The sequence below is a fragment of the Mugil cephalus genome, chromosome 17, assembly GCF_022458985.1.
Source record: "Mugil cephalus isolate CIBA_MC_2020 chromosome 17, CIBA_Mcephalus_1.1, whole genome shotgun sequence".
NCBI classification, from domain to species: Eukaryota; Metazoa; Chordata; class Actinopteri; order Mugiliformes; family Mugilidae; genus Mugil; species Mugil cephalus.
In genome coordinates, this window is record NC_061786.1 from 1,799,000 (window position 1) to 2,039,732 (window position 240,733).

The window sequence follows — 240,733 nt, forward strand, 5'->3', positions numbered from 1 at the left end:
AATGCAAAAGCTGTATAATAAGAAGAAAAAAATAGTGGCACAAAGTTACAATCACTTAAAGAAGAAGTCCGACCACATCATTATTTGTACATTTATTGTTGTCATTCTCATTTTGAATTAATTCAAATTAACTAACTAACCCTAACACTTTAACATTTTTATGAGTTTGGCACAAAAAGTGCTTTGTCATTATGAGTTACTGAATTTGAAATAATGAACAGACTGAATTTGTCCTTTTAAAATAGCGTAAGGGTCTGACTATTTCTGAAGCGACTGGCAACAGCCGTGAGTTGCATATGCAGTTTCCTTTTTTTGTGATCCTAGAGAAATTCACTGCTAGCTAACACTTTTCCCATGTTACTCTTTGCAACGTGTAGCTTGTAAAGCTCTGCATGTAAACCATGTATTCCAGGCTCAAATGGAAGGATGTGATGGAAAATCTCATACCTTGTGTATTCTTTAGCACATGTTCTTTGACTCTGTCTTCACCTCCTGCGCAAACCCATTTGCTCACCTCATGTATTTGGCTGAATAAAACCTGTGGAAAGACGAGCTTTGACTCTGTGCCTTAATCAACAGGGATGTGGGACTAAATGCTTTGAAGAATATTATATATCCACTGTACGCTTCATTATAATCCTTTCAAAATATGATCCTTGCACTGACAAACAGCATGGTTGAGGCCAGTTTCATATTTTATTTGGACAGAACCAGCCTTTGTTGAGAACAGTGTGGTTGGTTAAAAACGGAAAATGAATGCAGTGCAGCAAAATAAACTCACAGAAGTTATTTAAAAGGTGTTGTTACAATAACTTTCTCAAATCAAAGTCTCTGTTGTAACTTTTCTAGAGACTAGATGTTGAACGACTAAGTGATCCTGTCTGTCTGGCGCCTTCTCTTGCTGTCTGCTTAATTAAACTCCTCTGCCTCGTTTATTGTCCTCCGCTGCCCTCTCCTGGTCACTCTGTCCCCACATTGGACATGTTCTCTCTTGTCAGTGTTCTCATTCTGTTGCTCATAATTTCTATCCCATTACTTCACACACTGTAGCTCTGTCCCTGCAGCCGTTTGCAGGTTTGGATTCCCGAACACTGGAAATAGACTGTAGCTCTTTTAGTCCCTTGATTGCTTGATACACAACTTCATTTTGAGATAAGTACGCTGTTCAGTAAACTAATCTCAATATTTTTCATCTCCATTTGTCTTCTCCCCTTCCCTTTGTCTTCCTCCTCATCCATCCATTCTCTTCGACTCTCCAGATATTTGGCCTGACAGTCAGGCTACTGGGCAGGAGAGCCCACTGTGCCAAAAGCCATCATGTCACACACACTCCGTCCACCTGAGCAACCGGGGCCACAACCACAGTAATCACTTATGTGGTCAGAGGAAGCGCACACACAGAGAGACAGAGGGAGTCGCGGTGGCAGGTCTGGAGGATTCTGGGTCAGGGCTGGGGGGTCTGATGAAGATAAGGTGGGACATCGACACTGGGCCTCTTCACCGCTCACTGGTCAGCACACCGCTGTGCCTGGCCGCCTGTGTGTGAGGGGATCAGGTCTGATCTGAGCTGATTTTTTCGACTCTCAGTCCTCCGTGCGGCATCTCCTGACAGGCCATCACACCATAACCAGGACAAAGACCAGAGAGGGGGGTAGAAAGTAGCAGAATATAGGAAGTGGAAGGCGCTCTGTGCCTCTCTATCGGCTGGTTATAAACTCTGTGAAGAGTATTCAACACAGACGAGGCTTCAACTTAACGGAAGTTAGTTGAAATCAGTGCGTTTTTTCCACATCAACGTCTCAACCAGCAAGACAGACACTTATTTTAAACCCTGGAAACCAAACAGTTTTATTTACATGATTGTACAATGGAACATGATCAGTCTATGGCACATACAATACACACAGTAATGTCACTAAGGGCAAGAGGGGTCACACAAAACAGAAGAGAGGACAGAACAATAAAATAACATTATGAAACAGGAGAAACAAAAAGCTCATATAAGGAGAAGGTCAATGTAGATGGGTCAACAAAACACTAGATTCTTAATCCACAGAACAGTTCGTTTCCAGCCTCTAACCAATAGTTACCATTAACTTGTTTGTTAATTAGAGCAGAAGCCATCCTTCATTTATGGCAAGCCCCCCTAACTCAGTCACAACCTGACTACCACCTCCATGCTCCATGCACTGTAGATGTAATATTCTTTTGGCAGGATTCAGTGTTTGGTTATGTCAGATCTAATGATTCCAAAATTCAATTCATAAATCCACAAAATATATAATATGATACATTCAAAAGGTGTGAGGGCCATCCATCAGTTGTAGTAAGATTCAGAAGACCCGCAATGCTCCATTAATAGAGGCTTTCACCTGGCCACCACCCATGGATTACATTGTTGTCCTAATTGTGCAGTCATGAGTACTGAACTTAAATGACCTGCGAGTGGAATAAGACTAGACTTGTATTGTATTGTATTGTAGAATGGAATTTCTTTTGATTTTGGTGGTGCTTATTTATTTATTTTTTTTTACCGGGATCCCTTGTTTTACATTAGATTTAGTTTGAAGATCTGACACGTTTTAGTATGAGATATACGCAGCAATCAGGAAGGTCTTGAATACTTAGGGTTTGGTAACAACTCAAATAACATGAAGAACAGCACAAGGTGTTGACCTGGCCTCCAAATTCACTAGATCCCAAACTGATTGAGTATCTGTGGGATGATCCACAGAGGCCCCTCCCCTCAACCTATAGGACCAAAACACCCCTACTAACAACATTGTGTTACCAGACACCACAGGACACCCTGTTTTGGAGGACAGTTTTGAATTATTTAAGATAAAATGCCCATAAAATACATAGTCTAGCTACCTATTAAATATTCCTTTTACTTATAATTTAATTCAGATTTTCCAACTTTACCCCATTATGCACGTAGAGATGGTGGACAGCAGCAGCAGCATGGTGGAAAAGATCCATCAGGAAGTCAGTCAGCAGCAGGCACATGTAAAGCAAGGACACCACATGTGTTCATGTGTGTGAATGACTGTGATGTCCTCCAGTTTACACATACCTTGTTAAGGGTATTAGGGATCAAGTAAGTGATTGATCTACATGTCAGGCGACTAAGTAGTTCTTCCATACCTCAGGTCAATTCATTAATTTGTGTGTGTGTTTGTGTGAGTGAGTGAGTCAGAGATAGAGATAGAGAGAGAGAGAGAGAGAGAGAGAGAGAGAGAGAGAGAGGGGTAAATAAAGGTCTGACAAAGTACAAAGATTTAGGTAGTTGCTCCAGATGTGTAAAAATGCACAGGTAAGTGCAATTCTTTGTGAAAAATGTTGGAGAAAAAGCCATCTCTAATGGTCTTGCTCTTATATAGCACTTTTCTACCTACTCAAAGGTACTCAAAGCACTTTTACAGTCAGAGACACATCCACCCATTCACTCACACAAGCACACACACATTTACACACCAATGCCAGTTGCACTGGGAGCAACTGCAGGTTCAAGGACACTTCGGCATATGGCACACTCGGGGGATTGGACCGCTAACCCTTCGGTTCATGGACAACCCGCTCTACCTACTGAGCCATAGCCACCCCAATGCTGTTTTGGTTCCTGGAGAAGACGTGACTTCCAACAAGTAGTTAACAGCTTTAGGCACGCAGGCCACATGCACCCATGGGAAAATATTTTGGACTCTCTTTTAGCAAGTCATAGAGGAAGCCTCCATAGTAGGGCATGTACACACGGACTGGTTTTCTTTCCTGAAGAAAACACCTTCAGGGTTGTCACGGTGAATCTCAACAGAGACTACATGTTGTTAAGTTGTGACAGTTACAGTTACAACCAATCTTGTTTTAGTACACATGTTTTTTCCAGATGCTCTCTACTCAGACCTGGCCTGCTTGCCAAACCATAAGGGCTCACTGTGGCAAAAGCTTGGCAACAGGGTGAAATGGTGAGGAACCACACGGTTTCATCTTATGTTGTATCGTATGTTGTGCCTAAGCAAGTTACTGTGTCACTATGATAAGAAGCTTGGGACTCTCTACACGTACATGCAGAAGGTCATCACTAAACTGAGTCATAACTGATCTTTGGGCTTGACACTGATCAGTACCAATCTGTACAGTAGAGGTGGAGCTGGTATTCGCAAAGGCACAAATAATGTGTTTTTACGCATTCAAACAAATAGATCTAAAATTATTTGTATTTGGGAACAAGATGAACATCCTATCAAAAAGCTGCCTTTCATCACGTGACCGCAGTGAATATTTGTGCGTCTGTCCGGATTGAGTGACGTACAAGAGTCAGGAGTCGAATAGATTGTTTTTTACCTTTACCGGGTTGTGGAGGCAGAGTTTGACCACGCAATGGGGACAACTGCAGGTTCAGTCAGTCTACATCACCTATATTAGCTGCATTTAATGTATATGCATGTCCTAAATTAGAAGTGTAACTAAAAAAAATTTTTTTTAAATAGATTTTTACGCAAATTTTGAATTTTATTTGAATACAAATACTTTTTTCCCTCAACAAATACGAATACAAATACTGGATGGTTTGCGCGCCTACTGCACAGTCTTACATTGAACTTACATGGACAGATTATATTTGAACTGTTATTTGCCTTTTGTTGGGTGGTTAAAGGAACACAGGCTGTAATGACATTGAAGCTCCAAACAGCTGGTTGACAGCAACACCAAAATGTTGCAGAAGGAGTTCAGTGTGCATTCAGTTTTTGTTCCGTAAAAGAAACTTTCATAGTAGGTTTACAACCCTTTAACACAAGAAACCAGATAACTATGTATAGTTCCCTTTAAATAGGAATGGTGGTGGGAGTAGAAAGTCGAAGATATCTTCACTGTTTATATCTCCACTCGACAGCTTATACTCACATTTAGCCAACTGAAAGGTGGTAATTTTACCACTTGCTCTGCTCAACTGTAGAACACCCATTGTCCAATCCAACAGTCAGTGCCTCAACCCCATGTTATCCAAAGTAACTAGATGCAAAAGAAAAGCCAAAACGGTTTCTGTGTATGGAACAGATGTCCTCAATGTTTCTAGGCGGTGTCATTAAGCAAAGCTAGAAATACAACTTGAGAGATGTGGATTAAACTCACAACCAATGTACCGCAAATCCACAAGAACGCCATTGTTTTCTCCAAGGTGAGACACATTATTGTGGTCATATAAAATTTTTCTTTTTTATGATTTTATTCTGAATTCATCAGTAGCTGAAACAACAGCAAACAGTACAAATTTGGTTTGACATAAGGCCATACTTCAATGCAATCATTATGATATAGTGATTGCATTAAAATATGGCATAAGAAATCAGAAAATAATACATGTATTTAGATCTAAGAGTATAACATACAGAACCTAGAGCAGTTGCTTACACCGATCAGGCATAACATTATGACCATCTTCCTAATATTGTGTAAATCTCCCTTGTGCCTCCAAAACAGTGACTCATCAGAGAATAGACATGGGCTTTCTGAGGGTGTCCTGTTGTGTCTGGCAACAGGATGTCAGTGGTTTTAATATTGTGGCTGATTGGTGTATCGCATTGGTGTCTTTTAGACTGACCTCACTGCATACTCAGTAAGCAGTCGGTTTTGCAAAATTGGTCCAAATGGAGAACATGTTTATACATGAAGTTTTCACGGATAGAATCTAGCACAGACGTCTGTTCCCAGGAGTCATTACTGTGTCATGAAACCAAACAAGGTTACTTTGTCAACCGTATGTTCAACCTCCTAAGCTCCAGTTGAGTTGCTGTATCTAATACTAACTCTTGGCACTGTCCATTCTCACACAGGCTAGAGTGTGTGTAGTAGAGTGACATCAGAGTAAGATCCTGGAAGAGAAGGCCTTTGGTTCCACTCTCCTAATAAAACACAGTCACAAGGCTGCTCTTTTAGGAGGGTTTACTCAACTACTCCAATCATAAACATCTCAGGAAGTTTCCCTCTGCTCCGCGTCCTGTTCTGCAAATTTAGTGAAATAACATCTTCTCCTGACCGTGTCCTGTCCAAAAAACTCCATCCAAAAAACATAACAGTATCATACTAGCTGGAATAAGCTGAGCTGAAACACAGTGTGTATGAGCCCTGACTTTGACCTCGTCACAGTAAATTGCGCACGGAGCTGTTGGTCAACACAGTGATGTGGTGATGCTACCACGCTAGGCGGCCTGCAGCGTATTCCCCAGGGCAGAGTGCTGTCTAGAAGCCTCCATCAGCTCTAACAAATGAGCCTCTCTGCTGGGCAGGTGGCTGCATCTCCTGCACCTCCTCCCTCCCATCGCTGGTGAGAAATGATCCTGGAAGGGTTAACCCCACCGCCGCCGCCACACACTCTCCTCCTCCTGCCCATGACTTTACTCGCCTCCATCAGCCACCAATGCCCTCCCCCCACCCCACCCATCCTCCATCTCCTCGCATCCATTTGCAAATGATCTGGCTTGTCTGCATATTGTCAGCTGCAGCCGGCCTGGCCATTCATCACCTGTCAGCGACTCCCAGCGCCCTCCACACTTAATTGTTCCCTCTCTGACCTGGAGAATAGAGAATGATGTTCCTTCTCTCTGAGAGGAGGAGTGGAGAAAGAAAGAAAGAAAGAAAGAAAGAAAGAAAGAAAGAAAGAAAGAAAGAAAGAAAGAAAGAAAAAGAAATAGTAGTGATGTTGGTCAGTTTATCTTTTTTTTCCACTCATGTTTTGTGTGTTTCTAGGTCAGATTAGGAGGTGACAGAAAAGAAAGGAAGGGACAAGGAAAAGAAACAGGGAGAGGAGAGCTGGAAAGACAAGGAATGCAGGGGCCTCATTTATCAAACCATGCACGGAAAAGGTTCTAAATTCTGCCTAGGAAAGAAATTTAGAATGTGTGTGAGTACTTGATCGCTGTTGCAAAATCAACAAGACCCCAACAAATCCATGAATGAAATAAAGGATCATCTGACCAACATCGCAAATACCTCACTGCAAACAAAGAGTCCCCAAAAGAGATTGATATATGCGCATCACAAATATTAAATAAATAAATAAAAAAAAATAATTACATCACATTAAAATAAAGAAAAATGAAACTTCTCACTTTCCAAACATCAGCTAACAGACAGACTTACCTACAATCTCTGTATGATCCTCTCTCTAGTGTGAATGAGTTTTTGAGGTTTACACTGAAGTGTGTTTCTGCAGCAACGTTTAATAGAGACATAGTTGCATCTCACATTATTTGTGTATTGATTGAATGAAATCCTTTCCCATTCATTGTGTGAATTCATTGTGTGGTTTATTGTGATGTGGATCAATCTATGGCTCCAAATTATGTTTGAGAATCCGGCAATGGCCTGAAACCCTCATTTAATTTGGGCTCGTTGGTGATGTCTGTATGGGAACTGTATGTAAACTGAGGCCAGAGAATTTATTTCATCCAACACTGCTGGCATGATTCTGCTTGCTGAAATGTTCCGGTGGCCCAACATGTCATGGTGGACAGGAGCTGGATGTGCACTGGGACAGCTTTGGTGCAGTTTGTCTCTCACTCCAGTGAGAGTTTTAAATCACAGCATAAATCCATCAGTATGTTTTTGATGAAGCATGTTGGACTAATCAGAAAGTGCATTGAAAACTTGCTCCCTGCAGAGCACACAGTTCTCAAACCCTCCATTAGCACAAGACAAGCAATGGAACTTGTACTTCAACTTTCTTTTCAGGTTGTCTTTTATAGCTTGTCACACTAATTATTGAAAATGTCTGCTAAATTACTGACTGAGCATTTTATTATTAGAGGAGACCAGCAATATGTGGTAATGTGTGAAGTTTGAGATGCTCCTGAACACTGCGACTCTGTTAATGAGTTCTATGTGTAGTTTCACTGTTCTACCACTAGATTTTGTGTGTATACACGGTCAGAGTTGTGCGTAAATAAACACACTGTTCTAAGTACGAGTACAAATTGATAAATTCCATAATTTGCATCAGAAAGTGCTTACGCTCTCTTCACATGCACATCTATGCGTGTGTGCGGTTAACAAAATGAGGCCCCAGATCATATCAGCCACCCATTGTAGTTTTAAATGACTTTGTCACAGTAGCTTTGTTGTACATAAAAGTAAACACAAGAAAGATAAAATAAGATTAGATTAAAATAAAAATAATTATTATCTAGTAAAATAAACAGTGTAATCAAGAAAATTTACAGAATTAGCATTATGAACAAATGTATAAAAGCAGTTGACAAAACACAGACGTACTGTGGTCGCATGAACCAGGTCTTCAAAGCTCACTCCCTCTGGGTCCCATCAAGCTCACACAGTTCATCCATTCTGCTGCCAAAGACCTCACATTCTCCGTGAATACAGATGGCACCGCTGACCCGAACCTCCTTCTCCTTCTCCACTCCTCCACCTCCAACTCCAGCCTGACATCCTCAGCACTTCTTCTGAAGTTCAGCGGGGATCGCAGGCCTCACTCCGGGCAGCTCAGGGGACACGGACAGCACTAGCAGCTGATCTCTGGAACGGCCATTCCGCAGATCTCCACAACTAACAACACAGGCAAAAACCAGAAAAAACAAAATAAAAACAGCACAGACCAAAAACAACCAACAACCACGTTGACTGGTTCAAGGCACAAAAAAACAAGAGCAAGCCAGACAAAAAGCAACCATCTACGTTTTGCCATTTTTTAAAATAAATAAATAAAAATAAATAAAGAATACATGCTTCCATACACACAAACACACAGGATCAATAGGTAGCTTACTTGTCAGCATGGCATTTGCATTTAGCTTTCTTCTCTTGTAGTTTTCTCCTGGACTGGAGGAACAACAGTGATACTGTGTACAAGAGGGGTCTGAGTAGACTCTATATTCTGAGGAAGTTCAGGCCAGTGTGTGCAGGGTCTTTCTACCAGTCTGTTGTAGCGAGTGCCCTACTTTGCTGTGTGTTTGCTGTTTGTTAGAAAAGTAATACCAGCAAAAAAAACATCAGTAGGATCAACACATTGATCTGAAAGGCTGGACATGTGATTGGGTAGGGCGTTGGAGTCATTTGTCTCAGTGAGGGAAATGAGGAAACTGCTCTCCGTTATGGACAATCCATCCCATCCACTCCACCAAATATCAGAGGGTCAGAGGAGCCCATTCTCCAAGAGTCTGATTCAACTCCGCTCCCATAGTGAACGCTACAGAACTTCTTCTATACCTAACTCTATCCAGCTGTATAATAGCTCATCTTTTTGTGCCAATTAAGCTACTATGATCAATTAATTTCCCTTGTGGATCATTAAAGTCTCTCTAAGTCTAAGTCTATAGAAAGAGGTTGTGACATCATGATGATGACAAGTTGCCATGCCATTCACTTTGTAAAGTGGTCCCACAGTGCCGTGAGAGCAGAAAAAAAAAGTCATCTATAAACCAGTACAAGGAGGAGGGGATGTGTTGTCCATATTCATATACAGTCTCTTTTCTACCTATTGGAAAACCTAACCCTCTGGTTCATTGACAAGTCACTACCCACTGAGCTACAATTGCCTCATGGCTCCACCCCACATGAAGATAAGAGATTTCTCAGGGAAAGTAAAAGCCAACACGTCGACAGGCAAGCAAGTGTATAAAATGTGGTTCACAGCTGCTTCGGTTCATTCTGTTTCAGAAATAGATTGGTCATCATCATGCTTAGTGATCATTACAGGTGAAACTCTTTTGCCTTCTTCAGTGGACATCATTTTGATACAAGCTGCTCACATCATAGCCATCGCTCACACATGAGTTGTATTCAGAGAGAACAGGGAGGCAATGATCCTCCTCCCCCGCTCCCACCTCCCATCTTGCTTCTCGATTCACTGTCTCTTTCTGACAGTTGTCTTTTTTGCCTTCATTTTTCTTTTCCTCCACCTCTCACGCCAGGCCACAGACTCATCTCCCCCTCTCCCATCCACTCACCTGTTCAATAATAAATGCTTCCATTATGAGCTGCCTGCAGCACTGCTTCATACTGATTCATGTTCAGAGGAGAAGGGGGACGACCTGGGACTGTTCAAGCTGACATGCTTATTTATGTAGTGATCATGTAACACTGAACTTTCATGAGTCAGTCTAGTGAGACTTGCACCAATATCCATTTATTACATTTATTTTTTGCATGTTTAGACTCATTTGATTGAAAGCTTTTGTAAGTTGTGTAACCTGTGAAAACACTAGTGTCTAAGAAAAAGCCAGGCAAGAGTGTTAACTGAAAACCTAAGTATGCCTACAATAGTACACACACCACTGCTCAAACACATGGACAGTATCAAAATTTACACTCAACCACATACAATACTGAAGTATATCCTGGTGGGCTAACCATCATACTATCACTTTCTATTAATGGTCAGCTCGGCCTGTTTCACAGATGCTGAACCACAGACATGAACACACTGTTACTACAGTGGTCTGATTAAAGTTAGCAGCACGCTGCTAGTCTTTTCAGGAGGCGCTGGTAGAGATCACATATAACTGTGCAGACCGGCTGTTGTTAATTTGATAGCACCTGTTGCCGTTAAGGTTTTAACGTGATTCTGCATCTGGTTTAACGGGTCAAGAAGAACAAAATGTGATTGTTACTTTCTGAAAAGGCCAGTGTGTAGAAAAGGGGCAGCAGTCTTTAAACTAGCAGAGAACTAGCAGATGGTGGACTTTGTCAGGCCTTCATTCTTGACACCTGTAAACACTTCCATGACAATAGTGTGGGACAACACACTGAGCCGAGCTCACGGCTGTGGTAACTGCCATTCTATATTAATATGGATGGCGGTTTATAATTCATAGGACAGGATTAGTTGAGAGTGCAGGTCCCGGGTCTATTCCCTGCACTGACACAGCGAGTACTAACAATACTGGACATGCCGCACACTCTACTGCCCATCCCAGTGCCCATTATAATAATATATTCAAGGATTAAAGGGGTTTTATCTTAGACAGCCATGAATTATAAATACAGCACTTCAAAATTTAATTGCTTCGAATTAAATGATTCAAGATAATGTTTCTTCTATAAATTCCTAATAGGGCCAGGGGGCAAGGAAAGGGAAATACCCTCAATGAACCTTTTACTCCCCAACAAAAGGAGATGGAGGAGGAACAATAGACAGACGAGGACTTGGTTTCAGGTTTAAAAACAACACTACACACAAGAGCTGAGAAATGGATGAAGTTTAATCTGTTTTGTTTGGATGATGATAGCGTCAGGACACGTTTCCTTTGCGCTGCATAATGGGAGATGGTGAGGAGTCAGGTTCAGTTGGAAAAAAACAAACAAACCCCATACTCATCCAGGACTTGTTGAGTCTGTGGTTAAAGCTAGGAGATGTTTCTCAATAACACGCGTACACACATACACCTGCACACACCTGCACACACTCTTGCACACTCTTGCACACTCTTGCACACTCTTGCGCACACACACACACACACACACACACACACACACACACACACACACACACACACACACAGTACAGATGTGTTTAGAAAAGCAGCACACAGACAGAATGTTACAAATAAGGTTGTTAAAGATACACGATTGCATAAAAATACAGATTTATGATGGAAAAGTGCTGGAGCCACAAAAGGACAAGTGACAGATCAAATGAGATCCAGAAAAGGAACATGCTGTGGTACAAAGTGCTCTGACCTCTGGGTCAGCTTACTAAATGAAGTGACAAGGAGAGGAACGTGGTGGTAATCTTCACACCACCACCACCAAGCCTCTGTTGGCTAACAACATGACTCTGCAGGTTAACAAGGAGTGACCCCAACTCAATTAGCTGGCTGATACTAAAAAGCCAAGGCATTTATTTCTGTTTCTAAAGATGTTCAATACGCTTAAAGAAAAACTGTCTAATCAATGCTCATCATACATCTTTGCTAAAAAGCTAAAGTCTCAGCAGGAATAGCTGAAATGTGTCAATTTGTCAATCAAGAACCACTTTGAGCACAACTTCCAATGGGACAGGAGATAACTTCAGAGATTTACAGTAGTTCAGTAGGTCAATTAAATGAGTAGTCAACAGACAGAAATCTGCCAGTGAAGCTGACAACTGTAAAGCAGTTTTAAAGTAAAAGAGCCAGAAAAATCTGATTCTGCTGTTTTAGTGTAGATATTTGGTGCTTTTTTAGATAGCTCAGGCAAATCTAAATGATATTATTTGGTGTTTTAAAATGAATTGTCTTATTATTCAACACCTTAAATTATTATTTTACTGCATGTCAATAGGTTCTCCAAACCTACACACTAATTTACTATCTGAGTTGTTAAAAGATAACTGATCCTTCAGAACAAGACGCTGCCAGGTGTCTCCTCCTTGATATTTAAAAGATTCATAAGTGTATTTTTTTCCCACCAAAATTGCACCGGTGACATGGATATCTAGATTCAAATCTGTCTGGTTTATCAGGTGCTAGTGAAGTATGCTAGAACCAGTGCACAAACACTGTCTGTCGTCTACAGTACACGCAGCTGGTTCTTCGTTACAGCATCACAGAGAAGCACCGTCTGAATTTACTGGATGAAAACCATTTTCATGTCAGCACAGCAGGAAGGATTCAGCAGTGCTTTCATGTACCTGTTCCTTGGTGGGGCCAAACGAAACCAGAAAGCTCACAGTGGCACTGTCAAGACAGACACCAATATTAAGTTAATATCATGTATCATATCACGTACGGAGGCGAGAGTGTGTGAGATTCTGTTCAGACTGTAGAAAAGAAGGGAAGGTTAAAATGAGTCCAATTCACCCACACAGGGGATCTCCACTGATAATTTCCCATAGAATTGATCTGATTGAACAACCCTGGTGATACCATCAAGGTTGCACAACAGGTTCTTTTCCTAGATTGCTACCACCAACATATAATTGGTACAGCAGTACTGCAGTTTTCTGTTAGATATTGTCACACATACTGTATGTGCCACTGTGTTTATACAGATTTATGTGAACTGGACTCATTTAAACCTGTACTAAGGCAACATTAAATCTACTATACAACTACATTTCCTCATTTTACATTTAAACTACTATTTTGGAGTTTAAAAACTAGCGGAAAAGCACCCGTAGAATGTAAAATACGGCCAGCCCTCATGTCCAGAGCCTACACAATGAGGTAAAATGATACAACTTATTGCAATTGTGATGGAAACTATACATTACGTCCAATGACTCAGTATTAAAGCATGTAGAGTTATTGGGGTCACCCCTACTGCAACCAGAGAGTAAGAACCTAGGAATAATGCTTCCTTGTTTTTCATGTTGGGATTGCCTAATTTTAAGGCAGCTGAACAAAAAGCTTGCAAACCCTCACATAACATGTTCCTGTGTCTCATCGCCTTCTCAGGGCTATTTATGGCTTTGTCAGGGGCAACAACAGTGATCACACCCTTTTTCTACAGAGTACATTCATAAAAATTTATGACTTTTTAAAACATCTTTTTAATTGAGAAAGCAAAACCATTTCCACATTAGCCTGCCTTATTGAACCGTGACAGCTAACATCAGCTAGTCTCATGTCTTATGTAACTGGACAAAGGAGGCACACCCCACAATGCACCATCAGATAAGATTGTCGACTTAACAGATAGTGGACACATATGGAGTCAAACTGCCGTAATAAACCAACCAATTCACAAAATTAGAGCAATTTTGACTCTGTGGAAATAACATTCACCTAATTGTTTTTCTCTTCTCTTCACCTAACTACTTGCTTGAAACTGTTCCGTGCTGCCCCCCTTGCTTTTTTCCCCCCATGCTGTAAGTGTCAGTTTCAGTGTAAACCTACGATTAAAACTTAACCAAAAGTTAATGTCAATCAAAACCACCTCTGTTCAAAAGGCTGAGAGACAGTTCAGCAGCGGTCAACTAAGAAAAGCCACGCTGGATGAACATACAGTCGGAAAAGTTCAATGACTTTCAACTGACATTTTGTTTCAGCTTCTATATTTCTGAGTCCTTTAAGAGACACAAAAATAAATAAATAGCATGGGCTGTGGCACTAAGTGGAATATTTATTCACTGTTCTCTTTGGGATTATCTTCAGTTCGATTGGCACTTAGGTTAGCCACTTTCTTTTGGCCTTTCTGGTGTGAACTTCCAACAGATGCCAAAGCTGGATCAACATCTTTGCCAACCTTCTGAGTCTCCTCGAGCATTTTCTCTCCATTAGCACTTATACCCATCTGATAGACTGCTTTCTCGCCATTCAAGAGGTGACTGTGCTCCTCCACCTGGATCTCCTGCCCTTCCTCCACCTCTTCCAGCTTGCGCAGAATAATAGGAAGCTTTGCATCAGCGTCGGTGTTTTCCAGCAAAGCAATATCGCTTTCCTCATAGTGCGGCAACACAGCACCCTCCTCCAGCTTCTTTTCAAAGTATAAGCGTTTTTCCCGACCACTGGCTGACGCCTTCTCCAGGATCTGCTTCTCAGCCAGACGAAGCTGGATTGCTAAGCGAGAGTGAAGAGATAGATCTGGTTTCTCCAGCATGGAGCGGTCCTCCTGAAAGTGGCGAATAAAAAGGGAGAAAAGATGCCAGGGTTTGAGCAGAAGGCTAATGTAAGTTAGTTGTCATCATAACGAGCCATCGACTGTGTTTGCAATTGTGCCCAAACAGAATAGGTATGCATGCTCCTGCCTTTGCTTTCTACCACATGTACACAACTGTTTAATTGATCTGAGGTCATGCACCCCAAATTGTAACTTTCAACATAATCAAACTTAGACTGACCTCCGACGTGGTCTTGTAGGTCTTGAGCAGCAGAGCAGCTCGAGTCTCGAGAAAAGTCCACATCTTGATCTCGTTTTCCCAGCTGACAGGGAACTCACTGTTGCCCAGGGTGAAGATCTTGTTGATGGCACGCTCTCCAAGCAGGTAGTCCTTCAGTTCCTCTGTAATGAAACCAGATGTCCAGGACCATTAGCAAAAAAATGAATATTTGAGTTGATGGTAAAATGAATTGGTTCATAAGGCATGAGAGAATACAGAAAGGAAAAAAGATATGTTTCCCCACTGACAAAACAACCCGACTTTATATAAAACACAGATAAACATGCTATATTCTTCTGACTAATGAAAGCAACCATTTTACATCAAGCCATCATGACACAGAGAGATGCTGATCAATGACACACATAATCAGTCACTGACCATGTACTCTTAAGATATTCAAGATTCCAGCAAGTCCAGTTGCATTTGTGTTAGCACAGATATACAATAAGCCAAATAACTGAGGATCTACACAGGCATTTGAAACACCTCTTTACTTTCACAGTAGAGGCCAAAACCCAAAAATGAGTCCTAAACGAACAGGCATACTAGACAACATAAACAGAACCAGAATGAACAGACCTAATCCAAAATGCAACCAGCCAGAACCAGTCCTTAACAGATCTTCTTCCCAGCGCTTGGTTTCTAGAAGCCAAAGTGCTCAAGTATTTGTGACCCAGAGACAGAAGAGGTGCTGTCCCATCTGTGTGTCTGGATCATGTTAAGCCTAGCTTAGCACAGTAGGACGAAAGCCCTAATTTGGCAGTGTCAAATGTGAATGAGCTAACCAATGAATCCAAGTGAGTAGTACAGAACACGCTACAAGGTAAAACATTTTAGAATACAGCCAGAACTGCTCTACTCTTATCCCCAAAAGAGTGATCAGTTCCCAGCTGCAGCAACATTGTAAATAAGAAGCAGTCAACTCTTATTTTAATCAAAATTAATCCACAGCAGCCCTGTGATTAATCTGATTAAAAATTTTAATCTTTTGACAGCCCTAGTATTAATGTGAATAGGCGATTAGTGTCATCTCAGTGAAACAGAAACATCTGCGTTAATCTCATTTAGAAGTTATCACCAATAATTAGGATACCAGTAATCCTTGATTACAGATCTTTGAGTGTCAATTTTATTATTAAAATTAAATGGAATTATTAAACTAAAAAGTTATTATTAAACTAAAAATACTGAAATTGAGTAAGGAATCCCAAAGGATATGCATTTACTTAGCAGATAATTCCGTGGCTGGTTGAGATCACATTAGAAAGCCTTGCACTAATAAAATTCTTTGGTTGAACTTTGAACATTATTTTGGTAAAGATCAGCATTTACAATTCTGTCATAAAGTGCCTGTGTTCTGGACCAGTGCTGGTTCCTTTATCCTGCTGCCTTTGATCTGAGCACTTGAACTTGGCTATGTTACGCTGGAAGATGAAAGAAGAGAACTGCAGCGCCCCAGTTGTGTGTGCACAACATTCCATCATGTCACATCTGTTAAGAAATGTTGACACACATATACACGTGCGTGCAAGAGATGATACCCACACACACACATATTCAAAGGCATCGGGGCTGTTAAAAATTAACATGCAGCAAAAATGTGAATAATATATCAAGCAAGGTCCTGAAGATGAGTCTTGTGACAGAGGAGGATGTGGCCTTGTGTGACTGGGGATTTATGACACCGGTGCTTTTCTGCATACATGCCGATGAATATTGCAAACCCCACAGTGGATTGCTCCTTCCACACATCTGGTGGCCTGCCTTGATCAATTAACCAGCTCGGGATTGGACAGGCCTTGCTCTTCCCCCTGTCTTTCTCCTCTACCTCCACCTCCTCTCTGTCTCTTGTGGAGAAAGCAGTCGCTTGACAACAGTCTCCAAGGGGAGTCGAAAAATGTGGCATGCTTTGTTGCTACCAGGTTTTTGGCTCAGAGGTTCCACAGGGAATGTCCTGCTGCTGGTTTTAACCAGTTGTGTGCATGTGTGTGTTTGTTTATGCTGGTGTTATCTGTCAGTGTCTTACCCTCTGTCATGCAGAAGACTCTCAGGAAGGCTAAGAGCTGGGCTGAAATCGGGGGTTCGTTACAGTGCACAGCGAAGATACAGGACCTGAAAACACAACAGCATAGAACGACATGTTAGCAATACGTCAACAAGCAAGAAATAAGCCTGTGATTAGGTTAGAATTATGTGATGATGGAATGAAAACTCAACACAAGGTGCATAGTACTGTCTCCAGGTTCCAACCATACACACACTAACGCAATGAATAGTGGGAATGATGGTGGGGCAAGGAACACAGATGAGAAAAACTAAACTCTGCGGACCAGAAAAACACCCTTCCAGGTTGGAGACACTCACAGAAATAAAGGGGGAAGGGAGATTTAGAGAGAGACAGTGTTTTAATGACAAGCCAGAGACTAGTAGCACATGAATGCATAAATAGTGCAGTACTATGTAGTAGTGGAGTACAGGATAAGTGATCGTGTATGATGCGATGTCCTCCAGCAGCCTACACCTATAGCAGCATAACTAATGGATGGTTCAGGGTCAAGTGAGTTAGTCCTAACTATAAGCTTTATCAAAAAGGAAAGTCTTAAGCCTAACCTTGAAACCCAAACTGGGAGCCAGTCCCATAGAAAAGGAGCCTGGTGGCTGGAGGCTCTATCTCCTGTTCTACTTTTTGAAACTAGTAACCACAAGAAAGCCTGAACTTTATAAGTTGCTGTTGTTCTTAGAGGTCTGTTCACGTAATGGTTTAAAAAAAAAAAAAAAAACGAGTAATTTAGAGAGCTTTACATGTCTTGCCATGCACACTTTAGACAAAGTCAGAAACCAAATACTTCTTGAAATCATTTGACTAAGCTGACCTCTGCACATCATGACACAAGCTCTGCATTCATCCCATACGCATGAGGCTGATATCTGAATTCCAAAAGTAGTCAACTATTTCTTTAAATCATGAACTCATGATATCAAAATAAGAAAATAATCTATAGGCCCACATATTTTTTTTTTTTTACAGTTAATCTCAAAGTTTTATTACCAATGACAGAAAATTATACAGTTTAGATACTTACTGTAAGCTTTACTAAAACTCAAGTTGGAAATAGTTTTAATATAATAATAATCTAATAACAGAGTTTAACATGCTACATCATGCTCCATCATCTAATCAACCAACTCTCCAGCTTCAGAACCACCACAAACTGCTCTTACTGCCTCTATAAACTGTGTTATGTGTATGTTTCTGTGTTGCATCCAAAAAGAATCTTTTTATAACATTTTTTTTTAATACAACCCAATAATAAAACCTATATGTTAATCCAATAATACAACACACACATTAAGGGACGGCTGTGTCTCAGCAGGTAGAGCGGGTTGTCCATGAAACCAGTGGGAACATGCAGAAGTGTCCCAGAGCACTTTGCAGTGTTTGGCACTGGTGCATGTATAGGTGGATGTGCCACTGTGGCTGTAAAGTATTACTGAGACCAATAGGTATGTTGTGTTGTGCATTTTTCAAGAGTTGCATTAGTTGCATTTTTCATTAATCAAATCGAACCTCTGAGAACATCATATCTACCAGCAGAATACCTCATTCTCTAAGATCAAATTCTTGTCTTTCTTATGTCTCTCTCAACAATTATGATAATGCCGCAGTCTGAAGTACACATCTGGACTGCGAAAGTCAGCAGTGCAACAAAAAAGAGAGTGTATATTAGACCATAAGTGACAATATTTTCCTGTTTCAGCAGAGTGATCGATGTGGTGATCAGTAACACCGGGTCGGCATTATTACACCGCACAAATGCATTACAGCTACCTCCCTGCTGCTCATATTAAATTATCCCTTTGTCCAGTGGTACAACAGCAATAGAGCACCCAGCTCAGCAAATTGTACTCCTGGTGGAACATGTTGCTGTGGGCTTAAAGGCTGCTCTTATTTCCACATACAATATCCAAAAGGAGTGATTTGCATGTGGTAAAAACCGTCTGATGATAGCAGCCACTCAACATGTCAGCGAGGCTCGACACAGAATCTGTTGCTCTTTCCTTTGAAAATGATCTACGAGCATATCTGTCAGTTTAATAGAGCATCCCGGCAACAACGGGGATTGTTTCACTTAATTTCCACTGTTGAGATTTAGACTGTCATCAATAAGAGATTAAAGGCATCTGATTAAAAATGCAGAGCACAGAATGCTGCATAAAATTAAGGGGCTAATGATAAAATGATTAAGCTTCTTGGTGATGAAAGTGTTGAAGCGGATGGTAAATTGATACTTGGTGGGGTGGGAGGGGAAAAAAAGAAAAGGCTTCTGCTGCAACATTTATGTTACGTGCTTCAATTATGCCAAAAGGGGGCCTAATTGGTTGAGATATCTCATGCTGGAAGACAAAAGTGCAGCGCTGCTACATGAAAGGTACAAAGATTTAGTCGTGAGCCTTAAGCTCTCCTTGACCCATATTAAAGACTTGAGTGTGAACTGTTTCAGGCCTAGTTGAAGAGAGCAGACACTGTATGTGCAGATAAAAGGAAGCGGTGGACAAAAGGAAGGAAGGGTTGGACGTACGCTGGGATGCCGGCTCGTGCCAGTACTTCGGCCTTCATGGCGTAAAGGCGCTCACTCTTACTGACACCCAGCTTGATCTTCACTCGGTCATGGGCGTTGTCTTGGAAGAAGAAGCCGTTGTGGATGACAAACTCAGCATTGGACCTGGTACCATAGAAGATGTAGATCTGCAGGAAGAATAGAGCATCGGCATCAACACCATTTTCATCACCTATCTTGATGGCGAGATCCAAATTATCCACATCGTGTAACCTTTTAGAGGGGCATACGTTTGTTTTTGTTCTTTTAATACACGTGTTTATGGACTGCCCTATAAGAATGTGATAGGTCACAACATGTAAAGACTGTGTCTTTATAAACAGTCAATGTGAATACACAGTACTTACAGAAGAAAACAACTAATGGGAATGACTCTGAGAGAATAGCATACACAACAAAGATGAAACTGTGGGAGTTAATAGGCTGTCTCTTCACCTGTTCATTCTCCTTGTAGTCCTGCAGTGCCACACACTCACAGCGATCATCCTCTAGGTTGTAGCCAGTAGTGATCTGCAAGTTGACAGCTACTTTTAATCACCTGTTTATAGTGAAAGCATGTTGCAACAGCATGTGTAATTTTATCGACAGTACCCAGAGCTCTTCAACTGAAGACAATGATTTTCTTCATTTTCAATTCATGTCTGTACGTGTGCATGCAATGTAGACTTTACCAGTCCATTCGTGTGGTTACACATGTCCCAGAGGGGTATGAGGGCCAGAGTGACTCGACTGCCGTCCTCAGTAGGGATCTGATTCTGACGGGTCATCACAGAAGACACTGCCCACCTGTCACACACAATCAACCAACCACTGCTCGTTACTCCACGGTCATGGATCAAAAGAGCCAGGGCAAAAGAAGAACAACAGAGAGTTCAACAGATATAACACTGGTTTCACTATACGGAGAGAGGGCTTGTATCAGATGAGATAGGGAGAAGACAGAAAGAGATGAAGGCAGAGCGAAGGCAAAAAGAGCCAATAAGGAGAGAAGGAAAGAAGATGGAGATACTAAAACTGTAGGTGATGAAGCAGGATATGAGTCTGTATGCAATGAGTCTGTGTGTAGTAAAGTGACACTTTTAGGACATTTAGGACACCAATATATTATATCGGGTTATATTACTAGACCCTACATGTTTCCTTCAGCTTGATGTATGTATCTATGACAGAAGTTTGTTTATCTTGTTTCTCCTGCTCTTCTTTTCTCTCTATCTTCTCTGTTTCCCGGCTGGCCTTTGGCAGATCCGTCCATATGAGCTTGGTGATTAATTGAATTAATCACTGAGGGTGAGTCCCACAAAAATACACTGAGGCTAAATATTATGACCCCCTGCTCAGTATGCAGGCAGTCCTGTGTGTCCCACCAACTCTGATCAAATAAGTGGGAAAGTTCTGGTTTACAACAAAAGAAAACCTAGATTCATCATTTCTTAACTTCACTATGGTGGAGACAAAAGTTTTGTCCCCATTATTCTCTCACTTATTTTTAGATGCCTGTTACTCATCTACACTGATCAGTGTCTAAACTTATCAGGGAACATAGAAATGTCAGTGCCAGATCTCCATAGCTGGTACCACAACCACGATAAATGCACACATTCTCAATGATTCCTTTAATTCCCCAACATTAACTGCATCTTTACCCTTTCATCTGCTTTGTGATCTAAAGTCTTCCACACCTGTACATTTTTCACTTGTGTCATCAGTGCAGAGTATTTAATACTCCAGAGTGCTTAATGTGAGCAGACGACTGATGTCTTTTCTAGATTGTGTGGTATTGTGTCATCAGCATTCTAAGCTTGAGTTTAACGTTGTTCACGTTTCTCCCCATCACCTGTAACCACAGTGGATCTGATGTGTAGTTATATTTTGAGCCTGTAGGTATGAATTCTGCTTTTAAGGGAAAGAATCACTCACTCTTTGTCTATTGTGCCCAACTTATATGTGGAGTGAATGTTTTCAACTTTGGGTTAGGAGAATTTCATCTTCATTTTTCTCATTTTCACTAACATGACAGACAAATCACCAGACTACTACATTCATTTTACAAAGAGGAAAAAAGGGTTAAATCTATGTACAATATGAACCAAGCTGTAATACAGCTAAACTATTATTCTGCAGAAATATGTAGAGGAAGATGGCTGCATACACACACACTGACCTGTAGTCATCAAATGTGAAGCTGTCCTTCAGGGGTAGCTTGCTGGCGGCAGGATGAGTCTGGGGATGGAGAGAAGGTGGACGAGAGGAAAAAGGGAAGGAGAGGGGAAAAAACACAAATCAGTATGAGGGATTTCATTATGCAGGTATGCTGGAGGGGGGCTGCCTGACAGGGACGCCTAACAAGAAGGACTGGGAGTAGGGGGCCACCACTGGGCCGTGTGTGTGTGTGTGGTCGGTTAGTGCGCCGTGACACTCGACCCCCCACATACATCACTGTCAACTTAATTTGTTGTGGCCAGCAGCCGTCATAAATCTGCCTCATCAATTTGGGCCTGAATCATAGTGCGAAAGTGTGAGTGTGAGTGTGCGTGTGCGTCCATGGATGCCACTAGTTTCTCGATTTAAAGCCACGGCTGCCACCTACCAGAGCTATTTGCAAACTGTCCCGAGCTCAAGCAGAAGAGAAAGAGAGAGTGGGAGAGGGCGAGAGAGGGGAGTTCAGCGGAATGCATAATGAAGAAAAGGAGGAGAAAGAAGGAACACGGTAAAGACAAAGACAAGCAGACGTATGAAAGCATAGAACCACTGTTCAGTGAATCTGTGTATGAGTCTGCAATTCGCTGTAAAAGAAAGGAACAGTTTTGGGGATGTACGCAGATTAGTTTTCTTGCTTAGAATTAGATGTAGGGCTGGGCAGCTCGTTTCAAATTTCAGTAAAATGGAAAAGAAAAGTACACACATGTTACTGTAACGGTCTACATTATGTATGTACATGCAGTACAGTCACAGTCTGCTCCTGGTAGTTAGCGGCTCTGACTATCTCACAGTCACTTTAACAGATGCATTTACAAGTGGAGCAGAGCACACAAAGTTATGTGCAGTCTTCTGGTTCATCAGTGCTCTAACTGGTCACTATGTGTAGTCAAGCAACGTAACACAATGGTGACTGAGTCTATGACACACTGACAGCAATGTCGTAATATTTGAAAATAATATACTACTAAAAACTGAGATGGTGGTCAACATTCATGGGAATTCTGCACTACGTTACAGCTAATACAACCTATAAACAGCAATCATATGAATGAATAATACAAAATCATCATCAAATCATTGCTAATATGTTGCAAAGTGTTTTGTTGGGTGAAAAACCAAGTTGACATTTATTATGAAGTAGGAACTGCAAATACAATGTGAGCACAGCTATGTTCATCAGAAATACATCTACTAACAACATGTGCTTTACTTAGTTAAAGGTCTTCGTGACAGAGGATAACCTGTAAATTTTTAACAAAAGCGCAAGTCTTTTATTATTATATAAGATTTGGGGTCTGCTCAAACTTGGTGCTACTAAAGTGCCTCCTGGGTGATCGATTACAAGTTTGCAGCTATACACGTGTTCACCTCTGATATCAGAAAGAATCTCCACACGCACCTCAAGTGATCACTCGCAATAAGATCTCATTTCCAGGTAATGTATGAAAGTAAATATCTGAGCGCAACATTTAGCAAAAAGCTGGTGCCTCAAAACCGCAGATTATTACCGCTCAAGTCAGTATATGGGAACAGTAACTGACGTCCACATGGCTGCATATACCAAAGTGATCACACAACGTGCTTTTGGGAATAAGTCCGCACAGCGTGAGTGTATAAACAGACTTCTGTCCCCACAGAAGGAGTTATACAAGAGGACAGACACACACACACACACAGCTCTGTGTTGTACTTGGCTTGACATGGAGACAGAGCGAGGAGGGTTCATGGAGGTGTGTGTCCCTTCCTCTCATCTTTGATACATCTCCTTTCTTAACACAAGCGCGCGGACACACACACACATGCATGAACAGACACACACACACCTCCTTGTTTTGTCCCCTGCTCCTCCCTCCTCTCCCTCCTCCTCAGATGACCGGGCTGGAAAATTAGCTTGTCACATTGGCTTTGAATCGAATTGACCTTAATGTACCTTCCTCAAAAAAAGCCTCTCTCTCTTGCTTTTCCCCACCCCCCACATCCCCTATTCTTTCTTCTTTCCTCTTTCCTCCTGTGCATTGGATGTATCTCTGACCAGTCACACATACATCCCCCCCTTTTTATGGCATTTGTTGGTTTCTCTCCACTTATACGCTTTCCAGCGGGGGAAACGACATTTCATAGTTTCTATGTTGCAATCATTGTGTATACACAACTCCATAAAAAAGCCATCACGATGTGGCTGAGGTGTGTGGGTATTTTTCAGTTGCAGGGACAAACTATTCAGAATTTGTTTTAGTTAGGGTCTGACCAATACAATATATTTAATACGTTTTCAAAAATCTGATTATGATTATAGTTCTGCCAGTGTGCTGGGCAGAACATTTGAAGTAACTCTCATAACTCTCTGCTACACGCACTCTAGAATGCTGACAGTGTTTGAAAAACATTCTTTGCCTTTCTTTCCCTGCTTGTAATTTCTTGTCATTTATTGGCTAGCAGTCATATGAACTGATGTCAATACATCAACTGGTCACTTGGTTCTACTTGACATGATCCTCTGTGCTAACCTGGACGGATGAATCAATGTCATCACTCAGCAGCTATGCAGAGGTGAAATATGAAGTGACCATGTTATTTTACCCTGAGGAATGTGTGCTTGTTTGTCTGAGAAAAAAAAAAAAAAAATCCCCCCTCCTGATAACGTAGAGAAAGCCGCTTCTGATGTAGTTATGATACTCTCAAACTACGTAAGCCACAATATTTATTTTAATATTTGTTGGGCAAAAACCGAAACAAAAGGCAATCACAAATCAACCGCAAAGGCAAACTGCTGAAGGATTACAGAAGTATGTACTGCTTAGGTCTCAGCATGCTTTAGAAGACCAGCAAGCCTCTTTAACGTCATCATTTTGGGAGACTGTCTCTCACAACTTTTCAAATTGAATCACACACCAAAAGACCAAGTGTGTGTAGGTGGCGGTGATGGTAGTGTGAGAGACAGAGCCTTTTCATGGTAGGTCTTAGGAGGCATTATCATCCTTTAAAGACAGAATGGAAGCTTCACTGAGCAGCCTGAAGTAACCTCAGGAAGCCATAGCTCAGAGGCTATGTTTATCAAGACAACTACTACATGTGGAAGCAGGAACCCTCTGTACAATCAAACAAAAAGATCAAAATAATAAATCTCATCATCCATCTGCTCAGGCCATGGACTGTATATAAATATGGACGGCGTGTCCCCACTTCCTTGCACTGACCAAACTGACGCTATTTTCCCCAGGATATGGGCGGCGCCATCAGTCTGAGAGTCGAACCATTCACAGCCACGATATCAGTGACCCAACCACACTTTCTCCTGACTCACTCGCATTTTTGTTTAATTAATACTATGCTCTGCTCTACCTCCACCAGTTAGAAAGAAATGTTGGATTACACACTGTATATATTTTTGGGACCGCTTTACAGAGCAGACCGGTGGTCACCATTATGTCTCAGTGACCAACTAAAACAAAACTTGCACAAAGAAATTATACTTGATCCACTAATATGGAGGTGGAGCTGATGACCTATACTGCAGCCAGTCACTAGGGGGAGCTCTACCTGCTTTGGCTTCACTTTTGAGGAGGTGAGACTCATTTAGATACAGAAAGGCAACAGCTTGTTGTGGAAAAAAAATTAAAACGCAATAGACACTGAAATTACTATAATATTACAATTGTATTCTGGGAGCAATGCAATCATTTCCAAAGAGGAAAAAGGACAGCATTTGTCTTCAATTGCCCCAAATTTTTGAAAATATGTGTATTCAACCCTGTATTCAGATTAAATAACTTAACAGTATCCAAAGAGGCAATACAGTACAGAGTCTGAAAGAAACCATTCTGCCATACACAGATATATTAATTTTCCCTGTCTGTACATCAGCTAATTAAAACAAACACAGAGCTGCAGACAGAAAGAATTAATTATCTGAGAAAATATTCTTTTGTTACTTCATTCACATCAGAAGAAGAGGCAGACTTCAGATAGAAGGACTGTGAAGAGTTGTGATCAAAGCTGAGCTAGCATTTCACTATGCTTCAGATTAATATGGGGCATTAGCATATTTTGAGATTACCATCCCACTATCTGTTGTCTGGGCCTGTTAACCAATATTTCATCATGTAATCACTGTCTCTGTATCTTAAGTCAATTTTGTTGCTGCACAACACTGGACAGAAAAAGTCTTTGTGTGATCATTTTTTAAAAGTTCACAAACTGAATATTTTTTCCACATTTTTTTAAAAGGGCACTGCTGATCTTGATATGGAAATCACTTTGCAATCGCATTGTGATTAGAAGTTTATGTGGCAACCAAAATCAGTGACCGTAATCCTCAGTTCAGTTACGACAATAGATGAGTCTATCTGTAGTTCAGCTCCGTCTCTAACGCCTCTCCTAATTTAAGATGTTATGGATTCTTTTCGGTCTACATTCTGGCTCAATGCCTCCCCCTCCTGGTCATGGTGGAGTAGACTGAACTTCACTATGAGTTGGCGGTTCATAAAATATATCCAGCTAAAGCCAGCAGTTGATTCAAATTTTCAACTACTATATATCATATTCTATGATGTCTGTTGAACTGTGCTGCGTTTACACACATCCACATGCTTCTGTTACTGAATAGAACAGTTATAAATGGGACAGAACAGCTGTCTGTACACAGCGGGTGTCTGTATAAAAAAAATAAGATATTTCATAATTCACTATTGTTATTCACTATTCTACATTTGAACCTGTTAGAGGCCAGAATCACTTGAACCTTTCAGGACCACAAGATGTCCTTTTCTGTCCTAACATGTCTAACTTCAATACCAGTGACAGCCTAGTAGCATACTCTTAAAAAAGAAAAACATATCACGGTTTTTCTTCATACCAGTCCCTTAGTCCTTTTAATGTATGGCCACAAAATGCTGGGTATAGATTAGAAGATTCTGCTTGAATTTTAAAAATAACAATACAGCATAAGGCTTCTTACTGTTCTCATTTTGCAGTGTGATTTGCTCAGTAATTAACCGATGAAGGTTTCAGTTTAATCCATTACTGATCAGCTGCACAGATAAGAGTGCTTGGTTTGTACTGTGCTTACCACTGTTTGAGGAATCATCACAAATGCAGTCTCAAAGAATAACTTTATTTCACAAACTTTCATTTCAAAGACTCATATTTTGCATATTTGTTTTTAATGTGCTAGGGTTTTGAGGATTTCTTTCTAAAACACTTCAGTATCATTCTTAGTTGCCGGAGGTACTCAAGGCTTAGATTTTCTTTGCCTGGCCAGTGACAACAGCATTCCACACTAGGTTCACAATTATCTGTTGTGTTTCTTTAAAATGTACTCATCAAACCAGTTAAAAAGAAAAACTAAAAGCCAGAGTAAAGATCACATAACAGGAACTCTGATAAAGGTTTGTTATAAAGACATGTGACAAAACACATGTAATTCATGTATATACGAGCTAACCTCTTTAAGTTCACAGTCAATATTTTGTTTTCTATTTTATTTTATGAGTTATACATTAATACCTATATTTTTTCCCTTATGTGTTGTGTGGAATTATTACTGTTTCTACTGTAGTACTTTTTTAAAAAATACTGACTGCAGGTACTATAATACCTTTCACTGTACAACAGTGCATGTGACAAAAACCTTATCTTATCTTATGTATAGTGGTCATACATTAAGTATGTGTCTGTGTGTTGTGTGGTGTATCTGCCTACCTGTACGAGTTTGTAGAAGTAAGCATATTGCCGTGCTGTGTTTTTATACTGGCTCAGGACATCTTGAACAGCCTGTGTTCCCAGCAGCAGCTGCACATCTTCCTGCTGGTAGTACAGCGGCGTGTCATACTCTTGAGGAAGAGTGTGGATGTATGGCAGCCAGAATGAAGCGGGGTCGGCCCGTTCACACAGGAGGTGGAGAGCCAGTGTCACGTTGCCCATGGCCTGGAGGATCCGGTCCTGGCTGTACAGGGGACCTAAGATCAAGATGTTATTAAGGCTTAGTGATATAGCCTGAAACATTGTCCCAATTTTTTTATATTCATATTGACCATCATTGATTACAATCACAATACATTTTTGTACCATTTATGAGAAAGGAATTGCTTTTTATCTGTACGTTTTGCTGAGTAAACCTGAGCGTAAACAGCAACAATGCTTTTAAATGAACAGATGTTCAGTTGCACTACACTTACACTGTTTCTGCAGGTGCATTATATTTATGCGTCACATAATATTAACAAAAGAATATCAGTGCCAAACAGACTCATTACAACCCAAGAGACTAAATTAGCAGACAGAGTTGGCTGCAGACATGGCTGCCATTTATCCAACTTTAAAAACTGACTTGTTTCCAAATCAAATTATGTATGACTTCTAGTAGCTGCTGTCCATTTTATTTTGTTTTTGTTCTGCAGCAGGCTGACAGGCCATTTTATTTATTATATGTTTAATTTAGTTCTTTTCTTTTTTTTTTTTTTTTTCAGCAAATATTGGTGTTTGCTGTTGCACAGGTTTAACACCCCTTAAGGTGAAGAAATGTTGCGCTAAATAGAACAAAATATCTGTAGTAGAAGTAAATAGATCCAACATTCCCTCAAGGTCGTGAATTGATGAAATTATGCATAAACCGATGCCCCATGTTGTTAGTGAAGATCTGAGATCGAAACAATGGTTGTATAACCTTCAGTCTACAGATTGATGTAATATGTTACCAGGTAAATCCTTGAGTTTAACTTTGAAAACATTTTACTGGGTCATTCTACTTTTCTCGTCATTCTCCCCTCAGCTCTACATGATTTGGCTTGGTGTTACATACTCATCATCTAAGCTCCTTACCCAGTACAGAGTTCTGGGCTGATTCCACTGTCATCAGCATCTTCCTGGGAATCCAGAGGAACAGTTCCTCTGCCTACACAAACACACATGAAAAGAGGAAAAGGGTAAGTTATATTTATCACAGCATTTAACATGGTCTGTGTGGGCTGAACATGCATGGCTCAATGTGTTGATTGCTTTAAAACTTCAGGAGGAGCACCTTGATGTCTTTGGTAGCCCGCAAGCCATAGCCCTCTGTCCCAAAGTTGGCCACGGTGAAGCCATCACGGGAAGCCCCGTTTTCCTGAGCCCAGGACATCAGATCTTGGAAGTAGTCCTCCCTGTTTCCCTCAAACACTATGGACATACCTTAAGAAACACACATAGCAAAAATTAAACAAGAAAACCACATGTCTGGTGTTCTCTTAACCTCTGCAATGATTGGAATCTGATATTGCTCATCACTTTGCATTGTGTGGGACAAAGAAAAATCATAATGTGATCATAATTCACCCTTTTGTTTCTTGCGAATCTTCTCCACCAAGGCTCTGATTTGGATGTACTCCTCCCACTCCTTACCAGCAGAGGGTGCTGCACTGCTGCATTCTGGGAAAACATGCTGATTGTTAACAACCAAGGTTTAACATAGAGCTGCACACACCTGAATGACGAGAGCATTAACAGTCGTAAATGAGTAATTAGTTCACTTGTGAGGCAGACCCCAAACATGACGGAGGCTACGACTCTGCGAGCACCATCGGGACTGAGAGGATGTGTGGCAGCACTTGGGATTAAAAAACTATGACGATAGAGAGGAGCCTCACAAACGCAAAGACCTATGCATGGAGTGCCAATAGGAGGTAAAATACCATGCAAAACATAAATCTCCAACACAAATCGCAACATTAAGCTTTATTAAATTTTTTTTTTTCCAAACTGAAATATCTACCCTGTGAATCAGAAACGAATTGGTCAGTAACAATACCCTACCTTATTTTAAATTTCTTCTGTTTCTGTTTTTCTTCTTCCGTTTTTTCAAAGTATGGGACACAAGTATCATATATCATATTACCACATTTATTTTAGTGTATCTCAAAGGCCTGTATTATATATTTTAGGGAAATAGTTATGCAGAATCCATACATAGCACAATTTGTTGATTTGCTTATAACTGAACTACATGACTGCGTGACTGTGTATTTTACGTATGTTTGCATTGGTTTGTTTTAAAGCAATGTGCAACAAATACTCACAATTTCATTGCATTCTATATAAAAAGCAAAAAATACTTTTCATTTTTCACTTTTCATTATTTTGAGTGTGCTAAAAAATATTGCTGTTTTAGCTTTGTAAAGCAAATTCATTGTGATAAAATTAATGGATTGAACCTGGATCACAATTCAACATTTGCTCCAAACCTTCCACATTCCAACAAGCCTTTATATAAGCGAGTCACCATCTAGATAGCTCTGTTTGGCTGGAATGTGAAATTCATACATTGAAGAGATTTTCTGCATGGAAAAGACAGTAAAGGTAGACATACTTGTGTGTTATCTAGGTCATGACATATCTAAAAATAAAGTGGAAACAAAGGAAAACGGATTTGTTTGAGTTTGCTAGAAGAAGTTTCACCACTAATCCAAGTGGCTTCCAAAGTTCTGAATCACTGGTGGGTAGTTTAGGTGTTTTATTAGGAGCATATGTGGGTGATGGAACATACTCTGCAACAATTCCGCGATGACGTTCATCATCTCCTTGGGGGAAACCACAGCGCTGGCTCCTGAGCCTGACTTCTGAGTCTTCACTCGACTCTTCTTTCCCATGGTGCTGGATGGACAACTGGGCTGAGGAAACACAACATTAATTCTGTTAGCATTTCACTCTATGGTCTTCCTATGACTAATATCTCCTGCTTACTGTAGGGATCTCTCCGAAAAATCTCCATGTAAAGGTAGGTATTTATTTCAAATTGTCACTAATTGCGTTTTTCTCTGATGTGTGTAGTCTCTTCCATTCTACTATACTCCACTCAACAAAGTCAAGTTCTTTAAGTATTTCTAATCAGTTGGTTTTGTTATCAGTGTTCCTTGGTATCCATAACATTAACACTTCAATTTATTTGCAGCACTTGATGCCCACTCCACAGATAAGTTTATATTTAACATCCTAAATGCAATGATATGCAATGAACTGTGTGCCAAAGGGAGTTACACATGAGGATGCTGAATTCCTTTCCCCTGTTGTTATGGAATCTTACTGTGGATGTCATCTGATTTGTAACAGAATTCTGATTTATATGGTCATTTTATTAATGTTCTGAACATCCTAACAATGTAACATACTGTAATTGAAAACCAGTCAGTGGACTAAGACTGGCACATTAAAAGAGTTGACCAGCACAACTCCTTACAAGATCACATTTTTTTTGTAAGGCGAAATATTAATAATAATAATTGATAATGTATAAAGCCTCCATGGGAAATTATGTTCCTGCTGTTTGACCCATCCATTTGTGCACACAGTACTGTGTACAGTTGCAGCAGTGGGCTGCAACCTCAGGTCGACCGCACCCAGGAACCACTACTCCACAGTAGTTATCTTGAGGAATTGAACCTGTGCCTCATTGGCATGAGATCATAGCTTTTCCAGAGCACTACATGCCCCACGCTAATGACCAATAACAGGATAGAAGTTAATAACATCGACCATCTCGGTGACAATTCAATGTTCTGCTGAAAAACTTTTGGACTTGGCATTCATGTGGATGTTACTTGGACATGCAGGTTCATCTGGGATTCTAAATTGGCCATAGGTGTGAGTGTGGATGGTTGTATTCTCTCTGTGTTAGCCCTGTTATAGAGTGGAAAGGGTGTACCCCGCCTCTCACCCAATGACAGCTGGGACAGGCTCCAGCAACCCCACAGCTATCCAGAGAACAGAAAATAAATGAATGAATGAATGACACACAGTGCCTTTAGAGAAGACACAGTGTGTCTTCTAAAAAAGAAAAAAATCCAAAAGTAACCTTTAAATCCTTTCAATACAGACAGAATATTTACAAAAACAGTCTGTCTCTTACTGTTACTACGCCCGCGGTACTACTCTTAGTACCTCAATCCTGCTGTGATGGATCCTGCCAACAACACTTGGTTCTCTAATTTCTATGCACTGAACTAGCTAAGCACAACTTCCTGCAACAACACGTTTCCTATATTTCGAAACAGCTCACGCATGTTGCAGATGCTTTTACTAATTTCTTTCCCATGAGTCTCAGTAAAATGGCTCATCAGTAGCATGACATCTCTACTGTGGGTCTGATGTTGCACAAGTTTACTCAACAAATACAATTCCTTCTCTATAAGTAGATAGTCAGCTCACATGCTCTCCTTTCCTCACACACCATTTCACAATCCAGACAGTTTACTAAGTGGCCATTTTGGGCAGTTTTTTTTTTTTTCTGTTTGAGAAAAAGTCTTCCGCATAACCACACTCCCCTTACGTGCGCACACCACACAGCTGCTCGCTGGCATTCAGCAGCAGCTGTCACAGTAGTCAAAAGCCAGAAGGACATAGCATCAGGCAGCCACTGCCCTGGCCTTATTCCAAATGCTTATTAGCTTGTTTGTTTTTAAACACCCAAACATATGTCTCAAGTGAATCTCTGACACTCAGAGCACTTTATAAAGCAGAATCTGCATCAAGTCTAGAGTAGTTCAATGCAACAACTCAATCTCCTATTAAATCATCTCATCCTCATCTTTTGCAAAGTTTATATATGTTCAGTTTTTGGCATTGTCAGACAGGTACATTATCAGCTTTATTGGCTAAGTATGTTTGCACATACAAGGAATTTGACTCCGGTTACATCATTGCACAGAAAACACAGAACTTAGAAAAAAGTGTAAAAAATAAACACTAAAAAAGTAAAATTGTACAACATAAATTAGATAATATAAGAAATAAAAAGAATAATGGGCAGGAGCAGATATATAAAACAGGGTTATATTGTGAGTATGTACAATTGCATAATACAAGCAAAATTTTGATTATTAATGAGGTTGTAGTGCGTGGTGATGTAATCAACCACATTGAACCCCGCCCCCCTCGTACCTGTTAGTGGGGTGGAAATGAGGGCATGGAGTTTTCGAGACAAATAACAGATTGGTGGTAACTTTGTTTATCTAAACGCACCCATCTATGGCCGAAGTCCTGTGCGCATGCCTAAAACGTAACATCCATAACGTCCATAACGTATGCATAATTTATTTTCGACAACAGTTCGGCTACACTGAACACAATGAGAATGTGAACGTTTGTAAAACCTGCTTCACTTGCCTCGCTTTTATTTTATATTACCATTTTATTGTACTAATTAATGCTTTTATTTTATTTTAATCCTATTTTATGTTATCAATCTTTGTACTTGTGGTTCTTAAGTGTGTTTCTTTTACTGCAACTAAGCTAGTGTGACCAAATAATTTCCCTTGTGGATCACTGAAGTCTTTGTAAGTCTAAGGGCACTGTTATCGGCGTGGTTTGTCACGAATGCCCCTATCTACTGTTACTGTTCATGGTCTGCTCTGGACACCAACACATGCAGCAACATGTCAGTTAACCGAACAGGGAACACTTTCCCTGTATTTGCTATAAATAGCTGGGTAGTGTGCGCACTTCGTTTTGAACATGGCGTAAGTTAAGTATTTGTGAGGTTTCATCCTCGAACCCAACTACGTCCCAAACTAGCATCCCACCACTCCTCGGGCAGAGTCCATTCGGCTTATTTTAGCGTTTCACACTAGGCCAGCAGCTAGCTCGCGACCAGAAAGGAATCACGCCCATCCAAGCAGCAGAGAGGCGCAGATGAAGAGGGGCAAGGGGAAAGCAGGACGCAGCTCTTTGGTCTACACTGGCAGTACTGAGTGAATGTTAGCGAGCTAGCAGCTAGATGCTAAGCTGTCAAGTGATGAAGGATCAGCCTGGGTTTTAGAATGGGCTAACCTGCTGCACTGACTGACTAACTAGCTTTGCCTGCTAAAATGCAATAACCTCCGCGCCGCATATTATGTGCATTCATGCAGAACAGCAGTCAGAACGAGCTAAGGCGTTTAATAAGTTAGCATTATCTCCGAGTCCAGTCGTACCTTTTGAAGTGACAGCAGCAGCTACTCGGTTCCTTCCTGCACTGAAACCAACCTTGACTCGGTTGCGCTTGTGATTGGAGTAAACACGAAGTACGCCCACAAAAAGAAAATATCTACCGTATGGCTTTCTAATTGGTTGTCGAGTAGCACGTTCGAGCACCGACTGGTTGATATTCCGCCGTGACTCAAGTCCCCGCATTGCGATAGGACACTTACTTTTAGAAAGCTTAAATTGACCATAAATGGTAATATTTGCGCTGCAATGATTGGTTTTGAAGACGTGTCAGTCACAAATACACCTCCAGAGCAATTCAGCGCAGTCAGTAGAGATGTTCGATACCACCAATTTCCTTTCCGATCTGATATTAAGTAAAACTCACGCTGGTATCGACGATAGCGATCCGATACCTATATTAGGTGCAAATACACTTAATGTGTCTGGTGCATCAAAAAGTACAGGTTCATAAAGCATACAAGACATCAGAATTATTTATTTATTTTAAACTCGGAAGTATATTGAGGTAGCGGCTCCATTTACTTATATAGCCGAGTTAATTCAAGATTCAAGATCACTTTATTGAACCTCACAGGGAAATAATTTTCTTCAAGTAGTTACGAGATAAGGAAAAAGGTATATGAACAGGACATAGACGTAAAATAAATAAAATGTACATGTCCAATTTACATATAATATTCAGTGGATAAAATATTTGGCTAAATTATCTCAGCATACAATTAGTGTCTTGTGCAAATGTGCGACTGCTTAATTAGCCAGGCCATTAGTTTAATAGTTTATCTGCAGTTCAAGTTGTTTATTGTAATGGCTGTGGGGATGAATGACCTCCTGAAGCGCTCTGCCCATAATACAATAACAGAAAACCAAACAGAGGACACTGTCATACACAAAATATGTGGAAATGGTATTTCAAACACTAAAAAAAAGACAAAGGGAAAATAATAAAACATTTAAAATAAAATATTGTTTAATTCTTGAGAACTTCTATAAAAATGAAGACTTCAATTCAATTCAATTCAGTTTTATTTATATAGCGCCAATAACAATACAAATCGTCTCATGACGCTTCACAAAAACCAGCCTGCAACCTTGAGACTTAAGACTTGCATCTTAATTCACACCGTGCTCTCCCCATCTGATCTCTTCTGCCCGCCTCATCATAAATGCCTTGTATTTTGTGTTGTGGTTTAACCCGAGGTGTTTCACAAGGCCACATCTCAATAGTTACCTTTCTCTGAAGTAGCAAAAGTATCGATACCTTGAAAATCGATTTTCGAGCATAAGATCTGGTATCGGACGTATCGACATTTCAGTATCGATCCACACATCACCACAATGTGTGTGACGCAGCAGGCTTGTAATAAAACCAGCCTGTTCAGATATTTCTAGAGTAAATTGTGGATTTTTCTTGGACCGAAACTTTTGCTCCTCAAAGGAACTTATTTCGTAGCGTTTTCACGTGTATTAATAACAGCTGCCACTCCCGTGAAAAAGAATGCCTTGTTAATTTGATCAGCTATATTGTATAGATGTAACAGTAGCTGGTAGCATCCCTAGACTGGAGCACTTGCTAGCGGGATAAATCGTCCTTTGTTCAATAATATTTACCACCAGCCTAAAATTGGGGAAGTACGTAAGACCTGTCCTTCATGGACCTCTTCAAAGCCCTGTCATATTCTGACAGGAGAGACCCGGCCACCCTGGACCACATCAAACCGTGCTGGTACTGGGACAAAAAGGACCTGGCCCGTACTCCTTCTCAGTCAGAGGGGCTGGACCCTGCGACTGAGGCCCGGTACCGTAGAGAAGGTGCCCGGTTCATCTTTGACGCGGGCACACAGCTCGGACTGTATCCTTCTGTTGGAAACGCAATGGGCAACCTAACATTCACCTACAGGAAACCTACTACTTATAGTACATACACACTCGTAGGATACTGTCTTGCTGTAGAGAGCCACCTGAACATAGCTTGCACTTCCGCACTTTAAGTCAAATGACCGGGGCTCACGTGTTTGTTCACGATTCATTTGTTTCGTAGGATGGCTCATGTGGATCCTAGCCTAAGCTCTTACACAAAGATGAATGAAATGCAATCGCAACAGGACAGGTTGTAATAATAAGGTACACCTCATAACACTAGTATACTAGTGTGATTTGAATTAGTTTAGGTTTTAACAGCCCTTCCTGATAGTGTTCTGGCTATTCACCCCCTATAAAAGGGTTTAAGAAAGGACAGCTGTCATTCTTCTTAACCTCAGTGGCTCCAGGCACTATGGAACACTGGCTACTGGCATAGTGTACTTCCATCGCTTCTACATGTTCCATTCCTTCAAACAGTTTTCAAGATATGTAAGTATGGTCTGTACATTCGTCCTTGTCCTCCAGGAAATGTGTTTACTTCTGCTTGTTGGGACCCGCCAAGGGTGCACCCAGAGTGTATAATAAACGACAATCCAATGAAGTGGAAATAGAACTGGCACATGCACATTGGTGCATTTTAGAACCAATTAACACAAATACTGCACAGTATAATTTAAAGTGTTCTTATAATTATTGGATGAGAATAACACTACGCCATTCATTCAAACATCGCTGTTTTGGAAGCACAGGATGCAACCCTTGTTATTAGTCCTGCAGCCACGTTAGTCAGTGAATAGTAGCATGTGCTGTATGCATTTCTTAAACAGCTTCTTGTTTACATAATTTGCTGAACAATGTCTTCCTAATCTGGTGCATGTACCTGTAGGTGACAGCAGGATGCTGCCTTTTCCTCGCAGGGAAAGTGGAGGAAACTCCAAAGAAATGCAGGGACATCATCAGGACGGCTCGCAACCTGCTCAACGACGTCCAGTTTGCACAGTTTGGAGACGATCCTAAGGTCTGTGACAATACATACTTTCATTAGGGCATGTCCAGGAATGCTGAAAATGCTCAAATGATGAGTTGACAGAAAGTAAAAGTCTCAGAAGAATGCAGACATTCATCATCAACCTATTATTTTCTGAGCTTGCTTCTATACAATTTAATCTCAGATGTTGAGGTTACATGAGTGAATTTTGCTCTCCTTTTGGAATGCATTTTCATTGACAATCACATACAGCCATCAAGCATTAATGCAACTGTGTATTGTTCAGGGTAAATCTGATAAAGTCATGTTTGAGTTATTGAGTTATTTGTAAATCTTGTAAATAGAAAAAACTATAACTTAGTCAGTTGTTCTAAGTACTGCCTCATTTAAGGTATATAGCTCCATACTGGAAAACTGCAGGATACTGTGAATCAATAAACTCTGTCACCATTTACTCATTTAAGAAATCTTTCTTTACAGGAGGAGGTGATGGTTTTGGAGCGTATCCTGCTACAGACCATCAAGTTTGACCTGCAAGTGGACCATCCCTACCAGTTCCTGCTCCGCTATGCCAAGCAACTCAAAGGTAGGCATTTAGCACAAATACCGTATAAGTCAAGCCAGTTAACTTCTGTAGAAATTCTATCATTATATCACAACTTTCGCTCAGGTGCTACATTGATAAACCATTATGGTATGTGTTTCCTAAAAAATAGTTTTCCGGAGCAAACAGAAATTTACTCTGTTCTCTTGGGTGTTTATGGCATATGCCTCAATAATTTGGAAATAAACATCTTTACAGACACATAGTTCATCATCACTGTATCAGTGGACTTCCGTTCGCGACAGATGAAATATAAAGAGAGAATACTAGAGAGACAACAACAGAGCCATGGGGTACTCCATAGCCCCATACCATTCACAAGCGCAGAATAACAATGTGTTAAAGATGGACATATTTATCCATCGTTTATTACTGACTACTATTTGTCAGCTATTTAAGCTTTACACTGCCTCACTGCTTTTCAGGTGACAAGAACAAGGTGCAGAAGCTGGTTCAGATGGCTTGGACCTTTGTGAATGACAGGTGAGTTCAAAAAAATATGTTTTTTGCCTGAAATACATGGTTCCATACTTAACGTCAGTTCCAGATTTGGTGTTATTTGATGGATAGTATAATAAAGACTACATTACACTTAAAAAAATGTTTGTGATGGAAGTAATACACAGATTATGTTTTATTTTACTTTTTATTATTACCATCATTATCATACAACAGTATTACAGAATTATAGTATTAGTAGTGGTAATGTTCCTATGACAGGTCCATTTTTTAAGTGAAATTAGACTACAGCCATGTCTAGTTTTTAATTTGCAGTCACAGCAACCTTCACCTGCCATCCGATCTTCTTCTGGTTGATAAATGTCAGACTATGGGTATTGTATCATGAAAGAGAGAGGGAGAGAGGCTGAATGGAAGGAGAGTGGGGAGATTGAAGCGGATGACACATTGCAGTTCTATGTCCTGATTAGATGTAGTTTAGTGAAACTGTAAAACATTAAGTGACTCTACAAGAATACATAGAGATACCAGATCTAAAGAGTTTAAGTATACTGTACATTTTGTACTCCTGCTGCTTTGTGTACTATATATAATATATTATACTGCAGATGTGTGCTAAGAAAGCTGCATTTATATTATTATAACAATAATAATGCCCATTTTGTTCCTTCCAAGCCTTTGCACTGTGGTGGCCCTGCAGTGGGAGCCACAGATCATAGCGGTAGCTGTCATGTATCTGGCTGGACGTCTCTGTAAATTTGACATCCAGGAGTGGACTTCCAAGCACTCATCCCGGCTTTGGTGGGAACAGTTTGTCCATGATGTGCCCGTCGACGTGTTGGAAGGTAATGGGGACACCACCACAATGGTACTATACATTCACTGTATGTGTTTTTTTTTTCTAATCTTTCCCCTATTCTCTACCACCTTAAAGACATCTGCCACCAGATCCTGGACCTGTATTCTCAGACTAGGCAGCAGATACCTGATCGAAGTCTTGGGACTGGGGACAACCCCATGCCGCCTTCTATCTTCGCCCCAGCAGCCCCAACACTGTCTGTGAAAACCTCACCTCAGAGCAGTCCCAGGCCTCCCAGACCAGCTAAGGTATAGAATCTTCTGGAGCATAAATCTGTATCTTAGCCTGTACAGTATTAACATGTGCAAGATTTTTTTTATGTCTTAAATTGTGTATTTTCTGACTGGGACTGAATTTTCTTTATTTAGCCCTCTCCCAGAGAGGACAACAAGGCCAGTAGTAAGTAGCCTAGCTAATATATACAAAATACATTTAAGTTCATTAAAACATACTGTAGTATGCTGTCTTTGTTTTTCTGTCTTTGTTTTTCTTTTTCATTGTGTTCTCTGTCTCGTATTTGTGCTTTCCAGAGATGCCAAATCCAGAACCACCACCACCTCCTCCTCCACCTCCTCCTCCTCCCACAGTATCCATTAACCCAGGTCAGTGTGGACAGGCTGCCATGTCCGCATGCACTGAGTTGCAGACTCTCACTCTTGTGTATCAAATTATATTATATAAATAAATCGAGGCCTAAAATGATCTTATGTATAAATACTCCAGTTAAAGGGTGTATACACTTTCATTATATCACTTGGGGATTTTAGGCTGTGGGTTCAGCTCGGCCCGAGTCCCCTCGCGTCATGCCTTAGTTTCTACTGGAAACCAGTACTACTTTATAGAGGTTCTTGCTAAGTTCTTGCAAAATAGGTATTCAAGATTGACAGACATGAATTTCAGCCTGATATATCGGCCAACCAGTGCTCTAGCATGCACCTGGAAGCTGAAAAAAGCTTGTGCTCTACCTCTTTTTATCTGTTTATTTTGTATGCATAAGAGCGTCAAATATTCTTTCACTTCACTTCACTTGGTTAAATTGAGTCTTGTAACATTTGTTACCATTGTCTCATTTTTATCATGTAAATGGGGGGAGAAAAAGCAGTATTGACTCCAAATATTGGCCTGGAAAAATCGGCAGCACATACTGGCCACTGGCCAAGGCTGATGTAAAAAAAACTGGCATTGGTATCAGTACTAAAAAATCCATATCGGTTGATCTCTTCTAGGTAGAGATTTGCTAACATTTGTCATTTTTTGTACTTGCCATTCAGCAGTTCAGGTGGGTCATGTCCACCTAATGGGCAAATTACATATATTTAAACCATATTAAAGACTTTTTCTGACACACTCTTAAACCTTAATTGTACTGGAGGGAGTGGTTTTATGAATACATTTTATGTGATCCACTTCTTATTCTGAGATGTTTAATTCAGCATTTAACTTTTTTGTGTCAGCCTTTACTTCATCTGGGCATTTATTCAACGTATTTATTAGAGATAACCCTGCGAGTGGACATCCAGATGAGAGAAGTTTGCCAGTCAGGTTCATGCAGATTTTTTTTGATTTTTTTCACATGCCAGACCAGCCGTTCTAAGTTAGCTCAGTGCCTTTACTCTGATGTGACCTTAGGCCAAGTACTGATTTCCTTACATCTGGGCTAGGTTAGAAACGTGGGTTTGAAACTGTAGGGTCACTGGTTCGTATCCTCTCCATATCCATGGCTAAGGTGCCTTGAGCAAGCGCCTAACCCTTAATGTGCTCCCCAGAGACCGAATAAGTAGCAGCCCATTGCTCCCAGTGTACACGCTACTGGTTGAATAAATAGATAGGTTAAATGCAGAGAAATAATTTTTTTCAATGAGGGATCAATGAAGGAAAAATGCTAACTTACTATTATTATATCAGTAGGATATACTGAATATGTGTGCTGGAATTCTAGCAGGTCATAAAAAGCATTTTTAAGGATGCCATGTAGCAGCTCATTCATTTTAGACAAATGTCTGTGGTCTAACAGGAGAGCATTCAGAAAACAATCCTCCACACACAGCTCAAGCTTTTATTTTTTTTTAAGTAACATTCACTGTATATTTATTTCCTTCAACAGATCCCAACCCCCCCTCTCCCTGTCCACCAGCACCAGATCTCCCCTCCACGCCAGCCCCCCCACCTTTACCACACTGCCCCCCTCCGCCACCTCTTCTGCCCATGGACCTCCCCTCTTCGAGCACATTGGTGTCCAGTGAAGGCTACCAGAATCTTCAGTCCATGATAAAGACAGATGGCTCCTGTTATTCCACTGTATCCCAGGCCTGTGCCCCACCACTGGGGTACCACCACTACCCCCCAGTCACCTTGTCCTACCACACACCGCCACTGTCAGCCTACAGCTACCTGCTTGCCACACCACCCCCCTCAATTATGGGAATGGCACCCAGTTTGAGTAGCGGACTCCCACCACCCTCAACGTCTGGACAGCTACCCACTCTGCTGCCACCTGGGATGCCCCCAGTCAGTGGGGTGAATCGGGCTACGTGGTTGAGATGAGCACCATGACAAAAAAAACTACACCTCATTGGGCGATTGGATATGCTGAATATTATCACCTTTCCAAACTTCTCAAAGCCTCAGAGACATTTTGAAGCAGTGACCTTCTCATCAGTAGACAGAAGACTTGGCAGAGTTAGAGACATAATGGAATTAGAGTCACTGTGTCCCTTTATTTTTTTTATTTCATTTTTTTTTTTTTATTTGTTTTGCACAACAAATTGAATGGAACACACACTTGAAGCAACACAAGTGCAAACAACAAGTGCAAAGTGGTCTTGGGGCGTCTGGTCTATGTGGACTTCTCCAAGCATAAGGTCTGTTTTTGTTTGAGTGCAGCGGTGGCTCAAGGATCATTTGAAAGACGTGATGTTCATTAAATTCACTCCAGTTACAACACTGGCATCACTGATCTGACAGGTGGAATTAATCAGTGGTATGCAACAGCACCGGTGCAATAAATAAAACACACTTCCCAAGGAAATTGTATTCTTGTCTGAATGGAGCAGAGCGGTGTAACCTGTTTTTTATCAACATGTACAGTGATGATGGAAATAAATAGTATATGACTGTGCTATATGTCTCAGCCCACCTTGAGATCTTGGCCATGGTTCCCCTCTATAAAGGTGGTTTGGTTTTAGAGGGTTGCACTCACGTCTGTACATCTTTTTTTTTTTCCTTTACCTTTCCTAATTGAAGTCTTGCATATTTAATTAAAAAAATACAGCATGTGTGATGAGGTTACTTATTAATCTCTCAGTGAACAAATCCTGATGTATGGACCTTTGCACTGAAATGACGCGTCGGCAGCTGTGCATACCGTATGTCCAGATGTGTGGGATAACTCAGCCGGTCACGGTCCGCAGTTATGTCTGCTCCAGCTGCCATTCATGGTCTTTAGGGCAGATACTAAGCAGTTCCATGCGTATTTAAGCAGTTTGTTTCTGCACATACAGACCAATATAAATGATACTCATTACAGTTAGACTCATGCTAATTCATGACAGAATATAGTTAACATCCTCCTGAATATTTTTTTAGTTGTTTGTTTTTTGAGTGGTACATGTCCAAGTAACATGTTTCCCAGCAGATCATTGTTTTATATCAAGATGGTTATGTTATTTTCTTCTATCACTGGTCGTAATGTTACACCTGACCAATGCACACTCTCTTCCAAAACTATTGAAACAGTTATGAAAACTCCTTTATTTCTGCTGTACACTGAAAACAATTTTGTTTTCACGTGACTTACAGGTGTATTTTGTTGCCCAGGTGTGGCCTAAAACACTGATTATTCAAAAACAATTAGCACCTATGCTCAGTTTAAAATTTTGCCTGCATTTATAGTTAGAGATGATCTTTGCACATAATTTACCAAAATGCAGAGAAGCACTTAAAAATCAACCAGACAAAGTTTTATGGAATAATGAGATGAAGATCAACCTAAAGCTGATGTTTGGAGAAAGAGAGGATCTGCTCACAATCCCAAACATACAAGCATCTGTGAAACACTGTGGAGGTAGTGTTATGACTTGGGCTTGTATGGCGGGCTCCGTAAATTTTATTGATGATGTAGCACATAGAGGAAGCAGTGGAATAATCTGCCAAGTTAAAGAAAGATGCAACCAAAATGGTTGGGAGATCCTCCATCATGCAGCAAGATAATGGACCAAAACACACTGACAAGACCACAAAGGAGTTCGTCAAGAGCAAGACATGGAAGGTTTTAGACTGGCCAAATCAATCTTCAGAACTTTAGCATGCATTTTACCTGCTAAAGAGGGGACTGAAGGGAGTATAGCACCCAAATGCTTTCAGACTACAGCAAAAAATAAAGGAATTGTCCTCACTGCAGCATATCGGCAGGGCTGATGTCTTTTTATTAACTCAACTGCAATATGTGTATTGCAACCTGCGTATTTTGGAAGCTCAAAAAACACCTGGGCATAGAAGAGGCTTCACTGGGAATGTAAGTGATTTTGCAGTTTATCATAAAATGCTGTGACTTGCACAGTTGTGATGATCTTTTGGGCCACATTGTAAACAGACAGACAACTCCCACCCCACACCCACACAGACATTCAGGGTAGGCTGTTAACTGCAGTAGTCACTGAGAGCAACAATAACTAAAGAGTTTGCTCACTCTGTTTAAATGTGAAGACTTTATGGCAGCCTTTGTTCAGTCATGTATGTATACATAGACTGTATGAAAAAATGCAACCGAACAATAAACAGTCTCTAATTGCAAATGAGTATTGGGCCCTAGTCATGTGAGTTTCAAGTGGGCACCACCCATAGATGTTCTAAACCAAGGCCTACAATTCCCCACCAGTCATTCAGAAGAGCAGAAGATGTTCAGGGAAACTCAGACTAGTCCAGTTTGCATCCAGGCAAATTTATGCATATATGCAAAGTTCTATATCTATCAATCTTTACAATATGTTTAGACTGGGTATTTCTGACATCAAAACCAAATATTTGATTGAAGATTATTGTTCTCACATTTGTTGACTAGATTGTGTTACAGTTAAAATGCAGTAAAGTAAATGAAACAATGCAACAGGCTTCTGCAAAGACCCAAGAATTTGATTTGGTTTGAAAAGGGAATCCAAACAGTGACCCAAGTCCCACTGGATGATATCCAGTTAGAAGCCTCTAGATGGCAGCATCATCCTGTCAATGAAACAAGCGCGCACAAGAAAAGATGCTGTAACCACTGTCCTTTAGCCTATGGACGAGACATGTCAGACCATGAGTACAAACACTGACGGTATTTGTTTCATTTGAGTGTGGTCGACTAAATGATGGTATTATGTTGATGATATTATATTTGTTAATGTTTGAACACTTGAAGGAAGGATGCAGAGGCTCGTCCTGGTCTGAAACCTTCTTTTAAGAGAAGTCATATATAAAAAGATACCAGATCTTATTTGTTTTTAATACATAAATAATTACAATAACAATAATATAAAGTATAATCGAAGATGAGTAAATACAATTTTTTTTTTTTTTTTAAATTAAAAGAAAAATTTGAAAAATCTAATAAAAAATCAATAAAAATTCCAGGTGATTTACCAGCTTATTACTTGGGCATGCATATGTTTTTGTATTTATGTGTTCAAATAATTAAGTTCAATCTTTGTGCAGGATAGGGACATCTGTGCAGAGTATGGATTGGAAGTCTCAAGGTCAAAATGGAAAACTCAAAAGTTATTGGAAGATAACTGAGCCAAGATCATGTGGCACTCTCCGATACAGACTGACAAACAGGTGATGGCTAACCAGACAGATATGTCAGATATGTTAGAGCTGGACAAACAGCCAAAGAGGGAGAAGTGACAGATGTAGCGATCCCGAGTGATAGCATCATCACGAAGAAGAAACATGAGAAACTAGAAATACCAAAACCTGAAGAGGAACTACAAAAAATAGAAAGGTGGTGAATGAAACACTTTGGTTCTTGTTCATAGGCATTAAGCACAAATAAACGTGCCATTTCATCAAATGCACACAGCTGGTCTCATCAAAGTAAGTATGTACGTGTCGTGGGCAGGAATATGTTCAAAGACTTTATAGCGCTTGTTTAATGAGGAAGCCACCTCTTCCATAAAATGGGTGCCTTCACAACACTAAACCTGGGGCTCCACTAAATCGCACACAGCCCAGTTTGATGTCAGGCCAGTAACAGTGACTGGTAACATAATTCCTATAAATGATAGCTAAATAGTAGTTTTTAGCACTTAAACATTTACTCCCATCATGTTTAATGAAATACTTAATTTTCTTCTTCCTGTATGTGGCCTTCCATTCATTAATATTAAATTAAATACGCATGGAACTTTCACCAACAATTTGTTCGTGCGAATTCATCGTTATTTTATCTTTTAGTCAGTCAGCGACCAGACACAGTGGGCCATTGCAAAAGATAACCTTGGAAGGACAAGTTGACCAGACATAAAATCAAATAAATGTCTTACGAACTGAATAAATAACTAGATTGTCCTGCTGATTTCCTGTCTGCTCTTTAGTTGTGTCTATTTATTCGAATGTTTGCTATCTGTCTGTCCCTTTGGACAAGTCAATACCTTTTTCATACACTCTGCCAATGACAATGCCATGTCAAACAAAGGAGCTCATGACGTTCTTTGTTCCTTTTCCTGGTATAGAACATATTTTGCCGTCTTTGGAATGACCAGTCAAAAATGCCCATGCTGTCCAACTAAACCAGTGCTGTCCAAATCTAATATAAAAATATAACAATGACTATTGGCTGGGCCAGGAGAGGTATATCGGGTTTGTCAGAATGATGGAACATTAAAACTGCACTTTTTTGGGGGAAACTTTAGAAACTTCATGTGCGTGCCTTATTGTAATGTCACTACTTGACGGCAGCAGTCATCCTCAGCAGAAAACATATTTGGGGCATATTCCATTATATGCTTAGAATAAACTGCAGACCAATTGAAAATGGACCACAGGCCACTGTTGGCTCACAGGCCATAGTTTGGACATGTTTGAACTAAAGTCCTTTATCCCATCAGCTATGATGGGGAAGAGGGATATTTATATGGCCAATTCTACAGTTGCTCTGTACAGTTACTTTCAAGAAAAGAGAGAATAACCAGGTGCATCAGGTTCAGTGTTTTTTAGGGTCATCTCCCCAAACTACCAACTATTCTGCAATCCTTGTAACATTCCTCAAGAGAATAGTTTGTTGCTAGTAGCTTCTACAGTGTCATTCGATTTCACAATTTTACTCTGGCACGTATTACCTACTTCCTGCATGTGCTTCTTGTTACCTGCAGTTCTTCATCTAACAGCTCACTGTGACTGACATTTCAGATGGATCCACTGTCAAACAATGCCACCATTGTCTTTGTCTGATTTTGTAGAGGCATGAATGGACGATAAGTAAAAACCACAATGAACACGTGCATTCACTGTCTGCCTCAGATTTTTGAGCTATGTTAACAGTGTTTAGCACCTCCTAGTGGTGATTTTCTATAAACAGGAAGTAGCTCGCCTGTACCGGATTTTGTGCTCATGTGACTTAGTTGAGAGCAGCAATTTCCTACTAGCAAAGGGATCAGATCAGTATTTCATCTGCTGTCATCCTCTCCTTTGAGTTTGTGAAAGCATCATGTGTAAGTTTATTTCTTATATTAACATCATACCCTGGGCATATTTAATGGCACAGGATTTTGCTCTATGTAAGTGGGAAGTGCATTAATTATAATTTAAATTGATTAGTTGTAGAAATTCATATATTTTGGTGTGTTAAAATTAATGTACTTGTAAGCTGTTCAAGTTTACAAGTTTTTTTGATGAAACTGACTACTGCGCTTAATGAATAGAGTTTGACTTGCTGTTAAGTCATGTCTCCACATGATGAGAACACAATAGTGAAAAGATGTCAATCCTACAAGCAAAGTGGACTTCATGGTATTAATCAGAGGCTCCTGCAGAGGAAAGTGGAGCCATCGTCACAACAGTAGAAATTCAAGATGTAAAGGACCAAAGGTCAGAGACAGGCTCAAGGTGTTCTAGTACATCACAACAGTCATATCGATCTGGGTCATCAGCCACTGCAGCAGCTGCCAAAGCATGCGCTCATGCTGAAGCTTCAAGAACATGTGCATTGTTTAAATAGAAGGAACTGGCTATCAAATTCAACAAAATTAGACTGGATATGTCTCATCAGCTTGACAAGGCCAAATTAGAGGCAGACTTGGATCTGCTACATCATGAAACAGAGGCAGCCGCAGCTCAGGCTCAGGCTGAGGTACTTGAGGCAGCGGCAGCATCAGAGTTTGAAGAACAATGCTCATAGAAGTCAAGCCGTGCCACCTCACTGCAATTTAGAGTGGTTCGTACACGAGCCTATGTAGGAGCTCATGAAAGAGCAAAAACAAACTCAGAACGCTCATACAAGAGAGAGCAATCTCTACAAAATAATCCCAGCTCAACCAGTAATAACCAGTTCTTTACTACAGATCCCACCTTCCAAGAAAGGATTTCATTACATCCAAAGCCAACTAAGCTGGACTCACCTAACCCTCCTAGGGCAGGCTCAAACTCAGCACCACATCATCAAACTGAAGGTTGAGATTTGTCAGACTTTGCTAGATTTGTAGCGTGTTGTGAGCTTGTTAACACAGGTGTAGTGAAGTTCGACGACTGACCAGAGACTTTTATGGCATGGAAGTCCACTTTCATCAATGCTATCCGTGGCCTTTATCTTACGGCAGGAGAGGAACTGTATTTATTCACCAAATGGTTGGGCAGAGAATCATATGAGCATGTGAGGAGAATCTGGTCTGCCCACGTTTCTGACCACAAAGCAGCTCTAAATATGGCTTGGTCTAGGTTAACTGGGTGTTACGGTGCACCTGAAATGATTGAAAATGCGCTTTTTAAAAAGCTAGATTCCTTTCCTAAAATCTCCAATAGGAATTACACCTGACTGCTTCCCTCCATTCTGGTATTTCACCCATTTCATCTGCCATGAAGCAAAGGCAAAGAACGCTCCCAGCTTTTCCATCCTCAGCAATAACCCTACAAGAGGTGACAGATTTGCACCCAAGTACAATAGTCAAGAAAATGTATTTACTAGTTGATACATGGGTCACTCTCATTATCCCTGTCAGGAACTCAAAAGACAGAAAAAGATAGGAGAACTCACAGTCCTGGAATTTAAGAGGGACTGCATTAAGGTGATGTCAGCTATCCTTCAGAAAGTGCAAGACAAGAGCCCCTTAAATTATCCCACTGTGGGATGCAGCTGGCCTGTTTGGACCCTAAAAAGATGTTCTCTGATCCAGAATGGTGTTAGGGAAAGATGAGGAGGTTTCTGCATGATAAGCAGTTGTCTGGAGGTGTCTCAGCTGGTATGAGTGAATAGAGCAGTTCAAGTTTCCTTTCTGCACTCATGATGCCTGTCTCTAAATATAAAAGAAACTATGAGTGATGTAAATACCACTTAAAGAATTGTTAGGTATCCAGAAAACGTATATTATTACTATGAAGTTGCCTTGTTCTCATCTAGTATCTAGAGTGATAAATGAAATGTTTTCATTTTTTCACTGTGTGATAAATAAAATGGATGAGGTTCAGAAAAGTCCAGTCACAATAACGGCAGATATTCAGCAAATGTTTCATTGTCTCACAGTAAGGGAAAATCACAGAGACTATCTGTGGCCCCTATGGTTCTGTGACAATGACTTGGACAAAGACGTCATAGAGTATAGGATGAAAGTCCACGTATTAGAAATAGTCCATCTCCTGCGATGGCTATTTATGGGCTCAGAAGAGCAGCACGGGAAGGTGAACCTCAATATGGAACCAACAACTGCAGGTTTGTAGAACGTGATGATGCTCTTAAGTTGCTCCCTACTGGAGAAGAAGCAATTTTTCTGCTGCAGAGAACCCAAACTTCATTAGCAGAGTCTAATTTAAGGTTGCATAAGACTGCATCCAACAGTGCAGAAGTGCTGTCAGTATTCCCTCCATGACGCCATGCTCATTCAGCGTAGCCTTGATCTGTGCTGGGAGATCACCACTGACACCTTTACCTTACAGACATAAAGTGGTGTCTAGACATTCACAAGATGTGGAGTAATGTCAATGATCTATATGGCCCTATTGACTTTGCAGCCCCAGTGACAATACAGGGGAGACTCCTGCTGAGAGAGCTCTCTAAAGACATTGATGACTGGGACACCTCACTCATAGCAGAAAAGTGCAGAGAGAGGAAGCATGACTCCTTTAATGATCTGAAACAGCTTCACATCTGCCGCAAATACAGTTCAAAGTCTCTCTCACAAATAAAATGCACTGAACTGTGTCTTTTTTGTGATGCATCCACAAAGGCCATTGGTAGCGTACCTCAGAACAGTCAGACAGTCGACAAGGCCTGAAGAATGGCATTATGTGCCCTCAGAGCTCAACCCAGCCGACCTACGTTCCTTCAACTTCAGAATACAAGTTGGTTTTCAGGGCTGGATTTTCTCAACAAACCATCCACGTGTCACCCCACAACACAAGTCCCCTTCCAGCTGATGAGTCCAGAGATAGACACTGAGATTCGTCCTCGGCCCCAAGTAACTACATCTGCCACCACTGTGAGAGACAGACAACTTGGTTCAAAACGCTTTGAGCGTTTCTCCACATGGGACAGTTTACTAAATGGAATTGCTTCACTCATTCATGTGGCCTGCACTTTCAAGTCCTGTCCTGCTGATCATTCACTCAAATGCACTATTGGGCACTGGTGTGAACATAATAATAATAAGAGTCGGTGATTGTTTGGCACATGCCCAACTGAACAATGAGGTAAAGAATCCTGTTATATTGCCGGGCCACCACCACATCTCCACCTTAGTGATATGTCACTACCACAGCAAAGTACAGCACCAAGGTCCCTATTCACTGAGGGAGCTGCCAGTAGTGTTCTTCACAAATGTCTGATGTACAGGAGGCTCAGCGGGAAAAAACAAAACCAGGTCATGGCCAATCTATCAGAGGAACAATTGAGCATCTCATCCCTTCTCATATGTATTTGGTCGTATTTGGAAGTATTTGGTCCTTTTACAGTCTCAGCTTGCAGAACTAGAGGGGGTATGCCCATAGCAAGTGTATTAGCAGTGCTTTTCTCCTGTATGAGCAACAGAGCAGTTCATATTGAAGTTATTGAGACAATGAATACTTCAAGCTGCATTAATTCTCTGAAGATTCTTTGCCATTCGGGCACCTGCAAAGCAGTTGTGCTCTGACTGTGGAACAAACTGTGAGGGCAAGCAAAGAACTAGAATTCCACAAGATGGCAAAGGAACCCATGGCATATTAGTATCTCAGGGACCACTATAGGGAGGTGGCTGGGAGCGTATGATTGGGATTGTTTGAAGGATACTGGACTCAATGTTATTGCAGGCCAAGGACCAATCTCTCACTCACAAAGTTCTCTGCATATTCATGGCAGAAATTTCAATAATCAACGCAAGGCCTCTGACTCCTGTGCCTAGTGACCCAGACTCTCTCTTGATACTTACCCCAGCCATGATACTTACACAAAAGGTTGGTTTATCTTCTCCAGTGGGACTATTTTCAGAAGGAAACCACTTACCACAGAAATTAAAGTGGGTTGCAGAGTCTTGATGACCAGTTCTGGTATTGTTGGAAACGTGAATATCCCCCTACTCTGCAGAACCACCGTAAATGAAAGACCGCCAGACATTCAAAAGGGGGACCTTGTTCTAATGAGATGAGAACGTATGCAAGATCCAAATCAAGGTTTTCAAGGATGGATCGTGCAAGGCATACCTTAGACCAGTCACAGAAGTTGTCCTCCTGTTGTCAAGAAAATACCAAAATAGTTAAGTAGTTATGACATCTTACAGATGCCAGGCGGGGAATGTTCTGCCTCAGATTTTTGAGTCATGTTAACAGTGTTTAGCACCTGCTAGTGATGATTTTCTATAAACTGGAAGTAGCTCATCTGTACAGGATGTTGTGGTCATGTGACTTAGTTGAGAGCAGCAATTTCCTACTAGCAAAGGGCTCAGATCAGTATTTCATCTGCTGTGATCCTTTCCTTTGAGCTTGTGAAAGCATCATGTGTAAGTTTATTTGTTATGTTAACATCATACCTTGAGCATATTTAATGTTATTTGTGAGAAGAATGCATTTCTGAAGTTAGTAAATATACACTGTTAGTCACTGAAGTATAACACGTTCTTATTTGATTTGGAGTTCATTTAAGCCTGAAAAGAGCATGGGATTTTGCTCTATGTAAACTGGAAGTGCATTAATTAGAATTTAAATTGATTTGTTATAGAAATTCATTAGCTGTAAGCTGCACAAGTTGATAAAATTATTTTTGCTTTTTTTCTACAGTTTCACTCTGGTTTGGCTTTTGGAGTTTGGCTTGTTGTTAAACCGTGTCTCCACATGATGAGAATCGTATATTCCCAATAAATACTGCCTGTTAAATGTTTAATGTCTGCCTTTGGCAGTAGAATCATTTTGCAATTGAATCCACTGTCTTACATTTGGTTAGAGTTTAGCATTCTCTGTTCATATCTCATATCTGCATTTATTGTCAACTTAGTTATGCAGTGAGCAGAGAGCTGAGATGTTAATAAGAGTTATACCAACTTAAAAATATATCCCTTACTGAGATTTACATTAACTAAGGAAATCATGCAATTGATCCCGATTAAACACGGTTAGGGTTAGTTAATATATTCAGATCATAATCCAGATATGTGAATGCCACTACAGACATCCAGTTTATCCATCCCTCCATCTACTATCCTATCCTGTACCATGGGGAGTTGGTGCCTTTCCTAGATGGCACTGAGTGAGAGGAACCCACTTCCATTTAACAATAATATATAAATACTAGCTGGCTCCGTCAGCATTTTGTCAGCCCATTCAGCATTAGATCATGACTTTACAGCAACCAGGAAATTCTTTAGTAGACATGCCTAAAATATGGCTCTGTTCAGCTGTCTTTGGGATATTTTAAAAACCGTCTGGTTTGGACATACCCCATGCTGTGTCCCTGCATGCTTGCCTGATCAGTCACACGCACAAAAAAAAAAAAAACTATACTTGTTTGGAATGTAGCTTTTTTTCAACATTCTAAACAGATTCTTTGGTGCAGTACTTACTGTGTTTATTAAAACTGACAGACTGATCCACTCAACAGACCAAACTCACTGACACAAATAAATGAATGTAACAAATGGATCACAGAGCAGCAACCTAACAATCATTACAAACAAGAACAATTTCTCATTCAGTTCAGTCCATCACAGACAGCCATTCACACCCAAACCTGCAGCCATTTTAGAATCATTCTCCAAGCATTTTTTTGGCAAGCATGCTTTGGACGGTGGAAGCTGGAGTACCTGGAGAGAACCCATGAAAGGTCCCAGTCAGCTTATGGATTCCAACCCAGAACCTTCTTGCTATGAGGCATCAGTGCTAACAACCACACCACTGTACTGCCCCAGAAAAGTATTTCTATAAAATTAGGACACACACACACACACAGACACACACACTTTTTTTTTTTTTTTTTTTGGAGGGGGAGGGTGTTTATTTTATTCTAGATGCAGTTCTGGAACCAAGACAAAAAAGGCCTTTACTTAACTGCCTTTATGTGGATATACTCTTAGTGTGACAAATTAGATTGCAGGGACCTGTTAAAATGACACAATGATGCCCATGGAGTGCAAACAAAAAGGTAGACTTCGATGTTAACAGTGTGTTTGAACCCCGGTAAGTAGCACACTATGAAGTAGGCTCTATAGAATAGAGCACGTTATATAACACCGCTAGAGACCACACTTAAACGCAAACACCACAAGTACTGTTTTGTAAAAGGGTGGTTAATCAAGACAACAACTGTGTCAACAAAACATTTGTTGCTATTGTTTTGAGGACCAATAGAAATCATGCACATACCAAGCCACAGTTCAAGATCAAGGAGAGGGAAGTAATGCAGAGAAAGGAATGCACAGCATTTTCATTATTGGGTTGCACGCATATTTCTTTTTTGCGGCCTCAGATAGTTGAAAAAAAGAGACAGTGATGAAAATGTTAAGTGGCGTAGGCGGGTTAAAGTGGAACCAGAAAAACACCCTTTTTGAACCAACTGCAACATCCAGACCTTCCTGGAAGCTATTAAAAGACAATGCTGTCACTTTCTGACATTCAAACCACCAACAAGATCAAAACATAGTCAAACACGCTGCAGACGTTATGTCAATGAACCCTTTAAATCCACAGGTTGTTCGTAACATTATATAAGGTTATGCCACCTGCACAGACTTACTCGCTGTTACATATTTGCCCAGCTGAGGGTTGGAGTGATGTGGCTGGTAATAGTTCAGTGCACTGTGTCACATTTATTGATCCGTCTCTTCCGAGCACGTCTCATAGTCTGGTCCTCCTCACAAATAGTGCCCAGACAAGTAGCAGACAAAACAATAGAAAGAAACAAAACCTATCAGATTCTCTATTTAGTAAAATATCCCAATAATATATAAAATGATTATACACTGAATTCAGGTTAATGTATGTTGTTACAATCTTATTCCAGCTGCATCATGCTCATGTTAATGGTACTTTTTGTGTTTGTTTTGATTATAACAAAATTTAGATTCGAGAGGAAGACTAGTCTAAGTTGAATTCTAAGTTGAAGTCAAAGTCGAAGTCTGAGTCTAACCTATTGGTACAAGTTGAAAAATTACCATAGAGTTCACACAACACAGCTTCCTGTTCAAGGATAACTTTATCTAACATTGCATAAGAGCACTCTGTCAACAAATCCTGAACGATGCCCTTTCCTCGTGTACAGACATGTTAGTTTTACACCACTTGGAAATGCGTAGGAGTTCACAGATACTTATCAGTCTGCTGACTTTGTTTGGTCTTGATTTTGTAAATTTGGTTGCAAGCATTATGACAAACTTTTTTTATTAAATCACTGACAAACTGACAAAAAAGATGTGTGTGTTAGGTTCTACATGTACAGCATCAGGTTTCTATTATTCAATTTTAAGAGAGAGTGTATTCCTGACAACGCTGCTTTATATGATAATCGGGACCTTTTTTCAATATCTGACCTTGTGGCGCTTTATGCAAAATTCAGCAAACATGTTGGCACACGACCATCGGATTTTTGGTGATAGTGCCCGACATATCAGCACACTAAGTCAATGTCTGTTTTTAGACTAATATCGGCCTATGACCTGTTTACTGAGTACACATCTGGCTTTGGTATGGAGGTTTGTGCAGTGGAACTTTCCACTTCATCCGTTCACAGAATCCATGGCATACTGAGAAGCTGAAATATACCTGGAAAGGAAGGTTGGCACAGAAATGATTTTCATCTTTGATGTCAGAAAAGTTGAAGACCCTGCTGCCGGCAAGATTTCCTAAGAGTGAAATATGACTTTCAAACTGAAAACTGATAGATTTATGAATCTATGATAGAATCTTGTTTATCTTGTTTCTCCTGTTCTTCTTTTTTCTCTATCTTCTCTGTTTCTACCTGGCTGGCCTTTGGCAGATGGGTCCCTCCATATGAGCTGGGTTCTGCTCAAGGTTTCTTCCAGTTATAAGGGAGTTTTTCTTGCCATCTTCACCTTCAGTCTTGCTCTCGAAGTTTCAAGACAGCTTTTGTAAAGCGCCTTGAGACAGTTTGTATAGAATTCAATTGAAATTGAAAAGTGACTTGTGTCTTTGCCCAGGACCCCCTCAAACCAAGGGACGTAGCTTTATTTTGGTGATATCTCAACAGTAGATTAGTCAGACTTTGAGTCTCTATTTTAGGGCGAGAACAGATACATTTAGAATAGAATAGAATAGAATAGAATAGAATAGAATAGAATAGAATAGAATAGAATAGAATGGAATGTCCTTTATTGTCATTATACAGTGTACAGCCAGATTGGAGAGTTTCTCCTTTTCATTGCAAAAACAAAACAAAACAAAAACAAGTATGTACAAAAAACACAAGTATTAATCAGAATCAGAAAAGTAAACAATTAGAAGGAGGGACATGTGGAATCTATCTTATGTAAACCTAATATTTAAATTTCGCCAATGAACTATGTTGGGATCAACCATGTCAAGATCTAAAGGTTCTTAGAGATTCAGAAAAAAACGCAAAAACAAAACAAAACAGAGAATAGATTTAAGAAGACCTCCAAATTATTCAAAATAAATCTTTCAACCTATCAAGATAACGACCCTTAGCATAGGGGCCAAAGCCAAAGTTCAGGCCTGAATCCTACTTCACATTCAGCTCAATTTTTAGTTCAATTCAACTTTATTTATGTAGCATCAATAACACTCCAAATAGTTTCTAGATGCTTTACACAACACAGAGCCTGAAACACTTAGACCAAGCACATCTGACTAAAGCGTAGTCAGATGTGTGTATCTATGACGGATGTATGTTTATCTCGTTCCTCCTGCCGTTTCCAATCTCTAAGTGGCCTGCCTCAAGCAGATGGGTCTCTCCATATGAGCTGGGATCGGCTCCAGGTTTCCTTCTGTTAAAAGAGAGTTCTTCCTTGCCACTGTGACCTCCGTGTTTCTCCAGTTTTGTAAAGCGCTTACAGACAATATGTACTGTTATTGACACTTTATAAATAAAACTAAAAACTTTGATCAAGGCGATTCTAACAAAATTGCTGTGATTAGTTGCAGGACTATCCAGTTGCAGGCAGAAGATTTCTTCGTATCAGTAGGAGCCTTATGCAGTGTACGGTTTAGACACGCCCCATAATGAAATCCAAATGTTGTGTTACCAGACTCATATTATCATAAGAATTGAGTCTGACAGGCCACTAAAGGAATGGTGGCATTTAGCAGAAGCCAGCTCATATGGGGGTGGAGGGACCATCTGCTCAAGGCCAGCAAGGTAAGGAGAACAAAAAGAAGGAAGCAGGGCAGATATAGTGCATCTTCATTTATAATGTAGTTGGAATATTTCTATATCTATGTATGTATTTATAATTGAACCTGGGTTCCTCCAAAAAGCTCTGGTGCTTTAATGGGTGCCCCATTTCACATAACACTACCACAAACCCAAATGCACTTACAACTGCTTTAAAACTGATATGTGAATAAAAGTGAAATGTCAAATATGAAATATGGACTCAGACGGTAGCACTCTCTTGAGTAGAAATGCTGCTGCTTGTTCCTGGCCACTCTTCCATGTAAAATACCTTCAGTTGTAAAATATTTCAAGGTTTCTTGCATGTAATGCCCACTTCAAATCTAATATATTACACTGCTTTTGTCACTGACGGTGTTTCATGTCTGAGCTCTGAGTTTATAGAAACAGTAACTGTAGGCTATACCCACGAAACTTTCTACAATAAATACTTTAAATTATTTCTTATTTCAAAACATTTTAATCCCCCACTATTGTGCTATTGTGTACAATTGTGCACACTACATAAAGGATAGGTATGCCTACTCTTTATTATTTAGAGATGCTGCATTAGGCTACGTAACTTTTTAATTATGGAAGCCGGTCAGATGACGACGCTCAGTGCTTGAACAACGCTAACAAGGGTTTCGAGGAAATGCTGACATGGCCAAGCAAACAAACATGGAAAGACAAATACTTCGTGCCATGACTTTGTATTCTTTTGTGGTGTTGCGGTGTTTTTTATCCCCTGTTTAATTTTAGAATGTGCACCACGGCTTGCGTTACTGATCATTTTACTTGCTGGTATTTGTTTTCTCTGCCCTTGTGATCATTTGATTGTTTTCACTTGTGTCTTGCCACACTTCCCAGCAATATTTGTTTTGTTCTGCCTTTGTCAGACTGTCTGCTCACATTACCTTTGCCCCTTACCAGGGGTTAGGTTTTCTTTGTGTGTCCTGTCTGTTTTGGAAGTTTCTTCCATTGGTATTCGTAGTAAACCAAGAAACACATCTTGCTCTATTTCTTGTGTCTTCTCTGTTTGATGGTTTGATTGGTTCCTCCTTGTGTGCTCCACCATCATTAGTTCCACCTGTGTCTTATTAGCCCCTTAGTCATGTGGCCATGTCCAGTCCTGCCTTTTCCTGTGTGATTTCTCAAGTTGTCTGTTGAGTGACCTCTGTTGAGTAACTTTATTTTCTTTTTTCTCCTTTCCCTAGTGTTTTTGCTAGTTTCACATACCTTGGTTTAGAGATTTCTCTAGCTTTTGTTTGTTTTTTGGGTCACCCTGCCCGTCTGCTGCAGCGCCTTTTGTTACCTCATTCCTATATCATCATAAAATTATTGTTTCATTCTTTCGTTCTCATCTCAAATGCGTTTTATTAAATTGACATTTTGTTCTCCTCCCTGCCCACTTCTCACTGTGTCCTGCATCGTTTCCTCTCCTGTTTTATCATAGAGCTATTTTACTTGTCAAATATACTGTAATGTGCCACTCAAGAGGGCTAAAACTACTCCTTGATTGACAGTTTCTCTTACAGATGTTACTCTCTACAAATCCTCTTGTATTATAAGAAAACTTGCATAATTCAGATGAGCAAATGTAGGATTGTCTTTGCCTTTTCCTTTTACCTTGAATATATATAAGAAGGGATTGCAAATACAGACTTTCTCCCAGCTATCCCAGCTTTGTACCATACTGATACTCATGTTAAATGGCTTCGTGCCAGAAACCACGTCTCTAGAGTAAAGAGACTGTTCCTCTGGCTTTAAGCCAGGGTGTGGGTAATGACAGTCATACTGTGTTCTAGAGTCTAGACATCTCAGTATGACTGTCATCACCCAGCAGATTCTTTACTGAGTGAACTTGTTGGCTGATAAAACTGCGCTTCTCTATATGTACAGTGCTTTTCTAATGTGAAGGGGGGTCTGAATGACAGTAGCATCTGTGTGTAAGAGACAGCCAGGGATATAAAACAAATCTGCAGCATTTGTGCTTCCACTTTCCCGGGCACATAAAATATGCACATGCTTTTGACATAGAAGAGCAGTTGCCATATCTGTGAACACAGATTTCTGAGGCAATAGCCAAATGGGAGGATGCATAATGTGTAACTCCCGCCTTGAAATACTTACCTCAAATACTTTATCTGCAAGCTCTATCGACAGTGGAACTGGAGTGAAATTTTCTGTAATCATTTTTAAAAGTAGTTTTGTTATTTTAAAAAAGAGCCTGTCAGTGGGCAAATGATGCCCAGCTGTCCCTGAAAATAAATCTCCACTGGTTATGAGTATTGTCAGTTCTAGTGGAATCAGGTTATTCTGAACGGATCATTGAACCTATGAACTTGCCTCAAATGTATGTGCTTTTATTGAATCCATAAGTTTTATATACTGAGTTTATCAGTATGAAACCTGTTGTGTTTTGGCGACAGTCTTTAAGATGGTAATATTTACCATTTATGCATTAAAACATCTTAAATAAACCATTGTTATAAATGTTATTGATGTCTGTCCATACATTCAAACTTAATTCAAATATTTAATGACATTAGCCAACATTTGAACTTGTGAACAACTTAAAATTAAACAACATGACATGGGACATATGTGACTAAACTGCATGCAAATAAACCTTTGGTACGTCACCTGGTAAGTGAGCGTGATTCATGCCTACAACATTTTAAACAGACTTCTGCATGGTTGCCAGATGAAGCAGAATCTAAACACAATCTACTTGGACATACAATTTCAACCCATCTGTCACTGCAGCCCGACAGTCTACAAGTCAGTGACTTTATGTCACTAATACAACAAAAGAAGTGTTAAATCAGAAGGAGTTTGCTAAACTTTGCTTGCTGCAAACATGGTCAGCTGCAAATGTATTCTTTAATAGATCTTAATGAAAGATGTGCAGTCAGCAGAATATGCTCTTCCTCCACTTGTGCTGTAAGTTAACCAACTGTTTCCTGAAGAGAAACAGTCACATGAAGATGGCTTCAAGGTTACATCAAAATGACAATAGACCCCCCCCCACCAAGCATTCACCAACAACAATAGAACAGACAACCACTCAGAAAAAAACAAAATAGAATGGTCCATTCAAAAGTCAACGTGTGGGGGGACAAATCAAACAGACATGATGATTATGCTTAACAAGAGGGGGGTTGAAGATCTTTCGTAGGGGCAGACCACATTAACCGAGGAAAATGTTCTACTGGTACACACAGAGGGTGTACAATATAATAAAGAGAGGTTGCATTTTATTGATGAGAATGGTGATCATCACAGTAGCATGAATCGTTGTGTTTCAGTAGTCTCTTCCTCTTATGTGTTGCCTGTGCGCCATGATGTGGCAACCATCAACTGCACCGAGGCAGTGGAAAGCAGCAACAGAACAAGCATGACGGTCGCACATTTGGGGCCTGACTCCTTCAACCTGTTCCCCTGAAAAGCAAAATATGAAGAATGGGGAAAGCTTCAGTGATCCATATTTGGCATGACCTTCACCTCTCCTCCAGTCTTCAGAATGACTAAATGTGTTGATCACAGCTTAGAAAATATCAATCCTAGAATGCCTTTACACCTGTATTTCATTTCCATTCAGGGAGCAATTAATAAAATAATTTTTCAGTGCTGCATGTGACCTCGGTTAGGTTAGTGTCCACAGAGTAACTGAGTTGTAGCTGCTGACAATGCACCACTGCAAAAGGTGTTTTTTCATGACGACCTTAATCTATTTTGGATTTAGCTAATTCAAAGATTTGACAACATTCAAGAGTTCTTCAGCTCTTTTACTTTAGTCAGTCAGCCAAGAAAAGAATATCCGGTTTTGATTTTAGAAACACCAACTATAAACTCCACCTCACTGCACTCCAGCTGCTTTGCTGTTGGACTTGAAAATGTTGACTGCTGAGGGCTTAGTGTGCACATAGCATGTGGACAAATGCCCTGTTCGGCTAGTCCCTGCTTCTGTATTCAGCTGGTATTACTTCATGTCATTCCTGTGCACTCTGGTGTCCGTGTTAGATCTGTTAGACTCTGTCTCCTGGGCATCTGGCAGGAAGGCCAATTAGTTTTCCCCTCTAAGTTAGCCTGCCAACAGGAAGCGAAGGAGCAGAGACCCCAGAGCAGAAGGATCACCCACAAACAGAAGTAACCTAAGTGGAAGGAGGAAATTTAGGCTGCTCTCTTAGTAATGTTAAGGAGGGATAATGGTTTCAAGGTTAGGGAGATATAATGGGTTTTGTTTTTGACACAATTAAAAGTTTTTGCAACATTTTCTTGCGACATTATGGCTTGTGTAGACCGCACTCTCTTGATACTTCAAGTACATATCATAAAATCTGTTGTCCGCTGCCTTGTCCATCCAGCAGCAGCACATGTGGACGGGTGGTCTATGAACTAGTTTCTCCAGTCCAAAAGCACGTCATAGTTGATTCAGTCTTTGGCGGGTACTTTGACCTGGATGCTGTTTGGTGCCCCAAAGCACCAGTCACACTAGAGTCATGTACTTTTGACTGTGAAGAGAAACAGGCCATACACTCTCCCTGCAGAGACACAGTGTTTTTGTTGTTTCTTCCCTCTCATTTGCAGTGACTTTATAGCAAGGGAATCCTCATTCAACCAAAAGTTTTATGGACACTAAGTGTTCCAGAAGGCCTGTTCCATTACAGTTCCAGATGTGTCCTGGGAGGTTCTGCATCCTGAGCTAGTAATAAATTTGCTATGTTCTCACAGAAACAACATTAAAGCAGGCTGTCCAGGCAGATGTGAGTGCTTTTGAATTTCTCATACTGATGCATGGCTTTTTCTTTAGAAAACTTTGAAAACAGTGGGGTTTTTTAGACCTTTTTTTTTTTTTTTTTTTTTTTTTTTAATGGCAAAGCCTTTTATTCTGCACATTGGGTGGCCAGAAGTCTGGCTTTCTCATAGAGATAGTTCTCTTGCTCAGATCCGCGACCTGCTCTGCTAGCTGGGCCTTGTTGGGGAATGTGAGACTTTCTCTGAGCAATATGATTATAGAATTTTACAACTCCCTTCTTTCGCCTCAGCAGAGTTGATTTTGGCAAGTTCCAGGCCCTGGTCACGAACCTTAACTGGGTGTGTTCTCTGCTTCCACCATCTCTCTGCACTCTTCAGTGGCTCAGTACATCCGTCCCCTCTCCAGTTGCTGGGATTTCTTCCTCCGTCTTGTTTCTTCCCCACTGTTATCCCTGCTGTGGTCTTTCTGCATCCCTGTTTCTGGCCCATTGTACTTTGCAATACATAAATCAGGATTAGAGATGGACTTTAAAGTCAAGCCCTAGAGCTAGGTTTGGCTTGGTTCATTTGTGAGATGGGTTAGGCTAGTCCACATACCTAGTATAACTCAACTACTATTTTTGTGGTTGCATGTCTGCACATAGAAAGACATTAATACCTAATCTGGAGCACGATAATAATCCACTTTTAAGCAAGCCAAACCATTCTGCTCTATGTCTGAGGAATGGGACAAAGTGAAAGCAATTTCATACTTCAAAATAAGCATGACATTGCAAGTTTGGCTGCAGCAGTCATGTTTCCCCTAACATTTGTGTAATGGTTTGTTAATTATGACCCAGTTGGTTGGCCAGACCTTTAGCCTAGTGCATGTCATTTCCCTGCTCTTTCCCCACAGTTCTCTGCTGCCTCTATGGCTCATTTCAAAAGGCAGCATGCCAAGAAAAAAGAAAGAAAGAAAAAAAAGAAGAAAAGGATCAATTTCAGTAGTTTCGCAACTGGGCTCAGCCAAAAATAAATAAATAAATAAACAAAAAAAACGAATTTACAGTTTTGTAATAGGCTGATTTTCAGTACAGATAGGAAAAAAAAGGAAAAGGGAGGGAAAAGCTGCAACTAAGTTCAGACACTGTTCAGGCACAGTTGAGGGAGGAGAGGGAGAGGAGAGGAGGAGACAGAGGGTATGCATCTGACGTCACAATCTTGCTGCAGAGATAAGCCGTGGGGCTTAATATTAACTACAATGTTCATCCTTTTAAAAAGAGTGATAGTGCTCCGGCGGATTCGCGTCGGCGCGCATGCTGGGCTGAAGGGTAGCAAAGCAGATAAAAGGAGCCGCGCTGCAAGATACACTTGATACACTTTACTTATTGTCCGCACAAAGTCTGGAGCAGCCCGTGGAACTGATCAAACACTATGAGGAGAGCAAATAAGACCTTTGATAGAGCGCCGAGCGTAATTAATGGACTTCAGTAATTCGCCTGCAGCCGTGCAGACGCACAAAGAAAACATGGGGACGGCCAGTGAAGATCTGCTCGTGACACTCCAGATACTGCCCGGTTTCTTCTCAAACTGTCTCTTCCTTGCTCTGTACGACTCCGTGGTGCTGGTGAAGCGCGTCGTGTCGCTGCTCAGCTGCTCGCGGTCCGCCGGCTGCGGAGAGTGGCGCCGCATGTTGACCTCTGCGGGGCTGCGCTCCATCTGGAATAGCTTCCTTCTTGACGCATACAAGCAGGTAAAGTTTCTGCCGTAAACACGTGTCCATTTAATGAGCCACCATACTTAAACGCTTGCTGTTAGTTGCTCCCACCTGCCTAGCCAACGATGTAGTTAGGGCCACACCTTAGAAAAAGTCTCTCTTCCTTAAGGTATAGTATTTGCGGCAAGTGTCTGAAAGACAGAGTGAAGGCGTGCGCAGTGGACTGTCACTATATGTCACACGCTGTCACTCTCAAACTCACTGACTGGTCTTCATACTGAACTGAACACTATCAAATGTAAAAAAAAAAAAAAACTAAAGCAAAAAACATAATAATGTTAAAGATAATTAAAATCTTCCTAAACGTTGTGTATTACACCATCTTTAAAAAAAAAAAAAGTTTATGCTTGCTGCATGTGATATTCCACCATTCTACTATTCTCTAGACCCTTAGACCTATGATGTCAGTCCAGGCCCCACCTGCTCTCTGTTGTCATCTACAATGTGTACATTATGTACAGAACACACGCGGCTGTTCTCGGTTCAGTTTTCCGACAGACTGTCAGTCATCTGAACCAGTGTGAAACTGAAGGCTCACACATACTCTGCTGACCATCAGCCATTACTGCAGAGCTGGTTTGCAGATCATCTTGCAGATGAGCTCTGTTTTTTTTTCTTGTTTTTTTTTCATTACAATATTGTTACTGTGTTTGCCCCGTTGAACTCCTCAATTTCTTTTTCTGACTTTGCATTAGGCAAAGCTGAATCCAAGCACGATTCACCAATCAGTTTGAGAAGTTATTACTGCATGCTTGTGGATTTCCATATCAGTTTTAGTGAACCACTTGACCTCTGGGCTCTATAACCTCAGGATGACTGTTATGTTTTTATTATTATTACAGGGATTTTCTGAGTTGACTCCAAGTTAACACCTCATAGACTTTGCTCTTTCATAGACACATTATGATCTGAGTGCTCTCCTTCTACAGAGCAGGAAGAGGAGCACCAAAAAGACTGACTATTTTTTTAAAAGGTTAACCTTGTGTGAATGAAGCCATAGTGTGCCTCAGTGACTGTGTAAATACAAAGCCTGCTGCCAACATAAATACAATATTGTCAATTTGTCCATGTACCTAGCTAGCATTAAAGATACTCTTGTGAAGGAGAATAATACATAAGAATGAGTCATTTATATGTCATCTGGTCAGTTAGTTACAATTTCTTCGGCAATAGAGCATGGACAAAGAGATTAAACAGCTAGGAGTGGAGTATTATTTTACTACTATCCAAATCCAGTCACTGTGTAGTCATATGTTAGGTTTTATTCCATTATTGACACCAGTTTGAAAATTTTGGGAAAGAAAAATGTTAGGGGTAATGCCACTGAGAAATTTCTATAAATCAAATCAATCACAGTCGACCTGTATGGAATATGAAGTTCATTAAACTATTTATTGCAGATTATATGTTCTGATTAATTTTAATCTGAATTTTTTCACATTTATATTCCAGTTTGTCAAGTAAAATTTTTTTTAACCTCATCTGGGAAAGCTACTACGCACAAATAGAAATCCCTTTCAGCAGCATGGCCTGTGATATTCTACTAGACATGGCAAAACACAAATTCATAAACTTCAGTATTTTATTTAGTAGAAATTGTTCTTACTGTGCAGTTACAGAACATGCTATCCATGTAAAATTGCAGCTACTAATATCTGCCTACTTGGCAGGTGATAGGTTAAATGCTAATTTAACACACCAGATTAAGTCATTGTTTCAGTACCATGGACAGCGACTGTCAAACAGACATGACAAAATACTACACTCCATATTTACAGTAATTGAAAATAATCACAAAACGCAATAGAACAAAGAATTGGCTGCATGAACCAAAATGTCGGAGCAAGGTTTCAAACTGAACAGACCCCTCTGTGGTGTCAGTAAACCATTCTTGCCTCTTTCTTCATTTAACAAATTATCATTTGTGTGCAGTTTCCCTATCGTGTTCTTAGAAGCCGTTATAATTCACTTCACACATTGTGAGTCACCTTGGGAGTTTCCTTCAGTAATAGTGTCTCCTGACCCTGTAAAACACAACTATCTTCAACTCAGAATCCTTTTTATGTATTTATTTATTTAATTAATTTTGTCTTGCTGCAGCTTCCCTGCTGTAATAACGTCAGTGACGCTTGTTGACACTCATTTTCATATTTTCTATCGTCTATTGGCAAATCACTTTGAGGTACAGATATATTTTGTCCACACTCAGGATAAAAATAGCACGGCAGGGACATGGCCGTATAGACATATAGAAATCCCACCCATCCCCCTTCACAAATCGCACCCAGACTGGCACCATTCATCCTGGAAAATATGTCACTGGGGATTAACTTTGAGTCTCTCCCAATACCATATTTAAATATTTGCAGGCAGTCAAGTGGACAGTAACATAAACACCAGTACTGTACATGGTACAGTCCAAGATTAGTCTCAGATTATTTATTAAAAATAGTTCACTTTCCTCTGGCTGTGCTCATGTACCTTTCAAGACTCCTTATATATTATCTCTTATCAACATCCCCAGCCTTGACTTCTCTGTATACGGTGATTACAGACCATTTCCGAAATGTATTCAGTGAAAGAATCTTTTGAAATGCAGTGTCATTAGTGGATAATTGTATTTTTTAGAAAGCTCATCTCTGTGTTCACTGCACAAGTAAATGTTAATCCTTATTTTTAACTCCTTAGGTGAAACTTGGCTGCGAGGCGCCCAACTCTAAAGTGGTAAAGGTGCCTGATGGCACTCTCTGGAGCAGCACTATCAGCAGTATGACTAATATCTCACACAGTGCAAGGATCCAAAATGGGGGCGAGTGCAACCTCCTGGATTTTGAATCGTCGGATCGTCCTCTGGTGGTCAACTTTGGCTCAGCCACCTGACCCCCCTTCATCAGCCACCTGCCAGCCTTCAGGAAGTTAGTGGAGGACTTCAGTGATGTGGCTGATTTCCTGTTAGTGTACATTGATGAGGCTCACCCGTCCGATGGCTGGGTGGCCCCTCCAATGGGTTCTTGCTCTTTGAGTTTCCGGAAACACCAGAATCTGGAGGAGAGGCTGGGAGCAGCGCAAAAACTCATCGAGCACTTTTCCCTGCCTCCGCAGTGTCAACTAGTGGCTGACTGCATGGACAACAACGCTAATGTGGCCTATGGCGTGTCCAATGAACGGGTGTGTATAGTACAACAAAAAAAGATTGCTTACCTGGGTGGTAAGGGGCCGTTTTTTTACAATCTGAAGGATGTGCGTCAGTGGCTAGAACAGAGCTACGGTACACGGTAGAACAGTTAAAGACAAGAAAGTACAGAGGACACATTTGGAAGTTTTTAGTATAAAAAACATAAAAAGAAAGACTAAAAGGCATGTGATGATATGTAATATCCACTGCCTTATAGCTGTAACGAAGGTCTTCCAGAATTGCAGAGCAACTTCTTTCATTCAACTTTTGAAATCAGGCCGATGTTTAAAACATCAGTTCATAGAAACTGGGATGAAGGTCAAAACCTGTGGGTATGATCCACATCAACTAGGCAGCGAGATGATTTGAGGCAACATATAAAGTTAACAGTGTATATCCTTCATCTGTTTTTGTGCCTACTTTTGCTGCTAAAATAATGTTTAACATGAGTTCCACATAAAATGAAGAGCGCACATATTCCCATTTTAAAATATCTGATCATTTACAGCAGATTTTAAATTTATTTTTTAATACAAAGTCTAATATTGGGGTTCTTTTGCACTTCGGCCATATGTTTTATGCACTATATTAAAAACCTTATGTATGAACTTATCCACCCTCCTTTATCTTAAGGTAAATGTTCTCTATTTCAATGCTACTAAAAAGTGTTAAAAAAGCGTTCATGTTTACAATACTGAATCAAAGTAGATTCAATGACGCTTTTTGACATGGATCAATAGAAAATGGTTATTTAATTAAATAAGTAAATCAGATTTTACCAGTGACATCTAAGTAGAAAAGTCGGTGTTAAGTAAATCCACCTTTTTTTTTCTTTTTTTTTTTTTTGTCATTCCTCTTTACCAAACTGCTTGTGCTCTGTGAAGTTGTAAGGGAATCATAAGTGAACCGCCTTTTTCCAGACCTGGTCTCACATTCTGCCACTCCAGATAAAATCACTGCTTTTAAGAAATTACAAGCAGTAATTCAAAAATTTAAGAAATTCTGGAGAAGCCTTGCCGACCTGTGTGTGCTTACTGTGTGACAGGAAAACAATTCTTCTCCTGAGTGGCAGGTAACTTGCATCAGGTTTTAATCCAGGAGTTCTGAGAATTTTCTGTTAATTTTCTGTTGCTGTGCAAGCGTGTATTTCTCTGACTGTGTGACGAGGGGCGTTTGTCAATATGTGTTCTCAGCGTTAATCGCTGCACAAGTACTGTCCCAACCCAAAGTACACATTAGACCAAGACAGTCCAAATCATCGAGGATGCATCGGCAGGTAACTCATGTGGGCTTTATACAACCAGATATCCCGAAATTCATTTTGTGGATGTTGTTCCAATTCCACCATGACAATCCTGCGTCCTTCAGAGTCCATACTTTAGAATCAGACTTGTCAAATCTGAACTACTAGACTTGACAATTACCAAGTTCGTGCATGTGTTGTTGATAAACGCCCCCAGTCTTCTTTCTTTCTGATAACTGTAGCCGGCATCTTTAATCAACATTGCATTTAAAATAACTTGATGTATCTGGATATGTGCTTGATGTTTTTTCATGTATTGTTGCTGCTTTTGTTTGGTGTTTTGGTTACATACATTTTTTGTTTTGTTTTAATCCTGTGTGGATGTGGGGTTGGATTCAGGGCTGTGCAGTTTTGGCTACTAGGCTCACTGTTGCTGCACTGAAAGTACTTTATGTCATATGAGCTCCATTTGGCAGGAAGGACAACCTTTACATTAGCTACAAATCTTTCTGGGTAGAAGGGAAAGTGACAACTCCCTCTCCCTCAATTAAGCCTGTTTAAGTCTCTCTTTAAGTCTCTGCTTTTCTCCTTCTGAGACTATCCACACTTCTGACAAATCTGGAGAACTAATCCAGCCACGGAATAAGTCCTGAATTTAAATTAACTGCATAAATGAAATGCTGTTTTCCAGTGATATAGGCCTATAAGTTAAATATCAGGCTATGTTCATACTGCAAGCCTTATTTACTGCTCAGATCTTATTTCCTTGTTTGGCAATCAAGACAGACACACATATAAACCCATAAGACCTAACATTATGACCACCTTCCTAATATTGTGTAGGTCTCCCTTGTGCCTCCAAAACAGTGGTGACTCATCAGAGAATGAACATGGGCCTTCTGAGGGTGTCCTGTGGTGTCTGGTAACAGAATGTTGTTAGTGGAGGTCTTTGGGTTCTATAGGTTGAGGGGAGGGGCCTCTGTGGATCATCCCACAGATACTTGATCAGTTTGTGATCTAGTGAAATTGGAGTCTAGGTCAACACGTTCTGCTGTTGTTAATTTTTTTTTTTTATAAGCTGTTTAAACTGCTATGGGGGTGGAGTGGGTGAACATGAATGCCAGGTCCAAACGTTTCCCAGTGGAACCTTGGTGTCACAAGATGGTCAATGTTATTTACCGTCAGTGGTCATAATGTTATGCCTTATCAGTGTAAAATTGACGTTAACATGGAGGTGAATGAAGTCAACACTTTACTGTAAAACTGTCCGGTAAAACAAGCAAGAATGCTCTCTTAATTTGAGTCTTTAACTTCTTTAAATTAGATTTTACATTCTCAACGTTTCTCTGACATTATAGGCACATTTTCCTTTGGCCTCCCTGGCCATATGTTTTGGTCACCTATCCAAATTTGGAACCACTACAATACAGCTAAGTTTTACTTGTTCATATTACTGAGGTCACCATTCACAAAAAAGAACCTGTGTCCTTAGAATTCCACATATGGAAGTGGCCCAAATATCACTTGAAAAGAATCAGACTCTATGTAATTTGGTTTGGTCCCACTGTCAGGAAAGAACGGATTACATATATTTTGTTTGCATGCTGCCTACGTTTTCATGGATGCATTTATAATGAATTTGTGTATTTAAACCTAAGTGCCCTATAAACACCGTTTTAGTCACTCAATCTGTATGTTTTTGCACAACATATGATACTTCCAGCTGTTGGTCCTTAATCCAAAACCACATCCGCTCAATAAACTTCAAACCTCTCATGTTTGATGTAGATGACAGCTTGATTTCCACATCTTTAAATGTGCTTAAAACTTTAAAATATCTGAACATGTTCAGGTTAACTTTTGTAAGTCATTGTGTTTGTGAGATAGAGATGTTTGAGCATTTTATGAACATTTGAGCTCCCTCGGACGGATGGTTTGCTTTGGTCACGGTGATCAAGGTGTGCCAATGAAAACCTTTGACGAAAGAGTCCCTGACTCAGTCTCTGGTTGGATAGTGAACTGCACCTGGTCAGCATGACTCAGATCAATGCATCTGTCTTCATTGTTAAATTGACCGCTCAGTGTCTCTAAAAGTAACTGATATAGACAACTTTGTTTTCTGTTTTATCTACTGTACTTTTTCATTACTGTTTAGTGTTTATTTTTATATGTCCATGGAAAGGAATAACATGAGTGCAAAATAAAGGTGACTGTTTGTATGTGAAACTCTTTACATGGTGTTTCTTTGTTCAATGCAAAAACTTTATTTTCTTTGTTTCTGGTATACAGTCAGGTCCATGAATATTGAGACATTGACACAATTCTAATCTTTTTGGCTCTATACACCACCACAATGGATTTGAAATGAAGCAAACAAGATGTGCTTTAATTGCAGACTTTCAGCTTTAATTTGAGGGTATTTTCATCCAAATCAGGTGAACGGTGTAGGAATTACAACAGTTTGTATATGTGCCTCACACTTTTTAAGGGACGAAAAGTAATGGGACAAATTAAAATATCATAAATCAAACTTTCACTTTTTAATACTTGGTTGTAAATCCTTTGCAATCAGTTACAGCCTGAAGTCTGGAACGCATAGGTCCAGACGCTGGGTTTCATCCCTGGTGATGCTCTGCCAGGACTCTACCGCAAATGTCTTCAGTTCCTGCTTGTTCTTGGGGCATTTTCCCTTCAGTTTTGTCTTTAGCAAGTGAAATGCATGCTCAGTCGGATTTAGGTCAGGTGACTGACTTGGCCATTGCATAACATTCCACTTCTTTGCCTTAAAAAACTCTTTGGTTGCTTTCACAGTATGCTTCGGGTCATTGTCTATCTGCACTGTGAAGCGCCGTCCAATAAGTTCTGAAGCATTTGGTTGAATATGAGCAGATAATGTTGCCCGAAACACTTCAGAATTTAACCTGCTGCTTTTGTCAGCAGTCATATCATCAATAAATACAAGGGAACCAGTTCCATTGGCAACCATACATGCCCACGCCATGACACTACCACCACCATGCTTCACTGATGAGGTGGTATGCTTTGGATCATGAGCAGTTCCTTTACTTCTCCATACTCTTCTCTTCCCATCACTCTGGTACAAGTTGATCTTTGTTTCATCTGTCCATAGGATGTCGTTCCAGAACTGTGAAGGCTTTTTTAGATGTTTTTGGCAAACTCTAATCTGGCCTTCCTGTTTTTGAGGCTCACCAATGGTTTACATCTTGTAGTGAACCCTCTGTATTCACTCTGGTGGAGTCTTCTCTTGATTGTTGACTTTGACACACATACACCAACCTCCTGGAGAGTGTTCTTGATCTGGCCAACTGTTGTGAAGGGTTTTTTTTTTTTCACCAGGGAAAGAATTCTTCTGTCATCCACCACAGTTGTTTTCTTTGGTCTTCTGGGTCTTTTGGTGTTGCTGAGCTCACCAGTGCGTTCTTTCTTTTTAAGAATGTTCCGAACAGTCGATTTGGCCACACTTAATGTTTTTGTTATCTCTCTGATGGGTTTGTTTTGATTTCTCAGCCTAATGATGGCTTGTTTCACTGATAGTGACAGCTCTTTGGATCTCATATTGAGAGTTGACAGCAACAGATTCCAAATACAAATAGCACACTTGAAATTAACTCTAGACCTTTTTATCTGCTAATTCTAAATGGGATAATAAGGGAATAACACACACCTGGCCATGGAACAGCTGAGCAGCCAATTGTCCCATTACTTTTGGTCCCTTGAAAAGTGGGAGGCACATATACAAACTGTTGTAATTCTTACACCGTTCACCTGATTTGGATGTAAATACCCCCAAATTAAAGCTGAAAGTCTGTTTTCAAATCCATTGTGGTGTATAGATCCAAAAAGATTAGAATTGTGTCAATGTGACAATACTTATGGACCTGACTGTATGTTTTCAATGTCTTTTTCATCATTGTTTTGCTTTTAAATGAGATTCATGTATGGCAGTAAAGCTAATTCCTTATCCTGTTGGAGGCTCTGGTACATTGTCATCTACCAAAAACCCTCCAATATTACAAGTCGTGTTACTCACTAGCCTGGCATGGCACGCTAACTTCATGGACAATTTCAATATCTCTGCATACAATTGGATAGTCCCGAAACCAATCAGAGCAGTCCAAATGATTTGATTGGCATGGCAGATCTTTGCCAGTGCATAATCAGTTCCCAACGGAGTGGCAACAGAACAACTTTCTGTTGCAAATATGTTGTGGAGACTGAAGTCGTGCAGGCCTCCAGGCTACTAGCCTGCAGCATCCCTACCATGTAGCTGTAAGAATGACCCTAAAGGACACACTTTATTACCAGTGGGACTCAGTTAAGCATCAGAATATGAGGCAACATAGCAGCTACGAGGTAATATTTAAAAACACATATTAGCCCTCTCACATTTGTATTCAGCATGTTCATTCATTCATTCATTTTCTGTAACCACTTGTCCTCTGGAGGGTCGATCACAGACAACCATTCACATTCACACACACACACTACGACCAATTTAGAATCACCAATGAACCTAACAAGCATGTCTTTGGATGGTGGGAGGAAGCCGGAGCACCCAGAGAGAACCCACACAGACAGAGGGAGAACATGCAAACTTCACACACAAAGGCAGCAAACAGCCAGTGGACTCAAAGAGCCAGAACCTTCTTATTTCCATCATGAAGTTATTTAACTAAATAAATAAAACTTGTTACACACCGGCTCTGAAATATTCACAGCTTGTGTTTTCTGATGACATGCAGTGTGAATTAGTCATATTACTGACTGGTCTCAAGGATTATTAAAGTGAATGTGGAGTCTGTGATCAAATTTGGGAGTGCCACAGAAAAGGGTCATAATAATCTTAAACAAAATCTAAAAGTACGATTTAAAAAAAAAAAAAAAACCCTCCCATAGACTTTGGTGTTAGTAAGACACAGGACATAGGCATGTTTTAATAAACGCTATAACACCTGCGTAGTGAGCCTGCATGTGAAGTGAAAGAAATAGTATCATGCCTGTTACCGAAATTCCCGCCAATGACTCATGACCTGCTTCTCTATTGAAAAACTTTCAGCATGTGACATGGAAAATAAACACCACTTGTTATCTCTTTGGGAAAAATTCCATGAAAGTATAACTTATTCACTCGATTCTTTGTGTCTCTGGTAAGTTCGGTGTTTGTTGCTTTCGTATTGAATTGCTTTTGACCCGGTCATCTCTTGTGTTTTTATAGCTAGAACTTAATTTCCATTATCTCCTGGGGTTATCGCTCCCAGAGAGAGTGGAATTTATTCAATCTCTTCCTTTTGGCAGCTTGTTTTTAATGTAGCACCCCACACTGTAGTTTTCATTTTCAGCAAGAAAGTAGTAAAAAGGGTTCAGTTTTCATGTTTGATCATGTGATTGGAGTCATGCCCTGCCCTCTGGGTGGTCACATTTTTATCCTTTACATTTCTTTTTAGATTCCTGACAATATTTATATTGTTTGTTTGTTTTTTTGTAGTATTCTCAAGTGAGTGGTTCCATATACCGAGGGTAAAACTCAGATTTTTACACTACAAAACCACAGAACAACTGTGAGTTTGTCCAGAATGAATTGCTGAAAAGCTGCTGCTGTGACAGGCATACTTCCCAAATGTATTCTTGATGCCTTTCTACAGTGGAACTAGTGTTTTCTGTTAACGGGTATAGGCTTTGTAATACATACACTAGATTCAAAATGTTCAACATAGAAAAAGAGATTTTAACAGTCACTGTGACAAGTTTAGATACAAATTTTCCAAAGAAAGACGACAAGAGTCTTTGTAGGCTATTACTAGTTACACTGACAGATTGCTTTCCAGATTTCAAAGCTCTTCAGGCCACAGTTAGCCGTATTTTCTATTCAGTGATCTCCTATGACATTATATAGTTTGTTGATTTGCTTGGAGGAAGTTAGTCTTAACAGACAGTGTATCACTGCCCCTAGTGTTTCTAGCCCGTAGCCCAAACTCCTCCCAAGCAGCTAGGATGCTCCAAACAGCCTCCAATCCATACATCTAAATCACATGTATTGCAAGTCAAGCCAGTCAGATGACTGTATTTTACAGGACTTCCGAGTCTCGTGCAGAGAGGAGGCAGCTCAGGTTTCTCTTTTGTGCTCAGATATGCGGAAGGATAACACACATTCACAGCACTGACTCCGGTGACTCTAAACACTCCCATGGTGGTCAGGTGCGTCACTGACCCACATTTTAACCTCACCTAGGCAAGAGCTTCAATATGCACTGTTAGGTGTCAGGCCTGGGCAATGTATGTTCTGTGTTTCTCTCTCTCTCTCTTTGTCTCTCTGCCCCTTCTGCTGTTCATTCCACAATTAGTTTCCACCTGGGAAGTCTGTTGGTGCCTGCTGATTGGTTGGTTCGGCCACACATAGTCCAATTACAACCCAGGACCTGCATGAGAAGAGACCCAGGCGCAGGGTCCAGTCTCTGCTTGCTCTTCTCTCTCCTGCTTACTTTGATTCCTGTCACCTGTCTTGTTTATTATTGAGACGTGTGGACCTATCCTCTCTGTTTATGTTAGTCGTGGTGCAAGGTGCGGATTGTAAGTGAGATTGGGGCACTCTCTACACCTCCTCATGCAGGTAACCTTTTGTTCATACACACTGGGATTAATGGTTGATGCCAACTGTGTACTTCTGATTATATCTGATTGTAGATAGGCCTTTCATTTGTTGCTTTCACCTTGGAGAAGTTTATTAGTCAGGTCTAGTTTGGTTACATTGCTTTGATTTATTTGACACAACCACATGGTCCAATCCTTCCCCACTGTATATGCTTCAAGCAGTTTTCAGTTACTTTTATTCTAGCTTTGAAATAAACCTGTTTATTTAACAGTTTGCCTTACTGCCCGACCTGACTTGATTGGATTTCATGTGTCTGTCCCTAAATTCCTTTAGATCCACCTAGGGATGTAACACAAAAGGGGGCTTATCCGGGACAGTCAGTTGTTTCATGTGTCTGTCCCTAAATTCCCCTAAATCCACCTAGGGACATAACAATGCAATGACCTGGATGACTAACAGTTTTAACAGACACCCCAATCTGATGTCGTCATTTTAAGTGGTACGTATAAAATGACAATTACACCTGGTGAAGTGAAACCATGGCAGGGGGAGGGAAGGAATGCAACTTTTGCTTATCTTCATTTCAATATTTTTATTTTAAAATCTTCTACCCCTGTGAGATAATTTAAACCTAAGAGCTATGCCACCAATGTTCCCCACACAGAATTACATGGATAGAACATACCTGCACAGCTGTCTTCTGCTGATTGGAACTTCAGAAAATATCCTCTCCCTTACAGAGGAAGATTCAGAGTCTTCTTTGGCTGACCCCCTGTTCTTGTAGGCTGAACTTTTGTTCATTTACTGGTTAGTCCAATAAGAACGAGCATGGCAGATGAGGGACAGAGAGCAGGAAAGAATACATTAAGAGAAGACACCTACCCACCACCTTACCTCAAACTCCTATAAACTTTACGTTTTTTCTCCATACGTTCCCTGTTCATCGCTGTCACCCATTAGTAGGTTTTTGCAGCAACAAATTCAAGATACTACATTTTCCTGTGGATGGTGGTGTGAAAATAAGCCTTTGTGACACACTCTGGGCAATCACACCCACTGTTTACAAAACATGCGATGTCCTCTTACACTTGAAAAGCACACAGTGTCCAGCCAAGCACTCAGTCATGCAGGAAGTGTGACAGAGGACTACACTGGAAAGAAAGAGACTAATTTGTTTCGCAAGTTCAACCACCGAGGCAAGAAATAAAGAGACATGTGTGTCTTCCAAACAAAGGGGACCTAGTGGTAAACAAGATCACTATGAAATCATACATTCTATCGGTCATCCATGCGCACTCATTTAACATGTTGTAAGTTAAAGGTGTATGCACCTTGAATCCATAAGACACTGCTATTTAGATCTATTAAAATAGTTCATGTGTTTCTGGATCAAACAATGCATTTGTGAGCACAGTCAATTAATCTTAAATCATCATACAAACTTACTATATTTAAATATCAGCCACAAGATTAAAATCACCTGCCTAATACCGGTCTCACTGGTGCCTCCAATTTAGTGATCTGGGAGTGGTCATGTAGGTGACGGCGTCTGGCCCCAGGACATTTGATAATGGATGATTTGATAATGGATCCTATGGGTTGAGCACAGGGGTCTCTGTGGATCGGTCTTGTTCCAGCGCATTGTGTGGGTAACCAATCAGTCTGGGATCTTGGGAGTTTGGAGGCCACATCAACACATTGGGCTACATTTCTTGTTTTCTAAACCGTTCCTAAACTATTTTTACGATGTAGTATGTAATTTAATGCAACAATGTACAGTATAACTTCACTATACATTTCACAATATACTACAAAGATGAGGCTAAGCACCAGTGAAGAGAACTGTGATCTGCACTCAATCTATTGCAATGACCCAAACATGCTTTTTGACCTTTTGACCCAATTTACTAACTCTGCCAGCAGGAGAGAACAGCAGCTAGCCTGCTAGCCAAAATGTCTAAGACGCCTGTCATGCTGTTGGTGTTGGACAAAATAAACCGAGTAGGGTAGACCACTGGTGCCGTGGGAGCAGATCTGGGGCAGCTCCTTGACTGATCATTTCCGTATACAAACACAATCAAAATGTGTTACAGCATAGGTGGGATAAAGTAAGTGTTCCCCGCTGCAAATGATCCAACCTAACTGGTCCGATCAATGGAGCAAGCATAGCGTTGTAGGTTAAAAAGATGTTGTTTCCTGCTGACAAGAACCATATGCTGATGTGAGCCTCGCTCCAAAAAAGAGTGAGAGCCTCCTTTGCTGCCTCTGTGCCTGGGCAACGTGCCATTATCCATTGGAAATGAGTCCCCATGTTCTTAAAGGAAGCTACATCACATCATGGCCAATTAATACAGAAAAGCAGGTCATTGCAAAGGGTTCTGATACTTTTTGTTGCCACTACAGCCTGTGACTCTATATACTTTATAGCATTTTTCTATACCAGGCTGCAGTTGCAAACAACAAGCAAAATCACCTCCTTGCTTTTGGTTACTGGTTACTAGGAACAAACAGTTAGATTTTCCAAATAATTAAAAGATGATGACTATTTCTATATACTTTATATAGAGACCGATGTCCCATATCAGTCTATTAATATTCAAGGCAGATCTGTACCTTAAGGCAAAGTACCTTTTTTATTATTATCCTAGTCTGCAGATACAATAGTGAGCTTTGGGTAATGACTGTACAAGTCACTGTACATCACTCATATCAGTGTCATTCATTTCTTGCAAAGGGTCAGCAAATGATGGGCCAGGCCTATGAAGGCCTTTAGAAGGATGTGGAGAATGTGGCTGAGATGCCAAGGGCTATCTCAGACTCCTCCAATATCCACTAGATACACTTGTGTCACACTGAACCAGTTAAACAAAAGAAATATCCACGTGGTTGAAATAATAACAGCAAATAAGACTGCATGCCAATAAATAAAGATCAAAGCAGGGCAAGAACAAAACAGTCCCTTTGTGAGTGGATGTAACTAGGATTTTAATTAGAGGCAAATAGGCCAAATGTAATATTCAGAGCAAGGAAGCTCTGGAATGATAATTTAATGTGTTGCCAGCAGAGATGAAGATCATGATTTTAACCAGAATGAACACCTTGATTTAAACCAATAGCATGGGAAAAGATTTGCTGAGATAATAGATCAAGTGAAAGGGGTGTTAAGGTAATTTTCTGTACAATCAGTAGTAGTAGAGTAGAAGTAGTAGAAGTAGTTTTGCCCCCCTCTGGCTGTATGAGAGAATGCAAGTACGAAGCATTTCTTCACTTTTCAAACCCAGAGGAAACATTGAATGCTGTTGTATGGTTCAATGTCACAAAATCAATTATCACTTAACAAAGTTCTAGTTCAGTGTCTCTGAGGTTGATTCATTTAGACCAATTATTACATTATATGAGATATTAACACATCTGCATTTTTAAAATGACATTCCATAGAAATCAGTGTTCCGTTACTTGTATCCCACTCTGTGTAATGTGATATATATATAAAGGATGTATCATCCACAGTAGGCTTACGTTAACTTGCCTTGGTGTAAATGCTTTTACCAACATTTATCTGTAGTTTAAATTGAAGTTGCTGTGTAGTTGCTTGCTCTGAGTGTAGACAGACTTTGGATTTGATTATAGGATGTGCAACTGAACAGTCCTACAACCAATCAGAGCATTTGTTGCAAACAAATTCATCTCAGTGGCTCTGAGAGGATGCATGTGACCAAGTCACTGTTACTCTTCAATCACTGGCCAAACAAACTGACTGGCCCAGCAGATCTCTGCTGGGGCTCCAGGCAGAGCAACTCCAGACCAGTCAAGCTGGTTTCTAGGCTAGCTCGCTCCAGCAGTATATGCAAAGATGTGTAAAAAAAAAAAAAAGGAAAGAAAAAAAAGAAAAAAGAACACCTGTAAACTGATAAAAATCGGTTGATTTTCTGTTGATCTGGCTTCACACGACTGCTTCACATTAAAGTTCATAGCCGCTGTCTTAGTTTCCAGATGTGGCACACGACAATCTGTTCCTCTGTGGTGTTGAGTTTTCACAATGATTAAATGCTGAATATTAATAACATGTCAGCTAGAGGATCTGAAATAATAAAGTTGCAAGTGCATGGTCCAAATTTTCCAATATGTGTTTCAGCTGTTAGGAACATATTATGTCTTCCTTGCCAAAAATATAAAAGATTACCCACACATACACAATTAAGTGCAACAGTGTATACGCTCATGGACTTCAGGGGATTTTCTGTTGCTGTTGAGCTGAACAAGTATCAGAAAATAAACCAAAGCCTGCTTTTGTTTTGTTTTTGAAAGGGCCTTCTCCAAGTAGTTAAAGGTGGAGCTTCTTTTCTTTTCTTTTCTTTTCTTTTCTTTTCTTTTCTTTTCTTTTCATTTCATTTTACCCGAGGGAAAACACGAACACAGCCCCAAACCTGTTTTGTCAGTTAGCTTTATGACGACAAACACAAAGACGACATTTACTGATTTCTGTTTGGAAAATGCTGATTAATGATATCCGTGGAGTAGTTTTCCAGCCTCCTCAAACCACACTCATTCAGTGCTGCAGCTGTGTAGTCATTAATTTTAAGTATTGTAAAGAACATTTGTGAAAGTACCTTTTTTTATGTTTGACTATTCTATTCCATGTTGAGGATGGGGTCAAATATCAAAGATAGTAGTAGTGCCTCACACAGCGGCATAATCCGACTTAACCAAAGACTACAGTATCATTTCAGAGAAAAAAAGAAAGTTTTTATTTGTTATCAAACTGATGAAAAAGGGTTATGAAAAGTAACCATTATAACACAAAAGTGTGATTCCTAAGAAAGAGCCTGCACCTCCACATCTTTAATGACAATGGCAGATAATGGGAACAGAAACAGACAGTAAAGTACTGTCAAAAGAAGATGTTAACTAGTGGTGAGGAGATGATGATTTTAGGTGACCAGTCCCACTTTAAAACATACTTTGAGCTCTATGAACTGTAACCCCACCACCCACCCACTATAGAATCTTTGTTTTTCTTTCATTACACTGACTTTATACTCTCTTAAAAAAATAAAATAAAATAACACTAGTTCAACCCAGAAGAAGAAAGCCATGGTGTAGAAGAAAGGGCACCTTGTATTTGTTGGACAACTGCAAGTAGTTAAATATTCATGCAACTTTAGAAACATCTCTGTTTAGATTTCTAGGCTAACAATACATTTTTATTCTTTATGAATATCAATATGATTCTCCACATTCTGGTTAAAGTCTTTCTCCATGTAAATTAACAGTTAATAGACTTTGTCATGAAATCTGCTGATAAACCATATTTTCAGTCTGTACAATAGAGGTACTAAAAATTACAACTGTCATGGTATATGTACAATTTACTACCTACAAAGTACAACAGATAGCATGTAATAAAATATGTAAACAAATTTCTTATTTTTTGACACAGTTTACTGTGACGGCAGATAGAATTCACACTTTCAACATTTGATTTATTTTTGTATACACATTTGTTAACAGTGTTGTAGTACTGCATTTGTCGTCTTCCTGACACCTCCATAGAAAAAGAGAATGATAGGCAATGAACCAACATACAGTTTTGCAAAAAAGATAAAACCACCACTGGCTATGCATCACTTAATAGACCTTTTTCTTTAGAAGTTAGATATTTTTTTTTTCCATGGTCAACATTTTTGAGGGGTTCAGAAAGAGGGGAAGTCCTGATTTGACAATGAAGACCTGTTTTTGCATTAAAGAGAACATGGTCCGAGTTGAACACTGTATACTGGACTTTTACTATACTGTACTTTACTGTAGAATCAGGATGGCATGCATTTTACAATCATTCGCTTCTTACCAAGACAACCAGCGAATTCTTTCCACAAAAGTCACTGTGTCTGTCAGACAATGAGAATAATTGTGGTGAATTAGATGCCAGAGCAAACAGAGGTATGAGATCTGCCCTCAGCAGTTTGCTCACTTAGTTGGATTTTATACACAGAAACAATTTTCTTTTCTTGCTCTTCTTTTTGTCTTTTTTTCTTTTGCTTAAAGCAAAAATAAGTAAGACACCACACTTATATTATTTATAAACCATAAAAATTTGTAGTATTTTGATACAAGAGTCCTTTTGACTTTTACAGTGATTGTGTGCCTGACCCCCTCTTGTTAAGCACTACATGTTGCTTACATGCTGAAAATGTATAAGATTATGAGCCTTTTGTAATTAACAATTTCACAAAAAATTGTTTAATGCCAAGGATCACATAGCTCTAAAAGTCACTTAGGAGAATGATGCTGTGAAATATTTCTATACTGATAACGTCTCTGACCAGATAGAAGAGTATGGTCTCTAAAGTTGCTATTTAACCTTGTCATTAAGCTTTTGCTTAATAGTAAGTGTGCTTTATGTTACAGTACATATCAGTCCAACTACTCAGCACAGTATAGGATTATTCAAGTTCCATGTTATACCATCATTTGTCATAGCTCCTCATAAGGAAACTGATAAGTAAGTGTTCTCTTAGTGCTTTCTTTCTTCGCTCTCTCGTGTTCACGAAAGTCTCACAGTCACACATAATACTCCTTATCCTTATTTTTCTGTCTCTTGTTGCTGCCTTTCAAGCTCTGCTGTTTGTCCTTCATGACAGCTCCATTGCTCTGCACAGCTGAGTTGGTTATGTAGTTTCTGCTCTCGTCCACCTGGTAGGAGCCTTCATCCCTGTTTCTGTACTTATACATGGCATACAGAAGGATGAGGATGCACAGGGCAGCGGCCGCCACTATTCCGATGACCATCCCGGTGGTGCTGCTAGATTCACGGACCACTTCCGAGGGCCCTGGGTCTCGCCTGACGCCTGGCTCTGTGGGGAGTGCTGTGGGTATATTATGGAACATTGGGGAGGTTATTAATGGGCCCCTCAGCTTGGTGCTGTCTACCTCAAAGGATGTGGGCAATGGAAGCAACACTAGGTCGGGCTGGGGTTTTAACTCGCGGTTATTCATTTTGCCGGCCGGCTGTTTGGCCGGAGCATTGTGGAGGGTTGCGGTGGAGGCAGAGGTGGTGGTGGTGCGGCTCTGGTCGGCGGTTAGTGGTATGGTGGTAGTCCTACTGCGTCTGGAGACGGAAGGTTTGTTAGGTCTAAAAGTCTTGGGCACGTTTGCTTTGTAGTCACCTTGAAAGCCTGACGTGGACAAGGTCTTATCTGTTACCAAGGAGAGGGTCGAGTAAAAATCTTCATCATCAGTAGGGGGCAGGTTAGACTTGAACGCTTTCCCAGAGCCATACCCGATATCACCAAGCCATCATCATCACAATCATCGCTGCCTCGGTCCGACAAGCAAGGTACCCCCGCCTCAGTGGCCTTGGACAGGGACTCTTTGGTGGTCTCAATAATGGTGAGGAGTGGGTGGTGGGTTGAGGGAGTGGGAATGAAGGGTGCACGAGGAGCTACAGAGGGGTGCGCTAATGGATCCTCAAGTACTCTGATGACTAACTCAGCTCCTGGGGATGGACAGACAGGTAAGCAAATTAGAACGCTACATGGAAGTTTTATACACTGAAACAAACACCACAAAACTAAATCCATCATCTTAGCATGCCAGTTACTGCCCAATTAAGACGCTTAAGTATATAAACTTGTTGAAATTGTGACAGTAAAAGGTTTAAGAGGAGCAAAAGCATGAGTCAGGAAGATCAAGCAAAAATATTTTTTATGCTAAGTGTAATACATCCTTTCTGGAAAACTTTATAAAATGTTTAAGTAATACTGGTGCAGTTTTCAAGTGTTGATTTAAGACATTTACTGTTAAATACAAATAACTGAAACTACATTTATCAGAGTAGTTGGTCATTGGTAGTATATTTTTTCACTTTATGGTAAACCAATATGATAAACTAAGCTGTTACCTAATCTGCTCTACATAAAGTTAATTCTATTAACCAAACAACTGGCTGCCATCCTTCTCTGATCATCTTAAACCTTTTGCTTTACAGAAAATTGTAGTTACAGTTCTACAAACATTTCCCTAATGCAGAGCCTCCATTTGTCTGTCTGCTTTTTCAAATGGCTTCACTGCACTGTTCTAAACGGAAAAAAAAAATATATATATATATTTTTTTTCCGTTTAGAACAGTGCAGTGAAGCCATTTGAAGCCATTATAGCCATTATTGAAGCCATTATATGTGTTGTATGCATACTGTTTATTCCATGAGTAACTATGTTTCTGTGCAAGAGTAGCTCTGCCATGAAGGAAAAGATCATTTAACTGTAACTAAAATCATCTGTAGGAAGTGAATGGCTCACTCAACGCTCACTCTCTGTGAAATACAAACCTGGGTGAAAGATATGACATTGTGTTTTGGAGAGCTTCATATCGTGGTTGGCCTCTTACCCTCCAGAATAACAGAGGTTGTGCCTTGGTGATATGCTACAACTGAGCTTTTTTTTATGACGAGATCAAATCTACAAAGATATAAATTATGTTTACCTTCTAAATTAAACTCTATGATAAATTTGTCACAATGGAGTGGAAGTGTTGATTTGTTTGTCTTTTTAATTTCATGTATGTAGTCATATTGCATAGGATTATGCTGATAAATATGCCTTTGTAGCAAAAGGCTTCTCATTTGGAACAGTTTTGGTTCGGATTAAGGTATCAAACAAAACTCTGCCCAGTACCTCCACAAATTGCAAACAAACATATGATTGCCTTGCTGTTTGCCAAATATGGGTTTAACCGTTTTAGTTAGTTTAGTTAAAAAGATGTAAAAGATTCAGTGCTAATCAGCTAAACATAATACAGTAGTTACGTAACGTCTAGCAGGAATCACTGGAGTGAACATTCAGCGTGCCAAGGACACATTTACATATAATAAAGTACCCACGGAAATCAAGCATATGCACAGAAACTGTGATGCACATTCCAACTTAGCTATCAGTTTAACAAATACATGAACTGACAGATTATCACAAACACCAACATACACATTCACAAGCACACAACTCCAGATTGAACAAAGGTATTTTATTCCATAAATTCAAGCAGTAAAGGCGAATGTGAGGACACATTCAGCGGTCTCATGCCCACAGCTTCGTCAGAGATGCAGTTTGCAAACTTTAAAAAAATAAAACAAATATGGCTCAATTGGATGTACTTCCTAAAAAAAAAAAAATGAAGGATTAACCTGATGAAATTTAAGTGGCTCATTTGTCAGTGAGGAGGAATAATTCACAATGCATAAAGGAGACAACACTTGACACCAGGTATGAACTGTCTCTCAGTTATTGGTGCTTCCTATAGTTTCAAAGAATTTAGTGGCATTGCTGCAGTTGCAACACCGACCAAGTTCATTAACTCCTTTTAGTACACAAGAGCCATCCAATTCTCACATTTTGCAAACTGCATCTTTTAAAACCACTTCAAAGATAATTCAGACATACATACTGGATAGTGTCAACTTACATCAACAAATTGCCCGCATGATTTAGGCATGAAAAAAAAATTTACAAAGGAAAGGTTGTGTAAGAATAGCCACTTGGTACCGTTAAAGATCATTTGTATCGATTGTAGATTGTGTTCTATCTTAAAACATGACGGTACAGGGAGGCAACAACACATACATCCACACCACATAACATAAAAAATAAACACCATAATTCTGTTTTTTATGTTTTTTGTTGTTTTTTTTTCTGGTAAATAAGTTGTTTATACAAAAAATGTGTATCTGCATCTTTTTCATTGCAGTAGACTTCAATGGTAGCTAAAATCTATTCATGTTACAGTTTTTGCTTAATTTGTCATTTGTTCTTTAGTGTAGAATGGATGGATGACTTTATATTTCAATAACTCTAAAGACAAGGGAGAAGGTGAAGAAGGGGTGGGACCTATGAACATACTACAGAGGAAATGAGGATGATGAGGGTGACAGTGTAAGTCAGTTGCCATGTCCATGTAAAGGCAGTACGAAGCGGTCGGGCGGCATTAGAGCTTTTGGCTGTAAGGAAGGGATGGGGATATACAAACAATGAGCAATATACATGCCCATCTACAGAAAAGAACAGAAGAACTCTAACACTGACATGTCTTACAAACCCTAAACTGCAACTTCTTAGCCATGCAATTCATTGTTTTTTCATACAGTGAAAAGATTACTCAGCAAAGATAAATTTGTTTTGTCAAGATAGGTTTGAAAAAATCTGAAAAATGGAAGTTATGCAAGAAGAGGATCTGGAACTGCTTCACCTACTAATTTGTGGGTTTCTGCATATGTTTACAAAAAGTTGTGAAGTTGAGCTGTGTGTGCTGCTTTGGATATTTTTTCTTTTTTTTTTTTGTTCTTCAGTATTCATCGGGACATAAAACCTTAGGGCATAAAACACACAAGGTAGTCGCTGAAGGAGTTCCAAATCCAAAGATTCAAATTATATCAAAAATATTTCACACTGTGATTTAGGTATTATCTTGATTCCAAAAAAAGAAGAAACATACTTATAATAAGCCAAAAAAAACATAATCAGAACCAAAATGTCAGTGATCAATTGGATAATTACAAAAAATATGACCAGTTAAAACTATCAAATGAAAAATGTTAAGATGAAAGAACAAAGCCATTTAAAATTTTTGCACACACTACAACCAGATGCACACAATAGAAAACAGACACTGTTGAGAGAGGCACTCGACTGGAGGACGGGCTCCTCTCTCATGTGTTTTTTGATGACAAATCTATCTGTAATGTTAGTCTTTAAACATGAACCGGCCGTGCAGTCTGGGTGTACATCAGAGAGAGACGGTACTGGCTGAGAATGGGTTATTATTATATTTGTTGTTTGGTTTTGTTTTAGTTGTACTGCAGGATGTTGATGCATGCTTAAAGTAAGTTGCATTTAGGGAAAGTAGAAAAGAAATAACACAGCAAACTGGGCGCAGGAAGGACTGACCAATGTTAGAAAAACAGGAAACGGACACTGTATCCCAATCCCATAAAGAAATAAATGGCTAATCAAGATAAAGCAACAGCATGTGACACTCATGGCACACGTGTGCAGAGTGACACACGCAGTCAAACTGCGACTTTATAAAGCTACAGCCAATTCTGCCCCATTAAGGTTGTGCTTTGCATTACGACACAATAATTTCATTTCCCACCACTTGACCACCATGCAAATATATCCCTTATGGAAGCTGATAGGTTTGACTTTACATAATGTTTACCCCCAGCGTATTCAAACTCAACCCCACCACAAACATGTGGGTTAATATTAGGATGTGGTATGCAATTGGGACACAGCTCGAGTAGTTGAGAGAAGGAAAAAAACACAAAACATGTTTTCGTAATGTTGTGCTAAACATGAAATGCGGTTTATTCCGAATTTTGAGTGAATACTGAGTCAAAAGACAAGTGTAAAGCTGATATCCATGAAACTGAAAACGTTGCTGCCCGGTGCGCTGGTGGAAGGTGTGTTCCACAGTTGGCAGCTTCAAGCAGATGTTTGAGAGCCATTTATATGAAACCTGTCACAGCAAAATGACCTGCAGCTAGTAAAAACAACAACAACAAACATTTTAAAGCTGAGAATAAAAGAGGAAAGGTCAAAGGTATTGCCTAAATGGTTGACACTGGTGATTTCCTACTGGCATGTACACTTCCAGTCAAAAATTTGAACTCAATTGAATGAGAAGATGTGTCCAAACTTTTGACTGGTGGTGTATTCCAGGCCTTTAGTAAATTAGCAACAGGCTGCAGACCAAAACTAAAATAAAACTAAACAGCTGTGATCAGTTCTGCTTGTGCTGTACAAGTGGTTTGTGTGTTGTTAGAATCCTGTCCATGTTCTCAAATGAGGGAAACTACCAAAGGACTCACTGCCCTAAGAGTCAACAGTAATGGAGTTTGATTCTCCACATAATATTGTTTACCTTCCACATGTACGTGGACTGTGGTGCAAGTTGTCCGTCTAAATACACATTTTTTGCTATGCAAAAACAGATGTCAATTGCTTATCTGCACTTAGATTTGGAAAACTGCATCATTGCATCAGTAAACCAGCGTGACTGCAGCAGCTAACCCGAGGGGACATATCTCAAACAACTAACCACAGCCGTGGTGTATATATATGGTTTGTATGCCATAACTCCACCGCTTGGAAGGATATATAAACACTTAGTGACAGAAAAAAATATAAAGGATACCAGCTTTAAACTTGTGGTGTCTTCTGACATACGATTAAAGATTTTGTTTACATGATTTGTTTTTTCATGTAGGTAAAAAAAGATATTTAGAGACGAATGACATAAGATGGCAAAACTCTGTTTAATATATGCTTGAGTAAAAAGGAACAGGGACCAGAGGTTGTAGAAATATTGTGAATATTATACCAATGTGACATACTTTAGAAAATGGTCAACATTTATATGTGTGTGTTTCGTTGATTAATCGCAAAACATTGAAACCCTAAGCTTTTTATTTTCACTGACATTAATTATTATTTTATTCTTTAACAAAATTAGATTATAACACACTTTTTTTTCACATGATATACTTCTATCATTGTGCTTCAGCCTTATTATGTTTATATGATGATTAAATAACTAAATGACAGTATTAATATGGCAGTCATGCTAATAATTTTGGTCATAATGAAACAACATCTGTGTGATACTGGTGGGTGCATGTTACCTGGCTAGCATAACAAAGCAGTTGACATGAAGCGCAGCAATTAATGTACGAGCCGGTATGTGGCCTGTTTAGTCAGCTGAATCAGTAGGTTGATGCAGGAATGCGCCAATATCAAGCCCATCGGATTGGGAAATGTGATGGACAAATCTCTGGCAGACAGTACCACAGCCTCCTGATCCAGATGATGGATGAAGTTCAGCTCTAGAACATACTCAGCATTGTGAATGTAAACTCTCTAAACTTCCCATTGTTCCAGTAAAAGGATGAGAGAACGTGTCCAAAAGTTCTAGCCCCTAGCTTTCTGTGAAACCCTTTGAAGCAACAGCATCGGAAATCATCAGCAAACAAGTGCTCCACAACAGGATCAGTTTTGTGAAACGTGGTGAGCGGCCAAAAGCATTTATCTGTAAACATTGGCAACCACGTGAAGATCTTTTAATGTATTGTTGAAACTACACCGAGGACAGACATCTTCCTGGACTCAGAATCAGCCAAAAACATCTGATGGATGAGGAGTGGAGGGTCAGATGAAGAACAGTTCAGTGACTGCCAAAAGCATGACTTGAAAACATACTACCCATCAATGTTGGAGACAAAGGAGGTGTGAGACATCACTCTATAAAACCTTGACCCACTGCTGCATTGCCATAAAGTTCATCGCATAGGTAGCAAAATGACTACGAAGATGGCTTAAGATGGCCTGATCAACAACAGCTGGGACAACTGGATGAGGGTGCCTGGTGCGAAAACACACAGCAACCTCCTGAGCAAAATCAAATTGATCAAATCTGCTTTATTTTTCATGTACACACAGGAATTTGTTTTCTGCATTTAAGTGGAAAGCCAAACAAGGCTAACAAGGAGGAGCTTTTGTTGAATTTTATTTTAGGAATGCACATTCTATGCCCAAAAATGCTTAAGTAGCCAGTAGCCTATGAAAAACAAAGCATTGGGAAAAGGTTCAGACAGATGGCTCAGATTCCAACAGTCTTATCACACAGAGCAAAATCAGTCCACCTTTATATCTGCTCTTAACTTGCGCCTTACTTAATCTGCCAGTGTTTTGTCAATTTTTACTGAGCGTATGGTTTCAAGCATTTGTTTTCTATACAGCCTTGTGGCTGTATATAAAACCACTGACAGGAGATGGAAATAACGGGCTATCTTATATCATTCTAGTGTTCTGCTGGGAAACTTTTTGACCTGGCATTAGTGTGGATGTTACTTATATCAATGACACTCGGTGATGGCAGCAGCCATCCGGATGTAGCCTGACGCAGGCACCTATGCAAAAACGCTTTAGGAACAACCCAAAAAACATGAAGAAAAGCACAAGGTGTTGACCTGGCCTCTAAATTCACTAGATCCCAAACTGATCAAGTATCTGTGGGATGATCCACAGAGGCCCCTCCCCTCAACCTTTATGACCCAAAGACCCCCACTACCAACATCCTGTTGGTAGCAGACACCACAGGACACCCTCAGAAGATCCATGTCCATTCTCTGATGAGTCACAACTGTTTTGGAGCCATAAGGGAGACCTAGATAATACTAGGAAGGTGGTCATAATGTTATGCCTGATTGCGGTATTTCTTATCAAGTGCATGTATAATGTTATTGTTGTAGTTGTTACAGCAGCTTAAAGGGAAAAGGTCTTAAACAAGCCTGGATATGCAATTTGGTATCATATAGTATAAGTTTTATTTGCTGCAGTATTTTGGTCATGGGGTACAGTTTTTGCCATATCAGTGTGATTTAGAAAATGAAAGCAACCTGCAGATGGATTGTAAATGTGCATTGGCAGGAAAAGAATTTTGAACAAGAAACTAGTAAAGTTGGTCTAGTGTGAATTGTAATGTAGTCGTCATTTTGCATTGTATTTTAAAGCAGTAACGTGAATCGTGTAGCAGTGGCAAGTTAAACTGAGTATTAGTTGGAAATACTTGTATCTTCAATTATTGGCCCTGTGGTGTAACGTGTTTCACGTTATCACATTTTGTGATATAAAAATATAAAATATATGCAGTCTCCAAGAAAAGAAATGCTATTTAAAGTGTTTGCCATCTTATGAAATCAATTGACGTGTTTTACAACAGAGAACAGAATCACTTGATAACTTATCCAGACAGACAAACATTGACAAAATAAAGACAGTGTGGGGTATGGACAGATGACATTTGATGACGCTACGACCGCAAAAATGGCTTACAACTTAAACACAAATGCAGACAAAACAACCAAGTTAGTCTAAATGCGGGGGCATGGTCTCAAAAGTCATGCAAAGAAATTATCAAAAGTCACCCTGAATAGAATGATTTGAGGAGTTTGATAAACCATGGTAATAATGACTGTTTAAGAGAAACAAAATAGTGTGGAAAATAGTAGAATTCGTTGCAAAAAAAAAAAAAAAACTTTTCATGACATCTACAGTAAAATAGATTGCAAATGCAAGGTAGTTTTAGGGAGAATGTTGGTTGTAGAAGGAATGGCCCAAAGGAAGTGAGAGCATACTTTTTTTTTTTTTTTTTTAAATACATTTTATGCCAACAGGATAAAACATTGATGACAAGAAAAGTTTTTTTTTGGCCTTCGTATTTCCTTTATAAAAGGAATAGGAATGTTTTCTTTGAAAGCTGCATGGTACAAAGCCAAAAGGTACCCCGAAAAATGTGAGGAAACAATTATCATCCACAAAATGTCATGCCACACATGATGAGGCCAAAATACAGGAATGCAGTTTTTGGACGAATGGCGAATAGACGGGAATGATATCTTAGTAAAAAAAAAAATTTAGAACAACACAAAAACAACAGGAAATAGCCTTGACTTCTAAAAAGAGCAAAGAAAAGTTGAAATCAAAGCATGCCGCTGTCAACGTCAAAAGTGATGTTAGTGTTAGAATGGTGTGAATTTCTGTGTAAACACATGATTGGATGACTGGGGCCCTGTCTTTGTCTTTCTTCACAAATCCCCATGGATCTCAGGCTACACAGTACAGCTTTAAACCCATTTGCACAACAATATTCCACATACTCTTTGAAAAAAATTGGGAATGACCTTTCAAAAAATGCAGTCAGCAAACACTAAAATCCTCACCTGTCTTTATCTTTGACTAAGCACAGTTTATTTAAGAATTATACTCCAAGCATTTCACAAGTGGGATGTTGATGTTAATTATTTACTCACATAGAGCTTAATATGTATTTTCTATTTGCAGAATAGCACAATAGTTTAATTGGAGTCCTTATTTGTTTCTATAGCAGCAGTATAATATTCTGAGGTGTTACCAAACAGCTGAACTGTAAAGTATTGCTAAATGAGTGGATATCTGCATTCAAATGATTTTTGAATGGTCATATTTTATTTTTTAAATGAGCAACATTCTAAAAAATAATACATAAAAAAATTTCAGAAATCTGTCATGCACCTCAGAAAGGTGGCGTAAATGTTTCACTATTTAGGTACGTAGCTAAAGCAAATGCAAATGCAAATGCTTTTCCACAGACGTACAGTAAATTAGGCAAATTCCCAAATTCTTTCAAACTGCTTCTCTGTAGTTGTCACCACATTTTTGAATTTTTTAATATTTAGATACAAAAAAGACAGAATACGAATACACCTAAAAGCAAAAGTATGACCCACAAAAAGAAAAACCTGTACACAGAAATTCAATGATATCTGTTCTCTATCACATGTACCAACACAAGCCTCTAAATCTGGATAAACACTGATGGAAACCAAATGGAAAACACATTTAATGTGAAACACAACACTGTAATTTATGCTGAAAACAAATAAAAATGAAAATAAATAAATAAATAAATAAAACTGTAAAAATGGATTGCTTCAAAAAGAAAATCCGTAGAGCAGTGAATTGCAGGAGCAGTGGACTCAAACATGATGTGATACATTTTGCAGCATCAGTGCAGAAAACATGGTTCACCATGATACAAATTTAACAAATTTATTCTGACATTTAGTAGCCCTCAATAATCCTCTAAGCAAACAACATTTGTATGCTTATTGGTGACCATGTTAACCACTTTAGCAGACCCCATGTGCAAGTGTAGCTTGTACTATCAATAACTTTCTATGCAACTGTTGTCAACTAGCTCACTAAATTGACTTTCTGCATGACCACATACAAGTTCAACCATTTTAATTTAGAATTTTAACGTGTATTTAATAATTTGTCTATCTTTGGATTAAGCAATGAATTGCTAGGCTTACTGGGAAAACACTATAGTTTTTGTAAAGTTACACTTTCTCTAACCATGGGGGTATGATGCTATGAGGATAGCTCGATCCTCTGGTGCAGATGAGTGAAAGCACACAGAAAGCAAGCAAATGCAAACTAACCTAGCCCACCTGCATGGCTAGTTTCACACTCCTCCAGATCTTCGTCATCACTCGAACACTCTGCTGATGACACAATTTCATCTGGTGTATGCTTCACGGGCAGATCGTTGGCCATCAGAAGTGATAGCAAAGATACCCCCCCAAAAAAAGAGCCAGCAAGAAACAAAGAGAACACATAAAGACAAGGAAAGACACAAGTTAGAGGTTGAAAACAGAGTTAATTTCTGACCTAAGAAGGACTAGCCTGACTGAAACATCTTGAATTGGGGACTTTCAGAACTTCTCTCTGTTGATTGAACAGGATGAGTTCCCACAGGGACTGACTCCTGACCTTTGGTCTATGCGTAGTGGTTTGAGAGTAAATGTTACAGACAGTAGATGTCTTTTTCCGTGATGGGAGACTATATCCACAGTCCTTGACCCATTAAATTATTATTTTGTTAAATGTGTTATAACTCACAGTGCAAATGTAAGTGAGTCAAATCCATGAATTGGCCTTTAAAATTACTCGATGTAATGAGTATGGAATGAAGATAAAGTAAAAGGGAAAACGCCACCCAAAGCATAACAACTAATTTATCAAATATATGTATGGCTGCTATTGGAATTCTCACATTGGGCTTTACTGATGACTTTACTTCTTATGGCAGCAGCAGAATAAATGCTGAGGTGTACAGGAACATTCCGTGTGCTCAAATTCAACCAAATGTGTCAACTCATTGGACAACAATTCATCATTCAGCATGACAACTATCCTGAATGTGAAATCAAAACAACCACAAAGATCTTCAAGATACAGAGGTGAGATTCCTTTAACGCCATTCCATTTGCAGAAGTTGAGACTAACTCATATATAGTACAGTTTCTGTATATTAAGTGTCGGTGTAGCAGTCAGCAGGTGTTCTATGTGCTCTTTTACTGTTAACAGAGAAACACATTTGATGGGTGATTTCTACACATTTCACAGGTCATATGTAGTAAGTATGCAGCACCATTACGTGAGAGTAAGGAACAGAAAATTGTCCTGTATGTATAGTCTGGAGGTACCTGTACGGTAGAAGAGGATCTGTGTTTCCTTGTGGTCGTGGTGGACATCATGGTAGTAGTCTCACTGAAGGTGGTTGACATCTCTGGAGGCATTGCCGTCGTTCTGGCTGAACCTGCCACACTGGGCACATCCCCTACCAACCTCACACTGCCATTAATCTTGATGTTGGGGTTGCCTTCAGCAGCCATGTTCAACACCTTAAGGCCGTTGTAGTAAAGGCCTGACAGCTGACCCTGAAATGGTCGGCCACGATCGCTACCTCCGATTGCAACTGTAGCTTGAGTGTTGAAAATGGTTAGCTGCCGTCCTGGAGAAAATATCCAAAAAAGCAAAATATTGCAGAAGCTATTAGCACAATTAATACATTTAGAAAATGTGTCATGCAAATTGTGTTATTGTATGTTGACGAATAGAGAGTATTTGATTTGATATATAATCAAATATTAACCATACCGCAGTAAAAATGACTTTCGACCTCTGCAAAAATGTAAATTGCATTAGCTCACATACATTAAGGTATTCTCAGTTTTGGCCCGGGATGTTTCTAATACAAATGCTCAAAGAGTTGCCAAAACACTACAGCATTAAAGATATAACATTTGTTAATTTTGACTTCTGCTCCTACTTAGCCAGTTATTTTTTTTATTTGACACAGATGGAACAAGTGAGGCCTACAGCTAGATGCCTATGTTTATACTCATAGATTCCAGAGTTACAGAATGTAACCAACATCCTATTTCGTTAATGCTGATGATCTCTAAGTGTTGTCGCTATTTGGATAAGGGGGAAGTTGGATGTAGCTAGTATCCCACTGTGAGTGTAGACTTCACGAGCACAAAATGCAAAATGCAAAGATAAATATGGCAAAGAGAAATGTTCTGAGCATTTACTAAGCAAGGGCTTGGTTTGACTATCTTTTGTTACCTCCTCGCACATGTATGACAGTGATATATCTGACAACATGTCATTGGCTGTCTAACACACTAGAAAAGTCAATAGCATCCAGTTTCATACGTCCAGACATTGCTTATATCTCTGTAACCATCTGCATACAATAATTTAGATACCATATCCATTGAAGAATGTGTAGCAACAAATTTGAGCCATACTGGAGTACAGTGCCATGACTCTTGGCTACAGAGTGTTCACCTTATTTCGTGGGTATGGATGATGCTAATTTCTAATAATTACATTTCATTGTGTTACTGCAACTCCTCTTTTACTATACACTGATTTAGTTTACAGTTTTATATTTGTTTGCAGTTGACATTTTAGCTCACATAAAATTACATTAAAAGTCCCAATCAGACAGTTCATATAATCCTGACATAGAGACCATGGGCATGCGTCTAATCTTCAAGTGCAGATGAGGTTCTTCACATTACATCAGAAAAGTGAGCATACATAGAAACATGTTTATTATGAAATTACCTTTCTCTTGTAGCCATTCTTCTACAGGTCTGGCATATTTGAAAGGAATTTTCTTATTGGCCATTTGATAGCGTTCAATGTCGCTGTTCCCTTTAAAGTTTAAAAAGACATTTATAAGGACATTTATTGATCATCAGGATCATGCCACGTGAGGGAAATATAGCTTATTTCCCTCTAACATTTACAAAAAGTTAGGATGATTTTAGCTGAAGATTTCGGTTTCCGTTTCGATTGTTTTACTCACAGAATACCTAGGGCTCATTATCTTTGTCAGCAAACAAAATAATTCGACACCTTTACAGTGAGGGGCTTCACTTTGTATAGAAAGTATGCGTTGATGTCACGTTTCATACGAAGGCGTCTTGCTTAGCTCACACACCAGATTTGCATACAAATATAAAAAAAGATATACACCACAATGTGTACAATTCAATTTTATGAAGTATTTAATAAAGTATATAAATAAAGCAGTAACATATTATGTTAGATGCTTTCATTAAATCTTATATTTTTCCAATTGTGGTCAGCTACACAGGAAGTAACATCATACCCACTCTCTGCTGGTGGAGAAACTTATTTACTGGACAGAGTAATCTGAGAACAAAAATAACGAGCCCAGAGTTTAATAAAATATACAAAAAAGCAGCATAAGATAATGTTTTTGTGCATCATATAATTCAAAGTAAATCTTTATACACTTATATTATTATAACAATTGTAACATGGTGCCTAATGCCAGATGGCAACACAAACAGAAAAGTGTATAGTCATGAATGTACAGTTCACTGGACAGCATGTGCATTTATGGTCCTAATAATGGATAGTTCAAATGTAGATAAAAATCCGAATTTCTCATAGATTCTGCTGATGTGTGAAATCTGTCAGAGGCCCGTAGCTCCCACATACACTGGTGTGACACTAAAAGTAGGTTCTGCATTACAAATAGAATGTTGGGATTGAGTTTTTTCCACAATATCACATTTTTTAAAACCAAAAGTGACAGGATAAACAGGAAACAGAAACACGTAACCGAAAGGTTGGCTACAATGCAACTTCTCAACAACATGATCTAGCAAACAACAAGTAAAACAGGGTCGTTGTAAGTAGTGGGAAGCTGACAGGGCAACAGGGACCAATATTTGTCTGTTGGACAAACAAGTAAGTGTTCCAAGAGTAGATTAAAAAAAGGAAATTCCTGCCTTCCTTCATAGGCACACAAAACTCAGCCACAATCAGTTCTCAGGTTGTGCGAACTATTGCAAAAACTAACCAACAGCCAATTTAATTCATTAATATACAGAATCTAATTCATTAATATACAGAATAATTTGTTACAATCCCTTATGCCAAAATCCCAAGCAAAACGTATTTAGAAGCAGAGTCCAACCTAAGATCAACCAGCAGCCAGCTGGCCAGCTACCAACCAACAAGAAGATACCACTCAATGGCAGTAGGCAGTATGGGGCATGTCACTGGGGTTTTCAAGTGGGCACCTCACCTCACTGATGTTTCGTTAAGTTAGGCAAACGACACCTCAAGAAGATTCAATGATGAATTCCAGTGTCCTGGAGTCACCCTCCTCCACGCTGCTGCCACACCACCCTGTTTTTCCCAGCATTCAGTGACTTTCAACAACCCAGAAATGAACCTAGCCCTTTTTATGCAACAATCAGAGCAAACAATCAAATTTAATTGAAACATTATGGTCTTGTGATTTGCTCCGTTCATGCGGACAGAACCACGACCCAAACACCCAAACACAAAATTAATCCAAATGGTCTTGTGATTTGCCCATTCATGTGGACTCAACCACAACCCAAACACAAAATTACTCTACCGTGATTCACCCTGTTCATGAATCACCGTAGAATTGTATCAAAGTATGCACTTGCGGCTGATCCACAGACGTGCAGCGCTATCAGCATCCAATAGGACTCTACTGGAGGGTGTTTTATGTACGACAGTCACCACTAAGAGTATGGTTCATTTTTAGATTAGTAAAGATTACAAGAGTCTGAAATTTTAACTACAGACACCAAGTGCTTGACAGCTTTAAAAACTCTTTAGACTGCAGGTTGGTTTCAGCAGCCTGGTAGATTGATAGCTTTTGAGATTGTTTTGTATAACAAAGCATGCGATGTATGTTAAGGTAGTGAAAAGGCACGACTTCAGGCATAGAAAATACTCACTGCAATTAATGAAACTAAAGGAGAACTCACTTAAATCAAACATTTTATTCATGCCATCCAGATTAATGGCACACTCATGAACAAACATGTTTATGTTCATATTTAAAAGCAAAATGGGACCTTGTCTGCTGGAGTAAAACAATAAATCAACAGCAGAAGACAGCAATGTAATTAAAATGTTAAAAAATACCAGGCCTGGTTGTGGACTCCCCTCATGAACCTGTAAAGATGGTAGTTGATCAGAGGATGGAGCTGTCAATGATGAAAACCAGTCCTACCCCCTCCATGGCACCATAACAGCACTGGATCAGCTCCTCCAGCAACCAACAACTTCACCCATGCTGTCTGAAGGACCATTAACGCGGGTCCATCCTTCTTGTGGCTGTGAAGCTGTAGAACCAGACCTGTTCCCAGTATACCACATGCATATACTAATCTATTTCATTTTTTTTTATTTAATTTTTTTTTATTTGGTGGTTTGGTTGGTTTAACTTTCCGCACTCTTGCGTGCACTGTCATTTGGACTGTGTGCTACTACAACACTGCACATAACTGTGGGATAATTTAAAGGACTCTTATCTAATCTCATGTCTTTAGACAGTGAGAGCAGAGGATGTGACTGATGCATCACGATATATTTAACTGCTAATACCTGGTGAATGTCAAGGAGAATTCCCGGACAGCATTAGTCTTTAAGATGAACATCCCACGGTAGAGTTTTCCGCACTTGCATATTAATGAGTGGGTGAGATCATTTCCACTATCCAGGGGATCAGGTATTACTCTGACATTGGCTTTCATAATAGGACAAAAGACCTGTTTGTGAAGTAGAAGGACCTAATTTTGTGCGGGTTGCACATCTCATTGTGTATTGAGAAGCCCGCTTTTAGGATGTGGGAGAAACCCCCTGTACTAGGGACGATTGGAGCCAAAACTCCCTGCTAGAATTGAACCAATCTGTCTGAGTCCTCAGATTGGAGATCTGGTTGTCCGCTCAGTTTTGCTCATCAATTGGTTGAAGCAACAAAGCTGTTTAACCGGACAGAAGCTCAGAAAGTGGGCACTCAAAGAGCCCAAAGAACAACCTGAAGATCCCAGATCAGTTGGTACTGATACTGGCTTGTCTCAAACTATTTCAATTCGAGGAGATAAGTAACATGCAGCGTTAAGGAGAGTGTCCTTTCCCTGGAGAGCGTCCTCTCCTAAGCACTGCACCAGTCTCTGAGCACCTTGCTATTCTACAACTTCCACTTGGTGAAAAGAATCTGGGAGGACTGCAGTGTTCATCACTTCGCTATCTAGGCCAAGCACCTGGAAATGCTGCCAAAAAGCTGAATACTCGCAAGCCTCTCCAGTGAAGAGGGTCACACTAAGTCACAGGACCTTAAACTCAAAGACCCAGAACAGGAGAACAATATGTCTGTTACGCTTGTCTAGAACACACCATTACTAGAACTCCAGGGTGCCAATCACGTGTGGAAAAACTGGTGCAGTGACGCCAAGCACTTAAGCCAGTGATGAGGCAGGGTGTCAGGCAAGGGCAGGAGTGTGGATTCTGTGGGACTTTTATCTGCAGCGGACTGATAGTAAGTCTCCTATCAGGACTGAATTTGACTGCATTTTTGAAGTCAAAGTCAAATAATCATTGTATTACGGATTGATAACAAATTCCTTTGCAGCAACTCAATCACATATTTTACAACCTTACAACTGAAAATTATAGTACAATACTTTCTACTTTCTGATAGCTCCTGTTTAATATTTCCATCCCTATTTTATATTCTATGGTATTACTTTACCTATCATCCTCCTGCCTTATGTCCCACAAACAATTCCCCAAGGGAACTGGACTACCCTGATAAGAGCTATCCAACCAGTCCATCTCAAGCCAACAAACCAGGTCCGACTTTTGCATATTATGATTCACTGACTTTATATACAACCATTCAATTAATGCCGACTCGACTGCTCATGTCATCTCCATTGCCAGTCCATGCAGGTGACATTAAAAACAGCCAGCTGTCAGAGTACGCCCTGGAAAATGTAAAAGAGGTGAGAGTGTGGGGCTGGGAGAACCTGCACAAGCAACCATCTCCTGCCAAGCCGTCCTGTTTGTAAATGCTACTCCTCTTAAGAATCTTCTTTTTTTCTTTTCTCTCATTTACAAACACACGGCACTATACTGGCAGCTGAGTTTGCAGCAGTGCCAGTTCCAGCATGGCTTACAATATCCTCTCCTCTATAGTCCCATGTTCCAAAGAAATCAACTATTAGGCTTGTTATCTGCTAGGACAATCAGGTTGGACATTTTTGACAGGATAAATGTGAAGAAAGACTTGCTCTTTAAATACAGGGTTCTTAGGCTTCACTTTACATGCAGATCAGATGCAGATCTGCCAGATCAGGCACATTAAAATACGTGTTTAATCTAAACATACCCAAAGTTTTATGTGAAATGTTTTCCAGGTGAGTATGCTTGTTTAGTTGACCTGGGTTAACTTCATTCAAGGAGGCCATTTGCCACACACTGCATGTTGCAGTTCCTGCAGGAGACCAACAGAGGTCTATGGAGTTCACAGATTCCATACGTGTAATTTGTGTAGTCAACGCCCCCCTCAGGAATACAAATACTGTTCTCTCTCAGTAAATGCCTATATAGAAAGTCATAACTAAATATATACATATACATTTACGTATTCTGCTATGCAGAGTGTTCAAAAGCTCAAAAGCACAAGATTAACTGACACTTCTGAAGCAGATGCTCTCCAGTGACCTTTTCATCTCTATTATGACATAATCCCATTGTCATAGCCTGTTAATAGCAACACATTCACTTCCCTGATTGGTGTATTTGTGTTTTACCTGTTGGGAAATGCTCATTGATCGACCAGTTATCCACCTGCAGTGTAGCATTGCCACCATTCCTGGTGAAACGGACAACATGATACTTCCCATCATTCACTGGGGTACTACTTTCCTCCACACCGATATCCACCGTGCCAATGTTGAACGTGACTCCAATTTTGCCTTGTTGCTGAAATGAGAAGACAAAATTATTGCAGTTATTGCGTGTATTTTTAGTTTTTATTGTGGAAGTTACTGTGCAAGTTGAGGACACAGAGAAAATACAGATTGTGACTTATTACCTACATGGAAACCTTTTGATCAGTTAGGTAGTGGCAGGTCAGTGCTCAGTGTGTTATGAATACAGGAGGGATTCAAACACAGTTGTAACATCTGAATTTTAGAAACCTTTAAAGCCTGATGTACAGACACTGACATTATGTGCATGACCAGCCATTTGTTTCAAGCTAGGATGTCTTATTAATATCACAGGAAGACAGACAGGAAGATTGAATTGCTTTCAACAAAAAGCTTCTCAAGTGCTCATGATGTGTCTCCTGTGTCTATAAAAATCTATACCAAACTGAAATGGGCCAAGCAAAATATATTTAAGGACTTACTATGTGCAGCATGAGGTAGTCCCCCAGGCCTGGTGCACTGTCAATTCTGACCAGGATGCCATCTTTCAGGGACGTGCTGAAGCCAACGGTCAGTCTGTCCGTCCTGGTGCTTGGCCTCTCGTTAGCTGGCCAGTTGAATGTAATGAGGCCTCCTCCTTTTCCAAAGATGTACGTAGTACCAGCTGAATAGAGGAGAAAGAGGAAGCGTAAATTATGAACTTCTAAACTAACACGAGGGCCGCATATGATCCATGCAGTTATTTTACAAAGCAAAGCCCCCCCGGACCCCCACCCAATTATTATTATTACTCTTACTGTTGATCCTTTGTATGTGCCACACACACTTGGCCTTTAAATTTTGGTGCTTTTCAATATGGCAGTGTAAATTACATGGTCACATACTGTTGTTAACTAGCACCTCTTTGCAAATAACACTCACATTTACGTACACGTGGGAAAAAAATAAATTATTGCCTTAATCTGACTTAAGTCAACAGTTTAAGTGCACGTAAACGTGTTACTCTGACTAATATCGAATTTTCCTTATCAACTACCAACTAAGACAGATAGTGCCATTGGGAGCTGATTTTAACCAGCATGTATACAGCTTAATCTGAGTTTAACCAACGCATGTGCGCATGCTCCACAACCACTGTGCTGGCTATGACCGCAGAACAAAAACATCCAAGAAAGCAGAAGGAGGTAAACAGAACTAGTAGAAAAACCACCTAAGGAATAGCATGCATCTTATCTGCACCATAATTCGTGCACACATTACTACGAGATTAAAAAAGCTGTACTATTATCCATCTTGTTGTTGTTTGAAATGCCAGTGTAGGTACTAGATCTGCTCGCCCCAAGTATCCGGCGCTTCCACAAGACGTCAACATATGTTTGGCTTGCACATTCGGCTATGTTCAGCCCCATTCGACTGGGATCACAAGATCGGTTTGTGGTTAGACCTTAGTCGTGGTTAATTTAATTTATTTTTCACAATATATTTAGCAGAGATAGCTTGATAAAGTTTTCATTTATATTTTTTAATTTTCCACCAAACACAAAAAATATGGTGACAGCACATTATTCATAAAAAATAAAGTAATAAAATGTCAAAATAATTCAGGTTCTATCCATTCATTTGTATAGTAGCTGCTAAAAGATACAATAAGTTTTATCCTAAAAAAGATGAAATAAAAATACAGCTTTTGTCAATTTATCCAAAGAATAAAAGGACAAAACAAAACTGATAAGTTGTTCTGCCTTCATAACAACCGCTAACTGCTAACCTCTCTTCCTCTTCCGCTTCTTTCTGTCGTCCAACCAATTATAAGCAGATTATAAGAGGAGACGTCAACATCCCCTATGTCATGATGTCATCTGGAAGTGCTGGATACTCACACATAGACATGTATAGTACATGTATGTACGTACATGTATATATGTCTATGCTGACACCAAACGACTCTAGTTTTGATTTTATGACGTAATAATTCAACCAGAAAAGGGGGCCGTATTAACCCGCTGAAACTATTCGCCACTTAGTGTTGAGGACAGGTTACTGTCAGTTATTTGATTTTCCCCATTACATGTTAACTGGGACAAGGACCGCATTCAGAAAATTAAATTTTGAGCATAGCTCAATAAAGTTGTACATGCCTCGTCAGGACCAATACAAGAACAGACAAACTTTAAATAATCAGGGTCATGCTCCCTCCGTTTTCTGCTCGCTCCAGACTCTGTGTCCTCTCCCTCTTTCACTTGAGCTAACCTTCTAAAAATTGATCCATTTTGCCTCTGGCATGCACTGTAGTTAGCTAACCAGACGTTGTTTTTTTTTTTTTTTTTCAGGTTTATTTTTTCTCAGCCACACGTCCCCCTGAAGTCCTCTGGCTCTCTTCAGTGCAGGCGGGCCTGAAAACTGCTACGCTATTGCATCTGTTCCAATGCAAGCAAGCAAGGGCCACAACATTCTCATTAACCTGTCCATTTGCTCACACTGCAGTGAGTGGAACAGTGGGCAGGAGGTTAAGAACTTGCTCAAGGCACCTCAGTCGTGGACATGGGGGTGTGCGACCTATGACTCTACTGCCTCAAAACTGCTTGGCTAATGGCTACTCCATGACTTCTGCTCACTACTTCCTATGTAAGGAAAGCTTGCTCATTATTTTTATTTTTTTTAAGTGCTTGATTCAGTTTTACTGTCTTTGAAAAAGAATGCACATAAAGCACCTGGACAAACAAATGTAAAGAAATACAAAGCATGATATCGTAATGTTGCTTTGAACATAATGCAAATACATGCTTGAAAACTGTTATACGAGCTAATTAAAGATATTCACATGACAGGTACTTTCCATTGTTTTGTCTTTTTAAATGTGAGGATGAGGATGTCTTGTGTTATTCTGGTAAGCCGCTGATTCATGTTCCTTTATGTTTGTGTACAGTGTGTGAGGCTGTAAAGTAGACACCGTTATACAGGATTGTATTTCCCATGATTCCACCAAGCTCAAGCAACCGATGCTCTGACACGCACTGCACAAAAACACTATCTGACACGCACACAAACACACCCAGGGAAGCTGAAGCTAATGAGCAGGCTCGGGCGGATGAGACCATTCTTTTCTGAAGTAAACAATGCCAGTCACAATGGCACTTTGTTGCCACAGCCAAGAACCCCCACTCTTGCTTCTCCACCCAATCTGCTTTACCCTGCCCTCATGAAAGCATTGTGTGGCCCCCGCCCTGTGATCCTGTTGAGATCACAGGGTGAACAGTTGTGAACAGTTGTGAACAGTTTATTCCCCTCCTAATACAATATGCTAATACTGTGTGGGTGTACCAATTTCAGCTGCATACTCTCCACTATTCTTCTAAATGACTGCACACCTGCAAAAGCCAAAAAGTGAAAAATATAAATCTGTTGATGCTTTTGACCCTTAGGATAAAGCGCAATATGCAGAACTGTGTGTTGCGGTTGTATTGTAGGCAGGGTTTCACACAAGGGTTGTGGTATATTGGTGATGGTATACAGGAGCTTGCACTGTACATGTGGCATTGATAGCCCAGAACATGATGAAAAAGAACTCTTGTTTTCTCAATTTCAGTCCAGAACGGTTGCACAGCCTGCCACACAGTCGTGGTTTTTAACATGGGAATAACGTGAGTCACGTGACGGATGCAGAGAGGGGCTCCCAGGGGATTAACTGACTAAAATAAGCCCAGTGAGTCGAGCTGTTTAAACACCATCTTTCCTGCCACATCTCTATTAAATGGCATCAAGCACTCTACCCATAATAACATGAAATGTAAATGAAAGTGAAATTTACTTTTTTTGTGCAAATTTATGAAAATAATAATAATAAAAAAATCTCATTTACAAAGTCAGACGATGTGTTATGTGTCAGTTGCAACTGTGGTCAGGTGCATCCCGTTTGTTTTAATTATCCTTGAGATGTGTGTAGGAGTCCACCTGTGACAAACTAAAAACAAACAAGCAACGGAGTCAAACGAACTCTCTGTAAACATCCACAAGAAAAACTACAGTGATGCATTGGTAGTGTCAAGATCATAAAACCAATACTCAACCAATAGGTTTTGTGTGTTCCCAGGAGCACGGTGTAATTTGTACATTTCTTTTCTACCTGGTACTCAAAGTGCTTTAAAGAATAACACATCAGTCAATTTGTTCAGACAAGCACACATACATTCACACACCCGGACAACCCGCTGCACCTACTGAGCCACAGCCGTTAACAAAGAAGTTTAAAACTGGCAGGACTCATCTTGAATTTTAGCTATCATTGCTAAACCCAGTACGCTAGGAGGACGGTCCTTGGTCTCCGGCAGAGACATGTGAACTTGTCAGAAGGACCACTTTCTCAGTGGCAGTCCATGAATCTGGTTTTTATGGTACAGTGGCCAGATGGAAGCCACTGTAGATTAAACAGCATATGACAGTGTTTAAGGTATAGGTCCCCAGCCACAGGGCAGTGGAATGGCTGTCGAGGCTGAAGAGAACGAGACAGCCTCAAAAATACTGAAAACATGGCTTCTTTTTCTACCATCATTCGTCTACAACTTCCACAGTGTCTTCTGCAATGACAGCAACAAAAAATAATAATAATAAGTTGTGAAATACACAAATCAGCCATAACAGGTGACAAGTGAAGTGATTAACACTCACCATTTACTGATCTTCCACAGACAAACTCCCGTAGCTTGAATTGCTGAAAATGTCAGTGTTGTTGCGTTGAAGTTTGATGTGTATGAGGCCGTGTAGCTGCAGACAAGTCCGGGTGCCCATGCCCATTTTTTACTGCAGTTGTATAAGACAGCAGATTTTAGCTGGCTTAGGTTCAGTAGTCACAGACTCTGTTATAGTCTTTTTATGGCTGATGACTGCACTGTGCTATTCGCCAAGATGCTCATTATCAGCAACATTATTTACAAGGCCTAATCTTTCCATTGCTTCATATTATAGATATTCTTTGTGACAGGTGTGAACATGGAGGCCTTTGATAGATTACATCAACTGGCCAAGGTGACACGCTGTGAACGAATTACTACATATTGAAGAGGGAGCTTGATATTTAATTTAAGGGCCGTCCCAGTCAAGTCATTTTGATAATGACCCCAACCAAGTGGGTTAAATTGGTTCGAGTCCACAACATTGATTTAGTAGGAAACATGTCATCGGAACTAAGTGAAAGTGTCAGAAGACAGGTTGTTGTACAGAGAGGGTCTTTCTTACCAATTTATGGTTTCGCATTTTAGTAGCTTAGTTTTTTCAGGGAGCATGGAGCTTCACAACACTAATCCTGGACAACAGATGAGTCCAAAGCCAGCAGTTTAATTGCAAGCAACAGCAATCCCACTCCCAGAAGACCAATATGATGAATATATAAGAAAAGCAGCAGATACTTATTTGACTAAATAAAAAATGACCCCAACAAGCGAATGTGTCAGGAGATGAAAGACAACTTCGCAAACCTCAAGGAGGGAAACAACGCTTGAGTTGGGCTATGACATAGCAGCATTTTAAATGAAAAAAGTTCCATTTACTGATTAAAAAAAAAAACACCTTTGTGTGTCTTCAAATAACAGACAAAAAAACCAAGGACTCGCGACTGTTATGTACTTTCACTGAGCGTCTGTGTCCCACTTTCAAGACCTGAGCTCAAGTGTTGCTGGAAACAGGCATATACTAAGACATTCTGAATGGCATGTACTTTTTTCACTCAAATTGTCACACTTATATTATAATTTGTAATCAAACATTTTGTAATAAATAAGAAATAAATGTGTGTGTTGATGTGTGTCAACTGATAACATTATTAATGGCCAGTGTGACACCACCTGATATTTAGTAACCCTCACAAAATGAATCCTCATATAAATATGAGTTGCCTTTAGGTGGGTTTCAGTTGCACTAAATTTTGTATTTCAAGTAACCATACAGTTTTACTTTAAACCATATGTCACCATGGGAAGAGTATATTTAATATTTTTTTGATTGGATAACGTATGTGCATGATTGTTCTCATTGTTCTTATTTCATAAAACTTTAGCAGATTTGAACTAAATGACTTTTCTGTTCCTTTATGTTTTGTGGTGCAATTAAGAAAATTCACGAAATGTTTCATGCGTCGTCTCATCTGAGCATCCTGCCAGTTTTGCCACTCACCATGACCACCCTTCAGCGATGCTGGAGACATGTATATGGAGATGGGTGGAGAGGAGCGGTGCCTCGTCACATGCAGGTGCTGTTGCTCAGGGTAAGCATAAGAGGCTGTTGCCTCATGAGATCTGCTCACAGAGTTCCCAGACAGGGGCGAGCTCTGTTTGACAGACGCAGCAACGCATCCGAGAATGAGCCACCCTATACAGGCACTCTGATAGAGGATGATCAGTCCAGGGGCTTGGCATGAACCCCTTTTCATAGGACCCCTTAAATGTAAAGCATCAATGGGGCACATGATGGTCAAACAGTTCAGACATACAGCAAGACACTGTTTAAAAGAGCAAAAGTCTCATACAATACCAGCAGTCTGTCTGTCCTTGATGCTACCAGACACTTCCAACACATTACACTCACAAATACAGTTGGTTTAGTCAACCACTAAATAGACTGCCAGAGACACAGTATTTCCTTTTTTCAAATGATTATGGCCTGTAACAAGTCAGGATAGATGGATGGCTCTTGGATCCTCCTCTGTAGACAACTTGTGGCTTAGCTTGTGCAGCCACTCGCCAGCACAACGAAATTTCAAAGCCACAAAGCGAAGGACATCTGTCCACTGTTGGATTGCGCAGAGTGACTTGGCCATAAAAAACGAATATTGTACATCCACTGGACCACTGACTGTCCACTTCTGCATGCTCCACTTGTTTTTTCTTCAGTGTCATTTCCTGAAGATTTAAAAATCCATAAAATCACAATCATGTCAGCAATGACAAAATTCCCTTTCTTTGGAGTGCCGTTGTCCAGTCCTGTATCGCGGCTCCTTTGATGTATGCTCACTCTCGCCAGACATGCCTTTCAGTGAAGAAGGCAGCAATGATCTGGATCCCAGAGCAGCTACAGCATGAGAGGGGAAGGGAGGGTGGGGCGGGGTGGGGTGACAGCGGGTTGGAGGGGAGCTTAGAAGGTGCTGAGGGAGATAGCAAAGGTAAAAGAAAGGTGAGGATAAGAGAGTGCAGAAGGAAATGGAAGGCTTGAAATAGTAGTCTGCTGTGAATGTTGACAGAGGCACTAATAAAGAAAGGAAAGATAAAGGGACAAGCTGAAGTGGGGAGGACGCGGCTACATAAAGCAAGTCACTACAGTGTGAGGCAGAATGTAAATGAAAGAAGAGATAAAATAACAGTGACAGACGGAGCACAGACAGGGTAAAGAGACAGAAAGACTGAATGTTGACAGATTGTCTGCAGCTACGAGAGACCAGCATCTGAGAAACGCTTCAACTCTTGAACTGTAGCAATAAGAAAGACCTAAAAATGTGTGTTTCTGAACACATTTCTGAAATTGTCCAGCTACTGACAGACAAACAGAGAGACGTCAGCTCTTGTTCTTTTTATTGCACAGAGCTCCAGTTTTTCAGCTGAGCCACGACCTTGCCATGGCTCAGGCTACGGTTCAGCTTTTAAGATTCATCCGCAGCACAAATGAGTGACCTTGGGCACATTTTCATTTACACATCTAATGTCTTCAAAACCCTCAAAGGTAATGCTGCTCTGTACTAAATATGTAGCCAGCTGCAGCACTATCATGTCATAATAAGCCAAACACAAAACTGGAAAACAAAATCTGCCAATGAGTAGGAAGAACCCTCCTTAGTGTTGAGTATGCTGGCTGTCGAAGTTAACGTGGTAATAACGTGATACGTGATTTCGATACATGAGAATTCTGTCATGACAAATCAAGGAGCCAAGATCAAAGCAGCAGTAACGCTGTGGAAGCCATGCAGAATCTGACGTTCGGTCCTAGTAATTCATTTTTTCCCCGAGGAGGGCAGTAATTACACCCTGTAGCATCAAAGCCGCCAAGCAGAAGAAGAAAAGAAACAAATGAGCAGGAATGGACCAAGCCTGTTAGATGACAAGTTCAACTTCAAAGCCCTTCCAGATGGCGCTCTCAAGAAGAACAAAGCTATTTGCATCAATGTGAACAAGCTACTGTATGGACTATTTACAGCACTAGTTATCATACAGTATCAGAGCTGTTCAATTACAAATTCTGTAGGACCAAATTTTTAATAAATGTAGCCCGGATATGTAAGGCATCATGTACGCAGCTGATAATCACAAATTTCAAACCAATACATGTCATGTGACGCAAAATATGCCTTTTTTATCCACTGTGGGATAGGATTAGGATTATGTTCTCTTTTAATTTGAGTAACATGACAAAGGCACGTCAATGAATGCATAAAAACAGAGCTGGAATTGTACAGAGTGTAACATCCAGAGTATTACACAGGACCAGTTTACGCCACAAGGTGGCGCCTCCCTCTGTTTTGCCGCTTAATACTGCAGGTTTCCTCTCTTGCATTCTCTATACCAGTTCTTCTCTTCGATTCAAGTAATGTGGACGGTATGGAGGGTGAGAGCCGAGAGCTTTTATTTGCCTGCGAGCGTTGCTAAATATGCCGTGTGACCTGGCTTTGTATGGTTCGCATCTGTTAATAAATGTACTGTGTGGAAATCCCACCCCGTCGTGTCCTGCTTTTACAACTTTATTTTATGCTGCGGCTAAACTACTAGCATCCGTGGCTAAGCTTCCTTCCATCACCACGTTACAAGAGGTGGAAATATTATTTTCTACTTTCTACTCAAATAAATAGAATAAAGGAAATTAAAATGGCATTCTGTAAATAATAATTTTGGTTTCATCTTACCCAGGCATATGTCAAAGTCAGGTTTAAATCGTTTAAATTACACATTTTAGACTGGGGATCTTGGCACTGCTTCCGCCAACAAGGCTAGCCACGCCTCAAAGCAACAGGAAGCTACGTGTTCCATTCACGGTCAGAAACACATCAGTTCAACTTAGTTCAAGTGGGCTGGACCGCAGGCTGGGCTACTGGGGTTGGTTCTGGGCTGCATGTGTGTGAATAGGCCTGCTGTATATACTACAATACACCAATGGGCAAATTTTAAAGAACAGTATTCAAAAATGACTGTAACTCAACTTCTTATGGGTCAGTGGCTTAAATAAAATGAGCACGGGGTTATTTTGACATTCCAAGTGTGACTGGGAAGAAGTTAAAACAACACAACTTAAAAGCCTGGTTCAGTCCAGTATAACCTACTGCAGCAAACTGCTCATGCCAATAAACCAAAATTTTATTTAACATATGACAAACTCAGAGAGACTGGAAAAAATGGAAATAATATTCTGAAAAGATATCTGGCACACACTGAACCTGATGTCCCGAGACAAAGGAGAGCACCAGGGAACTGATGGAAGAAAAATCTAAATGGAACACATTTTAACTCCGGCCTTCACTCTGCCTTCTGTCTGACTGGCAGTGAATTAGTCAAGTCACATGTTGCCTGTGGACACCAGTGTGCCTGAGTGCCAACAGAAATAGTAAATCACCAAATCTAAAATCCTTGATGGTACCTGATACTTGTGCCAGAAATGGAACAAAAGTTGGAGATTGAAATAGGACAGTGTTTATGTTCTATTTCAAGGAAGCTTTTGTAACTGCTATTAAGATTATATCAGCAGTAGCCACACAATTAGGTTGAATTGGATCGGAAAATCTGGAACTAATTCAATCCAGTGCTGTCGCGTGCCTCTCAAAAATATTCAACCATTAGTATTGACTTTTTTTCCCTGTTAGAGCTGACCTGGTCTGTAGACCTGCCTGTGTCCTCAACACAATAAAGATTAAGAATGACATATCTTTTCTAAGCTGTGATTGCAAATTAACTTCCTTTATAATTAGTGATTTTGTACTGAGCAAGATTCAAGTTTATCTTAAATACAACCCTATACACCCTATACACTGACTGCTTCGAGGTGATATATATATATATAGGCAGTTTAGGTTTGGTCAGAAACCCCATTTTACCACAGCAGAAAGCGAAGCATTTCAGGTATTATTTCAAATTCTAATAATAGTGTATACTGTACTGCAATGTAAGAATACACAAAAGCAAAGAAAGACACCTATAGGGTTTCCTCAGTCAAACATGTGCATTATCAAATGTTTTACATGAGAATTATTGTCAGATATGTTGCTATGTTTGTAACCCACTCCTTTGACTGGGAAGGCAGTTGTAGCACCCTAAGTATTTTAAAGCAGTGCATTGATTGAATTGAAAAATATGGGTTAGGGTTAAAATGTTGATAGGACAACATGTAGTTCAACATATAATTTCTTTACATCTGTGAACAGAATACCAACGTAACCCACCGATGTAATGTCCTGTGCCTCTGTTTGTCACATGCAGGGTTTTCATCATTGCATAAACACATCCACCTCAAGGGTCACTGTTGGGAATATGAAGACCTAAGCTGACCTGGCCATAGTCAGTAGAAATGGCAGCTCAAGTTGTTGTTGAGGTTTTGCAACTTCTGAAAAGTGTGGGGCCAAAACTCATGTCTGTTTTGTATTCCATGCTGCCATGTTTCTATAGAGTCTCTAAATATAGACAGCAAATATTGCATATCTGAATAAATTGACTTATTTCCATAGACTCAGCTGCACACAAGGAACTGATGACTGAAAAAAAACTACTGATGCTAGTTTTGGTCAAAGAAAGGCACATATTCAATCAGTAATGATAAAACCCACCCACCACTTAATATTTTAATTACTTGTTAAATATATTTGTTAAACATGGTCTGTGTGAGTCAATAATAACAATAAATAACAATAAATTCTTTACTATTTCAAACTATTCTTCTCTGTGAGATTTAGAGAAATTTAGCGGAAATACATGCTATGCTCTTCATGCTCTCATTAACAATATCATAAGAATCCTTTATTATTATTATTTGTTTTATGTACAATTAGACAAAACATTCAAAACAGTGATAACATATGTAATATATGGTAGACAAAATTACAAATAAACAAGTGGTGGTGTGTGTTGTATAGGAATGTAAGTGGTGATAATAATCACATTTGTGCAAAAAACAAAGGATCTTTTATTGCAACTTTTGGGACAACTCCCTTTTTCATTTTGTAACTGGCAAACTTAAAGTTTGAGTGGTGAATGATGTGCAGTAAATGTCCAGCCAAGGGGATCTCTGCTTGATATGCAGTTTAATGACTGAGTGACTGACTTAATGAATGAGTTCACCCCTGAGGGCAGCCACAGTCTCTCTCTCTCACACACACACTGAAATCACACTGAACAAGGTCAGTTACACAGCTAACAACCACTGATGGAACGATGCCCACTCAACCTGACCGTGGACTGGTTGTATGTAACTTTTATTTATTTTTTATTTAAGTTTATTTGTGGATGCATCAAATAATTTGAAATGACCTTTATGGAGTGTATTATCTCTACATTCCCAGTGACATTGTTTCAAGTCTTAAACAATTGTGATTCCTGAGGTGATGGGAATTTTGAAATTTGACTTTGTTGGCTGCAGCAAGCAATACCTTTGACTGTTCTTTAGCCTGAGGGGATGGAGGGGGAAGCTGAATATCATATGGGCTACATGAAAGGACCGATCATCCTGCTCTCCAAAGGAAACACAGTGATGCTCAACTGTGTTGATGAAGCATAGCAAATCAAGCATGACGGATTTTCTTTGAGCATTATTTTGCTGCATCTCTTGAAGTAAATGTTTGGTATGCTATAAAAAGGTATATGGAAGAATGTATAGAAGCTAAGAGTGAAGTAACCTGTTCAACACCGTTGCAAGATGTTGCATCATTTCATTTTGCCTTGGTCAACAAAGTGGTTGAAGTCATTTCATAAATGCAAGTTCAACGTGGCGACACATTAAACTTGCAAACTTATGAGTTCAGTTCTTTGTCAAGTACGTTTGTCATAGACACTGTTACTGTGCCTCCGCTGCATGCATTACAAGTGGAAGTGACTTTGGCAGGAATGAACACATTTGGGAATTAGTAATTTGTTTTGTATGTCTTGTAAACTGCAACATAGTGGAGAATCGATATACAGCTTGAATGACACTAATTTGGTTATTAAAGCTTCTACTACAGGACATGAAGAGAGACTCAACTTATTAATTTAGACTGATGAGGGTTAAAAAGACCAGGATCTATTGTCAAAACTAGTTCACATCTTGTTGTTGGTGAGGCCATTGTGTCAAGAATGTCCTTGGTTTGTCTGGGTGAGAAATAATCAGAGGACATCCTCTGCTGTAAAAACAAGTTAATTCAGGGCCCGGTCAAAATCTCTGAGGTGTCTGTTGATACAAACACAACAGTTCCATTAAAGAAAAATTAAGAGCCACAAAGACAGTGCCTCAGCAGAAATATACAGCAAGGGCTGTCACATTAACATAAAGCATCGCCCTCAGAAATTATTAGCCTCCCTAATCTCAGGAACACTCAGACGCAGCATTGCACTGTTCAAATGACCTGTCCAGTGTGATGCATGGCTGTTTTTCCGCACCAACTGAAGAACGCCAGCTCCACCCCCACATTCTTTATTTCTTGCTCTCTTGCTTTTTTTTTTTTTTTCTCTTGCGCCAGATTTATGCAAGGTGGAACCGTGAGGGGCAAAGATTACACAAACAACAGCCAAGGCGGCCCAGCAAGGTGAAGGTCAACAAACACATTATCCTTCTCTTATCAACAGAGCATTACCCCAGCTCATTCCCCTATTGCATTTCTCAGGTAGCATCACCCTCTCCTTCTTAAACCTCACCTATCTGCTCCAAACAGGGAGGGAGTAAAAAGCTCAGAACAATATAATGACATTAAGCCTTATCTTTAGCTTCTTTTGAAACAACTACCATTCTGAGACTCATCCCTTCACAAACCAAAGGAGTAGATGGAGAGCTAGTCCAGGGATTTTAGATGGAGTTATTGTGCAGTATTATAGCATGCACTTGGTGCTGATGGTTGGGGTAGGTGTGTTGGTGTTTGGGGATCAATGGGAATGATTTAGTACACAGCAGGACAGATATAAAGCCCAGTGAAGGAGAAAATAGACTCTCTGTCATCCCGCCGATTGCTCTGATTGCCTGCCAGTCTGCTCACTTGAGACCAGCTGGCCCACCACATCCATGCCCAGCGATTACCTGTAAGACCCCCCAGCAGAGGTGTTGTAACAGTAAGCAGCTTATATCCAGCTCACCCCAAACATTTATCTAGTAATTGAATTCCAAACACAAAAATGTATTTTTTTTTATATATATCTATGTGAATTATATAATTATGTATAGTTTCTTGAAGATGTTTTGCTAATCCAAGTAGCTAATGGACCTGAATTGAAGCAATGCACTTATGTTGATAGTTTAGGAGAAGATCAATGTGGCACTATGATTTAACTCTTACTCCACTGCAGGGGCACACTGTCCTGACCAAATATTTAGGCCCACAAGAAAAATTGAGAAGAGGGGTCCAATGGCTACCTCTTGGCATACTTTTGGGAAGGTCTAGTGACTCTATAATGGCGATAGAGAAGGACACTTATAAACAAGCTCTATACGTCCATGGGTATGGACCAGCCTATAATCTGGTTTCCAGCTCTCCCTTCTACTACTAACTTTTTCCAGCTACGTGGCCTTCATGCACCTATCCAAAAGTCATGGCAAAATGAATCTTATTATTGTTATCAAACGCTGGTCCATGAGTTGGTGCAGACTGATTTCAAAGTTACAGGAAGGCAGAGGTTGCAAGTGTATGTAAACATTTGACTGTTATTGCATCAGAACTCAACAGCAGAGCAGAAAAAGAATAGCCATTCGATTTGATTTTATCAAGAGACTAAAAAGCAAACAATGAGAGAATTATAGAAGCTGCCACGCCACATTGACCAGGGTCTGCAGTAATGGAATGAGGAGAATGAACACACACACACACAAACACACACACTCCGCCCACAGGGACCAAGGTTTATCAAATGGCCATTGCTACTAATACTGAGAATCAGAGCAGAAACGGCTCATGATGTGGAGAGTGTGTGGGTGTGTGCGTGTGTGTGTTCTTGTTTTTATGATCTTGTAGAGGTCAATTTCTCATGGAACGGTAACGTTGTGAAGATTGTCCCCACACATTTTCAAAGGTTCAAACTATAGACTGCATATAAATATTAACCTAGCATTCGTCAAACTGATGCTACAATTCCAGGGATATGGGCAGCACTATATTGTGAGTTTGGAGCTAGAGTCTGCAGAGTACGACCCAAGAGTGGAGCCACATCAATGACCCTCCCGCACTTCAACCAGACTGACTCACGTTTTTATTTAATTAATACTGCACTCTGCACTACCTCCACAAGCTACAAAGAAGTGTTGGATTATACACTTTGCTTATTATTTATTTATTTATTATTTCCAACTCTTACTGTCTCACTGCATGGTAACTTACACTTATCATCATGTCTAATCTTGTTTCTATTGCATCAAATAACTATGGAAAACCAAATTTTTCAGAATAACAAGCACTTGAGGATACATCAGCATTATATTAACTTAAAATTAACTAAAAAATCCTCGATTTGTTGTTGTTATTATTATTGTTTCACGCGTACTTGAATGCATGGGTCGTCAACAGGGGGTCCACAGAGGCACTGCAGGGGGGGTCGCAAAATCTTTGGTTGATTAGACATTTTTTAGGTTTATGTAATCAAAATTTCTTTAAATACACTTTCATATGAATCCAACATATTTTACTAAAGGGATAAGGAATAGCTTAATATTAACTGCAAAATACAGTAACAATGTATATTTATAAATACCACTAGTCTCAGTTTAATATAAACTTAATAGAACACTACTTAGTCTCCATCTCCATCAGTTTGGTGTCCTTGGCCTGAAAAATGAAGACCCCCCCAATATTCACCCATAGAGAAGTGGCAATAACAGAGAATAAAGTTGGATTAAAAGTTAAAATATGCCACGGCTTCAGCACAGGATCAGGAAAACACAAGGGAGACTCCATGGTTACCCCAGTGAATAAAGGTTATGGGAGCAGAAGTTTAAAAGGAAGAACTGGACGCCTCGATTCTCCCTATTATGTGAGGTAAATGTCAGTTTCTCTCTCTGATGTCTGTTAAGATTTTATATAGGAAAAATAAAGTCATACCATCATTAATGCATACATTGATCTCAAAAACGCCCAACACCGTTTTACAAATGCAGTTTGAAGTTAATAACCAAGCCTTATGGTAGCGTTATGCTAGTTATCTAGACTAAAGACTTAGAAAAACAGCAGCTACCATTATATATAGTGTGCATGTAATTTATGTCAATGTAGATAGTCAATTTAATTGACACTTAACTTTGCCTGGGTTACTACTAAGTTATTATTTCTGGCTGGTTAATATTTTAATGACAATACTACATAACAGTAAGATGAACATGGGAGACTGAAGAGAAGGTAAAAACAGCTCTGTGACTGATGAGGCAATTGGGTTACAAAGGATTTTACAGGCACATTTAAGATATTTAAGTAAGTAGATGCTGGGTTATTTAAGTGAGTCTTTTAAATTTTGACAGATGTTGGTAATAATATTTATAGGCCCGTTAATGGTAAAAACGAGACATTAATTTCAACATAGCACATCCACCCCATAGGGTTACACTGTAGAATCTTCCCTCCGATGTAGTAAACATGGCGCCCATGATTTGAGTTGGCCGGACTCTCTCTAATATACAGCTCTGTTTGGCTTTACTTTTAAGGAGCAGTCATGGCGACCATCTTTATACTGTCTATGATTCGCACCTATTAAAACTTTTTAGGGTAAATGTCCCAGTTTGTTTAGGTATAGGCGTTTAGATGAGATCTTAGGGGTTAGATAAAGGGGCCAGAGAATGTTACGTTTCAATGTTATACTTTCCAGGGTGTCAATGACACTCCTTTGCAGTTGTACAACACACTGCTACTCAGTAAATCTAGTAGTTACATGATCATTTCTAAACTCTGTTGAAATTAGCATATCTGTAGATTGGTCTTTTTTTAAGCACAGTCAATTTACACACCTTTATGCTAACACTACTCCACAGGCTAAAACTGTTTCCTTTTAGTACCTTGGTTAGAAAATGCAGAGGCCGACAGAATTACCGACAACAGCATTTTATTTAGGACCCTGAATTAGAGTTCCTGCATTACCTTTTCGTAACAAAATTTCATTTAGCATCTGCTGGAGCATAAAAGCACCATCTGGCTCCGCCTCTCACCTTCAAGGAAAATGTTATGACAGAAGAAGGAGGAAGACAGGCAGACATGAAAGACCGTCCTCTTGACTATCATAAAAAAACTCAACATCAAGTTAAATGTTCAGGTAAGGTGTCTCTCTCTATTGCTATCAGCCCAACAGGTAAGTCATGATGCTAAAATACATGAGGGAAAGACAGTCAGAAATACAGAGGTATTCTATATCAGAAGTATTCCCTTGAATGGTGTTGACTGTGGAAGGATTTATTTAGACCCGAAACAATTGCATGTACAAAATAATCAGAAAATTTATCTCTTTCCATGATCAAAATGAATCATCTTTGCACCTTTCCTGCTGCTGCTTCAACCAACAGCAGATCATGTCATCTGTTAGCTAACGCTGTAGAGCCCTGCCTTTTATTGCACTCCATTCCGTGGAGAGCAATTCATCATCAGTCTGCTAATTAGCATCTTTTTTATTAGGTCTACACAGCAGATAGTCATATGACCATGCACAGCACAGCTTGGCAAAAAAACAGAGAACAGGTTACCACATTCGTATCAGCATGTGTTTCATTCAAAGCCTTTAGGGGTTACATAATTGCACATCCAGATCCTTTGATTCAAATTAGATTAATGGTGCACTACTAATATTGGACGTCTACTCACACTGCCTGCTACAGTGAGACCTGTATCGTGCAGAATAACTGGGATGTTTCTAGAGACACAATATCCTGTGGTATTCTGCTATGAAACTACAGTGTCATCAAAATGAAATTCAGAAGAAGACTCGCAGTTGATTCCTTAAAAGTAATCCCCAGTTGTAAATCAATACATCCCAGCAGAGATCTCGGCTACTGAAGTGAATTTAAAATGTTTCAGGAGTGAAATACTTACACACTTACAAAGCTCAAGTTGTCTTCTCGCCATGAGCTATTTTGGTGACACTTTCTATCTACCTGAGCATAAAGATTAGTTGTGCACATGTTCCGGCTGCTCTACCCACTTCTGCCTTAACATAAACTAAGTCAAGCCAATGATAAGGTCAGTGAAAACTGTCAAGATTAAAAACGATTTAAAAACCCGAGCTTGTGATGCTGGAAGAATTCAATTGATCCATACAATTTAAGTGGGCAGTTCCTCTTTCCTCTGCATACGCATGATGGATCCTCCACTTCTCTTTCCATTCAGAAGGTCCAACACAAGATGATAAATTATTCCAGCCCGGTGCTGCATTCACAGCTGAGACACCGTGTCGTATTTCCTGTGTTCTGCTCATACCCATTTTTCAGCTGCTGCTGGTCAGTCATGAGATGCCGTTTATTTTCTTATTGCACCACTTCATCTTTTGTCAGTTTCCTCATCATAGCTCAGGTGACAGACTCATAATTGATATGGGCTCCAGTGCCAAGAGATATTCACCTCCAATACGATTTACAGACAGGTTACAGGATGAGAGAGCTTTAAGATGGTGGGAGACAATTATTGTAAAGATGGTACATTAATTATCATTCTGACACTGTTGCTGCAAGCCACGCTGTACCCTTCAAAAATGTGTGGTGTAGCAAAATTACATTTAAACCTCTTATGGGTTCCAACATTTTTTTTTTATACATGTACTGATTTAATTTCTTGTTATACATGGTATTGCTTTTCAGTTTTCATAACATTGCACTAATAAATTATAAATAAAAAAAAAAAACATTTTACACCGTCTCTACTGATACAGGTTAATCAGTCGTAGCTTGTCTTGTCACTTAGGTTGTTTGTGAATTATTATTCTTCATTTTAGAAGGAAAATGTCAGCGGCATCACAGCACACATGTAAGTCAAATTCTGGCTTCAGTTATTAGTTTGGAAGTCCCCGTAATGAAGTTCTCTGCATTAATAGGTTATCAAATGAATTTGGTTGTTCTTTTTCCCATCAATCCAATTGTTTCCTTTAACAGCTTTGTTAAAAAAAAAACAAAGTCTGTTCCCAAGCAGATCTGAAGATACATAATTACCACATGTTATTTGTTTGCTCCTAGTTTCACTTGAATCAAAGATGAAAATACACGTAAAACATCATGTGTGTTTGTATAGTGCTGGTGGTGTAGTTCAGATCAGTGTATTCACACTTATAACAGACTAGTATTTAATATTCTGTATCCTATCCAGTGTTGGAACTGTTACCTTGAAAAAGTAATCCCATTAGTAATTACTGGTTACTCCTTTAAAAAGTAACTTAAACTTAAGTAACTTACTTATTAGCTACTTGATTTTAAAAGTAACAAAGTTAGATTACAAGTTACTGTACTCTCCCCAATTTACAGATTTTGCTCCAAAGTTTTGACTAACCACTACTCCCGTGACGGTATTTTCAGCTTGAAAACGCTCATCACTCTCCTCCCTCCACTGTTGTTTACATTTGTGTCGCTGCATGGTATTACACTTTCTTTTATTACACTGTTCTCATGCTAAAACATGACTTGCCGCATGTGTGACGTCACTCCCCCAGAGGCAAGAAGACAGCAAAAATACAAAATGGGAAAAATAGTTATGCACAGTAGCTTGGATAAGTAGCTTTAATCTGATTACTTGTTTGGAAACAGTAATGTGTTAGATTACTCGTTACTGGAAAAAAGTAGTCAGATAGAATAACGAGTTACTTCGTAAGACGTTACCGGCATTACTGATCCTGTCACGCATAAATTACCATACAGAGCACTATACTATTGCACACTATTTGTATATAGATATACAAATGATCCAGGAAAATAACACACACTGCATTACAAAAGTTCCAGCTTGAGTTAAACTTGAAAAGATCTGGGAAAAACACTGGGTTTTGCTAGCATTATTTTTGCTGCTGAGGACTAAAGAATAAATAGTTTATCAATGGCACCAAAAAGTCTGGGCCCTCCCACCCTTTTTCTGTTGAATTTTTCAATATCTCAGCAAGCTAGATCAGATGCCTCTTGATGATACTTGGCAGACCTCTGGCATTTCACAAAAAGTTTACACACTCATTTCAAGTTGAAGTGACGGATTTAGATTCTAATTGTCAGTGAGTTTGTCACCTGGAAGCAATCATACGCAATCACCAGCAATCACCAGCAATCCTGTCATTTGATTTGTTTTCACGTACATTTTTTGGCATGAAGGTTTCAGTTAATGTGTGGGTTTCCTCCAAATGCTCTGACTTCCTCCTGCTTTTCAAATGCATGCAACTTAAGTCATTTGAAGAGTCTAAATTGGTCAAAGGTATGCATGCGAGTGTGATCGGTTCCTTGTTTCTCATCTGATGTCAGACGAGGGACAGTAGGCTGGAGCCTGACCTTCCTCGGGATAAGTGGTTATATGTAATGGTTGAATGGACAAAAATGATTTCCTTTGGTGTGTGATGCCACCATTACAGATAAATACTACAGATAAATACTGTATGACTGCCAAGATGTCCAATGACAACATAACAATAAAATACAGCAACAAAACCCAGCAAAAGTTGAATAGCTGAATTGAATTGAATTTTTTTTTCTTTTGAACCTACTACTCAAGAAGAATGTTTTATTTTATTTTGAGGACTGTTGAACAGATTGTCTTTTCCCCAGCTCCTCTAAAATGCAGAACTCATTTGATGTGAGATCATTGGTCAGGCAATGGGCCTGCTAATGAGATATTTATTGGTATAGTTAATCATATAACCCTGTCTGTTCGCTGCATGGCTAAGACCGCTCTCAAATGCAGATCAGAAGGCAGAGCTCAGATTCTGAAGCTGCCAAGGTCAGAGGTTTACATAGATAGATAGATAAATAGATAGATAGATAGATAGATAGATAGATAGATAGATAGATAGATAGATAGATAGATAGATAGATAGATAGATAGATAGATAGATAGATAGATAGATAGATAGATAGATAGATAGATGCTTTATTCATCCTAAACTGGGAAATTTCACAGTTGCAGCAGCAATTGTACTGGCACTCAACACCATACATACTATATAACAGGAAAAACACAATATACCATATACACATTGGTGTACATTTACAATATTATAGTCTGTTTGGAAGCATTGTTTGTTCTTCAGTGAGTGCATAGCAAGGCAAACTAAGCAAACCTGAAGCACATTAAAACCTTAAATCAATTTTGAGTGTGCGGTCCCCAGACTGGGCCCAGCAATGATGCAACCTCATGTCAACAGAGAGTCAGCTGCCTGTTTCAAAGGAACATCTAAGTGGCCATGTCTGCGTTGATGTATAAGAGTATGTATTAGCATATGTGGCCTCAGACAGGAACTGCGTCAGTGCCTCTGCTTGTAGACACTTTGAACTTGGAGATGTTACAGCTTTGCACTGAAAATGCAAATTCCGTGAGATGCGTTCTGAGAAATGAAGAAAACAGAAAACAGATGCATGTTTTTGAGCTGGAAATACCGCAAATATTTTGAGTTTGCGTCCACTAAAGAAAACAATATTAAGGTTCACCGTACACTCTGTGCTGGAGTCCTTTCTAGCTTCAAAAACACAACACAACACACATCAAATTAAAAACAAAACAAAACAAAACAAAACAAAAACACTGGGAGACACAGCACGGCACGATCAAGCAAAGCAGAGGGCTGCACCTAATACAGGAGGTTCCCCACCACCCAAACAGCAAAAGCTGGACTTTGGTGCAAAACCACTAAGTGAGTGAGAGGTGAAGAAGATGGTCGGACAGTATGTTGTAGTTGACGCCTGTTTTTTAAAAAACTTGTTTTGTTTTGTTTTTCCAGGAAATAGTTTTAAGTTAAAATCATTATATATGCAATATGCAATATTGCATGAATCTAACTACTACGTAACTTGTAATCTAACTCACTTTTAAAATCAAGGAATCGGTGAAGTAACTAAGTTACTTGTTGACTGAGTAATCAGCATATGTGCATGTAATTGCCCATGTGGCACTAAAGTACAGTTCTAGCAGGGAGTCCGATACTGCTCTGCCCTCTAGTGGTACATCCAGTCTTTGCATTCAAATCAAATTCCCATTTTCAGCAGGTAGATGAAAAATCTCTGTCTCTCTATGTCTCTCTCGATCACTCTCTCTCTGACTCATGATAACCATTTTCTTATGTAAATCGAAACGTGTATGACTATAACTACCTGCTGTATATTCTGTGGAACAGTTGTGTGGTGATGGATGAGCAGGAACTTAAACCTGATGTCTATAAAAAGGCTTGGTGTCCATACAGCAATGTCTGATTATTGCCCCTCAACAAGGGTATCTATCTATCTATCTATCTATCTATCTATCTATCTATCTATCTATTTATCTATCTATCTATCTATCTATCTATCTATCTATCTATCTATCTATCTATCTATCTATCTATCTATCTATCTATCTATCTATCTATCTATCTATCTATCTATCTATCTATCTATCTATCTAACTGAGCGAGGTCTTGTAGTATTGTGGTATAATTGTGTCACAGAAACAAGGGCAAGAGAAAGAGAAGGAGAGATTTGATCGGAGAGAAATGACTCAGGCAACACCACAAGACCATCTCCAAGCAGCTCAATGTACCAGTGTCCATAATTAGGAAAGTAATTGGGGCCATTACCAACCTCCTTGGATACAGATGAAAACTGACTGCAGGTCAAACAGAACTCTTGAGAAATGTTTCACTCAAACCGCTAGTAAGAACACGTTAAATCAGATGTGCAGTTTCACAACATTATCAAGTCAGCTGTATAATCTAATCTTATCTTGGTTGAGCTCCATAATGTGTGGATTTGAGTGGGTTTATTGTGGACAAGGTAACTGTAATCAGTGTTTCCCAGTCACACTGACAATTCAAAGAGCTGAGAACCGGACAGACTCTTGATCATACCTGTTTAGTCATAGAAAGATGATGACACAGTGTGGGGAACTAACTGGTATTCTCTATGGTTCTGGAAATTGCCTTAAAGCACATTATCCAGTGACGACACTCTCATTCACTCATGTGCAACAACCAGCACCTTAGAGGGACAATACAAAACAACTGTAACAACAGTAACTCTGTGAGCATGATGTCAGTGTAGAAAGTTGTGTATATACGGGTACATGTCCAGATAAAAAAGGCACCTTCAGAGTCAACAGACACATAGCAAATGTCTGTTTATCAAACTAAATCAATAAATTCCATCCAGGTTTGTGCTGACAGTGATTTACCCACCCTGTGTAACACGTGAGTGACATTAGACATTTTTGAGTGGCTTCGGTACTCACGGTCATTGCACTGTGTGCCAGTATAGGAGGTCATGGAGCAGTCACAGGTGTAGTTCTCCCACTGCTGGATACAAATGCCCATGTTGGCACAGGAGTCCTCCTGACAGGTGGTGCTGGGACCTGCAGGAGTCCGACAATGCCACAACCACACCCAGAAACCCACCAGCCAAACAAACACACACACAAACACACAGTTGGGTTGAATAATATACTGGGGCAGTCTTCACTGTGGATGCTTATTAAAAATCGGGGGTGAAGGTTTTGGTTTAGGAATGTGACAGGACGAAGCCTCTAAAAGACTCCATATTAACATTTTTAACATTTGTCATGTACCATTTCTTAATTAACTGTGTATTCAGCATGAACTGCCAGAAGTGTCCATCTATGTGGTTGATCATGTTACAAGCTACCCAAAAACATAATTTCTCAGACTTAGACTCAACCCTTTGGGATGACTCCCTCAGGAAATTTGTTTACCAACTAAAATGGTTTAAGGGCCATTACTTGTTTTGTCTAGTCCAATTACACAACTTCCATTCTAATTTTTTGCTTTTACTAGGTTGGCGTGGTAAAGAGAAACTCTGCTGATTGCATGTGATGTCACATGGTTTGTGGCCCAGCCACTTAGCATTGGGCTGCCCCAACTTTTATTTTCCTTTTTTTTAATTTTCTAATTTATGAACAAAATGTGCCTTAACACTGCAGAAGCAACCAGAAGAGAGAGTCTATTGTAAACAACACATTTTATGTGTTGTACCAATTAAAACAATTTTATGTAACTTCACCCTGGGAATTTATCGTACTTGAAATGTAAAGCCCTAAACAAATGTAAGTTGTCCTCCATCAGCTTTAATTAACCCTGTTCCATTTTAAACATGGAAATGGAATTCCTTTCACTGCCTGACATTGTTCAACTTTGTCAAGTCTAAATTAGAAAGTGACTCATATTGAGATACATGAAGCTTCATTCTGTAACTATAAATCTCAGTAGTAGTATTAGTGCAGCATCACAGAATATAAAGGCAGGAGTGCTATAACACACCGACACTAAAATCTGATGTGATTCTCAGTTTGACTGATCAACTGAGTAATCTGAGTAACAGCTTCATTGAAAGTTCATCTCATTTATCGTTACAAAACATACATGTGTAAGGCTGAAGGGAGGACGTAATCTTCTAATATATTAATTGATTTAATATAGTTAATTTTTGATAGTCACAAATGGCTTTGTGTGTGAATGATCACTTTAGTCCATCACATTTTCAAGATAATTTTTCTACTTAATAATCAGTTTTCTCTTTCAGAGTCATCACCCAGTTTCATTTGTCGCTTGTGAGGAAATGTGCTTTCCAGAAAGTAAAATAATGTACATAAATCTTCACAATAGCAGACCAACTGTTAGTCTACACAAACTCGTCTTACCCTTGGATATATGAAGATATATGCATGGAAACTTACCTGGTTAAATGATGCAAGGTGCTCTGTGCTAAGAGGACCCAAGTGAATTGATGATATATTGAAAGAGGGGATGGTGTTTTAAACTAAGAGCGACTTAGAATGAGAGAACATCTTGCAGCTCCAAGTCACTCTATTTCTGGAAACTGGTCCACTTTTCCGGTTCAAAATTGAATGTATGATGAAAGAGTGAAAAGCTTCATGATGTTCCTTCAGAGTGTTCAGCAGTGCAGTATCACCCTCTAGTGATTGTACAATGTATTGCTGCAACCTGAACCTAACTCGCTGATAATAAATGGGCTTTGATAAAGGCTGAAGAAAACACAAACCCAATTCATGTGATGAAAGCTTGTTATGAATCACAGGCAGTACATGACTATTCAGCTGATCATGATGCATTGCAACAAAGGGAAGAAAGAAAGAAAATCATACAAAATCATACAAGCACACATAAAAATGAGACATCAGAATGCCATGGACAAGACCGACAAACTGTGGTTGATGAGTTTTTATTTGGAAAAATAAATGAATCCACCATTTCTTTCTTGCAGTGCATACATTACAATGAATAGCATCATCATCAACCTCATTTGAATTGTCAAAGCAGGGAGGAAATACAGTGCACATACCGTTTTCAGTTTTGATTAATATCAAATGTCGACTAACACATTCACCAGTCTAACATGGGGCTCTGTAAATTGATGTTAAAAAACACACAGTACACTCAACTGCATGATATGGCAGGCGTAAGAAAAAAACTGCTGTACAGAAAATGATTTCCATGCAAACAATAACAAGTTATGGAAGATGGCTCAGAACCTTGGATGACAAAAACAGCCACAAAAAAAATGCTCAACTTGCACAGGAAGATGGAAACATTTTGTTCACAGTGACATTTGCTTGCTTGTGCAAAATGTTTCAACAGCCCATTTTGATGTAGCTACATACTGAACATTTGGAAATTAACACGAAACATATTAAAACCTTTGGCAAGTTTTGCTTTGTGAACAAACTGCATGGGCTGGAGTCCCAATATGGCCTGATACAGATCTGATGGCCAGATGTAAAACCGCACATCCCAATTCAGAGCCTTTTTTTTTTTTGTTTGTTTGGTAGTTTCATTGCACTTTTACTTTTTAAGTGCACCTGCAATTGACCATTCGATAAACCTCTGGCCCAAACAACAACTGTCCAATGTTAACTATAACCAACACAGATCTATAGAAGTAAAAGTAATGAGCAAATAGCATCATTCTCTTAAGTCTAACAGAGAGTTTGGCTTGTATTTTATAAAATTTTGACTGTGTAAATGTGACCCAATATTTATTTATAGGTTTTAAATTTAGTAATCTGATTAACTGTCTGTGTAACTGCAGTAATTGTATGTGGGATCTGCCAATAAGAATGATCTATAATGAACACTGTGTTTGAACATATCCTTTGTAGACACTGGAAGACCAACCTACTGCAGGTTATTAACGTCTGACACAATCTTGACACACGGAGAGGGTGCCAGAGATGTAGTTTCCCTGGGACCATTTCACATTTGCCAAGATTTTTTTCTCTTTTGTAGCCAACAAATTATAATTCTGAAAATGTGTCTTGGATTAATGTACTGTAACGTGCTGTAAGTTAACTAACTGTTGGGAGTTAGAAGTGAGAAGCCACTTATGTCTGTTTTTGTCAAGGACTGATGGTGCCACAAACCTGAAGTACATCTACCAGTGTAAACTAATGTAAACTACATACTCCACATATGTAGAGCACTACATATTGTAAATTGACTGCTGAAGTGGAAAGCTTCACAGGCAGAAACAGAAGTCTCATTAACTAAGGGGACATAGTTTAGCGAAGGGTCAATTGAGTATGTTAGAGATTTGAAAATGTATGTAAGGACACAGTGTTGCTGTGAATCTACACACACTATGTGCCTTTGGTCCAATACCCCTGAACCATTATTAGAAGCTGGCTGTGGTATAAACTTTTATTTATTGAAACATTCACATGATTCAGAAAAAAAGCATATAAGATCGAAAATTATATTTTGCCGTACTGGCAAAAAAAGTTCTGTAATAAGGATTGTGACGGCACTGTACTTGGATGACCAATGTGGCCAATAAGGTGGTACTGGAGATGAGGAAGTGTGTGATGTTTGGTCTAGCACTGGGCAAGTGAGGCAACAAGTACAGTTAATAGGATGGAGTGACTTCCATATGGATGTAGGACTGAAGAACTACTGTTTGCATTGAGCAGGAAGAAAGGGCTCCTGGAGCTGGAGTTGGAGTTGAAGTTTGTGTTGTAGTAGTCTAAATCAGGCTGAGATTTGAGGGACGGTGTACCTTCACATCCACGTTCAATCTGCCCGCTGCGAAACAAGGCATCGTTGAGGAGATCCGGCAGACGACCATTGAGGTCCACAGACGCCAAGCAGCCCTGGAAGCCTTCTCTGGAAGCCACCAGTTTAGGGAGGCTGCCATACATGCCTGGACCCAGGCCTGCGATGAACAGATCACCTGGGCCATTGAAGAAGCAGAAATGGCAGAGGAGAAGTTCAAGTTGACTTATACAGAAACTTGCAGGAAAAGGTCGGGAGCTGTCTTGCGATAAAGATTTAATTCAATAACAGGTTACAAAATCATCTCAAAGATAGTGCTTCTATCTTATATTATTCCTAAGGCTGCTTCTCTTTGATGTAGGCTGAATACCAACAATGGAAACATCTCACTGAGGTAAACAGACAAACTACAACAGCAAGTTCATTGTTCATGAGTCTACCTTACAAGAAGAATGGTGCATATGGTAGGTCTCTGGCATTACCAAAAAGCACCTTGACACCCCACAACCCCAGTGTGAGAATTTTTTATGGACAGGTTAGATTAAGGTTGAATTGTTCAGGTATGATTTGAAGCTGCTTTGCTGGTGCTGGGTCAAGACAGCTTATAAGCTTAAGGGAAATACAAATTCCCATGTTTAGCATGTTACAAGAAGGCTGTTCACGGGCTGAACCTTTAGAAAACCAATTCATCATCAAACAGATATGCAGTTTTTGAAGAAATCTGTCAAAATCCAAGGACTCAATTTACAAAAGATTACATTCCGAATGTCTCGTTTATGTATAACGAAGCTATGGTGACAAAGTAACATCCTTTTAAATTCAGAATACGGAGCACAAATAACAGAATTGTGCATTGTGTTTACTGGCACTGTAGAGAAATTGGTCAAGATGTTTCTGTGCATGCTTATACAGTATCAATTATAGTATCAGTTATGTGAGATGCTGAATATCACAATCACTACATGTGCATGTCTTTTAAAACAATGTTCATTAAACATTTAAATTGCAGTTGTTTTATGTAGTAATATCTAGTACTATCATACCGACTGTTCTGCCTTACATGAATTCTAATATCAACATGAAGAGGAAAATAAGAAGAAGAAAGAAATTCAGTCATGTGCGAACCACTGTATCAAAATGAAAACACAAAAGGAGATATTACCATATACCATAATTTCTAAGCTTACCTTTAAGGTCCAGGTTCTTGGCCCCATTGATACTCTGACTAGTGACTGTAGCATCTACTTTCAGGGTGTGCGTGTTGCTGTTGTCACGAGTAATGGCCACATTGTGCCATTGGTTGTCATTTAGCGCCTTTTCACTTTTGCCCTTGATAAGGTTTGGCCCATTTCCAAGGTCAAAAACATAGTGGATGTATCTGCAAAATATTCAGACAGGGTCATCAGGTTTCTTCCAATCAGATTTTAGCTTTTTGATATTATTAACCAAAGCATTGCAAACAACGTAATGAGAGGAGTGAGAGTGAAGCAACTCAGATGTTGAGAAGCTAAAAAAATGAGAAGAAACTATAAAAGTCTGTAAAGATAAAGAGCTTCATATACTGTACAGATGCAGTGATGTCTTTGCATTAGGGGCTGGTGAGGCATGGCCCCATCAGACGGCGGTGCTGTGCAGGGGAGGATTATATGCTTTGATAAGTTTTCCTGTGTAAGTTAATAATAAATTCAACTTTGCCTCCAATTAACTGTCAGTTTTCATTTGATGAAAACAATTTCCTCTATAAACACTTCTTGTAGTGTAGTTGTGTGTGAAACAAGGGCCGGGGACTCCACACTGCACCTTGCTATCTCGGCTAACCTAGTAACATAACATACCTGTAGCTAATTAATTCACGTTTCATTCATTCATTGTATGATGAATCGATATGACTACCTGGCTAGTGTACAATTAAGGACTTTACCACTAGAGCAGAAGTTGGAGATAAAAGGTTTGGGACCACATCAATGGCATGATTTAATAATTTCTCAAGAAGGAAAAGATGAAACTAGGACATTCTACCAGGAGTGGTTTAAGCAGAAAACTTGGTTAACCAGAGCTTGTCAAAAAGGCGCTTGGTGCGTCTAATTTCTTTTTAATCTAAATGGAATTAATGATGTAGTTTACATAATGTAATATTATATTGAAATTTGCGTAATGCTTAACTGGCGATGTGTGTGTGGGACACAACCTCATGGAGTTGTTTACCTTGTAGAGCTGAAATGGCTGGTTGGTTGTGGTATTGTGTATATATTGTGTGTGGTCGATTTGTATATTGACCGCTGTGAGTTGGTTGTGTGCCATTCACGCCATGAGTTGTGCATTGTGTATTTTATTGTTGTCGTGTCACTGTTTTAATCTTGTGTATTTGATATAAGGAGAACTTTAACATGATATTATGTCATCACTGATACCTCCTAGAGAGAAGGTCCAGGTTCGAGTCTCACTTGGGCCTTTCTGGGTGGCATGTGCATGTTGTGTGGGTTTTCTCTGGCTACTGTGTTTTTGTTGTGAGGGTATTAATTATGGTTTGTCTGGATTGCATTATAAGATTTTCCTTCATGGCCCCACCAGAATTTCCAAACCAAAACCGTCACTATTCAGGAGATAATGCACCCTTGGTTAATCCTTATTACCACAATGTTGGCACACTGTCATTGATTCATTATTCTTATTAAAATATAGTTTATGCTGGAAAGAAAATCTTCAAAATAAAACCTACCCTTTAACCAGTTCTACAGCGATGAAATCATTGCCATCTCCAGAGTTGAAGAGTATGAAGCCATCTGGGGAGGTGGTCTTGAACTGGAAGAAAAGGTGCATGGATGTGTAGGCCTGCAGGGTGGCCAAGCTCAGATAGCTGCTCTTGGATTTGAAGGTGACAGGGTCGGCGATAATGGAGCGAATCCCAAAGCGGGCGTTGAGCTCACAATAATCAATATCACCGTTCTTGCACAGGTCAATGTAAAGCATGCCGTTAAATCTGGAGGATGGAAAAGAACAGACGATGAGTTTTGTGTCGTTAAAAAAGCAAAGAGTCCAGATTGCGTGTGTGAGACCTTTTACTAATAAATGTCCAGATACTTGCAAATAATCACCTATGAGATTCAAACTCATCGTGTGTAGCTGCAGATTAATTTAGCATCTGATTTACTGCTATCGTAAAAGTAAAGCTAACTGCGTGTTGTAAGTACCTAAGGCTCTGAAGATGACCAATGAAGCTGGACGGGATGCTGGAAACAAATCGGCGCTCAGTCATGATGCCTGTTTCAATGTTGTGGAACTCCAGTCGTGTGTGGTCACCCACCATTTGGCCTGGAGATGGGGAGGGTGCAGGGGAAGGGTTGAAAAGAAAGACAAAAAACGAAAAGAAAAGAGAACACTGTCTGACACTAACACAAAAGGGCTGATTTAAGGAGAAAATTACATTAAGAGTATTAAATTAATTCAAATGTAACCAATGGTTACACACTACTTTTGTATGTGGTAGAAATACATACTTTTTCTACCAATTGCCTATGTCAACACACCACTGTGCGGCGAAAGTACACTGCTAAAGAAACATTATGAACATTTCCACATGATGTCAGTAAGTACCTTCTGCTACATCATCGTCAACCGTTAGCTTGTAGGATTTGCCACGACGCACCACACGCACTGTATGCCATTCATTATCATTGAGCTTTTGCCCAGCATACAGGGTCTCCGGTCCCTTGCCTGAGAACAATGGTCAGTCACAAAGTTAAGGACATCCTGAGCCTTAAACCAAACCTTTGTTTTCCCACTGGTCAGCCTGGAATTGCTGACTGGAATTCTACAAGTTGCCCAATAGCTTGCAATTGGCTTTAGAAGTAGCTTTTTAAACTAGAATTGATTCCGTTGGGAAACAAAGGTTTGGTTTAGTCAGTGAATTACACAATGAATATATACTGCACACAATTCTTTATATCTGAGCTTTGAATTCTCCAGATGTTAAACTTCAGAACATAACTATTGCTCTTAAATAGTTTGACCTGAAAAAGGCCAACTAGTAGAAGAATTGCTTTTACTCATCATAGGCTTATAGCCCTTTGGTTTCTCTCCTCATACATTTTCTGCATGCTCATCGCATCACCACCATGATATATACTGGTATTTTGTATATAGTAAATAATGGCATGGTCTTATAAATCCTTTACCTAAGGAGGAATCTGCTGTATGTTGTCTTATTTGAGGAGGACTTTGAGGAGATTTGTTACATACAATTAAAAGTAAGTGAATTTTTGGTCTCTACAGCTCTCTGTATTTATTACACAGCCCAGTGAAATGCGCATTTTTGGATTACTTGAAATACTAGCATCACACAACAATATACACTGCATTTCCAAATATAACAATGCAATTTAACGTGTCCAGTAGCTAAATTTTAGTTTAAAGAGTCCGTTTCAATTTTGACCAGAAAGTTCATTATTAGCATTTATTTTTGGCTTTTCTGTTTAAATGATTTGGCTCTTAAATTATTTATCAGATCTGCCCTCACTGAAGTTTATCCACTGGGCACAAGTCACAAAATAAATTACATTTTGTTTTTCCATAGTTGTTACCTCGTCGAATGGGGACAGTTGCATTTAAAATGATTCAGGCTGTGTGTGAGTGTTAATTTCAAATGTTTACTGATTTCATGTGTGTTGTTGAGTTGCATGATCTTCTTTTTTTTTTTTTTTTGGCACGGTAAGTCAAAACTATTCATCACCATTTACCACTGGTGCCTGTGGTCAAGCTGAGCTACAAATGTGAAGTGAAATTGTTTTAATAAAGGTGAAATATTTTTTTAGCCGTAAGCCTTCCTGAACTGCCCGAAAATCGATACTATATTTCTTCAAGTATAATCTGATATGTGAAAAGAACCAAGGCCATTTTCACACAGCCCTTTTAATTTGTATGTTGCCTTTCACCTGAATGTAACTGCTTCGCAAAGACATACTGCTCCATACTCTTGTGTGGTAGATGTTTTTGGCTGATTGAATGGAACCCCCACTGACCTTAAAGTGGCAGTACAAAACCTTGAGCTGGGTGACTACTTCTTACTCTAGCCCAAAATCTGTGGTAAATTTTTATAATGTAAAACTTAAATAGTACTATAAATAGTCAAAGTGACCGATGAACTTCCTCCTCATCATCATAAGCCACAAAATATATTTTTTAAAAAACAAAAACAAAACATCAGCATCAACATAGAAAACAAAATGAAACTTGAGTGTTAACTTACTGGAGTTACAGTTTATCCTGATACAGTCTAGATGGGGAAGAATAAATGACAGATGAAATTGCATCCTTCAAGGTTACTGCTGCAGACATCCAAAAACAAAAAGTCCACCCTTCCGGGGACGTACACATGCAGTAGGGCAGCCATTTTATTAATTATATTTATTGGTACTTAGATTTAACTTTAAGCCAGATAATCATGGACTAAAGAAAACATTTTCAAATGTCCAAAGTTTCCATTATTTAATACTTAGATCAATAAACAAGACATGGATTTGCACTTCTTTGCTGACCATTAACTTGATTAATTGTTCAGACACAGTAGTTACAGAAAAATGGCCACTTGTAGTACCAGCTGCATGGATTTTCCAACCCAACACTGACTATTTGACTTTAGATTTAAGTCTTGGAAGGAGAAAAGTCAAAGTCTCCGGCTCCAAAGCCTCTGCACCAATAATGCAACACCGATTAACCATTTTAGCCATAAAACTTTGAATTTAATTAGAATGTTCTATTTAGAAAATTAATAGTTTATTTGAGAGTAGTGTGATAGAGAGGGATCATGTGAAGCATCTGAACTGGAGCCAGAATGGCTGCTGTATGCAGCTGTGAAGACAGTAAGGGTTGGTCACCATGTGGCTGGTGGTTTCATGTGTCGTCAACCGCAACAGAAAAGTGGGAGCAAACAGCCACGATCCAATCAGCACCAGCACCATGCAGAGGCACAGGAACCCCAACCATCAAATCACAAGCACTACCCTTCTCCTACACATGGTATTACGCTAGATCAGAAGGTAGTGCAATTCATATTTACACCTTTACATACGATAATTGCACAGATTTACATAGGCTAAAATATCACATGAGCACTGACCAAATAGAGCTGCAAGCATTTTGGACAAAATCTAAGTTATGTCTAACATTAATATATCAAATCAGTCATAAAATCGACCAAATATATAACTAAATGTGGCTTTGTAAGAAAGCTAATGCCTGCTATCACTCTTACGTTTCATTTAGTGGACATTTAAGTGTACACAGAATATATCAGATGAGGTTGGTGACTTGTTCTAATTTATTGTTTTACATTATGATTGAAGGTGTTTGGAAGCATTTGGGGTCGCAGCCAGCTGTAGGTTTTGCTGGGCTCTGTTCTCGGGCTGTTCACCTGACGGGCCGCAGGCTTAAGGCCTTTGAAGGGGTGAATACCATCTTTTGACAAAGCATGATGGAAAATGGAGTTGACAGGTAAAGAAAAGGAAAAAAAACAAAAAAAACAAAAAAACAAGACACTGAAAAAGAACAAGATTTCTGTAGGAGATACCATCATTAGCAAAGAAAGAAAACACCCAGAACAACAGGAAGGTGGCAGAGAAATTGCTTGATGTCGGACACAAAAATGAGGTTAGTGAGAAATACAAGAAAAGATTCTTCTAAAATTCTAACTAGACTGTGGGACTTTTTATTCAGAGTCCTTCTTGTTTTTATACTCTACAGCACAATGTATATTCTGCTTAGCATATTGAGAATATCTCAAGAATATATATATATTTTTTCAGTTTCAGACATGAGCCAATAGGGTTACCACTGATATAAGATGACTTAATATTAACCCTAAGATGTTATCCAGTAAATAGCTGTATTCAAAAAGCAGTTAAAAATTCTTTATGTGGATAATCTGCAGTAACAGTCATGCAAATAGAGGTAAAAACATTATATAGTAACAGGTATCTTCCAAAGCTGGTAGAAAACTTTAATGGATTATAGTGATAAGTAAGAGATGAAAAGACACAAATAGAGAAGTGAGAGGAGAGGAGAAGTTACCGCTCAACGGCAAACCCTCTCATGGTGAAGGTGGAGGTGCAGAGGCAGATGGGTGAGTGGGGCATACGATACCTAGGTTGACCGTGAGTTTCACGCGACTCCCATCCAGCTCCAGCCGGAGCGTGTCGGCTGAGTCTCGTGAGGTGGTGGCCATGAGGAGGCCGTACGCCCGCTGGGAGCGAAAACGCAGGGACACGTCCTCCGCCTCAGTGTGCATGATGGTTGGCATCACCACCTTCATATACATGCTGCCGTCATAGGAGAGGATGGAGGCCTCTGCGTGGGGACGTCACACAGAGAGATGTTAAGTAAATAAGGCTGGAAAATGCCCTGGATTCTTCTAGTGCTCTGTCACTCTAAAGCTAGTATGTGCTCAGGGGTGATAGGTCTGCCAGGGTGATGTCAATTTAATCATCCGTTGATACTTGAAAGGTTCAGTGTAGACACCTTTAGTTTGTTGTGGTGGAAAATGTGCATGGATCCTCCAGGTAGGCTTCATACACACAAACACCAATCAGAAATATCATTATGACCATCTTTCTAATATTGTGTAGGTCTCCCTTATACCTCCAAAAAAGTTATGGCTCATCAGAAAATGGACATGGGTCTTCTGAGGGTGTCCTGTGGTGTCTGGTATACTAATAGTATACTAATACTGTTAGTGGGGGTCTTTGGGTTCTATAGGTTGAGAGGAGGGTCCTATATGGATCACCCAACAGATACTTCAGTTTGAAATCTAGTGAATTTGGAGGCCAGGTCAACACCTTGTCTCATTCTTCATGCTTTTGGAGTTGTTCCTAAAGCATTTTGTGTGTGTGTGTGTGTGTGCGTGTGTGTGTATCATTCTGCATCCTGCTGGGGATGGCTGCTGCCATCAAGGATTGTCATTGCAATGGGGTGGAGGTGTCTGGTCTGCTCTAGGTGGGTGCTACATGTCTAAGTAACATCCACATGAATACCAGGTCCAAAAGCAGAACTGAATTGTCAAGATTGTCAGTGTTAGTTATTTCTCCTGTCAGTGGTCATAATGTTATTCTTGATCAGTGTACAGTACATTGTATACATGAACACTCCCACAATGATGTGCTGGGTATGTCTTTATTTCTGTTGGATGATATATGTGTGCATTTCACTGAGCACTTTCCTCTCACATTTAACAGACTGACTGTACTGCAGCTTCTCCTCTGTCCCTCAGTGACCGCTTTTTAAAGTACTATCAAAATGTTTTCATTGATTGTGTTTGCTACTGACATTTCAGCAGAAGTCTTCTATCTGTACAGTGTGCTAAGCTTTCTTTTGTTTGTTTGTGCCTGAATGCCTCCTGGAAATGGAGCTCCTGCTGATCACACGCTCACACTCAAGACCACAAGATGCCACATTTTAATCGGTTTACCAGATAGATACCCTTGACCACAGTTCTTAAGGTTTTGAATTAGACTATCCATAAAATCAACAGTGGAATGAACAGGAAATCCGATTATTTACTTGATATCGCTTCTCTTGGTGGTTCGAATTTCAAAAGAATGTGACGATCAATGAAGGTAAACTATTTGAAAAGTGTCCAGAGTAAATCTGAATTCTGAAAATAAATCTATCTATCTATCTATCTATCTATCTATCTATCTATCTATCTATCTATCTATCTATCTATCTATCTATCTATCTATCTATCTATCTATCTATCTATCTATCTATCTATCTATCTATCTATCTATCTATCTATCTATCTATCTATCTATCTATCTATGATTCATAAAATGGTTTCTTTTTTGCCTTTTTTTGTTACTTATGATTAATCATCTCACCCTGTAATTTCTCTCGACTCAGACATGAGTACCAAAGCAGCAGGTGCACTTGGAGACCTATCACAAAGACCTGCCACTTTGCACTTGTCAATTAAAACGGGGGCTCCATTGCCAACAGCTAATCCCTGCCAAGAGTGAAGTACAGTGAACACCTCATTTATTTGGCTCTAAGAGTGGTGAATTAGCCATGTCCTCATCTGACTGCAAACAGCTAACACACTGCTTTGTATGTCAGATTGTCCAGAATACCATGCTGTGATTGGCTTGTGGATATGGCGATAGTGATCAATGGAAGGACATCATAGGATGTTAAAATGCGTACATATCCACACACAGGGACAATTTCCGTCATTTAGTGTCTAAGTGATTAACATGTTATTAATGATGTGTATCCTGCCAAACCACAGAGATACAATATGTTCCCAAACGCATCTTGTCTACAGCTGATAAGGCTTCAATTTCCGTCTGCTTAATTTCTGGAGATGATGCGAACGTCTCTTGCTGCCTAGTTGGACACATCCTGTAGCTTCTACTGAATTTTCTGTCTTAAACAGGTGTGTGGCATTTGCCAGGAAATAAAGACCAACGTATTGCCAAGCTTCCATTTACTGTCCTTGTCAGCGAGGAATGAATTTGGAACAGCACTGTATGCACATGAGTCAGTTGTGAATATGAATAATGGGCTGCAAGTTAGAAAAAGTATTTTGCAGGTACTTATGCAAGGTGTTAGCCACCTGCTGTCAAATCTGGAGACTTGGATCTATGTCTCACATTGTGCAGACATTTAGACACACGGAACACAATCTGATTTCTAACTCTTTCACTGAGTCCAGGTTCCTTCTCATATTGGACATTTCCATTCACTGTCCGCAAGCACAATACAACATAGTTTACCTTGGTTTACCTAAACCTTCCTGCTGCCATTTCAAGGCATTACCACTCACATAAGGTGGAAAAAAACTGAATAATCTTTAGGTCTTAAACACCAGGATTCATGCAAATCTGCCCCAATCACCATGTGATCAGTGACATTTTCACTTTAAGGCCCAGTCTCTGTTCCATTTTATTTCACATTCACCCAAACCTAAAAAGTAGGCCTGAATGCTGTTCCCCTCCCTTCTTCTGGCATCGTTCAAAGGTGATTATTTATGCTGTCACATTAATTTAATATGATAAATTATCCAATAATATGCTGAGGTGTTATGCGTCCTCTAAATGTCCTTTGTTCCATTTTACCACACATCTAGAAATCTGTAGTTGTACCAAACAACCACAGAGTGGAGACACAGGCCGTGTGTCTACTGAAAAAGTCTGTAGGCAAAACAGGAAGAGAATAACCAACACACAAAGAGGAAATGATTTAAAATGCCGAAGACTAAACTACTCAGGAAGAATATACCTCCGAACTGATGGAGCATGGAGAAGGAGGATGTGAACTTGATGGCCTCCAACCAACCTGGTTGCTTCTTGTCTTTGAACTATTTGTTACTGTAAATGCTTGGGTCTGCTTATCACATTGTAACCTCAGGTGAAAATCTGTCCTTTTTGCTGACACTTCTCTCCTTGTCTTCCTTAGTTATGTGTACTCCAGTGCTCAGTACACACTGACCCACACTTTTGCTTTTTTTGAATATATATATATATATATTTTTATTCTTAACATCTAAAATGTATGTCATTTGCTTAATCTGTATAAAAATGAAAATGAAAGTAAAGTAAAAATAAAGTAATGAAACATACAATATTATTTTTTTTTTACTGGATTCAGTTTAAATGCAAATGAATTGATCTAAAGGTAAAAGCCATTCACATTTGACTGAATGTATGCTGCATTTCATGACTTGTCTTGACTGACCTTGACAGAATCAACTTATTTATTCATCAGCATCTACAAAGATAAACCACTCAAACAGTAGGCCCACATCATGATAATTCCAAACACACATATTTGACAGTAATTGAATATTTTAGTGCAAGGGTGCTCCAAATGTAAAGCACGTCGATACCAGTGCAGTTAGAGCACTACTGTAACCCTGATTTAAAAAATGTTGGCGTCTTTCTCATCTCTTCTAGTAAGTGTTTCATCAAAGGAAATCTAAATGCAGCCAAATAGTAATTTAAACAATATAGATATTAACATGTTATAAATGCATTAATACATAGAGACATTATAATAAAAATCTAAGTGGCATGCAAAATGGCAGGAAGAAAGACAGAGGCATATGACATATATGTTAACAGAGCTGTTTGTCTTCTGAGACGCTAAGCCTTTGTTCACCTGTGTGCATGCTCAACTTCACATGAAATAAGTGGCCATGTTTGGTCAGAGGGATAGCTGGACTGCTGTCTAATTGACAAGGTGTCAGATTACAGGCACGGTGTGATAAACACAATTTAAATTCTCATTACAGCTCTGAGCTGGGCTGTCAGATTAACTCTGACATGTCATATTTCCTGGATGCATCTGTGTCTGCGCATGCGTAATGAACGGCATGAGAGATAGCTTCAGCAGAGTGTGCCCAAAGGATTGATACACTCATAAGTGGCTGACCTCACCATGCTACAGACCCTAATACATTTAGTCTGATATTAATTTCCTGCTCCCACTGTGAAGAATTATAAGATGCTGTATCAGGAAACACTTTCAGGAAAAGTCCCATGGGCGATAACTAACTAACTATGTTGAGCCCTCAGTCCTAACCTGCCTAGTAAAAGTCAGCAATATTGTAAAATACAAAGTCTTTCAAAGCCTTCATTAAATACTCATGAGCTAACAGAATAAGTCCCTTTGTAGATCAGTCATGAGTCATGATATTTCGATCATTCTAGGTTCAATATATTATTTACTAGCCAGATTTTTTGTTGTGCAAACCTGTCCATTTAAAACATGGAAATACCTCCTGCGCTGAATGTAACATTCACATAGAAATTTGAAGTTTCCCACCCTCCATTCTAGTCCGGTGTGTAGAAGGGTTTAAGTCAAAATGTTATTTAATTTTAATAGTAAAGTGTTCATCAATTCATCATCAAGGGAGCTAATGAAAACACAAGTATTTGTTGTGTTTGTTGTTGGTTTTATTACCTTGGTAGGGGTCCTCTATAAGTCTATAGCCCTTCTATGGTTCTCACTGTGTTGTATGTTTCTACAGTACAGTACAGTTCTAAGAATGGACAAACTAAGTGTCAGCTCTGGATAAGACCTTTCACATTTTTATGTTGAATGGTCCTGCACACTGAAAAGGTAGGGTCTTGGTGTTATAGGTACCTTTATGCTATATGCCACCAACTCCTATACACTGGTCCTTTAATCCTCAGATGAGACTGTTTTAACTTTGTTTGGACTCAATCAAGATAGACTCACTACAGCCTGTGTACAATGCATGATTCAGAGTAAGAGTTATAAGGTTGTCTACAGGGTTTTTAAGTGCACCCCTCTCCCCTATGTAAATTAGTGGTAACTAGACAAAAAGAAAATGATTCTCACAGCAAGTGTAAGAGGTGATTTTCAAGAGCAACAATACATCCCGGACTCCATTACTGAACTAGTTCTGTCTTGTGCAGTGGCACATTATTGCTCTGGAGAAATTAGTTGAAGAGTCATAGATTAACAAGTCAGAGCTGTGGACAAATGGTCGGTAACACTACACAGAACAGGAAATATCCACAGGGGTAAATGAGACTAGCTGCAAAATAAAATGGCTGTAATGGCTGTGGCGCGAACACACAGACGTGAAAGCATTGTATTGACCCTAGACCCTTTATCTTAAACCTAAAACTAAACTTTATTCAAACCCTGTGTGTCACTAAAATGTCAAGATGTATATTATGGAATTAGGTTGTGCCTATCCAGGTCAAGTATCCACAGCATCACTCTGTAAACATGTTTATGTCTCAACATGCTAGGGAGGCAGACACGGTCTCTACGTTTAAGGTCAGGCTTAAGACTTTCCTTTTTGACAAAGCTTATAGCTAGGGCTGGACTTAACCATCCCTTAGTTATGCTACTATAGGCCTAGGCTGCAGGGGGGCGATACACTGAGGACATGTCCTCTCCTCTTTCTTCTCTGACTCCTGTCCTCTAATATCTTATCATTTTATTTTCTATCTCTTATAATTTAATAACCACTGTGTCTCCCTCTCTCCCTTCCCCTCCCCTCCCCTCCCCCTCCATCATCTTGTGAGGGTCTCTGGTCTGGAGTGCTGTGTATCTGACCTGTGGAGCTCCAGTCTTCATGGCCTCCTCCAGTTGTCCACTCCTACCTAGATGAACAATTCACCAACCTGTCCATGATTCCTGTTATACTCACAAACTGTCTCACAGATCATCAGCTATGTGTTATATTACTAGTAATATAACACATGATGATCTGTGAGACCCTACATGTTTCCTTCAGCTTGATGTATGCATCTATAATCTTGTTTATCTTGTTTCTCCTGTTCTTCTTTTCTCTCTATCTTCTCTGTTTCTAACCGGCTGGCCTTCAGCAGATGGGTCCCTCCATATGAGCTGGGTTCTGCTCAAGGTTTCTTCCTGTTAAAAGGGAGTTTTTCCTGCCACTGTTGCCCTCAGGCTTGCTCTGGAGGTTGCAGGCTGGTTTTTGTGAAGCGTCTTGAGACGATTTGTATTGTTATTGGCGCTATATAAATAAAACTGAATTGAATTAACAATATTATGTAATACGTGTATGCATGCACACACACTTGCATGCTGTCGGTAACCAGATTACAATGTTTTAGTGTCATAACTGCTTTGCAATCATAGAAAAGTGTTACTTTAAAAGCAGCCTCTATGGATGGTAGATAATAAAACATCTTAATGTGAACATTATTACAATATTAAAAATGACCTTAAAGTAGCATACAGGCGCAATTGTCACACAGAAATCTAAACACATAACGAAAATAATAATGTTAATGAAAATGATATTATAAAGTCTTGACTATCTTGGTCTCCTGGTGATTATATTGAAATATTTCAATCAAGGTGAAATGTACACCCCATATCAGATTGACCCACTGATGCCCCGCAACTTTCCTTTTCAAACTAGAAATGAGACTCAGAGGAATTATCATCCAGCAGCCCAATGGATCAAAAAAGAGAAAAAATGCTATAGCTGATGAGATATGATCAGGAAGCTGTTATTTGATATGCTAAAAAGCAGTAGAAGCAATTTGTGGGGGTTAGGGATGTGGAAATTAGTTTCCAACTCTAATCAGTCTTTATTAAACTGTCTGGACACCATTATGGAAACCGATCAGGAGGGCAGGGGAATGCTCTCCCATTGGCAGACAGCTGCTTACGTGTGAAGATGCCATGTGTGGCATGGGAGTGCTAAAAGACATCATGCTTCCTCAAAACGGATGAGAAGAAGGAAAAAGTCTCAGGTCACAGGACATTTGGAGCTTAGCCCTGAAATCCTTTTTTAGTTTGAGATCATTGATCAGTCACAAATATTGTACTACAGATAGTTTGGAGTTTCAGTTTCTGACCTGCTACTAACTACATGCACCTGAAAGGTTTCAGCTAATATAGAGCAGGTTACGGATGGAGTAATGCAGGTTCAGAGTTTAAGCTTACATTATTCTAAGATTGATGATGTTTTTGTTTTTTGTTTTCTTTTTGTTCTTGTGGACCATAGTGCAAGAGTCCATTTTTCTCCTTCACAGGCCACTGTTACTTCATCTTCATGTCAATATTGAATATTGCTCTGAGATTCCTGTACTAGACTAGACACTAAACTAACTTAAAAAAAGAAAAAAAAAGAAAAAGAAAAAAAATAGTGAATGAAGTGTTGGTTGCAATAATCCCAAGATCTAACATAAGCCACTTGTGGTTCAGATCACTGTTTAAAAGGTGTTGATGAAACTCTTCAATCAGTTTTCCCAATCAAAAGCTGTTTTTGGGCTGTCAGTGAGAAGAACTGTTTCGGGGTCTTGTTAAAAAAGGCAAAACAATGATTGTTTGCCACTTGTTGCTTCGGTCCTCTAGTGTGTCTGTACACACAAATTTTATAGTGGTTTCTAGGGAGCAGTGTATGCAAAGAGACACTTACCTCTCTCACAAGTGCGTGACCAGTAGCCAGTGCCAGTGCAGTCGCAGATGAATCGATTCCAGCCTTCTTTGCAGACACCTCGGTTCTTGCATGGGTAGCTCTCACACTGCTTGCCCGGTTGTTTGTTACAGGAGGGTTTGATGCCAGCACCATTTTGTGCCTCCGCAATCTGACGGATGTCCTTGCTTTGACCGTCAATGAAAAGATCGCGGATGCAGCCCACATAGCCGTAGTTGAGCATTGCTGTCCAGAGCTCAGTGGGCAGGATGAGGTTAGTGCGGTCAGTTGGAAGCCCCCCCAAATACATATCACCCTCTAGGTCCAGGATCTCATTCTCGCCACTGGCTGTGAATGGTGTCCTCCTGCTGTTTACTGAGATTGTGCCTGAGGCGGGGACAGAGGGAATAGAGATCAGGTCCACGGAGGCCACAGTGGTATATGATAGAATAGTAAGGTCAGGAACAAAACACTCTGTTTACATAATGATGGAGGTGATGAATCATGACATTATAAAGCTCTTTTTTGGAGCCATTGTATTTCTCTCGATGAATAACTTCTACTAAATGTTTGTACAGATGTAATGAATTCTTATTAAAAAATAAGTCACTCTCACCAAACAGAGGTTTTGGTTTACTTGTATTTTGTGAAGGCCATTCTTATACTGCAGTACATTAAAAACGTGATTTTTAAAACATACTTCTGAAAAAATATTAATTGAGCTCTATTAGAGCTTTTCAGCAAACATCACTGACCTGAGCGTCCATCTCTCTGGATGTCCACATGGTACCAGGCCCCATCATTCACCTTTGTCTGGGTGGCTTTCACCTTGATAGTGCCTGAGCCCATGTCCAACAGCAGGTACAGGCTACCATCCAACAGCTCCACTGCAAAGAAATCCACCTGAACAAGAAGACGACAAAACATGGTTACCCTTCTATCCTTTTTGTAAGAACAGGATCCACATTTCTGTCTGATTCTGGTAATTAACAAGAAACGTGGGAATACAATTTCTTTTACATAAAACCTCATAATCGTTTTATGATATTTCTGTAATGAAATCTCTTTTGTTACACGTTTACATCTCCCAATCTAAACAAAATTGTAATGATGCATGATGCCAGGGAAAATATTCTGTCATCCAGGCCTTAAGATCAAACATTCTGCCAAGAGCAAATAGTCCCTCCAAACACTTTGCTTTTGATCTAATATTTGCAGATATCATGAAGATCTTATCCCCTCCAGGAGAGTTGAAGAGTTAACATATGAACATGTGCACCATGAACTGACCTTAGTGTTCTTCTGGCTGCGGGCAGCATCTTTGCGCTCCTGGGGTTTGCCATGGGTGAAGAGGATGAGGCCGTTGGGTTCTGTTGTGCGAAAATCGAAAGAGATGGACCCCATGCGCTTGGTGTTCCACTTGGGGAGACTGATGTATGCCTCAGGGGTCTCGAAAGATATGGGGTCCAGTGTGGCCACATTCTCACACTTGTAAGATACCTCGCCCTGGATCTTCATCTTGGGGTCCACAATTCGAGCCAGGCGGGACAACTCAAGACGGATGTCATTGTTCTTATACACAATCTGTGAAAGGGCAAACACACATTATGGATATGTCTATGCATCGATATTGTCAAGGATGCTTTGGTACAACTGACTAACACAACTGAATTACAACATTTTCAAGTCAAACAAGGAAAGAGTTGTAAAGAGTCATCAGTATTTTCCAGATGACTATAAAGAGTGGTTGTGATTTTTTGTCAAAATTATTCACTTAAGTCACTCTGTTCAGACCACAGATAGACTCCAGTTCATTGCATTGGCCAAATTGATGCTGTTTTCCAGGGATATGGGCAGTGACATCTTCCATCTGAGTTTGGAGCCAGAGACTGATCAGTGGGGTCCAAGAGTGGAACCACACAGAGCCACATTATTGATGACCTGCCCACACTTCCATGCGACTCACTCACATTTTGGTTTCATTAATACTACACTCTGCTCTACCTCCAGTTCAAAGAAATGCTGGATAATACACTATACTGTGTGCTTATTGATTTTTTCCTACTCTCACGCTCCTGTGAGACCGTTTTAAGGAGCAGTTGGAATGGCAACTGGTAGTCATCATGATGTCACATCCTGTTTCTATAGCGTCAAACTAAAATGAAATCTATCAGAAAAAAATTACACTTGAATATGCCTGAACATTATATTAGTTACCTAAAATGAGAGAAACTACCCTTCTCTAACATGGAGGAGATGGAGCTTATGACCTGTACTGCAAGCCAGACACCAGGGGGAACTGTACGTGCTTTGGCTTCACTTTTAAGGTCATAGCATCTGTATCTCATACCGTGGAAACAACATAACTTGAACTAAACTTGTGCAATTGTGTCCTTGTACACAGTATATTTATTTATGGCTACAGCTGCTGAAATTGACAAGTGAGTTCTGTGAAAGTGCAAATGCTAGGTATATTTCCTGCAAATAGCTGGTTCTAGAGTGACAATATGCACTGCACCTGAAAATTGATGATCATTATAGGGATATATAATAATATTCATCAAAATCAACAGAAAGTAGTCAAGTAGCAGTGCTGAAATTTTCATCTCTTGAAGAAGAGGATTAAGATTGTTCTTTGAACAAATCAGAGTGTGCTATGCCTTCCTAATACAAACAAAGATTGACTTTAACCCTACTGGAAGTGAAGCAATAAATGCAGTAAAATGAATCTACAAGGAATACGTCACCCAGGCAATTTCAATGTCTTAACGCTTCCTTTGCTCTCTGTGTTTCTGTTTTAGTGCCATTCTGTGCATTAAAATGGTTAATTAAAGGTTGTTAACAAACTGGTGTTTGGCCAAGGCAATTTATAATTGAAAGCAATTTGTAGAATAAAAGACATAGGTAGGCTATGGCTCAGTAGGTAGAGCGGGTTGTCCATGAACTGAAAGGTTAGCGGTTCAATCCCCCGAGTGTACCATATGCCGAAGTGTCCTTGAGCAAGACACTGAACCCCCTGAACCCCCAGTTGCTCCCAGTGCAACTCGTGCTGGTGTGTGAATGTGTGTGTGCTTGTGTGAGTGAATGGGTGGATGTGTCTCTGACTGTAAAAGTGCTTTGAGTACCTTTGAGTAGGTAGAAAAGCGCTATATAAGAGCAAGACCATTTCAAATTCAATTCAATTCAAATGCTGTGCAGAGAGATCTTTCTCCCTTGCCCTCCATCCTTCTTGGAGATGTCCTCTCTTCTGCATCACTGTGCTTAGACCGAAGTTTATTTAATGCTTACTGGAATATCGGCTGTGTTATATAATCCGCCCCACCCACTCCCCCTGCTGCCCTCTAGTATTTCCTCTTGTCATACACAACGTACAAAGTGCCAAAACCCTGTATTCACCAGCTGGTCTCAAACTGCGTCTGTGTGTTGTTTGCTTAGGGGCAGGTTGTGTACAGTGGAGCTTTTTTCACTCGACACACCCGCCTGCTGCGCTCTACAGTAAGGCTATGAGAGTAAACCCCTCAGTTGTCTAACAAGCTAAACAAGTTGAAACTCAGCAAATTGAAGCTGAACATTCAGGTGATGATGCTCGACTGGCTCATCACTACATGATGTCTCAGTCTACTTGGTGACATTTTTACAGCACACAACGTGGTTACCATAGGGTGAAAGGGGCCAACAATTCATGTCCTTCTCTAGTATATTTCTTTCTACGGCATCTCTTAGCGATAAAAGAGTGCTGCGATGTGTGGCAAGGAGGTACGATCCAAAGGCAGGACATTCACATCACACAAAGCCAAGGGTTAAATGAAACAATTTCTGTTTTAATGAAAACATACTCAAGGTAATAACACAAAGCACTGCTATGAAAACACAGGTAGATTAAAAAAAACAAGAGCTGGACAAAAATTCACGAAACCAGTGACCTCGATGAGAAGAAGAGGGACATTAGGAGGAACAAGGCAACGGCAACATGCAGGTAAAAGGCAAGACTATATACACGCACAAACGGCCTGATGAGTAGCAATACACAACCTGGTCTCACGGGGCCGGATTGCAATACATATGTGAAACTAATAAGGGAGGAACACACAAGGAGAAAACTATCAGCGGGAAAACACAACCAGTAAGAAGTTAAAAATCTAAAAACAGTTAATATTAAAAATATATATTTTTTAAATATTAAATATAAATTAGAAACTTAAAAACTTTGGGTCAACCTGCGCACACATATATGAATTGAAATCATATTAATCTTTTTAAACTCAGAGCCCCAGAAAAAAAATTAAACATTGCTCTCTAGTTAGAAACAAATAGGTCCTATTTTGTTTCTAATAAAGTGAAGAAATTGTGCTAGAAGCTGAAATCTTTCAGTCACTGTCAGATGTCATAAATCAGTAGAACACGTCTACATATAAGAAACATGTGTCACTTGCCATTGTTTGGACTTTCTCAACTTAGGCATGTCTGAACCAACTGCCCTGAAGAGACAGGTGACATGATTGACATTAGCGACAGGGCTGGAATTTGATCTGACTCACTGCTCTCTGTATGTTTAATTCTGATGACTTGTCAGTTGCATTCAGTTACTTCAGAGTACGAGAAGCATTAATAATGACAGACATTATTACACATAATTTTTTTTTATTGCCTCTGTGTGATAGTCAAATGTGCTGCAGCAGTCTGACATCCAGGATGCAGGAAAACAGCTGATCCTTTTGCACTTAGCTGCTTAACTCTGTTGCTAATGTCAACTAGTATGTCCTGCCACCAGACTGCATTTCTAACCTGTAAACTGACAGCAGATAGCTGTACAGCTGAAGGTTTAACTTTGGCTTCATATAGCGCTGTACCTGCTGTCTTTCTACGGACTGCCTCATTTTATTAGTAATTTCAGTCATTTGTCATTAAGGCTTTTGCAGTCATCATGCACATCCAGCATGACACTGGATGTGCAAGCGAACTATTTCGAGGGTTAATTCTGCCCAGCTCAAACTTAAATTCATCATCAACAGCTAAACTACGCTTCCAGATAGTAATGGGTGGTGTTTGTGACCATACACTACAGCCCAGCACCAGAGGGCAATCAAGATATTTGGTTCTTATTTCTGGGTAGCTGTCATTAGGTCCATCTTTATATATTATTCTATGAGTTTGAACAAAGTCAAATGACTACTTGGTTTATAAGCAGCCTGTCTGCTTAGACATATGTATTATCCCCTTGTGTATAAGACAGAATCCATACTATACACTGTATGTTTGACAGTTGGTTTATTTATCAGCTAAAAGGAACAAAGATATATTTAAAATGTTCTGAACACAAAATGCCAAAATAAAAAACAATCCTCACATTTTTAAGGAGGAGCCAGTGAATGAGTTAGTTCTACTTACTGTTAATAGATACATGAAGCTTGCTCAAACTGCAAATTAAAAAAGCACCATCATAGAATTTGATCATTACTCCAAATGTGTTGTTTAGCTCATCCAGATAGGGCAGTTCTTCTTTCAGACATGTGGTGGTGCTGCTTCTCTGCTTAACCAGTAAATATCTTAAGAAGGAAATGCAATGAAAACACTATGCAACATCTTCATGCCCCTGCAGTCTGCTGAGTTAACCCCAGAGCCCAACCACAGATCTGTCTGCGCTGCCTGCATAGCCAGACACATGGTTCACATTTCTCGCCGTTAGGCTGGTTTGTAACTGCCTCTCTTACTTAAATGGGCGACTGTCCTACCAATGATGGGAAACAAAATGAGTGAGAAACAGCAATCTTTCATCACAGCAGCCTAAATGCTGTCAATAACAATGGGAGGATGGAGTCACAGAGGGGGATGTGTGTGTAAATTGAAATCTGTTCAAGTGGAAAATTGAAGGCCTTTTTCCCCTCTAATTCTCTGGGCAGAGAAACACCCTCTATCTGTCTATATTTCGGGCACATGCATACACAAAACAAACACACCCTCTCCTCGATTTCACTTCATTATATTAATATCTACACCACTCCTGCTCTTTATCCTAGCTTCTGTCAGAGGGTGCAGCAGTGGCTGAGTGGGTAGATTGAGGGGCCTGGCTGAGATTATCAATAATCCACCAGTAGATTTGACAGTAAATCAACTCATCCCTTAAGGTGCTCAGGGACTGGATAGAAAATTGTCTTTTTCTCTTCTTTCCTCTCGCACTTGTTCTTTGTTGCCTTTCCTTTTGTTTTTGTTCCATTCATCCTCCTCTTGCTCCCCCCTTCCTCTCAGCTGGAAGCAGTCATGGCTTCTCCTGCTCTGGCTGAGCATAAATACCCCAAGCCCCTTGAGCAGCTCCAGCACTTCCTCCAAAAATAATAAGCATAAATATAAATCGGGCTCATTCACAGTAAAGAATCAAAGCCACATATACTTTTAAAAATATAATGATACATTTCTTTATTATTTTCCACTAACAGTATAGTAAATATCTTTTTGTATTGAGTATTTTAATGTAATGTATTCTTTTCAATAAACTATTAACAATTTTAGTCAACTGAAGTCTGTGAGTTTTTTAAATGATGCCTCAAAATACAGTAGCTGTACAAAACCATTGCAAAAGACACTTTAGTTAAGCATCTGCTTAATTTAATTGCCGTAAATTCATGTTATTAGAATATGGCTCCAATAAAAGCTCTGTGACAGGAAAATGGAAAACACGGGTTGCACTTTTAACAACGACTAACATGGTTGTAACAATTTCACTATTCTGTCACATTTGTGTATGATATTGTGTATACTGCATGGAAGAGCTGGTATTTGCTGTTCTACTCAGATAGCAATACCCACCAGTAAGCAATAGATGGCTTCCGATTAATAGTTTACTCGCTGCCTCTGCATTGCACAACAAAGAAAAATAACCAAAAAAAAAAAACATGTTACATGTAATGAAAGAACGCTGTGCAGACCCACCTGGAAGCCTGTCAGACTGCATTGCAGTGTTTGCAGTTTGCCAGGATGACAGTATTTAAAGACAGAGCTTCAACTATATTCAGAGGCACATGGTCAGTCTAGAACAGTGACAATCACTGGCAGCTAGCCAAACATTATGGTCGCTCAGATGAAATTATTATCCAGGCTATAATGGGCCTGTGTAGGCCACAGCATCCATTCATTTTCAAGGAAGCTGATGACGTGACATTGACTTGACAACATCAAGTCTTGAAGCAACATTTCAAAGGCGAATCACAGACAGTGTAAACGGCCAGGTTTAACACATTTGTAGCTTTTGTTGCTCATAATGTGAACACAACATGACACATATTGATTGAAGTTCAAGATGGACAGACCAGGCTAATGTATAGGTTATGGGATACTGGCTGCCTAGCATGGTAGTTGTATAGTAAGACTGGAAAGTAAATTATTTTACTTGTGAATTCTTTCTTAGAGACAGGTAACTGAGCACCTATCCTCTACTTTCTTCTCTCTCGCACCGAACTCCCATCCTCTATTTTGCTTTCTCCCTATTACTACTAATGCATTTGTTTGCTACTACTGAACAACTCTTTACCAGTGTCCCTCTCTCCATTTCTGTTTCTCCTCTCCTCCCTTTGTATTTGCATTACAATTGGATTCTACATGTACAGTATGCTTTAGACAAATGAATGTTTATCTCATTTCTCCTGCTGCTCTCTTCTCTTTTTCTGTCTGGCCTTCAGCAGTTAGGTCCCTCCATATGAGCTGGGTTCTGCTCAAGGTTTCTTCCTGTTAAAAGGGAGTTTTTCCTTGTCACCGTCACTTTAGTGCTTGCTTTGGAGGTTTCAGTCCGAGTTTTGTAAAGCATCTCGATACAATTTGTATTGTTATCGCTAAATAAATATAATAGAATTTAATTGAATAAATAAACAAGTAACAATAAATGTCGGAACAGGCCACCTCTGGTCACTGAGTGAAGTTATTGCACAAGCTTGATGTTAGAATACTAAACACACATTTATATATACAATTGACAGGTAAAGTATATTTGGCTCTTTTATAAATTTATTTGATTCTGGTGGTTTTCTGTGATACTGGAATGTGCTACAAGTCAAAGTTACCTGACGAAACAGCATGATGTCAAGGTAAATATAAAATGTCATCAGCATGTATCTATCTGATATTGCTAAAAACTAGCAAAGCAAGAATTGCGCCCTTGTAATATTGCTTTACATGTATATGAAAAAAAATTCAAAGAGGTGTAGTCGTAGAATGTAGGTGTGATTGTGGCTAAAAAGAGGCTTACCTACGACACCTGTTTTGCAAGAGGAGGTTGAGGTGACTTCTTTACGTAAGTGTTCATTTCTGCACTGTATACGATTTCCACTAACAGACAATGCATGCGCAACTGAAATAAATATTTATAATGTTGCTACCACTGTGGTCCGGAGAGCCATAGAAGATCCAAAAGAGTACCCAGCCCAACTACTAGATCCAGGAGTGAGAAGATGTTGATGGTGTTTATGTCTAAGATAGTCTTTTTGTGGGAAATGAGGGAATTAACAATATGCTGACACACATACACACACTGCATGAGGTCACTGTACACATTTGCCCCTGCAGCATCATTTTTGACAAAAGACCAGCATAAATCATATAATATGTTGTGGCTTTAGGCTGAAAGGAAAGGAAGTGTGGGGGGGGGGGTTATGCCAGGGTGTGGAGGTGGGAATGGAGGGTGTAGCTGACAGCTTGACAAGTCACTTTCAGGTTCCTGCCACATTTGAACAATAAAAGCAAAAAGGCCTTTGAACATGCAAAGGGGCCTTTATCAGCACACCACAGATGCAGGCTGCAGGTTAACATGAGAATGAAGCATGAGCACAGGTTGATAGCAGGCTGAGGAATACCCAAATTCCCTCCACACCAACTCACACACACAAGGAATACATGCATACGCAAATATGTAAAATGTTGCGCAAAAAACCTGTGTTAGCATGTAAGCGAGGGTGTGAGCGACCGAAAGTGACTGAAAATGTTCAACAATGGCCAGATGAAAGAAATCCATCACTGCATTATCTCCTTCACCAGGCTTCCACGACACACATCATTACACACACACTCACACACTCTTATCGGTGTGTGAGGATGAGCAGTGTAACACAATATGACTGAGGCTTGAAATTACCTTTTTAGATTGCAAGCTAATATAGCTACCAGATTTCTGCGTTTTCATTCACTCAGAATCCACACAAGGTGGAATGAAGCTTGTCTATCACCAAGAAATACCCAAGAGTTGGACAGAAGGAAACGATATGTGTGTCCTTGGAGTCTTAAAAGTAGAGCAGCTGTAATGCAAAGTTTACTCCTGGTGGTGGAAACACAAAATCACTATAAAGAATTCATCTTCTGGAAAATTACGGATTTTTCACATTTTATTAAAAATGTGTACATAGTCTGGCTAGTTTGCTTAAGTCTAAGTTTGGAGTCAATAGTCCTACTGAAGTGGACACCTGAACACAACATGATATACACTTGAGTGTTATTCTCAGTGTGAGTGTGTTTGTGAATGTGATACAATTGTCATCATGCCTATGTGTTTTCCTTCCCCATAAATCCCTGTGTGCAGGCAAAAGTCACCCCTTCTGTATATTCATTGGTTTAATTTAGATGCTAGTCTTGTAGTATTATTGCTCACATGGTCCTGACACGAGACACTCCATGGAGTGTTTTTCAATACCAAGGCTGCAGTGTGCGGTTCTAACCACGGGGTGGCAGGATTTCCTTTGTGGAAGGTGCAATCTGGTTTAGTCTCTCTGATTTATAGGCTGACTGTGCTTTTATATATTGATATAAGTGAAATTTAATTAGGGGGTGTTTGTATAAAGAGTAGAGTGCTGTTGTGCCATTTATTTTGTGCTTCTGCTTTCACTTTGTAGTCGTAGGGATTTGAATTGTTATCAAATATGCATTAACATGCATTTAAATATGGGCAGATCTTATAAGTTAATACAATTAAACAATATGTATTTGTATTCTTTAACCAAATACAAATAATACACTCCTCCTCTACTGAGTCAGCTCCAAATATGGATTTGGAGGCGGATGCCCTCTCTATTTTCAAGGTTAGACTTAAAACTTGACTTAAATTGCTTATCTTTTAAAGTTATACTTTAGGCTTGCATAAGTTACACTGAATGTATTTGTGCTTTTCTTCTTCTGTCCTCTGTTTCCATGTGTGCAGTTATTTCTGGCTTCAGAACTCCATGATTCTGATATTCTTTACCAGCTCTACTAATTTCCCCGATGTTTAATGTTCTGCACACCTCTTACCTTTTTTCCCCTCTCCTGTCACTTCAATCGGTCCAAGCAATCTAGTTCTGTCGGAGGCTCTGCCGGCTTTAAAAGGAGTGTTCAAATCATTTAATATATCATTATTCAGCATGATTTAATATATTTTTTTGTCATGTTGTTGTCGTCCAGACTAAATACATAGCTCACAACAAGATTATGCTTAATGATGGGATTCCAGAGAGAATGACTGAAAGAACCAATAGGTGCTTTTATTATTACAAGGGACTTCAATCTCTGCACCGTGCTACCATCATCATGCCACCAACCTCCAGCACTCCGGACAGGCTGACCACCATTGTTCCGTTTTCTCTGTTGCACTCTGTCCTGTTGCCACTAAATTCTTTTCTAACTACAGAGGGACTCAATCCTGCAAACACACTCGTTTTTACATACAGGGGTCTGAGCTGGACCAGCTTCAAGACGATAGCAGGAAAATAGAAGCAATACTTTTTCATATTGTTTTAAAGAATGTGGCCTTCACATGCTAATAAAAGCTTGTCTTTGGTGTGACCCACATGGTGTAGTAGCAGAAAAGCATCTTTGTAAACTGCAAAGGGCATCAGAAGTCAATTCTACAGCAAAATTATGATTTTATTATTTTGAATGTCACTATGTGACTGGATTATTATTACTGATCCCTGATTGGGAATGCAGCTTTTAATTGTCACAGGTGTTACAACTTGTAATGCTAAGCAATTGCATCTATTCATTTGGGGTTCATGTGATTTACATGTAAAATTATGCAGGAATATTTTTAAATTGTAAGTCATAAAGTATATAACTAGTTTCTATCATTGTAAACAATTTAATTATAGAAAGCGAACCGTTTTACTACTGGAAGACAGTGACAACAACAGGCTCATATTGTTGCTCATGTTCTGTGTTTCGTCTGTGAACTCATCCTTTGGGCTTCTTTGTTGGCTACAGTACACGGGCACAGCTAGACTCCTCCATGTGAGTGGTTGATGGAGGTGTAATGACAACGACAATTACAGCAATTATGTGTTATTGTAGGACATTATGTATTTTGTAGGTTCTGAGATGTAGGCTTTCTTTGTAATTGCTGGCTTATGAAAGGCATCATAATCATGGGCCAGCCAGTCACAGGAGCTACCAAGGGCAACCAGTACCTGGTGCCATGGTAACAAAACATTTATCCATAATGCTGCTCTGTGGATGGCGAGGACAAGAGCATTGGCAGCAGGCAAATTAGCCTTAATGGCAGGGAGTGGAGGACGAGAAGGTGCTGGACAGCAGACAGACGGAGAGCTGGTGGGTGCTCCAGATATGTGGGTGGGTGGGCCTGTGATTAGGAGGTGGGCAGAATGCATGAGGGAGTATGTATGAGCATAATCTTTCTGATAGTTATTGAACAGCGTGCATCAGTGAATGCCAGTATATGTATACAGAATATTGTGTGAGGCTATAGAGATTACAATGCAATCAGTGTTTTATCTCTTTAAGATTTGATGCAGTGACATTTGCTTATGCAACATGACGTTCAGTCTCTTGATTTCTCTTAAAACAAATTCATTAAATGCGTTGGAATGAGTTGGAACAGTGTAACAACCAACCAGAGCAACAAATCAAAAGGCAATCTCGACCAGTTCCTTGGGTACTGTTAATTGTACGTACTTTAAAGTCTTTTTTTTTGGATACATATTTTACAACAGACTCGATAGCAGGCTCTAAACAGCTGACAGTTCTTACTGCAGCCATTTTCTTATGAACTAATTCAACTCCACAGAGCTCAGATGAAGAGATGACTACGCCAGTACTCCTCTGTCCATCACCGCATAAAACCTGCCCAAATGATTGGATTCGCCCTGCAGAGAATCAGTTCTCAACAGAGCAACAAAATATTTATAGGCTGGGAAGTTGGTCGAACTTCCATCCTATCTGGATCTCCTCCTTTTAGTTTATGTACAGTACATTTTCTACTACACTACAACCCATTTGGTAGGTGGCTTAAATGTGTCATTTATTCAAAACTGAATGAGAAAAAGAAACAACCAGTGTTTACGTGATGAAGGCAATGAATTAAGTAGTGGGCAATTGTAAACATACAGCACTGTACAGGAGAAGTAAATTACATTCATTCATCTTGTGACAATATAGTGGGAACCTGGGGATTCATATTACTTAGACATGGCCCATGTCCATTCTCTGATGAGTCACAACTGTTTTGACACAAGGAAGACCTGTACAATATTAGGCAGGCGGCCATAATATTATGCCAGAACAGTGCATGTTTTTATTTACAAGTAAAGGTTAAACACACTGTTATTCAAACTGTCCAGAACATTTCAGGGCAGTAGCAACCACTGTATCTCCATTAGAAGTAATTAAGCCCAATCATAATGACTGCATCCAATCTTTTAAATAAAATGTTTTAATGTATTAATATTTAGAGTGAAAAATTTGCATTTTCACACCAAAATGTTGAAACAAAACTGATATGTTCAGCTTGTCATGATGAGGAAATAAAGGACCCAAACCTAATGTGCATGCTTTGGGGTACATGTTTCTGATTATATGTGGATGTGTATGTGTGTCCGTGTGTGAGGGGTGGGTGGTACAGGGAGTGGCAAACAGGCTCAGCATGGCACAGAGCAGGAAGTAGGCCAGAGGGGGATTAAATGGCTACTGCGCCACTTCCTCCCTGTTCCTTCAGCCAAATGACTGGTTGTGCACGTGTGCGTGCGTGCGTGCGTGCGTGTGTGTGTGTGACCGAGCCAAGCCCCTGCTGTCACACTGCACTTGACTGGCTCCAGCTAAGTGCTAAGGTATGACATCATCACATTGATGGAACAATGTTTATTTTTGTGTATTTGTTTGTGTAAAGGTCTGTGAGTGTGTGTTTGTGTGTATGGCTTAACACAGTGGGGGAATTCTCAAAACTGGCACAAGGAATGCAACATTTTAGAAAAGTAAGTTGTACTTGGCCTTTTTTGCAGCATCTCCACTGAGATTTAATGGCACGAAAATAACAAAACTACCATGAAAATAGTTTCCAATTGGAATCCTTTACATTATTACATCTCATTTTTATTTTTTTTTATTTATTTAGTTTTTTGTATCTCTGAACTCTAAATGACCCCAGATTTCTGCATCAGCAGGCACTTTCGCAGGGCCATGCAAACCTGTTTTACTACTAGTGTATTATGCTCCAATATTTACTCATCATCACAATAAAATAGTCCAGTGAATTTAATGCATTAATTCCTCTCTCAACCAGTAGAAAACGTTGTGAAAAGGTGATCATGCGTGAAAAATAAATAAAACAAAAAATACTGTGACATACCGTGATACCGTCAGAAAAAGTGAAAAATACCGTGATATACATTTTTGACCATATTGCCCAGCTCTACTAATACTAAAACATAAACATAGAGCTGGTCTAAAGAAAGTGTTTTCACTCAACTCACTAAAATCCACCACAATATAATCGTTAAATAAAAAAATTATCAAACACAATGATTTCTCCAATTCGGTACTGTGGAAATGCACAGAGATCACAGTACCAGGTCACATTTGGGAAGTGGGTTAATCAGGCTCAAAAAGCGATGGAGACATGATTTTTTTTTTTATTATTATTTAGAAATGCACTTTCTTGAAGTTTCTGTTTTAACTCCTCTCCTGTTAGCAAAGACTTACCTGTTTGCCACCTAAATGAGGCAGGAGCTCTGCCTGTTTAAGGTTTGGCCTTAAAAAAAATGAAGATTTCAGCTCGATAGCTTGTGCGCATGATTTGTTTGTTTGTGTCGTCTGATCAGATTCCAGTTTTTATCAGCAGTTACTTCCTATAAATGTACACACCTTTTTATCATTCTGTTAAACATTAGGATGCCAGCTCAGTGGGACTTCTTGATGCGTTTCTGTTGCACTTCCAGAGCAACTGCACAGCTCTTAAAACACAGTCAAGCCAAACCAAAAAGGTAACAATAATTATAAAAAAGACATTTTAGTCACTTCTGTCTCTGACTGCCACTGATCTCATTGGTCCCATTTTACACACTGCAGCAAATAAGCTGCACAGTCAGTAACTAATACCTGAGACTAGAGACCAGCTGGTGGAGAACATGGAACAAACAGAGGCTAAACAGGCTTTTTTTCTTCTTTTTTTTCAGAGAAGGCCAGTGATGAGACTGACTAAGCCAACTTTTGTCTAGTGGACAAAAACACAACTCCAATGTGATCATGGTATTGTTCCCTGTCAGGCCCGAAGGGACTGGGCTATTTCTTACCCAGTTTCCATCAGAGCAACTTCATGTAGACGCCCTGTAGTCTATCCTCCATATAAATGACCACTTAATGGAAGAAAACAAATCTCCAAAGGTAAATGTAAAAATATTTGAAATCTATCAAGAAAAGGGATCGAATTTAACAGAAGACAAATCATAAATGTAATATGCTAGCTGCTGACGTCACAGCATCATCCAAAATACTATAAACAATGAATGAGGTACTCTACCTCCTTGAGACAGCCCATGAAGTTGTTGCTGACAGGAGATCCAGGCAGGTCAGCTGTGCTTGGGCTTCCACCCACATAGAAGAAGTCATCAGAGCCCAGCATGGTGTAGTCTTCCTGGGTGTAACCCGTAGTGGTCAGGATCCCATCCACAGATATTGTCACCTGAAAGTGAAGCATGAACAGTGAGGGTGCAAATAAAATATTTTTTTCTTAGATTTTGAGACAAGTAGATAGACTACAGTGTTGTTTTAGAGCTCTCTGATTGAATTATGAATTTCTGACCCTGTGATATCTTTATTTCAGTCATGGATCAGACAGGACGTGTAGAAAGAAAACTTTCCAGCATGTGATTTTCTTTAGTCTTTTAATTAGCAATGCTATGATATGAATGATCGATCAATCAATGTCAAAACAACAACAACATGAATCAGAAATCATGTTCATGTTGCACTTGAAATGTAAAAAATAACATAAGTAAAACATGTAGTGTTAAATGTTATTTAATGGTTCAATAACTGAAAGGAAAGAAGCTAAAAATGAGACTATGACATGCAGGAGCAGACGGAAACACTCACAAACCAGTGGGAAGAAGTGAAGACTTACAGATGGGTGTGTCTGTGAAGGTTCTCAGTCATCCAGGTCATGGTAATCCAAAAAACCTTGAATATTGAATATTATTCAACGCTTTTTTGGATTACAGATGGGTCTTACACTAAAACAAATGCAAACATGCAGGACACAGAGAATGTGTGTGCACACGCACACTGTAAGACATCAGTCTAGTAACTGTTCCGGTCTCAGCAGCAGTGCAGAGTAACTTCTTGCATTCATTCAAGTGCTGCACATGAAGAAACTATTTAGGCACTTAATTTTATGCTTATCTATGCTTCTTAGACTTTATTTTTCTCAAATGGTAGAAATACTGTTGTGTCATCAGTTAAAGACAAAATGGTGAGCAGTCACAGCTAAAGGTGGAGCATGCTCTTGCTTCTCGTCTGAATATTCACTTTCCCCTCAAAGCAGACTTTCTCTTTCTTTATACCTCATCTGGCCACATGTGGTCTCAAGTGGTCACACATGTTGTTTCTACAAACAATCATATGTCGTTTTGGGATTCAGGTGTGTTTGTTTCCAACAGTAAATGTCTATTTCTAATGCTGTTCTGTTGTATTTTTCCAAGTGTGTCCAATAAGTGTTTAATCGCTCAGCCTTGGGGTGTCAGTGGAATTGGTAGCTGTCCAGTGTTCTCCCTGCAGTATGGGTTGCTTCATATTTTCACACTGAGTAGAATGAATGAAGATGAGCGGCTGTCAGGAAGAATCAGTCCACGCTAGAGCCATGCACACAGTTTACAGTTCACGATTGTCAGAGCTCAGGTGTGGATTTGTTTATCTTTTTGGTTGTAGTGCACTCCAGAAGTGTCCACAATATTACTACCAAAACGTATAACAAGATATTCTGAGATGAACCAGATTATGTAAAACCCCAGTGAAGGAAGTCATACAACTGACTACAAAAGAGGAAGAGGCGACAAAGGAAAGCTGAACAGTAGTGTGATAATCCCGGTGAAGGACAGTAGGACACTCAGAGTTAAGCAAACGCAATGAATGTCCTTGTTCTCAGAGGAATGGCATCTTACTGTACAGAAGAAAAAGAGGAAGGGAAGTACACAACAAACCAGAAAATGACAATAAGAATGATATCTACCATACAGTGGAGTGTGTTAACCATAGCGTAGCCCATGCCTGTTTGCTTTGCAGAAAGGTGAGGTAGGTAAGACATGAAGTTATACGAGTGAACAGTGGGTTAGTTATCCAATCAGCAAATCAAAATAAAGACAAAATGAGCGATGTGAGACACAGGACAGTTAAAACAATTGATTGGCTTTATTAAGCCAAGAACAGTTGCAGCAGACAATGGTAGTAGTTTAGATGAGGAAATGGAGGCAAATGAGTTTAAGGTAAATCAGGGCAGACCTTGGTTTACTGCACCAAAGAATCCTGAGGTAAAGATGTTTATTGATGCTCATCTTATTTGTGTGCTCTCAATCACAAAATGCCGTAACAAACACATTTTAGTTGGTCCCATGAGTTGTGTATGTAAGCCTATCTGTTTTTAGGTTACATTGCTTAGCTGCAACAATTATGGTGGTCTCCTATTAGAAGAGTGGCAAAGAAGATACTAGAACATTTAGATTTGCCAGTGAGTTGCAGTCTTGATGCAGTAATCTCATTCATGTGAATATAGTTTGAACAGTGTGCAATAAAAGCTAGGCGTCTTTGTCATTGTTGGGTATCAAATATTGCTCCACTGATGTTTGTAGGCAACTGAACACAATTATTTCCATTATTTATATTGAATATATTATATTGACACAACAAGCATTGAACATTGATTAATTTCTTTCCAATGTAACAATGCCATAAAGTTTTATGTTGTACTCTTATAACAGCCCGTTGGATACTTTTGACTCCATGTGCATTTCTTTTCAAACAGGATAATTATTTTCACATTCAAACCCTCTTTATAAAATGTAGTTTCTATTGAACACACAAGGTTAATGGGAAATTGTGTAACATGGAGATCAATGTTGGGTAATCAGGACATCTAGGGTGACTGGATGCCCCTCTGCCTGATCACTCCATAAAGCATCTTTCCACGGGTAGATAAGAAGAGAGAAAGACAAAAGAAATTATGAAATGCGCAAAAACCTCTGGATTGATGGAGAAAGAGCTAAAGGAACAGACAGGCCAGCAAATTGGTCCTCAGAGAGGATTTTACAAAATCATAACACAGAAAAAAAAATTCTATTGCAATATCTGTAGCATGGTTGTACCTGTGATTAGCACAGGCAGTTGTTGTAAACCATTTAGAGTTTACTAGTCTACCTAAAGTCCCCATAGGTTGAGACCAGTAAACTTCAAAACATGTTAATTTTCAGGTGGAGCAATCTGTAAGGCAACACATGTAGGACCACAGCATTTATACCATAGACTGTAAGAAAAATGGAGGTCATGACTGCTTCTCAAAAGTGAAGCCGACAGAAGCAGAGCAGGAAAAATAAAATAAAAACAAAGCGCAATGAATAGTCCACCATTTCTTTATAACTGGTGGATGTAGACCACAGCGCTTTATTGACGAATGCAAATGACAGTGAGTCTAGTGGAAGTTAGGACAGGTCACTGAAAAAGCAGTTCCACTTTCAGATAGTACTGCACAGACTTCAAGGCATCAAACTCATAACATGGCATATCCCTAGAATACTCATGTCATTCTGACCAATGGGAAGAAGTGGGGGCATCTTTGATTTAAGCTCTCGGCAGCATCTTAAACTGGCACCAATAAACCATTTGGGCAAATAGAGCAATGCCACTGATCAAACCATCTTTACAGTGATAACCTTTGAGAGACAGAAGTGTTGACTTTACTCTGTTATGTACAAAGTCACAATACAAAACTGTCTGCTTAGCAACAGAGGTAAGAGCTTGGTGGCAAGCTCACTGACAAGTAGCAATCCATCAGTCAGAAAATGCCACTGGTGCTGCCAAACAGCATACTCAGATTCCACTTCTGTAGATAATCATCAGTACCATTCATTAAGATGTGACTAACTGCTGTAACTAGCCACATTATACAGTGTTTGGTATAATACTCCCCATATCTGTGCCTTACCTGCCGGAGGTTACGGGTCACTTTGACATCATGCCATGAGTTGTCATTGAACTTCCCAGTGACTGGCTCCACAATAGCTTCAAAGGCACCAGAGCCCAGGTTGATAACAAGGGAGACTGCTCCATCCTTCAGGGCCAGGTTCACATAGTCAGCTGACTTTCCTGTGTGAAGAATAAGGCCGTTGCGCTGCCACGTCTTGAAGGAGAGAGTAATCTCGTCGCTGCTGCTCTGGATGGGGTTTTGGGAGAGATCGTAGCAGAAGTACTCCGAGCCTCGGAAAGTGGCCACATTCTCTTCCCTTGCTGTAGTGAAAATAAAAAATAAATAAATAAAAAACATGTAACAACGTTATGTCAGCCTTCAGACACCATTATCAACATGATATGTTCATGTTAGGAATAAAATATAGTACATGCCAGTCAGTGTACATACACAGAATACTGCCACTGCATATGGTCCTCAACTATTCTACTGATAAGTCGCTTTTGAAGAAATGAACAGCACTAAATTACCAACACAGTTTGGTATGTGATCTGCTGTGTGACTGACAGGAAGGCAGGAAGGCAAGACGATTTTAAAACTTGTTCAAAAGATTACAAACAATCACATAATATTTCTGGTCTTCTGTTGAGCACATTAATGACAGCAGACGCAGGAGCAAGGTGTCCTGCATTATGAAGCACCCCACGCATTCTGCATATGGACCATCCCCCTCCCCTCAGGCAGAAGGCTATACAAAAGCCAGAACATCAAGGCTTATACTCAGTTTCTTCTCAGATGCTGGTGCTTCTCTGTTCTTTTTGACCTAATACAACAATATTAAGTTATTTGGTTGTATTACTGTAAATACTGTTTTTATCGGATGCTGCTGGAGCTGAGTCACATATTTCACTTATCATATGTCAAACTTGAACTACAGCATGCACAAAACAAAAGTTAACCAGGGAAACAGTCATATCTGGTGGACCGATCAGTTTTGTTTAACTGGACCACACCAGTGCTAAGCCACCATGCTTGATATGCCTGTAGACTGTAGCAGACGGTATCTGCAAAACAGATCATCTAAAGTGGCACTTCAGCACTATGTATGCTGTCAGGTTTAATGCCAGCGAGCCTGCACGATCTGATCACAACCAGAGAAATCAACAGCTGTATCATTGCATGTTTCAGGGAACCTTGGTAAGGCTAAGAAACCATTCGCTGATGTTGACTTGATTACAACACGCACAACTGATATGGTTGAACTCTGTTTGGTAAACACATATTTTTAAAAGTGTCTAAAAACAATAATGTGCTGTTATGTGATTGAGGTATTTAGCAAACCGAAAATCCCTCTCTGTCGCTGTTGAGGTGAACGTGATTGCAGATGTTTTGCAGAGAGTTGTCTTTGTGCGGAAGCTGTTTGGACATTTTGCCGATAAGAACACTGTTTCAAAATCTGCACTCTGCACTGGTGGTGAGCAGAGGTATATCAAGTACAAAAGTTGGCACAGTTAGCTATGATCCTGGCGTCACAACCAGGTTCTGAAATGATCAGCAGCTGTAATTGAGGAAAAATGGGTAAAAGTAAATTCCTTATTATTATTATTAATAGGCACATTATGTTTGTATAGGGAGGGAGAAAGGCCAGGCATAGGCAAGGGTTGGCAGCGAGGGTGGATTGCCCGTGTGCGGCCGGTGGAGGTGGGTTTTTGTGGATTCGTGGCAAAATCCACTCTTGCTCTCCTGTGGGAGCTGGGCATTTGTGGGAGAAAGCAGGGGCTCACAGTAAACTTCTAAGGGCTTCTAAATGTGTTTTGCCTCAGATCTTGGCACAAGGGATTGTAACATTGTATCCTGTGTAATAATAATGACTACAACATGGTTTACGCATTTTCATTTACAGAATTAAAAATAACTGAGGAAGAGCTATTTTTTATTATTTTTTTTGACCCTCAAAACAGGCTTTGTGGATCCCGACTTTACTTAATATTAGTATTAGGATACTACTTCAACTACTACTACTAGTAATAATACTGCCCTAGGGTAAATTACAGTAAATGGAAACCCAAGTATATTATGTCAAAGTGCAACACATTAAAAAGAAAAAAACTTTGCATCACTGTATAATTTGTGTAGAAAATAAGAGATTCTTGAAATGTGAAACGTGAAAAGAAATATTCTGCATGTGACAGAGAGGAATGCGGTGGAAGCCACAGAGAGCTATCATATCACAACATCAAAGGCCTAATCTTGCCGACGAAATTGCCATTTCCTGTCAAATGGACGGCTTGCGACACAGAAGCTATGCTTGTGATCAGACAGAAAGAACCAAAGATGGCAGGGTAGCTACAGAGAGTCTGACTGTATTTATGACCTTGGTAGAAGGGAAGGAGAAAACACAGGAGAAAAAAGGGAAAGTGCTAAAAGGCGTGGAAGAAAGGGCACAAGAGAGCCCAGGGATAACACAGAAAAATGGTCCAGTCAGGAGCTGCTATCTGTGAGATCATCTTCAATTAACTCGCTGTCTCTTAAACAAAAAACACTAGACTCTGGGCCCAGCCAGAACACAGCACAATCTAGCAGGCGCCAAAACCATGTGAGTGCAGTTTTCATGTGTTTTCATGGGGGTGTTGTGTAGAAATAAAATGGCCACCACTTTCATCTGCTTAAAACAGAAACCTCAGGCATCTGTTCCTCAAAGGCGACTTCATCCCACACAGTACAGATCACTCCCAACTCTACATGCATTGAGGCGAGTGTCCTGTTTGCTTTGGTGTGTTGTTCTGAAGCCCCTGGAAATAAGATGTGAAAATGAATCGATCAATATCTCTGCAAGATCCATTTAGACAACTGAGTTAAGCTCACATGTTCTGAGCATTTTTGCCATTGCTACATTGCAAATCATCAAGCTTACCTCCTTTAAAGTATCATATAAGTCATACTGGGAGGTTACTGTCTTGTAGTGGCATAAATCTAAACATATGTCGAGCTCCTGGATTTGGAAAGTGTATTAAAGTCTCCTTGGACGGAAACCTCTGTAAAGTACTATTTCCAGAGCTTCCATGGGATTTGTGCCTGGGCTTTGGACGTCTCTGTATTGGCTGCACTTATCCAGGATTGGTCAGAATTGAGGGAGGACATGTGCTGGCCCCAAAGCATGATGCAGTCAACACTATGCTCACTTTATTAGCCAGGGTTTGAGTAGTATCTGGTGTTTGCCAGGGCACAGAAAAGACTGAAAGAAAAGTGTCACTGTCATTTGGCAAATCCCAAACTTACAAATTCTCTTCTGCTGTACTCTATCATAAAGGCCTAATTGTACATCTAATGCTGTTGGGATGGTTAACAGATACCAATGGATTTTTTAAGCTTTATCAAAGTAACATCACAGACCATCGCCATCTCACAGATTTTATCAGTTTGGCTGCATGTCCAAGTCTAAATCTAAATCTTGGTTCTTCCAAAGGTCTTCAATTTTACAATTATTTTTTGCCAATGTGTTTCTTGGAAAGCTTTGTTTGGTTTCTGCCCTCAGACACAGTGGAAATTGTGCAGTAACAAGGTGGATGGACAATATCAACATATAAAGTATAGATGTACCTTAGGTTACGCTAAATATTTTTCTACTTATTTCGCCGTTGAACTCCCACAGCATTTTCCATCTGCATTTAAAATGAATAATGAATGCATAATGAATGGAACACACACTTACTAAGCTGTGGGCTCATAGTTGTGCAGGTTGACAGAACTAGACTGGGCATTAAAAATGCAAAATGAGATGGTACAACAACACAGGAAGGCTACGGTCACTCAGAATGGTGCATCATCAGTCCCCTTGGCTAATGGTATGACATTAGCAGGAGTATGGGAAAAGAAAAAATATGTGGTGCTCTAAAAAAGATGGAACCTCAAGGGTCTTGGAAGTTTAAAATAAACCATAGAGAAACATATATCTAAATAGTAGAGATGAGAATCATATGTTAAACAACAATGACTGATGTGCTGCCAAGTACATCATCTCAAATACCTCTACTGGATTGGCTCTGTTTCTTAATAACCTAATAAATGACATCAGCTCGTAACTATAATGTGGAAGAAAGCATTGTATTCATCAAAATATAGAAAACAAAGAGCAGTTTACTCCTCTCTGTCAGGTGGAAGATACTCAGCACCACCAGTGGTTTATGATTTCAGAAAATGTGCAATATTTAGGTTTGTGGCCTTATATCAAGAAACCGCAGCCTGTATGAAGGTGGCAGAAATGGCAGAAACTTTTTTCAAGGATGATTTCTCTCATTTTAGGTAGTTAATACAATGGTGAAGTATGTTCAAGTGTCATTTTTTCAGTATATGGTCTGAACCACTGTGACCTCTCAGTACATGGGCCTTTTTCTCTCTGGGTGTACTCTGGTTTATTGCACACAATCCCAATACATGCATGCAAGTTCACTGTTGATTCTGAATTAGCTGCAGGTGTGAGAGTCTCAATGCCCCATTTACCCTAATATGGGCAGACAATAAGGCATTTAAACATTAAATTATTCATTATCAAAAAGGTGTCTGAGTGAATGTATTTGTGGTAACAGTGGCAGTAAAAAGCTTCTGTGAATTTTTATTTGTGTTCACACTCAAAGTTTTGAACTTTATATAATAATTAATGGCTAAAATATTCATACAAATATTGTCTAAAATGAGTTTCTTGGTATATGAATTTCTGGATACCAAAATCAGTTATCTGACACAATCCTATTTGCTAAAAGGAGATGCTTTTTTCTTGAAGTGCAGATGAGTTGACACAAATGACCAAACTGTCAAAATGCATTATGAGTAGTCATGTGAACTCTTCTCTAACAGAATAGCATGCAAAGTGTTGAGTTTACACAAGGAGGAAAGCCAAAGGTAGTCTGTTTTCCAATCTGCTTTTCAGGCCTTTGGAGCTGAAGTGATAAACAATACAGTTTTGATATGTCAGAAGGTATAAAGGATTCACGCCCACTGGACAACATCAGCTTACTGTATAGTAGAAAATAATAATAACACATAATCACTACATCATTTTAAAGAAAGGATTTTCTGCTGTCTACCATCAATCTTTTGGGCTGGCAAAGTCAAACCGCATCTTATCTTCAACATGGCTCCCCCAATGTGAAAGCTTCCCTGCTTCTCTCCCCATCTACAGCCCGCTGTGAGGAGAAACAGCTTCTTCTTTGAGCAAGAGGAAACGTGCGAGTTCATCCATGTGGATGTTTACCTGCAGGGTTATAATTAGAATGCTGCCCTGCTTCAGGTAGGCAGACACATTTAAGTAGAAAGCAACCAAAAGGTTGAATATTTTGGAAAAAATAGAAGCTGTATAATCCTAAAACATACAGTATCTGAACATTAATGTTTTATAGAAGTAGGAATACACAAAAGGTAGCCATAGCCATATTACTGAAATATTGAATGGTAATGAAGTGAGAATGAATATAACTTTTTTATGACTGAACTGAGGATGAAGTGAGGAGATTGTTATCTGCCCATAATGGTTTTAATGGCATCTGTAAGCTGTTCTATTTGGAGCCTTTGCTTGATTGATGAGCTTGAATGAGTCCTGCGAGGGGTCATCCATAAAAATGTCAGAATGCGAGGTGGCAGAAGAAAAACTTATGGCCACAGTAAATCTCCATTATATTTGGAAGGTAATGGAATGCTGTACACTCTGGGTGGCAAATAACTGGATTTGTGCCATTTTCTCAAACTTTTAAAAAATATCTGTTTGTTGCAACTGCCATGTAGGCTTTTCATGCTGTGCGTTCTTTGTTGCTATATAAATATTATTTGGCAGCATTCATTAATGTTTCCCACCCAAGTTATTCCCACACAGTCTCCTCTCCTTGGAAGAGTGTTTCAGAGAATTGGATTTGCTGTTGACGATATATAAATAAAATGGAACTGAACTGAATGAAATATTTGAAAGTAGAGCTTCATTCTTTTCAGATGGATGATGTGAGAGGGGATGTCAGATTATCAGTTCTGGTACAACGCAGACCCCCCCACCCCCCCCCCCCCCTCCCCCCCCCCCATCATCCAATGTTGGATAGGTGTGGGGAAGGTTGCTCCAATCAGATAATTCAACATGCAGTTCAGACAGATTGTGTATCCTGCTTAAGAAGCATATAGTTCCCTCAGGTATCTGTCATGCCATTTTGTTGGCAACACAATATCTCCTTTAAAAATTCACCTTTTAAAATCACCTCATACATTAAAGAATTAAACCCAGATGTGTTTGAAACTCGCAGGCAGTTTCAACTATTAGGTGTATGCGTATTATAATTGCCTGAAAATCTGTGAAAAATGAATAATATACATTGTTTTGAATGAATCTTTAATGTTAGGACAGGCCTCAGCGGCACCAGTACTCTGTACATGAATCTGCAATAAATACGCCATTGGCTCATGCATAAGTGAGTGACATTATGATTTATGATGCGTGGATTTTCTCGCAGATTTCTGCATGGCTGACTATGATAAATCAAGTATGGAGATGGAGCGGCCATTTTGGGTCTCTCAAGCATGAGATTCACTGAAATCTTACTTGCACTGAGACAATCAGATATACTCCAGTTGGAGAAAGGAGAGTGAAGCTTCTTTAATTCTGTTTCTTATGTCCATATAGTCTATTCAGCATGTGTTTACATAGTGTAGATCGCAAGACTCAAGTTTGTATTAATCTAAACTACTGAAAGGTGTTTGAAACAAGGTCATATGGTGCTTTTGTTTGAATATACAGTAGCCTGTATATGATATTTCTTAGGATAGAGTGACCAGTTTCACCAATGAACCTAATGAGCATGTCTTTTGGAAGGTGGGAGGAAGCCAAAGTACCCAGAGATCACCCAAGCAGAGGAAGAACATGCAAACTCCACACAAAACGACCCCAATTGGCCTTGATTCGAACTCGGAACCTTTGGGCATCAGTGATAACAACAACACCATTGTGCCGCCCTTAGGATAAAGCTGACACCTTAATTAGCTACATGACATGTGTCTTCCCATTTGTGGCATTTGAGGATAATACATCCCTGTCCATCTTTCACTCAGCCTTTCACTCCACACCCATACCAGACTGCTTGCTTGTCACTAAGCTTGACCACTTAAGACACTCCTATGTCTCTATAGGTTAGCCATTAGGAAGCCATGTTGTAGCTTTAATTCAACGGCTGTCAGTTGACTGTGTATTGCGTCGCTCCTGGAACTTGGTCCCGAGTTTACTCCGGTGAGCATTCAAAGTGCCTAAAAACCGCACCAGAGTTCACTTGCAAGCCAAACAATAGAATAGTGTCTAAAATGAGTAGTAATATTTCAGTGATAAGAAGGGGAACTCACCTGTTGACTGGTTCTACTGAAAAACTGGCACTGCAATCATTAGTTCTATTTAGTCTTGATTACTGCCCAACAATATGGTCCAGTGGTGCAAGGCAAGACTTAGAGGAATTCCAGCACACCCAGAACAGAGTAGTGTTGAGTGGATACATGCTGCACTGTCTTTACTCTGTCACTTTATTCTGCCTGTACCAGGAATTAATGCACTCAAGAGACCTACAACTATGACAGGCAATACAGCAAGCTTCAAAAGAAATTAAGAGAAACTGTGATAGCGGGGCAGTCACTTTTTATGTAGGTTGGTCTATTCTGAAATTTTGAGTTTGATTTAGTTATGTTTTAAGTGTGATGATTGTATCTTATTGTATAGTGTTTTATGTTTGAAGTATGAATACTTGGACCCCAGTAAGAATAGCCTACTACACTACGGTGAGGACTAATGGGGATCCGTAATAAATAAATAAAAATAAACAGGCCTTGCAGTGGATCTGCAATACATCTCAATTCATCATGGTAAATATGTGTATTGTACCTTCCATATTATGCTGTATTTACTATGCACAACAGTTTAAGTTTAGAAACTTAACACACTCTATATTAAGATGGCTTTGATAACACCCTTTTGCAAGCCTTGTTCATTGGGCTTGTGAAACAGTAGCAGACCACAGTCTGTATTAAGCCGTTGATTCTCTGTTTACCTGACAGATTTTTGCAGGTGTAAACAAAGCTGCACATTAGTTGTAACAAAATGAAAATATCTTAAGTAGCTTGTTCAGTAAAAGATACCAATTAAAATGTGCACATTCACACACACATATGAATACACTGTAGGGAAGCGTGATCTGGTATCAGCTCAAGTGACAGCATTTATAAATTCCTGGGTGGACCATCTGCTATCCTTATTCAAAAGAGCAATAGCAAGAAAAATAACCCTATTCATATTCATCTGAACATGCCCAGTACTATAGTCTTTCTCTCTCTCTGTCACCTGCGGTATACAGGCATATGAGAGGTTAGTCTGAACAGGGGGAAGTGTTCATCCTGTGGGCTGAATTCTTAATAAAAAGACTGAGAGAATGCTAGTGGAATAGTGGAGGAGAAAAGAAGCAATAGAGTGAGGAAAGCATTATCTTGGGTTGTGCTGAATATGAATGTGATTGCAGGATTCTTCTTTTCTCTCAGGGTAGGGACTGTAAATTAGAATAGAGTGAGACACTCGCGGGGTGGGGGGAAGACAGCATGTAAGCCTCAACTCTACACCACCACCGTATCAAACACAGCGGTTCACGCACACTATTAAAAAAGAAGGCTCAAGCAAAGGCAGAAAATAGGAACAGGACATACTAGAAAGGCACAAAATGGCCGCCTTTTCCCTCCATTTGAAGCTCTATAGATTACAGTTCCACTTGTAAGGAATGTTCAAAGCTTATGTGACTCTTTGACAGAACTTTGTGTGGATTCAGTGGATTAGCTTGATATGAGAACAGAAAACAGAAAATGGAACTGTTAAGGGGGCACTGCATTGATTTATGATTATATTCTAAATTGGCCGTAGGTGCCAGTGTGATTGGCTGGTGTCTCTCTTAACTCTCTGTTAACCCTGTGATAGACTGGCGACCTGTCCAGGGTATACTCCGCCTCTTGCTAGACGACAGCTGGGATAGGCTCCAGTAATCCCTGTGACCCTAGTGAAGATAAGTGGTAGTAGAAGATGAGATGAGACTTTGTATTTGAGCTTGTCTAATGCAAACATGATACAGAAATAAAAGGCATGGACAGAAATGCAACATGAGATGTTTATGTAGCTCACTAGAGTAATGTAAAGAAAATTTGGTATACACAGTGCCCTCCTAATGTGTGGTAACTGTTTTGTTTCTTTCAGTTCAGTTCAGTGAAAAATCTTCCGAGGGGGTCAAAATGTTCACTCTTTGTGGATACTGGATCAATGGTATTTAAGTCATGATCAGGCAAAACTGAAATGATTGCATCATTCCAGATCAATTGCCACCATGGACTCATTTTCCATGCTGACCATACTCAGCTCTATCTCAGCACTGCACCATCCACCATCCACCTACAGGACATAAAATCATGTCATCCAATCTGCTCAAACTCAACAGCAAGAAAACAGAGGTCATGGTTATGCCACCTAAGGTGCTGCTCTGGAAGGTTGGGGATCTTCTCCTCCAAGTTGATGGCTGCTCCATCTCCCCATCCCCTGAAGTCCACAACCTGTGCGTCATCTTGGACTCTACTCTCTCCTTCCAGTCACACATCAAATCTGTCACCAATCTGTCTACCTTTTTCCACCTCAAAAACATCTAGTACCTCTCAGGCCTTCTCCACCAATACACTCCAACCCAAAGCCTGCAGTCCTTTAAAATGGGTCCGCTCTCCACCCCCCACACCAGCCAATGCACTTTTGGGGGCAGACGCTTCAGCGTGGCTGTCCCCACCCTTTGGAACTCCCTCCCCACTGAGATACACATCACCCCAGTCCTGGACTCATTCAGATCTGCTCTCAAAACCCATCTGTTTGCCCAGGCTTTTGTCCGATAGTCAGCCAGTTTTCATGTTCTCAGTTAGCTCACCCTGTGCTGTTCATCCTGTCTAAATTTGCCTAAATTGCTTTCTCAGTTCTTGTAAATCGGAAACATCATTGTGTGTCTTGAAAGGTGCTATATAAATCCAATTTATTATTATTATTATTATTATTATTATTATTATTATTATTATTATTATTATTATTATTATTATTATTATTATTGAAAGGGTAATTTACTGGTGAATTGCTAGACACCAATAGAATGTTGCAGTTAAGGACAAGGCCTTCTTTAAACACATGTGTTTGGGAATATTCATGTCTGGAGGTGTTCAGCTACTAATCTGCATCATAGACTGTATAAAGATGGACACTGGAACAGATCCTCAAAAGTGAAGCCAAAGCAAGTTGAACAAGTTGCACCTCCACCATGTTAGTGGATGGGACCTGGGCCAAATTGAAACATGAAAATACATGTGAAATTAATTGTTTTCAAGATGTAGTGTAAGATGATGTTAGGTAGTAAATATAAAGCTGATGCATATTGAAGTCTCCATTTTTAGGAGTTTTGTTTTAGTTAGTTATTTGACGCTAAAGAAACAAGAAGTGAACACTACAAGTTGCCATGCCAACCGCTCCGTGAAGCAGTCCCGTAGGACCGTGAGAGTAGGAAAAGATAGACAAAAAAAAAAATTGTACAGTACATACCCAAACATGTCTTAATAGCTTGTGGAAGCAGAGCAGAGTGCAGTGTTAATTAAAACCAAAATGTGAGTGACGGTGGCTCCACTTTTGGGCTGTACTGAGCAGACTCTGGTTTCAAACTCGCATGTATAGCACCACCTGTATCCCTGGGAAAACAACATTAGTTTGGCCAATGCAAGAAAGTGGGGGCGCACTGTCCATATTTATATACAGTCTATGCTCTGCACTGAAACGACTCAACTCTGACCAAGGAGGACTAGCACCCTGGTTCGGAAAATGGTAAATATACTTTCTTTCATATATATATTTCACTTTCCTACCCATTAGTACTCAAAGCGCTTTTACAGTCAAAGACACATCAACCCATTTACTCACACAAGCACACACATTCACACACCAGTGCCACGCACTGGGAGCAACTGGGCCATTCTCTGCTTTTGTTGTGTTTAGATCTCAAATTAAACAGCCTAAAGTGACAAAAACATCCATATACAGGTGTGGACGCACACACAGATGAAATTATTATGCGCCCCAGTGAGTGGATTATGATCTCATACCAACTACAGGATGGCCTCTAGGGCTGTGATGGCCAAAAAAAAGGAAAAAGAAAAGACACTTCAAAGCAGGACATAGACATAGAAGATTACTTGAGGCGCAGGAATTAAGCCTGTGCATAGATATGACACACACACAAACACGCAGATTATAGACTTTGAGTCTGATGATATGGCTTTAAACCTAGAAATACAAAGTTTTATGGATATTTTAAATGTGACTTTTTCTAGATTCACTTGAGTCCTGTCATCAAGGTCATCTGATAATTAGTATATACTACACGGTCACAAAATATGAACAACTTGTAGGTGTCCTGAATATCTGCATATAGTTTTAAGACCAATCTGCAATCTATGCAGGAGTCCTTGTAATTTTCTACATCACTACATGCTTCATAGTATAATATAATTCAATTAAACACAATATAGTCGCGTAGTATTTGCTTTACATACACAAAGAGCAGGTGAGCCAAGTCTGGCTATGATTTATACAGAATTATAAAGACATCAAATTGTGAACAAAGTGAGGTTCTGAGCACTTTAAAGGTGTGGATCACGTGGAAAATGTCACTTAAATACACAAAAAAAGAGACTGCTCATAATATTCACTACTGCTGCTGTAATATACAGTAATTACATTTACTTCTGGCAGCTCAGTGTTTTATCGGAGGTCAGCCTGTGTGTGACAGTTGTTATTCCCGAAGCTATTTTTTTCAATTTGTAGATGCAATCTATTCGTAAAAAGGCCTTGGTTTAAAAGGTCATCTTTTGCTTTACAATTACTTTACAAGTGCAGTGCATTGTTTATCATGATAAATTATCTTGTGGAACAGTGTGGATATTTAAATAAATTCAAAACGGAATGTTTTTGTTCATCACATGAGGCATGGACAAAAAGCAATAAAAAAGGAAATCATCCTGTTGACTTTTTGCCAATCAGGCAGGTTACACCCAAAGCACCACAAAGTGCTGCACAATCAATTGTAATCAAAATGTCATCCTGTGCAAACAAATACCTACAAAGGGCTGTGATTTAATTAAATGAAAGAGTTAACGTGACTGCCTGTTCTCGTTGTGTGCAATCTTCTCTTTCTCCACATCCACGCTAAGAACAGTTTACAAATGTGACAAATTATTTGAGAAACCAGTTCGCACCACTAACTGTGTCGAGTTCCTACAGTAAAGACTTATCAAAACTACTGGGATGAACAATAATAATATATTTTATAAATAATAAAAAATGTTATTCTTTTAACTTATGATAGGCTAAATGGAAACTTGATGTTGTCAAGCGTGTCTCTGCAACCTGGGGGCTAATTCCACACAACACCCACTGTCTGCATTCAGCCAATAGCTGTTTGAGGTAAAAGATGCACTACCTATTAACGTCTCAAATTGTTGTTTTATTTTTTTGGCTTGCTAAAAGTTTTGTGAAAACATTTTTGCTGATACTGTTATATTCTATTTAATGTATTCATTTCACAATTTTGTTTTATTTTAATAAGAAAGTCTAATTCTCTGTTGGGATAAACATGTCTTTCTCAACCACTGCACTCCATTCAACAGCTCACTAGTTGACCAGTACTGCAGTAGAGACCGGTTCAAGTGGAAACTAAAATGAAAGAAAATTCATTCTTATCTTTAAAAACAAATATAGTCAACAATGACACTACATTAACCACATGGCACATTCTGATCAAATAACATAATTTAATTGGGCTAACCAGTGGCTCTGGTAATATCTGGTTGTATCCCCTTCGCAAATGTCACAAGGTTCAGGACATTTTTTGTCGGTACGTTTGTATTAAATTATTTATTTATTTATTTTTAACATTTTACAAGGTAAAGTCAGTGATCACCAGCTACAGCTGAGACATAAATGTTAATAATCATTAATATTTCACTTCATAAGCAAATTATCACCCACATGAAATCGTGGGACTTATTTGACTGAATTGTACAGTAATCTTTAGTATAATACTCTCGGTTGCATAATAGGTCCCAGAATGTGGACAGATAGATAGGGGTAAAGTAAACCTAGAAATAAAAGGACTTCAATCCTCATCCCTGTACAGTGAAATGTGAGCAGAGGCTGGTGGGTGCACGATGGCTGAAGGAGGCACAAGCAGAGGGACTGAAGGGAAGTGAGTAAAGACGTTGGAGGCGGCGGGGGAAGGGATGTAGATAACCATCAGTAATTTCAGCATGCTGGTGGATTTCCATTTGTTCAGTGGCTTGACCAATGGTGCGTTGGGATGTCTGCACCAAACAGTGGTGTGGAACTGAAACACAGAGCGGCAGGAGGGGGATGGAAGCGCTGAAGCATTAGTTCTGAAAAAGAAAAAAGGAGGAGGTAGTGCTGCCATTTTGGTGGCGTCCAGAGTGAAGACGGAGCAGTTTGGACGATGCCGTCTTCACACTCCCGCACACACGTGGCTGGAGAAATAGTTTGTGATTGGTGTCCACTGATAACGGACGTCAGTGGTGTAGGGGTCTCTGAGAAGGGGCATTTCTGCACCACGGTTTCTCTTGAAAATATACATTAATGCTACCATTTTATTCTATGGATAAGACTCTGAAAAATGTCAAGCAAAGGCAAATAAAAATGCATAAAAATGCCGTTGTACAAAGATTGTACAAAGATTGTGAAATTTCTTCCTACAACATACAGTAACTACCAAAATCAGTTATAGGGGAATAGGCCATGGAGTGGTTTAACTTACTTTGATTAACAATCATCAGACTTCAAGATTTTTCAAATGACACATTTTGTTGCTTGAGGCAATGTACAAAGTTCTATCTCTCTAAACCACGAGCCTGAAAGCCAAATTCTTGGCTTGCATTGTGTACAACAACTAATAAAGTCCTGATAACTAATTTGTTATATGTCATGCAAATAATAATCCATACAATAATGTGCAGGATACTTATGGACCGAGGACTCTGGAGGAGTAAGTTATCTAACCCCCACAGCTGCCTGACAGAAATAGACCACTTATTGTGCGACACATTTCTGCCTCCTTCAGGCCTAACAATAACTACATTATACTGCATCGCGGATACATTAAACAGTGATAGCAATGATTCATAAGTGCTGCTGTTGCACAAAGGCCATCACGGCCATGAGTACATCTGTGTATATACTGCAGTTATGTGTGTATCTATAGATGGATTACCAGAGGAAAAATGGAAAGAGGGCTTTAGCATTTCATGTTGCAGGGTGTAATACTTCTTTCATGTCAGCTAATATTGGACATTCATTCTGTCCAGAACATAAGTCAATTGGAAGGATTGTAATGCTCGCAGCAGGTGTCCCATACACATAGATGAGAATTCCTCTTCTTCTCTAGAAACTCGAGTGGCCTAAAAGCCATTTTGCCCGTTGAGGAGGTCTTTAAGTAACGTCCTACACCGAAAAGCACATCAACAATAAGCTACAATATGTAAACACAGATGGTGTTCTCATTCCACATTTAAAACTTCTTAGAAATATATGTTTTACTTATGTTATCATCGTATGTAAATGATAACTCATTTGATTGTATACAGAATTGTTAATACAAGTCAAATAAAGCTTTCAATTTTGAATCAAATGAATTGAGTGTTAACGTCTAGGCCTTCTTCAGAGCCAGATCTAACACACACACACACTCACACACACACGCACACTGGGTGCGTCCATGCGTAAATGTGTGTGCATTCACATGTGCATATCTTCCCACGTGTGCACAAATGAAGAATGACCCCATCCACTCTTACAGACAGCCACATGCAATCGCACACATACACACATACACATGGACCCATAATTCTCTGAAGCATGACAGCGAGGTTGGCTTCGTCCCTGCAGGCTTTTCATTTACTGCCCAACATAATGCCACATCCCCAAAGCCCCCATCCGGACACACACACACACCCACATAGAGAGAGAAGGAGACACACACACTCCTCCTTATTGGCTATTATCTGGGCTGTCGGAGCCTGTGTTGATACCTAATGAAGGGCCACGGTTGCCATTTCTCAGTTGACGGTCACCATAGTTACGGGCAAATGGGGGAAGTTGGAGGGGAGGGGGCAGTGACAGTGGGTGAGGTGGTGGGTATATTAGAGAGAATAAGGAATAAAAGATGAGGAGGAAAGGTGGTTCAACATGAAATCAGGTTTAAATCGTATTTACTTTTACTGCTGTTCAAAAAAGCATGTGCAGTGATGTGAAGTCCAGGTTAAATACTGGAAAGCTAGCACAGATGTGGAATCCAAAACTTTTTCAAAATACTTATCCAAAACCCCCATCTCTCTTTCCCTCAATATGATATAACGATGAAGCAAATTGCTTTGGAGTCACTAATTAAATTGTAATAAAACTAATGAAACACACTGACAGTGAAATATTTGGAAAGACGCTTTTGCTTTTTAATTTTTTCTCTCGTTATTAAAAATATAGAACCCCATTCCTGATATTCTTTTAACTATATTTACTGACCACTGATTAAAATCAAGTAAGACAGACACTATTTTTCAGCCTCCTAAACTTCGAGATGGTACCACAAGATCATTGTTTTCCTCCGTTTCCTCTTTTTTGTTTTACTGTTATCATTTTTCCGCTTCATATCTTACCCCTGCCAAGCTACTCTTCCGCTGCCAGTCACCATTTCTTTCTGATTTGTAATCATGCTTGGCTGGTGGACAGTTTGTCCTTTAACTCAAAGACATAATTGCGTTTTGAGAGGGACAGATGACACAAGAGGCCGATTAATCACAACACTAAACTCATTTCTGAAGGACAGTTGTAAGGTGGTGATTCCATCCACTGTCTCCAAGCAGAAGTCTGCGTCTCCCGCAATGAGATGTGGCAGGACTAATACTGCATGCACACTACGGCCTAATGAGAAGACGCCGCGGTCAGGATGATGAGATGCCTGTCAGCATCCTCCGAACACCAACAGGCTCTGGTAGTGTGTGTACGTGGGCAGCTCATCTGGATTTTATAAAGCAATTTGCAATTTGTTATTATTAGGATCACATGGAATTAACAGAATTACAGGATAGAAATGATTAAGAATATAAAATAACACCGGGCATCTAACATGAACATGAAACATGAAAGTCTACGCTGAAGCAATCTGATTTGTTAAACTTGCTCATACAGATGATTTTCAATAATTATTATTATTGTAAGTACTAAGAATAACAACACAGTTTTTTGTCTGTTTGTCCTGTAAACATAGCGACTTCTGGTAACACTTCATAACAAAATTTATGGATTTAGCGTAGAATTTTCTGTTCTGTTTTTAATACCAAATTAATCTGCAATCTAATGTAATTTTGCAAGTTGAAGAAATCTATTTTGTTTTTCATAGGGCAATTATTGCAAACTGAATCATTATATAATTTGTCCCATGATGGTATGTCAGGAGGGCTGGAACTCCACCCCCTTGTTTGTTGAGATTCACACACAAACAGAAAATTAACTTAATTTTCCTTCAAAGGCGAGAATGGACCATCAGCACTATACAACCTTGTTTATCTAAATGCACACGCAGGCCTTTGTGTCTACATGAAGCTTTCAGGGCGGGGGGAGGTTTCGACGGGTTGAAAAAAACAGTAAGTGATTTTGGATCACAACAGGAGAGGCACATCACTCACACGCATCTGCAAGATACACACACACACAAGGGCCTCGGCAGGCCTTCCTGAGGCTAAGTGGCGTTAACCTCTTTCTCTCATGGGGCCCAGACAAAAGCCCCCAAGGAGTGCTAATAATCACATCGCTTTTCAGCCCCTCCCCCTCTCCTACAATACACCAGCTCCAGCTTTTGAGTCATAGCTTTGCTGCACAATTCATACAAGGGCAACAAATTTGATTTGATCACATTTTCTGAAAAAAACATTCATTTTGAAAACAACTTGCTGCGGACGTAAATTATATAAAAACTGCCTCACTTCACTAAATATAATTAAATACTTCATTAAAGTCTAAATTAAAATCAAATCTTAATATATTAGCTTAATTAATATTGTATTGGAGGCAATTTAACTCCAATATTTAACGGTCAGTGTAGAGTTAGAGAGAAAGATTTGAAAAATTTAGAGCTGATTTTTAACATTAACAAAGAAAGCAAGACTAACTTCACCACCCACAGCATTTTTGCTGCAAGTCATCCTGTTGGGTACAAAGATCTTCCAATCAAATCATTTGGGTGACCTTCACATGGTGATGTACAAAACAGTTAAAGGGATGTTGTTTTTCATCATCTGAGCACTGTGGAGCAGAATTTATTTACAAAAAATTCCTCTAGTTGGTTGTAGGACTATCCAATTGACTATCCTACTGACTAGGTGAAATTTGATCCAGACAGTACTATAAAAATCAATGAAGACTAAAAATAGATGTTTCTGTCTGTCTCATGCTAACTAATGTGAAACACCAAATGAACAACACAATCAAAACACAATCAAAAACGATCAAAAACGTCTTTGTGCGGTCATGCTGACCTTGACTTCTTACTTCCAAACAGGCAATCTGATAATATAATTGCTCTGGCAGTGAGGTGAAAATGATTGATAAGAAGGCCGTTCAAAATGGTTCAGTCTAGTTTTAGCAAACAAAGCTAGATTAGAGACATGCTACACTTCAGTGGCATAGCTCTGGACCCCGGAGCCTGCGCTGTAGCCTGATGTGCACTAAATACAACCAGGTTGCTGCAACAGCTGTGATTGAACTAAAATGCATCACCTCATTAACATGTTTTGGTGGCCAAAACAGCACAAGTAATTCTCCTTTATTCTGCCTCCCACAACGCCCCGGCTCATATGCTTTCTTTCTTTTCTGCATTGCATTGATTTTAGTAAAAGTAACTGTTAGTAAGGCATTTATTAATTAAGCGCTCGGTTTTACTCCCCATTGTGTGTGCCAAATGGTGTAGGCTCTGCATATACTGATTACAGCCCTATAAACCAAGCCTTATCCAACCATCATCCATGTGCAGTAAGACTGAACTTGTTTTAACCAAAGCATTAGTGCTGTTGTTTTTTCAGTTGTTTAGTACAGTCACATTTCGTGTACAAAATTATTTTAAATGTTCACACGATCAAGTGTTTATCACCTGTGCTTTATGTAGGTTTGACAGTGTGTGGGTGAAATTCATCCTACATGTTGTAGGTGGTGGTGTGTGTAAAAAAAAAAAAATCTGATGATATATGAAATCTGTTGTGTGGTGTGTGACTTTGTGTGTGTGTGAGTGTGCACAGAAGGGTACTGGACAGCTGGGGGTGGGGGCAGTATTGAAGTGCGAATCACTGGTGCGTAACGGCACACATGCTCCGCCTTGATTGGCTCGTTTTCAGCCACCAGTCCCCTTTTATTCCCCACTACTCCCTATTTTCCTCTTGAAACAACGCTTTGGTTTCACTCTTTGGTTGTCTGTGCTTCATCCCCTCCATGAAGAGTAAAGCTAACAGGAAAAATCAGACGATGAATAAAATCACAAGCTACAAAGACAAAAAAAAAATAAAAAATATGGGATGAAAATGTTGTTAATGCAGTGGCAGGGTTTGCAAATGTTTAGTCAACTGTAAAGGAGAAAATGACGTTAAGGATGACTTCAATTGTTGGTGTAACATGTAACATGAAAAGCGTTAAAATGTTACTCTACAACCAACGCTACTCCCCAAGCCTTTCAAAATATGCAACCAGGATTGCTATATTGTAAATGTAATGTAAATACAAAAAGCCAAAGGCAGCTTTCAGTCTCCACGCGCGTCCTCCTTCAAGCTCTCAAGACACCCTACCATGACAGTTATAATCTGGTCAGCATGAACCTAGCAGAGCCAGGGTAAGCAGACGCATGGATGAGCTTGTGGAGGTGAGCCTTGCCTCAGGAAGACTGCCCACTGTCATTAAAACCACCACTGACATTGAACAAAAGCTGACAGAATATGAACTGGTGCAGGGGACAATTTCATCTTGACCCTGGCTCATGGAGGCTGGCTTTGTATTCATCCCAAGAGGAGTTTGCAGGCCTTCCTGTATTTTCCCAGTAACCCTCAGCCTCAACCCTCGGCCAGCCTCCTGCCTGATCCAGTTCCTAAGTCAGCCAGCCTGCAAGCATTGGATCAATCAGCCTCTGGCCTCCACTCCAGGTGATTAGGTTGGGCCTGCCTTGCCTCCAGACCATTTTTCATTTTTTCTATCATTCTGTCTGCCAGCCTCTGGCCAACCTCCCAGGCCATTAGAATTGGGTCAGACTTCCTCCAGACTTCTCTAGTCAGCCATCCATCCAACTAGGACTAAGCATGCTAGCTTCCTCACTTACCCTTACACTTCCCTGAAGTCATCTTTTAGGACCCCTCCCAACCCCCCCCCCCCCCCCCCCCCCCCCCCCCCCCCCCCACACACACACACACACACACACACACACACACACCAGAAGAAAGCATGATTCTCAATGACTGTGTTCATCTGGGGCTGACCAGCGTCATGTATGCTCTACTGTCCAGTGCCTAAAACCAGTGACCCAGTTGTTCACCAGCTTATTTGCAGTCAGATCTTTGTTCACTCTCTGGCTTTGTTTGATGATGCACAATCTGACAATATACCATCACGTCTGTTACCTGTGTTGCATCTTGGTCAACAACTGACTATGAGCTGTCTATCTGATAGTTTCCTTACATGCTCTTAGTTTTCCTGTGTGTATGTCTGCATGATATAGCAGTTTGTTTGTTTTTACATAATAATTACCAGGCCTATGGTTGCACATTTAACATTGCATTAATGAAGATGACAAAGAGAAAGAGACAAAAAATAGAAAGATGAAATGTGAAAGGGCAGGAGGGCAAAGAAAGAGGGGTGGGGGGAGGTGAGTATGCAGGATCTGGTGGGTAAGAGATAAGAGCTCTCTCTCTCTCTGAGTTGTCATGAGAGTGGTGTTTCACAGTGAGCATCTGGCTGATAAAGATAGCAGGGCCCAGTGCAGTAATCTGCTCTGCACACACCACACACATACACAAATCCATGAACACACCTTATCAATGATCATATTTAGTCAGGTGAGGTGTTCATCAAAATCTGTACACTCAGTAAGCCTTCACTACTAATCCAACAAAGCACAATTTGTATGTGTGTGGGCATACACCGATCAGCCACAACATTATGACCAATGACAGGAGAAGTAAATGACACTGACCATCCTGTGACAATTCAATGTTCTGCTGGGAAACATTTGAACCTGGCATTCATGTGAATGTTATTTAGATTTCTACCACCCATTTAGACCACACCAGGTGCCCCCACCCCATAGCAATGACACTCCTTGATGGCAGCAGCCATCCCCAGCAAGATCCAGTTCGATACAGAAACACACGAAAGCACATGAAAATCAGCACAAGGGGTTGTCCCGAACGTCCAAAGAGACAGTAGATCTGAAACTGATTAAGTATCTGTGACATGATCCACAGAGGACCCTCCCCTCAATGCATAGGACCTAAAAGTCCCCACTAACAATACTGCATTGCCAGACACCACAGGACACCCTCAGAAGGCCTGTGGCTATTCATTATTAGGAAGGTGGTGATGCATGTAAGTTACTGCAAGTGAAAGGGAAATTGACTACTCTTGCAGTAAAAAGCAAATTACATTTCAGAGGTTCCATCCATGCACATATGTTCCCATGGTTCCCTTGCTCAGAGAGCACACTACTGTATATAAAAAGCCTCAGGATCTAAATACTATCATCAGAAACTATAAGGAGGACATTCAGTTTTTTCTCACTCTTTTTCTAACCATATCTGAATTTAAAGTTTTAAAATCACAAGAAACATAAATGTCTCATTTCAAACTGAATAACTGTAGGCAGGAAAATTAATTTTTGTCCTTAAAAAGTTTGTGACAAAATAGTCCTGGCTCAAGAAAGTCAAGAAATATTCTATCAAATTTATAAGCACATAACATCAGTTGTCCATAAGGACCAGACCAAAATCATCCAGGCCATCAACCCATCACATCACATCATCTTGCAAAAAACGTGCTGTCCTGGGGTTAAATATACCAATATGTTAACGTGTGGTGTGGTCTACGTGTTTCTCTCTAAATGACACATCATTTAAATGAGTTTAAAAGATTCAGTGTTACCACATTGCAAAGATGTGAATCAAATGACAACAAATTGTGTGGGAAATTGCTGCTGTGACTTCAATCATAGTTGGATAATGAGCTACTAAAGTGGGAAATAACAGATACCAGACTGTAGAACTGGACGGCACAAAAGATTGGATTGTGTGGTTCCCAGCAGAGAGGTGACAATAATCAAATCAGACTGGGATCAATGAATGTCTTTAAAATTCAAACTGGCACTGCCCTACATATGAGAACATCCCCCAAACACACACTCTCACACACAAACACACACACTGCTTCATGTACTGAGCACTGATTACAGATTGCGCTCTGCAATTGGGCTAATTTACCTCCTTGGTCTGTGTGCTTCAATCAACCTTAGCAACCTCAGCTACCTACGCAACACACACATTCACCACTCTGGCCCTATTTGTGTATACAAGCTCTCATTGGGACCACAACCTTAACACAGACAACAAACGACATCCTTTACGAAACACATACACACACACACACACACACACACACACACACACACACACACACAATACCGACAGCTCATAGCATCATGACATGAAGATAATGTCTGGAGAGCATCGGCCCTGTCACTGCTCCCCGACTGCAAGGCTTTGACACCAGATGAAGTCACTGATACAGTCCACAGAGGTCTCACCGAGGACAGAACAGAATAATGAGAGGACAATAAAGAGGGGTTGTGTTGTGATGACAATAGCTCGTGCTGTCATGTACAATTGGAAAATAGCAGGCCAGGAAACTCATCAAACTGAGGACAAGGGCTTTTTTTGCATCTCAGTAGGTTCGTCAAAAGAACACATTAAACCAATTTAAACTTAAAGAAAATGATCAGTACAAAACAAAGAATAAAGTAGTAAAATGTAAAATGGAATATACAAAATGGCATAGCAAGTGTCTTTTTAATCACCCATAAAATGTTACACAACCTATGGTATGATTTACCCATATGCTGAGCATCTGTTTTCCCAATCTAAATTCAGTCTTTGTCATTTTGCAAGGCACAAGGTCACATTATAAACAGACAAGTGGTACGTATGACTATTATTTGTATGACTATTACACTTAATGGAGGAGGGAAAACTAAGTATTGCTTAAAAATGGGGTCAATGGTGCACAATGGTCACATCAACCCCTACCCCATCTACAATTGGAAAGTTGTGGGAGGACTGGGTTTCTTTAGCTATTGAACTGCAAACCAGGGATTTTGTCCATTTGGCTATCTTATAGTAATTCTCATTACTTACTAATATTATTATTTTCTTAGATCTTACAGAGGTCTACAACCTGGTGTAAGATGGAGATGTCTGTGCCATGACCCACATACCCATGGGAAACCAATACAAACTAAACCGTGGCTCCAAAATCATGAACTGGACTGGACAGTTACACTCCCAATCACAATGCAGATCATATTAAAACAGTGGATAATATAAAATATATCAGTATTTAATAGGACAGGTGAGCATAGATATGATTACTGATACCATGTAAAACTGATGTGTCATGCCTTGGTTGGCAGTCCTTCAAGTCCCCCCATTGGTCAGCTGATCCACCAGTTTTCTCAAAACTTAAAACTACTTACTATACATTACATAGAGGCAGCAGGTTTGGTCTCTTTCAAAAATCTGGCAAGTTCAGTATTTTGGCTACGTAAAGGTGCCTGTTTATTAAATGAGTAATTGAACTCACTTTAAAACGAATTCTGCTTTACTGCTTGCTAGACCACAATGTCTGACATGTCTTTTTTTTCCCTTCAATCATAAAATATGCCAGTGTCAGTGTAGTTGGCTGCACTGCCACAACTGGCCTGAGGGCATGTTGGCTGCATACACAATATGACATGTGTCAGAGCAAACACAAACAGACACACATGCACACTCGGAGTGCAGTGCAGTCTGTAAGGCAGTCTGGATGCCTGACAATGAATAGAGATTCAGACAGTGAGTTACTTCCACACACTTCCTGAGTCAGAGCATGAGCCCAGAGCTGCTGCTGTTTTGCTGTGCTGGTCAACAATGTGACTTCTAAAAAAGAACTTTGTGCAACTAGGCTCTAAAAATGTTGTTTTGATTTTCTCACCTCTGGGCTTAATTTTCACCACATGTGGAAACACCATGAGGCAGCAACTTTTGGACATCGATGTCCAATTAATTTATAAAACAGAGAGCCACCTTAACAGACCAGATGCACCCAAAGTGAAAGGATTATTAGTAAAACCAAAGACAACTAACTGTAATTTGTTGACATTATTGTGCATTATATATACTCTGTTTAGGTGTGATTTGTTCCTTCAAATCAAAATGTGAAACTATAACATCACAAACACACACAACTTACCTACAATAAGCAGAAAACCCTCAGGAGAAGTTTACTTGATTTATTTGCAATGGATACTGCAGATATGAGTCAGGAAGGAACAGCCTTCTGCTTGGTGAGGTTCCAAGAAGGACACAGAGACTGTGTGATTATATGTGCGCCTAGTTTTGGAAAATGTCCCGGGCTTGGCTAGTTCCAGTTCTCGTGTTCACGCCGTATTACCTCACCAACCGTGACACACACCCACAGAAAAGCAACACTAGAGGAGCTGAGGCCAAAACAGCACAGCTTTATACCATCTACTCACACCAAATGACACTGCGTAACCTGAAGCAAGCAGACAGCCAGAGCCAACATTACTGTCTACTAACCTCACACACAACAGGACGGCAGGGTGTCTCTGTATGTGTGTGTGTGAAAACCAAAATAGAAAAGGAAATAAATGCATTATGAAGGTACTGAGGTGACTGTATGGCAAAAAAATCAAATAATAATAAAATAAATAAAAAAAATAGTCACAACATTAGTATTAGTGTTTCCTTTAGTCAGATGTACGTACATATGACAGATGTATGTATCATCCATTTCTCCTGTTCTTCAGTTGGGTTCTGCTCAAGGTTTCTGAGTGTTAAAAGGGAGTTTTTCCTTGCCACTCTCCCTATAATTCATGCTCCAGGAGTTTGGGGATCTAAAGTGTAGACAGTTATGAGCCTTACAAAGAGGGCGAATGACTAACCAGTGGGAACTGGCTTAGCTGCAACAAATTTCCATGTCTAAAAGCATTTATTGTGTATCTGAGAATGTACTTTTCATTATTGTACAGTACTATACACGTCACCTCTTAGACAGAGGACACTGATATATTGATCACACTTGGATAAAATGAAAGAAAAAAAGCCTTCAGAGGCCTTTGCAGTATCGAAGCCACCTCCTCGCTCTAATAAGAACTGTGCATGAGACATAATGAACTTCTGAGCATATAAATGTTAGAAAGCTTTGTGGGCCCAGTGCCCAGAGGTATGTCACAATAAAGCAATTTTCTTTCCTATTACAGTACACAGCATAAATGCTTTCCACTCGTCTTTCTCCAAGGAAATTTGCATTAACTTTAAATGCTAAAGGGAGTATTTAGTAGGCTGAATTATGCTGCTGGGGATTTACATGAGATAGAGTAATCTAGGAGCGAGATCAATCACTGATAGGCATTCACCTCTTGAGTGTGTTCAGTCAGCCTATTGCTTAGTATATTCACTTAGCCTTCCAACTGATATCTGATATCACTAGCTCTTTAATTTGCCAAGGCATGATGTTGAAAGACTGAAGGTCACCTATAGTCCTGAATCCTTGTTGTTCTTTCTCTTTTTTAATGAAAATTTTAATTTTAAAGAGATAATTCATCTATGGGATCAAATATACTCATCTTTAAAAATATTAAAGAAAAGAGCAACACAAAGCATTTCTCTTTTGAAAAAGTCCAGTATTTTTCTGTTGTGACTTTACGATTGCTGCAGTTATGGTTGAGTAAAAGCAATCGGATGATCATTGGAACTCAGTCATGTGGAACAATGCAAAAGCTGAAAAAGATGGGTATGGCACACTCTGACTGTCAAGTATTGAGCACAGAAGAAAATATATGCAAACCTTATTTTGGTGCATTGACAGTGACTGAGGGAGCTTTTTCTCTTTTCCTCCATTCCTCTTCCATTCCTTCATCTTGTAACTAATGGAACTTGTATGATACTGACTCAAAATTGCCTGGATAACTGGATAACATATTCATAGATCTCTATCCAGGCAAATGTAGCAACCATATTTGAAAAGAAATATGGTCTGTTATGACATAGTAAATACGTCGGGCACTTTTTTGTGCAGCATACTGCAGTCCTATACAGCACTCATCAAACTGGGGAGTTTTACATAACTCCACACTGCTGATCTGATGAGCTTCCAAGCAGATGTATAATAGATTCAGAGAAAATATGCGGCTCAACTATGGCATGATAATGAATCCATTTCTTGGAGCACATCAAAGCCTATCCACACCCATTGCCCAGATCTGTTCCTGTTTGTTTATGTGTTTTATTTTTGAATCATTGTACATTAAGCAATAACTAACCAACTGAATCTGTTTCACATCTGGTTCCTTTATGTTACATCTCTTTACCCTTTGTGAGCTAGGTGGTAATAGGGAGCACTTCATGTCTCAAGTTCCAAAGTTGGAAGACTAGGTCAAGAATCTGATTTGTGCAGAACCAAAAGGAAGTCCTTCACCTCTGCCAACACTAACTACTACTACAGTTCATATGTTAAAGGATATCTACGAAATCAGCCAAAGTTAGCCAGTCTTTGTAAAACAAACAAACAAACAAACAAACAAACAAACAAAAAAATGGTATTGTCTCCCCTGAGCCCCAAACAAAAGATAGCCATACAGATGTGTTGATGAGCGATAGTGGCTTCAAATGCTGCCTCTTGTTTTTTTCTCTCTTTATGCTGTTTCCTAAAAACTCATAAAAGCCAATTACCTTCAGATGTGTCCAGCTTGACCACGAATCAGTGCTGTGTAGTTGTCTCAGACTGAAGGCCATTAAAAGCCCATTAAAACACCATTTCACTCCGAAAAATACATCAGCTATACATAGACTCACGGTTAAACAAGCAGAGCTGTCTCAAATACAAGAAAACAAAACAGCAAAGAAATAAAAAAGCAACTACAGACACAGAAACAAGATAATGTAGGCCCTGGGGTAATATCATGTACATAAAAAGTACATGTGGTGATAACTTGCTAGGTGCTATAAATTCGACCTTTAAATACAGTATGTCATCCATAGTTGAATATTCTGCTTAAATAGAAGAATACAACCTATATCATTTACTGTTACATATATTATGTTGTCAGTGAGTATGTCTGAGAGAGAGTGAGCAATTGATCACAATCGAGTGAGAAAGAGAACAACTAGATAAAAAGACATTCCAGTGTGAATGGGCTTTTGCAAGCTTTAGCACTGCATGAGCACAGTAATACTGTTATATTGCCACAGATTAAAATACACACTCAACCAAATCTTCTGGAAATGTACAGAATACAGATCCTCTGTGTTTAAGTTGAGAACAATTGACAAGAGACAAACTGAAAAAGATACAGGAACATAGGAACGTTTCTGCATCCCACAGGGTGATGACATGAATGGGTGTGAGTGAGACCCTGACTACTCAAAATAAGATTTCCAGTCTGGCAAGAAAGAAGATGTATTCATTTTTTATTATTATTTCTGAATGGCCCTAGTCCATATTTGTGTTTAATTTGTGATAACATAAAAATGTGTGTACGGGCAAGTTTCGCTGTCCAGACCCGCAGCCAAACAGGAAAACCTGTCCATCGGCCTTACCGTAGAAGCTGGTGCATGCAAAGCAGAGGATTTGTTTAACATCTAGCAAACTTGAGTTCACCCTCACTGTCAGAAGTAGTGCTAACCTTTTTAAAAGGATGTTGTAATAATTATATGTTGTTCTTGGTTTTGTCTTCCTCTCCCATAGGTTAAATAACACTGATCTGCCATGTCTTAAATGTCCCCATTATTACATGAAAATACAGACAAACACTGAAACCATGAATGACTATGGCTCACCTGGTGACAGGTTATTCAATATTTTAGTGAATTTGAGGCCAGGTCAATCATGCTTTCTGAGTTGTTTCTAAACTGTTTTTATGTGTATGTCTGTGTCAGGCTGCATCCTGCTGGGGATGGCTGCTGCCATCAAGGGGTGTCATTGCTATGGGGTGGGAGTGCCTGGTCTGGTCTAGGTGGGTGCTACATCTTCAAGTAACATCCAAATGAATACCAGGTCCAAAAAATTTATCAGCAGAACACTGAATTGTCACAAGATGGTTAATGTCATTTACTTCTACTGTCAGGGGTTTTAATGTGGTGGTTTAATCCAGAAAAAAATGTAATTTCAAAACCAATCAGACAAATTGGTAGCAATGAAGACTGATGCAGGAAAGTATGACTAAACCCTCTGCTGCATAGCATAAATTTAGAATAACAAATCCACAATTAATGGAACCTCTCAATTCCCAGAGTTGCAGAAACATCTCAGTATAAACTGTTAAGAAGATGAGAACCAGGTTTTCATGGTTGAATTGGTGCTAAGGGAGACCAAAAAAAAAAAAAAAAAAACAATTGCTAAGGCCCGTAATGCACAAGGAATGGATATTATATTGGTGGTCATGCATCCAAATCCTAGACTTGGTTTTTACTACCATGTCTTTGTGAGGAGAAAATGGGATGTGCAGGGCAACACTGCCAGCATGGTGAGCATAACATTCTGCCCCCCAACACACCATCTCATCTGGTCTGAACATTGTGGGTAATTGTAAACTGTGTTGGATCCTTAAATATACCTTTCAGTAAGTAGATGTATTCACTCCTTTTTCCTTTCATGCCATCATTCATAATAGTGGTTGTATGATTGTGTCTGAATGAACGACGCAAAACTCAGCTGATGGAAGAAGCACCCCTGCTGAATATGTGTTACTGGTATCACACATGCTTTCTATGTCTCACTGAGCCGCTAGAAGAACCGTCTGAAGGACAGCGTATATCTTACCTGCGCCAGAAGTAGCGCGCACATTACGTACGAGAAAATGTAGTATTATCCCTCCAGCTGTTGATTGAAATGCCGGTCTACCTCACGAACGACTCTTGTTTATTATATGACGTAATAAGTCAACCGCAAAGTGAGCCATATTAACGTGGTATTAATCTGCTGAAAAGACACGTATCGCCACCTAGAGGTGGAGGAGGAGGACAGTTATTCGATTTTCTCCGCTGCATGTAAAGTGGGACAAGGACTGAAGTCAGAGCATAGCTCGATTAAGCTCTGCATGTAAACGCACTGACAGACAACTACAAGCTGTGGAGTTGAGACAACTGCAGATCACAACATGGTTTGGTAGGGTGCAGTGGTTTCAGTTGAACTAAAACTCTGGACACTCATCTACCAAAGAACGGTCCTGCAGTGGTAGGGTATGTCACCCAGAGAACAATTAAGAAGAATGGTGATATTGATATATGATTTGGTCTACCGCTATAATCACTGGTGATGATATTTAAAATAAAAACTAGTACAGTTAAGAGAGTTGTCTTCTAACAGAATCTGTATTTCAGTTATTATTTGCACATGCACATGAAAAAAAATAGTAAAAATATAAAAAGAATATAACAACCTGTTTTCCATTATGATCTTGATGCCAAAAATGGTCACCATATGAATAGGGAGAAAGAGTGACAGAATAGCATAATTACAAAGGCATAAAGGTAGAGTAAATGACAAACGGATACAGAAAGAGGCAGAAATGAGAAAGATGGGAAAACAAAACAGAAAAGGGAGAGAGAGAGAGAGAATTTGGAGAGTGGTGGTTAGAATCTAGAGTGGGAAAGATGAATGATGTCGTCTAAATGAAATGTCTTTCCCAGTAATGGGAAAAAAGTCCATGCCTGAAAGCAGGTCACTTAAATTGCAAAAGATGTACTTAAGCAGTGTTGCCTGGAGCACAGTGCGCTTGACAAAACTGTTAACATTAACTTTCCAAAATCAAAATAAATGGAGGGAGGACACAAGGGGAGGAGAGAGGGAAAAAGAAGAATGGGTTTGAAACCTGCAGTCTCGCCACTAGAGTGGGATGGTAAATGCCCTGGCAAACAAAATTATTATGGGTGAGGTGCACGCTATCGAGAAGCCATTCATGCAAACTGACACCTTTGCAAACATGCACATTCCTCTCTTTCATGCATATCACATGTCATCTATTTGTACATGTACCTCTATTGCTTTAAAGTATGAGCCAAATGGAGTCCGGCAGCTGTACATTGTTTCTTAGAGCTCAGCTTTGTTGTTCCTTTTAATAAGTATCTCTGTAGTCTGTTTACTGCAAACTCACAAATACTATGGTAAAAAAAAAAATACAACCTCCAAACCAGTATTACAGAGCAGACTTTCCCTTTGAAATACACACACTGCCTCTGGCAGAAATCAATAGGAGGAGTAAAAAAATGCACTTCCATTTAATTAAGATAACCAGTGCATTCTCGCTCATAATCTCTCTTTTTCTTCCTTCATCTTTCTCTCCCTCCATCTTTCTTCCTGTGCCGCTACCCGTGTCAATCCCCTCTGGGGGGTGAGAAATGTTGTCGGTAGGAATCTGGATTTAATCGTTTCCCAGATCGCCGCCATGTTTTTCTTTCCCTGAAGCGTGTTCTCACTCCCCCACCCCCACAACCTCCTCTTTGAAATGTCGTCTAGGGAGTGTTCTGCAGCCGAAATGTGTTTGCTCTAGGGCAATTGGACTATTGGGGTTGACATCTTCAGCTGAACGGGTTACAATCCATTGTGTTGGTCTGTGCGACAATGCAGCAGTGCACAGCTGGTCTGTTTTCAGCTCCGTTCTGTCACAAATAGCTACGAGATGCAGCTGCTTTGGGTTTCAGATAAAAGAAAAAATCTTGAAAAGCCAAGATGCAAATTCCTAATCCTTATATTCTTCTGTTTACAGTTTACAAAAAGAAAACAAATGCAAGGTGCATTTTAAATTTTAAGTTTTTCCTTTACCTTTTTTTTCGTCACATAGGCACAACAAATACATACAGTTTTTCAAAAATATGCATGTGCATCAGACTGGTTGTGTTGTAAATTGGTACTTAAGGGTATTTACAATAAGCATATTACTTGACAAGTAAACATGGTAATTAGCATTGTTAATTAAAACCTGAAATACAAATAGTCATCTAAACAGGTCCTGTTCAAACCTTGCAGTGAAATCCTTCCTGGATAATCTCACTGGCCGCCTTAAATTACTGGTATGAACACACTCAGGACGCATAGAGGATGCATTTAACTCCTACAACCTCAGACCACATTTGACCGCATTCCTTTGGTAGTGGGAACACACTAATGTGTCCTAGGTCACATTAACACCTACTCAACAGGGGTGCTACTATAAACAATCACCTGAAAAAGGAAAAAGCATGATGGTGTTTGTTCGTTATTAATGAGAGCCTTTTAAGATATTGTTAAATATAAGGGCACTGTATGAGATTCTAGCATGGTACAATAAAAAAAAAAAATAAATAATAATAATAATGCAATCATGTTGATGTATAAGGAGCCTGAGCAGTTGTTTGGAGTTACTTCAGCAAAAGCATCTGTCCAACACATTACCAGAGATTTTTCAGTCTCTGCTTCAAACTGTACAGTGTGTATGGAAGCTTTTATGGTTCGGCGGAGAACAAATATATATGTATCAAAAGATGTATCATTTCCTCTTGTCATGACACATTCATGGTTCTGATTCAGCAGCTGTAATGTGTAACAGTGTTCTTATCACCATATATATATTTTCAAAAACCACAGAGAATGTCTTCAGGACTAAGCATAAAGAAATTTCCTCCTAATTTCATCACAACTCAAACAACCCACTGTCAGTAACAGTTAGCTCTCAGGATGCCACGTCATCAGCTATACAAGCTGCAGTTATGAAATGTGATCATTATCTTGCCTTTTCCTTGGCAGTTAAAATGTTCCTTGCTGAAAACTGACAGAAAAACAGAATCTTGCTTCAATGCAGTGTATTATTAAACTAAATAATTAATGATTATACCACCACACACCACTCCTCAATTAAGGGTCACCTGCTCTCATTGTCCTTTTCAAAACGGGGAGACAACACCTGATTAATCTGCTAGCAAAGGGACATTAACGTCATAGTGTTAACGTTCCCCTGGGTTCTGAATTGAACATATGAATTAAATCTCTCCTGCTATTAATAATCTCGTTTTAAAGGTTTGCAAAAATGTTGTCTCATCTCCTCTGTCAGCCGTGACTTTTGAAATGCTTGTTTTTGTGAACTGTGGTGTCAAATACATTCATGGTTAATGCACGGGAAAAGTTTGGAAGTCTGGTTATATCAAATTCTCCACATCTGACAATCTGCCACAACCACAACATTAAAACATGCATGCATGTGCACATGTAAAACCAAAGTGGGAATAGTTCCAATTTTGCTGCAGAGAACTTAAATTGTAGAATCAAATGTAAAATATTTTTTCTTACTTCATTCACCTCTAATTAAAGCTGAAGGATCTTAAAAGTGTGTATTTTTATCGAACAGAACTGTAGCAACAAACTGATCAGTAAATGGCTACCTCTTAGAGTCCTCTGTGTTTCCCATCTTTGGTGAGGGATAACTCCACATGTCTGTGCTAAAATGAATTTAACAAAGCTAAATGTTTTACCCATAAATTATTAAACTAAATTATGGTAGATTTGTCTGTATTTAGTTGTTGTCCAATATGTAGGCTGAATACATAGCTGGACACAGAGTTCAGTCAGACTACAATTAAGTATACAAACTGCGACGTACGTACAAAGTACCATTTCCATTAAATCTGGATTCAGCTATCTCACTCGTCTCTGACTTTGACAAAATAGAATCAACTGAATGCAACTGAAAGCAAACTCGTGGTGATGAGATATGGTGGTGAGGAGGAACAGATGAACTGGAAAAACCTGAACACCATTAGATATTACATAGAATCATACACATGCACACTCACTTGCAGTGTTTATTCTAATAAGTGACTATTGTCCAGCACACTACGAACAAATGCTCTTTAAGTCTCAAATGTCAATATTGAAAGATGTCCAAAGCTTATGTATTATTCAGGCTCTAAATGACATAGGCTCCACTCACAGACAACTTTGACTTCGTCTGATTGGCTGTGTCCATTTATCCAAATTTTCAGTGTAAGAACAAGATGAGTGACAAAGCCAATCAAGGGTGAAATCTGTATTAAATGAAGTCGCTGTGAACCAGGGTTTTAAATTACACACACACACACCTGCGCTGTCAGACCCACCCTGCTGACTTTATTGTGTGTGTGTGAATGAGTGAGAGAGATAGAGAGACGGATATATAGATGCAGAGAAAGGTGTTCACAGTTAGAAGCAGAGAATTCCCAGTGCTCGTCATCTCCTGATTATCAGTCTCCTCAAGGTTAGCAAGAGCACACACCTCTATGGTGCAATCAAACCTGATTAGCTGATTAGCATACTACTCGCATATTGTCGCCACAATTCATTACCCGTTGAGGGAGTTCAGTGCCGCTCCCCAGGAAACATTGATCTTTTGCTCAATGCCCTCACATGACCAGACAACAAATGCAGACACAACGGACACAGCTACATTAAGTGATCCAGCTATAAAATAGATTCCTTTGACATAGTGTGATACCTGACATACCTGACATACATACTCTTCCTTCATGAGAATAACAATAACTCATAACAGAATAGCAAAAAAGCCAATATTATGGAAGAGGGTCAACCATATCAAAGACTCATTTAACGAGCAAACAACAGTTTAGTCGGACTAGAGCAGACTTGTTGCATCTTGGCCATCACGCTCACATCAAATTTATCATCTTCTCAGTAATGTGGAAAAATCTCAAAGGCCAGTCGTATAAGCCATGTGAATGCTTTTGGTGAATATGGCTTCCATGTCTGCCTTATTTAGCTCTGTATTGGTGAAGCACATCCCTCATCCTGTCATCGTACAGCAGCACATTTGTCCAGACAGAGCTGAGGGATATGACCTGGACTTTTGTTGCCCAGACACTGCTCACAATTGCTACGAAGAAGAACTGCCAAGCACAGGGCCAAAGTCACCAAAGCCTTTTTGGCGTTGGCTGCAAGGGCACCTGTGGTCGATGCACCGCTAGTGGAGGATTTATCAGAATGGTCAAGGATTAGCCTGTGTTTTGCATTCCTGTGGAGAAAACATCACATTTCAAATCACCACTGTCTCTGACAGCAATCCGCTGCAACAGTCATCAAAGGACTGCGTGATTTGATGATTTGTCATCATCAAAATAATCAATTCATTAAATCTTTCCACACTACTTTAATGGCAACTTAGAACATCAGCATTCAGAAACATTATCAGTTAGATTGTTCTGGCTGCATCCAAACAAACCCAAGCTAAAGAAAAATATATGGAGAAGAAGTGAGGGAAAGGAGTGGTAGATTTGGAAAGACTCAAAAAATTAAGAGTACTGTTTGTCGGTGCTGTGCTGTCTCTGTTTTGTCTGGGTCTGTTGTTTTCGTTGCCACTGCTGTTTATTGGCATATGATGTCTGCCAGAAAGGTACACAGCACAGTATGGTACTGAAGAAACAGCTCGGGTGTGAGCAGCTTGCCAAGAGTGGCTTTGGTCTGAATCACGTGACAAGGTGCCAGTGTGTTTTCTGATGCCTTTCATTATATTCACATATTATATCAACATTACACATTGAGTACAGCGAGTCTTTACAGATAGTGTGTATTCACATGTTTTTATGACCCATGCAAACATTCACTAATATCTCTATGTACGATGCGTCATCCTCCATTGTACTCAAGATGTTCTCAAGAGTCAGCTGAGAGCTTTTATTTAAATGGGAACTTTTCCAGACTGGGGAGATTTTCCTTTAACCATAGTCTGTTGCAGTCATTGGGTTGACATGTGCATGGCATCTTGTGTTACGGTCAATTACTGCACATTTAATATGACATCTTAACGACTTGTGGAAAAAAGGTATTAGTATTCCATGAGAGACATTGACAGTTTTACATAATACTCGGTTGGAGTCAGCAGTAGTGTTGCACATTAGGTACGTACCTAATGGTTTCATTGGTTCATGGTTTTCATCATGTTGTGGTCATTTGTTTCCCACAGATGACTGAGTCAGTCATAAACCACCTTGTGCGCTTAGTGAAGCTGCATATCCTGATGGTTCTGACTTTAAGAGGCTGCAATATTCAGGCTCAATGCCAACGCCAGCGGCCATGCCCATCCGACCTCTCCACCTCTCCATGCAATTTGCCTCAAATGTAACACTTAACCTCCTGGCCTGAAAGCCCTGCCAGTTGATCTGGAGTCACTATGTTGCATGCAATGATGGACAGAAGAGTGACAGCAAAGTAGCCAAACCTGTCAACTGGATGCATGGAGCTGAATTAATTTCCAAGTGTATTTATGTAGGATATGTCTTTGTGATTAAAATATATTTTGCAAGAGGCCTGAGAACAAGTACAGGTACCAAGGACAAAGAAAAACATAAGTAATACTTTAACAAACACTAATTAATTACAGTCTCATTCCTAATGAAATTTCTAATGATATTTGAGACTGTTGACAACTGTCAACAGTCTCAAATATCATTTAAGCTAAGGAAGATTTAAAGTGCCTCCCAGGAATGAGTGTCTCTGACTTCAAGCTTCCTCAGTAATAAAGTAAGGTACAATTCAGAGTTAAGCCTATGATCTGGTGTCATGGTTATTAGCTGTGAATTCAACTGAGGATATCCAGGCAGCTTAGAGAGCAAGGCATCATAAATGAAGACACAGATATGTTGATGCCTTCTAGATGCCAGTGATGACCACGATACCTTTATCTATAACTCATACACTACAAACTATTTGGTTTTTACCAAGACAAAAAAAAAAACAAAAAAAAAACTTAGATGTAGAAATGTAAGATCATTTGTCTTGTTTTAAGAGTTAATTTCTTATTTCAAGCGTTTGCAGTGTAATGAGAACATTTTCTGTAGAAAGGAATATGACAGATGCCACAGCATGAGCAGGCTTCCATACAATATGTTCATAATCCAGTGCAGAAAATATGGTCCAATGTTATAAGTTTACATTGTATTTTAAATTGTTGTAAAATTGAATTAGGTTAATGTTTAAGGAGTGACAATTTGGTGGGACAGGGTGGTCTGTGAGGTGTTTGTGGTGTCAGTTCTGTTCTGATTTGCACACAAAATCAGCATCAAAATATATCTTACAGTACTGAGTTGGAGTAAATAACAGTGGACTGAACATTGATCCTTGATACATTTACCAGCCAATAGGGGATCTGGTATGAAACAATTTGCCACAGCATTTTGAACTCTATCAGAAAGATACAATTTGAAGCTGTTATTAGCAGAGCGGTGAAGACTCAGAATGTGTCTAGCACTGCTATGTTGTCATGCATCTGAACAAACCAGTACAGTAAAGACCAGAAGCATATTTCACATCTATTTCCCTATAGAATGCTTTATAAATAAAGTTGTATTGGATTGAATATGGAGTCATCTGCTTACACCCCTCTACCACTGATGCTATGTTATCCCTTGGCTCAGTGTCTGACTCACTTACCAGCACTCAAGCATGGAAAACCCATCTGCCATTTATCCTTTATCAAGAAAGATAAGGAAGTGTAAAATACTCAGATAGGCTGTTCACAAATGCAACAACGATCTCCAGTCTTGAGGCAAACACTGTGGAGGGGTTTTTGGTGCATTGGCTCCATTGCTCCATTTAAACCAATGGCAAGGACAAACCTGCATTAAGATAGTGAGTATGGACAGAGGACGAAGCTAATAAAAATAGATAAGACTGGAAATAGGTAGTGGTTTTGGAGAGAGAGCAAGGAAAGGTAAAGCAAAACAAGGAAAGAGTAATGGGTAGTGAATGAAGAAGACAACAGGGATAGCAAGCGGAGGAAATCGTGACTGAGATAAGGGAAGTGGGGGAGAGATTTATTACAAAGAAAACAAAATTAATCCTATTCAAAGATATATAAAAAAAAAATAAAAAAAATGAGGACAGAAGAACTTGGTTTCAGTCGGTGGCAGTAAAATATGACTACCAAAGAGTCGAGTCACAGTTTCTTATTATCCCTTTTGCTCTCTATCTGCTCCACTACCACAAGTGAGCTGCCATGCAAATAGAGCCAGAATGGAAGCTCTTGTCTGCCTAACAGGAGGCAACAGGGAGCCTGTGTGTGTGTGACGCCTCATAATGTCTACCATCTCACTCAGGGATTACACACAGCCACAAGGAAGAAAGACAGGTGGTGAAGGAAGAGGAATCTCCGGGAGCTTACTCAGGTTTTTTTCAGTGAATGGGGGAAGCCATTACAGGTGTACATGGCAACTTGCAACCAGTCACTGCTTTTCAAGGCATTTAAGTATTATAGCTGCTAACACTTTGTATCAGCACCTATCAGGACCCTTACATTTCAGATAGCATTCATGCTAGAAGGATGTGTTCACCAACCGCAGTAAGCCAAAGCCATTCAATGAAACACCAACTAAGGTCAATGCAACAACAGCATATTTATTTCTATAAATATTTATTTCTTAGGTGGTGTCCTGCTCTACTTCCTGTCTGTGTTTTTCCTCTGATTATGTGATTGGTTACCTCCCTCATTAGTTTTAGCTGTGTCTTGTAAACTCCTTATCCCATGGGTGGATATACATTGTAGTCCTGCCTTTCACTTTGTTCTTGGTCAAATCGTCTGTTGAGTTTGATATACGTTTGTGTTTCTATTTTACTCCATGTGGTTCCTGAGTTTTTGCATTGCTTTTGGTTCTTTAGACTGTCTGAATTTCTATGGCAGCGCTTTTTGTCCCTGATTTGTAGGTTTCCTTAAAGGTCTTTGGTTTCCTATCCCTGTCTCCCCTTTTGTCTTTTGGTCATTTGGGTTCTATCTCCTAGTAACACATCCTGACACCTTAGCATGAAGCTATCGAGGATTGGTCTGTTATCTTTTTCCAAATTATGTTGTTGTTTTTTCTTGTTTTTCTTGTAGACAATTTTCAGTCCACTATCCATTTGTCCTTAAGTCTTCCTTCAAATTTTAATTACACTTCAACATTAAGGAAATCTCACAACTTGACTTCAAGTCAACCAGTGGGTCAGATCTTTTGTTGAACAGTCCTGTTCACTGGTAAACACGAGTACTTTATGAGAGGTCTCACCTTAAGTCCACACTCACAGATAGAAAAATCACATTGACTGGGGATTGTTTCAGTGAACTCCTCTGCTGCATCACTGGCAAGCTTATTTGGTTGATCAGATGAATGATCTGCAACTGAACCATCTTAAAGTCATCTACATTTTTTTCCTCGCAGCACAACGAGCAGGTTTGGGTGTGAGCACTGCTTTAGTGAATGGAGCATATAGCCTGATTGCCAATTCTGTTGCAAATCCATCAAACAGTAGAAAGTGGATCATAAATCCTGTCATTTGAAATCAATTGATGATGAACCGAGCAATAAAACCCTGATTTACTGGCAGGCTAGAGAGGCTTGTTCTGAAAACATATCCACAATCTTACAGCTGTCTCACAATATTCCTGCAGACACTAAAGGCCTTCTAACACATTACAAAACACATAGACATGGTAAGAGACACAAAGAAATGCACTCTCTTTTCTCCTTCTCCTTCAATTACAGTTGCTTTAATTACTTGCTTAATCCAAGCACCCTCGGTGAGAAACCATTACAGAAGAGACACTGAACACAGACAAGTAAACACATTAAAACATCAAACACATTACACTGCACTGCACCGCTCTCAAACACTCACAGAGTAAGCGTCGCTTTTCATAAAGGTGGAATAGGAAAGATTTCGAAAAAGCTGTACCTTTGCTTTTAGCTGGAAGAGCAGGGGGGGAGGCGGAGATAGAGAGAATCCACAGTCAAGAGAGCCCAGACAGGGAAGGAGAAGAAGAAGAGGTAAAGTGAGTTCAAATTCTACCAGACCATGAACATATCATGTCAAGAGGATTAATTAGTGTACAGCAGCAAATTTGATGCAATTGTACATCTCAAAACACTTGAAATATGTAACCACGTCTGGTATTAACGCACTAGCAAGCAGTAACTACAGAATTTGTGTGGTATTCAAGTTCCCTTGATTTAGCTGGAGGCCAGTATTTCAGCCAGAATCAAGTTATTGTAGTTTGGATTCATTTTAAATCCATGGTGTAGTTACTGCAAACTTCACATAGCATGTCCATGACCATGCTAAATACATATTTCCATAGTACAGCATATTTATTTCTTTACAGTCCCACACAGATATTAGTCATAACACTATTCTGACCTAGAAAGTGATTAAAGTGTTATGACTTTATTAGGGCAGTACAGAATAAATCACACCATTTACCACAATGTGTATCGAACCATGCACTCCTATATACATTCCACACCCACGGCAAAGACACCAACATTGCAAACAAAACAAAGATGTGACTGAGAAAAGGTAAAGAGGGGCATACCTTGTTCTGCCATCATATGTGCAAAGCCTTGAGAAAATAAGGGAGGGATAAAAGAGTTGGAGGGGGAAAGAGTGGCAGAGAACACTTGAGCAAAAAGAACACAAAGTTTTCAATACTTTCTGGTATTGTGATGACACATGTTTTTCCCAGGAGGAAAAGCATGACATCAGAACACACAAAGGGTACACAAAGCTTCCTGTGCCTGAGCAGGAGGCTTCCTCAAAAGAAATGCCACACATTTAACCCAATCTCTACCATAGCAGAGTGTGCACTGACCTGCTGAACGGGCTTATACCTGAGATAACCGACAGCACAACAAGATGTGGTCACAGCAGACAGACTAGTCATCACTTTTTAAGTTCATGTGACCACCATGTTAGCATACAGTTGCTTATTTACACATCCAGTTCAGTTTTAGCCCTACCTGACATGATGAATGTAGGTCCAATATTGACTTTTATTTCTAGATGCTCTGGAATTTTAATCTACTCATTTCTAGCTGTGCATTTGTGCTGTTTGGTGCTGGGTAGGAATGAAATTGGGGACATTTGTTTAGTTTTTTTTTATCTAAAAACAAAGCCTGTCGTGACCAAAAATTGTCACTATAATCACAATGGAGTTGTATTACAGATAGTTGTGTACAGAATTCTCAGCAATTTTTTCAAGATATCTAAAGTGATGTCTTCAAATTGTAATTTTATACATTTTTGTAATATTGTTATAACTACTTGAAGTATATTTGATATGTGGTTTGCTCTACTAAGTAATTTCCACTGTCTATCCAAATTTCCCTTTGTATTTAAACCTCAATCAAGCACACGTGATTTTGAATGGGTTTTACCTACAGGTAATGTCTTCTATGCCTTCTTCTATATACAACCAGTGACTACATACAGAAAATGACAAATCGTTATTAGTCTAATTAATTGTCCTGGAATTATGGAAATTTTTGTTTGAGCAAAGTAATCAATTGCAGCAAACAAGAACCTATCTTTGAGTATATGTCAAAGTTACAGTGTTAAATCTCTGCTAACTGATTTTTATCATATGAGAAATTACAAAAAGTTTGAATAACAAAGGAATACAATTTAGCGCAGAAATAGTATATAGATTTATAGTGAAAATGCAATTGTATGTACTATCCATACAAATCACTTTTATCCATCTTGTTTGGAATGTAGAGTATGCTCTGTTAAGGCCTGAAGTCACATATCTACCACCACGCCCATAAAAAGTTTGCATTGCAACACAAATTAAAATCTGCATCTTTACAAAGGTTCACAGTTTTTCACTCACCTGGCATATTGTTGCTGACCTCTGGAGTACAAAAGAGACAGAGAAAACAAGCAAAGAAAGCTTGATTAGAAACACACTTAATACTTGCATGTTAACTATCATGCAAATTAATATACACTTCATGGTCCATACAGAGGGCTGGCAGTACGCACGGCCATTTGCATGTCTTTCACAATGCAGAGGATTTTGGCAATCAGGAGCAGAAGCAGTAACATTTGGGTAGAAACCCCCTCCCATTACATGAAATTCAAAGAGAAAATTTCAATAGAAGCAATAGGCATCTCATCACACAGACTTGTAGGCTTTCCATTATCAACCAGTGGAGATGATTTTATCAGGAGGTACTGTTGCTAATTATAAAGAGAATAAAACAACCTGTAAATGGAATAAAACTGAAACAGAGATTACAGAGGCTGTAATGTGGCCAACCAGTAAACAAGTTGGGTTGAACACCATACTGATAATTTTGCAACTCTCCCAAAAGCTGCAGGTATAAATTTAGACCCATTGGATTCAACTGGAACAAAATGAATAGTCACAGCAAAAGTCTCTGGAATAGAACCTTTTGTAGGTGTTTTTTGGTGGTCGTCAAGTGGACATTTTGACCTGTGACTAGCACTATATTAAAGAATAATAATAATGATAATAATAATGAGAAGAAGAAGAAGAAGAATTGGATCTAGTTCTGAAGCTGCAAAGTCCTCCAATGAGAAAATGAAAATTATTCTATGATAAAGGTGTGAAATTGTTATTAGTGTGAACACCAAATGTAATAAGCAATAAGCAAGTAATAATTTTGCATATTTTTAAGATAATGTGCCTAGATTTTTATTCAGGAAATAATGTGTACTACCACTATGCAAACTATCATACCTGTATGTGAACATATGCATTTAAATTCCTATGCGGTACCCTTCCCACTTTGCTAACAGGATCTTGAAAAAAACGAGGCAGAGGCAGTATTGGTAACGTATATGTATAATACAATAATAATTTGCAAACTCTGTGATTTAAGTGTGTCATAAGACAGCATCACACAATAGAAAGATGACCTTAAAATGACATTGCAAGATTGGAAAATGAGAAAATTGTAATCTCATCTTCAGGGAATCGTGCAAATGCTGATGTTATGATCTTTCACTCTTATAGAGAGGACAGATCAGTGAGGTGGTACCTTGGCAGCTTGGAAAGCAAAACCAGATTATGTCCCTCATCAGATCCAATGCGGTTGTTTGACTATAAAGTGGCCTTATTTAGTTAGGCCACTCACAGAGATGAAGTAACTGGAAAATGAAGTATTGCAGGTAATTGACTTGAGATGCATTAAATGTTCTTAGCGTGGATTAATTGGGCATGTTAGGGTGTTAATGTGAACACAAGCAGATGGAAGTCAATCTCATATGCATTAGATATTAATTCAGTTTAAACTGGAAACTGTCAGCTGCGCTCTTACACGCAAAAATCTGGCCCAGTGGTCATCTGGGAGGAGAAGTGTGTGTGTGTGTGTGTGTGTGTGTGTGTGTGTGTGTGTGTGTGTGTGTGTGTGTGTGTGTGTGCTCGTGTGTTTGTGCTGGGATAATCTCACTAAAGCTTCAATTCCTTTGTTTCTTTTATGGAGCCGTTGATTTGTTTCAGATTTCCATGCCATTGAACTATTCACTCAAATAACCACAGAAGAGGAACACTCTTGACAGAAGGAGATTAAAGCAGATTAGGACAGTGTGTATGTGCACACACACAAACACACACTCACGCACACACACACAGGGTAGGCAGATGAAAATACAATGACAAATTAAAAGAGTGACATGAAGGACTGCCTGTAGTTTCTTCACACTGGCTGTTTTTGTCGCAGGGCCACCGCGTCACTGTCACCTCAGGCCTTTAGTCCATTTCACTTATTGATCAGTGACACGGGTGCTTGCCTTGCTTAGCTTAAATAAAGACTCAGCAAATCACGAGAGGTGGAGCGTGAGTTGGGCTGCATCGATGCCAAGGCAGACCTGCTAGGGGCCCATAATACAACCTGCCACTCAAAGCAGCCACGCATTTATTTAAGACTAACTTGTGAGAAAGCTAAGTCTAAAAAGGGGATAAATTGGGTATATAAGGTTGTAAACATGTGTTGCCTTTTGGTGAAGCTAAACATTTAAACACGGAGGTCTACTGGACTTGGCTAACATGGTCATTTGAGGAACTGTACAAAATTTCAATTTGCAGCTCATTAACTAGCATCTCATCTGTTCGATCGGTGCCTCCAGTGATGTACCAAGTTGTTTCAGTGATAACTAGAGTTAATCAATGTCAATAGTTAATAAAAAAAGAATACATGGTTTGATATTCTCCTGAATTCCTATTTCTCCTGGGCTGCCGAGCCATCCTGCCTAGTCAAAGAACAAACACACTATATTCTGCAATTTGCTGGAACTGGATGTAGTTGAGTACAATGGTCTAATTTCTGTGTACTTATTATTATATATTAGATTATTATAAATAGGTCTCATTGTTTTAGGAAAATCAAACTACGTGTTTACGGTGAATGATTGTGCTTAAAATGGTCCTTTACTGGTCTTTACTGTCCAAGTCAGATGCTTCTCAAACTCAGCTTTCACCTTTGTCATGTTAGACTTTTACCACAATAATAATGGCATCCATACTTTTATTATAGTGAGTGTCAGAGATAAGATAAGGTAAATTTCTAACTCTATGGGTCTGAACGGTAGGAGGGGAAGATCCACAGAGAGAATATATTAAAAGATTCATGCTTCATTTTTTGTGTTCCACTCTAGTGGTGCTTTCTGACTGATCTATCCTCCAAAGCTCAGTCATTCTGTCCCCGATTCCCGATGTGATGATCAGCTGTATTCATTCGCCCTTGCTCCTGCAGCTCTATCATTTCGTTCTCTATCTTGACCTACTTCCTTTGACAATTTCCTTCCCCTGTATTAGGCCTGTTTCCATCATCAGCCTTTGGTGGGTGTGAGCGTATTTGTGGGTGTGTGGAGGAGCCTGGGAGCGCATTAATATTTAATAAAGGTATGAGTCAACAAACCAATCAAACACTCCCAGGTACAAGTTCCAGTGGGACACTTGCTAGCATTTAACTCAATATTAGAATTGCCACAGGGACCTTTGAAAGATTTCATATATCCTCCAGCTCACCCCTTAAAATTCCTCTTCATGAATTTCAAACAGACCAACATTCTTGGGGCTGACTCACCGGCTCTTTGACAAACTTATTTGTTCATCAGAAGACACATAATCTAAGAGTAAGAGTATGACTCTCGTTTAATTCAATACCCCATAGGTGAGGCCAGGATGGTGGAGGATTAGAGCTCAAAGTGGATTACTTAAAGGGATGATTCATGATGTGCTGGACAAAATGGGAGAGCACAGTGATTAATGAGGTATTGCAAAATCTGCTTTCTTTCATTGCTGCTGGCTTAACTGATTGTTTTTCTGGACGTTATAAACATGGAAGGTAAAGCAGTGGGTATGTACAATATGCACACACACATGCACAATTCTATGGGATAAAGAATAGAGTCATCACGGTGCTGAGTGCTTGATTATTATTGTTTTCATCAGCATCATTGTGACAGCCATGAAATCTCCTCCACTGGCTAATTTCACCAGCAGCTACAATTTCTGTTGGTATGAACATACGGGCAGCTGGAGAAACAGTTAGGGAGGGTTGTAGAAGCCATCTGCTCATGTTGGGGTGTCAGTGATGGACCGTCGGCTGGGTGATGGCAGCACTGTGTTGAGTGGGATCCACAAAGCAAAGAGCTTGTGTTTTGTTATGTCTGCACCCCAGACTGAGCTGACAGGAAAATGAAATACCGAGTTAATAGTTGCTTGTACATATATTGTCTCATGTATCCACTAAAACCTATGATGAATACTTTACATGTAGTAATCATTTAACTAGATAACAGAAAATATTTATTGTTTTTAGTAGGTATAGTAGGGACAGTGGTGTTTCTCATACCTCAACTAAGTACCTCAAACCAAAACCCGTTTACTACCATAGTATCTGTATATATCCTAATGTCTATAGTCATGGGACTGGAACACAGTCTGTTTTACTAAATGTTCCATATATCTACACATATGTACATACTCTGCACTTACTACTTCTGCACTTCTGGTTGGATGCTAACTGCATTTTGTTGACCTGTAATTTAACATGCGTAGTGACAATAAAGTTTAATCCAATTTAATTCTATTCAATTTAATCTAAATTGTTTTTGTTTTTTTGTTTTTTTTTTGTGGCTATACATAACTAAACCTAAAACAAAGAATTATCAGGCCACAAAGGTAATGGTCATGGAAGGCAGATAAATAATATTCCACTTCCAAGTGGCCCCTAATAAAATTAGCAGCTCTTACTTTTTATGTCAAACACAACAATTGGGACAATTTTTCACAGCTCCATTGTGCATGAAATAAGAGCTAAATTAATAGCTAATTTTATTAACTATTAAGGTTATTTACTGAGGCAGCTCTTAGATGTTTGGAATCCAGGGTTAAGGAGCAAGGACTGTTCTATGACTACTGAGAACTACAGGGGCATTAGTATCATCAATATCATCAAGGAGGTATGTATTATGTCTCAGGCCTTGTTGAGGTAGTTAGCTGTTAGTAATATCCACTTTCAACCAATTAAGTGACTACAAGTCCCATATTTTGTTAATCTTTTGTTTCTTCATTTTTGTAGGCTGTCAGTACAGAATAATACGCGCATCTTCATTCATCTGACATTTCCTGAGGTAAGAAACTTCATGCCTTCTGGTCACTGTTGAAGAGCTGTCCTATGTTCATTTCTTTCTTTATTTTTGAAAAAAGGGTCAAAGGATCAAATGGCTGCACATAGTTGAAAACACCTCATTACTGGTTCCAGTGAAGATTCCTATCTCGTTCCATCCTACACTGATAGCGAAGCATAACTACTGAAAAGTCCAGATCTATCGTGCCCTCTTTGCCACTATCAAAAAATAAAAAAAATATCAACTTCATCCCTTCTCTGTTGGAGGCAGTTTTGTGAGATTTAATACAGATCATGTGAAATTTTGTGTGCGATAGGTTGCTTCTGTGATTTTCTCAAAACACTTGATACCAGTGTATGGATACTAGATCAAAAAACATCTTTGCCTCTTTCCAAAATGTCAAAACACCAGAAAGTTTGTAGTATGCTGAAACAAAATGGCTGCTCAAACCAGGCCTTCATTTCTTAGATTTGCTCAGATTTCTATGGCTGATGGACGCTGAAAGTTGCGAGATACCATCTTTTATTATTATCTTTGATTGGTAGCAGTGGTTGTTAGCCTTCCAGGAAATTTTTGCACAAACTGAAAAACATGTACTCTCATATGCTCTTTCCTCTTTCTTTTCTTCCCATGTCCTCTTGGCCCAATCCAGTTGTTATTTTGGTTGTTGAGAAATATTCATCCATACTCACACCACACATGAACATTATGTCTTCCTGTCATACTGCTATTTGACTAGTGCCCTTGTCAATGTTGTGAGAGATGATATCTCCAAGACCCTCTAAAATTACATTTGTGGTTGTCTGTGAATCTTTAGGTCTATGATGTACATTTGACTCAAGTAAATTTTGCCTTTGTGCAGGCATCTGGGTCAAGCTATGGTCTCCACTGACCTCTGTTTTTAAAGCAATTAGTAAAAAAACATTTTTTCCCCATCAATATCCATTTGTTCTAATGTGTGATGTCTCTCTAACTCCAGCTGATGTCTTGAGGGTGCATGGTCACCTCTTGTGTTGTCGATTTCAAACACAAACATTCTTGCTATGGAAATGCTGAATCCTCCTGATGCTACATCTGACAGGGATATCTGTTATGAAACAAATCTGAGAGACGCATTAAAGTGTACGGCACACAATTCTGTTTATGTCATCATAATGTTTTGCTTAGCTACATCTTTCCTTCACTGACTATTGTGACTTCTCTCTTCACTTAAATGTTAAAAAATAAATAAATAGAGGAAATGTCACCATTCTTTGGTTCCATGAACCAATCATTAATCCAAATCTCTTGCAAAAGAAATTCCAAAACTGGTTCTACTCCTCTGGTTGTAATTTACACCTGGCTGGAAATATTTATGCTCCCACATGAAGAAACCAAACACATAGCTTGACGTGGTTATCACCAGTAGAGATCTGGATTGTGTGGTTCAACAGTGTTTTTTCTGTTGTCTCAGATGGACTTAGGTTCCCTTTGCTGTTTCCAGATTATTTAATGAACGAGTGGCTGCTGCTTTAAATCTCAGAGCATGCTGCACTGACTCTGGAACCAATCATTTAATGAGCAGAATTATCTGTTTACTGAGGGTTGGACAAGCTGGGCAATCTTGACAGAACAATTTAGTGTTTAGAGAATTTACTTCCTTTCCATTATGCAAAACGATAGGTGAAGACGTTGCTACTCTGTCCTGCTCACACAAAGTAAAGTAAAAGCGGAGAGGAGGATGAAGAACTGGAGGAAAGAAAGGCCGGAGAAGTCTGGGGGTATGCCAAGAGATATCCCAGGTATTGCTTGTCAGACTGCAGCAGGGTGAGCTGGCTGTGGTTGGTGTGAGTTTTATCTTTGTTTTTTTAGCATCCTTTGGACTTAGCACAACACCTCATCTTACAAATGCACTGTTACTTGTAGATGGCACTGATGTTGTTTGGCAGTTTTAATCACCCATAGTTTTAAACAACTGGAAGGTCTTTCATCTTGGGCAGAGCACATCTCACGCCAGTTTGTGTTTCTGCACTCCAGTCACCAGACAGACACCAGACAATATCATATAATCATTCAGTAGTATCATCACTAAAGACAAATTCCCCGTCTTTTAAATGTCTACTACTGGCTCACAGTTTGTTTGTTGCTTGTTTGGCACTATAACAACAGAGCCTCATTTGTTGTGGTCTGCTGCTTTACATCATGATTCACTGTGCTGGAACGGTTTTTGAATTGAATGCTGGCAGCTAGGAATGGGGTACGTCGGCTGCAGAGTCAGTTGCATTTGTCTAAATCTGGCATTGTTCTGGCAGTCCTTCCAAATAGCAACTTTAGTTGTTACCTTTGACCAGAAGGATCTGTCAGCTAATTTGCTCTGAAAGTAGTTGCTAACACTAGCACTACTGTTACTTACTTAAAACTGAGGGAACTTTTTTGTGGCCATCTTTATGTTTTGTACAGAGTATAGGAAGTGTGCGCCATAAATATCCTCATCACATTTAGTTCTTATTTACATCAAAGATTAAACCACCTGACACGTGCACATCTCCGTCATATAATTTTAGAAACTAGATATATTAATCTTAACTGAATGAGTTCAGTTAATGATATATATGACATTTAGTCCAAATGATATAAACTCATATATGTGACTTTGTGAACTGGCAGCAAACAAAGATGGAAGATTCTGTGTAGCTCTTTCCCTTCACATCCTTACCTTCCTGGGATATTCTTTAAGATTGTGTTTGAAGTCACGTTTTGCTGTCTTTCAGTTCCAACATATTCTCTACCTGACAATCCACAAATTCACCTCAGCCAGCCTCATTAAGCCTGTTATTTATCCCTTAACAATCACTAATCTAAATTCTCTCAGGGCTGCTTGAGCTCTCTGCTTCTCCTCACATATCACTGCCTTGCAGAAGGCAGCCATGCAGATAGGCGAACGAGGGAGAGCCAGACATAAATCAACAATGGGAGCGGTTCCCAACGTGGAGGCTGCAAATCAAGGTTGGGAAAAGCAGCCTATCAACCTACATGGGTCATCAGTGCCCTCACGTCGAAGCCTCGCAGAGCCATGCATCACAGTACTGAGGAGCTAAATAGAAGGTGGTCATGTGCTGTGTGTTTTTTGAACAGAGGATGAGGAAGCAGGAGAGAGAGAAGTTAGTAATAGCTAGAGACTTTAAACCTCAAACACCAAATATCTAACAACTCTGCTGAATGAGTTCAAAACATAGTTTCATGATATAGAATATAGACTCTGTTTCTGGAATAAATTGTTTCATGTGCAAATTAACATTCTTTTGTACATTTAATGGACACAATATTCTGTTTGAATTACATTTGCTGTGGATATTCATGTTCCCCAGAGGACAATGAGAGATTTTGGAGTCTCCCACAGTATTTTTAGAATCTGCAACATCAGGCTTATTATGAGCCAACTCCAACCAGCAGTCATGCCACATACCACAAGAGAAGACACATTTTTATTGACCAGATGTGATACCAAGCTTCAGAACACAGTTTATCACACAGTTAAAGGGTGATTCCCATTTTTCCATAGGAAAGGTATACACTTTAGTAATTCTGTAAGACTGAAAGGATCACATCACAGCTTCACATGAAGTTGTTCCCAAATTCCTGAAAATAAACCATAAAATGTACTCATGTTACATTATAATATACTGAACCTCTCCAGCAAACATTTTAGCATTCCAGTGACCCTGGTTGTTATGTATGTTGTGATGCTATGGGTGTAACGGACACTCTGACCTGTGTTGAATTTTAGGCCTTTTCCCAGTGGTGTGTGTCAGATCCATCAGCCTACACACAGGACAAACTCAGACAAATGCTTGCTCCATTAGCTAAGAGTAAGAAGATGTGTGCAGTACATAACGATCATGATTAGAATTTAAATAAAAATGTTTAAATGTTTGCATCCCCTCCCTTGAATTAAGGAGAGTAGACATATTCATACCACACCCTCTACAGGGCTGCCATGAACACCTGGTAGTATGGACCACCACAGCAGGAGGACACACACCACTGTGAAAGAGTCCTTGGACTGGGATGTTGTACATAAAAATAGCGAGACCCTTTATACCATGTAATGCAACCAAACATGTAAAGACTCATAAGGGGTCTGAGAACGAAGCTCGGCTTCCATGCTCGATGTCAGACGGCAGTGAGCAGCTGCAGTTACTCCTCCGCTTGATGTCATGACAAAGCAGGAACTAAGCATGCAGATTTTCTTCAACACTTTACACACAGGCTCATCTTCTGCTTTTTCTTGCATGCAGTGAAAGACAACTAAAAGACAGGAAGTGACGCATTAAAATTTCTACCGCCAGAGCCCACCATGTCAGGAAAATGCCACACATTCAATCAGCCGAGCAATAGCAAAGCAGCTCAGCCAGCACCAAGACACAGAGGAAAGGAAAAGCCCTGACACCTCCCCCAACCCCACAGATAGATAAAAAAAAAAAACAACTAATCTTTAAATTCCAGATTCCCTGGCCCTTTGTCTGTGCACTGGGGATTTGGCGTCAGCCCAAATGGTATGTAAATTCCATATTTGTGAGAGGTTAAAAGAAGCGCTCGAAAGTCAGAGATGGAGGAAAAACAGTGGAACAGATATATTCAAACAAATTAGCTCTGATCTGAATTAATTACACCGAAAAGACGGAACTCGTGACTTTCTCATCTAAGTGGTATTGATGATCTTATAAGGAGTCAAATTATTGTGTCTCATCAGCTGCTGGAAGCTGCTGGTTTGGAAAGCCTAAATAATGTGTATTGATTGTGAATAATTAAGTACATGCCAGGAGTTTTTTTCCTAGAGCACATATGGTGAAGAAAAAGAAAGAAAGAAGCTGTTGCCTGCATCCATTTCGTGGGCTGGCTGCATGTTCACAATCACCCCAACAGGATAAACTCAGGATTTATCAAATGAGAGGAAGTTTCAACATAAAGCAAATTAAAGTGCCTTTTGTTTGGCCTGCAGAGAGAAAATACTTGGGGAGTGGGAGGGGGTGAGTAAAGGGTTTTCTTTAAATAGAAATCAATTTTAGTCGGGGTAGATCCAGCTGTAGAGCAATTGAAACACAGCTCTGGCAAAATTCTCAGCACAAAGGGATGTGTTATAAAACACCTGCCATCTTGTGATTGGGGGGAGAAAAGGAGCTCAGGAGGCCCCATTCTCTCAGAGGCGTCCTTATCACTGCCTGCAGGACTAATGCCATTAACCTGTGCCTCACTGGCTAACTGTGCTTAGATTAGCTTTCTGATTTTATAGCTCTGTCACACACTCACACCTGCACACACACACGTCACACACAACACACACACCGCTGATACCATAATAATACCTGGTATAATAGCAGAAACTGTCCTTAGCCTAGAGAGATAAAAGGCCAAGTAATGTGGCAAACACTCAAACCTTCAAGGTCACGGCGGTTGTTAATGTAAAGTAACAAATGACTTCAAGCTGCACATGTGAAATCAGCCGTCCCCTGTCCCAGCTGAACTGGAGCAGCTTCAAAATGTGAAAGAACATTCGGCAAAAACCAAAACTTCTTTGAACCCGTGCCCGGATCTGGACTGGAAGAGCAGGATGAATGACAGCAATGTTAGATTTAAATGTGTGCGTTACCTTCACTGCAGAAGCGGCCCTTGTATTCTGTTTTAGAGCAGTCGCAGAAGGGCTCTCCATCCACCACCGTGCACGTACCACCATTCTCACATGGGTTCATGGTGCACCACCCTTCTGACTCCAGGGGCACCTTAAGGCTTCCCAGGAACAGGGGCTGTGAGATGCCATATTTGAGGTCTGTAATTGTGCCCCTGAAGGGCTGCATGTTTCGCACTGTAGGCAATGTAAGTGCACCATTGCGGATATCCTGAGGCACTCCACCCAGGAACAGGTCGCTGACTATTTTCATGAATTGGCGCTGAGGCTGCACTTCATCTGCTTTGGCCTGGCCATCCAGTACCAGCACTGTGCGCAGGTTGTACCTGCTCAGAGTGGCAAAGTGCCAGCTGCCATCATCTACCCGCTTGTCAGACACAATGGTGGTCTCAGCACAGTCGATGCTGAAGCGTAGCTGCAGTCGGCCCTCCACCACGGAGAGCTGCAGAAAGTCACAGTAACCTCCATCATCAAAGTACAGCAGCAGCGCCTCTGAGGCCTCTGTCTTAAACTGGAAGCTGAGGTCGCCACGGGTGCTGGCATCCCAGCGGAGGTAGCGTGCCCACTGACCTGGTGTACCTAAAAATTCCAATCCCAGACATGTGCTGAGGAACACTTGCAGCCTGATAGAAAAACCTACAAGATCCATAGCTGCAAAGAATGTGTTATTCCAAGAAAGTCTTCTCTGAGGGGAATTCAATCAGATGGAAATCTTAGGTTGCTTTGTTGGAATTCCAGAGAATCCACAGTTTCATCCACAATTTGTGCATGGATATATATTCATATACATATATATATATTTCTTATAAAAAATATTTTTTTAAAGGGAAAAGGGTAATAGTAGGAGAACAGTCGTTGTGGTTAACAGTCTTAAACAGGTAAATCACAATAAATTGTCCAGTAGCTTCAGGGCAGTGATCGTAAAAATTGTTGTTTTCCGTGTAAGCGTTAAAGAGTGGGCCGACAACAGGAGAAGGAGGAGACGTTTTAAAATGTTTTTCTACTCTTCAGGGCAGATAAAATCAGGACTTGTGGCTTAAGGTCTGATGGAATGGACTTCTCTGGATATCACGGCGAGTGGAATTTCCTCCTTCATTTTGTCCAGTAGGAAATGGAGCTGGCAAGTGATCCGCTGGTCTCTCTCAGTTCCATCACTGTCAGAAAAAGAGAGGCACACGGTTACAATGAGTCCATCAGCATTGATTTTACCAACACCACAACACATCTGGGGGTGCTTTCCTGCACCTAAAACCATGATAGCAACACATGGCATCTATATATCAACTTTGAATTTGAAGTTACCGTATATATTACCATAAAGCATGGTTTTGGCAAGTAGAAAGCAACAATGCCTGTGGCCCTTACAGCTACAAATTTATCACCATGTCCATGCAATTATGTTACTATTCTAACCCACATAATAGTAACATTATTGCCATGAAATGACAAAGTGCTCCATTTATAATCATCAGTGTCTGGTCAAAGGTTTAATTGCTTTATAAAATTCTTCATTGGACTTTTGTACTCATAATTTATTAATGTTGACACATTAACATTAATCTTAAAAGCTTGCTTGTACCTACCTTTTACTGTACACTCCTGGACACTTAAGCTTGTGATAATGCACCATCAATTAACATATTTGTAACATAAATAAATACTATATATTCCAGTAAAGTTTGGTTGAGTAAATGACCCTATCGCTTTTCCTACATACACACAATATACATTCTTGACAGATATGATCTAGTTCGTGCTGTACTGTATGTATATACCGTGTAGTGTTTACAGTAGATAAAACTAGTTCTCTCTTAACCAGACAAAATAAGAAAATACTATATATTGATGTTTTTACTAATTATGTATCACTCAGTGCATGCATCATATTTGCATGCATCACATTTTTGTGATATGTAATTTATAATTCAACATTGGTGTATTGCTCCTTGCAATCGTTTGCACTAATAAGCTGCTGAGTGGAACTACATGTTGAGGTGAAATATGCCAGCCAGTCTGTTTTGTTGCCATGAGAGCTGTCGCCACGATTTCAGAAGTGTAGAAACTCCCACACATATAAAAATCCCTAGGCAGGTTCATAACCTCCTGAAATACTCAAAAATACTAAGGGCATAATGTCAGTATAATCAAGAGTGAAAAATAGCCCTTTTGGATGGGACGTACAGTTTCTTAGAAAGAAGAAGTTAACCTTATTTTACTGGTCTGGTCACAGCTAAAATGTACAGTGCTGCTGGCAGACATCAATCCAGAATAAAAGTGCCTGTGAAATTGCTGCATTTTTCTCTCCTCCACAAAGGTTGTTTGGAGCTATCGGTCATCTGCTGAGTAAATTAGTCTCATTATTCTCATGGCAGTGCATGACTATCAGTCAGCCAGGCAGACTGCCTTTATCTGATGACCAGCCCAGAGAGACAGCTTTCTGCTGAATCTTGTTGAATAATAAGAGGCACAGAAAAAAAAACAACACATGCAGGTACTGATGCAATATCCACTGTCTAAATACTGTATATTTATATGAAAAACCTTCTTTTATATTTACTAAAAAAAAAATATAGCACTGCAGTTTTTCCATTTTAGTGAAGTATTCCTTTGTCATGTATAATTTGTATCAGAGTAAAAACACATTACGTGTATACTTTTTCTCTGAACTACATTATTGGTGTCAATTGAACACATCAGAAAAAAAAAGTTAACTGTGAATGTATTTTATTTGTAGTCCTTATATAGTGTTTTCACAAAGCAGACTACATTTCTCCGCAATATGTTTTTGGCCACTTGGGAGCAGAATGACATGCACTGACCAAGTATTTGGCATAATCTCATGTAGAAACATCTGTCTGCTGCTGAATCTGCTGTGTCACTGAATTTTGTATAAATTCCAGTTTCCAAATTTAACATGCAAATTTATTTTTAACACATCAAGGGCCAGATATACTAAGATCCCAAACTGCATGTACTAATTTGCATGCTGAATCTAGAATTTTACTAACTATCCCTATCCATTATGCCTTTACTAAAATATGCTGGATTCATCATAATGTGTGCTTAAAGAATTTAAAAATGTATATATAGAAAATGTCTAAACAACCAAAGATTTTGTGACCCCCTTGCAATACCTCCACTGACCCCCTAGGGGTCACGGACTTATTGGATACATCTGATCTGTTTGGATAATTACCGAATTGAAAAAAAGATTGTGTTTCATGGGGTAATGTTTCAATAACAATAACAGCAGCCATGTGTGCACAATTATACATAGGACAAACTATTTGCACGTCCTTTTGAGATGTGCTAAATATAGACGCAGTGTCTATGAGCAAAATTGCTTTCAGGTTTGATAAATCGTTTAGCATGCGCTAAATTAGTGTATTTGCATTTTCTCCCCCCAACACAGCAAAATTGCATGTTAACACCCCATATTGCATATGTTAGCAAATCAGTTTGCACACATTTTTGTACACGCAGACCTTTAGTAGATCCTGCCCCAAGTATATTATTATGACCTCAGCCCAGGCTGTAGGTTGGGATATCAGGAAGCAGGAGTGTTGTAGATAGCAAGCAGAGTTTGAAGTGTGGTTGTATACATAACTTTACCCTGCAGAGGGCAGTATAATAAACTGTATTGTCGAAACTGGCAAGAATTCCTAAAGACGCAAAAGGACAAATTGAGCAGAAACAAGCAGAAATGGATAATGACACCATTTTTTTGACCAACAAGTTCAGCTTCAAAGTCCTTTCCGATCAATAAATTTAATATAATTTAATATCAACAGATTTTTGGAGTGTTAAATGAAATGGGATGGCTAGTGTGGAAGGCTAAGGATGGGGTAGATGGTCCAAAATTGCATAGTCTGAACAAACAGCAAGATAACAAAATACATTGTGTAACACAGCAAGACTTGTTACGCATATGCCATATGTTTGCCTATAATTACGAATGACTGCAGTCTATTCACATACTGATGCATTCTTCACAGTATCATAAATAAAAATGTCATGACAGTTACTCAAAAGTGAAGTCAAAGCAGTGGAGTGGAGTGACTGGCTGCAGTGTGGGTCATGTCATGTTCCACTTTCTCCATGCTAGTGAGTGAGGCACAGAGCAAACTAAAACACTCAAATATTGTGTAGAGCATTGTAGAGTATTTTGTATTGACATAAATTAAGCTCAGTAGGGTCAGGGATTACTATGAAAGGGAATACTGCTTCATTGTAGCTCATAATGCCATTATGTCACAGCACAGCTGATTCTAGAGCCTAGCACACCCAGGAAGAAGCACGTGTTCTGAGAGTTAATAATCTACTCCTGCCAGGGACATCCTCTGGCACCCCTGAGGAGTCTGAGTTTTTCATTAGAATGTTTTGTCACACTTACAATGATTTCACTTTACTCAACTACTCTTCTGTGGCATGGATTAGTATTGGTTTTAACCATATTCAGTTATACAAATAAAGAATGTCTTTCTTCTGTTCCACAACTCACAGCCCACACTTCAGGCCTTACAGCAAACCAAATTCATATTTGTTTTAAAACTGAATAGCTCAGCATTATGAACTCAAAACGCGTTTCTCCAAATTTTTTTGTATAGTATCCCACAGTATTTCCTATAATATCCACAGAGACCGGAAGTAAAGGGCCTTTTTGTTGAACAAAGTATCAGACACTTATTTTGAAAAATTTTCCGCCAACACAGCAACACTTTGGACATGTGGCGCACTTACCGCCACATTGCTGAAGATGTACATTTCCATGACGACAAGGCAAACATGATAAAGCTTGTTTAAGCTTCTCATGTTAACTCAGAAGCCAGTGTAGCTCTGGTGGAGATGACCAACACCAGATCAGAAGTCTTAAAAGGGCACTGCTAAGCATATTTATGCTACAGTGGTTTTAGACCATGGACTACTGGAGGCGCACAGATCATTGTGACCCTGTGAATGCCTTTGGGGCACAGGGCTCAGCCCAACAGAAGGATCTAACAGGTGGTAGTTTCTAATGGCCACTTTGTACGGGCCAAGTCTCGCCACTAAAACTGCACTGAGGAATCCTTAGCCTTGCATTTTACATGTGCCCTCATAACACAGTATAATCCTGCTGACCTGTGACACTGTAATCCTGCATGGTAGCAGAGCCATTGGGGGTCAGCCTGAAACCTCTCTCCTCTCAACTACATCAGAGCAAACCTGTACATGAGGCACACTGTGCCATTTATCACTCTGTACTGTTGTTAAGAAAGCCATTTGTGACATTTAACTGTACCTGCCCACAGCTCGGCTCACCATAAATAGAATACATGAGGGCCATTAGTAACTAAGGAGCAACTGCTGGTCAATGAATGTCACTGTATATAACATTCAAATGTTAAAAAGGATTTATTGGACATTTCTAATTTGTATTTGTCGACTGGGAAACCAATGTTTTAGACGGATGACAGCTGTAGTGGCAATATTACATGTGATGTGTTAGGAGAAATTTAGACAAGGTTGCCTTTATAGATGGTTATACATTATTATTTTGGATTCAACGAAATGAGGATTTGTGCATTTTTCCACCCTGGACCAGATTATTAATTATTGTCAAAAAATACATTTCTGACAGGTCTAACTGACCTTTTTTGTTATTTTTTCCCATTCCCCAGAACATGGCTAGATATGAGAAGCAGAGAGGTTTTAGACTTCGATCATGATATCAGTAACCCCTGGTAATGCTCTGACATATCCTTGTAAGAGGCCTGTGATGATGTTTTGATATGAATCTATCAGTACACACAATCTGCTGTGCCAGGCCCATCTATTGTTTCCCACTCTGGTCTACAACTCTATTCTATTGCTATAGTAACAGTAAAAAAAAAATATTAAATATCTGTAATATTCTTTAACACATACATATATATTCTTAGAATATTGGAATGAGGGTATTTTTCCTTATTTTTAGAGAAGCACATATGAACTTTAAAACACATTTCACATGTCTGTCCATATGAGCTGATAATGCTAATGATTAAACTGAGGATTTCATCTCAGTGACCTAAGGAGTCACCAACCAATGAGATGACCATGCAGGTGCCTCTAGCAACCATCACCGACATAAAAACAAACAAAAAAAAAAAAAAAAAAAATGAACAGCCGCTCACCATTCAGTGCTTCATCGTGTGCTTTTTAAAATCTACACTCAAAACTGATAATATCTGAGTGATGATGAGAGCCAAGGGTAATCATTTTGCATCATTTTAGACTTCAGCTCAGACAACACAAACAAAAGATAGGTTTAAAATATATATTTTTAAATGGACAATCAGTTTACCACAGTGAAGGCAAAAGTGTAAAATTAGCACATTATTATAAGAATATTATAAAAACAGAAATGATTAGTATTAATAAAAATTAAAAAATCACCCAAATAAATAAACCTCTATTTTTAGAGATAGATAGATAGATAGATAGATAGATAGATAGATAGATAGATAGATAGATAGATAGATAGATAGATAGATAGATAGATTTATTCCAAGGGATATACATGGATATATATATATATATATATATACAATGCATTTTTAAATATGTAGGCCTATATACTTTCTTTTTTCTCACAGCCTTGATTCACATGTTACAGATATTTTTCTCATTATTTCTCTTTATTGTTACCACTATCTAACCTCAGCAGAGCCTTCCCTTTAGTGCCTCTGGGATGGATCTATACATACTGAGCAGCTTATCAGCAGTCTATTAAATGAAAGATATCAGCCAATCAATGCGCCCAGGCCCGACATCAGCGAGGTTCCTCCGTAACCGCAGCTACACACACTGCACCCTGTATTAGGATTATACATGACTGTTAACTCCATCATGAGTTAACATTGGCATTTTTGTTTGTTTTTAGGTTTATCGCCAGTCGAATATTTAAAAATCTAAACGGCTGATAAAATACATTTCTTTTTTTGTGAGGCGATGCTTTTTTATTTTATTTTATTTTATTTTATTTTATTGTATTTTTCATCATGGTGCAAAAAATCAGCTGATTGCAGCTTCACTCAAAGATAAAATAACCACTACTTTGGCGTGGACACGTGGTCTCGTACACACTTACAATCATAAATAGTGTACGCTCATGTTTACAAATGCTTACTTGTTCTAGCATCATTTTCAGTGCGATTCTGTGTGTGCGCGCGTGTGTGTGTCCGTGGGTGTTTGCGTGTATCTGCGCGTGTGTTTGTCTTTTGTTGCAGTGTGAGGACCGTCAGGGGTTAAAAGGCTAAACGGCATGGATCATTGTTCTCGGTGAAAGGCTCCTTTGACGAACCCCACAGGGACAAGTCCACATACACCCGCCGACAAAAGGCAGCAACACTCTGGATCCTATTAACGGCCACACAAACTAGGATAGAGGGCGTGTGTGTGAGTGTGAATGCAAATAAAAGCAGCCCACCGGTAGGCCCCTTGTGTTTAAATGCGTGCCACTTGCCAGCGATTTTACAGCAGGTGCCCTGATCGCGCACTCGTCCAACAAAAACACACACACGCAGTAACGCTGTCCAGACGCAGTGACAAAATGTCCTCCGCGCCGCGCAGATAACATCTCAAAGGACAGGCTGCTGTTTTTCTGATGTGCTTGTTACGCACAGTGTGAGGCCTCCGAAATGCGCACACAGGCGCCGCCGTTCACCAGAGATTCAAGGGAGTGCCGTTCTCTTTTGCCTGTCTTCGCTGCTGCAGTGGTACACTCCGAAATCATTTTACCAGGACATGCATCCTGACAGTGGGAGGGGAGGAGGAGAGACGGCAGAAGGAAAGATGAGAGGAAACAGTGACAGAGAGGGAGGGATGTTCCACCTCATCCACTCCCACTCATGCATCTCATGAAACACCCAGACACTACTCTTCCTCCTCCTCCTCCTCCTCCTCTTCATCACATTGCAAACACACACTTCAAGTCAGTCACAAACCTCCCAGGGTACACAGTATAGCACTGAGCCACCATTTTATGCTCACGTCTATATGTCTGGGCACAATTCTTCTAAGGTAGAAGGCAGGTAGAGGTGAGTGCTTTGATTAACGTTCTCTAATATATTGTACACACCTGCGAAACACTATATCATTACACTTTAAAAAAAACTGTGATGTAATAAGAAAATCTATCGAAACACTTCGTGGACACAGATAATGCTGTTTTTGTCCTACTAATTCAAACACCTAAAACACATTGCAAAAGACACATCATAATCAATCCGTGCAACATCTGCCGAGATACAAGTACAGATGCTTTCGTTTGCACGTTGTTGGTGCAAACGGAAGGTGTATTTAAAGTGATCGGTGGACCTATGTTGTTTTATAATTTCATTGGCTGTCAGGTTTCTTCTTTTTAACAGAAGCTAGTGAATGGTGACAATGGGAAACACTATTATTATTCTTAAAATATTAATGAGGAAAAAAAACAACAACAACGGCGTCTCAACTGTTGAAAGGGATGACGCCCCTCCACATTTTCACTCAACTCCCACACAGGAGTGTGATTTAAAAGGTAGAAAGACGTTTATCAGGAGAGAATGGGCAACACCGCAGAAACCGCTTCAAACGAACAGCTTAAAATGAGATGTACCTGCTGAAAGACTATGCAGCATTTGTTAAGAAAAGAAAAATGACGTGTGTGCTGCTCAGTTTGTGCATTTAAAATAAACAGAAACGAAAACAGACTAATAAACAGCATGGCAATGGAAAGGAAAAGATGCTGAAAGTGCGAGAGGGGGGCTGTGTGTTTGCGGATGGGGTGGAGGGTGTGTGAGGGGGTTATTGTGGCGTTGGTTTGGCGGCAGTGAAGCGTGGGCACCGTGTTGTTATCCAGCTACTCAGCAGGCAGGACACGCCTTCTCTGGGCTCTGTGGTTCTGCTGCAGCACCCTTCACGGCATTACATCACCCAGTTCGAGAGCACCCAGCACCCCACAAACACCTCACACACGCCGCACAGCCTCTCTCTCTCTCTCTCTCTCTCTCTCTCTCTCACACACACACACACACACACACACACACACACACACACACACACACACACACCAAAGTCTGCATACACAGCTTTACTATTAAAGAATACACGGTGCCCCCTGCATACACACCATCCAGGGCACAAACACCGCCATAAATAATTGTAGGCAGACTGAAAATATTGCACAGACGCAGCGCCAAAGCCTGAACACACACCTTTACACCAGATACACACACTTCTATCTACACACACACGCCACTACACGTACTCCACCAGAGAACACACCCACAAATAGCTCACTTTCCGCCACCACCATCAGTTTATATAACATCACGCTGCCCTTTTCACCATGTCCGACTACCTTTCTTTATGTTTGATTAATTTTTCGTTAGATTTATTGTTTTATATTATTGTATAGGTTTTTGCGCGTGATTAAAGCTGTAGTTTTGAGCCTGGATAAATGTAGATTGAAAAAAGAGGAGGTTTTCCGTGTCGTTTCTGTTTTATTTATTTAATATATAATTGAAAGGGTGTAAAGCAAATGATTGCTTGCAGAATTGAGAACAATAATGGTCCAGCGTCGTCACGCATTATTTCGTCTCAAAACAGTCTATAGGAAACAAACGGGAAGAAAAAAATAGGCTTTCGGAAACAAAACGCAGTCTGAAAGAAGAAAACGACGAAAATAAAGAAAAGAGCAGTCTCCAAAATCCTGCGTAATATTTGACTCTCCCCGCCCAGAGGGATTAGTGTTACCTTGAGAGCCCTTGGCTTTTTGCGCCTGATTTGTCAGTGCAGTTAATCGGCTGCCAACCAGAAAAAAAAGGGACAGCCAAATTACCCAAAACAGCCTCCATCCTGCCCCCAACAACCCCCACCCCGAGCTAAAATTAGGGGGACAAGAAAACGAAAAATTTCAATCCGGAGGAGGGGGAGGTTATAGTTGTGTTTTTTTTTTGTTTTGTTTTTTGTTTTTTTTTTGTTTTGTTTTGTTTTGATTTTTCCTGAGAACACACACCGTCCATGTTGGTGACATTACACTCACGGTAGAGACATTTTATCATTGCAGAAAAAAACAAAAACAAAAAACGTTTTTAAAGATCTCCTATTTTGGATGGCTGTCAATAATCATCATGCATCATACAATCATCATAACTAATCAAGCCTGGCGATTTTAATTCTCAGGAATGCAGCAAAATGAGTTGGCTTTTTTATTATTTTTTTCTTTTTTTTCTTTTCTTTTCTTTTCTTTTCTTTTCTTTCCTTTTTTTTTTTTTTTTTTACGAAAAAGGAGGTTGATACTCGTTTGAAGAATCGAGAGAATAAACCCTTTTCGTTCTCCAAACTTTGATGTTGGAAATTACTGTCTTAAGCAGATTTAAGAGCAGGTGATGAAACACCTTTGGGCCCTTTTGCAGAGAAACGCGACGCATTCCCTGACTGGGTCACGCCCATTCCTGGGCCCGTTTGGGAAGGAAAAAAAAATCCTGATTAGGAATTCCCTCTGCATAAATGCACAAGAATCGTCTAATCCTATTAACTCTTCAAATCCGACACATCGAAATATGTGCTGCAGCAGTAAGAAAAAAATCTAATTGTCATCCTCTTGCCTTTGTGAATTTGCACCGATTTAGACTCTTACACATCAGTTAAATCTGGAGCTGCTGATGGTGTTAGACAGTCGAGTAGATATTTAAAAAGGCGTTAAGTAGACTGAGGCCTGGACTCCTTGATGCTTATTTTTGCGCAGATAGCTGGGTTTCTATGGCGCACCGCATAAGGCCTCGTCCTTTCCTCCAGTGAAAACTGACGGTTTTGCTACAAATGGGGCATTCTTCATTCGTCGCAGTGTAAATGACAATCTCTGAACGGGGGTAAAAGGAGGCGCTCGTCTAAATTAAAATTCATGTCAGTATATGGATTTGTGAATGATCTATAAAACGCAGGCCCATATTGTGGCTTTTCAAAAGTGGATTAATGAAGAAGGGGAAAAAGAGTTGTCAGCTAAACGTGCGACATGAAATGCAGATTATTGGGAGCCACTACAGTCACATTTCAGCAAACCTCCCTGCTGTCCCTGAGGACGCCATTTGATCTAAGAGGGGGAACCGAAAAAAAAAATGCAAATCACCATAATAACCCTTTAACGAAATGTTTCCTCTCCCTATGCATATATAGGCTACATTGTCAGTCTAACGTCGCATCCAAATACGTTGTTTTATTTTATTTTTTCACAGACATTTCGAGCAAATGTTAATATATAAATGTAATTTTAGGTCATTATTTTTCTTCGTCGCCAGTGTTAGAGTGTCGTGGCTTTTAAGGGATGAAGAGAAGCGGGTGTTATTGGTTAAATGGATGTGGTAAACGTGTGTGAAAACAGCAGCTGGATTTGTGAACACAGACAGAGAGAGAGGGGGGCGGGGGGGTAATGGAGGAATGTGATGGTTGTGGCGAGGAAGTGTGCAGCCTGCCTGTGCGTGCTGTCCGTCTCCGTGAACGGGGGAAGGTCATGTATCAAACAGCATGTCATGCTCGAGTTACATCAAAATATGCATGTATATTTAAAGAGTGCATTCGCCGTGTGCACCGAGCTGAGAGAGAGGGGTGTGCGCGGCGACAGAGCGCACTCGTTTGACATTTTAACCCGAAGCCGCAGATGAGAACAATGCGTGGAAACTGGACACCTGGCGTCCACCTTATTTATTATTCATCATCCTAAAAACACGGTGAAGGAAATCCTTTAGGTCGCGATTCCAGTGTTTTTCCCCCGGGTTTGATTCTCTTCATATTTGAAACAAACGCCCATTTTAAACGCCACATGGTTGTATTTGCAAATAAATAAAAAATAAAACGTAATAAAAAATGAAAATGTATAACTCGTGTAGTGAACACCTTAGGAGCGAGGAGGACTGGGTAATTCTAACTCGCCTGTCCCCATGTCTACGTTCCATCGGGAGAATTTAGAGGCCAACATGGCAGAAATTCTCATTTTGAGTCCCACTACCTCCGCTGTTCCTTCAAGGAGACTCACACCTGCTCCGCCTGGTCACATTTGCCGTTTCGGTGCGTAAAACTGGAAAACTCCTGTAAAAGTGGCAAGTCCCGTGATACCTGTCCGCCAGGAGTGGAAACTCGAGCCTTCACTGCCTCATATTGCCACTGGACCAAGCTCCTGTTTCTGCCCCACAACACTGTATTCAGAAGGTTTTACTATGCGGACAAGTGACATGAACAGGTTGGACTATAAAGACGATGCTACTGACCTTAGTTAAACAGACCTCCAAGAGTAGCCAACTGCTAAAATCCAGCTGTAAACTCCACGGAGCCGTAGTTTTTCTTTTTTCTTTTCTTTTCTTTTTTTTTTTTAAATCCAAAATTCTGTTCAAAGCAGCAGTGTGTCCGGTGGTGACGGTGCTGATGTGGAGTGGCGGGGCGGTGAGCGCCAGGCGGTACCGGGCTGGGTTTATCGTTCCTCACAGGTGCGTCGACCACGGCGCATCATACCCACAAAAGCCGCTGTTCGCTCGGTGCGACTTGCAGCGGCTGCAGGCGATAGGGGCACATACACGTACACACATACAAACGCGCACACGCGCGCCACCCGGGTCCGCCCTCTACTCGGCACCAGCACACGCCATTTAAAGGCATACAGGCTGGTAAGCGGGGAGCAGCGCACACGCACACGCCTGTAGGCAACGTATGCTTCAGTGCGCTTTAGGCTCTTATTTAATAAAAGGAGCGCCCATGCTTTCCGCGTGTCAGAAGGTTTGGTAGTTCAGCCCTTCAGAATATTAGCGCAGTTTAGCTCTGTCCACAAATTCTGAGGGGGTTCAGTATGCTACTGCATATGAAGAAAAACATCATGTGGACTGTGAATGCTCTGAGTCGGAAATTTGTGTACAATGGATATGACATTTCACTGATAATATCACTGATGTACAATGACTGTAATCCGAACCTCTTGCGTCAACGTCTGTCTTTCTTGTTTTAAGCCAGGTGCAAATATCCAGAAAGGTATATTCTAGTTATTGTCGGATAAGCTGCTCTATAATGCTGAAAATAAGCGCACACTTTCCATTTATTAAAACTGAAAAATTATCATTTATACATTTTTATCTAGTTCAAATTACAACTAGATGTCACAAGTGCTACAACAGGACAAGCTTTATTATAGACGGTGAACAGCATAGGCACAGTGGTGCTGTCCAAGGTGCTGAAATCTCCGCAACTTCCTCTTGTACTTTCGCTTCCAGTTTTTATGCCTTTTATGGTGTCTTTTCATCTTCATTGTTATCTATTAAATCGAATTGTGCACTAAATAGCAACATTATTAAGACAACTATTCACGGATGAAATATTAACAGATTACATATACTTCTAATTAGCTTCTCGCATACATTAATATGCTGTGTCCTCTGGATATAGCACAGCTGATTACATGCAATTGTCAACAGTGTTATATTATTAAGATTAGACACACAAATAAATAAACTTTGTAAACAAATAGTAGAATGGACTGTACTAATCAATTAGAAATGTCTATGGTAATATGTTTTACAGTCTTTTATGAATAGTGCTGAATCAGCACCTGACAGATCAGACCACATATTTGACCGACAAACAAAGTAAACATGACCAGCAGTTAATAATAAAAACAGATGCTTTCAACATAAAGGGAATACAGATATACAAAAACAAAAAGGACAACATAAATAAATGAATGCCTGTAAAATCTTTGTGTGCAATTTGCGTTTATATTACATTACAAAGCTGTGTTTCTAGTCAGTGGTTGTGCAGTAGTAAATAAACCTCAGTGGATGGGATGCAGTTGGTGGAGAATTCTAGCTCCATCAAAACCAGTTTAACAGTCGAGTCAGGAGGCAGGGTTAGTTTGTGGGTGGTAGGCAGGGGGATGAGGAAGCTCACTATATCACTGCATCTGAGATCAGGCATTGTGGCACTAGCACTATGGAATGAAACTGTAAATTATAGTATTGCCCTCTGTAATTTCCATGCCTTAAGTTCAAATAACAGCGTAAAAACTGCAAACAATGGTTTCCCTCATTTTGACATTCTGACACCAGGCCACTGTTGAAGACAAACAATTTGAGAAACACCATGGCCATTTGGTCACAAAGAATTCATTAGCCTAAACTTTTAAGATATAAAATAACCACTGAAATCTGCCTCAATTTTTCTTTTTCCCCCTTTCCCTTTCTTTTTTTATACAAACATGTAATGGTATCAACTTGTCCAAAAATGCCCTTCCCGCTTCTGCCACACCTGTCTCCCCCCTCATCAAAATATATCTCATATCTCGTGTGATTAGCTCATTATTTTCTGAGTCTTTATGAGTGCACGGTAGCCTTCCAGTGAGCTCTGTCTCCTGTTATCTTCCCAGCTGATACGCCTGCTAATAAGCTTGTTGTGGCACTTCCTCTCTGCCTTGATGGCCTTTATCTCTCCTCAAACGCTTCCAGGTTCCTCCTCTTTTTTCCCGCTAGATCGTTTATTAAAGGTCTGGCACATAATCGTGTCTTCTTCACAGATATCTGTTTAATAAGATATACACACCGCTATTGTTGTTGTTGTTTTGATCAGAGTAACTTATAAATATGTCCTATAAAGGTTTTGAAGCTGAAACTGACAGTCACATTCTATGTAGAGGTGCTCAGTCGGGCATTTTTTTTATATCTATAGTGGCTAAAGGTGGAAGTGATATTTAAATAGTCACCACAAATTTACTTTAAAAACTAATTATGATGGAGATGCTGTAATTCTGCCATGTACCTCCACCTCACCAGAAAGATGACTGACTCTGTTAACAGACCTTGGCAACAAACTGTTAACTGCTTGGAAAGGAACATGTCTTCCATTTCCTTCTTCTCTTTTTTTTTCCCTGGGCCACACTGAGGACCTCTGACACTTAGTGGTGAAGGAAGACCATCTCCTAAGTCTCACGGAGTAGGACCATCTCTCTTAAAGCTGCTGTTAAATCCAAATCTGTGTTTTTCTTTTCCCTTTTCTCCTTTTCCTTTTACTCTTTCCTTAACCCTCCCCTACCCACTGTATCAGTAGCACTGTATCTGCATATTCGCTTTATTTATTGTGTATGTCATATATTTGCTGATATATAACAGTCTTGCACACTTAAAGAAATAAACATCAGTATCCCCCATGTGGGCACTGCTATTAATTGCTTGCTATTTTCTGCTGGAAGCCAGACAAACGTCCACCAATCACAAATTATTTTGTGCTGGGAAGTTGGAGTTCACTCCTTTATGAACTGATTATGCGCTGATGAAGCTCTGCCAGGCCAATCAAATCATTTGGGTGGGGCTTTGTGGAGGGATGTAGTCCTAAATATAATCTGAACACTGTTAAGTTGAACAACAAAATGGCCAGTTGATTTGTTGAAGGACTATCCAGTTGCAACTTTATCAGCTGAAACACACCACATAATGAATTTGAAAAGAAAATGAAATAGTTACCACACTAATATTCTGAGTTTGGCAGTACCAAGCTAATTATATAACAATTCTGAAGACATTTATTCTTTATTCTCTTATCCAGCATTTTGCTGAGCACTGGTTGGCTGGCTTTCCTTTGTTCCCCGGTTTCAGTCATTCCAAACTGTCTCAGGTTGGATGATTGTGGACATAATGTCAGGTGATGTAGCACCTCATCACCCTGCTTCTTGGTCAAACAGCCATTAGAAGGTCTGGAAATGTGCTCATTGTCCTGTTGAAAAACGAGTGATGTCCCTCTAAGTTTAAACCAGATGTCAGTGCGGAATGCTGCTGGTTAATGGTCTTGAGTTCTAAACCAGTCACAATGTCATGTAATCGACCTTCGACATGATGCTTTATAGTGGGAACCACACATGCATCCTATCCTTGTAAATTCATCAGACCAAGGAACACATTTCAATTGAGTTACTGTGCACTTTTTTCCTTTCTTCTAACAGGTCTACCTACGTAGTGGTTTCGTCTTCTAATCCATTCCAATTCAGCCTAATGTAGAGCAAAAATGTAATCCATTTTTTTGTCATTTTTTAATTATTTTTTTAGCATGCAAATGTATTATTTTGTAGTTTGGATGCCTTCACTAAAATGTCAAAAGCAAAGAGAAAATCCTTGAAAAAGCAGATGGGTAAAAGTATGTTGAAAAGTTTGACAGGTGTTTTACAGTATGTCGGGCCAGTAATGAAACTCAACTCGGCTGAATCTGTATCCAGCAGCGCTTTAGTGGTTGCTACACCCTGATTATTCTGTCGCTGCCGAGGAAAGAGAATCTAATGATCCTCACACTCCTCAGAGTACATGCATCTCAAGAATGATTTGCATCTACAAGCTCTGCAGCATTTGAGCCTTCCTAACAACTAACTGTAAAGAGCAGCAAAGAGCTGGAAGTCAGTGTGCATGTTGGTTTTCTGTGATCTCTGTACATAAACACATACAGAGGATAATTAATGTTTCATCACAAATAAAACCATTTCCACTTTTTTTTATTAATTCTTTGCTCAGATGTCAATTTCTTAAATATATCTCCCCATGTTCAAAACTGTACAAACCTGTACTCCAACAATTGAGTGGACAATGCTGACAACTCACTGAACGTCCTTAGCAACAACCTTAGCAACAAAAGGCTGTGTAATGGGCGGCTGTGGACGTGCAAAATGTCTGACGTCAGTTTGGTGGGGTAGAACTCCAACTGCAAAAAGACATTCAGAGCCAGCTGAAGCCAGTTCTTTTGACTCAAAACATTTTTACATAGCAATTTGAACATGTGCAATATAAAATGGACTTTTGACATTATAATGATGCAAATGACAAACAACCGTAAAAAGATATGCCTTATTTCAGAGAATATTAAGGTTAGGAAATACCTGTTAGAATAGTGAGAAATTAAAAGTAAAAACAGTGATGTTCGTAAGAAATACCTTTAATGAATAATGGCGACACATTGTCTCTGAACTTACTACAATCCTGATAATTCTAATGATCCTTGCAGGACTTATATTTGACTGACAATCAAAAAGAAAAAAAAAAACAAAAAAAACAAGCGTAACAAACATTTCTAAATGTTGTTCATTACACAGAATGTTGATATGTTTGTCTAAGTCCTGTGATGGACTAACAGCCTGTGCACACCCCATAGAGAAATTGGATGGATGACTGACAGGAATTCAGTCTTGTGTCTAAATTCAGCCATTCTGCAAAAGTTTAAATTGATTCAATTTGCTGTTGTGAAAGGTTTTCATATAGATTTTCCTCAATCTCACTCTTTTTTTTCCAGGTCTATCTACCATTTCAATTATCTAACCACATGGAGTGCATGTACATGCTGACGCATGTAGCCACAAACTGAGCCGTTACATAAACTGAGGGGATCTTTGTGGAGGATGGAAATGTCTTCTCTGCAAAGAGTAGTTGCTTTTAGATAGACGGATATTTTACAGCAGGGACAGGGTACAGAGGGACGGTGATGGTAATAAAGATAAAGCAAAAAAAAAAAAAAAAAAAAAGGAGTGGCAGAGAATGGGTGAATCCATTGGGTTTTTTACAGCCCTCAAACAGTATATATCCTAAGGACACGGAGACAGGGAGTGGTGGCCACCAAAGTGCTATTGATCACATCACTGTGTTATCTCCTCCACTTCAGAGTATATAAGTCACGCCTGCCTTCAGGGAACATCAGTGTGTGTTTAGATATGTGCATTACAACGTTTGTCTACTGCATGGGCGTGTGTGGGTGTGTGTGGGTGAAACACATATTGACAGAAGAAGCTTGACATGCCTATGACCTGCAGTGTCAACTTATCGAATTGGTCCATTATGCAAAGTGATTACACAGCAATGTTAATTCACTATGGTAAGTCCTCTACTAACTGTGTCACCCTGGACCCACATTCACACACTTACAAAAGGATCTGATTATTACCCCAGTAGCTCAGCAAAGTCACAATAAACACAGAATCGAGCAGAGAATTACTACATATTCATGTCTTTATTTGTTAGATTTATAGTTTATGTTTGTAGTTGAGATAAGCAGCACAGATCCACCACAAATCTTTGACTAACCCTGCTCCATCCCACTGATCTACTCAGTAATCTGCTAATAATCATCATTAATCAGCCACTGCCTGTGAGTGAAGGGGCTGCACAAGTGGGATTTTCTATTGGTTACTACAGTACGTGTACAATGTCAGCAGCAGTTGGGGCATTGCAGCAGATTGTTACCATTTCCTTTTTTGTTGTTGTTGTTTTGCAAATGATTCCTTTTTCTCCAAAACAGTCTGAATTAGGCTCAGCAAATTCCTTGTGAATCCATATTTTTTTGCTTATAATACAAAAAAAAAAAACTTCAAACAGGATTGTGAGTCTCCCAGCTTATACCAAAGATTCTTGCAAATGTCTTGAATTGGCAGAGGGCCAATTTTTTTTTTTTTTTTGTTAGAAAAAGTAAGTAACATTTGCCTTTTATCATTTTTAATGATCTTCAGTCAAGTAGACAAGTACTGTAATTCTATTCATAAGAAAAGTACAGCACCCAAAGTAAAGACAAAATTGATATATCTCGCAGATATATGCAATATATCTTGATACCGTCCGTCTCCCTTTTAGTTGGGCTGGATTTGGAGAAACGGTGACGGAGAAAACACCAAAGAATGAGACAACACACTTTTGAGTTTCGATGCGGATCATTTTCCTTTGTCCCTCTCTGTCAGTGTCTGCACCAGAGCGCTCCTTCCCAGCATTGATTAAACAATGTCTATTGTGCAGGAGAGGCAGAGATTGTCTTTGAGAGCCCGCACGGATGACAAATATCAACACTCTCACTCTCAAGTCAGATAGACGATTGAGAGAAATCACATGTGGTGCAGAATAGTTCACTTGGAGGAAGACTATTCTGCTCATACATATAGCCGTTTTATGAATGGAATGAGCTCATTATGTGTTTTGAATGTACAGCAGTTGTATGTATTGATATAATTCTGCTCATGTATATATTGCTTATATTATGCAGAAAGATCCATGGACATAAAAGTTGTGTTATATCATGTGAAAATTCTGAAATTTTGTTTGAGTGAAAAGACAACGAGGTGGTTAGAACTTTATTTATTTAACGCATTCTACTACTACTTTTTTAGAGAAAAAGAAAACATCACCCCACGTTCATTTTTGTTGCGTTTGGACACAGCCTCTGTGTTATTTCTTGTTTTATGCATCATGCACATTCAGTGAAGAGGCTGAGGGAAGAGCGTAGAAGTGTGTGCGTGGGTTTTGTTTACACTTCTACTAAAACAGCGGCACGCTTAAATACTTAAACTGCGATACATTTTAATCAACATTCCAAACAAACGACATTACACAGCCATTAACATTATGCCCGGGTTTTAGATGGTAACACACATCCAGTGGCATCATAGTTTTATAACAGTATTGTTTGTACTGGCAACACCAACAGCAGTCTTACTTTATCTTACCTATGACAGTCACACCAACGTTGACCTTTTGGCTTGGAAGCACTGAAAATCTGTCAAGCTGTGTAACTCATGAAGTCTGAACATGGCCTGCAGATGCAGTCTGTGACAGAGACTCTTACAGAAAGTGTGTATACCTAGACTTGGATGAAGCTAATTACTCAGTTTGCATTTAATTAGCTAATGATATGGCTTCATTTCCATGTAATCGGTCACCTGTGTCACAGTTCATTCATGCAGTCATTAGTTCTTTCACTATTGCTGTGTGCCTTTTCTATGGTCATTAACATTCCTCTCATTTCTGATACAGTATAACATACATGTTATACGTGTATGTATGAGTGGTGACAGATCTGATGATTACAGACAAAGCCAACCCACGTCCTGGAGACAAAGTTAGAGCTCTGGTCAACCTGTTCACCTTTTCTGATAATGTTGTTGAACATGAACAAATGACATCTGTGAATCAGAGATGCAGATGACTGTTGCTTCTGATTTGTAAAGGTCTTCTTTGCTGCTTAATTATAGTTGAGAAATACACTGGCAAGACTGTCGCACTGTCGTCTTGCGAGCGGTGTAATCTTTGAACTAGACGTTTGCTACAGAAATCAAACAAGTCAATGACTTTATTGCTCTTCAGTGTGAGAGCCGGTAGCTGCAGCTAATGCCTGCTGAACAAGACCAACAGGGAAAGAGCATTTCTATGAAAATAACTTAGTTTTAGTATTAATTTTAAGTGAGTTACCTGAGAGGGCAGCAGTTACATCGCAGGTTGACCTAGTACTCTGTTAATGTGTCTTTTCCTTGCATTTATCTGATTACAGAAAAAATGTGCAGGACTAAACTGTAGCTGAGAGAGAGCTAGCATCCAGGTCCAGTTACTTTAACTCCTGTTCATCCTTGGCTATCTATCCATGACTATGCATTTACTGGGTTGAGTGTGCAGCAGGAGCTGATCTGGGAGGGAGACAACAGTGTCATGTCATATGCCTTGTTGTCCCCTTCCAGGATGTCAGTACCTTAGTCTCCTGACCTGTGCAGTGTCTTTATTAGAAAGCGGTGATTAACAAGGCCTGAGTCACTTACCTGCACCCACATTGTCCTTTCACTCCTCCTTCCTGGCACTTTTTTGGACAAGAGCTGTCTTTAAAAGCTGATAATTAAAGTAGAGGCATCCATCTGACGCCCTAGGAAGGGAAAACATCACAGTCAATAACGAGTACCATCTCACTTCATCTGCTTTTCTGCTCTCACAACGGGCCACCATATTCAAAAGCTGAACTGAAGAAATGCCTGTTTAGTCCATGGCATGATAATACGCTTTAAATTCAGGGGTTCAGGGGCATTCTCCAAGGGCTTGTGGAGAACAAATGTTTTGTAAAACCCAATAAGTCCAAGGTCTTTTGAAGCATCAAGATGATTTGAACATTCCAGTGTAAAAGCTGTTGTCAAGTGGCACAGACCACCATCACTACTTTTTGGCACTGGCAGAGTTCTGTACTGGTATTAGAAAATATCATGTGATATGATATTTTTTTTTATATTACTAACTCTACTTCCTACCAAATTTCTCCATATGTTATAACTGTATTGGTCACTTGACTGTAAAGCCACAGCTTGTTGGAATCCTCTAGCAAAGATACCCAGTGATCTGATGTGCCATGCTTCACGAAACAAGAAAACCCAAACCTGAGCCCGCTGGATAACTTGATCATTTCACCTTGTGGTATGAGCACCAGGGTACCTGTGACCAGCAATTCAGACGAAGGAAGTTTGGTAAAAATGCAAATTAGCTAAAGAGAGTGACAAAGGTTGTGTGGGATAACTGTTTATTGACTGAGCTTTTACCTAGGGCTTACAATACATCACATTTAACCATTCACATTCACATACCGTATGCAACACATTGGCCTTTAGGTTCCCAAACCTGACCCTCCCACACACAGTTTAGTTTGAAGTGCTCTGGTAACTTGAGACCAAGTAGGGCGCATGGTTCTAAACACATGCAGCCACACACACACACACACACACGCACACGTACGTTTGTCTTGCCACAGTATGTGAGCCCGTATGGTTGCCAACTGTCAGCTGTGAAATTAGATCAACCACCCTCCACAGATGTGATGGCTAACAGGGAATGCAGCGAGGCACTTAGACACACACACTGTCGCAGAACGATAAAACGTTTAGAAGAGCCTCACTTGTTGGTGGATTTACTTGGTGATTATAATTCTTACTAGATTAATGTTGTTTGTGTATCTTTCACAAGAGAATAAAATAGGTTTGCGCATCCAAAGAAGTCTTCAACAGGTGCTGATCCAAACATGATATATCAAGGCAAAAAGAGTGCATGGATTCCACTACCTTTGTGTTAAGTTTTGAACTGAGCCAGTGGTGCGATGGCTTCTGTTCATAATTTGTTCCTTTATAAACCATATGAGGAAAATCGTGTTAATGTTAATGAGCCCATAACAACAAGGCCTGCAGCAAAATTTGAGAAGATGAGAATGCAAAATCAAAACAGGGTATGCAGAGCTTTCATTCTGCACTCCATGCCAAACCCTCTCACCAGGGTTCTGGTTGAAAACCACAGTGTATTCCATCATTCTGCTTCTGGATCTTGGTCCTTAAAGGGCATGGAGGCGTTTGGAACAATGACCCAACCTTGCAGTCTCCTCCCAACAGTCAGTGTTCAGATATGCCTTAGACTTGAACCTTCGTAAGAATTGATGTGGCATCTGATCTCGTTTGCTAGTGGCTATAGTTGATTTCTGAGGCTGATTCCAATGAACCTATCCTCTGCAGCAAAGGTAACTCTTCCTCTTCCTTTCCTGGGGCGGTCCTTCTGAGAGCCAGTTTCCTTACAGTGCCTGGCGGTTTTCATTGTTCTTGAAATATTCCATATTGCCTAACCTTCAGGTCATGTTTGAGGACAGCTTTGACTTCTTTTCATCAGTTGAGTCCTTCACAAAGATACAGTACTTACCTGTTAACTGAAAGTCGTTCCAGGGGACCACCATCTAAAGCAAAGTTAAAATATTGTCACCAGTCTGCAAAGCTGTTTTTCGTTCTTTTGTCATTTTGTAGTTTTGATAACTTCAATTTTCTTGTGCGTTGTTGGAAATAGTAGAAAAATAGAAAAACTCTTGAATGAGCAGGAGGGTCTGAATCTTTTTGGTACTGTATCACTCTGTAAACATGTAAATTTGTTTATCTTTACCAATGTTACAGATGACCTATAGTGTTAGAGCTCTTGAATTATGTGTGAGTGCATGCAAGGGAGTGAAAGATAAAAAAAGAAAAAAGAGGCTATCACACTAAACCTGTTCTATTTTTTCCCCAAGGTTTTGTCTGTGCCGTGCATCAGGAAATAGGTTTGAGGATTAAGGAACAATGAATTAAGAGTTTGGTCCAATGGTTAATCTGGATTCACAGAATGTCCTAACATCACGCTGTGGCTGTTGTCTTGGTTGGATGTAAATGATGGGCTGGCCCCAAAGGTCAAAACACAACAAACTTTCACAAAAACACAACATTTCATAAAGCACAACCACATTACAGAAAACATGACGGCATTTCATAAAACACAACAATTCACAAAACACAACGATCTTTCACAAAACAACAACATTTCAGAGAATACAATGAAATTTCACAAAACACAGCGGCATTAAAGAAACCACAATGACATTTCAGGTTACGGGAAGGGTAGGGACAACAATTCTTGTTTCTGACTGGACAGAACCTGTGCTAAAATGTAAACTGATGTGATTAGTTGTTTCACTTCCAGTTGAGAAATGACAAAACAGTGTAGTCATTTCCTGTTTCTACTCTGCTGTGTCCCTGCACAAGATTTAAAGAATGAAGGACAAGGTGGTGTTAATCGAGGAATATCTTTACTGATTACTTGATTTTAAAAGTAACTACATTATATTACAAGTTACTATTAGTTACATAAAAACAAGTGTGTGTTAGCTTGACCGTGGCGTGCTGCGACTCCAAATGCTTCTTTAAATTCTATGTTGTGTTTTTGAAGCTAGATAGGACTTTGTGTCCAACACAGTGTACAGCGAACCTTAATATTGTTTTCTTTAGCTGCCACAAACTCAATAGTGGCTGTAGCTCCAGCTAGAAAACACGCATTTGTCTCCCTCCTCCATTGTCGTTTACGTGTGTGGTATTACAAGTGAGTTGTCCTCATGTTGAAAACGTGACTTTTCTCATACGTGACGTCACTCCTCAAGATGCAGGAGGAAAGCAAAAATATCTCTTTTTACTCAGGAAAATGGGGAAAAAAAGTAATGCACAGTGACTTAGATAAGTAATTTTAATCTGATAACTGGTTTGGAAAGAAGAGGACATACATATAATGTCATTCTTGATTTGCTTTCAACCCATCATGACATTAACCCTGAAAGCACGGTTGAAGGAGTTAGGACTGAGGAAACAGGACAGCTACTCCTCAACAAATGAAGTTAGTGTGTGTTTGCTGAAATGCTGTTGTGTTTTCTGTAATGCTGTGTTTACTGAAATGTTGTGTTTTTGTGAAACATTGTTGTGTGTTGACCTACAGGGCCACCGTAGACAATACTGAAAACAGCATTTGAACTTGTGACATCTAATAATAATATCTATATAACAATCCTTTAGCAGGACGATTCACTGCATTCCCTCAGCAGCCTGCAATGGACTAAAAACATGTACAACGTCATAGCCTTTGTGGGTTTGTGTGACATCCCACATGCTGATGCATGTGTAGGTATACATGTTCTCTGATGACACAAAGACCTCATAAAATTGCAATACTAGCTAATACTGCAAAATCTGCAGTATAGATTATGCAGTAGTAGATTATTATTGTAAGTGCTAAGTATTATCAAGTAATTTACAACTATAGTTCCTGACCAGCAGATATAATTATTAGTAGTATAGCTTTGGATGAAAGCTATAATTATCCATCATCTGTCACATGTATTTGTTCAGTTTGCTTTCAAAGACTCCACTTGGACTTGAACAGCCGTGGTCTTGAGCAGGGTTTGATTGTCAGCTTTTCAACCAACCCAAACAAGCTGAACAAACTGGACTAATGGACCAGAGTTTGTTTTGACTGAAGTTAGCAGGTTTGGTGTGAGAACACCCAAAATAAAAGCCTGGATCCAGAGCCATAAACAAAAGGAAGAGGATGAAGAGACCTAGCGAGCGAACATTCACTCTGATTTTAAATAAGAAAGTTTTGCAGATGTTATGGTGCGTGCATACTTTGCCAGGGGATAAAATTCCCAGCATTTTCTATTCTTGCTCATGTTTCCAAATTTGCATCAAGTGCTTCTCTACTTCAAGATCATGATGCAGGTTTTTTTTTTTTTTTCAACGTATTAGGAAGTGTAGGGGGGTTCTGTGCAAATGGATTGTCACATTGTTTTGTAATGTGAAAGAACAGATCGGATAACTTTTTTATCCTTTGTGGGTTCCACTTGGTTTCATGTGCTAGCTGGAGGCAACTGTCGAACTTGCACGTAATGAGGCGTACATTGGTGCAGGCTCCTTATAGCTTGGTGTGCTGCGTGTGTTTTGTTGAACACCCAGTGAGCACAGTAGTGACTGGCCTGCTTAAAATGCAGAGATATTGCTAACTATGATGTTGAATTTTGACTTACACTCAAACAGAAAAAAAACACTTTTTGGGGGATGGGGGGCAAATCTGATTTGATGTCAGATATTTTGATATGTATATTAATAAAAACTAAAAACGTTATCTCCAAATGTACAGTAGTGTTACTGCACGAAACCATAAAAGACAGAACATGAGGAGAGACTGGGGCCGAGACAGTGAGTGCCACCAGTGGAACTGCTGAAAGGTTTTCTAAATTGATGGGTGTAAGTGCGCTAAAATGTGGTTTTGGGATCAATTCAGACAGCTTCCTCTGAAAAGTCAGGAAAAGTATTATTGATAATAAATTTCAAATCAAACAAACTGCATCACATCTATCACGCTGTGGGCAGACCGCAATGAATGGCATATTGGATTTTTAATAATAAGAAAATATCAACCACAGTGTAACTAAGAAGACATTACCAAAAGGACTATGTGAGTGTACTTTGTGTCTGTACAATAAAGAAGAGAAAGCCAGAGGGAGAGAGACAGAAAGAGGGATGGGGGGGAAGAAAAGAAACACTTACCCTGTACTTACCTCAGCGGCCGGTGAGACAGAGTGTGGTCTGTGCTGTGTTGTGAACAGCGTGGGCCAATCGACTGTGACACCTCATTTATTACCCTGAACACACTGGAACAGAGGTACAATGACATTGCTGCCGCCCACGCTGCAGTTCGGGCCAACAGCATGTTTCTCCAACACACATGGCACAACCAGATTTAGCCGACTATTACCTGAGTGCCACTGAGAAGTGCTTTAAAGGTGGTTTGCACAGTGGCTATGAGAGAGCACAGGACTTCTGAAAACAGGTGAATACACAAAACACGAGGCAGCTAATTAAACACAGTTTGATACGTTTACTAAAACAGCTGCTGCAAAGTGAAAGAACACAGTCAGATACTGAATTTCACCACGAGCACATATCCCTAATTAAGTGTACCTCAGTTGCTTTCTCTTAAACTGATCATATCATCTGACCACTGTTCAATACTGCACATATCACTCACAGTGTAATCATTCAGCAGAACTGATTCATAGCAAAACAACACAGGAAGAGAGGGAACAGGCGAAGACAGTCAAACATAAAAATTTGTAATTATGTAATAAAAATGACTATGCTGACAGTGCTTACCCCCTGCTGGCCATGGATGTTAGATCCATGGATGAGAACCATGAGACTTCCAGAGAACTCCATGTGGATATAAAGCCCAAGAGCAGTGCTCCCTCTCTGGACTCTAGTCCACGCCATCTCCTGGGGAGATTACTTTCCTCCCCTTTGAAGGCTCCAGACTGTGGTTGAGAAACAAGGGGCTTCTGGGAACCTCAAACCTGGTCTCAAGGGGGATCGTGAAGGCTACTCCCAGTGCACTACATGATGAAGATGAGGTCATCTGACACGCCTGTATTGAATGGAACAGGCAGCAAACTTTAACAGTAATTCAGCTGAGCTTGATGCAGCTAACAGGTCTAGTCCTCTTCTAATGCTAAGCTCAAATGTAATCATTTAGCAAAGGTCACTTGGCCACGCTGACTTTGAACTAGTTTTTTCATTTGTTTTTTGCAGCAACACACAGACTGAATTAATGTTTGTGAGCATTCCACAAAATAAAAACGCAATAAAGTTAAGTTTTGGTTAAGTATATCATTGAATGAACCCAGGATGAAGAGACAAAACAATGCATCCATCGTAATTAACCACTGGTTTAATGCTTCATATAGGAAGCACACTCAGTGAGTCCCAAACAGAACACAATCCTAATGTATCTCTGGTTTTCACCAAGCTAAAATTTTTCCTTCCCCATCAGTAAAATGATCACAGCTTTTATTTGTTGTTGATCATTTCTTTCTAGTTGCTTTGGCTTTGTCCTATCACTTTTTGTAAATAGCTGTCTGATGCATCCACTGGCTGCAAAGCATCCAACAGTAGATATAATGACACTTTTACTAGTTTTGTAATACTAGAAACAAAGTGATTCCTCAAAACTCTTGTCCAACATCTGAGCATGGGCCTTCATCCTTGGCCACAGAGGTTCTCAAAGTGGCTGCAGTGCCCCCACATGGAGCCTTGACAGTAGCCTGAGACATACAAAACCACTGCACTGTACTGTATGTTACGTTCTCAAACGTTTCAAAACAAGTTAGAATCATGCTGTCAGTGTGAATTTAATTTACCCCAGAATAATAATAACCAGCTGCCAGAAGTAGTGACAGCAAGTGTGACGCAAAACACGGTCATTGTAAACAGAGCTAAATGTAATCTGAGATGCTTGAAACTGAGCAGACCAAAAGAGCTGACCTCTGACTACCATGTGAACTTGACAGGCAGCTTGTTCCTCATGGGGGTTGTCTTGACAGATAAAATAAAATAATGATAATAATAATATGAACGAGTGCCATGAGTTACAAATATCTGGGAACCAATGGAGTAAGAAAAAAAAAAGTCCCATTTTGGGGGAACTTTTAATCATATTTTACAGTCTGGATTATACACAAGTATTTTATTGGTTTGTCCATTTTTATCCATAATAGAACTAGAGTTTATCCTACACACAGTATGTGAGGGGCTATTTCTTAAGTGCTCCTTAGGCATGCTGAGCACTTTGTCTAAAGCCAATTCCTTGTCACTGCGACTTTAACTTGTAAATACGTGACCTTTCCTACTCCTCCAGACCACTTCCACAGAGGGAGGGCTTGTCACCGTTTGCTCTTTCTCTTTCTTTCAGAGTAGGAAAGAGGGCAGAAAGAGAGAGCAGCTCTTATTAGCCATGGCAGGCCTGGGTGGCTCTGTGTGATAGAGATGGATAGTCCTCCTGTGGCAAACACACAGAGACACACACACACACACAGAAAGAGAAAAACAAACAATATACAGTACATCTGCTGAGGCCATGCCACTCTTTATGCTACACACACACACACACACACACACACACACACACACTGTTTTTAGTAAACACTGGGAGCGGGTGATGGTGGAAATGTGTGTTTTATCGCTAAAAGAGGAGAAAGAAATATGCATCAGTGCAATGTGTGTAGTGTGTGTAGTATGTGTAACTCGGGGAAAAATCTACATTCACTATTCACCACGGCACAGTTGTAGAAAATGTGTCCCTGACATGTAGTGGCTATGCTAACACAACTGAAGCTAATTTCAATTCACCTGACAGGGCATTGCAAATAAGCACAACCACTATCCTGTTAAAACCCCCATCACACTGGCTTGGATGTCCAACGTGAGCTTGAGAAATACTTTCCTCCTTTTGGACATTTCTGCAATTATGCACTTTGGCTGGATGAACTGCACAGAGAGACAAATTATCAGCAGACTGAGTGGGGAGTGTGTCTCGGAGATTGGCTGCTGTGGGGATTATAGCATGTGAGGCTGGAAATGAGAGGCTGATATTCAGAGTCTAGGCTGAATTTCAGGGAGGGTGGGGGATGAAAGAACAGAAGTTAAAAGCCATCTATTCCATCCTGAGATTTAAACCGTTGTCTGCAGTGACTCTTCCCATAAGGTTCTTAAACAGATGATGCTAATGAAATCCTGGGATGACAGAGTTGTTTGGTTGGTCCTGAACTTAAGTTCAAACTGAAATATCCCAACAACTGCTGGAAGAATCTACCATGGAATTTGGTCCACTTAGCATGCAAAACACACACATATTTCTAGTCCAGATGCCAAACCAAAATATTGTGTACTTTCAGCCTCCTCTGAAATAACTTTAGATTTAGGTGGTTTGTTAGAATGTTTGTGTTGTTTTGAAAAGTCAAAACAACACAAATCAGGCCAAAAAATAACAACTGACTACTTGAGAAATGTGTTATATCCCCATAACATCAATATCCAACATGTGCAATACTGTTACTACTTGACACAATCTGTTCTGTATGACATTAAGTATTGTTATTTATCTCATCCCAAACACCATCTTTCTTAACCAAGTAGTATCATTATCTAAACCAGTAAGATAACAACATCTTTTGACTTCAGATGGGATGTAAAACTGTGTCACATGGTTGACCCATTATACCAACAGAACTACTCCCAGTTTGAGAGTTTCAGTTTGTGGTATTCACTCCATAAATCAATCCAATGAAGTTGTTGTCCAATGAAGTGTGAGTGTTTTCATACTCCTATTCCTCCTCCACACACCTTGGTAGTCGGTGAAGTGGCACTAGAAATACAGGTTCTTGTACAGCTTTTTATACTGCCTCTCCTGACCCCAGAAAGCCAACACGTTCTCAGATCTGGGCGTCATTGAATATCTGCAGTTTGAGCATTTTCAAAGAAGTCCAAAAATGTAACTTCATTCATCCAATACTTTGGTTATTGCCAAATTTCACCAAAACTAAAGATGCTCTCATTAGCTACAATGGGCAGTAGGTAAAAAAAATTATATCTCCTGAACATAAGAATGCTTCATTATGAGCATTCTGCATGATGGCATACTGTATTTCCTCATAGTATGCATAGCTGTAGATTCTTAAACTGTAAATTTATAATTCAGTTTTAGAATGACTCTTTGCTAGATTCTACTTTCCTGTGATGTGCAAAGCTCCAACAGTTGCATGAAGGAGACATAGCGGTTAGTTACAGAAAACAAATTATAAGAGATTAGAGGACAGGAGCTTGGTGCTAGAGAAGAGAGTGTAGAGGACATGTCCTCAGTGCGTCATGCCCCAGCAGTCTAGGCTTATAGCAGCATAAGGGGAGGGGGGGCTATGGCTCAGTAGGTAGAGCGGATTGTCCATGAACCGAAGGGTTAGCGGTTCGATCCCCCGAGTGTGCCATATGCCAAAGTGTCCTTGAGCAAGTGCCTCCCAGTGCAGCTGGCGCTGGTGTGTGAATGTGTCTGAATGTTTGTGTGAGTGAATGGGTGGATGTGTCTCTGACTGTAAAAGCGCTTTGAGTACCTTTGAGTAGGTAGAAAAGCGCTATATAAGAGCAAGACTGTTTACCATAACTAAGGGATGGTTAAGTCCGGCCCTGACTACACATTCTGCCAAAAAGGGAAGTCTTAAGCCTGACATCAAACGTAAAGACTGTGTCTGCCTCTCAAACCCAAACTGGGAGCTGGTTCCATAGGAGAGGAGCCTGATAGCTGAAGGCTACCTCCCATTCTACTTTTTGAAACCACAAGTAGACCTGAACTTTGAGATTGTAGTGATCTGTTGGGACAGTATGGTACTATGAGGTCTTTCAGATATGATGGAGCTAGGCCTTTCAGGGCCTTGTATGTAAGGAGGAGGATTTTGAATTCAATTCTAGATTTTAAAGGGAGCCAATGAAAAGATGGGAAGAAGATGAGAAGATAAAACTGGGGTAATATGGTGTCTCTTGCTAATTCCTGTCAGTGCTCTTGCTGCAGCATTTTGAATCAATTGGAGGCTTTTTAAAGAGCTATTTGGAGTCAGACAGTAATGAGTTACAATAATCCAGCCTGAAAGACACAAATGTAAGAACTAGTTTTTCCACATGACTGAGAAAAGATGTTCCTAATTTTGACAATATTACGCAGGTGTCAAATATAACACCAAGGTTTTTCACAGTAATACTGGAGGCCAAGGTAATGCCATCCAACGAAACCAGGTGATTAGATAATGAATCTCTGACATGTTTAGGGCAAAGTACAATGACTTCTGTTTTGTTTGAGTTTAAAAGTATAACATTACAGGTCGTCCAAGCCTTTATGTCTTTAAGGCATGCTTGGAGTTTAACCAGCTGATTAGTTTCATCTGGTTTCATGGATTAATATAGCTGGGTATCATCTGCATAGCAATGGAATTTTATGCCATGTCCTCTAATAATATTGCCTAAGGGAAGCATGTATAATGTGAATAATATTGGTCCTAGCATAGAACCCTGAAGGACTCCATAGCTTACTTTGGTATATACTGTATATATATATATAAAAGCCGTAACCCTGTATAAGAATCATTGTTTGAAACCATCACTGTTGAGGGCTGAAAGAATAGATGGCTCAACAGAGCTGTGACTCTTTGTCAGCCTGGCTACAGTGCTGAAAAGAAATCTGGGGTTGTTCTTGTTTTCTTCTGTTAATAAAGAATAATATGCTGCTCTACTCTTACAGAGTTTTTTTTTTTTTTTTTTTTTTTTTTTTTTTTTATAGGTTGTTAAACTATCTTTCCAGGTTATGTGAGCTTCTTCATAATTAGTGTCAAATTCTTTCCAGCTTTCAAACTGCCTACTTTACCATGGAGCTACCCTCCTCCGAATCATCATCTTCTCAGAGGAGCAACTAGATGTAAAGTTGTACTAAGTGATGTCGTGCTGCCGACAAAATAATCTATTTGTGATTGAGTTAGACTGGGTAGTTGCTGTCATAAGGAACTGAGGTAAATACTGAAGGAATGAATTCCTTATATCTAGTTACAGCATCATCGGATAAGTGTCTACCATAATGAAATGTCTTTCCAATTTCAATCTCTTATTGTAAATTCAAATATTATAAGGAAATGTCTGTAGAACGGTCACCATAAATTGCATCCTGTCCCTTTAAATATGTGTCAAGTCAGATCAGTTTGCTTAGATCATGTACAACAGTCTTGAGAATGGAAATGCAATCTACATCACACGTTAAATTTGAATAGGTTTGGTCAATATATAAAAAAAAAATCCTTGAACTACTGTCGCAAATCTGCAAATGTTCCAAAGAACATGGCCTGGCTTTAAAATGGTTTCTGTGGAGCTGAGTCATTTCAGTTTATCCATGCACAGAAGAAATCACATATTCTCTTGTGAGATAAGAGTTGAGATGTAGGTTGAATTCATATGAGCACACTGTGCCATTAAAAAATAAATGCATGTACGTGTGGTTAATTATCGATGCCATCATGTTGATGCATAAGGAGCCACATGTAGTTAAGTTCGTCAATAAGCATGAGTATCTCTATTTACCTGACCTTTAATCCATTTGTGTATGGAAGCTTCCAGAGTTAATTAGTATTGTGTAGGCCTCTGAAATAATGTCAGGGCAGTGATCAATAAACACTTAACCTGTGTCCTTTCAGTGAGAGACAGCTTGCTCCAGACTATGTCTTATGTCTTCAAATCACATACACAAACAAACGACTGTTCATCGCTGTGAGACAATAATATATAGAAATCTGGTAGAAACCGCACCCCAAATGATGTTTGGACACAGAGATATCAAAAGTAGAAATAAAAAGTCAAATGTTTTCTGAAAATAAATAAATAGATATATATCTATAAGTGCAGCAAATAAAAAAAATAAAAAACATAAAAAAAAATCTGATAAAGGGAGAAGTGTTGAGAAACGAAAAAGTTCATGACACAAAGCATCACCTCATCTGTCAAACTTGGCAGTGCTTCAGTTAAAATGAGGTGTACATTTATTGATCCCCTGGAGGAAGGCTACATGACTGTGTGTTACGCTGCTGCAATACAACTTGCCCCTAGGGAACAAGCGAAGTAATGAATTGAGTGAATGACTGATTGATTTATTATGTATGGCTGCCAAAGGGACATGTACGATGCCATTCGAGGATGATTTCACTGTTGGTGGAAACAGACAGATGAATTCAGCTGGCTACAGGAGCCTTTTGTGTTCATGCTCAGCCTAATGCTTCCACACTCATTGTATAACATTTCAGCATTCAGTAGGACACCAATTCCAAACATGATTAAAGCAAATAAAAAGTTTTGGTCAGGTCCATCTGACTGAATGCTTCCAGTCTGGACTGATTGTTACTGTCATCTTTATATTTCAGACAACAGGACATGTAAGTTGTACTTCAGGCATGTTCGTGGTAATAAATGTCACCCAAACGCAACACCCACTT

The 240,733-nt window shown here is 39.7% G+C and overlaps 4 protein-coding genes across 9 annotated transcripts; 2 read left to right on the forward strand and 2 right to left on the reverse strand.

Moving 5' to 3' along the window:
- Positions 1-11,198: 11,198 nt before the first annotated feature.
- setd3 (SET domain containing 3, actin histidine methyltransferase) lies at positions 11,199-33,662 on the reverse strand. 2 transcript variants are annotated; one of them, XM_047611366.1, is made up of 13 exons: positions 33,576-33,662; positions 30,155-30,278; positions 28,948-29,040; positions 28,655-28,803; positions 28,456-28,528; positions 27,337-27,593; positions 21,599-21,657; positions 20,109-20,223; positions 19,873-19,947; positions 19,399-19,565; positions 16,845-16,930; positions 14,777-14,937; positions 11,199-14,547 (listed from the first exon to the last, which is right to left on the reverse strand). In XM_047611366.1, exons 2-13 carry the CDS (start codon positions 30,255-30,257, stop codon positions 14,059-14,061), a joined length of 1,827 nt encoding a protein of 608 aa, XP_047467322.1. In that variant the 5' UTR covers positions 30,258-30,278; positions 33,576-33,662; the 3' UTR covers positions 11,199-14,058. The 2 variants fall into 2 exon arrangements, with proteins under 2 accessions (XP_047467322.1, XP_047467323.1); XM_047611367.1 differs by having other exon boundaries at positions 30,155-30,273; positions 33,576-33,617.
- A 1,113-nt stretch (positions 33,663-34,775) lies between these two features.
- Positions 34,776-41,638, forward strand: LOC125023167 (cyclin-K-like). The gene is made up of 10 exons (XM_047610232.1): positions 34,776-35,440; positions 35,859-35,940; positions 36,338-36,469; positions 36,920-37,025; positions 37,469-37,526; positions 38,178-38,347; positions 38,437-38,609; positions 38,730-38,760; positions 38,892-38,963; positions 40,466-41,638. Exons 1-10 carry the CDS (start codon positions 35,241-35,243, stop codon positions 40,903-40,905), a joined length of 1,464 nt encoding a protein of 487 aa, XP_047466188.1. The 5' UTR covers positions 34,776-35,240; the 3' UTR covers positions 40,906-41,638.
- An 18,000-nt stretch (positions 41,639-59,638) lies between these two features.
- On the forward strand, positions 59,639-68,523 carry dio2 (iodothyronine deiodinase 2). The gene is made up of 2 exons (XM_047610145.1): positions 59,639-61,850; positions 64,563-68,523. Exons 1-2 carry the CDS (start codon positions 61,578-61,580, stop codon positions 65,151-65,153), a joined length of 864 nt encoding a protein of 287 aa, XP_047466101.1. The 5' UTR covers positions 59,639-61,577; the 3' UTR covers positions 65,154-68,523.
- Positions 68,524-77,626: 9,103 nt separating this feature from the next.
- Positions 77,627-220,467, reverse strand: nrxn3a (neurexin 3a). 5 transcript variants are annotated; one of them, XR_007114580.1, is made up of 25 exons: positions 220,033-220,467; positions 207,731-208,920; positions 197,333-197,353; positions 196,037-196,063; positions 195,400-195,411; positions 157,269-157,570; positions 153,597-153,758; positions 140,129-140,422; positions 139,594-139,741; positions 138,842-139,225; positions 131,056-131,259; positions 129,164-129,190; positions 127,513-127,632; positions 127,110-127,230; positions 126,638-126,898; positions 125,106-125,296; positions 123,923-124,096; positions 120,129-120,248; positions 98,068-98,249; positions 97,466-97,637; positions 92,415-92,504; positions 90,983-91,290; positions 89,945-90,026; positions 82,360-82,891; positions 80,031-80,397 (listed from the first exon to the last, which is right to left on the reverse strand). XR_007114580.1 is itself a non-coding variant. In XM_047610498.1 (24 exons), the coding sequence occupies exons 2-24, from the start codon at positions 208,413-208,415 to the stop codon at positions 79,464-79,466; spliced, it is 4,401 nt and encodes a 1,466-aa protein (XP_047466454.1). In that variant the 5' UTR covers positions 208,416-208,920; positions 220,033-220,466; the 3' UTR covers positions 77,627-79,463. The 5 variants fall into 5 exon arrangements, 3 of the variants coding, with proteins under 3 accessions (XP_047466454.1, XP_047466456.1, XP_047466457.1); XR_007114579.1 differs by having other exon boundaries at positions 89,936-90,026; XM_047610498.1 differs by lacking the exons at positions 80,031-80,397; positions 82,360-82,891 and adding an exon at positions 77,627-79,768 and having other exon boundaries at positions 89,936-90,026; positions 220,033-220,466.
- Positions 220,468-240,733: the final 20,266 nt, after the last annotated feature.

Excerpts from the sequence above, each read along its gene's own strand:
- setd3 (XM_047611366.1), bottom strand. The coding sequence starts at position 30,257 with ATGGGAAAGAAGAGTCGAGTGAAGACTCAGAAGTCAGGCTCAGGAGCC. Across the intron at positions 29,041-30,154 it reads CATCGCGGAATTGTTGCAGA|AATGCAGCAGTGCAGCACCC; the intron begins GTATGTTCCATC and ends ATGTTTTCCCAG. Across the intron at positions 19,566-19,872 it reads ACTACAAGGAGAATGAACAG|ATCTACATCTTCTATGGTAC; the intron begins GTGAAGAGACAG and ends TTCTTCCTGCAG.
- nrxn3a (XM_047610498.1), bottom strand. The coding sequence starts at position 208,415 with ATGGATCTTGTAGGTTTTTCTATCAGGCTGCAAGTGTTCCTCAGCACA. Across the intron at positions 127,231-127,512 it reads TGACGATGATGTAGCAGAAG|GCCAAATGGTGGGTGACCAC; the intron begins GTACTTACTGAC and ends CCCCATCTCCAG. Across the intron at positions 79,769-89,935 it reads TAGCCATGCAGGTGGGCTAG|CACTCCCCACAGAGCCAGGC; the intron begins GTTAGTTTGCAT and ends ATATACCCACAG.
- LOC125023167 (XM_047610232.1), top strand. The coding sequence starts at position 35,241 with ATGGACCTCTTCAAAGCCCTGTCATATTCTGACAGGAGAGACCCGGCC. Across the intron at positions 37,026-37,468 it reads CTATGCCAAGCAACTCAAAG|GTGACAAGAACAAGGTGCAG; the intron begins GTAGGCATTTAG and ends ACTGCTTTTCAG. Across the intron at positions 37,527-38,177 it reads TGGACCTTTGTGAATGACAG|CCTTTGCACTGTGGTGGCCC; the intron begins GTGAGTTCAAAA and ends GTTCCTTCCAAG.